The sequence below is a fragment of the Carassius gibelio genome, chromosome B9 (genome assembly GCF_023724105.1).
Source record: "Carassius gibelio isolate Cgi1373 ecotype wild population from Czech Republic chromosome B9, carGib1.2-hapl.c, whole genome shotgun sequence".
Taxonomy (NCBI): domain Eukaryota; kingdom Metazoa; phylum Chordata; class Actinopteri; order Cypriniformes; family Cyprinidae; genus Carassius; species Carassius gibelio.
The window spans coordinates 16952003-17180441 of NC_068404.1; the positions used below are offsets into that span (position 1 = coordinate 16952003).

Sequence of the window (228439 nt, forward strand, 5' to 3'; positions counted from 1 at the left end):
TTTAATAGCCTATAAACGTATTTACAGGACGAGGGCATAATAACTAAATAAATAAGCAATAAATAATCAGTGTTGCCAAGTCATCTGTTTTCCAGAGGAATTTGATCTCTTTAACACTGTTGCGGGTTGAAGCGACCCCAAATAACGTGATATTTCGTCCCTGGAATGCGAATTGTATCGGGAACCCCTGCAAAAAAAAAAAAAACAACAACAACAAAAATCATTTCGAGCCCCCTCAAAACGCAAAGTGACCAATCGGAAAGCCCCGCCGAGTTACTGTTGCGAAATCGTAAACGAATACTTTGTCCTTATATCTTTTTGATACATTTTGGACACAGGAGGACTACATGTGGGACTTAAATATGCCATGGAGGGATATATAAAATATTTTAAAATAAATATTGTGGGTATTAATTTGGAAGCGATGGTTTACAGCCGCAATGCAAGCTGGAGAATCCGATTGTTACATTTGTTACAATCGCAGATCTGGCATTGTTCATATCGCAGAGTACGATTAAACTAATTAACAAGTTTAATATGAAGAGACGGTGTAATGTAGACCTTCGTTTATGTGTTTTTGCCATACACTGTACCTGATGTGAGAACAGTTCGCTATATAGGTTTGTAATAAATTTAATGTTAGCTATATAGGCTAGCTTAGCTCGCTAAAACGCCAGACGTTCTGCTAGAGCAGATGAAAGTTGTAATTTGAGAGGATGACAACCAGAAAATGAACGCTTTTGTCTTGGAGTTGAATGCTTAGTGATATTTTGCTCTTTTTTTGTTTGGGTTTAGGAAATGTACTAAAATAAATTATATTGCCTATCCTCTCAGGGTAACCTGAGTGTTACAAATACCACAGGAACGTCGTTTTTTTCCCATTTTCATAACAGACACCATCAAACCGATGAAAGCTTAGGATCTTTCAATGTTTCTCTGCGCTGAAACCTACAGATGTTTTTTTTTTTTCATTTATCAACATTGATTTAATTATACAGAGCCTACAGACTGAAATAGATACAGTTATTCGCGAAAACGTCTAACGTTACACCGTTATAAATGCGTTTTAACATCAACTAAAGTAAACATAATTTGTGCCTTAAAACCCTACAGATGTGCTTGCTTTTTCCGCTCCCCATGCAACTGATACTCCACTGACTCGACTGCCATTGGCTCATCTGCGTTCGAGGGGAGGGGCTTACCGATTTTAACGATGTGTATTTGACATTAAGTACTTTAGTTAATCAATTTCACATGTAATGCCGTTTTTTTCCCCAAAATTACTGTGATTACAAGTGTTATAGGATTTTATATTGATTTTTACAACAGCTAAATAAACATACTGTTCATTAAGAGACTTACGTTTTAGACAGCAACTGCCTGTTTCTGCTGTACTTCGACAACAACAATAATTCCAAACACTGCCGCACAGCACAGTTTTTTTGAGTCTCTGAGCAACATGATGGTGAATTCGTTCCTGAATGAATCAATCATTTAAATGATTCGGTTCAATCGCAATGACTCACTTATTTACAGTGATTTGCTGCCATCTATTGGCGGTTTTAATTTCAAATTTCGACTTAAAAAAATTTTTTTTCCATGTTTTAAATCACTTCAAATATAATTATTAAACGTTTTATGTTTAATACTTAAAAACATTATTTTTAATTGCAGGTTAAATACATTAGTGTCTTGCATTAAACAGTGTGTATATAGCCTACATCTATAAATCCCACTTCAGATGCAGCTCGGTGTTGATTTCATTTGCTTGGTAAAAGCCCAAATGTCTTATTATTCTAATTCACTGATTAAATGTAAGAATTTGACTAAAAAATAATGGACACTTTTAGAAAAATAAAGGTAAATATGCCCATGCAATTTGAAAATCTGTTTAAACTTATTGGAAAATATTATTTTCTGTTTAGTGTGAATAATAATAATAATAATGATAAATTATAATAATATTCATGTTTAATCAGTTTAGATATGACTTTAGATACTGAAGGCTACCAGGATAATTATAACTGAGTTTATTAAATTCATAAACATAAACAAACTATATATTCTCTATTTCCTGTTTGTATCATGGATCATCCATTGCAACATTAAATCTCATTCTCATGTTTAAGAATCTGTTAACTTGAAAAATAATTTATGCTACTACTACCCACTGACTTGGTTTTAATTCTATATTTCTATCCAAGTTAAGAGCCTTAAAACATCTTAAAATGCACACATTAACAGTAGGTCAGGAAAATCTGACCCCCCCCCCCCCACCTCCCCCCTCATCAATCTCTATTCTGGGACTTCAGTATGCATTTGGTTCTGTTTAGCTGTCGAAAAGAAACTCCCCAAGTTAGTTGTACCGATTGAATCCCAAACGTTTCATCAGATTCCTCCTTCTAGTGAAGTCACTGCTGATGTTTACCCTTGTTTTACCCCATTATCTGTCTCTTTGTATTTTGGGAAGTCTTACGATTCTACCTTTCACTTCTGAATTTCTGTTTCCACACCGACTAAACACCCTCTGAATCAGCTGGTCAGCTTGTCACAGTTAGTAGCCAGCATGCCCCTAACTCTCGCTATGGCTGTGTGGTGGTATGCAAATACATTGGTTGACAGGCAGGTAACATCATATCATTGCATTCAGACCGTCAAGTTTTGAAATCTGCCGGGCAAATGAGTTGTAGCCTAACTGAGATTTGTGGAGATGCTTTTGTCAACTAAATTCTCTCAATAAGTAAATTATATATATATATATATATATATATATATATATATATATATATATATATATATATATATATATATATATGAAGAGTTCAGATGCAAAAGCCTCTAAGTGCCATCTGAAATTTTCATCTAAAATTAGGATTTTTATATGTTCAGTTATTTCACTTTAATAGCCTGGGAAAGGACCTGCACATTGCAATTAAAGTAAAATGACTCAACCTAAGCATAGGAGCCTGATAAAAATCCTAATTTTAGATGAAAATTTCAGATGGCACTTAGAGGCTTTTGCATCTGAACTCTTTCAATATATATATATATATAACTATAATATATATATATATATATATGAAGTAGGTAGGGCCATGTCACATCCTACAATCCATCAATTTCAGAAAAAATCCCAGTATAAATAAATAAATAAATAAATAAATAAATAAATAAATAATAATAATAATAACTGAGGGAAAAATATTAATATTAGAGAGGCATGAAACATTTCAAATAAAAATAAATGTTTTACCATGCTCTGAATTTTGCTTCAGGATGATTCTTACAAAGATGTATTTTCTGCAATGTTTTTCAAGGGATTCCCCCGAATAAGTTTGCAAGTGCATGTCTAAAAGTGGAGTTGAACGCAGCACAACCTGCTCCTGGAGATCTACCTTCCTGCAGAATCAGTTCACCCTGATCAAACACGTCTGTATGTAATTATCAAGTCTAGAGGTATTAGATACAGGCAAATATTTTCTCATGTTGACATCATAACATCATTCTGATGAATCCTTTACTCCAAGGTTGTTGTTTACAAGGCTTCCTTAAGTTACAAATGAGACATACGCTTTGTAAAACAAATGTCGGTCAAACCCTTAAAAGAGGTGTGTACTGTAGTGGCCTGTTTAAGATTACACTGACGTTTCCCATCTTGTCTTCCTCAGTGCTGCAGGATAAACATTGTGTGGACCTCTAAATATGCAAAGATTATATTTAAAAATTTAAAAATTCATAATGATACAATTAAAGGAAAAACCAATGTACCATTGGCTATGAGTTGTTTTAAATCCTATGCTGCCCTCTTATGGTGAAAACAAAAGACACAAGTGAATCCAAACACCTACACTTTCATTTCATGGAAATCACATAACATATTTATTTATATAAGGAAAATTTCCAGTGATATTGATAGTTCTAGTTCTTTCTCAGCTTCTTAATCCTTGTTGGTCATTTATAGCTTTATTCATGACAATAAAGTGAGGTAGGAGGGGTGTCATTACTTTGGGATTCTGCCTTTGTAACAGATTTATGGCAGCAGTAGGTGGGTCATCTAATGCACCTCAGGCCGAGGCTCATAATTAAGGACCCAGCATGCCGTTCTGGGCAGGTGTACCTCCAGACTGTCTGTCATCATCAGAAAGGAGTGAAAATTGCTTTTAGCTTATCCATCCAGTCTGCCCATGTGACAATGAATCCTAATTTTCACCTGAATCTTAATAAGCCTTGATGGACAGAATTATTGAGGCTAAACATATAATCTTAATATGTTGTGGGGTTTTAAATGTGTAGTTTCTACACACAGTAGTAATGCAAGACAGGTGTGGAAATATAGTGCAAATCTATTGCCTTTAAATCTTAATCATCTCAAAGGAATCCATCTAAGAAAGAGATTTTGTTTAATAATTCATGCATTAATAAGACAGAGGGGTGTTAACATACAGGCAATTAGTCTAAAGCACTTTGTAATGAGCTGTGCCTGTTCTAGAAGACAGAACACAAAAACAACGTGACCTCATATGTATTTTTTTTAAAGTGTGTTTCTACCACACATACATTATGTATCGATAAACATTAAGATGCACAATATGGACAGTATCAAAGCATAAATTATCTGTGGATGAACAACAGATGTACCAATAAATCATTATATTGAAATCATGGCATTAACATTTTGATTATGTTGTATTTAGTTTCCATATAAATTGCATTTTCAATCACATTTCCTAATTTACTTAAATGATCATTTTTATCTTTTTATCTAATTGTTATCATTGTACAGCACTGTTAAAATTTACAGTGCCCAAGACAACTCTGTCAACATTATTACTGTATAAACTAAATGGTTTTTGTACAGAAGAATATGGTGTTTCCCCTCCCCCGGCCCCACTTTCCCCTCTAACTCTCTTGCCATTTCCTTAAAAGGCAATTGTCTCGTCTGGAAAGTTTATTTTTACATTCTTTTCATAGGATTAAAGTAATTCCTTTCAGCTGTGGACCTTTATCGGTGACTCAGAAGTTTAAAAATAGTCCTAGAGGAATGTGATTCTGAAAGCAATAAGAAAATGTGAAATTTCATTCACATGGTAAAACAAATAACTGCAGACCAGACAAATCAAACTAACTTTAGGCCAGTGACACAACATGGGCCATTTTTAATACTGTATACAACACATAATTTTACATTTAACTGGGATTAAATTGCATTAGGCTATATGTTAACTGCTTTAGAAGCCTCCATCCTATAATTACTCCCTGGCATATTTAAAGATGTCTCCATCTTTTAACAGTGCTGTAACATTGCAGCAGGGGTGTCTCCACAATGACCTTGCAGTTCCCAATCGCATCTGCCAGGCAATTAACACCTGCACATACTTTACCAGCTTGTTAACTCATAGCTGTACCACATGGTAGCAGCTGATAAATCTGGCAGAAGATGTACAGTATTCTGCGTAAAAGACAACTAAAATAACTCAAGCTGACAATTTAAAGGAAATAAACAAACCATTAGAAACCCAATCTTATGTTGATTAGGTATTAATGTATTATTATTCCTCCCTTGCCTGTCACTTGTTATAAAAATCATGATTTCTGTACAAATCTGATTACAGTAATAGATTTCGCAATAACTTTTTGTGAGTAGTCCGAGAACCATATGTTAAAAAGTACCACCACAAGAGGGCGCTGTCAGGCTAGTGGAAAAAATACTAGCTCAACTACTAATAAGTGAACTTTGTGAACTATCCTTCCATTCTGTGCTGGATGCCTATGGAGGAATCTGGACCAACAGACATGTGCTGCCCTGTGGGCCCACTGGTGAAAAAGTGCTTGCTGGTGGTCTTTGTGCAGAAAACCCCCTTTTGTTTTAGCATGCTCTTGTGCCTCTCTGGCCTGCATCAGCATTGTGGACTTTGGGTATATGCTGGACTCTGGCAAAGCTCCTGAGTCATCAACATGGCCTGAACTATTGTATGGGGAGATTTAGCAGGGGCTATTGACCAGCAACTGCTCACACCACTGGCAGCTCATGCTCTCTGCCTATGCAAACACACATGCACTCATTGTTTTTAAATTACAAATGGTTAAAAAACATGTGTGGTATGTATATCCATGTGAACAAGGTACTGGTAGCAAAAACAAAATTCCTGACCTCGGTGTCAGTATAGCAAAAGGCCTGAAGAGGCAGTTTATTTTTTAAAGCATTTACTTCAACCCAATTCTTCATCTGTCATATAGATAAAAAACAAAGCAAAAAAAACATTTAAACTCATGTGTTACATGCAACTATATTTAGCAAATATATTTAAATCAATTGTTTATTTATATATTGTTAAATGTACAGTTTGTCAGGACAATGCTCAAATACTTGTTTTCTATAAAAAAGGTAACTGAAGTCAATTTTTTTCTAAGTTTGTAAGAGCCCATTAACCAACAGAGGGGAGTATTGAGTTATAGCAACAGAAGATGATGAAAACGATGAGATAACTGTTAATAAATAAATTCATACATTAAAAAATGGTTATTTGACATACTTAATATAATATAATTTAGTTCACCCAAAAATGAAAATTCTTGAGGGAGCAACTTGAGAGAGTAGTTTTTTTTATTTATTATTAATTTATTTTTTGGTGTATTATTTATTTATTTATTTTGGTGTATTATCTATTATCACTTTACTTTTATTCAGCAAAAACATTCCATTTATCAAAAGAGACAGTAAAGACGGTTATAATGTTACAAAATAATTACATTTCAAATAAATGCTGTTCTTTTGACTTTTTAGTTGATCAAAGAATGCAAATGAATAATGCATAACAAAAACATAAACAAACTGCATCAGCACAAAACTAAATACATTTATTCATACAGTATGATTTCTGAAGAATCATGTGACACTGAAGACTGGAATAATTGCTGCTGAAAATTCAGCTTTGTCATCAAAGAAATAGATCACTTTTAAAAAATATATTAAAATTGAAAACAGTTGTAATAATATTTCATGATATTGCCATTTATTTATGTTATTTTATTTTTAATCATTAATTTATAAATAAATATATATGTAAGATTTATATAAATATCTTTTATTAAAATGCTTTGTTTGAAGCTGACTTTTAAATGGAACTAATTAAACCACGAGACAGAAACTTAATGTGAGCTCAGTGTCATTTTTTTTTATTATTATTAAATAGTTTAAGGAACAATCAACTACATATTAAAATACCTATAACTCTTGAACACGTCGGATGGAGCCGACAGTAGGATGCATGGCACTCCAGTCAGTGAAGTGGTGGTACTCGCCTCTTTCCAACAAATACTGATGTCCCCTGAAATTAGGATGCTCATAGAAAACCCAAGCCCCATCCAGAACGTTGCAGGACTGTACCTCACGGTGACCGAAGCGGTCATAAACAGAGGGCCAGTCCTCACTGCACTCCATAATCTGACCCTTGAAGTCAGGCCGCTCATACAGACGGATACGGAAATTGCCATTATGCTGCAAAAGAGAGAGTGGATAGCCAAATACCATTACAATGCACTGATTTCTGGTAGGCCCTTTACTGTAGAAAGAGCAGAATCATGTCTAGAATCACCTAAAGTTATTCTAATGGTGCTCTAAATTATTTAAAAAATACATTCAGATTATGCATACTGAAAATAAACTTTCAGCAGGGAACGATAAGGAGTTTAGGCCCAATAATGCATCTTGAATGGTTGTGTGGCACATATGTCTGGTAGGTGAATGTTTTTGTTGAAAAGGTGGAACATAGACCTGCATTTGGCAAAATAGCCCAGCTATGGTTCTCCTAACAGGGATGACTTACATTTTGCACCATGCGACAAGATCTTATAGAGTCACTGAAGCCCATCCAGTGCTGGTAATCAGGATACTCTCCCCTGGTTAGGATGTACTGGCAGCCCATAAAGTTTGGACGTTCATACAAGACCCAGGCCCCACTTTCAACTCGGATGGAGTTACAGTGGCTGAAGTGGGACGACAGCTCTGGGCAGTCCATGCTGCACTCAAAACAATGTCCCTGAAGGTTTTTGTCCTCATAAAAGAAAATCTGTATGGGAGAAGATGTAGAAACATAATTAAGTCAAGAAAAAGATCACAGAGCCAGTTTACGCAAGCAAAAGGTGTCTTACTTTTCCCATTCTGTCCATGTTTGGGGCTAATTTCATTCTTCCTTTTGATGTATGCTGTGTATTGAAAGGGCAATGAGTGAGATTTATATGTTTCACATTGAGTTGCTCTGCCAGGCAAATCATTGTTATATGAATGCCCGCAGCAACTGCATCATCAACAGCTGATACTGTGATTGTTTCTAGATTGTTCCTGCAGATTAATGCAATGGCTGTTGTATGGAACACTGACCTTTTGATTCGGCAATGGCTGAGTCCAGAAAATATTTATTGGGCTAATTAAATTGTTTTCCAGATGCTGGTACTGGCAAAGTTGGAGCAGCACTGGCATCTAACCACTTGCTCAAATTGGATAAACACATCCCGAATGAAACAATGCATTTTGTGTTTGTACGCTCCACCCAAACTCTTGCTACTGTTAGACAGTAGGTTTACTTTTTTTTTTTTTTTGATATATATATATATATATATATATATATATATATATATATATATATATATATATATATATATATATAAGAAAATTTAATAAAATAAAAAACTGTAATAAAATGAGTGCATGCTATGCCATGTATTAATGAAAATGTACAAGCAATATGAATGCTCCTGAGTGAAATTTGACTGTCCCAGAAAAAGGGAATGAATATCTATGCAAATGCACTGTAATAACTGATTTTGTTTTGCTTTGTAAGTTGTTCAGGAATTGGACAACTGTTGACGAATAGAGGCCACAGTGGCATGCATGGCCCCCCATTCAGTGTGTCACCTGTACTCTCCCTTCTCAAGGAGTTACTGACGGCCACGGTAGTTTGCATGCTCGGAAAACATGCAGGGACCTTCCTGAACCTTTCGGGAATGGATCTTTCTGCAGAGGAAATGTTCCTGAATGGATGGGGTGCTTTCTGTAACTTCCCAAGTTTGGCTATCAAAATTGGGCCTCTCAAAGAGCTTCAGGTTGAGATGTACTGAAACCTGGAGGAATACGACACCTATCATGGCATTCCTATATAAGCTCTATTCAGTAGTATTCAGCAGCTTTTCCGCTTGCTCAGGAGCAAATTGTGCATCGCTGCTCACAAATCAATCTGTTGCAGTGTGTTTCAGAACATCTGAAATCCACATCTAAGATAAATGAATACTCTATTAATCCATATCGCTGTGTATATTGCCTAGTCTGCTAATTGTAAAAAATAAAATAAAATTATGTTAGCAGTATTGCATCATTTCCATGAGAGAAATATTACGAATATTTGCAGCAGCATTTACGCATGCAATTTTACTGGAGCAACACAGAGCAGTCTAGAGAATGTACAGTAATTGCACACCGATAGTTAAGGCCATAAGAACAGGTTTACATGAAACAAGCATTCTCGTGTAGCTGTTTCAACTGGGGTTAACTGTATTAAATGGTGTAATCTCAGTGTCATGGTTGTTTATTTTTCTAAGGTTGTTTTCATTGGCTGTGTGAGTGTGCAGTTGATTCTGCTACACACAGCATCAGAATCACGTTTTTATCACTCTATGGCTTCTATACATATAAGAACTTAATATCAATGAGAGTCATTTGAAGTATTTCTGCATATTGAATGCTTCCTCTGCTGGACTGCCACTCAATACTTATTAGAGATTCATAATTTCTGATCCACTTTAATTTGTGATTACGCAATGAGTAATGTGAGCATGTGAGCATGAAAAATTAGGGAATATGACATGTGTTGATTAAATACATGATCAACCGGCTGAGATCAAGCTATTGTGTTAATAAAAATAAATAAAAAATAAATAAAATTATTAATAATAATAATAATATTAATAATATATATAATAAAATAAAAAACACGTAATTACAGTCATTTTCCTCTGGTTCCTCACTTGTTGAGCTTGGGGTGATGCATCCACCACAAATATATTATTAAGCAAGATTTCTTGCTTAGTTTCTGTTTTATTCTCATTGCTAACCAGTGGGCCCTATTTGAAATTGTTTCATTTGTAAGTTCGCTCTATTTATTTATTTGTGCTATTTACACAATGTTTACGTTCTTTCAAATTTGTGTCCAGGTAAGCAAGACAAATAGTAAATGTAAAACAGCACTGCTAATATTCACAATTGTTGCAAAGTAGTATATTGGTAAGGATTTTTGTCTATGCTCACGCAGGTTGGCAGATTGAGGACACGTATTTTAACAAGGCAAATGTCTATTGGAGATGACAAACCTGTAAACTGATGAGTTGATTTGAGTTATTATATGCTGTTGTTTATGGAGTTTTAAATGGATGCTAAAGCTTTTAGGCTAGGCAGAACCTGCTCTCTGCTCCATTCGTTGCTAGGATGCCAATTCTACTGGTTCTATCGGTATTGCATTAAAGGGACTTGCTGCTCTTTTTAGCTGCTTATAAAGCACCCATTATTATTGCTCCTCTCCCTGCTCATCATGACAGGCTGCATGGACGGGCAGGAAGTTTTTGCGTAGAACACAACCATACCACCAAACCAAAGTTAATGCTAAGTATCTGTCATTTTGATGACAGTGGCCCTGACATAAATTAAGCGTTAGCATTAGTTCTGGCAGATCATGTCAGCTGATTCTCACCTATTGCAGCATTCCCATTTAAGCTCTATTCAATAGTATTCAGCAGCTTTTCCACTTGCTCAGGAACAAATTACCCTCCTCCATCCCCAGCTCCTCCTTTCGACACAGTCAGGACTTGGCTTTCTCTCTGCTCATTCATGATAGGCTGCATGGGTGGGCAGGGAGTTTTTGCCCAGAATATAACCATACCGCCAAATGTTTAACCATACTGCCAAAACAAAGTTCATGCTAAGTATCTATCATTTTGATGATAGTGGTCGTGACAGAACTATGTTTACACCTAATCACACTCTTATCTTATGAACACAGACTCACTGAAAGCAATTCAAAATGATTGTGTGGTGCCATTGGATTTACATGCCTAAGCAGACGACAAGATCGGATGCAATCATTGAAGCTAATCCAATTTGCTGCTAAAAAAAAAACATTTATTATTATTAGGACATTTATTTTTAGGTTGAAAACAGCTGAAAATAATTTTCAGGTTTCTTTGACGAAGAAATAAATTATAAGAACAACATTTATCTGACATAGAAAACTTTGTAACATTATAAATGCCTTTATCATCACTTTTGATCAATTTAAAGCATCCTTGCTAAATAAAAGTGTTCATTTCTATAATTTCTATAATTTTAAACTCCTCAAAATAAATATTAAACTGACTCCAAGCTTTTGAATGGTATAGTGTATCATGTTACACAAGCTTTTTATTTCAGATAAGATTTTTGTATCTTTCTATTCATCATAGAATCCTGAAATCCTAATAATAATAATAATAATAATAATAATAATACATGTTTCTTGAACAGCAAATCAGCATATTAGAATTATTTTTGAAGGATCATGTGACACTGAAGACTGGTCTAATGATGATAAAAATTTAGCTTTGATCACAGGAATAAATTACATTTTTAAATATATTCAAATAGAAAGCAGTTATTTTAAATAGTAAAAATATTTCACAATATTACTGATTTTGCTGTACTTTGGATCAAATAAATGCAGGCTTGGTGAGCCGAAGAGAATTCTTTAAAAACATAAAATATCTTACTGTTCAAAAACGTTTGAATGGTAGTTTACTGTATGATATCTATTTACAGCTATTTGTTAATTAATTAGCATCTTGATGCTTTAGATCAGGGGTGTCAAACGCCGGAACCCTGCAGAATTCAGATGCAACCCTAATTAAAAACACTTGATCTAGCTAATCAAGTCCTTCAGGCTTATTTGAAAACTAAGGCCCCGTTTACACGTACATGGTTATTTTGAAGAACAGAGACATTTTCCTTCGTTTGCGCCCTTTGTTTACACGCAAACGGAGAATTTGCCTCTGAAACCGGTTCTTTCTAAAAACTCCGGCCAGAGTGGAGATTTTGAAAATCTTAGTTTGCACATTTGTATGTAAACTAAGACAAACAGGTGTTTAGGCAGCCAACGTCAAAGGATGCGCCAGAGCTCGCACTTATGTCAAAAGTGCAACCTATATTTACATGTGATTTTTCCAATGTTGGACACACTGCACAGTGTGTTGCCATTTTGGATTTAGTCAATAATATACTTTTATTAACCTGTAATAAGTTAACACATTTACTTTGCTTTGGCCTACATTAAATATTTTTCTTTAATTGGTGCCTCAATGCCATGACAGTCTGGTAATAGCATCGCCTATTGATCAAAAGTAATTGTACTATAAATACATTTAAATACATTTAAACCACTTTTTTTTTGTATTTGTATATAGTTGCCATTTAAAGGGATAGTTCACCCAAAAATGAAAATTTTATTTTTATCTTCTTACCCCCAGGGCATCCAAGAAGTAGGTAACTTTGTTTCTTCAGTAGAACACAAACCAAGATTTTTACTCAAACCATTGCAGTCTATCAGTGTTATAATGTAAGTGTTTGGGAATCATGGCTAAAACATACTATAAATAAAAGAAACAAAAACATACACAAACAAAACCAAATTAAACCCTGCGGCTTGTGCTGATACACTGATGTCTAAAGACACAAAACGATCGCTCTGTGCAAGACACCAAGTACAACTTGTTCCTGGATCAACATCCTTGTTGATCCTGGAACAACATTCCAATCAACCAATCAGAATTCAGATAAAGATCTATATGTTAGAGACAGAGTTTGATCAAACATCCTTGCTTAATAACTAAGAAGGCCGTAAATAACCTATACATTTCAAATAATGTTACTGCAATCAAATGCTTCTTCGAAGTGCAGAATGGGAAAAGGGGGACTTAAAAAGGACTAATATGGGGTGCATTATGTACAAAGCCAATACATTAGAGATCTGGCAAATACTGAATATAAACAAAAAATTACAATTTCCTTTCATAAACATTTACATAAAGTTTTGCTCCATTTCATTGTTAATTCTAGTGACCTCTCTTGGTAGAACCGTTGAAATTGCTACAGTTATGTGAAATCATTTAAAGCACACTGGACCTGCTGATCTATTTTGCAAAAATGAATTATGATTTTGTTCATTTGACATGAACATGACTTATTTAAATTAACTTAAAAATAAGACTCTTTATGATGACTAACAAGTATTACTTTTTAAGCACTTGAAAAATTTTGCTACTTTAAGGAATTCTTCAGACAACTCTTGGCTGATGTGATTTCTTCAGCTTTTTCACTTTCATTTGCTTTCTCTCTCTCTCTCTCTCTCTCTCTCTCTCTCACTCTATCTTTCTGTTTGTCTTTCATTCTATTTGTTTCATGTAGGCTGTGATTGCACAATTTAAATTAACAGAAATCACAGACCTGCTTGATCATCAGGTTCCAGGCTATTTGAATAACAAAAACTATTATCAGCCTATAAAGTATAAAAGGCAGCAGTCAGACAGACAGCAACTGGACAGAATCCCACGAAGACTAGCAAACATGGGCAAGGTATGTATTGGGTGGTTTTAATCCAGTCGAGTAGAGCTGCCAAAAACAGCAAAATCCTCCATAAATTTATTAAATGGAAAGATGGCTTTTTTATGTTTTTATGTACATTTGCTACATAAACAAGCTCTAAAACAAATACCTGTTGTATAATGCAAGGCAAACAAGCCAGTTACTTCAAATGTTAAAGGTTATGGTCTACAGAGAGACCACTTGTCTTCTGGTATTCACATTATTAAATTTTTTTTTCTTTGTAGATCATCTTCTACGAGGACAAGAACTTCCAGGGTCGCTCCTATGAGTGCAGCAGTGACTGCTCTGATATGTCTACCTACCTCAGCCGCTGCCATTCATGCAGAGTGGAGAGCGGCTGCTTTGTGGTCTATGACCGTCCTAACTACATGGGAAACCAGTTCTTTATGAGGAGGGGCGAGTATGCGGATTGCATGCGCATGGGAATGAGTGATGGCATCAGATCCTGTCGCATGGTTCCTCAGGTAACAAAAAATAAAACAATAATACTGTTATCATTTTAATCATAAAAAATAATTGCTCAACTATTCAGAATGTATTGAATTAGAAATGCATTGAATCAGACTGAATCAATAAATTTATTTTCATCTTACAGTACAGGGGACCCTACAGAATGAGGATCTATGAGAGGGAGAACTTTGGAGGTCAGATGTATGATCTGACAGATGACTGCGATTCCTTCATGGACCGTTATCGCATGTCCGACTGCCAGTCTTGCAATGTGATGGACGGCCACTGGCTCATGTATGAGCAGCCCCACTACAGAGGCAGGATGATATACTTCAGGCCTGGAGAGTACAGGAGCTTCAGGGATATGGGATACAGCAATGTCAGATTCAGCTCTGTTAGAAGAATCATGGACTTGTGTTAAATTCACAGTCTGAAACTATAAATGATAACATAAGCATAAACAAACAATAAATTCCTCAACATGCATTTTTTCTGTGGTCTTGGCCTGTTTTCAACACTTTTGATTTCTGCCATTAGTGTAATTTTACCAAAAGTATGCAAATCAATAGAAATGAAACATATCAAAAAATATTAAGCCCCTTTCAAACAGCAATACCAGTAAATTGCTGCAAAAAGGAGCTACTTTTCCAGTAAATATGAAAATTTGCTGTTCGGACAGGAAATGATGTTCCACCTTTGACCGGTAAAGCACCTTCACACATCAGTTTCAAAATACCTGTGATTGGCCCAGAGTAGACGTTTTGATTTCACAAAAAATAAATTTCTGGTAATTTACTGGTCATGTTACAATGGCTCAAACTGTTAAATTTCCTGAAAGAATTTACCAGTATTTTTGAAAAGGTCCTGTATACACATGATCTTTAATTGTGTTTACCAGTAAAGCCTTTTTGTGTGAAAGGGCCCAACATTGATTGTGCTGTATTACCAAAATGCTCAGGGTGCGTCATAGCAATGGCCTTGTGGGAAGTACTCTGACATGTGCCTCAGGTGTTGTAGAGGTCCTTTGCAAGTCCTGTTTCTTTCTCTCCTCTCTTCCTACACTGTCCAGTCCAATAATGGTAACCCCCCCCCCCCCCCCAAAATATAACAAAAAAATTGACATGGGCAATGTAAAAATAGTGTATCATACTGTGAAATGCACTTCTGTATAATCAATCTGTCCTAGACACAAATATAATTTTTAGTTTAATTTGCCAGTCTTAAATGAAAACATTAAACAAACACCAGCAAAACAGCTAATAGAAAAAGCAAAAATAATTGAGTATGGAATGAGGAGATCTTCAATTACCAGGGTCCCTGGACTGGTATGGTTGACAATGTCAGTTTTAGTAAAAAAAATAAATAAAAAAAATAAACAACAACAACAACAACAAAAAAACCTTACAAAACATATTTTATTACTGAAATATATGTCTGATCTATCCTCTCTATTCTGTTTCAAAAGTATAGCGAATGACACATCAGTGGACCAGTTGTCCTCCTCCACCTGCCCCACAACCAAGAAAAGCCACAGTTGGTACAGGGTATAGGCGGAAACATTTCTGGTAACTACTTGTAGACTAGTTTAGAAAAAATAGAATTGCTGAGTAAGAAGTTCAAACAATGGGCTATAGATTTTTAGCAATCAAGTTGAGTATAAAAGCAACCCAGTAAAACACTGGCACTTTAGAAACAAATGCAAAATCATGGGAAAGGTAGGAGATAACTATGCTGAAGAAGACAAATGTGCTTTTGAATGGGATTACTACTAAGACCAAGTCACACCTGAAATAAGATCTACATTGATTTAACAATGTCATCTATTATTGGAGGGATACGGTGTACTTTCAAATGGATTAACAAGCAAAGTAAAGAACAAAGAGTAGCATATCCATTGTAAGCATGTCTTTTTGTCACTATACTTTCCAGATAATATTCTATGAGGACAGAAACTTCCATGGTCGTAACTATGAGACTAGCGGTGATTGTCCTGAAGTGACCTCATACCTGAGCCGCTGCTGCTCATGTAGGGTGGAAAGTGGCTGCTTCATGGTCTATGAGCGCACCAACTTCATGGGTCACCAAATGCTGGTAAGAAGAGGAGACTATCCGGATAACCAACGGATCATGGGAGCAAGCATCAGTGACTGCATCAGATCTTGCAGAATGATCCCTATGGTAATTCTATTTTTACACACACACATACACACACACACACACACACATAAATATATAAAACTGATGTAATTGAATTACTAAACAATTGTATATTTTCAGCATAAAGGAGCGTTCAGAATGAGAATCTTCGAAGGAGAGAACTTTGTCGGACAAAAGTATGAGCTGATGGATGACTGCGAGTCAATCCAGGAACGTTTTCACATGGCTGATTGCCAGTCCTGCAATGTCACACATGGCCACTGGCTATTGTATGAACAACCCAATTTCGAAGGCAGAATGATATACATCAGGCCAGGGGAGTACAGCAGCTTTAATAATATTGGTCTAGGCCCAGTGAAAATTCATTCCATCAGACGCATCATGGAATCCTGTTAGAAGAAATTACACTTGCTAAGAAAGACAACACATGATTCCATATAGTTTCCCATAGGGTGACCACCCGTCCCGCGTAGCGCGTGCGCGCACAGAGTTTGAAGCCCAATTCATGCGTCCCACAAATTGAGACTGTGTCACGCATAATCAATGCTTGCTCAAAAAATGTTGGTCGCTCATCTATATCTGGAGTCACCAACCCGTCGATCGCGGTCGACAAGAGCAGTAATTTATTCTTAAAGTGAATAAATTGTAATGAAAAATAAATAAAATTAAATAGCTGAAGTAAATCGTAAGTGGAAGTGCATTTGTCGATTCTGTCTTAAGCATACAGTACATCAGCAATTACACGTTTAGGGGAATAGGGCATTATTAATATACCATGTAAGGTGGTATGTGCCAGAAATGGGTAAACCACTATCAGTGAGTCTGCCCATGGGGTGGGGGCACCGCCGCGCAAGGCAGTGTCCCACATTGTCCCTCAGAAACATACCCCTTGTCCCCCCTTGGGCTTATTAGCAGGTGGTCACCCTAGTTTCCCAAAAAGAAATGTTGTGACATTTAATTTGAAAATGTGCCAAGGATCTACAGAATAATGTCAGAGATCACTTACTCCACCAGCTTTTTTTTTATTTTTTTTATTTGTGGAAGCTGTACTACCAAATGTTGATTAACATGCATCTGATCATCATGTTACATTCATTACAGTAACATCTCATTTTGTTGATCATCAAATGTGTGACAACAGGTACAATAAAGAGGCAACAGCAAGCTTCAACCTTCTTATCCTAATTGACTGATTTGTCTCTAATTTTGTGTTTTGTAAGTGTCTTTGTGACTACAATTGTCAAGCTCCTCCATGATGGCACAGTTGGACAGGGCTGCAGAAGGGCAACAGCCCAGCAGCAGAACCAGTATTCAGCAGGCTATTGGCATGTTTCTGAGCAAACTTCAGAAACAGATTCCATGAGGATGGCATAAGGGCTTGATGTCCACCAGGGGAAACCTTTGCTCACAGCCCAGCATCGTGCAGCTGGATTGGCATATGCCAGAGAACACCAGAAATAGGCAGGTCTGCCAATGGTGCCCTGTTCACCTCATGGATAAGAGTAGGTTAATAACTAAGCATGGAACCCACATTGATGTACTTAGATGAAATCCTCAGACCATTCATTGTCAGACCTTATGCTGGTGCAGTGTGCCCAGAGTTCCTCCAGATGCATGACAATGCCCAGCCTCATATGGCAAGTGTCAGTTTCTGGATAACAAAGCCATTGATGCCACTGACTGGAACTCACATTCCCCATACCTGAGTACAATTGAGAACCTATTCAATGTTACGTATCGGGGCATTTGAAGTCACAAAAAAGCACCACATACTGTCTTGGAGCTTGCTTATAGGTATGTGACCATACACACTAATGACTTACAGTATATAAGTTACCGTAATGAATTTAATGCAAGTAGGATCAACCTGTAATTTCAAATCTTTACTTTAATTTTGAATCCAGCCCTCAATGGTTTGATGATTTTGGCTTGTACTGACCATTGTCATTTTGTTCTCAACCAATTACACAATGTAAATAAGTAAATATTTCAGTATTATTTCAATTTCAATTTCAGTATTTCGTTCATTAAAATCCAATGTACAAGTTATGTGTTCCATCCTTCCTTCCATCTATCTATCTATCTACTGTATCTATCTATCTATCTATCTATCTATCTATCTATCTATCTACTCTTAGCACTTATTAGTGCAATAGTATGGTTGCGAGCTAAAGGGAAGTCGTGGCCTAATGGTTAGAGGGTTGGACTCCCAATCGAAGGGTTGTGGGTTCTAGTCTCGGGCCGGACGGAATTGTGGGTGGGGGGAGTGCATGTACAGCTCTCTCTCCACCTTCAATACCACGACTTAGGTGCCCTTGAGCAAGGCATCGAACCCCCAACTGCTCCCCGGGCGCCGCAGCATAAATGGCTGCCCACTGCTCCGGGTGTGTGCTCACAGTGTGTGTGTGTGTGTGTTCACTGCTCTGTGTGTGTGCATTTCGGATGGGTTAAATGCAGAGAACAAATTCTGAGTATGGGTCACCATACTTGGCTGAATGTCACTTCACTCACTTCACTCACTCACTAAAGGAGAAGCATACAGAGTTTTCTCCCTGAATAAGCTGACTAGAAAATAAGTCTAGAAGAGAGAGAAAAAAAGTTTTATAGAAATCCTCATTATCCCAATTAGGGCCATATTAACATTAACTGAAGTACTACCAAAGATTTTCATGGTAACGATAATAAAGCGATGATTAGGACCCAATAAAACTTTAGAAACAGATAGAGGTTCAGATTTGTTTACTAGGATTGCAGTCCCATGAGCCTTACTTGGAAATGAACAATGCAGTGTTTAAAATTCTCAAGTGATCAAACACTTTATCGTGTTTCACAGGTGAATTCAACACCTTGACCTTCCAGCTGATAAATCTCAAAGCACAGCGGGATGCCGGACTGGTGTAACAATTTAGAATAAGTGTCTTTTAGACATAATAATCCAACAAAAATCTGCAGCCATGACAAATTCCCGAAATCAAAATTCACGTTTAAGTCTCAAATGAACTTAACAGCATCTGAAGCAGACAGAAGCCAAGTATTATCCCTGTTAGGTAGAGTGATGCACAGCCTGGCTGGATAAAGGAGCGCGGGCTTGTTCCCTGTATTTTCGTATAGCTCTGCCATCGAACCTCTGTATGCTGCTTCAATACATCAGGGCTGTAGTCATCAAACATGCAAATCGGATGGCCCTTATAATGAAGGATGTCCGTTTGCGAGTCTCACATTTTACAGGGTCTTTAACTTGAAATTGGTGAAAACGTAAGATGAGGGGCCATGGTTTTCCTCCTGGCACTGACTTGGGAGCGAGACTCCGATGTGATCGATCTATCTCGGTGAGCAAAGTGAGGACCTCTGGATATCAATGAGCAATTGAGAGAAAAACGGTGATGGACAAGGGCCTTCAATCAATTAAATTATCTGAATGTTTTGACATCTGCTGCGTCCCTCCAGATCAGCTACTTTGTGTTTTAGCAGATCGTTGTCTTTCTGCAACTCTGCAATAGTATAATTTTGCCAATTTTGCCAAGTGTTTCATATTTTTGTGTTCATAGTGTTATATTTACAGTATTAAAATCATAAGATGATATAATTTATGCAATTTTCATTGCAATTTTGATAAATGGTAAGATGGATTTTGTTGATACTGATTTCATTTAAAGGGGGGGTGAAATGCTATTTCATGCATACTGAGTTTTTTACACTGTTAAAGAGTTGGATTCCCATGCTAAACATGGACAAAGTTTCAAAAATTAATTTGTACGTTTGAAGGGGTATTTTTGGAACAAAAATACTCCTTCCGGTTTGTCACAAGTTTCGGAAAGTTTTTTTTGAGTATGGCTCTGTGTGACGTTAGATGGAGCGGAATTTCCTTATATGGGTCCTAAGGCACTTCTGCCTGGAGTAGCGCGCGCTCCCGTAGAGCAGAGCAATGAGAGGCTGAGCACAGACATTCATTGCTCAGAGCGAGAGCGTCGCGAAATGTCACAAAAGGAGTGTGTTTTTGGTTGCCAGGGCAAGACAACCCTGCACAGATTACCAAAAAAAAAAAAAACAGCATTAAGGGACCAGTGGACGGAGTTTATTTTTACAGAGCATCAACGGAGCTGTGCAAGTGTTTTTGTTTGTTCCCTGCATTTCGAAGATGCTTGTTTTACAAACAAGGCCCAGTTTGACGGCGGATTTGCACATCGTTTATTTCTTAAGGATAATGCAGTCCCAACGAAAAAGGGTCACGATCGTGTGTTGGAACCGCATGCGGTGAGTAAAACCGCTTCAAATATCTCTGTGTTGTTAACTTAGCTATCAGCGCGTAAGCACATCAAGTAAACAACATGCGATGTTGTCATCAAACTGCACTTTCCACATGTACAGCTTAAAAAAAAAAAAAAAAAGACGACATAAAGTGGAACTTAGTCATTTTCCAAAACCGCTAAGCAAATATATACAGTTTTAGTACATACCACATAGAGACGTCGTTGCTGATGCTGCTCTTGTTAAATTTCAGCCTCTGGATCTGTGTCACAGCTTCCAGACGCTCTCAACGCAAAAGCCTACTCGCGCTCGTGATTCTTTAGCTCCGCCCACACATCACGCCTCCAGCCGGTCGTGTTTTTCCGGGAAAAATCGGTACAGACTATCTTTCTCTTATGAATATAATAAAACTAAAGACTTTTTGGAGTTATGAAGGATGCAGTACTACTCTATAGGTACTCAATATTAACAGGATATTGAGTGAAAACGAGCATTTCACCCCCCCCCCCCCTTAATTGGTATAACAGCCTAGTGATAGTGATAATTAGAGTAATTAAAATGTTCAACAGTCTGTAACTATATTTTATAAATAATTATGAAAGGAGTATACAAAATGTCTTTGTGTGGCTATGAAAGAGAAGACAACCGATGAACAGCATCAGGGTTACGGGTGCCAAAGACTCTTTTATGCAGGTGGGGAGTGAAGGCTAGCGTGTCTGGTCCAATCAAACAGAGAAGCTACAGAATTGTAGCTCAGTTTGTTGAACATGACAGAAAGATGTCAGGAGACACTGTGCATTGCAGTTTGCTGATTTGGGGACTAGGTAGCCACAGACTGTTCAGAGTGCCCATGATGACCCGTCTACTGTTGAAAATGCAAAGTTGTTTCCTGATGGCAGTGTCCTCTTTCAGCAGTGTAATGTACCCTGTCACAAACAAAAAAATAGTCAGGTTTGATTTTGAGGTGTATATTTGGCTATAAAATTCCCCAACTCGGAGTCCAATTGAGCATCTATGGCAGTGATCTTCAATTATGGCTCACGAGATCCACTTTCCTGCAGAGTTTAGCTCTAACACTAATCAAACACACCTGAGTTTGCTAATCAGGGTCATTAGAAAATCACAGGTAGGTTTGTTTGATTAGGGTTGGAGCTAAACTCGGCAGGAAAGTGGATCTTGTGAGCCAGATTTGAGGATCACTGATCTATGGGTTATGCAGGACCAACAAATCTGGTCCATAGAGTCCCCAACTTCCAACTTGCAGGAGTTAAAGGCAGATCTCTATCTGCTGCTAATGTCTTGGTTCCAGATACCACAGGACACATTCAGAGGTCAAATAAAGTCCATGCTTTGATGCATCAGAGCTGTTTTGACAGCATAAGTGGGTCTGTAGAATATTAGGCTTTTGGTTTTAATGCTACATATGATCATTGTAAACCAATAACTATTATAAATGATTATTAGTACTGGGGCACCCCCAACTGCTTTTCTTCTTTATTCCCTCTACAGAAGTGCCAACACTTGTAGGGAACCGTTTGTCAAACTACGCGAGATAAAGATGACACCACAGTTATTGTCACTCATCATGGACATAAAAACCTTTTTCCAGTGACAGTACAAGTGCAACAGCTTGTCACTGGAACAAGACCCTTAAAAGGACATATTTGATCCTTTTTTTTTTTTTTTACATCTAATAGGTAGGTCTACAAATTAGTACCTTAATGGTAAGAATTACTACTCTTAAGTTACTAATACAGTATGGTGTACTTCTACAATGAAAAGCTGTTGTACCCCAAAAGATAAAATTTTGGCCCTTTTTTTTCTGTGTGACCTGGATGAATGTGAGATTTCCCTGCCTGAAATTGCCGGCCCTGAACTCCACCACACAATGGTGATAGCTCAAAGCTCAGTACTTGGGTTAATCAAACCAGTTACTTGAACCTGAACACTACATCATAAGTAAGTCAATAGATTGCTACTACTTGTTTCCTAAGGGTGTGCAAACATGGCTGCAAAATTGAAACCTCTAGACAGGAAAAAAAAAACGTAATAAAATCATTACAATTATTGTTCATTGCATAGTGTCTAAGTTAACTTGCCACTGAACAATGTTTTGTAAATAAGCATTTTATATATATATATATATATATATATATATATATATTAAGTAATTTACATGTACAGTGAATTTTCTACTGTTTCACATCTAAAAAGTAAATTGTGTTGCCCACTCACAACATGTACCTCTCATGCTGACAAATATCCCCATAGATCTCACTTTTCATTAGGGCCTCTATGTATTTTTGCTGGGTCAGGAGCTTACTCACAATGCAGGGCACATATTCTTTGGTATAAAAGTGAGCGCTTCATACAGACTGTGTCAGTGTAGCTGGCAGATCCACTCAGTTCTGAGGAGCAATTTACACAACTGTGACCATGGGCAAAGTAAGTTATGCAATCTTAAGTTGCAACAATTTCAAACTGAAAATACTTAAAACAAAAAAAAAACTGTTTAATGAGATTATGCAATGCATAATGTTATCCTATAAAATGATATAGAATGCATAAATGCAACAAATGTTCCTAATTAAAAACTTTAAATCAATAAAATAATAACTTGGACTCTTCAGGTCATCTTCTACGAGGACAAGAACTTCCAGGGTCGCTCTTATGAGTGTATGAGCGACTGTGGTGACTTCTCTTCCTACATGAGCCGCTGTCACTCTTGCAGAGTGGAGAGTGGATGTTGGATGATGTATGATCGTCCCAATTACATGGGAAATCAGTATTTCTTTAGGAGGGGTGAATATGCTGATTACATGTCTATGTTTGGAATGAGTGAATGCAGGTCCTGCCGTATGATCCCTATGGTGAGTTCTACATTTCATAGTAGATGAGAAAGTGAACCCATTTGGGCTTCTTAACATTTGATCCCTAATGATCCCTAATACTTGTTCAACATAAATATAATTGTCTTCTCTCCCGCTAAAGTACAGGGGATCCTACAGAATGAGGATTTACGAGAGGGAGAACTTCATGGGTCAGATGTACGAGATGATGGATGATTGTGACAGCATCATGGATCGCTACCACATGTCCGAATGCCAGTCCTGTCATGTGATGGACGGCCACTGGCTCTTCTATGAGCAGCCCCACTACAGAGGCAGGATGTGGTACTTCAGGCCTGGAGAGTACAGAAGCTTCAGAGATATGGGTGGCATGAGATTCATGAGCATGAGGCGTATCATGGAATCTTGTTACTAGTGTTCCAGTGTTTCAATAAAATTATTTCTCTACAAAAGCAAACTGTAAAAATGAGTATTCCACAAATTTGTCTGAATTGATTTCTGAATTTACTGTTTTTATTAGTTTTTTTATGTATACTGATACCACGGACAGGAAACATAATTTATCCTCTCTGACAAGAACAGTGATAAATTAGTACATTTTAAATAATAAAAATACTATTATACTAACATTAAAACAAAATGCACACAGTTTCTGAATATGCAAATTTTCATAAAGAATATGATAATTGTTATTATTCTCTCTCAATATTTCCGGTCTATATTCTATCACCCTGTTTTTTAATGTTAATTAATAAATTTGTTTCACAATTTACCACCAAAAAAATAAATAGAAAATACAGATACTATAAATACACTATCCATTTAATAAAATAACAGTCTTTCCATTAAAATTATGTATGGATTAGTGTGGGTCAATGATTAAAATGTTTAATCCCGATCAATCGCATTATTTTTAGTAAAAATATTTCTTGTAAATCTCAACTTAAATATTAATGTAATCAAAAAAAATATAAAACCATTTGCCACTGCCAGGGCTTTAACGTTATTATAGAAAATATTGAATATTTTAATGTAGAAAAACAAGTTATGCTCAAAGTCCAGAGCCTCGATCATATCATTATAACGGGACACCTTTCAAATAGATACTAGCACGATCGCGGCACCCAACACAACACTTAATGGGTGAGTGCAGTAGCGAGTGGGTAGAGACTCATGTGTGCGGGGTGCGGATAAGGGTGTACTCAGTACTAGCCTTTTCACACTAGGCAATCCTAACTGCACGAGAGCATGTTTGACCCCCAAAGCCCACGGTTCAGTTGGGCTCGTGCACGGTACGAATGTAGTGTGAGTGCTAACCGCGCCGGAGCACTTAACTTCTGATATATGCAGCATATATATATAATGCGAGAGGGCCATGTCCGCAGGGCCGCATCTCTAATGACTCAAAATAATAAACTACAAAATGATGCACTCCACTGTGCTGATCGAGAGCGCTTCTCTGCTGTCTTCACGTGCTTCACATTTCCCACTTATGAAGTCATGTATATGAGCTCATTGCATTCTTTTCTGTTAAAAATAACAATGAACAGTGGCTTGTGAATGCTTAGCCTAAATAATTTTAATGTGTTATGTTAGGCCGAACCCAAACGCTCTCATTGGTTGAGATGCATGATGACGCTCATCTCAATTCAGAACTGATCAACATCTCACCCGTCCATCATACTTGACCCATGGTTTGTCTGTATTTGTGATTGGTCTTTCTTGAATGATTCGTTAATTTTGAACTAATCTTTAATGTGACTCAGAATAAAAGAGTCATCTCGGGGAGTGAGTCGTTCAGTCGCGCATGTATAATATTCTATAGGTGCTGTACTGGAATAAGTCTAGTAGTTCATCTGTTTCAGTCAATGCAGTCTGAGCCGGAAAGAGAATTGATCAGTTCATCTCTCGAGTCTTTGGGTTTTTTGAGTCGTTCATTCATCACGTGACAGACCCATAAGTGTAACCAATGCAGCCTTGAGCTGGAAATAGAATTGAATAGTTCCTCTTCAAGAACTTGAGCTGCATCAGAGAACACTTTGGGGAACGCCCTTCAGCATGACCGGCCCTGAATCATGTGTGTAATCATTGTGTTGTCTGCTTGAGAGTGAAGCACTTGGAATCAGCTCTCGAGGGAGTTGACGGCTCCAATGCGAGCGTTTTGCTTTACTCTCAGAAGGCTCTCTTTGAGGAGGGAGCCATCACTGGCGTTTCTAGCGGTGCCCGCTTTTGCCCAGGCGGAGAGGTGGTTGTGCTCATCGGTTTCCCTTTTGGATCTTGTGGAAGGAAAGTAGATGGCCAAGTCACTATCTTCTTCCTTAACCACCAGATCCGGCACCCGCTCTCGGGGGTTCGGAAGCCCATGTTACAGTACTTTCCCCCCGGTGAGAGGGTGCGATACTCTGCCTGTCTTTCTCTGAGGAGATTGATGTGGAGGGCGTCAATGAGCTCGCCAGTTGCACAAGCATCAGTTGCACAAGCATCAGTTATACAAGCATATTATGCCTAATATTATAATACGCAGCATTAATGAGGAGTGTACAGTCGGCTCTCGGGGGGCTGATTGTGCTTTTCTCGCTGTTAAGTGCTCTGCTCTCGCCAGGCACACGCCAAGGAGTGTGTCCATGCATGTGATCTTGCGATTGTGGTCCCGCTGCTGCTGAGGCACGGTGGCGACCAAGATCACGGGGATCACACATGATCTGGCGGACGGGTTGTAGACGGCTCGTCCTATCTCCACCCGTGTTCCCTAGACCAAGAGCTCGTTCTCAAGGCTTCTCGAGTGAGAACATGTGTTTATCTCTCTTCCTCTAAGGAGGTTGAGGCGGTCAGCAAGGGCTGCTGGGTGGGAGCAGACCCAGCCCTACCGTGTTCCCGCCCCTTGTGTTAGGTGTGTCACTTCTTGTACTCCGCAGAGGCTAGAATCAGAGTAGCACTCCCAGTCTGAAGGCTTCTAGTGGAACCACTGTGGACCGTCTTTTTCGCTGAATAGCCTTCGTCGTAACGTCCTAAGGACTTTTTGAGGGCCAGCTCCCTCTGGGAAAGAGCGGTGTACACTGCATTACATGATGCCTATCTCTCCTCAGTGCCCTCAGGAGATCTGCCAACCCTGCCAGTGTTCCAGGGTGCAGCAGTCTCTGGTGAGCACTTCTCTCCCCCGAGCAGGCTCTGGTCTAGTCTTCCTAGCAGACAACGTGGGTCTAAGGACCATCATTTAAGGAGACTTCAGCTATGAGAGTTGATTTCTTCAGCTGATTTCTTTCTTTGACGGCATAAGAATAATCATAAGCTCCTATATGAGGAAATGGTTAGATATTCCAATAGCTGGGAATCAATAGCCAAACCCTGCATCAAACCATTAAAGAAAAAGCAGCTACTAAAGAACACTGCAGCAGGAGGCTCTGGACCAGGCCTGAAGACCCCAGTTAGGCCCCAAGATGATGGGGACATACACCCAGGTTTGATCAGACTGAGGTGGGTCTGCCTCTGCAGAGGTTGTATTGTGCTTAAAAGGCCAAACTCCTACATCAACTGAGGGGCCCCTGCCATCTACTAGTGGTTGCAAGACAATCAAGAAGTGCAAGACACCTATGTGCAGCAGTGTTGAACTGTTTGCACACATGCATAAATGCTGCTATTGTTTCATTTAGATCTGACAGATAAATTGTCTCTGGACTGGACCTTTGCTGTTTCAAATGTAATTAGACAGTCTTATTAACACTGCAGTCCATCTTTATTATTTTATTTGTCACTATGGTTGCAAGCAAAAAAATACTGTATTGGCTCGACTCACATTGCACTTTTATATAGACATTACACAGCTGCTACTGCATGCTGCTGTGTGTAAATGACATTGAGAGACTAAATGTAGTTTCATAAATATAGTTCAGACAGGAAACACTTTGGCAAGTTACTTGAGTTTATTGAACACAATTTATCTTTGGCGGTATGGTTCCTTATGGGGGTTCTTGCTCCTGAAATAATTGAACATACAAGAGCTTTAAACATTAATCCCTGGAACCATCAGCTTAGAAATACATGACCGTTAAGACTCTTAATAATGCTTTTAAGCAAACAGTGATAATCATGTAGATGTGGCAGTGGGATGTCTTTCCTGTAGCCTGGTTATGAAGATGAGTGTCTCTAAGTAGTGAGGTCCATGCCCGCTAAGATTTGGAAGCCTTAGTGATCTGAAACAAAGAAGACAACAACCAGAAGGTGCACAGTAATATGCTTATGCTTATAATGGCGAAGGAGGGAGGGTTCTGAGCCATTGAGCATACTTACCTAGCAGTGGTGCCACATTTATATGTCCTGTGTCTAATAAGACAGTGGTAGTGATTGGAGTGATTTGACAGCTGACCGCATCAGCTGGTCACAGCCTGAGCCTCTGTGTAGCTGCTTTTGTCAATTACAACATTTCTTAAATTGTGCAGGTCCCACTTGTGCTGCAAAAGCAGGTCTGATATGTTGGGATGGGGCATCAGTGGATCAGATCTGTTGGTCCAGCACATCCTATAGATGCTGAATCAGATTGAGAGCTGGGGAATTTGGAGGTTAAGGCAACACCTGGAACTCTTTGCCATGTTCCACAAATAATTACTGAACAATTTTTTTGTTCATTGTTTATTATCCTACTGAAAGGGTCTACTGCCAGTATGAAACACCATTGCCATGAAGGGGATTGCATATTCCGTAACAATCTTACAATAAGTAGTAAGTGTCAAAACATTCACATGAATGCCATGACCCAATGTTTTCCAGCAGAACATTGCCCAGAGCATAACTGTCTCCACTGTCTCTGGAGGAGCAATGGGAGCCCTTGACCATGTTTTCCTTCTTTGCACCACTTTTGGTAGTAATTACTCCATGATTGGAGCACCCCACAAGACTTGTAGATTTAAATATTACTAACAATTACTATTTGGCCATTGTCAAAGTCACTTTTTTTTTTGTCTTGCTTTAAACCATTTGAAATTCAAAAATTCTGACTGGTCTTATGCTGCTTTATATATCCCACCCTTCAAAATGTGACATTCTAATGAAATCGTGTTGTTAATTGCACCTGTGAGTGGCTCTAATGTTGTTGCTGATTAGAGTGTATTGTACATAATGTTGCAAAATTGCTAAGGATAACATTTTTTTTTTAAAATCAAACCAGTTTCTACTGTATCTGTTATATTAATATTAATACAAATATTTAATTCAAAAGTAGTATTCTTATTTTATACAACAGTCGGTTTCAGTCAGAGCTGATACCCTTATAGATAGTTCACATAGACATATAGTGGCGTGGCGCAAGAGGTGACTTGAGTTTATATTCTGGCTCGCAGACCTTTCCCCATTCTTACTGCAAATTTTTTTTTTTTTTTAAGTTAACACACATTTGACATTCAAATTTGAATCTACAACATTTGTACAAAAAGTTTAGTACATTATACCCACAATGGTAAGGTCAAATGTACTGTACAGTTTTCAGAGAACAATTGGCAGAAAAATTACAAAACCATGTATGTTGGTCCTATATATGGTGTCTATGCCAACTTGCACAGTCAGGAATTGCCTAACAATAGAGGCTGTAGTCTTTAGTCTTGGTCTAGTATAAAAGCACAGGTGACAGCAGTCAGTCAACAAGCAGAATCAGCTTCAGCTTCAGCTTCTCCTTTGTGGAACTACCGAGGACCACTCAGTGCAACCATGATGGGCAAGGTAAATTTCAATTCAACAACAATTTTATATTAAATTTAATTAGAATTACCCTTAATTTTAAAGATAGAACTGTAAAATATAAAAATAATAATTCTGACTTTTCAGGTCATCTTCTACGAGGACAGGAACTTCCAGGGTCGCTCTTATGAGTGTATGAGCGACTGTGGTGATTTCTCCTCCTACATGAGCCGCTGTCACTCTTGCAGAGTGGAGAGTGGATGTTGGATGATGTACGATCGCCCCAACTACATGGGAAATCAGTATTTCTTTAGGAGAGGAGACTATGCCGACTACATGTCTATGTTTGGAATGAACAACTGCATCAGGTCCTGCCGTATGATCCCTATGGTGAGCTAAGTTTAAGGTCTTAAGATAACAAATAAACATAGATTCATTTGAAACTTTTTTTGGCTGAAAAACTGATAAATGAGTTTTTTTCCACTACAGTACAGGGGATCCTACAGAATGAGGATCTACGAGAGAGAGAACTTCATGGGTCAGATGTACGAGATGATGGATGATTGTGACAGCATCATGGACCGTTATCGCATGTCTCACTGCCAGTCCTGTCATGTGATGGACGGCCACTGGCTCTTCTATGAGCAGCCCCACTACAAAGGCAGAATGTGGCACTTTGGCCCTGGAGAGTACAGGAGCTTCAGCAATATGGGTGGCATGAGATTCATGAGCATGAGGCGTATCATGGACTCCTGGTACTAGTGTCCCAAAGTTTCAATAAAATAATTTGTAACTAAACGTTGTGTTAAGTACCACCTATATTTGTATTTATGAACCTATTTAAGATGATAGCCAACAACATTTTATAGTTAACACATCCGCTAGTTCTTAAAAATGACTATTTCAGCTGTGCAACATTAAGTCCAAAGCCAGAGACTGTCTTTAAGAATACCTTTCAAAACCCAACAGGATATTGCAACCTTGAGCAAGGCACTTGAACCTCATTTTACAGCAGAGAGCAGAGACATTTTATTTATGAACCATTTTATTTATTAAGCATACCAGAACTTCAATTGGCTTAATTGTTTAACGGCTACTTACTTGATTTCCACATAACACCAGATATCTGTCATTCTCAAAAAAAAACCTGTTTAACTTTAGGCCCTCATTATAAAGACAACAAAATAGGCCTACTCATTGATTCAGAGGTTGTAAGACAATAAACACAGCTGTACTGTTGAATTTTTACAGAATTGGCCAATATTTCTAAATCAACACAGCCTTATCTCATCATTGTAATAATTTGAATGAGTTAACAAGTTAAATTGTAAGATACTTTGAGAGGGATTTTCCTAGACAAAACAATCAAAACAGTTTCAATGTGGAATATGCAGGATGCAGGATATTTTTAGCCGGCTTGCTAGTCATTGTTTAAAAAAAGTAAATGCTTGCCTATGTCAGTGCACAAATTGATGAATGCATTCCTGATTTATGCAATACAACATACATTTAATCAATGTCAAATTCCCGCTTATGCCGTTTATTTAGAAAATACAGGATTAGTTTCCACTGTTATGCTGATGATACTCAACTATACATTAAATCTCAACAAGACCAGATGAAACTTCTAAATTATCTAAGCAGAGTGTGTTAAAAATATAAAATATTATATGACCCATAATTTTCTCCAATGAAATTCAGATTAAAGACAGAGATATTACTTATTGAACCAAGAAAAAATACACAAAATATCTTGGACTGCTATTTGCAACTAGACAGATGTACTGTTACTTCCTCTACAGTCAAATATCTGGGTGTTATATTAGCCAGAAACTTGTCTTTTGAAAAGACAAGACAAAACATGTTTCCCATGTTACAAAAACAGTATTCTTCCATCTTAGAAACATTGCCAAGCCACAGAACATTACCTGTTTCTGATGCAGAAAAGCTAGTTCATGCATTCCCTGTAGACTGGACTATTGTAATGTACTGCTACATGTACTGTAGGTGGCTGTCCTGCATCCTCAATAAACAAGTTACAGGTAGTCCAAAAGTGGAGCGACTAGAGTCCTTACCAGATCAAGGATATATGATCATATTACCCCAATTCTACAATCTCTGCACTGGCTACCTATTAAGTTCTGTATCAGTTACAAAATATTATTACCTAAGGCTCTTAATGGGTTAACTCCTGCGTACCTAACTAGTCTTATTCCAAACTCTGGAATAGCCTTCCTGATAACATTTGCCGTTCACACACACCCTCACCATTTAAATCTAGATTAAAGACACATCTCTTTGGCCAAGCATTCTAATAATGCATCTCATAATCTTGTACTACAGTTATATCAAATCAAATGCACATTATTATTATGAAAATATTTACTTGGGTTAAACTAAGTAATTTTACTAGGTTGGAACAGCTAATTATGTCTCTATTTGTTTCTCTGTTTCTGCCACAGGATTGACCCCCCATGGTAACTAGGATTTACACAAGCTTCAGTCTGGATCCAGAACACCTGAAAAGAGATGATGCTGACCCTCAGAGGACCTCAGATGATATAAACCCTGAAACAACAGACTGAAACAACCAAATTTTGCTATAAGTTTAACTGCAAAATATAATAATTGCTGTGAATACTGTTCATCTTCTTTTTGAGTACATCCTTAATTTATTTTTCTGCACATTTCTGCAATATGTACATTAACTGAAAAGTCTTGAATCTTTGCTTTGCAACATTTTGTGTTGTGAAAAGTGCTATACAAATAAACTTGAATTGAAAATATCTGAATAGTTTGAGCAAATTGTGCAACATATACACATACAAATGCACACAGTAGGTATGCCATTATTTACTTAAGCACATTTCGTTCCAAAATCTCAATTTTTTTATTTATTTTGGGGCATACAAAATTAGTTTTTGTGAGTCTCCTGGCTGTTATTTTTCCATACCATGTACAATAATGGGAACTGGGGCTATCAAGATCTAAAAATATAAAATACATGGATTTCATTCACTATATTACAACTGCTATGAATCTTTAACATAGCTTCCAAATGAAAACCAAAGTAGTGTGTGGTTTCCAAATAAATCTATTTAATTTTAACCTATTTTGTTCATATTTCTCTTTACATGCTGTCAAACATATTCCAACCACAATCTTGTCAGATGACAGTTTTTAGGGAAAAAAAAACAATAACTTATTTCTTCTTATCTTGACAGATGCCAAAAATAAATAGAGGTAATCTTAGGGAAACTGCTTTATTGGATTTACTACTAAAACTAATAATAATAATTTTTATTGAGTTGCTTGATTTGTCTCAATAGGAGTACAACACATTTTTTATTTCTCCGAGACAAAGCAATCAGCTAACCAAAACTGTTTCAAATCAATTCAAATCGGCAAATCAAAAAGGATACACAAAATATTATACTTCAATTTATAAATAAAACAAATAGTTTTATTGTTTTACAAGCAATTTTTTAAGTTCTTCTTCAAAATGTTGTTTAATTCAATGTTGCTGTTTCTTTGTAATTGTAAAATTTACTTGCAATTTCTAAATGAAAACAGTTTTTACACAATTTATTCCCCATTTAACAGCAAATTATCTGCTGTGTAAATACATCTAACGAATTTTAATTTTGTTTGTGAGGAGAGTTGCAGTAAACACTTTTTAAAAGTGGTACAAAATATTTAAAACATTTAACAAAATCACTTAATGACTTTGAGTGTGCTCACATTAAAATATCTAATATTGTGCTACAAACAGAAATGAAGGGATTGACTCAACTTACTACAAAAATATAGATCCAATTCGAAAAATAAAACATATTTGGTTAAGTGAAATTTAATCTTTGGTTATTTGCTTTACTAATATTGAATACTATAGTACACTACACTACACACTATACTATATTATACTATACTATACTAGACCTTACTATATTTTGGCATATAATAAGAAAATATCAGCTTAACAGGTGTGTATCAATCCTTTCTTTAATAAAAATGAGAAACTCTAGAATCATGACAAATATGTTTTAACATATACATAATAAGCTTTAGTTATAATGGTCTCTATTTGAACTTGCAAAGTCAGGAATTGACAGACAATAGACAGGGTGTAGTCTTTAGTCTTGGTCTTGTATAAAAGCACAGGTGACAGTCAGTCAACAAGCAGAATCAGCTTCAGCTTCTCCCTTGTGGAACTACTGAGGATCAGCCAGTGCAACCATGATGGGCAAGGTCAGTTTCATTCCAACAACAATTTTATATTTGATTTAATTGACATTAATTTCATAATGTAACTCTAAAATACTAAAATAATAATTCTGACTTTTCAGGTCATCTTCTATGAGGACAGGAACTTCCAGGGTCGCTCTTATGAGTGTATGAGCGACTGTGGTGACTTCTCCTCCTACATGAGCCGCTGTCACTCTTGCAGAGTGGAGAGTGGATGCTGGATGATGTACGATCGTCCCAACTACATGGGAAATCAGTATTTCTTTAGGAGAGGAGAATATGCTGATTACATGTCTATGTTTGGAATGAATGAATGCATCAGGTCCTGCCGTATGATCCCTATGGTGAGTTCCATGAATATTTGGATGTGTTTGCAATAAATCAATACAGTCAGGACAATTTTCTGAACGGAATGTTCAATTTACAATTAAATTTAGATTTTTCAGAAACATGATCTAAGATGTATGTGTACATTTAAACTCTAGTTGGGGTAAAAAAATAATAATTGATGGGCTTCTCTTCCACTACAGTACAGGGGATCCTACAGAATGAGGATCTACGAGAGGGAGAACTTCATGGGTCAGATGTACGAGCTGACTGATGATTGTGACAGCATCATGGACCGTTATCGCATGTCTCAATGCCAGTCCTGTCATGTGATGGACGGCCACTGGCTCTTCTATGAGCAGCCCCACTACAGAGGCAGGATGTGGTACTTCAGGCCTGGAGAGTACAGGAGCTTCAGCAATATGGGCGGCATGAGATTCATGAGCATGAGGCGTATCATGGACTCCTGGTACTAGTGTTCTAGTGTTTCAATAAAATTATTTCTTTACAAAAGCAAACCTTGTGTTGTAAAAATTAGTATTACACAAAACACACTTTAATTAACAAAATAATTTACACGTTGAATGCTAATAAATTTTTCTTGGTTAGGTTTTCATGCTAATTGTTATTAACTCTTTCCCCGAACTGACAGACAGATGTGTTTTCACTGTTATATGGTAGGGGGCAGTATTACACATCTTCTGAAAGAGTACAAAATCTCCTGATCACAACAGACAAAGAAGCAGAAACAAGCGATAACATATGCAAGAAGATGCATGTGTAAAATAACGTGATCATTAAACATTAAACAGCACACAAATCTAAACTGCCTAATGTTACCCAAATTAAATGTTGACCCAAGAATTCTTACAGGACTGTGCAAGCTTAGGGGTTGCTGATGGAAGTGATCTACTCCATATCGGTCTCGATCACCAATCCAGACATAATCTTTGACAGAAACATGATCTTCTAATCTTTTTGTTCAAACTGTTTTTTTTTTTTTTTTAAGTGTTGATAATAAAGGAACGCATGAAGCTAGAATAAAATGGGTTTGCTTAAAAGCACACACTCGTTTGACATACTGCACGTTCTGGGAGCCATTAAAGTTTTGTCAAAATGATCATAAATGCTGGTGGTGGCTGGTCATGCTTTTTAAATGCTGATATAATGCTGATAGGGAAAGAGTTAAACAACCAAAGGCCTCAAAAGGGCAATACGTAGTTGATAGAGAGCACAGGCTAATAAAAACATTAGTGTAATCTCAAATATTGTTATGTAGACTGGAATTATTTGTGACATTGCATAGCATGTTTAGAAGCAGTAACATGATTATAAACTATAATTTGCAAATAAAAATGCTTCTCACAGTCAACTTAAAAGAGAAAAGCCTCATTTGATAACAATTACAACTCATATATCAGTCTAAGTGAACAGAACATTTCCTAATGTTTCTTACATCACAATCACTATGGCACATGTGAACTTTTTTGTTATGACTGATGCTACAATGACCTAAATCAGTACAGTACATACACTATTAATAAAAATAAAGGTGCTTCACGATACCACAGAAGAACCTTTATTGTCTAAATGGTTCCATAAAGAACCTTTAACATCTGAATAACCTTTATTTTACACATAAGTTTATTTGTTGGCAAAAGAAGGTTCTTCAGATTATAAAAAGTTAAGAAAGAGATGGTTCTTTAAACAACCTTTGACTTAATGGTTCTTTGTGGAACCAAAAATTTTTATTTTATGGCATCGCTGTGAAGAACCTTTTAAGCACCTTTGTTTTTAAGGGTGTAAATTAAATGATGTTAGGTTACTATCAGTGATTTAAACTGGTGCAAATGTAAGTGCTTTTATTGGTGTGAAATATGTTTAGCTGGCTTTAACACAATGTTTGTATTTTTCAAAAATCTAAAATGTTTACAGTGTGAAGAAGGAAAAAAATAAAGAACAAACAACAACAAGAAATACTTTTTGCATTTTGTCTGTCCTTGAGTTATTGATATAAATCAGTCATCAACAACATTAAGGCAGAATTTAGCAAAGGGACACGGTATGACACTGGATATGACTGTATATACCAAACACTGAAAAAACATTTGCAAAACAAAATATAAGTGGCAAGCTTCCCCACAACATCAAAAACATTAATTATGGATTGTATAAAAGTACTGATAACAGTAGAAGTGCTGTATTTTATAAAACTACATATGAGGTCAGTAACTAAAGCTAAGCTCATTTTTTAACTCTGAATATATCACAGAAATAGTTGAGAGAAATAACTTTGGGTTGTTTGTTATTCTTTTGTTCGTAATTATGTTACTGATACAGAATACTATAAATGTTTAAACTTCTGAAGTATTTTAATAAATGCGAGTGCTAAGAACTACATGACGGGCTTTAGCTAGAATGACCTCTATGCCAACTTGCACAGTCAGGAATTGGCTAACAATAGAGGCCTGGTAGCCTTTAGTCTTGGTCTAGTATAAAAGCACAGGTGACAGTCAGTCAACAAGCAGAATCAGCTTCAGCTTCTCTCTTGTGGAACTACTGAGGATCAGTCAGTGCAAACATGAAGGTAAATCTTGTTCCAGCACTGATTTCAACATCGATTTCCACACAGTTATTTATTTTATTTTATTTATTTTTTATTTGATGTATTTCACTTTATATAACTAAAATATTATATTTGAATTTTCAGGTCACTTTCTTTGAGGACAGGAACTTCCAGGGTCGCTCTTATGAGTGTATGAGCGACTGTGGTGACTTCTCTTCCTACATGAGCCGCTGTCACTCTTGCAGAGTGGAGAGTGGATGCTGGATGATGTATGATCATCCCAACTACATGGGAAATCAGTATTTCTTTAGGAGAGGAGACTATGCCGATTACATGTCTATGTTTGGAATGAGCAACTGCATCAGGTCCTGCCGTATGATCCCTATGGTGAGCTCAGTTTAAGCTTGTAAGATAACAAATTAACATAAATAGATTTATTATTAACTTTTTTGGGCTGATAAACTGAAATGACTTATTTTCCACTACAGTACAGGGGATCCTACAGAATGAGGATCTATGAGAGGGAGAACTTCATGGGTCAGATGTACGAGATGATGGATGATTGTGACAGCATCATGGACCGTTATCGCATGTCTCAATGCCAGTCCTGTCATGTGATGGAAGGCCACTGGCTCTTCTATGAGCAGCCCCACTACAAAGGCAGAATGTGGCACTTTGGCCCTGGAGAGTACAGGAGCTTCAGCAATATGGGTGGCATGAGATTCATGAGCATGAGGCGCATCATGGACTCCTGGTACTAGTGTTAATAAATAAAATAATTTCTCTACAACAATAAACATCGTCCTGAAAATCATTAATGCCACTAATATATATATATATATATATATATATATATATATATATATATATATATATATATATATATATATATATATATATATATATATATAAACACAGGATTAAAAGACAGGATAGTTTACTCAGTACCCAATAATGTGCATAACCCAGATGTATATTAAGCAAAAATTTATTTTTATAAGTTTCTATCTTTTTTATTTTTATTTTACCTTTATTTAACCAGGTTAATCGTTTGAGAACAGGTTCTCATTTGCAACCACGACCTGGACAAGATAAGATGTACAACATACTGACATTCAAATACACAGTCATAAATATAGAAGACTTTCAGATTCAGTTAAAAATACTGGACAATGTATACAAATAAAAAATTTAAAACCTAATAGTTTAAAAATGTAAAATGGCAGTGCAAGAAAAATAGCAGTAGGATAATAGTATAGTCCAAGATACACTGATAATGGGCAAATAAATGCAATGACAGCCATTCAGTTGAATTTGAAAAAAATAGATAATAAGGCTTTGTTCACAAAGAGCATCAATGTGTACTGTACAATGGTCCTTCAGTAAATTTGAGAGTAAAACTTTAAAAGTAGTGATCGAAACAGTAGATTCTAATTTGAGAGACTTTTGTAAAGTGTTCCAATCATTTGCAGCATAAAATGTAAAAGAAGAGTGGCAAAAAGACGTGCAGGATTTTGTAGGGTCTAGAGAGATATATTTACTCAAACGCAGGTTCAATACAGGCACTGATGTGGTTATTAGAGTACTTAGGTAAGATGGTGTTTTGCCTAATATGGAATTGTAAATTAACTGATACCAGTGATTTAGGTGCCGGTTGTGTAACGAAGACCATCCAACTAGTGAGTAAAGAGTGCAGTGGTGGGTGTTGTATGGGGCTTTAGAAATAAAGAGAATAGCACTGTGGTAAACAATGTCCAATTTCTTTAGTAAAGAATTAGAAGAAGTTCTGAAGACAACATCACTAAAGTCAAGCATTGGGATGATGGTCATTTTCACAAGGGCCTGTTTTCTGGAAGAGTAAATGAAGCTTTATTTTGAAATAGCAACCCAATCCTGGACTTGATCTTTGACTGGAGATGGTTTATGTGGGTTTGAAAGGAAAGTGAGGGATCTAGCCAGACCCCCAGTTTTTTGTATTTCACCACATATTCCAGCTTATACCCATTCAGGGTGGTGATGTTTATTGGGCCCGAAGATACAGATTGTGTCCGATTAAAAATCATGCATTTTCTTTTACTAGAGTTTAAAGACAATTGAAGCTCACAGAAGGCTAACTGAATGTCTTCAAAACTCTTTTGGAGTTTTTCTAAAATGTTTTCCAATGTTGAGCCTGAAGCGTACAGAACGGTGTTGTCTGCGTAGAGATGAATAAGAGAGTTGCCCGCAGCATGAGCAACATCATTAATATAAACAGAGAATAACATCGGGCCAAGAATCGAGCCCTGGGGCACCCCCATAGATACAGCCAAAGGCTCAGACAGCAGACCCTCAGACTTAACACACTGAAATCTGTCAGTGAAACAATTAGAAAACCAAGTAAGGCACGTGTTTGAGAAACCCCAGGGCCTTAAGTTTTCTAATAAGAATACTGTGATTGACAGAATCAAAAGCTTTGGCCAAGTCAATAAAAACAGCAGCACAATGTTGTTTTTGGTCAAGAGCTGTTATAACATCGTTTAGGACCTTTAGTGTTGCTGAGGTACACCCATGACCAGCTCTGAAGCCAGATTGCATATCAGAGAGGAAATGATGTGACTCGAGATTACCTATTATCTGTTTGTTGACTTGATTTTTGAAAGGCAGGGCAGGACGGAGATGGGTCGGTAACAGTTTGGGTCTGTAGGGTCCCCCCCTTTGAAAATGGGAACAACTGCAGCAACTTTCCAGTCTTTAGGTATCTCTGATAAAACACTTGAGAGATTGAACAGGCTGGTAATGGGTGAAGCAATAATTGCAGCTGATATTTTCAAATAGAAGGGGTCCAAATTGTCAAGTCCAGCTGATTTGTGTGGGTTGAGGTTTTGTAGCTCTCTCAAGACATCTTCGGTTTGAATTTCAGCAAAAGAGAATTGTGGGTGGTTAGAACCAGGTGTTAACGTAGATGCTGTATGGTTGGGCCGGGTAGATGCAGCCAGGTGGAATGCATGGCCAGCCATAGTGAAGTGCTTATTGAATCCCTCTTTTATAGTGGACTTGTTGGTGGTGACAATGTCTCCTAGCTTTAAAGCCGTGGACAGTTGTGCAGAGGTGTTCTTGTTCTCCATTAATTTGACTGTGTCCCAAAACTTTTTAGAATTGGAGCTGCAAGAAGCAAATTTATGTTTATAGAAGCTAGCCTTAGCTTCCCTCACTGCCTGTATGTATTGGTTTCTGGTTTCCTTAAAAAGCTGCATATCATGAGGATTAATTGCAGTCCGCCATAGAATGTTTTTGTGCCTGCTGAGGGCAGTCAATTCCGGAGTAAACCAAGGACTATATCTCTTTTTAGTTCTGAACTTTTTAAAAGGAGCGTGCTATTATTCAGGATAGAAATAAAAGCGTCCTTAAAAAAGAACCATGCATCTTCGACATATGGTATCAGGTCAATGTCCTTCCAGGATACATGGGCAAGATCTATTAAAGAGGCTTGTCCACTGAAGTGCTTTAGAGAGCCTTTTATGGTGATAAGAGGACGTCTTTTAACTGCAGACCCATTACGAACACATGCGATGAGACAGTGATCACTTAGATCCTGACTGAAGACCGCTGGAGTATATTTTGAAGGCATATTAGTCAGTGCTATATCAATTAAAGTGCTTTTGTTTTCAGATTTTAAATTGTATCTAGTGGGTTCATTAATCATTTGTATCAGGTTGAGTGCATCCAGCTTAGACTGTATATTTTTTGAGATGTTTAATATGTCCAAATTTAAGTCCCTAATAGTAAGAACTCAGAAGATAAATATCTATTGTAATCAATTCACATAATATATCTATAGCACAACTGGGAGCAGAAGGAGGTCTATAACAAGCAGCTACTGTAAGCGACTTATCTTTGGAAAAGTGTATTTTTAAAATTAAGATCCCAAACATTTGGGGGGCAGACCTAGATAGAACAATGGAACATTGTAGGTTATCTCTGCAATAGAATCCAACTCTGGCCCCTTTAGCAGATGGATGGATTTCTTAAGCCAAGATTCAGACACAGCTAAAATGTCAGGGTTAGCTGAGTGTGTCAGTGCAGTGAATTTTAGGGAGGAGACTTCTAATGTTAAATGGATAGTTCACTTTAAAATTACATTTTGGAATATTTTAGCTTACCTCAAGGACATCCAAGATGTAGGTTTCTTTGTTTCCGCAGTATTTCCCATTTTGATATTTTTAGGTCAAACTGTTCTTGTCTGTGACTCATATAATGGAGGTCTATGGTCACCACCTCAAAGAGCATGCACAGAGTAATCCAAATTAAACAATTCTCCATCATAAGTACACATTGGTGACCTAAGACACGAAACGAGCGGTTTTTACAGTAACGCAAATAGTTATGTAAGGGAAACAGGTCAATTTAGCTCAAAGGGATCATTTAAGATTTTAAAGGGAATTTGAACAGAATCACTGTTTCACGGCTGGTCACTTAGACGCCCTGCGATTCAGTGAAAGTTTGACGAGACTAGGTTGTGTTCCTTCTCATCGTGGCTAAGTAGCAGCAGGCTTGCAGGCCGAAGCACGCTGGAACCGCGCTCAAAGAACAGTGATGATTAACAGCATGGCTAGAAACTAAAAGCTAAAGCTAGGTAGCAAAGCTACAAGCTAAAAGCTAAGAGCAGGCATGACTAATAGCAGAGACTAAAAGCCGACTAAAAGCAGACTAAAAGCACGAGCAAGGCTAGAACTAAAAGCTAGATTTCATGGTGTCCGAAGTATTTAAAGTGGCCTGTTGGCCACACCTCAAATGTTGTCTTGACCAATCAGATATCGTCTTGGCTCGGGGGTATCATAAATCATTTGTTTATCTTACCAAGCATGTGGTCCAAATTTTCCTGCTCTAGCAGGGTCTAATTTTGGACATGATTCCTATAACAAGGTTATGATATATTTTACAAATAACTGATTGTCAGGACAATATCAAGCAAGAAAATTCGATTATATCAATACTAGACATGACTATGTATCCTATCGTTATCAAAAGACATACACAATAAGTGATTATACATGATAGTCAAATGTGTGGGTTACACATAAATGAATATGGAGTTAAGCAATGGAATGATTCATTTATAAGTCTTTTTGAGTTCATTCTGGTCCATATATATGTATAAAAAGCAGTTTCTTTGCCATTCTCATGACATAGGGATGTTCTGTAGAGACAGAGGTTTAAAGCCCTCCCCCCCACTTAGGAATTTCAGTCTGGTTCTGCTGGGTGGGGGAAGTCAATGGAAGTGTTTAACTTGATCTCCTGGGTTTAAATGTGATGTCCAGCGATGCATTTCCATTACGAACAACACATTTGGCACCAAATTTCTCTTCTTTGAATTGAAATTGTAAATAATTGTTCCAGTGCTGTTAATGTTGAAAGCTGTTGTGTGAACAAGTTGGTTGGTCATCTTGCTTGGTTCTTGTGGCACTAGAACTGATTTATGACTTCCTGAGGAATTTGGCTCTCGTGTTTCAAACATCACTTTGATAGACTCTTTAATTTGTCTTGTTCGACTCATTTCTCTTTCCCTGGTAACGAGTTACTTTTATTATAGAGTAATTCAGTTACTAACTCAGTTACTTTTTGGAACAAGTAGTGAGTAACTATAACTAATTACTTTTTTAAAGTAACGTTCCCAACAGTGGACAGAAGTCATCAAATGAAAATATATGAGGCGTTAAGTTACAGTGCCAGGATTTAACTGGACATCGCCTGAGGAACATAAATGGAGGATTATAAGAGCCCGGCTAATGGCTATGAAAACTGGCCGTTTAGTGCACTTAGGAAAAAATAAATAAAGGGATAGGATTATGAACATAGTACAGTGAATTCAGAGATTTGGGAAAGAGCAATGATATCACTGCCTGTATATGAAAAGGAGGTGAACCTAAGCATTGTGTGACAATAAATGTAATTGTGTCTCTAGAAAAAAAGGTTAAATCAGATGAGGTTATAGAGAACAGGGGAATTAAAAAAACAGATGATCCTGGTACATGATGAATGGAAGATTAACAATGGAATAGTGCAATGATAAAGATCAATAGCAATAATGAACGAGACATACTGATATTGTAGGCAGCAGAAAACAGTCAACTGGACCAGTGCAATCACCAGCCAAGCATTGCGCATGCGCACAGGGTCCCGCGTCAACACCAACACACTGCAAGCGATCTCTCCTGACACAGCACTGTTCTGGCGAAGCAATGTGTAATCCAGTAAGTAAACTGAGAGTCCCGTTAAGTATGTGCACCGAATCGCAGAAATTCCAGAAAAACAGCAAGGACCTGAAAGCGTTTGGGGGCAGGGTTAGCCACCAAAGCTAGCCTGCCAATGTTTTCCTCTGTACAGCCATGGATCTGCTAAACCAGCTGCCTATGCTGGGGCCGATGTCAAGGGCTGTAGCAAGCAAGTCCAACAGAATTGGTGGATCAACAGGTTGATGTGCTCCTTGCCAGATGTGAGGCAACCAGGCTGACAGGTCGAAGAGGAACAAAGATTCTTGAACGCGTTGCGTCGCGTCGTTGATGCCTCTCTCAGGAAGACCAACCATTCAACCGTGACTTGACTTTGTTCAGGAAGATCAACCGTGATTTGACTTTTATACATGGTAGCCCAGAAGAGTTGCAATAACTGGCTGACAGTATAAAATGAGCCATATGATGCTGCTAAAAAGAACATTATTTTGTGTATTTGGTGTAATGCAATGTGTTTATGGGGTTTAAGGTAAAAAAATAATGCACATTATTGTTTCTCCTCTATGCCCCGCTTTGTGAAGTTTGTTGATTTTTACAACGCTCATCGGTCTGAAAAGCGAGGTGTGCTCTGATTGGCCATCTATCTAGTGTGTTATGATTGGCCGAATGGCTCAAATGTTGCATCCCTTAACATACTATGCTGTCTCCTAGGCAAGCAGCATGAGACTTAGTCCAGCTGCTCTGCTTGTGCACATCCCATCATCGGTTCTCATTTAGCACTTCAGTCAATGTACTGTTAGGAGTAACTGAATGACTTGGGATATTGGTTTATTTTGTGTCAGAGGGAGTGTAAGGCATGTTTCTAAACCAAATAACTTAAGTACTTTGTGGATTAGTGCGTACTGGAGAAGCAAACCATTTCAAATGATTCAGCTCAATTTGGTGAACTGGTTCGACTGGTTCAATAAGAAGATCCAGCTAAAAATAAAGATTTGTTCGTGATCTGGACAACACTAGGAGAGACAAAACCAATAAAACCCATTACAAACAAGACATTTGTTGCAACCAGTTGGGATATAATTACTGATTATAATGACTTACACTGTCTTAATACGCATTGTGCATTGCTCTGCACAAACATAAAACCATGTCTGCATTTGTGATCTGAGAAACAACAAACAAGCCTACTCTACAATGCTAAATCGTGCGTTTGAATCATCATTGGCAAATTATTTTAATATAAATAAATGTACTTAATAAACTGTATGTACAGTGCAGTCAGTGAATGTTTATGATTGTCTACCAGTGGGATGCTACATCTGACTTTTTGAAAAATAAAATGAAAAAGAAAAAAAATTCAAGGCATAAATCAAAAGTAACACAATACGTCAACATGTTCACTTATGTAAAGTAAGAACACAATCATTTGTATTAACAATGCTTCGAAGTTTGAAAATACAACTTGCAATCATTCTCCATTTCTTTCCAATTTATTTTACATTAAAAATGTCTTTAAAAAAGTTATTTTGAAATAACTTAATTCTTTTGTAATCTTTCATTAGTTTGATCAAGACTTATTTATATACATAATAAGGGGAATATACTGCACCTTAAATAATTCCAGTTTTCACCACCAATCCCCAAAATTAGCATCAGTTATGTGCCATTTAGCATTACTCACTAGGTTTGGTCTCTTTACTTTTTTCTCAAAACAAAAGCCCCTTCTGTGGATGGACAGAGCTAAGGATACAGGTTCAAAATAACTAATGATTGCAAAACGCATACTCATAAAAAAAAAAAAAAAAAAAAAAAACACTTAATCCATATAGCCAGAGGTTCTCAATCTAAAACGACAACCACGTGATGAAAATACAAGCTTAAGCTTTACCTTAACCTGTGTTGTTCCCCAGCTGCCCTATTATATTATGACTATACAGGTTGCATTTGTGCACAAATCTACTTACTAAAACTAATTTCAAACAGGATTCTGAACCATCACAATAGTCTATATGCAACAAAATAAAGTGCCCTTTGGTGAAGTGAATATTTCATTTCTACAATTCACATTCATTAGCATTTCAACAACAGTTTACATCAACATTATATGATGTTTATGATTAAATGATGCATTAAGAATGGTGTGACCAATTTACAATTAAACAGATTTAAAAAAAAAAAAATCTGTTAGTTCATGACATCTAAAGCATAACCTAAATTGAAAAAATTGAACATTACTTTAAAGTATTACTATAATTTATTAAGAATTTATCTGTTGAATCACAGTCTTTTTGACCAATATACTTGTATTGTTCTAATACATTTAAATGCTAAGGTCTACATACCAAGCTTTAGCTAGAATGACCTCTGTTTCAACTTGCACAGTCAGGAACTGCCCCACAATAGAGGCCATGTAGTCTTTAGTCTTGGTCTTATATAAAAGCACAGGTGACAGCAGTCAGTCAACAAGCAGAATCAGCTTCTCCCTTGTGGAACTACTGAGGATCAGTTAGTGCAACCATGAAGGTAAACCTTGTTCCAGCACCCATTTCCACAAAGTTTCGCTTTGAAATATCTGAATTGGTACTTTATGTCACTAAATATTACACTTGAATTTTCAGGTCACTTTCTTTGAGGACAGGAACTTCCAGGGTCGCTCTTATGAGTGTATGAGCGACTGTGGTGACTTCTCCTCCTACATGAACCGCTGTCACTCTTGCAGAGTGGAGAGTGGATGCTGGATGATGTATGATCATCCCAACTACATGGGAAATCAGTATTTCTTTAGGAGGGGCGAATATGCTGATTACATGTCTATGTTTGGAATGAACAACTGCATCAGGTCCTGCCGTATGATCCCTATGGTAAGCTCAATTTCAGCTTACTTAACATTTACACATAAATAGGTTTATCTTCAGCTTTTTAATTAATAAAATGATTTTTAAAAAAAGATAAACTAAAATGACTTCTCTTTCACTACAGTACAAGGGATCCTACAGAATGAGGATCTACGAGAGGGAGAACTTCATGGGTCAGATGTACGAAATGATGGATGATTGTGACAGCATCATGGACCGTTATCGAATGTCTCAATGCCAGTCCTGTCATGTGATGGACGGCCACTGGCTCTTCTATGAGCAGCCCCACTACAGAGGCAGGATGTGGTACTTCAGGCCTGGAGAGTACAGGAGCTTCAGCAATATGGGTGGCATGAGATTCATGAGCATGAGGCGTATCATGGACTCCTGGTACTAGTCTTTATATTAATAAAATAATTTCTCTACAACAATAAACAATGTCTTGAAAATCATTAATTCCACTAATCACAAAAAGAAAATCCACAAAACACAAATCAAAATATAATTTCCCAAACTTCCCAAAACTACTTCCATATTTTCTCTAGATTAGGAAATATCTATGATTTTAGAACAAATATATTTCTAACCCACTTGCTGTCCTGAAATGAAAGAAATACAGTTACTATGGGGTGGAATTTTAGGATCTAATGCTGATTCTAGAAATTACAATACAATTCTAAAGCATTTTTTTTCTAATTTTTTACAGTTTGAATATCAAATTTGTATGTTCAATTTTGATAAATTACTCAACTTTAATTTTACAAATAATAATAAATCAAAACAATTGTTTTTTAAGAATGAATAACTGCTGTAACAAAATTTTGCATGTTTAAACGACATACAAGCACATTTACAGTATTAAAGAACAAAGTAACACATTACAGGAACCTTCGAAAAATGTTTTCTGTATCTGAGAGTGCTTAAGTATTTGAAAAATTGTAGAAGGTCTCTAGGTGGACTGAAGTTTATACAGTAGTCATATAATACAGTCTTTGTTATAAATGTCAGAATGTTTTTTTTTTTTCAAATAAGTAATTTCCATGATTTTAGGATCTGTGTTTTTTTTCTGTAGCACTTTTTGAACTTTCGAAAATAAAAATTAAATATAATATGTGGTTCTATACATAGAAATTAGGCCTACAAATTAGGCCTACAACGGTTCTTTCTGGCTCACCAGCAGTGTGAAAAATGCAAATAAAGATTTTAATTTTCAAATCCTAGTGTTAAGTGATAAGAATTTAAAAAGTAATTAACAATTATTACTGCAAGTTATGTTGTACTACAGTAAGATAACAGGCCATCCTCTCATAATATAAAGAATGCATATTATAATTATAAATATACCATCCTATTCCCACTGTACCATAATAACAGACTAGTGTGAATGAATAATAATTTAACAAAGGCACAGTAGCATTCCAGGGACCAGTAAACTGCAATGCATTCACTTCACCTATTCACTACTCCATCAGTACACTGACTGAACTGCTGTGAAAAGAGAACTGAAGATGAACATGAGCAGAGCAGCTGTATTACTACAGGTGCATATCACGTCATTCATGTACATCACAAGCCAATGCGCACTTTAGTCAGAGCAGCAAAAATAATGTATTCCTATATACACCACCTATATTAATGTCAGTGAGAGATGAGAGGAGGAGCGCAAATATAAATCCCCGCCCTCAACTCAATATTCCGTTTCAGTTGGAAAGTATCCACCATACTGGAATAAAGTTGGCAGCAACCACTGGGTCACACGGACTTTAACAGACACACCACAATGACAATGAAAGAGACTTCAAGAGAGTCAAGGTTCAGCTCTTGCAAGTAAACCTTTTATATCTCTTTCAGTTGCACTTCATTTGCAAAGGACCCAGCATTGATGGACCTCATCTGACTCTCACAAGTCTGAAATCATGTAGCCCATTCCACAAAAGTATAAGCAGACAGTACCTGAACCACATGGCTCATCACCCATGCAGTCAGACTGCAAAGGACCCTGTGAAAACCCATCTGACCCAACTGCCTGGTCAACACTCTAAGGATTCTCTTAGGAGCTGGTCCACTCTAAGGAGCCAGCATATTGATTTATCAGAAAGCAACTTTATGCCCTCCCCACTGCATCTGCATCACCAGTGGAAACAGCTCTACAACCAGACTGATCATCCAACCATGTGGAATGCAAATATTTAATTAGGATATTTGGCATGCCGTCTTTGTGTGTGTTCTATGTGTTACCTGTTCTTGTCCTGTTTTCATTATTGCTTGTGTACCAAGTCAACTGGCTTCACGTGTATGAGCGTGAGCTCCTGCTAAGTCTTAGAGAGTCAGATGTTGTGGCTTATATGTTTGTACTCGGGTGGCCATTAGACATGCAATCCCCAGTCATGGCGTGTGCTTTGTAGGATTGGTGTGGGCTCATGGAAGGAGGCATGTTGGTGAGACGGACTACTGCACGTGCGTGTGCCTTCACTGCTGGTCTGGCCGGACATGCAATCTCAGTGGTGGATTACCTCAACTTCGCATTCCAGTATCTCTCACCTCGACTCTGGGAGATAAGGTACTCTGAGCTGGTTGCAGTTGTTCCCATGTCTGGAAGTTTAATCAAGATTCAAAATGATTCTTTGGCATTCTAAGCAGAGGGGGGTTAATTCTTATAACCTTCATTCTATGGAATATGATTCTATGAAATGGAACTTATCAAATAAGGCTTCTGTTGATTTGTCTGTGAATATGGCCTTGATAAGTATCAGGTTTATTACTAATAAAACATTTTTAATTAACAATCTGATTTCTGGGTCCCGAACGTCACAGAAGGACTCCATCAAGACAAGATCCAGCGGTATGTTTTCTGATGTTTCCTCCCCAGCCACCGAGCGGGAGAGAAGGAGTGGTTTTGAGGGAACCCATCTGGTCGTGTTTCGTGGGACCAGGGGAGGTCGCAGAGGAGTGAGTGGTTGAGAGGAGGTCCGGCATCGCTCTCCACCATGGCCACTCTTCGACCCTGGGCTCGTGAGGGACGGAATGGAGCCGCCGTCTCACCATTGCAAATGGAGAGGGGAGAGGAGGCATACATCTGCCGAGTCAGCGCCGCTGCACAAGATGGCCGCCAGCCCAGTGCTGCTGCGCAGAATGGCCGCCGGCCCAGCACCGCTGCCCATGATGGCCGCAAGTCCAGTGCCACTGCACAAGATGGCCGCCAGCCCAGCGTCATGACGCAAGATGGACGCCAGCCCAGCACCACAGCACAAGGTGGTCACCAGCCCAGCGCCACGATGCAAGATGTCCGCCAGCTCAGCATCCAGATGCAAGATGGCTGCCAGCTCAGTGCCACAGCACAAGATGGCTGCAAGCCCATCGCCACTTTCCAGGATGGCCGCCGGCCCAGCGCCACTGCCCAAAATGGCCACCTTGGCCTCCTGGTGGCCCAAGATGGCCGCCGGTCCAGAGTCATGGCACAAGATTGACCCTAGCCACAGTTGACCCTCCAGAGTTGAGTCAGGTTCCCGTTGACCCTCCTGGGTCGAGTCAGGTTCCCGCTGACCCTCCAGAGTCGAGTCAGATTCCCGTTGACCCTCCAGAGTCGAGTCAGATTCCCGTTGAACCTCCAGCGTCGAGTCAGATTCCTGTTGACCCTCCAGACTCGAGTCAGGTTCCCGTTGACCCTCCAGAGTCGAGTCAGGTACTCATGGACCCTCCATAGTTGAGTCAGCTTCTCGTTGACCCTCCAGAGTCGAGTCAGGTTCCCGTTGACCCTCCAGATTCGAGTCAGATTCCTGTTGAACCTCCAGAGTCGAGTCAGATTCCTGTTGACCCTCCAGAGTCGAGTCAGGTTCCCGTTGACCTTCCAGAGTCGAGTCAGGTACTCGTGGACCCTCCAGAGTCGAGTCAGGTGCTCAGTGACCCTCCAGAGTCAGGGTTAGTCACCGTTGACCTTCCAGAGTCAGGGCTAGTCAACATTGACCTTCCAGAGTCAGGGCTAGTCACTGTTGACCTTCCAGAGTCAGGACTGATCTTCTGGAATCCAGTCTTAACACCATGGGATTACCAGAGTCTCTCCACGTCTCTGTGGAACTACCAGAGCCTCCCCACGTTTCTGCTGAACTAACAGAGCCTCTTCACGCCTCTGCTGAGCTACCAGAGCCTCTCCACGTCTCTGCTGAACTACTAGAGCTTCTCCTCGGATCGGCTGAACTACCAGAGTCTCTCCTCACCTCTGCAGAACTTCCAGAGCCTCATCACATCTCAGCCGAACTCTCTGTGCGCTCGACTGATCCTGTCGTGGCTACCCTTAATTGGTTCATGTTCTCTGTTTCAGACTTGCTTAACCAGACTTGCTCTTCTGCGCTGCAGAGGTGGCCCTCTGTCTCGACTGCATGGATGTGGTGGTCTCCTGCGGAGGGGGTAATGTCACGTTGTCTGGTCTCTGTTTCCCTGGGTGTCCACTAGTGGGCTCACTTCCCCTTAGGCACCTCACCGCAGGCACTATAATTCCCACTAGCCTTGTCCGTTCATCACAGTAATTGCACTCCTGCTAATTTCACCAGGTGCCTTCACTTATTAGTCTTTAGTCTCCCTATATTAACCAGTCTTTTCCTGTTGTCTGAATGGAGTCCTTTTCTTCCGTTTCCTGTTGTCTTTCGTATTCCGAGTTCCTCGCATTTCGAGTTCCTGTTTTCTTTTTCCGTTCCAGTTGCTTTCCTGTCCCTTTCTTGTTTGTTTATTTGGATTGTTTCTGGTTTTGACCCTGGCTTGTTAGGATTACGATTTGGATTACCCTAATAAAAACTTACTGCATTTGGATCTCTTGTTCCCTGTGTTTCACTAGGTCCCGGACATCACATTGGGTCTCTCTTGTGACTTTTCTTCCTTGAACTCTTCAAGGATTGGGGTTCGGGGTGGGGATGTTGCCAATATTTTTAGGAGCTGTTTTAAGTTTTTAAAGTGGATTTGACTAGGCCTTTGATTTTTGAGCTTTTATACAGACCTCCCAAGTATAACAACGATTTTATTTGACAATCTACCTCCAGTTTGTGTAAATTTTTATTGCCAAGCTAACATTCCTTGACTGGTGCTCTGAACTAAGCGATGAGGGATATGGTCCACTGATACTCATAACTGAACCTTAAGGGATGTGGGGAGTGTGTGTGTGTGGGGGGGGGGGGGGGGGGGGGGTACAGCAAAAAGAAAAAAATGTATATATATCGTACTAATCTATAATCTATAATCTATATTAAAAAGATACAGTTCTCTCACTCACGGACACTATATTTAATAATCTGTTCAGATGAGAGCTTGTCAAAACAAGTAAGTGATTTCCAGTTACATAATGTGAAATTAATAATTTATCACACAATCAGGCCAGTATAATACAGCCAAGCTTCACAAAGATATGAGATCATAAGGAAACACCTGTAAGTATCATTGACACCCCCCCCCCCCCCATCCCAACCAAAAAAAATTAAATAACAAAATTAATCTGCACAGTCAGAATTAGGAAATCTGGAACAAAACTATTTGTCAGAATGAAAGCTCATTATTATTATTATTATTATTATTATTATTACTATTACTCTTTAGCATTTATAGATTAATAGATTAATTTTCGTAACATATACTTTAGAAATTCTACAGTTCAAACAATGTAAACAATAAAATCTACATACCAGGCTTTAACTAGAATGGCCTATGGACCAAATTGCACAGTCAGGAATTGACTAACAATAGAGGCTGTGTAGTCTTTAGTCTTGGTCTAGTATAAAAGCACAGGTGACAGCAGTCAGTCAACAAGCAGAAACAGCTTCAGCTTCTCCCTTGTGGAACTACTTAGGATCATCCAGTGCAACCATGAAGGTAAACCTTGTTCCAACACCAATTTCCACACAGTTTTACTCCAAAATGATTCCATTTGTTAACTTTAACTTTAAATCAGTTAAAAGATCAATTTAAAATTTTCAGGTCACCTTCTACGAAGACAGGAACTTCCAGGGTCGCTCTTATGAGTGCATGAGCGACTGTGGTGACTTCTCCTCCTACATGAGCCGCTGTCACTCTTGCAGAGTGCACAGCGGATGTTGGATGATGTATGATCAACCCAACTACATGGGAAATCAGTATTTCTTTAGGAGGGGTGAATATGCTGATTACATGTCTATGTTTGGAATGAACAACTGCATCAGGTCCTGCCGTATGATCCCTATGGTGAGTTCCATAAATGAATTGCCTGTATCCACTCAAATACACATACTTTTATTAATACCATTTCGGATTAAATATTCAATTTTTATTTATTTGGAATCATGAAGCAAAAAGCTGATATATAGGCAAAAATGCCAAAGCAGAGAGGATCCTTTGAGAATGTGTATTTATGAGGCAGAGCAATACAGTTATTGTATTTGTTTACGTTACATGTTCTTTCTACATGACAAACTTAAAACAATGTACTTCTCTTCCACTACAGTACAGGGGATCCTACAGAATGAGGATCTATGAGAGGGAGAACTTCATGGGTCAGATGTACGAGATGATGGATGATTGTGACAGCATCATGGACCGTTATCGCATGTCTCAATGCCAGTCCTGTCATGTGATGGACGGCCACTGGCTCTTCTATGAGCAGCCCCACTACAGAGGCAGGATGTGGTACTTCAGGCCTGGAGAGTACAGGAGCTTCAGTAATATGGGCGGCATGAGATTCATGAGCATGAGGCGTATCATGGACTCCTGGTACTAGGGTTTATATTAATAAAATAATTATTCTACAACAATAAACATTCTGTCTTGAAAATCATTGATATCAATAATGTTTACATGAGTAATCAAATAAGACCTCATAAATTAAACAGAACTGCAAGAAATGTCTGAATTATGTTTTATTATTTTAAGATAGCAATCTAACTTATGTACTGTAAACATAAGGGATAAATGCTTTCAAATGACAAGGTCCAGCCAGACAAGAAACCCAAACTACCTAGACACAAATTGCATCAAAAAGCTGGTTCCTCACAGCCTTTGGTTAAATTACAATTGCTTCTATTTTATTAGAATTTATCAGAAATAAAAGACTCAAAAGTCCATATGGCTAAATTAAAATAAATAAATAAATAAATTTTCTTATGTGGTATATTTTAATTATATATATATTTCCATACAATGAAATTCAGTCAAGTTTAATGTTTTGGGTCCAAGTATCTAGAAAAAAATGTAAAAGTAAAAAGGTCTACATTTAAAGAAACACTACAAAACTCGCTATGAACATCTCTGGTTCCTCTTCAAGTCGTTTGTGAGGGTTGCAGCTAGTTACAAGCAAAAAGCACCAATATTAAGAAAAAGCCATATTATTAAGACATAATAATAATTTTAAAAAATCCATATATGCTTACAAATAATTCCATATCTGCTGTTCAGTAGACAAACATTGCATATAAAGTTTCATTATTTAACATAGTTATGTAATTCTCAGTACTAGCAAGAATTGTAGGAAATGACCAATGCTCTCTTGCATCTTCAATAACCAAGACTGAAGTGCCCAAGACAAAAAAAATGGCTGCCAACTGCTCTGGGTATGTGTTCATGGTGTGTGTGTGTGTGTGTGTGTGTCTGTATGTGCCCTTGCATGGGTCAAATTTTTATTATGAGTTACCATACTTGGTCATGCCACCATCATGTCACGTCACCTTTACGTTTTTTCACAATCTGACATTTGCTGCCAATACAAACTTGATGTCATTGAATGAGCGGTCTTCACGTGTCCTCCTGGATCCAAAAACCCAAGGTCCGACTGAGACCTGACTGGGTTTGGGTCCAAAACTTTGATAAGTGCCTTAGACATAGGTTATAATTGTTATTAACAGACTTAGGTAATTTAAAATAAATGTGCTTTTAGTGGATGGACCCGAGAAGACTAATTATTTTAAGCTATGCCAACTTTGAATTATTTGTTTTGGACGTTTAACCCTTTTTTATATTTTAAAACAAATATATATTAAATAATTGCTAGACAACATTAGACAACGCAAGTATAAATTTGTCCATCTATTCCTTACAGCCGGCATTCCTGTAATTTACCAATGCCTGCCTTTGCCAAGAACTATTTCACCACCATGGGGCTGGATGGTAGACTTACAGCAAGTATTTTAATTTCCTTTAAAGGGGGGGGTGAAATGCTATTTCATGCATACTGAGTTTTTTACACTATCAAAGAGTTGGATTCCCATGCTAAACATGGACAAAGTTTCAAAATTTAAGTTGTACGTTTGAAGGAGTATTTCTGTTCCAAAAATACTCCTTCCGGTTTGTCACAAGTTTCGGAAAGTTTTTTTCGAGTATGGCTCTGTGTGACGTTAGATGGAGCGGAATTTCCTTATATGGGTGCTAAGGGCACGTCTGCCAGAAGAGCGCGCGCTCCCATATAGCAGAGCAGAGAGAGGCTGTGCACAGACAATCACTGATCAGAGCGAGAGCGTCGCAAAATGTCACAAAAGGAGTGTTTTTGGTTGCCAGGGCAAGACAACCCTGCACAGATTACCAAAGAAAAAACACCATTAAGGGACCAGTGGATGGAGTTTATTTTTACAGAGCATCAACGGAGTTGTGCAAGTTTTTGTGTTTGTTCCCTGCATTTCGAAGATGCTTGTTTTACAAACAAGGCCCAGTTTGACAACGGATTTGCGTATCGTTTATTTCTAAAGGATGATGCAATCCCAACGAAAAAGGGTCAGGATCGTGTGTTGGAACCGCAGGCGGTGAGTAAAACTGCTTCAAATATCTCTGCCTCCTTGTTAGTGCGTCCGCCTCCCATCGGAGACCCGGGTTCGAGCCCCGCTCGGAGCGAGTCGTTGCTGCTGCTGCTCTCGTTCAGCTTCAGCCTCGGGATCTGATTCTGGATAATAAATAAACGGCTGAATCTGACTGTTAGCCATGGTTTATTTTGGATGATGGTTTTTTCCTCAAGGTAATGTCAGAGCCGTTAAATATGTTTTTCAATGGCTCTGGGTAATGTCACAGCTTCCAAACGCTCTCAACGCAAAAGCCTACTGGCGCTCGTGATTCTTTAGCTCCGCCCACACGTCACGCCTCCAGTCGGTCGTGTTTTTCCGGGAAAAATCGGTACAGACTATCTTTCTCTTATGAATATAATAAAACTAAAGACTTTTTGGAGTTATGAAGGATGCAGTACTACTCTATAGGTACTCAATATTAACAGGATATTGAGTGAAAACGAGCATTTCACCCCCCCCCCCCCTTTAAAGGGGTCATATGATGTTGCTAAAAAGGACATTATTCTGTGTATTTGGTGTAATGCAATGTGTTTATGCAGTTTAAGGCTTTTATGCGTCGATTTTTGCAAAGCTCATCATTCTGATAAGCAAGGTGCGCTCTGATTGGTCTGCTATCCAGTGCATTGTTATTGGCCGAATACCTCAAGCGTTTGACGGAAATGTTATGCCCCTTAACATTCTGTGATGCCATGTCTCACAAAACGCAATGACACAAAACCAATAAAAACCCATTACAAAGGAGGCATTTCTTGCATCCAGTGGGGACATAATTACTGATTATAATGACTTTTACAGGAAAAGAAGGTTCAACACTCTTCAGCAATAAAAAAATAAAATAAATAAAATAAAAAAAACAATGACGCCCAATTGTTTGTTTATCTTAAGTAATTTTTGTTTAATAATATGTCTGAACTGGATCATCAAAGGTCAGAAGAAAATACATTAGTTAATAAAATGAGATTAGATACATTTGTGTTATTTAACATATTTAATTATTGCAGGTTTGCGTCAGAGTTTGCATTTCACTGTATTAATTTATCTTGAAGAATACTATCTGTTTATTTATTTATAAAAAAATTTTGTGAGTGGGATGAATTAATGGACATTCACATTTAGTCTAGAACTACATCATATTCACACAGCACACGCAATGCTTCTGCTTTCTTCCAGTATGGGGACAGGAGACTTGTCAGTTAATACACTGAAAAAAATAATAACTGGTGTTACTTTTTTGAAAAAGTAACTCAGATATTTTCTTGTAAATTAAACAGTAATGCGTTACTTCACTAGTTGCTTTAAAAAAGTAATCTGATTATGTAACTCGCATTACTTATGCATTAACACCAACACTGATCTCTAAATTATAAAACACTGTAAACATCCTCTGTAGTACCTTTATTTCAACTTAACCTATAAAACAACAAATAAACAAAAAACAATTATTTAATTAAACTAACACTGTTCACAAAAAAGTCAAGTAACACATTCAATCGCTACATTTCTCAATGTCCTAAAGTTCTAGAAAACACTAGACAATATATCTTAAACCAAACGCACAATGTGCTAATATCTAGCCAATTAATTTATGATTTCTAGCCAATTAATTTCTTAAAAAATTTAATTTAATTACATAACAAATTTTACATTTTATACATGTAAAGAGCAATTGCATCTTAGGGGAAAAAGACAACAACATCCAAAACTGAAAGATATTTAGTGTCGGATTTGCTAGTAAACTCCAAAACAATTATGATGAAACAGCAGGCAACATTAGATTAAATAAGAAATTAGTATAAAATAAAAAGACAGAAATTATATATTTTTGTAAAACATAAGAAAATCTCCATTTTATTATACTGAGGTAGGGATTGTGAGTAAACACACACACATGGTTACGTCTTCATCAGTCCACAAAAATACCTAAAATAACAAGTGAGGAGATGCTAAAACATTTACTCAGACGTTCAGAATAAAAAAAAATATATATCTAAACAGAATTTCTATATCCTAGAAAATAAACCCTATTATAAACTATTTTTTTGAAAAAAATAATAAAAAGATATTTGAAACAAACAATGAACAAATAAATATGCTTTAATATAAAAAAACAAAATTCACCACTTGTTTGATACTTAAATTACTGTTAACATAATAACTATGTGACTAGCCAAACTTTTTCTTTCTTCAAAAATGTCAAATGAAAGAAGCACAATTAATAAAGTATTTTATATCTCCTTCATGTGTTTAGTGCTTCATAATTACAAATTAAAGTTCTACAGTAAAGGACAAAGGTGAGTAGTGGGACCTAAATACTATGCTTCAGCTAAAGTGGCCTCTTTTCTAACTTGCACAGTCAGGAACTGACTAATAATGGAGGCCCAGTAGTCTTTAGTCTTGGTCTTGTATAAAAGCACAGGTGACAGTCAGTCAACAAGCAGAATCAGCTTCAGTTTCTCCTTTGTGGAACTACTGAGGATCAGTCAGCACAACCATGATGGGCAAGGTACATTTCATTCTAACATAAATTTCTACACAATTTAACTCATTCATATTTGAAATGACTTAAAAATTAACTTTCATTTTTTTTCAGGTCATCTTCTACGAGGACAGGAACTTCCAGGGTCGCTCTTATGAGTGTATGGGCGACTGTGGTGATTTTTCCTCCTACATGAACCGCTGTCACTCTTGCAGAGTGGAGAGTGGATGCTGGATGATGTATGATCAAACCAACTACATGGGAAATCAGTATTTCTTTAGGAGGGGCGAATATGCTGATTACATGTCTATGTTTGGAATGAACAACTTCATCAGGTCCTGCCGTATGATCCCCATGGTGAGCACCACTAATATTCTTATTTGTAATGAATTCAAAGAAGTTATCATGATGAAACATTCAATTTACATTGATTTGGAAACATTAAACTTAATTTTGGGACAATAAGGAAATAAAATGGTTACTTTCAGAATAGCTATTTATGATGCAGGACTAGACAGTGAAAATAATTGACTTCTCTTCCACTAAAGTACAGGGGATCCTACAGAATGAGGATCTACGAGAGGGAGAACTTCATGGGTCAGATGTATGAGATGATGGATGATTGTGACAGCATCATGGACCGTTATCGCATGTCTCAATGCCAGTCCTGTCATGTTATGGACGGCCACTGGCTCTTCTATGAGCAGCCCCACTACAGAGGCAGGATGTGGTACTTCAGGCCTGGAGAGTACAGGAGCTTCAGTAATATGGGTGGCATGAGATTCATGAGCATGAGGCGTATCATGGACTCTTGGTACTAGAGTTCTAGTATTTATTTGTAGCATTTCTTAAATTGTTAATAAAATAATTCTTCTTCAACACAGTGTCTTGAAAAATCATTAAATGACACTAATATTTCCATTAGTAATCCCCAAAAAGACTCACCTCATGAGGTAAATATGTCTGGGTGGTCTATCAGTGCAACTGATACTTTCTGCTCCACTCTTACATCTTGCCCCTTATCTTCCAGGCCAGCCCGTACCACCCCTTCTGCCCCCTGGTTATCTGATGTTCTACGCGAACAACGTTCTAAGCTTAGAGCTGCTGAAAGGGTGTGGCGCAAATCCAAAAATACTACTGACCTTAATGTGTATCGGTCACCCCTATCTTCCTTCTCTGCTAATGTCTCCACTGCTAAAATGACATACTACCATAACAAAATTAACAATTCATCTAACTCTCGCATGCTTTCTAAAACATTTTCTTCACTTCTTTGTCCTCCTCCTCCCCCTCCTGCTTCATCTCTAATAGCTGACGACTTTGCCATATTTTTCATTAATAAAATTGAACACATCAGTGCACTATTTTCCACACCACAATCAGTCAAGCTCATATCACCAGCAAACATACACTCATTTACATCCTTCTCTTCACTCTCTGAGGCAGAAGGCTCAAAACTCATCCTTTCTAATCACCCTACTACTTGCCCACTTGATCCTATTCCATCTCATCTCCTTCAAGTAATTTCTCCTGCAGTTGTACCTGCACTCACTCACATCATCAACACATCCCTCCATACTAGTGTTTTCCCCTCATCATTTAGACTGGTTTAAGAAACCCAGCTTCGACCCATCTCTTTTAGAGAACTACAGACCAGTTTCCCTTCTTCCTTTCATTGCAAAAACACTTGAACGAGCTGTGTTCATCCAAGTCTCTGCATTTCTCACACACAACAATCTCCTTGACAGCAACCAATCTGGCTTCAGAAGTGGCCATTCAACTGAGACTGCCTTGCTCTCAGTTGTTAAAGATCTAAGACTGGCAAGAGTGGAATCCAAATCTTCAGTACTTATTCTGCTTGATCTGTCCGCTGCTTTTGACACGGTTAATCACCACATTCTCCTATCAACCCTACTGGCAAAAGGCATCTCAGGAACCACACTTCAATGGTTTGAGTCTTGCCTATCAGATAGGTCCTTTAAAGTATCTTGTAGAGGTGTCCAAGTCACATCTAACTACTGGGTTGCCTCAGGGCTCAGTTCTTGGACCACTTCTCTTCTCTGTCTACATGGCATCAAATTCTGTCATTCAGAAACATGGCTTTTTATACACTGCTATGCTGATGACACTCGACTCTACCTCTCATTCCATCCTGATGATCCGAAGGTAGCTACCCACATCTCAGATTGTATAACAGACATTTCTTGCTGGATGATGGACCATCACATTCAACTCAAACTTGCCAAGACAGAACTGCTTGTGTTTCCAGCAAACCCATCATTTCATCAAAATTTCACCATCAAGTTAGGCACTTCAACCATAACTCCTTCAAAAACAACTAGAAGCCTTGGAGTTATGATGGATGATCAGCTGACTTTCTCAGACCACATTGCTAAAACTGTACGATCCTGCAGATTTGCTTTATTCAACATCAAGAAGATCAAGCCCTTTCTTTCAGAACATGCTGCACAACTCCTTTTTCAAGCACTTGTTCTGTCCAGGTTGGAATGTTGCAATGCCCTCTTGGCAGGTCTTCCAGCCAGTTCTATCAAACCTTTACAATTAATCCAGTACGCGGCAACAAGATTAATTTTTAATGGGCCAAAAAGAATACGTCACACCTCTGTTTATTAATTTGCACTGGCTTCCAATAGCTGCTCACATAAAATTCAAGGCATTGATGTTTGCCTTCAAAAAGCAAGTGAACGTAGCTTAATTGTGCCATCCCAAAGAAATACAAAAGTCATTTTTACAGACTTTTAAATTAAATGTTCCCTCCGGGTGGAATGACCTCCCCAACTCAATCCGAGCAGAGTCCTTAGCCATCTTCAAGAATCGGCTTAAAACCCATCTCTTCCATCTTTATTTGACCCTCTAACTTTAACACTCACTATTCTAATTCTATTCTTAAAAAAAAAATCGAACTACCTTTCTAATCTTTTTGTATTCTATTTTCTTTTCATTTATTATGCAATTGTGTGTGTGTGTGTGTGTGTGTGTAAAGACCTGTAACACTAGCTTGCTCTATTCTTTTTTTATTCTATCTGTTTTCTTTTTATTTATTATATTATTTAAAAGCCTATGCTACATGTACTGTGTTAAGCTAACTGAGACTTGTTATAGCACTTACATATAATTGCTCTTTTTGTTGTTTTTGATTGCTTCCTCTGTCCTCATTTGTAAGTCGCTTTGGATAAAAGCGTCTACTAAATGAATAAATGTAAATGTAAATATCAAGTTTATAGAATATATTGATATATTAAACAATATGGAATGAGGCAATATCATTTACGGTATATATATATATATATATATATATATATATATATATATATATATATATATATATATATATATATATATATAGCAGTAGTTTGACAGTACAAATGCTTGTAAGAGTTAACCGAAAGTAATTTTGACCGATTAAAACTAACAGCAGTTTAAAAGTTATTTTCCCATATATATATATATATATATATATATATATATATATATATATATATATATATATATATATATATATATATATATATTATTATTTTTTTTTTTTTTTTTGCATTTGATTCTGGCGTTATCATGTCTAGAGTACATATAGTAGATTGCCCTAGTACTGTCGCAGATTTTGCTGAAAAAAATTGCTGAAAGGGTTACATATAAGCATCTCACAAAAATGTTGCACATGATGAAAAAACATGAAATCTTAACTTTTAATTTTGACTGAGATGTATTAACAAAAACTGATTTTAATCTTCGAAAGGTGGGTTGTTTAGTTTTTTTTTTGTAGCCTTTAACCTAAGTAAGGTGTTTGTGACTCTGTAGACTTTATCACCATGACTTATAAAGCCACAATCATGACCCAAAATTTTTTTGATGGTTTGAGTTTAAGAATACTCTATCTTTCTATTATAAAAGGATAATCCATGAATTTGTAAAATTTTAATAATAATCGCTTATTGGCCAAACAATGGCTCAATCTAGTGTATGATTTGGAGTGTTTGTGTTTTATTGTGTCATTTTGGTTAAATTATTCTGATTTAGTTATCTAATTCACAGTTTAAATCCAAGTTGTATTTAGGTTGAAATTTGAATTAAAGCTCATAGTTTTATTATGATTATTCTTGTTGTTCTACTCTCAAAGTGTGCTTGTTCAATCAGGACCTGCTTTACATGGAAAAACTAATTTTCTCAAACCAGCCGCTAACAGAAATCTCAGATTCTTAAACTCCTCAGGCAGACTTTAATGACAGGTTGCATGGTTAACTACCATATGAAGTTCAATTTGCCATTTGTTTTGACAGCCTTAAGTTCTAACCCAGATCACAAAGTTGTGTCATCACTAGATTCCATACAGTATAAAATTTAGTTAAAAAAGTGTCCCGTTTACTGTAAACATTAACAAATTTGAAAGGAAAAAATAAATACATTTGAAAATAAATTGTCCAATAAATCAAACAAAACCACACTACAAATCCATATGAAGTTCATAAATCCTCCCTAAAAATGAACAATATTTTCATAAATACGCATGATTTACAACAAAACATAATCAAAATATACATAATGAAGTTTAACTGATCTAAACACAAAGACATGAAACAGTCACAAGCCTTTGTGTCATGTTCAACTTTTGAACCATACTTGGTTTTCCAAGGTATTTGCTTGTTTCCACGTACTGAAGTATTGAAACAGTTGCATCACAGGACCTTCTAAGTGATCAGCTGTGTCATGTTGCATTAATTCTTCAGATATTAAAAGTAAAAAATGTGTCATAATAGTTATAGCCATTGCTTCTGCATTCTAAGTCTTGTATTTGATGATGACACACACAAATCAGGATGAAGAAGAGGGAGCTGACTGAGCAAGCAATTTTGATGCTAAAAAGAAAAGAAGAAGTTAATTAGAGATACAGCAAAAACAAAGTGCATGGAGAAACGAGAGTTTGGAAACCACCTGATTGGCTGAGAAAAACAACAGTAGTTGATTACAGACAAATCATAAAAGCTGTTCAAATGAAGCCTAAAATATATGTCTGTAAAATCAGCAACAACCTCCGAAAAGCTCGGACAATCTACTACCCACAGGAGACTTTGACATAGAATTACAGAAGCTACAGAAAGATGCAAACCTCTGAAAAGCACCAAAAATAAAAAGGCAAGATTAGAGTTTGCAAAAAAGGTAATCCTGCAGATTTTTTTAAACATTCCAATCTAGCTGATAGTCAACTGATAGTCTGATTATTTGTTTGAGGGCGGTGGCAAAATACATTAATCAAGTCAGAAATTCACAGGGAAAATGTGCTAGGATCTTTGCAGATACAAACAGGGTAAATGTTTTATGTTTTGATTAAAAGACAGTTAGCATTAAACGTCAGCAAAACCCTAAAAAAAAAAAGATTTTTCTATATTTCAGATATTTTTCTATATTCTCCTACTGAGGTAAATACTACATTATATGTAATCTTCACAGTGCATTTCGTTCCAAAAATGAAAAGTAGAATAGATGAACTTGGTGAATCTAGCTGCTTTGTTTATCATGGTGAAGGGGGCATATATGTTAACATGTTACATGCATGGCTCAGATGATTACGTATGAATCGCTTGTGCTGTGTGTGTGGCCAAATTACAGATAATGAGCTCAGACTGAAAAAACTCTTGCTGGTTTCACATGTCATGACTTAGGTCTGTGTTGCTGTATTTTTGTCTTGTTGTCTGTGTGTCTAGTCTCAGAACACATGGGTTTTGTTTCGGCAGCTCATGTGTTCTTCTGTCAGAGTTTCTTCCCCCTCCCACTCATTACCCTTAATTCCCTGTGTTCCGTCACACCTGTAGCCACTCTTTCCTCATTAGCTCTCCTCTATTTTAGTTCCTCTCATGCTCTGTCTTTCGTCAGACCGTTGTGATTGTTTAGTGCTTCGCGTGTGATCGTCTTGTCCTGTCTGCCTAGTTATGTTTAAGGCCCCGTCCACACGGAGATGCGTTTCTGTGAATACGCACACATTTTTTATCAGATAGGCATTTCGTCCACACGGATCCGGCGTTTTCATCAGGTGAAACCGCTATTTTTTGAAACCGGGTCCCAGAGTGGATAAATTTGAAAACGCCGTCTTTGTGTTTTCGTCTGGATGCCTAATCCGTATATTTTCTGAAACAATGACGTCATCAGCCCACGTCTCCCCCCTAGTCAGACACCTCTACGTCACGTAACTGCAACAAAACTAATATCTGGGGTAAACTTTTGTTACCTGCAACTGAATCCTGCGTATCCCTGACATCACATGGATTACTTTAAGAATTTGTTCTCTATGTCTTGCTTCAAAGACACTGCAAGCTTTCCAAGGACCTATTTCTCATGTCTGTGTGGCAAGTAGTCAAAGAGTTTTGCTGAATTTTTGTGACAAATTTCAGAAAGTACCGAGATGGCAAAAAGCGAACCCTGATGGTTTTCTTAATTTTACAAAAGTGCTTTTTGTTGTTACTGTAAAAGAAAAGTAGAAACTTTAAAGTTTCTAATTGTTACTCTTATCTGTACAATCAAAAATTATGGAGAATTTACATTTTCGCCGTTATCATGAAAAAATTAAACCATACTCCAGCGCAACTCACCAACCTAAGAAGATTAAATGTTAAACTTTATTTTTCTAAATAAAAGAGATACTTCTATATTCACAAATGTTTACTTGATTTAATCTAATTGCTGCGAGCATGAGACCATTGTACCAGACACACAAACCTATTCACAATGTTAGCAAACATTGAGGAAACTCATGTCTCGATCAAAATTAAAAAACCTCACAGAAAAGGAGTTTTCTAAGTCATTGAAATAACAAAAACACAAAAGGCCGAATCACTCCATCATGTACCTGCAATGGGATAGAGGAGAATGGCACATTAGTAATATCACAGTAGGATTGTTGTGGCTCTATATTCGCACTATATGTATAATATTGAATTTATCCAACAGTTGAACAGGACAAGTATGTAAATAAGAAACAACAACTGATTATCTACTATCTGGCATAGGGAACTACTCCCTTTCATCACAGATTCAAATCTAAATTTGAGAGTTTAACAGATGGGCCAAAGCCTTAGCTTGAAAGTGTCACTTTAGAACTAGCAAAGAAATGATTAGTTGTTTCATGGAAGTAAAAAGCTTATTGTATTATGTTGTTTTATGAGAGAGATTGAGTGTGATTACTCACATCTGATACAGTATTAATTTTCAGCTCAATCTCTTAAATGCTATTATTAAAATACTAATATTAAATATTACTCTTATTTACATAAACTTAACTTACTGCACATAAGTCTACAACTGGACACAACAAAATAGCCAAAAAACTACTATAAGTCAGACTATAAATACAGAACAAGGAATTTCACAGACTTTAAAAGATTCTATAATATATTATATATAAGAAGCAAGCAAACAAACAAAAACCATACAATTTACATGGCCAGGAAGTAATCTAAAAGCAAATGCTTATGTTTCAACGGTACCAGATTCTTTAAAACTAAATTTAAGACTCATGAAAAAAAAGTCAATAAGAACATCTAGATGCTAGGCTTTAGCTACAGTAGAATGTGTTCTTTTCTATTTTGCACATTCATGAATTGACTAACAATAGAGGCTGTGTAGTCTTTAGTCTTGGTCTTGTATAAAAGCACAGGTGACAGTCAGTCAACAAGCAGAATCAGCTTCAACTTCTCTTTTGCGGAACTACTGTGAATCAGCCAGTGCAACCATGATGGGCAAGGTAAGTTTCATTCTAGCATGTCAACACAGTCCAAATTAATTGATATTTCACTTTAAATTGCTAAAATATTAACCAATATTTCAGGTCATCTTCTACGAGGACAGGAACTTCCAGGGTCGCTCTTATGAGTGTATGGGCAACTGTGGTGATTTTTCCTCCTACATGAGCCGCTGTCACTCTTGCAGAGTGGAGAGTGGATGCTGGATGATGTATGATCATCCCAACTACATGGGAAATCAGTATTTCTTTAGAAGAGGAGAATATGCTGATTACATGTCTATGTTTGGAATGAACAACTGCATCAGGTCCTGCCGTATGATCCCCACGGTGAGCTCAATTATCACTATATTGTTTTATTTTGCTATGTAAATGACAAAAGTGCAACTTATGTCATTGTCCTATATTTATTTTTGATAAACTTGAAAATAATGCACTTCTCTTCCACTACAGTACAGGGGATCCTACAGAATGAGGATCTACGAGAGGGAGAACTTCATGGGTCAGATGTACGAGATGATGGATGATTGTGACAGCATTATGGACCGTTATCGCATGTCTCACTGCCAGTCCTGTCATGTGATGGACGGCCACTGGCTCTTCTATGAGCAGCCCCACTACAGAGGAAGGATGTGGTACTTCAGGCCTGGAGAGTACAGGAGCTTCAGAGATATGGGTGGCATGAGATTCATGAGCATGAGGCGTATCATGGACTCCTGGTACTAGTTTTCTAGCATTTCCTAAATTGTTAATAAAATTATTTCTCTACAATACTATGTGCCTGTAAAATCATTACTGCCACTAATATTTGCATGTCTAATCAATCACAAAACATAATTACTTTCAGTTTAAACATTAGGCTTATAAGACTACACTCAAAAAGAAAGAAAAAAGAAAGAAAAAAATGCTGGTTTATTTTTTAACTCAAATTCTGGGTTCAGCCTGTTGCATCGTTATCTTTAAAAAATTTATCCAGGTGCTGGTTAGTTTTTCTGTAACTCTGCTGCTTGATCATTTTCACTGTCAGTTAAAATGATGAACACTTTCACACACCTACCCAGCGCTGGGTTAGTGTAACCCAAAGTTGGGTAAACTGTGCCAAACCAGTTAAAACATGATACATTTGTTAACTGTCATTTTAGAATAGAATAGAATAGAATAGAATAGAATAGAATAGAATGAGCTTTATTGCCAGGTATGTTTACACATACGAGGAATTTGTTTTTGTGACAGAAGCTCCGCAGTACAACAGAATGACAGCGACAGAGCTTCTGTCACGAAAACAAATTCCTCGTATGTGTAAACATACCTGGCGATAAAGCTCATTCTATTATACAATTGTAGGCAGGTATATTACAAAGTGAAGTTATGTATGTACATATATATTGATATCATGATAAAAGAATAAAATACAGATATGTAGACAGTGAATGACAATATACAAATGACAATTGTAGGCAGGTATATTAGAACCAGACAGTTACTGAAGTGCAGAGGATGGATTCAATGATGGTGGAGTAGAACTGTTTCAGCAGCTCCTGTGGCAGGTTAAACTTCCTCAGCTGGCGGAGGAAGTACAACCTTTGCTGGGCCTTTTTCACAATGGAGTCAATGTGAATGTCCCACTTCAGGTCCTGAGAGATGGTGGTTCCCAGGAACCTGAATGACCCCACTGCAGTCACAGGGCTGTTCATGATGGTGAGTGGGGGGAGTGCAGGGGGGTTTCTCCTGAAGTCCACGATCATCTCCACTGTTTTGAGGGTGTTAAGCTCCAGGTTGTTGAGACTGCACCAGACAGCCAGCTCTTTTACCTCCTGTCTGTAAGCAGACTCGTCACCGTCCTGAATGAGGCCGATGAGTGTGGTGTCATCTGCAAACTTCAGGAGCTTGACAGAGGGGTCCTTAGATGTGCAATCGTTGGTGTACAGGGAGAAGAGCAGTGGGGAGAGAACGCAGCCCTGGGGAGCTCCGGTGCTGATTGTACGGGTGCTGGATGTGTATTTTCCCAGCCTCACTAGCTGCTGCCTGTCTGTCAGGAAGCTGTTGATCCACTGACAGACGGAGGTGGGCACGGAGAGCTGATTTAGTTTGGGCAGGAGGAGGTTTGGGATGATCGTGTTGAAGGCCGAGCTGAAGTCCACAAACAGGATCCTCACATAAGTCCCCGGTCTGTCTAGGTGTTGCAGAACATAATGCAGTCCAATGTTTACTGCATCGTCCACAGACCTGTTTGCTCTGTAGGCAAACTGAAGAGGATCCAGCAAGGGCCCAGTGATGTCCTTCAGGTGGGCCAGCACCAGTTTTTCAAATGACTTCATGACTACAGACGTTAGAGCCACAGGCCTGTAGTCATTTAGTCCTGTAATTTTGGGTTTCTTAGGGATGGGGATGATGGTGGAACATTTGGTGGTGGGACTTCGCACAGCTCCAGCGATCTGTTGAAGATCTGTGTGAAGATGGGGGCCAGCTGGTCAGCACAGGATTTCAGACAGGCTGGTGTAACACAATCTGGGCCTGGTGCTTTTTTCCTTTTCTGCTTCCGGAAGACCTGGCGCACCGCATCCTCGATGATCTGAATTGCAGGTGTGGGGGAGAGGGGGGATGCAGGAGGTGAGAATGGTGAGAGTGCTTGATTGGAGAGGTGTTCAGGATGGGTTGCAGGAGCTGTTAATGGTGTGAATGGTTTTGTGGGGAGGCGTTCAGGGCAGGTGATGGGTGTACTTTCAAACCTGCAGTAAAACTCGTTCAGATCGTCTGCCAGTCGTTGATTCTCTACGGTGCTGGGGGGTGGTGTCTTGTAATTGGTGATCTTCTTTAGACTTTTCCACACTGATGCGGAGTAGTTGGAAGTGAACTGAGTCCTTATTTTTTCAGAATAATTCCTCTTTGCCACTTTCATCTCCTTTTCCAATGTGTATTTAGCCTGTTTATACAAGACATTGTCCCCCTTCACGTAAGCATCTTCTTTGGCCTGACGGAGCTGTCTGAGTTTTGCAGTGAACCACGGTTTGTCATTATTGTAAATTAGTTGAGTCTTTGTAGGAATACACATATCCTCACAGAAACTGATATATGATGTTACGGTCTCTGTGAGTTCATCCAGATCGGTGGCAGCAGCTTCAAAAACACTCCAATCAGTGAGGTCAAAACAAGATTTTAAATCCTGCTCTGCTTCATTAGTCCATCTTTTTACAGTCCTTGATACAGGTTTAGCTGATTTTAGTTTCTGCCTGTAGGACGGTATAAGATGAACCAGAAGGTGATCAGAACGTCCCAAAGCTGCTCGTGGAACAGAGTGAAATGCATCCTTTATTGTGGTGTAACAGTGATCCAATATATTACTGTCTCTTGTGGGACATGTAACATGCTGTCTGTATTTTGGCAGTTCACGGGACAGATTGGCTTTATTAAAGTCCCCGAGAATGATTAATTTTGTGTTCTGTCCTGAGAGAAAACCTGACAGGAACCTTTCTGAATGAAAGGTTTGCATTATATTGTATTCCTGTCAAACTGTAACTTTATAAATAGGAACATGTCTGTAGTTTTACAATTTTTCCTTTTTTTAATTTTATGTACATCACAGCCTGGCCCTAGGGGCATGTAAAAGTCTGGGCCCGTCTATTTAGAGTCTCAGCCTAAGAGGAGACAAGAGAGCAGTGGATTTATTTATTTATTTACTGTATATTGGGTTAGCATCATCTGGGGTCTTCTGAGGGTCAGCATCATCTCTTCTTAGGTGTTCTGGATCCAGACTGGAGCTTGTGTAAATCCTAGTTAAGGCAAAACAGAGAAACAAATAGAGACATAATTAGCATAGCTGCTGTTCCAACCAAATAAAATTAATTTGTTTAACCCAAGCTAAAGAATAATAATGCTCATTTAATCGGATATAACTGCAGTCCAAAATTATGAGATTCATTATTTGAAAGTTTGGCCTAATAGATGAGTCTTTAATCTAGATTTAAACAGAGAGAGTGTGTGTGTGTACTTCTCTCTATTCCAGAGTTTGGGAGCCATATGGGAAAAAGCTCTACCTCCTTTAGTGGACTTTGTTATCCTAGGTACTACCAAAAGTCCATTTTGTGACCTTAGGGAGCGTGATGGACCGTAGCATGGCAGAAGGCTAGTTAGGTACACAAGAGCTAAATCATTTAGAGCAGCAGTCCCCAACCCCCGGGCCGTGGACCAGTACCAGTCCGTGCGTCATTTGGTACTGGGCTGCACAAGAAAGAATAAATAACTTACATTAAAGCTGCAGTCTGTAACTTTTGGCGCTCGCGTCTAGTGGAAGAACATTGTAGCCGTAGCTATTGTACTTCTCTCTGTTTACATCTATGGCGAGTCACACGGGTAATGTGCTACTCTTCAGCGTTGCCGATCCCAACTAGACTAAAATAGTCCAAAAATAAACACTTACTATAGGTGTACCGTCGTGATTCAGGATAAGAGAAAAACACAGTTTGGAAAATGGATTCATGATGTACTCGCTCATTATATATTTTTCATGTTATGTTGTTAGCGCGATGTTACGAGGACGCTGCTAATAAAATTGCAAATGATTACACAGTGGATTCATGCTTATTATTATATATACAATATACCACAGTTTTTATGCCAGCTGTATCATTTTATTTTGGTGTATTTATCCGTCACACCTTAAAGCCCGGTCCGTGAAAATATTGTCTGATATTAAACCGGTCCTTGGCGCTAAAAGGGTTGGGGACCGCTGATTTAGAGTCTTATAGGTAAGTAATAATATTTTGTAACTGATACAGAACTTAATAGGTAGCCAGTGGAGAGACTTTAGAATTGGGATAATATGATCATATATTATTGACCTGGTAAGGACTCTGGTTGCTGCATTTTGGACTACCTGTAGCTTGTTTATTAAGAATGCAAGACAACCACCTAGAAGTGTGTTACAATAGTCTAGTCTAGAGGTCATGAATGCATGAACTAGCTTTTCTGCATCAGAAACAGGTAACATGTTTCATAGCTTGGGAAATATGGGATAGCTTGTAATATGGGAAATATGGTTTTCCAAAGACAATTTCCTGTCTAATATAACACCCAGGTTTTTGACTGTAACAGTACATCTGTCTAGCTGCAAATTGTAATCTACGAGATTCTGTGTACTGTTTTTGCTCCAATAAGTTATATCTCTGTCCTATCTGAATTTAATAAGATAAAATGTAAATTTTTAACACATTCTGTTGGCTTAGATAATTTTGAAGTTTCATCTGATCTAGTTAAGATATATAGTTGAGTATCATCAGCATAACAGTGGAAACTAATCCCGTATTTTCTAATAATTTAGGCTAAGCATCAACATTCACAAACCACTGTTCACTGTTATTTTAACAAAAAAGAATGCAACATGCTCGTAATCATGACTTCATAAGTGGGAAATAGGCAGTTTCCCATAGCATGTGAAGACAGCAGAAAACTGCTCTTGCTTAGCACAGTGGAGTGCATTGTTTTGTTAACTTTATGGTTTATTATTTTGATAACAAATGGTCCTCTTACAATATAGTGCTTTACAGATCTATCACTTTTGCCGCTCAGAAATGTTAACACAATCATGCTGCACGTATCAGAAGTTCCACGCTCCGGCACTCACACTACACGTGTACCATGCCCAAGCCCAACTGAACCACTCTCTGGCCCACCTCTTTCATCCAAGCCAAGGATGGCTAAATGAACCGCGCCCGAGTGCTACGCGAAGTGTTCACACTAGTCAAATGAACCGGGCTTTGGGGGTCAAACACACTCGGGCACGGTTAAGATTGCTATAGTGTGAGTACACCCTTATTCTCCCACATCCCATACACACGAGTCTGTACAAGTACTTGCCCATCAAGTGTTGTCCCATGCTGCACTTCCGTGATAGTGCAGGTATCAGAAGGATCCTGCTATAATGTTATAATTGAGGCTCTGGTCTCTCAGCATAACATGTTTTTCTATAACAAACTATGTATTTTTATATATAAAAACATGAATACTGTAGCAGTGGCAAATAGCTTTGGTTTTATATTTAATTTGATTACATGAATAAATTAAACCAGTGGCGTAGCCACAGGTGTGCCAGGGTGTGCTTGTGCCACCCAGAGTGGCAGCTGGCACACCTGAAAATAGATGCAGAATTATTTTTTATAGTCTCAATAAAAAATGTTTACTAAACTTGGGCTATTGTTGTTTACTTAGAAAATATATATATATATATTTAAATCAACCCTTTCACTATTAAGTTACAAATATTTGATATAAACAACTGGACAGATATAATGGAGAAAGTGATAAACAGAGCAGGAAGGGTTAACAAACAGGTCACACAAGGATAAGACAGGACTGGACTCGCACTTACTCTGACAGAGTAGTAGTATGCTTCCTACAAGAAAAGCTCAAAGAAAATCTGACAAGGAGGCAACAAAAGCAGAGGAAGAAATAGAGGAATAATGATTCCTGTGTCCCGTCCACTCAGGCTTTTGTCCAACATTGTGAACGCACCCGGAGGAATGTCAGGTCTGCTCTTTGCCGTCATACGAAACAGACTATTAGAGCAGCTAACAAGCGCAGAACTAAGAGCCCTAGATATGTTTGCGGTCAGAGAGTATGGCTCTCTACCCTCAATCTTCCCCTTAAATCTACTTCTCGTAAGTTGACCCCACGCTTCATTGGCCCGTTCCATATTTCGCAGATCATTAGTCCTGTCGCGGTGCGACTTCTTCTCCCTCGCTATCTTTGGTGAATTTACCCAGTCTTCTACGTCTCTTGTATTAAGCCCGTTGTTCACGATCCCGCTCGTCCTTCTCCCCCCCTCCCCCCCATCCCTGTCGAGGGCACTCCTGTTTATAGGGTCCGCAGGATACTGGACGTGCGTCCTCGGGGCGTGGTCATCAGTACCTTGTGGATTGGGAGGGGTACGGCCCCGAGGAGAGAAGTTAGGTTCCCTCCCGGGACATACTGGACCACTCGCTGATCGATGATTTCCTCTGTAGCCACCGGGTTTCCTCCTCGGGTGCTCGTTGAGAAGGGGTACTGTTATGTCTTGTCCTGTGTTGTCAGGTTCCTGTTTCCTTTTACTCTGTCTCCCTCTTCTGGTCTTTTGGGTTACTTTCACTTTCCCTTTCTCGCTTCCCAGCTGTTAATCATCTTCTCTGACTACCTCGTTTGCACTTTGCCCACCTGTTCCCTCTTTCCCTCTGATTATTCCTCTATTTCTTCCTCTGCTTTTGTTGCCTCCTTGTCAGATTCTCTTTGAGCTTTTCTCGTAGGAAGCATACTACTACCCTGTAAGAGTCAGTGCGAGTCCAGTCCTGTCTTGTCCTGGTGTGACCTGCTTTTTAACCCTTCCTGCTCTGTTTATCGCTTTCTCCATTATATCTGTCCAGTTGGCCTGATGCAGAGAGAGTTCCATCCCTCACGGTCAGCCCGTAATCCGCGTCCCCTCTGAGAGACCCGCGGCCAGTCGCCGCTATATCCACAGCCACAGACTGCTGCCAAAGAGACCTTTTTCAAGTTCGGCCGGTTTTTTTTTTTTCAACTCTGCGGGTTGTTCATTTGCCTTTTTGTCTCAGAAGATTTTTTGAGTTTTCATTAAAGTCTCTATTTTCCGTTGAACAGCATTTGGGTCCTCACTCACCTCCATAACAGAAACTTCATTATAGACTTGCTGTATTACACTTTAATTTGAGCAAAATGTATCTCAATAAAGATTGCTAAACTCTAAAATACATGTTTGTCTGTGTTTTCAGGGCATGAGCGCTTACTCTAAGTTCGTAATATAAAGAGAGAGCGTGTGTGCATGGTTTCTAGTTTTGACAAGATTAAGTAAACCACTGACCAAAACACTTATTAATTTAAGAAAAGAAAAACTTGTTTCAGGATAAATAACAAGAGGGCAAATATTGTAGAAGGCTATGCTTAAAAAAATCAAGAGATGCAGAAATTGTAATAATTAAAATATGATTCTTTTTCAGCCGTAGTCAAACCATTAACAAAATGATGCAGGTACACCCAACAACGCTACACACAGATGATGGAAATTTGGGTTACACATAAGAACAAATAACAAAAAATAGGAAATATTAGGATGTGAACTTGCAACAGACACAAAGAGTATACACTCCATGTGAGCCAGTAAGTCCCCCCATTCCAGTTGGGGCAGAAGATCGGACAGGGTTTAGGCAAAGGAACACGCCACTGCTGTTCTCTACAGTGGGAATTGAATAAAACTGGGAAAGCTTACTTACTTCGCAAGGAGCATTATTTCTGGGAACCAAGTCTGACTGGGCCAGTATGGCACTACTAAGAGGACCTGCTCCTCGTTCTCCCTGACCTTGCACAGCGTCTGTGTGAGAAGGCTCACTGGGGGAAATGGATACTTGCTGAGACCCCAATGCCAGCTGTGTGCCATCGCATCTGTGCTGAGGTTCCCCTCGGACAGGGAGTAGAATAGCTGGCAGTGGGATGTATCCGGAGGCAAACGGTCTACCTGAGCATCCCTGAAGCATCTCCAGATCAGCAGGACTGTCTCGGGGTGGAGTCGCCATTCTCCCGGAAGGGCGGGCTATCATGAGAGCTCGTTGGCAGTGACCTTAGATGCTTCTGACTCTAAAGGAGGAGATGGCGGTCGAGTTGTGACATGCGATGGAAGCGTAGACTCCCCTGGTGATTGATGTACTCAACGGTCACAGTGTTGTCCTTGCGGATCAGTATGTGCTTGTCGCATAGCCTCGATCTGAAGTGACACAGAGCAAGCCATACTGCCATACTGCAGGCAAGGACATGTCCAAGTGCCTTATGCTTTATTCCATGTTGCACATGGCACCCCAGCCGAAAGCAGAGTCATCTCTTGAGAAAACAACATGCCTGAACACTTGAACTAGGGGGACCCCTGTATGCAGAAAAGCAAGGTCCGACCAGGGGCTGAAGGTCTGGCAGCAGAACGGGGTCTCTAAGACCCGGTGCGTGCCGCGTTGCCATGCCCATCTCGCGACTCGATCGTGAAGCCAACACTGAAGCGGTCTCATATGAAGCAATCTGAGCGGTGTGACAGCGGCAGCGGATGCCAGATGCCCCAGGAGCATCTGAAACAGTTTCAGTGGAATCCGCCCTCTTGCCCAGGAATGATTCCAGGGAGTTCAGAAATTGACTGAGCGCGCTCTATTGAGACGCGCTGTCAGGTTGACCGAGTCCAATGCCATTCTGAGAAAAGAGATCCTCAGCACAGGAGAGAGTTTGCTCTTTTCCCAGCTGACCCAAAGCCCCAACTAGCTGAGGTGGCTGAGTACCACGTCCCTGTGTTCACTTAACTGAGCTCGGGACTGAAGCAAAATGAGTCAGTCGTCGAGGTAGTTGGGAAAGCGAATGCCTACCTCCCTCAAGGGGACGAGGGCTGGCTCCAGGACCCCAAAGGGGAGGACCTTGTACTGATATGCCCGCCCCTCAAAGGCAAAGTGTAGAAACGGCCTGTGTCGAGGGAGAATCGAGACATTAAATAAAGCATCCCTCAGGTCGATCGCTGCACACCTTTCTTGTGGATGAACGCACTGAAAGATATGTTTCTGATTTAACATCCTGAACAGGAGCTTGTGAACGGCCCAGTTCAGAATCCACAGATCCACGATTGTCCGTAACCCACTACCTTTCTTGGGTAAAACCAAGTAGAGGCTGTAAAACCCCAACTTCATCACGGCTGACACCAACAATCTACCGTCAAATAGCTGTTTTGACGACACTCTGCTCAGGAAGCTGAAAGGCTCTCCTTATATACCCACTGTGGCGGGGGGCGTGGTTTAGCGAAGTCTGCAGCGGGAGAGAGAATCAGGAGACGAGCGGTAAGTGAGTGGTTTGGGCAAAAACTATCAACACCTGTGTCTTGTTTCAGTAATTGGCGTGGAGAGAGTATAAAATGCCAGGAGAGACAGAAGCAGTCGAGAGAGAGACGGACTGCTGACGTGAACCGGAACCGGAACCGGAACGAGTAAACCGGAAGTGTTGTGTGATCGTGTCTGTGTTGATGTCAAAGTCACCATTGGTGTTTATAAAGTTTAAGTTTATTTTGAGTGAATAAATTCATCAGCAGTCCAGCCGACCCCTTTGTCCTCTTCCTTTCCTCTCAGGAACATACTTCACCCACGCTGTGGGCCGGAGTGCGCGATGCAAATCTCGCACGCCAACATTCATTGGCTTGTTTTGTTAACACTCAAAGGCCTTTCGTCTCTCTAGTGAGATCACTATTCGTAAGTCATTGATGTGACATTGAACGTGACTGATTGAAATGTGGTGGTTTCACATCCCAAAGGTGCTCTATTGGATTGAGATCTGGTGACTGTGGAGGCCATTTGAGTAAAGTGTCCTCATTGTCATGTTCTAGAAACCAGTCAGAGATGATTTGAGCTTTGTGACATGGTGCATAATCCAGCTGGAAGTAGCCATCAGAAGATGGGTACACTGTAGTCATAAAGGGATGGACGTGGCCAGCAATAATACTCCAGAAGTCTGTGGCATTTAAAGGATGCTCAAGGGGTACTAAGGGGCCCAAAGTTTGTCAAGAAAATATCCCCCACACCATTACACCACCACCGCAAGCCTGTACCTTTGAATCAAAGCAGGATGGATCCATGCTTTCATGTTCTTTACGCCAAATTCGAACCCTGCCATCTGAATGTTGCAGCAGATATCATGACTCATCAGACCAGGCAACATTTTTCGGATCTTCTATTGTCCAATTTTGGTGAGCCTGTGTGAATTGTAGCCTCCATTTCCTGTTCTTAGCTGACAGGAGCGGCACCCGGTGTGGTCTTCTGCTGCTGTAGCCCATCTGATTCAGGGTTTGGCGTGTTGTGCATTCAGAGATTGTATTCTGCATACCTTGGTTGTAATGAGTGGTTATTTGAGTTACTGTTGCCTTTCTATCATCTCTAACCAGTCTGCCCATTCTCCTCTGACCTCTGATACCAACAAGGCTTTTCGTCCACACAACTGCCTCTCACTGGATATTTTCTCTATTCCTTACCATTCTCTGTAAACCCTAGATGGTTGTGGGTGAAAATCACAGTAAATCAGCAGTGTTTGAAATACTCAGAGTACAACCATTCCATGTTCAAAGTCACTGAAATACCCTTTCTTCCCCATTCTGATGCTCAGTTTGAACTTCAGCAAGTCGTCTCCACCAAAACTAGATGCCTGAATGCACTGAGTTGCTGCCATGTGATTGGCTGATTAGCAATTTGTGTTAACAATAAATTGAAAAGGTGTACCTAATAAAGTAGCTTGTGAGTGTATGGTAATAATGGTACATTTTTCAAAATTTAGATTTATGCATCACCTAAAAGCTGAATAATTTAAGCTTTCCATTGATATATGGTTTGTTAGGATATGACCATTTTTGGTTGAGATACAACTATCTGAAAATCAGGAATCTGAGGGTGGAAAAAATTTAACTTTTACTATATTTACAGTAGGAAATTAACAAAATATATTTTTGGCATAAAATAAAAATCTATAATTTTGACCAATAAAATATATTTTTGGCTATTGCTACAAGTACAAATTCAAAAGGGACATTACATAATAAATTGGGTCTCAAATTAAATAAAAAGGTCTCCAATTAAATTAAAGTTGGACTAAAAATTATCAATCATGGTCAATCATCCTTTTTAGTAAAAGAAAATCATTGTAACAAATTGCACGAACACATTTTAAAGGGGTCATATAACGTTGCTAAAAATAACATTATACTGTGTATTTGGTGTAATGCAATTCATTTATGTGGTTAAAGATAAAAAAAAAAAACGAATCAAATTTTCCACATAATGTACAGGCCACAGCCATAATGATGGCCCACGGTGGAGCCAACGGACTGAGGAACCATAGAGGAGGAACCATAGAGGAGGAATGGCCGCCAACTCCAGGGGGCCGGCCAATGGTGGCATAGCAGGAGGTGGAGAAGCCCGAGGCGAAGACAGAGACTTGATTAGCCAGGGCGATGGGGAGGATCCGGAGGTCCTAGGCAGAGCTGATGGCGCTGGGAACTGACTCAAAGGCGTGGATCTGCAAGGCCGTGGTGGAGTCGGAGAGACAGAGGATGGTGGGCTGAAGGTGAGCAGAGGGGCTGCCAGATGACAGAGGAGGAGAAGCTGGTGGGAGTGGTCATTCATGAGACTCCAGTCATTCAGGGCTAAACTCTGGATCAAGAGCCCCCTGGCTGAATGTGGGAACAGGATTGTGCTCTGGAGGAGCAGACACTGGAGGGCACTTTCTAGGAGCAGGCACTGGAGGGCACCTCTTTATTTAGGCACTTTGGCTATGCCATACTCAGCTCACCCTCAGCCCCTCTCTGCCCTCACACCGTCCATTGCTCTTTCCCTCGTGGTGGGCTCTGTAGCTGGCTCTCGCACCTGGACTGAAATCAAGGCGTTCCTCAACTCTATCACTCTCTCTGGTGATGGCTTGTCGGTCGTGGTGGACTCTGGCTCTCCGTCAGCAGTGGGCTCAGGCTGATGCTCCATGTAGCAGGGTGATGGTGCGCTGAGCTCTGGGTCAGGAATGGACATTATGGGATCATACACTGTGCAGGATTGTGATCAATTTCTCGCCAGAGTCCACTCCATGAAGGCAGCGAATTCAGCTCGAGGGTCATCTTTAGAAAACAACACTCTTCATGTGGGGTTGAGGCTGGCATCATAGAATGCACAGAGCACGTCATCTGGGTAGATGGTGAGGTGGGCAATAGCCAGATACAGTCTGGTATGACCCTCAAGCAATTTTTTGCTCCTCTGCTCCAGCAGGAGGAGAATGCATACAGGGTGGGAGAGGGGGAAACACAAAACACTGACCAGAAAACGGAAGCAAAATGGAGGGGAAACACACAATAAATGGTTTGTTGGTCAGTTCTTCAGTCACACTTGCCTACTGTTCAGAGCAAGGAACAAGGAAAAAAGAGATTTCACACAGAACAGACTTGAATAATCCACAGGAGGAAACAAATAGCACAACAACGGTCAGAACCAACCAACACAGACTACACAGACTGGGGCTAGTCATAAGAGTTAGGTCACCCTGTAAATGAACAGACACAATTTATGATATTAAAACAATTATCTAAACCATTTAACCACAATTTTATATTATGCAGTGAATCAAAGGTAAAAAACAACAACAATAATTTTTATCATGCAAATCTTTGCACAGATTTATACTTGCCTGAATATGAGAATTAGACCAATCACTCATTCTGTATGCTCATCAATTTATACTCCAGGTTATTCTGCAGTGAATCCTATGACTGCGTTTTAGTGCCATATTTAAAAAAATAATAATCTAGGATTACGAGATTAAAGTCGTAATATTTTGAATTTATTCTCGAAATATTACGACTTTAATCTCGTAATCTTAGAATTTTTTTTAATATGGCATTAAAACGCAGTCATAGGATAAAATAAAGAATAAATTCGAAATATTATGAGAATAAAGTCAAAATGGTAGAGAAACACAAATTATGTGTCTTATGTGTTTTTCAAGCTCTTTAATGATCAGATCACTGTTTTAATGTGAAACAATTCATTAAATGAAACTATTTTCTTTGTAAAAATTCCAAATATGTGAACATTTATTCTTGTAATATTTCAACATTATTCTGGAAACATTTCAACTTTAATCTAGTAATATTTTGACTTTATTCTCTAAATATGTCGACATTTATCTCATAATATTTCAACTTTATTCTCGAAATATTTTGACTTTATTCTCATAATATTTCAACTTTATTCTCGAAACATTTTAAATATTATATTATAAACAAATATTATTGCTCTAAACTCTCTCTATTACATCAGTTAAGTGTTTGAAATAACAGAAACTAGCGTTATGCCAAACTATGCAATTGTTTTAAAGTAACCACGTTAGCTAGCTAGCAGCAACAACATTAAATAATTTCCAGTAATTTCCAACAGGGCTCAAACCAGCCATGTATCTCCTCCAGTGACAAACCCAACCATCCCTCTCTGATTCAAAGCATGGGATTTAGTTGCTTCTGGCTTTGCTACCGTACAGACGTTCTAGCTTACTGCTCTGCGCTTTGCTTCTTATTTCTGTACTTTTCTCTGATTTTTCTAAGATTTCTACATCTACATCAGCACAGTGCTCAAACAACAGATATTTGGCAGAAACTCTAAAACTAAAAACTCTTTGGGACTGGAATAATATTACAGGGGGAAGTCGTGGCCTAATGGTTAGAGAGTCGGACTCCCAATCGAAGGGTTGTGAGTTCTAGTCTCGGGCCGGATGGAATTGTGGGTGGGGGTAGTGCATGAACAGCTCTCTCTCCACCTTCAATACCACGACTTAGGTGCCCTTGAGCAAGGCATCGAACCCCCAACTGCTCCCCGGGCACCGCAGCATAAATGGCTGCCCATTGCTCGGGGTGTGTGTGTGTGTGTGTGTGTGTGTGTGTGTGTGTGTGTGTGTGTGTGTGTGTGTGTGTGTGTGTGTGTGTGTGTGTGCGTGCGTGCGTGCGTGCGTGCGTGCGTGCGCGCGTGTGCGCGTGTGTGTGTGTTCACTGCTCTGTGTGTGTGCATTTCGGATGGGTTAAATGCAGAGCACAAATTCTGAGTATGGGTCACCATACTTGGCTGAATATCACGTCACTTACTTGTTGCATGAACTGCTGCAAACTTCTACAAAGGATTGTGATTCTTGAAACAAACTTACTTGCTGGACTTCCAAAAAAGACGGAACAGACCCTAGTCATGGACCCCCTCAGCATACTGCGGGTGAGTACCATGAATCTTCTGAATCTCAACAGTTTATACCAAGTGTAGAGGAACAAGCCGAAACTGATCGCCACACTAATCGATGGCACAAACAGGGAGCGAAACCCAAAGGAACACGAGACATCAGATTGTCACAAGTTTCTCGTATAGCTGCCGTAGCATCCTCAACCCCAGATTCGACTATGACAAGGCTTGTGATTACTGGCATTTGACCACCCCCTATACATTTTGAGAACAGATTTGAAGCATTAATGAATGTGGGTGAGGAATCTCCAAATGTGATTAAACATGGATCAGATCAGGATGCAGATGATGCAGAGAAGAATGATATTCGGAAAGAGCAGTCAGAACTCCTTAAGAAGGACTTCAGTGAACTCTTTGAAACACTTTGAAGACTCAAAGTTCAGTCGTTCATCAGTGGACTACTCCCAGCAAGGGGAACAAATATGTTTTCACAGTTGCTTGGGCTGAACACATGGCTGCAAAGATCTTGTAATATAAAAGGAGTAAATTTCATTGACAACTTCAATCTTTTCTGGGGCCATAGAAAATTGTTTAAACTGGATGGCCTCCACCCAAACAAACTTGGTGCTAGAGTGCTTAAGGACAATATCTACTTTTCCCTCCGTCATCCTTCAGCAGAGTGTGTCAATCCATTCAGCACACACACACCGGGTCCAAGTCATCATGTGGTTGACATATCCCACAAGGACACTGATAACACCATGCAGCCAAAACAACACTGCTGATAGACACTATCCCGATTGAGCCCTGCCCACAGAGCTCCTCACAGACTGACTGTGATGTATCAAAACAGCTGCAAGATTCAGCACCCTGGGATGACTTTCTGGAAAACAGCCAGGGAAGGCAGGAAAACAAATCACACCCACCGGAAACACCAGAGACACAGCCCATCTCACCAGACACATTATCCCTTTCTCCAGCATCTCCACTTCTGTGCTTCTCACAGAAAATTGAGGAATTGGTGTAAGCTGGGACTAAACTCTCTCACTCATTTGCTGCAAGCCCGCAGATATCAACAAAAAAATGGCGGGCCCCCCAACCACCAAAGACTGTGGTCCCTGCTCCTGTGAGAGCTCTTCGACCACTGTCACAACGCCAGGGCCCAAACACTCCATCTGCTGAAGGTGAACCAAAAACAACTGATAGCAGCTCTCAGTGATATGTGTCAGGTCCCCGCTATAATAATAGCAACATTCACAAATGCCTACAGAACAAGCGGGAACCCAGTGTTTGAAATAGATTTCTCTATTTCAGTTTTATCACGTGATAGAAAGTCTAAGGCCACCTCAAGCCGAAGTGCAAACTCATCTAATCTGCGGCCTATTATGCATCAAACTAAGATTTATGTAAAGACCAAAGCACAGCCATCAAGTTAGCATCTTTAAACATTCACTCACAAAAAAAAAAAAATCATTTCTAATCAATGACTTTATAACCACAAACAATCTGGATTTTATGTTTCTAAACGAAACATGGCTTGAAGACAGCTGCAATGCAACAGTCCTTAATGAAGCAGCCCCTCCTAACTTCACTTACATGAGTGTCTGCAGGACTGTTAGGAGAGGTGGAGGTGTAGCTGCTCTTTTTAAAGATGTCTATCAATGCAAGCAAGTGTCATTTGTTCAGTAATTGTCTTTTGAATATCTAGGGATTGTGCTGAAAGGTGCTCCACGCATTCTGTTTATTATTAGTTACAGGGCTCCAAAATACTCTCCAGCCTTTGTTGAAGAGGTCACAGAAATGTTATCAATGATTTCCTCAGAGTTTGACTGTTTTGCTATTGCAGGGGATTTTAATTTTCACATAGATAATGCAGAAAACAAAACTACAAAATAAATGATAACGGTTCTAAACACTTTTGACGTGACTCAGCATGTGCATGGACCCACACACAAAGGTGGACACTCTCTAGACTTAATCATCAGTAGGGGTCTAAACATTTCATCCATTGTTATTAAGGACAAAGCACTATCTGATCACTTCTGTATTTTCTTTGATATTTTGATGTCTGCTACAACTGAATCTAGATCGGTTTCTGTCAGAAGGAGATGCATTAACGAGAACACAAGTGTACTATTTATGGAGGCTATATCTTTAACACCAAGAAATTCTGCAGACTCTGTTGATATTCTCCTTGATTCCTTTAACTCAAAAGTTAACAATGTTATTGATTATATTGCTCCAATAATAGTCAGTAAGAAAACAAACAGACAGAAATCAGTTTGGAGAAGATTAACAGCAGTTCAGACTATGAAAAGACAATGCAGAAAAGCAGAGCGGATGTGGCGGAAGACAAAACTTGAAATTCACTATAGCATCTATAAAAACAGCCTTCATGCTTTTAATGTGAAACTAGCCACAGCTAGACAGTATTTCCTCTCAAACCTTATAAACAGTAACTTAAATAACACTCGTACTCTTTTTGCCACTGTTGAGAGACTGACAAACCCCCCAAGTCAGAGTCCTAGTGAAATGCTCTCAGACAACAAATGCAATGAGTTTGCATCCTTCTTTTCTGAGAAGATCATGAATATCAGGAAGGCGATTGGCACATCTTCAAGAAATGCAGAGGTCAGACAGATTAGGCCACAATATCAAAAAGATACTATGTCTACTTTTGAAGCAATTGATAGCAAAATTCTGGAAGACATAGTGCAGCACCTAAAATCGTCAACCTGCTATCTTGACACACTTCCCATATCTTTTTTCAAAAGTGTGCTTAACTGCTTAGAAGCAGATCTTTTAGAAGTGGTGAATGCCTTACTTCTTTCTGGGACATTTCCAAACTCCTTAAAAACTGCAGTTGTTAAGCCCCTCCTGAAAAAGAGCAATCTTGATAACACCATTTTGAGCAATTTTAGACCAATATCTAATCTTCTTTTTATAGGCAAAATTATAGAAAAGGTAGTTTTTAATCAGGTGAACAAATACTTAAACTCAAATGGATACCTGGACTATTTTCAATCTGGTTTTCAACCGCATCACACCACAGAGACAGCACTCATTAAGATTATAAATGATATTCGCTTAAATTGTGACTCTGGCAAAATATCGGTGCTGGTATTGCTAGATCTCAGTGCTGCTTTGACACTGTCAATCATAACATACTACGAGAGAGACTGGAAAACTGGGTCGGGCTTTCTGGGATGGTACTCAAATGGTTCAGGTCATACTTAGAAGGGAAAGGCTATTATGTGAGTATATGAGAGCATAAGTCTAAGTGGACGTCCACAACATGCGGAGTCCCACAAGGGTCAATACTTGCACTGCTCTTGTTTAGCCTGTATATGCTCCCACTAAGTCAAATAATGAGAAAGAACCAAATTGCCTATCACAGCTATGCTGATGATACCCAGATTTACCTAGCCTTATCTCCAAATGACTACAGCCCCATTGACTCACTCTGCCAATGCACTGATGAAATGAATAGTTGGATGTGCCAGAACTTTCTTCCGTTAAACAAGGAAAAAACTGAAGTCATTGCATTTGGAAACAAAGATGAAGTGTTCAAGGTGAATGCATACCTTAACTCTAGGGGTCAAACAACTAAAAATCAAGTCAGGAATCTTGGCGTGATTCTGGAGACAGACCTTAGTTTCAGTAGTCATGTCAAAGCAGTAACTAAATCAGCATACTATCATTTAAAAAACATTGCAAGAATTAGATGTTTTGTTTCCAGCCAAGACTTGGAGAAACTTGTTCATGCCTTTATCACCAGCAGGGTGGACTATTGTAATGGGCTCTTCACCGACCTTCCCAAAAAGACCATTAGACAGCTGCAGCTCATCCAGAACGCTGCTGCCAGGATTCTGACTAGAACCAGAAAATATCACACCAGTCCTCAGGTCCTTACACTGGCTTCCAGTTACATTTAGGATTGTCACTAAATGACCTAGGACCGAAATATATTTCAGATATGCTCACTGAATATTAGTCTAACAGACCACTCAGATCATTAGGATCGAGTCAGTTAGAAATACCAAGTGTTCACACAAAACAAGGGGAGTCCGCCTTTAGTTACTATGCCGCCCGCAGTTGGAATCAGCTTCCAGAAGAGATCAGATGTGCTAAAACACTAGTCACATTTAAATCTAGACTCAAAACCCATCTGTTTAGCTGTGCATTTATTGAATGAAGACTGTGCAATGTCCTAACTGATTGCACTATATTTCACTGTTTTTTTATTTTTATTTTTATTTTATGTAAAATCATTTTCTAACTGTTTTAAATTCATTTTAAATAACAAAAATGTTTAATAATTTTAAAAGTTTTACAATTGCTTGTTTTATTCTTGTTATTATCTTTTTTTACTTTCTTTTATGTAAAGCACTTTGAATTACCATTGTGTAAGAAATGTGCTATATAAATAAACTTGCCTTGCCTTGCCTTACAAATGCGCATGAATGCATTCAATGCAAGCATGCTGAACTTTTAGATTAAAATGTACTCAATATTTTTAGATTTATGTGCAATGACTATAAAACATGCAAATATTAATAAAAGTTACTCTTCTCATGCAGTTAATTAATTACATGAATTAAATATGTACATTTTACTTAGAAAATTGTTGTTCTCCTTGATTTTTAATATTACAAGGATATATGATGATTAATTTAATATATTTTACAGCACCAAAAAAAAAAAAAAAAAGATTCTACTGATGGAGGGCAATCAGAAGACAGATGCCCATAAGGATCATTCTGAAGTTCAGTACAAATAAAAAGGAATGAAAGAAAAAGCTGAAACAAGACAATACATTAACACTCTTTGTTTAAATCTTTCTTTAGCATTCCACTTTTCAAGTTTTTCATTTTAGAAAATAGAAACTTATGAAATTCTAGATTCCTGAAAATGTCAGGACAAAAAATCTACGGACTATGCAACAGCTATAATGGCCTCTATTCTAACTTGCACAGTCAGGAATTGACTAACAATAGAGGCTGTGTAGTCTTTAGTCTTGGACTAGTATAAAGGTAGGGGTGACAGCAGTCAGTCAACAAGCAGAATCAGCTTCAGCTTCTCATTTGTGGAACTACTGAGGACCAACCACCGCAACAATGAGGGTAAATTACATATAATTAAGCTTCTATTTTATACATTTTCACTTAAATATTGTGGTGTTTACTACAGCTAAGAGATTAACTTTTGAATTTTCAGGTTACCTTTTATGAGGAAAGAAATTTCCAGGGTCGCTCTTATGACTGTACCGGAGACTGTGCCGATTTCTCTTCCTACATGAGCCGCTGTCACTCTTGCAGAGTGCACAGTGGATGCTGGATGATGTATGATCAGCCTCACTATATGGGAAATCAGTATTTCTTTAGGAGGGGCGAATATGCTGATTACATGTCTATGTTTGGAATGAGCAACTGCATCAAGTCCTGCCGTATGATCCCTATGGTGAGCTCTATGAACCTGCTGACATATTTATTAATTGACAATAGAAAAAGGTCTTAAATTTATTCGTAACCATTTGCTTATAAATCTTTCAACTTGAAAAGAAACAGATATTTTCAGAATGATGATCTGTGAGAGACAGACCTAGAGTGCTGCTGAAGATATGGTTACATGTGATAATTATTCTTCTTAATTAATTTATAAATAACTGTATTGTCTTCCACTATAGTACAGGGGATCCTACAGAATGAGGATCTATGAGAAAGAGAACTTCATGGGCCAGATGTACGAGATGATGGATGATTGTGACAGTATCATGGACCGTTATCGCATGTCTCACTGCCAGTCCTGTCATGTGATGGAAGGCCACTGGCTCTTCTATGAGCAGCCCCACTACAAAGGCAGAATGTGGTACTTCGGGCCTGGAGAGTACAGGAGCTTCAGTAATATGGGCGGCATGAGATTCATGAGCATGAGGCGTATCATGGACTCCTGGTACTAGTGTTTCAATAAAATAATTTCTCTACAACACTAAACCTTGTGCCTGCAAAATCATTACTTCCACTAATATTTGCATGTCTAAACAAACACTAATGAATTAAACACATTTGCTACTAAGCTTGTGAGACCAGAACAGTGGATTATTTTCTCTTTTAAAGCCAAGTTTAAATGAGGATGGGTAAAATGTTTTGAATGAAGAGTTATTTAATGAAAGGTGCTTGAAAATGGTCTTCAACAGTGTAAAACAGTTTTATACTCACATAAAAAAAAAAAAAAAAAAAACATAACTTAAAAACCACACAAAAGATTACTAATTCTTGCTAACTAGACAAATCTACTGTATGTATTGTGGCACTGTGAAATGCACAGGGAATTGTCAAAATGTGTAGCCTGACACCACCAGCATTCAACATTATCTCTCTAATCTAATTTCTCACATATATCAGAGAACTGTATTAATCATGCATATCAACATTTATATATACCAGGGTTCCTCAATTAGTTTTCACCGGGGGGCGAATTCTGTCAATGATACCAAGTTACGTGCCACTGACTATATATATATATATATATATATATATATATATATATATATATATATATATATATATATATATATATATATATATATATATATAATCAAATAAAAATAATCAAAAGATGGTCACAAGATAAATATTCGGATTTGTTTTATTCAAACAATCATGGACATTTTTGCATTTAGATACAGAAGAACATTGCCTGTTGAATATTACAAATATATGAACAAAGAAAAAATCGGGATCTCCATGTCTGCCATGCAAATCAACTGTTCCTGCTCATCTCCAGACTGGATCTCTTCTTTCCACTTTCCCTAATTGCAGATTCAATTATTAGATCTGTTAGCATTAATATTTTTATACTTAGATTTTGGGGGGTCAAACTGTAACACTGTGTGTCCATACCGTGACAGCAACACATGACAATAAGCGACACAGAATTCTATGTTAGAAATGCTTTTTATTTTCTGTGACGTGACAGGAACAACATACAAAATATGACAGTGATAATCTTAGATAATTAATAATATGCTTTATTCGGTGTTAAAAGTGTCTAATATGAGTTTAAATATTATTTTGTATGATCTTTTTAGCCATAGTGAAAATAAATTATGCTAAAGCAAACTTAGCTACCTTAAAACTGTGAACTCACTGTGAACCAACATCTATAACAAAGATGGTTACTTACCACTCACTCACTCAAAACTGTTCAGTCCATTCACATTTGAATCATCTATTTTCAGTATGCACTTCTTTACTTAACACTCGCCATGTTTTTGTTGTCACATCGTATATCTACACTGGACACTACAGAGCATTGCAAATCATTTGAACATTATGTCTGTCAGAACATCATAAATAGAGTAAGTCAGCAGTTTTCTGTTGAGGATTTGTCATGCCGTGCTGCGCCACATCGAGTGTAGACAGCATCACTGATTATAATAAGTTCTGTTGTATTAAAAATTTTAATGCCACTTTATTTTAAATTAGTGCAGGCCAAACATTTTTCTCTCATGGGCCGCTTATTGAGGAACACTGATGTATACCATTATTCCCCCACTTGCCATTTCTTGCCATTTCCGCTGATATTACGAGTGATATTATGCAGTGATATTAGCTAAGCTAAAAGTGCCGCCACCACCAGACCTGGAGATCAGCTGAATGGATCAGAAAACGGTAAAACTCAACTGTTTAACTATTTGGAAAATGAGCCTATTTTCAAAAAAAGTAGAGTGTTCCTTTAAAGGGACAGTAAGTAGGAATTACTCCCATCTAGTGGTGAAATTGTATTTTGCATTCAAACTAATTTTGCTCTCCAGCGCCTCGCTTTTTCAAATGCGCGTTGCATCTACAGTAGGCGATATGTACCAAAAAGCTTTGACAGGATGTCTTCTAATAGCACTTCGTCGAGTTTTCCTTCAGGTAAACAAGTGTGTTATTTCAAACAAACTGCAACATGACAACTAACAATCGAATGTTACAGTATGAATTACTGACTGTGGAAAACATGAAATATTGTAATTAGTAGTTATGTCTTCTTTATTCGTTATATTTTCTGAATTATATGCATTGTTAGATATAAAAAAAAATATTATAATATAGATTGTAACACTGACTTACCTGTCGAGAAGAAAACTGGCCACTTCAGCGTCTCTTTTGAAATCTTTATCAAGCATTAGCTCTTTCCACCTAGAAAAAGCTTCCCCGACATTAACTCTTGTTTTCTGTAATCTACGGTCACGTTTCCTTTTACGTTCTATTTTTGACTGTTTTGGCGACTATGTTTTCTTCTCCTGTGGCGCGGCATATGTATGGTCCATAATAAGAATGCAATCCAGACTTTTAAACTTGCCGGTGCAGTTTCAAGCGCCTCTCACTGCTCTGCACCTGCGTTTCTGGCTCTGACCGAAAACGCGCTGTGGAAACGCGTTGGCTTAGTACTTTTTGTCCCTCTCTGCTATTATAGTTTTGCAAGATGGCGGAACTACATGGAAGCCTCCGTCGACCTACCCGTCCCATGTATATAAAGATAATAAATTCTTCATTTACAAGGATTAGTTTAAACATTGGCATAGGTATTTGTACACCATTGAGGGCATATTTATGAATAAAAATATTGATTTTAGATAATAAAATACCTAAAAAGTTACTTATTGTCCCTTTAATGGTTAGAGACATCTTTTAAAAATACATATATAGAAAAACTATTTAAAAATAACAAATTAATAATAATTAAAAAAAAAAGATAGGTATTTCAGTTTGCAGGTTCTGTCAGTGATTCAAAGAGTTGATGAGGTAATAGACTATTTAGTGAAACTGAAAACACCAGTCTACAGTGTGACAGAGGCTTATTTAATTAGGACAACTAAATGAAAACAAACAGCTGTAGTGATGCAGTGACCTATGTTTAGGTTAAAATTTATTTTCTTATATATACGATGAATGAGAATTCTGCAGGTTGCCCCTGTACATTACTATATCTGAATTGTCATCAACCAAGAAATATAAATGTTTTGCCCAATTAACAGTGTATTCACAGTATCCATCAAGAGAGGCTAACTGCTGAAAGCTAACCAATAAAACCCCTTAGGGAAACACTGAACGTATCATAGAAAGGGTGTTAACAGTTCAGCACTGTACAAATTTGAGGCTTAGTGCCATGAGGTTATTGATCTGTAATTGTTTAATAAAAAGTGATTTAAATTCAGTGGTCAAAGTATCATAAGTGTTTTAAGCGTTAATAGACTTAAGAAGAATTATTATACTTAAAGGCATAGTTCACCCCAAAATGAAATTTCTGTCATTAATTACTCACTCTCATGTTGTTCCAAACCTGTAAGACCTTCAATTATCTTCAGAACATAAATTAAGATATATATTTTTAATCTAAGTCCTCTCTGACCCTGCATAGGCAGCAACACAACTGCAATATTCCCAGTCACTAGTAACTAATCACTAGTCACACAGTGACTCAACTTCAATTTTGCGAAGCTATGAGAATATTTTTTGTGCGCAAAGAAAACAAAAATAACATAATTAATTCAACAATTCTTCTCCACAAAATTACCATCTTGCACCATTTTGGAGAGTCCCATGATGCATGTGCGTGCTTTCCCAGTGCTTAATTTGTAAATTGTGAGGAAACGGGGTAACAGATCCAGCATATGATTAGAGGGAGAGTTAACAGAGCATTTGCGCAATCACAACTATAAGTGATTAACAGCACATAAGTTGCTTTTATTAGAGTTCGTACGTTCATGAAAAACCTGAAAAAAGTCATGAAATTTTAAATCAGCAATTTCCAGGCTTGGAAAATTTGTAGAAAAATCATGAAATTTAATTTCAGAAATCTCTGTATAATAGAGTTTTATTTAATCAGTTCCTGAATTTCGGTGAGGGATTGTGCATGTGTAGGCTACATATCTTTACTCTTTCACTCACTCAAAAAGTGACTTCACATCGTAAGCATCTTTTCTGTACAAAAATCTGCTGCACTAATTAATAAAACCGAGAGCATCAATCCAAGCATATATTTCCATATGAAATCAAAATAATCAGCCTTTTAAAAATATGATATTATATTATATCAAAAGTATATTATTATATTTATTTATTTTTAAGTATAATATGATATTTATATTATATTTCAAAAAGTAATATACACTTGTATATAATATATACTTGTAAGCCTACAAGTACTACAGACATTTTGTTGTTTTTGCTGCTTTAATTTCTTTTTTTGAAAAAAGAAAAGAAAAGACATTTCAGTAATTGTGAAAATAATTCAATTTTACCAACTCTGTGCAGAATAATACAGCACACATGGGCTGAAATGTTTGTAAGATTCGGCCAATCAGCTTGCCAGATACGAGTCAAATGACCTAGCAGGCGGCCAGAAGCACAGTTGTTCCTAAACAAATACATAACCATCCATGGTATTTATTTATATGTTTGAAAAAATCATGCCAATAATGCAATCTAGAGATTCTTAACCTTTGTTCTTTATGATTACTTTGAAAAATACTGCACGGAGTGATGAAAACTGGGAGAAGTTTTGGAAGCCAATATGATTGGATGGCCAATTCGGCTTTTGACCAACGTCACTTGGGGATCGTAAAAAAACATGCAAATGTTACAATCAATCCGAAACTTCACATAATTCAAGTTAAATGTATATTCTATCAAAAGTATTGGGTTTGAAACAAAAAAATACTCCTCTTCATAGCGGATTTTGATGCCAAACACGAGAGAAATGTTGCTTAGTTTATAACTTTCTTCTTACGGCAGACAACTTGGAAATTCGAATGTGAAAATCAAAGTGAGGACTTAATTTACGTCACTAGTATATTGGCTTTAGAGGTATTCACAAAGCAAAGATAAGAAACATTTCCTAAGTCACCGACGCGTCTGGCACTGATTACCTGCTGGGAACACAGCCGCGGGAACAAAAGCGCTCGTGCGTATAGGTCAGTTTGTCACATACCTACAGAACTGTCCATCAGGTCACTTTTGCATTGTTACAAAGTGCATCATTTGCAAATATTTTTAAAGTATTTTTAACCCATTTGGTTGACCAGCAGCCATGTTTCAAAAATACCTAACCAGCATATGCTGTTTTTTTCAACAAGGGAATTTTCATTTTTGAGTGAACTAACCCTTTAAGAACAATAAATAGCAACAACGTATTATGATAGAAGGTCTACCATTCAAAACTACTTAAATATAACTGGCATCAGTTAGGTTCTTAAAGGATTTCCCTTATGAAACAAAAATATATTGCAGTATAATGGAAAATATCATGTAATATATTAGCATATATTCTTATATATATATATATTTTTTTTTTTTTTTCAATATATTGCAATATATTGAAAGCAGCAATCATTTGTATATTTTGCAATATATTATATAATATATGTATCATCAATATATTATTAAATGTATTCAAAAATATAACATATTAGAAAATAAAAAGGGTAAATAATATATTACAATATATCACAATATATTTTAAGAAATATATTGGAAAATATAATTTCCTTTCGTAAGGGTTAAGACTTTTTCATATTAAACTGTTCTTCAGTTACAAATCCTGAGTACTTTTCACTATGCCAAAGAGGAATGGTGAGATTCCCGGCAAGCAGTAGTATGAGCCCAAGTTCTGGATGTAATGTGCTATGAATATATAATCCAGGACTAGTGAGCTAAGAAGCTAAGTCGAATGTTGGTGCTACATGATAATCCTTAAATGGTAATCACTAAAACAATAACATAACCACATTTATTAATCAGGATTACTGTCATTTTAATTTCATTTTAAAACATTTTATCAGAATTATTTAATTTTCACATGAGCACAAATCAGGAAAATGTCATGGTTTGCTTGCAGATTTAGTCACAGCAAACAGAGTAAATGTCTGAAAGAAAACAGACTGGCTGTATTACACTAATATTTCAGCAGAATGTATCGCTTTGGAGACTGCTATAGAACAACTCCAGCTTACATGTTTGATAGCTTTTTCAGTGCATCAGCTCGTGTTCTTTAATGTAGAGTGTGTGTGCATGGTATGCAGAAAATTAAGTTAACCACTGGGAAAAGTTTTTTTTTTTATCAATTTAAGAGAAATACTTGCTAGAGGATAAATAGCCAGCAAGAAAATTTTACAGATGGTTACAAGAGGCAATAACTGGTATAAAAAATAAATAAATAAATAAATAAATAATAAATATAATTATAACAATAATAAAACACCTCTAGAAATTATTAGTATTAGAACCTGCAACGGACACAAAAAGAATATAACAAAAACCTCAAATGTATACGAGGACTACAATAATTAATCCAAAAGGCACATAATAAAATTAGTCTCAAAAGAAATAAAAAGGTCTCCAATTAAATTACAGTTGGACTAAAATGGATCACTCATGGTCCAAGTCTTGTGTAGCACTGCTTCAACTAAAGGTGGGCAATGAGAAGATAGATTCCCATAAGCATTGAAAAGAGTACCATTTAGATCAAAAAAAAAAAAAAAAATGAAAGAAAACTTTGAAACAAGATAATGAATTGACACACTTTTGGTTAGGTTTTTCTTTTCTGTTCTACATTCAAGTTCTTTCATTTAGCAAATAAAAACTTAAGAAATTCTAGATTCCTAAAACTGTGAGATGACGAAAATATACATACCGGTACTATGTTTTAACTATAATGGCCTCTGTTCCAATTGCACAGTCAGGAATTGACTAACAATAGAGGCTGTGTATTCTTTATTCTTGGACAAGTATAAAGGTAGGGGTGACAGCAGTTGGTCAACAAGCAGAATCAGCTTCAGCTTCAGCTTCTCATTTGTGGAACCAGCGCAACCATGAAGGTAAACCTTGTTCCAGTACCTATTCCATACAGTTTAACTTAATTTTTTCAATTTATTTACAGCTATACTTTAATGTGGTATTTCTTACTTAAAACAACTAAGAAATTAACTTTGAATTTTCAGGTCACCTTTTATGAGGAAAGAAATTTCCAGGGTCGCTCTTATGACTGTATGAGCGATTGTGCCGATTTCTCCTCCTACATGAGCCGCTGTCACTCTTGCAGAGTGCACAGTGGATGCTGGATGATGTATGATCAACCCAACTACATGGGAAATCAGTATTTCTTTAGGAGGGGCGAATATGCTGATTACATGTCTATGTTTGGAATGAGCAACTGCATCAAGTCCTGCCGTATGATCCCTATGGTGAGCTCTATGAACCTGCTGACATATTTATTAATTGACAATAGAAAAAGGTTCGAAATTTATTCGTAACCATTTGCTTAGAAATCCTTCAACTTGAAAAGAAACAGATTTTTTCAGAATGATGATCTGTGAGAGACAGACCTAGAGTGCTGCTGAAGATATGGTTACATGTGATAATTATTCTTCCTGAATAATTTAAACATAACTGACATTTCTTCCACAACAGCACAGGGGATCCTACAGAATGAGGATCTACGAGAGGGAGAACTTCATGGGTCAGATGTATGAGATGATGGATGATTGTGACAGCATCATGGACCGTTATCGCATGTCTCAATGCCAGTCCTGTCATGTGATGGAAGGCCACTGGCTCTTCTATGAGCAGCCCCACTACAGAGGCAGGATGTGGTACTTCAGGCCTGGAGAGTACAGGAGCTTCAGTAATATGGGTGGCATGAGATTCATGAGCATGAGGCGTATCATGGACTCTTGGTACTAGTGTTCAAATCTTTCAATAAATTAATTTCTCTACAACATAAAACTTTCTAAATTATCATTATTGCTCAAATTTGCACAGTACTGTAGTACTGCCACTGTATTTTATATATGGTAAGATCATTAATATAGTTTCAATATAGTATCATAATATTGTATGTGCAACGGATACACAATTTGAACATGCATGTCTGCAAAAACCTACCTGGTCTCATGTCAAATACGTATCTGGGGGCACGTTTTCGCTAGACGCGAAATACGTAATAAGTACATATCACTGTAGTTTCCAAAAGAAATGAACAGTAGAGGCAGTAAAACTCAGACATCTTTTATTCCTTTTCATGCAAATTTACAGAGTTTCAATTAATAAAGCGTAATTTTTGCACAATTACATGAACAATATCATGTTATGACTTTGATTTGAAAACTGATGCTTTTGAACGTTAGCATCACACATATCCAGATTCATATCTATGGGTTTTCAGAAGTGGTATTTTTCTGTAGCTCACGGAGTACTGAGATGAACTTCAGAGGCGAGGAGCTCCGGTGCGAATCCCATTTAACCATGGTTTGACAAAGCAGTTCAAATCTACAGTCATGCTCACAAATATTGGCACCCTTGGCAAATATGATAAAAAAAGGCTGTGAAAATTCATCTGCATTGTTAATCCTTTTGATTTTTTATTTAAAAAATTCACAAGAATGTATCCTTTCATTGGATAATAAGAATTTAAAACGGAGGGGAAATATCATTATGAAATTAATGTTTTTCTCAAATACTCGTTGGACACAATTATTGGCACCCCTAGAAATTCTTATGAGTAAAATATCTCTGAAGTATATTCCCATTCATATTCACAATTTTGAGCACTCCAGCATGATTATAAACATGAAAATATCCAGCCATTGCTTCCTGTTTCACAGAAATATAAAGTGGAGGGAAAACAAAGCCCAAATTCTCTTAATCATCCATCACAATGAGAAAAACCAAAGAATATATTTCTGATGTGCAGCAAAATATATTGGGCTTCACAAATCGGTGAAGTGGCTTTAAGAAAAGAGCTAGAGCAGTGAAAATTCCCATTTCCACCATCAGGGCAATAATTAAGAATTTCCAACCAACAAATAATGTTACAAAACTGCCTGGAAGATGACGTGTGCCTATATCTTACTAATGTGCGGTGAGAAGGAGAGTTTGAGTGGCTAAAAACTCTCCAAGGGTCAGAGCTGGAGAACTGCAGAAAATAGTTGAGTCTCTGGTTCAGAAAACCTTGAAAAAAAAAAATGTCAAACAGAACCTACATCACCACATGTTGTTTGGGAGGGATACAAGAAAAATTATCCTAGCTCATTCAAAAACAAACTAAAGCATATTCAGTTATCAGCCATGATTGGAATTTTAAATGGGACTGGCTTTTATGATCAGATGAAACAAAAAAATGAGCTTTTTAGCAGCAAACACTCAAGATGGGTTTGGTGAACACAGAGAAAAAAAGTACCCCATGTGTACAATGAAATATACTGCTGTATTTTTGATGTTGTGGGCCTATATTTCTGCTGGAGGTCCTGGATATCTTGTTTAGACACATGGCATTATGGATTCTATCAAATACCAACAAATAAAAAATCAGTAAGTGACTGACTCTGTTAGAAATCTTATAATGGGCTATGTTTGGATCTTCCAACTGTACAATAATCCAAACACAAACCTCAAAAACAACACAGAAATGGGTCACTGAGCTCAAAACCAAGCTTCTGCTATAGCTCTTCCAGTCCTCTGAACTGAACCCTATAGAACATGAGAGGAGTGAACTGAAGAGGAGAAGCTGGGAATCTGAAGGGTCTGGAGTGATTCTGGATGAAGGAATGATCTCTGATCTCTTGTGAGGTGTTCTCTAACCTCATCAGGCATTATAGGAGAAAATTTAGAGCTGTTAAACTGGCAAATGGAGGTTTCAAAAAGTATTGAATAAAAGGGTGCCAATAATTGTGTCCAGCGAGTATTAGAGAAAAACATTTATTTCATAATGATATTTCCCCCCATTTAAAATTCTTATTATCCAATGAAATGATAAATGTTTGTGATTTTTTTTAAATAAAAGATTAAAAGGATTAACAACACAGATGAATTTTCACAACCTTATTTAATCATATTTGCCAAGGGTGCCAATATTTGTGAGCATGACTGTACATGTAAGGAAGTTGAAATGGCAAGGTTGCATCAACAAATGTGTTTTTACATCAGTTTTGCATTTGTTAACACTATAGGGTAGGTTTAGGGTTGGGTTTAGTTTGAATTCTGAACCACTGTGATACATACTAGAAGAAATGTAATAAAAACACAGAAATAAGTACCTAGATATACATAATAAAAACTGCCAGGGTTTACATATTGAACCTGTGTTTTAGAGCTAATCAGTGGACATTTCTCTGTGAAACTGCTGCAAAATGTTCGGTAAGGTATGTAAAACCTCTATTGCAGAAACGTACCCAAACGTATTTGCCATGAGACTGGGTTGGCAAAAACATTGCAAAAACATGACCGCTCTTGCCGTTTTGCTATGCCGTGTGTAGTAAATGTTATGTAGAATTAACACCTCATATAGTATGGTGTTAAAGAAAAGGAAAAGAAAAGATTTTGACTTTGAAAAAGACTTCCGATCATTTTATAATTAGACACAAGACAACCGTTTATATGAATTGTCAATCAATGATATGAGGAAAGTTCCCATTTCCTCCAGGCAATCAAGGGCCCCCTTTTTCCTTGGGCTGAAGCCCCAGGGTCCCCATGGAAGAAGGGGATTGATTGACAATTCATATACGTGGTTGTCTTGTGTCTAATTATAAAAAAAACAAGAAATTATTGGAGATGTTCCTGATTTATATAATTCACCCTTCAATTATAATCTATATACAATTTTGTGGCATCTGCCATTACGTCAAGAAAGGCCTCTTGGCATTTTGCTTCCGCATGTCAAGAATGTGAAGAAGCCTATACCTCTTGGCTCCCTGCTGGTGTTCAAAATATTTTTAATAAATTGATAGTGGTGTGCAAAAAAGGAGAAATAAAGTTGAAGTGAAAAAACCTGAGGCTAGTCTTACAGCTAAAATTCCAAAACTAACTGACTACTTTTGGTTCACTTTCAGACAAAAGGAAAATCCAGAATGCTGCAGCAATGCACACTTACCATCACCAGCCGTCGCATATCCATGTGTTTTACACACTGAATATGAGTTAGCAGCAGCAATAAGTCATAGTTCTTATAATCATTTAGTAAGCAGTTTTCTTTTTTATGTTTACTTTACCTTAGATAAAAATGACAGTAATATTCCGGGGCACAATGAAATATTGACTCTTAAATCAGACAACATAACTGATCAGACTTCAGGGAAAAATTGCACGGTAACTTGGGTGTAAAGGACATTTAAAAAGGGACAGGGCCCAGGTCCTCAAAACGTTCTTATCACTAAGTAGTTCTTAACCTATTCCTTAACCTCTTACATTCTTATGCTAAGTATATCTTCTATAAGTCACACTTTCGTAAAGTCGGTCTGGACCATTCGTAAGCTCTCTCTTAGCATTGTTTGAATTCAAGACGATAGTCCCCGCCTCTGTGCAGCTGTCTTTAGAAATCAGCGCAGCGCAGTACAAGTCAAACTATGTTGACAATATTGTAGTCTTAACAATAATTTTATGTTATGGACATTTTAAGACTAATAATAAAATATGTTCGCAATGGATACAGGCCTATTTATGAAGTTAACTTTATGTGGTATCAGAACTAATATGGTGGTAATTGGCCGAGGCTATTTCGTAATGTCATTAAAGCGTTTAAATTTGCAATCACTTTTGATAATTAAAATCTGGCAAACAATTTGGCTCTAAATGTCCAAGATCTATAAATGGGTAAGCATGGTGGTGTCCAGTAAGTGACCAACTATGGCAGCGATCCAACGTGTCCTTGTATTGAATCAAAGACGGTGCCACCCACGTCAATTTTTTTATTTGGCAAAACTTAAGCCCTTTTGACATTTTGCCTGACGTGGCTATATTGAAAAATTTGCTGCCATCCCCAGAGTCTTGGGCCTGTTGGATGGCACACTCATCCCTATCGCCAATCCATCAGTGATTGATCAGGCATACATATTGCGAAAGGGATACACGGCCACAAATGTGCAGGCTATAGTGGACTATAGGGGTGTGATCTCCGACCTGGTGGCAAGGTCCAGCAAAACTTCAAGTTCCTCTGACGAGAAGCTTGGTGAACTTTTTTACGTTGCTTCCCCAGCATATTCTGTCTCTAAATCTCTCTGTCTCTGTTCATTGTAGATAGGTTGCTTTTTATTGAAAACATTAACCAATGGCAATCAATACTGCATTAAATACAAGTAACTGCAGTTGCTTGTCCTTCAATTCAGATTGTAAAGTACCTTACCATTAATATAAAAGTGTATCACATAATTTTTAAAAGTCATTAAACCCATGTCAAGAAGGGGCAAAAGTGGCACAACGAGTGTGGTTTATCGTTCAGGGGTGATACTGAGACATTCAATTCCCCCAATAGCGGTAATTATATGAGAATACTTTAACTCATTGCTTAGTTTGATCCATTTCTGCGGGAACATATATCTTACTTTGGAAATGCTGGGAGAGGAAATCCATCCAAACTGTCTAGTACAATATGAGAATAAATTGTCAAACTGATGGGAGAAAATTTTTTATCAGAGTTTTAGCTAAGTACATTTCTATAAGTGTGGATTCCAAGCCAGATATTTTGCACATCGATCAGCTCACTTTTATAGCACGATACCTTTCTCCTGAGGGAAATATATATCATATTTTAAACAGAAGGATGCATCCTCCGAAGGTAGCAAATTTTCGGCTGCATACTTCATAAATAAGATGTGATTTTAGAATATTAACAGTTATAAATTTGACAATTATTGGTTAAGTATAAATTGTTGTAATGTGCTTATGACTTGCAAATGTAATGTTCTGTTAACTGAAATAAACCAGGCTTGATGACATGTGCAGCCTGCAAATGTGACCTCTGGAGGATGCAGCTTTTGATGAACGGCCATAGAATGCTGGAGTGCTTCCTTGAATTTCTTCCCATTACAAGCCAGAGGAATCACTTTTTTAACTCTGTGATGACTGTACTGAATGAGCTGGGAATTGACATAAACAATTGTCATGGACAATGTTGAGACAACGCAACATGTCAGGGGTTTATAAGGGTGTACAGTCATGCATTCTAATGGGAAATCCGCTGGCAGAATGGGTTACTTGTGCAGGACACACACTTAATTTAGTGGGAATAAACACAGTGAATTGCTCTTTTGAGTTCTCTACATTTGTGCAGAAACTATTTAATTTCTGCTCCCGATCATCCTCGCTATGGCAGGTAAATACCAGTGGTCTCAAAGCAAATGAGAACAAGCAAATTGAGAAGATAAAGTCCCACTGTCAGACACCCTGGGAGAGAAAGCTCACACGCATCTCTCAACAGAGCATTTAAATATGTCCATGGCCAGTGAGAATCTCTACAGACAATAATATGCATATTAGAGAGGCACAGCCAAGCTGGAGATACTGTAGCTCCACTTGCAATCTGGCAAGATCAGGGCTACACACTTTATTGTCACAAACATTATCCACAGCATAATGCAGCCTGTTTAGAGCAGGCATGTGGATCCTGCAGATCAAAGTAATCACTAATAAACAGTGCCACGGTGTAATAATATAAAGTTTGTTTGGCTGAGGAGGAAGGAGATCGGGGTTGGCTTTCTGAGGCTCGTGGGTAGTTTATTTTATATTTTAAAATGAATCAAAACAAATCGCGCCACATGTGCACACACTTCCAATCACTTTTCTATTTTAAAAAAACAAAACAGCATATGATGGTTTGGTATGTTTGGAACATGGCTGCTGGTCATGTGCTGGTAATAAGCTGGTCCTGAGCAGGAATTAGTTTCTTAGGACCAGATTAAGACCAGCACATGACCAGCAGCCATATTTCAAAAATACCTTACCAGCAAATGCTGTTTTTTTCAACAAGGGAATCTTCATTTTTGAGTGAACTTACCCCCTTAAGAACAATAAATAAACGTCTCAGGTTACAAATGTAACCTTGGTTCCCTGAGAACAGGGAACGAGACAATACGTCATCGACGCTATGGGGAACGCCTCAGGTGTGACAGGTGTCTGAAATCAAATATCAACTCACAGCAATCATGCTGACCGGCGACAGCCGTGAATCATCAGCTTGAATGATGAGCGTGCGACCTGGATACAAAAAGGGCGCCTTGAAACCATGACAATATCCTTTCGTCTGAAGGGACTGTTTGGCAGGCAGACCCTGAGGCATGGCTGGGAGACGTATTGTCTCGTTACCTGTTCTCAGGGAACCAAGGTTACATTTGTAACCTGAGACGTTCCCTTTCGAAGGGAACTTCGACAATACGTCATCGACGCTATGGGGAATGAAATACCCATGCCGCCATGCTAAAGGGAGTGCATGCCCAATGGCAGTGACAACTGTCAGAACCAGCAATTCAATGAACGCTAGAACCACTCACCCTCAGGTCACACAGGGCTGTCAGTGACAGCACTCCCTACGGTCATAGCCCAAGCTATATGATACCACAGAAAACCTCCATAAACATAGTTCAGTGAAAGGTCTACCTGGGCCTGCTCAAGGGCCTAGGACCACAACTTCAACTTCTTAGAAGGGGTCCATTCTAGGGAATGTGGCTAGGGAACCCGAGGGTACCCCAGCCAGTCACTATTCAGGGGAATGTACCACCTGAAATGCCACCAGGCAGGCCTGACCTGGTGTCACTACATAAGACACTACAGGCTGGCCACTTCCTGTCTGTCCGAAGACAGAGCCTCTGGACACTTGCCTTTAGGAAGGCATCCAGCCCGAGGAACTGCGGAGCAGGCAGTGAACTACTCGGCCTGGATCTCAGAGACGGAATATCCTGGAGAGTATGACTCAGCATAGTGCTTTACAACCCTTGCCAGCGAGGGGAGTTTCTCTACTCGATCCACGGATCTACCCAGTGTTTGTGTTTCAAAAACACTGAGGAGGCCTGTGAGGGCCTAAGGACTGATCTAACTGGGAGGCCTCATGAGAGGCCTACGACTGACTGACCAGACTCAGGAGACCACATTCTCACATTGACCCTCAGTGAGGGGAGCATAAGATCTACCTGGTAGGCAACCAGGCTGTAGCAGGATAATGAGGTTCCAGGAGGTAACCCATAGCAGAGAATAAAAACTTGAGCCGAGCCAGGGCGCAAGCTCACCTTCGGTAGCTGCCTGATAAGGACTGCTAAACTGAAAGTAATTGGCCACTAGCTTACAAAACCCAGCATCACCGTGAAACTACTCCCAGGGAGACCTGGAGAGGCCTACTACCTGACAACCACAGTATGTGGGAGCTCACCTACAGAGAGGCCTGGAGAGGCCTACTACCTGTTACCAGATAACCACCTTAAGTGGAAACTGAAAGTCATTTGGAACTCAACTCCAGGGAGGCCTGGTGAGGCCTACTACCTGACAACCACAGTATGTGGGAGCTCACTTTCAGAGAGGCCTGGTGAAGCCTACTATCTGATAACCACAATATGTGGGAGTTCACCTACAGAGAGGCCTAGAGAGGCCTACTACCTGTTACCAGATAACCACCTTAAGTGGAAACTGAAAGTCATTTGGAACTCAACTCCAGGGAGGCCTGGTGAGGCCTACTACCTGACAACCACAGTATGTGGGAGCTCAACTTCAGGGAGGCCTAGTGAGGCCTACTACCTGATAAACACAGTGCAGGAAAGCTTACTTTCAGGGAGGCCTGGAGAGGCCTACTACCTGAAACCCATAACTGATAGTGAGCCATACTGGCAGTCCAGTTGACTGTCTTTGGGGCTTTGCCTTCAGGGAGGCCTTATGAGGCCTACTACCTGACAGTCTAAAGAAGCAGTAATTCAACTTCAGGGAGGCCTGTGGGGCCTGCCACCTAGTAACCACAGTATGTGGGATTAAACCCTCAGGGAGGCCTAGTATAGCCTACTACCTGACCACCACAAAATGTGGGAGCCCACCTTCAGGGAGGCCTGAAGAGGCCTACTACCTGAAACAGTCTAATCAGCTGGATGTAACTGCTGCTGGGGACTCGCCTAACAGGGAGGCCTGGTCGAGCCTAGTAGCTGATAGCGACTCTATTCTGCTACTTTAACGAACACTGCTGGAACCATACTATTAAAAACTTTTCCTATAGTTTTGTCCAAGTGTATGTTCCACAATGTTGTGACCCACCTCCGAGGAGGCCTGTTAAGGCCTACTAATCAGCAGTGAGCCTTCTGCCCGAACTACCAGGGCCAACCACCGAAGGTGAGCTGGCCTAGGAGCCCTATTGGGGGCTATTCGGTCAAGGAGGCCTGCTGGGGCCTACTACCCAACTGTGCAGCCTTCGCGGCAGAAAGCTGTTGCTACAGCATCCTGGTACCTCACCATCACATTGCCAGAGGCAGTGTACTCAGCAAATAGCAATACCCTTATAGCAGGGGAGTACAACATACGCCATTCTGCCTAGTGGAGGCCCAATTAGGGGCCTACCTACTAAATGCATAGGCGTCAGCCCATGGCAATGCTCTGGCTTCAAAGGGAGCGGAGTTCAAAAACCGGTATGAAATGTAGTTTAGAACTCCCTGCTCAACCGGAGCCATCGTGGTGTGAGGTAGATAAATACAGAGGTGAGAATGGACTACTCAAAACTACCCTGAGATAGCGGTGGAGTAACAACCATACGCCCCTGCAATGTTAGACAGGGAACGGGCCTGCAAGTGGCTCCAAGGGTTACAGGGATTTGTCCTGCGCCCAGCCTAGGGGAGCGGGGGGGCTAAATTGCAAGCCAACCCACTTCAACCCATCGGTCGAGCGATTAGCTCAACGGGCTGAGTGGAGCCAGCTCTAGAGGCCCAAACATCTCTGTTCGGCAGGGTCTGACAAACTGTCATTTCGCAGATCGAAAGATGGCCTAACCCTGCCAGACTGATCCTACCTCAGCTACCACCCTGCATTACTCTATCACCCCTGAATGCAGAGAAAGGGGCGAGCCTTGGCCAACAACTCCCATTTAAGGGAGGAGGCTGAAATCTAGGGGAGGAAGCCTAACACATAATAAATGCGGCAGCTATACTTAGCAACACACCTCCAACATCCCTAGCATAGCCTAGGCCAGCTACAGAGGCGGCCCGGATGAGGGCCGACCTACAAGCATAGATCTACCTGAGGGCTCGGAGGAGCCACAGCCTACTTGATTGAGAGGCTGTGAAACACTCAACCTACTGAAACCCTACAGAGCTCAGGGGAGCGAGTACTCAGGATACCAATGTCACAAACCGAAAGGCAGGACATCTATCTGAAGATCTGAAGATCTGAAGCGCCAGCGTCAGTCTAAACCTATTTTTTTTTTTTTTAGGAAGACCAACTACTCTACCCCTGGGTGGCTAATAGCCCTGAGGCTAAACAGAAATGAGCGGTGGCCCACCACGCATATAAAATGTTATGACAGGAAGGCCATCACATACTCAGCACAGGAGCCAAATCTTCTTTGAGCTTCTTCCTAATTCGTTCTAGCCACCAACTGGGGGAGGCTTCAGGGCCCTAAAGTCCATACTTTAATTGCTCCTCTAAGAATGACCCCCTAGGTCTATACAGGGAACAAGGTCTGTAGAGAAATACAAATCAGTGTTAGTTATACACACAGAATTTTACAAACCAAAAGTTCACCTGCGGCGTGCGGAGTGAAGACTCGCCAGAGAGTTCTCAATGAATCTGGGGTCCACCACTTTTACATGCCTAAAAGAGGCGCTCACATCAACCAGTTGCTACGGCGGGCCATCGATCGGCCGATCGCGGCAGCAGTCTGTTTAGTGGCCCGGAGTTTGTCAGTGGCGCGCTCCATAACTTCCACCAACTCTGCGTACACGGGGCAGGATGGCTGACGAGGTTGAGGATCTAAATCATCCTCCTCAGCCATCTCTTGCCCGGCCTGAAGAGCACTCGCTGCAGTATTAGTAGGAGAAAAGTCTCCGTCATCCACCTGCAGCTCACTCTCGTCAGCCGATGATGCGTCCGAGAGGTTAACGCCCCTCTCGAGACTGTCAGCGAGCTCCATCTGGGAGCCCCATGAAGCGCGTCGCCGCTCTGCCTTGGCACGAGCGGGACCCGATCCGCGAGGACCAGACGCTGAACTCTCTTCCCTCGAGAAGAGAGCCCGACGAGAGCAGAGCGTTCTCATAGGAAAACGCTCACAATTTGCACAGGACGCTCCCTCAAGAGCATCCTGTGCATGCTCTTCACCCAAACAGTACACACACATCTCATGAGTGTCACCCGGCGACAAATATCTTGGGCACGGGTCAGCACATTTCATAAAACTTTTAGGACTTGCCTTAGATGTGCGTTTCATTTCTTCGTTGTAAGCAGACGTTTAAATCAGACAAAACAGTCCCTGAAGATGAAAAGGATATTGTCATGGTTTCAAGGCACCCTTTTTATATCCAGGTCGCACGCTCATCATTCAAGCTGATGATTCACGGCTGTCGCCGGTCAGCATGATTGCTGTGAGTTGATATTTGATTTCAGACACCTGTCACACCTGAGGCGTTCCCCATAGCGTCGATGACGTATTGTCGAAGTTCCCTTCGAAAGGGAACAACGTATTATGACAGAAGGTCTACCATTCAAAACTACTTAAATATAACTGGGATCAGTTAGGTTCCTAACGGATTTAAGACTTTTTCATATTAAACTGTTCTTCAGTTACAAATCCTGAGAACTTTCCACTATGCCAAAGAGGAATGGTGAGATTCCCTGCAAGCAGTAGTATGAGCCCAAGTTCTGGATGTAATGTGCTATGAATATATAATCCAGGACTAGTGAGCTAAGAAGCTAAGTCGAATGTTGGTGCTACATGATAATCCTTAAATGGTAATCACTAAAACAATAGCATAACCACATTTATTAATCAGGATTACTGTCATTTTAATTTCATTTTAAAACATTTTATCAGAATTATTAAATTTTCACATGAGCACAAATCAGGAAAATGTCATGGTTTGCTTGCAGATTTAGTCACAGCAAACAGAGTAAATGTCTGAAAGAAAACAGACTGGCTGTATTACACTAATATTTCAGCAGAATTTATCGCTTTGGAGACTGCTATAGAGGAACTCCAGCTTACATGTTTGATAGCTTTTTCAGTGCATCAGCTCTTGTTCTTTAATGTAGAGTGTATGTGCATGGTATGCAGAAAATTAAGTTAACCACTGGGAAAAGTTTTTTATCAATTTAAGAGAAATACTTGCTAGAGGATAAATAGCCAGAAAGAAAATTTACAGATGGTTACAAGAGGCAATAACTGCTATAAAAAATACATAAATAAATAATAATAATTATTATAACAATAATAAAACACCTCTAGAAATGATTAGTATTATAACCTGCAACAGGCACAAAAAGAATATAACAAAAACCTCAAGTGTATACAAGGACTACAATAATTAATCCAAAAAGCACATAATAAAATTGGTCTCAAAAGAAATAAAAGAAATAAAAAGGTCTCCAATTAAATTACAGTTGGACTAAAATGGATCAGTCATGGTCCAAGTCTTGTGTAGCTCTGCTTCAACTAAAGGTGGGCAATGAGAAGATAGATTCCCATAAGCATTGAAAAGAGTACCACTAAGATCGAACAAACAAACAAAAAATAATGAAAGAAAACTCTGAAACAAGATAATGAATTGACACACTTTTTGTTAGGTTTTTCTTTTCTGTTCTACATTCAAGTTCTTTCATTTAGCAAATAAAAACTTAAGAAATTCTAGATTCCTAAAACTGTGAGATGACGAAAATATACATACCGGTACTATGTTTTAACTATAATGGCCTCTGTTCCAATTGCACAGTCAGGAATTGACTAACAATAGAGGCTGTGTATTCTTTATTCTTGGACAAGTATAAAGGTAGGGGTGACAGCAGTTGGTCAACAAGCAGAATCAGCTTCAGCTTCAGCTTCTCATTTGTGGAACCAGCGCAACCATGAAGGTAAACCTTGTTCCAGTACCTATTCCATACAGTTTAACTTAATTTTTTCAATTTATTTACAGCTATACTTTAATGTGGTATTTCTTACTTAAAACATCTAAGAAATTAACTTTGAATTTTCAGGTCACCTTTTATGAGGAAAGAAATTTCCAGGGTCGCTCTTATGACTGTATGAGCGATTGTGCCGATTTCTCCTCCTACATGAGCCGCTGTCACTCTTGCAGAGTGCACAGTGGATGCTGGATGATGTATGATCAACCCAACTACATGGGAAATCAGTATTTCTTTAGGAGGGGCGAATATGCTGATTACATGTCTATGTTTGGAATGAGCAACTGCATCAAGTCCTGCCGTATGATCCCTATGGTAAGCTCTATGAACCTGCTGACATATTTATTAATTGACAATAGAAAAAGGTCCTAAATATATTCGTAACCATTTGCTTAGAAATCTTTCAACTTGAAAAGAAACAGATTTTTTCAGAATGATGATCTGTGAGAGACAGACCTAGAGTGCTGCTGAAGATATGGTTACATGTGATAATTATTCTTCCTGAATAATTTAAACATAACTGACATTTCTTGCACTATAGTACAGGGGATCCTACAGAATGAGGATCTACGAGAGGGAGAACTTCATGGGTCAGATGTATGAGATGATGGATGATTGTGACAGCATCATGGACCGTTATCGCATGTCTCAATGCCAGTCCTGTCATGTGATGGAAGGCCACTGGCTCTTCTATGAGCAGCCCCACTACAGAGGCAGGATGTGGTACTTCAGGCCTGGAGAGTACAGGAGCTTCAGCAATATGGGTGGCATGAGATTCATGAGCATGAGGCGTATCATGGACTCCTGGTACTAGTGTTCAAATCTTTCAATAAATTAATTTCTCTACAACATAAAACTGTCTAAATTATCATTATTGCTAAAATTTGCACAGTACTGTTGTACTGTCACTGTATTTTATTTATTTATATTTTCATTAATATGGTATCAATATAGTATCATAATATTGTATGTGCAACGGATACACAATTTGAACATGCATGTCTGCAAAAACCTACCTGTTCTCATGGCAAATACGTATCTGGGGGCACGTTTTCGCAAGATGCGAAATACATACCAATAAGTACATATCACTGCAGTTTCCAAAAGAAATTAACAGTAGAGGCAGTAAAACTCAAACACTTTTTATTCCTTTTCATGCAAATTTACAGAGTTTCAATTAATAAAGCGTAATTTATGCACAATTACACGAACAATATCATGTTATGACTTCAAAACAATATTAATATGCTGGAAGATTTGAAAACTGATGCTTTTGAATGTTAGCATCACACATATCCAGATTTATATCCATTGGTTTTCAGAAGCTTTGGGTTTTTTCTGTAGCTCACGAAGTACTGAGATGAACTTCAGAGGCGAGGAGCTCCGGTTCGAATCCCATGTATCCATGGTTCGACAAAGCGGTTCAAATCTACATGTAAAGAAGTTGAAATGGCAAGGTTGCCTCAACAAATGTGTTTTTACATCAGTTTTACATTTGTTAACACTATAGGGCAGGTTTAGGGGTTGGGTTTAGTTTGAATTCTGAATCACGGTGATACATACTAGAAGCAATGTAATAAAAACACAGAAAACACAGAAATAAGTACCTAGATATACATAATAAAAACTGCCAGGGTTTACATATTGAACCTGTGTTTTAGAGCTAATCCGTGGACATTTCTCTTTTCATGATAGCATGATAGCCTCCAGAAATGGGTTATGCAGCCTGCAAATGCGACCTCTGGAGGATGCAGCTTTTGATGAACGGCCATAGAATGCTGGAGTGCTTCCTTGAATTTCTTCCCATTACAAGCCAGAGGAATCACTTTTTAACTCTGTGATGACTGTACTGAATGAGCTGGGAATTGACATAAGCAATTGTCAAGGACAATGTTGAGACAACGCAACATGTCAGGGGTTTATAAGGGTGTACAGTCATGCATTCTAATGGGAAATCCGCTGGCAGAATTGGTTACTTATGCAGCACACACACTTAATTTAGTGGGAATAAACACAGTGAATTGCTCTTTTGAGTTCTTTACATTTGTGCAGAAACTATGTAATTTCTGCTCTCGATCATCCTCGCTATGGCAGGTAAATACCAGTGGTCTCGAAGCAAATGAGAACAAGCGAATTGAGAATATAAAGTCCCACTGTCAGACACCCTGGGAGAGAAGGCTCACAAGCGTCTCTCAACCGAGCATTTAAATATCTCCATGGCCAGTGAGAATTTCTACAGACAATAATACCCATATTAGAGAGGCACAGCCAAGCTGGAGATACTGTAGCTCCACCTGCAATCTCGCAAGATCAGGGCTACACACTTTCATTTGTCACAAACACTATCCACAGCATAATGCAGCCTGTTTAGAGCAGGCATGTGGATCCTGCAGATCAAAGAAATCACTAATAAACAGTACCACAGTGTAATAATATAAAGTTTGTTTGGCTGAGGATGAAGGAGATCGGGGTCAGCTTTCTGAGGCTCGTGGATAGTTTATTTTATATTATAAAATGCAGTGGTGTCAAAAGTATTGGCATTCATTACTCAAGTAGAAGTATAGATACTAGGGTTTAAAAAGACTTTTGTAGAAGTTGAAGTATCAACTCAAGCTTTTTACTCAAGTAAAAGTGTAAAAGTACTGGTTTAAAAAACTACTTAAAGTATAAAAGTAAAAGTAATGTAAGGAAAAAAAATGCCATTAAGAACAAAAGCTTGGGCCGTGCCACAGGGGCCTATTGTGCACTACCCCACCTCCTCAAAAAAAATTTTTCTAAAGGCCATAATGAATATAATGTTATATTAAAATGTTCATGTTGAAAAATTTGGGAGGCACTAGGCTACCTGTTTCAGCCACATATATGCCCATTGAAAATGAACTCATTTTAGTACAATGCAAATACATTAAAGAGCTAGAGATATGATGACTAGTTGCCAATAAGTATTGTTATGGTGCAAAAAGTCAAACTTCAGAGGCATGTCATCAATAACCTTGAATGGAATGTAAATGTACATCCAAGCTTAGCTGCAGGAATCTGCGAGGGCAATGGACAAGAACATTGGTGCAGGCTAAGAAACAATTACTCTTGTGTGGTTGACTATTTACAATAAACATTATAGTGCTGTCAGAATGAATGATTAATCTAAGTGATTATTCAAAAACTAAAAATGAAAAATAACTCATAATCCTGATAACTTCTTGATTGATAGCTTCTTGTATTCGGTACATACGTCTGCTATGTCCAGTGTTCGGAGGGTAACGAGTTACAAAGTTGATATAGAGCTTCACAGTCCCACCCACAGCCCGAGAGAGCTCTGGTGCCGGAAGTAAATTTCCCATTCATTTCTCCCATTCACTTTCGGAAAAATCTGTATCTAAAGAGTTTTAGAGCATGTGTGAGGATAACCAGCTACGGCTGAACTCATAAGCATATAACATATCATTTCAAGTGAAAAAATTAAGACAAGATCCAAAAAAAGTCAAAGGTACAAGACTGTGTACATATTTTCATTTCGAGCGCAGGAACTACTCATCCCATAAACCACCGCGCCCCATTGAATTCGACTGAAGCCACAACTGCGAACGAGGCAACGAGCCTTTTGAGCGACATCCAAATCTGATGACGGCCGCTCGCGCGAACTTTTTCCTCCAGTGAATTTTATTTTATATAGTGAATGTGCAATAATAGCAGTTCTTTCAGTATTAATCGTGTAAATAAATAGTGTTTTATATATGTATTGTGTATTGATTTTTATTTTATCATCGTGTATTTTATATTGTGTGCGTGTGTGAAAGTGGTTAACGATAACGTCAGCAATGGTGCAGTGCTTTGTATCTGACTGCAATCACTGCTCAGTTGTCAACACATGTCGTTGCCATTACACAAATGTTCAGTAAATGCACAAAAAGGTATGTCTAGGCTAAATATTGTTTTGACAGTGGCATTATAAAATGCTTGATATGACTCATTTCATATGGAGGCTACAGTAGCCTAGCTAAAGTGGACGATAATGCTAACTAAAGTTACCAACCTCCCTGCAAAACTCTCAATGGCAGCCAAGGAGATCATGATTGCACTGATAAGTCTACCGTGCAAAAACGCAATACAGGTTTTTATTTTATTTTATTTTTTTATTAATGATCTTCAGTCTTCACGGACATTCGAGGGGTTTAACCAGAAGGTTATACGAGCTCCACCAATCAGATGCATCACTGTGGGATTGTGGGATTGTTCAGGATTGTGGGTAATGAAGTACTTAGCCAAGACATAGCGAATAAAAGGCATTTAGATCAAAACAAGGTTAGTGCCCCCATGATCTTTTTACGTTTATATGAGCATATACTGTTGCTTAGTACAGCCGTAGCTGGTTTTAAGTCTACCATGTATGGTTACGATTTAATGGCTTATACCCCAAATGTCAATGCAGAAATTGCATTGAATTTTTAGTTCCGGCACCAGCTGTGGGTGGGACTGTGATGCTCTATAGCCTAGATATCACAACATTGTCATTTGCGTCATTAATCGCAAACGATAATTTATTAAAACGTCTCACTACCCAACTACCTACAGTAGCTTAATTTGTGGAGGATGAAGAGAAAGCACCCATTTGGCAAATGAGCCAGTAGTGAGAAATAAATAATAACTTTTAAGTAGGGTCCAGTGCCTTTTCGATACTTTTAAAATGGTACTGGCGCCTCAACGTGCCTGAACCGATACTTAAAAAAAAAAAAAAGAACTACAAAAAAAACTATGGATAACATTAAAGAACATTACAAATATTTAAAATAAATCCATAGCTTTCACCTTGGATGCTCTCATTTCCCAAGTTGTGCTTCCCTTAATCTAAGGCTAATAAATGTATTTCACAATCTGGGTCATTATTTAATACAAAACCACACATAATATTTCTACTGTATCTCTGTCAATCACTCTGATATTTAGTTAAGATGAGTGCTGTCTGTCACTGTCTTAAATCAGTTCTGTGAATGACTGTATGCTCATTCTTTATAAAGTAGCAACAATCTCGTTTTTAAAATACAGTACTGTGCAAAAGTCTTATGGATAAGAAAGAATAGTGTTTTCACCCCAAAAAAAGGGTTTTAAGCCAGTTATTTATATCTTTTGCTGCAATGTGTCAGTAGGACAGTAGTTTGCCATTAATTTTAATAATAATCTAGTGCGATTTTGAATGCACAAGCAGTTTGACGATGGCAAAATGAATGTTTGGAATTGTAAACTGATATTTTATACTGACAGTGACACTCTACAGCAAAATATATGAATAACTGGCCGAACACCATTCTTTTAAGTGAAAATACTGCCTAAGACTTTTGCACAGCAGTGTATGTACGTATGATTAAATGAAGTATATTTAAATAAGTGTAAGGAAACAGCTGTTTCGTGATTAGCGGACAAGCGAAAACTTTACACTAGATGAGAAACCGACTGATCGTGACCTTTTGTAAACTGTATTTATGTCAAAGAACTTCACAGATACAGATATTCTAACAATCTATCGGTAAACACACACCTTGTGTCCTCTGTCTCTGTTTGAGCTCGCGCTGCTCCACCGTGGTCGGCGGATTGAAGAGCGCGCTGAAAGACGGGAGGAGACCGGACTGACGCCGGTTTCATTTGAAATTTAAGCGGACTGACTCTGAGGCGATCGGATACTACTGGTTCCAACCTACTTTTAAGAAATATATTTTTTGATAAACGAACCCAAAACTGTCTATGCAGTGTGATGTGACTTGTGTCATGTGCAGGTGTGATGGATCGCGTATGGACCAATAGGGTGTCGGAATGGTATATGTGTATACTTCTCATCCAACCACAATCAAATTCACTCCATCCTGATAGCGCGATTTATCTGGATAGGTTTTTTTCTTTCTCTCTCTCTGAACGATAACAATCCGGTATGAAATAGCAGTAACGAAGCTATTTTTTTAAATGTAAGGAGTAGAAAGTACAGATACTTTCGTGAAAATGTAAGGAGTAGAAGTAAAAAGTCGGCTGAAAAATAATTACTCAAGTAAAGTATAGATACCCCAAATTTCTACTTAAGTACAGTAACGAAGTATTTGTACTTCGTTACTTGACACCTCTGATAAAATGAAACAAAACAAATCTCGCCACATGGGCACACACATCCAATCACTTTTCCATTTTACAATACTCTGCAGCATTTATCTTGCTGTCTTCCTGCCTCCACGTCCCGACGAGCTCTCTCTCTTTTTTCCACTCATTCCCAAACCGATTATATATCACCTCCCCACCCCAATCACTGCAACGAGAACCAGGTGTTGATCGTTCTTCACTTGACTCACTTACCGCAGTTCGTCTCCTCGCTCTCTGTCTTGTCGCAGACTTCGCTGAACCACGCCTCTCCTGCTGCAGGGACTGATGACGGGACTGAATATGATCAAGCATGAGTGGAGCCTTGACACTTTGACTAATCACAGTGACAGTGTAGCACTGAATATGCATGCTCCTAACAGAGACATTAACACAAATCTCAGAATATGCCCTCAAGTCTCAGGCTCCAGACACATCGTAAGTGTGTACTCACACTAGGCAATCTTAACCTTGCCCAAACGCATGTGACAGTTCTTTTGGTGGAAAGAACATCAATTGACAAACAGATTCCACTTCAGTGGGTAGGCGTGCCTCGTAGAGGGTGTTCTAGGTGAAGTGATGGTGTTTAGCACCACTGGAGGTAAACCGCCTAGAACCTCCACGTCCCATCCAGAGACCACACATGGAGATTCCATTGATCTGAAAGAAGATCCTTCCTCAGAGGAATATGCTAAGGAGGACCTGCTCTTCGTCCTCCCTGACCTTGCACAGCATCTGTGCAAGAAGGCTCACTGGGGGAAACACATACTTGCAAAGGCCCCGAGGCCAGCTGTGTGCCAGCGCATCCATGCAGAGGGTCGCCTCAGAAAGGGGATAAAACAGCTGGCAGTGGGACGTGTCTGGGGAGGCAAACAGGTCTATATGAGCATCCCTGAAGTGACTCCAGATCACCCGAACTGACCTTGGCCAGGTGCCTGATGCTGCATGCCCGTTGCACATGGTACCCCAGCCTATGGCAGAGGCATCTGTTGAGACAACAACATGCCTGGACACTTGCACTAGAGGGATCCTTGTGTGCAGAAAAGCAAGGTCTGACTGCATGACAGTGGTAGCGGATGCCATATGCTCCAGGAGCCTCTGAAACAGTTTTGGTGGAACTGCCCTCCTGCTCCGGAACGATTCCAGGCAGTTCAGCATCGAATGCACATCCCAGGCAAACCCCAAATGGCTGAGGTGGCTGAGTACCACATCCCTGTGTTTGCATAACTGAGCTCAGGACTGGGCCAAAATGAGCCAGTCGTTGAGGTAGTTGAGAATGCAAATGCCTCCTTCCATCAATGGGACTAGGGCTGCCTCCACGAGCTTGGAGAAGACATGAGGTGACAGGGCCAGCCTGAAGGGAAGGACCTTGTACTGATACGCTTGACCCTCGAATGTGAAGCGGAGAAACGGCCTGTGTTGAGGGAGAATCGAGACATGAAAGTACACGTCAATCACTGTGGACCAATTTCATGGACAAATGCACTGAAAGATATGTTTCTGCGTTAACATCCTGAATGGGAGCTTGTGAAGTGCCCAGTTAAGAACATGCAGGTCCAGGATTGGCCGTAACCCTCTGCCTTTCTTGGATACAATGACTTCATCTCGGCTGGAGTGACCGGCTCTATCGCATCCTTTGCCAGCAGAAAAGCGATTTCGGCTCACAAGACGGGGGCATCTTTGTCCATCATAGAGGTGAACCAGATGCCCCTGAACTTGGGAGGATGCCGGGCGAACTGAATCGCATAGCTGAGTCTGATGGTTCTCGTGAGTCAGCAAGATGGTCTGGGGAGCGCAAGCCAGGTCCCCAGAAATCGAACAAGTGGAACTAGTGGAACCATCGATGTACCCACAGTTGGGCAGCGAGGTGGAGCATAGGAACCTGACCTGGAAGGCACAGCATCCCGCAGTGGGGTCTGAGTGTGTGACACGACTCTTACCTGGCTCCACAGTTGGACAGGGGGCGTGTCTGAAGGAAAAGTGTTCTCGAACATGGCCCTGCTGCCTGCTGGTGAAAGGAGAGGGGGACAGATGCCTCATGCACTGCCATCTTGACCCTATTGGAAACCTAGAGAAACAGGAAACTGCTCTTTTATTGAAAGTTTGAGTACAAAAAAGCAAAAGATTCTCCTACGACTCTCTTCCAGGGAAAGGAGCTGTGTCCTCACCATCTCCTGAAGAGCAGGATCCTGAGACTCGCTTTTACTGGTGCCAGCTCCATGGCGCAGCCGGTGTGAAGGCTGCAGCTGAGGCTGGGCTGGAGCGGAGGTGGAGGCACCAGGAGGGTACCCTGGTGATCAGGCAATGAGCAGACGGAGGGGCTGCAGCTGGTGGCAGGGTGTTGACAGCAGCAGGCCGCCAGGGCAGGATGTGTTTTATTGCTTCTGTCTGCTTCTGTGCGGCGGAGAACTGTTGGGCAATACTCTCCACCGCATTGCCGAAGAGGCCAGCCTGAGAGATTGGGGAGTCCAAGAAGCGGTGCTAAGGTGGTGTTCCTGGACCACCAGAGAGAGCATCATCTGACTCAGGGACTGCCCGTGACTTTTGTGCAACTGAATCCTCATCTCCAGAGCCTAGATCATCCCCTAATGCAATTATCGATATCAGGTCATCAGCTAGTGGGTCGGATGAAGTGCTGGGCCCCACCCTGTCCAAGGCTTCACATCCACATCGCGGTACACCAGAGGGTACGATGCACTGGAGGAGTGAAGGACCCGTAGAGACTTGCTTGGCGGGAAAGCCCTCACTGTGACCCTCAGATCACCCTGGCCATGAGCTGAAGTAGTCCTCCTCTAGGCGGAGGAACTAGAACGGGGCATGGGGAGGGGGACTTCTCTTCATTTGACGAAGAGGAGCCATAATCGCAACATTACAATGGTCATCCATGAATGCTGCCTACGAGTGCTCGAGGCCCAGGCAAGTGATGCAGTGATCGTGACCATCAGATGGAGCCAAGAAGCGACCACATCCAGAAACACATGAGTGAAAAGACATCTTTAAAAAGACGGCACGACACTCGTGGAGCTCTTTTAGTAATTGCTCTTTTAGACACTAAAATGTTGAAGCATCCCAAGAGGGGTTGCAGCGTGACCGCAGAGTGGAAGCTGCAGCACGCTGAGAAAAGCCGTGACACCAACACTCGCCAGAAGGCTGTCTTGATGACATCTCTGCTGCTGTGTCCTTAACGGAAGACAGTGAGAAACTTTATTCTCTGCTCCTTACTGAATAAATAATTAAGCTTGTAACATAAATAAATATTAATATAACATATTTCATTTATACAGTAAAATCAATGAAGTGTTAAATTTTACATTTGATTACTTTCTTAAATTTCCGTACCTGAACACTACTGTTAGACCTACCTGAAACCTTGTAAACAACACTGTTTATTTTATTTGTATCATTGTTATGTTGCATTTATTTGTATAATTGCATGCAATTTAAGTGCTATGTGCATGTTTTATTTTTTATTTGATATTATTTTTTCATGTTTTTGTGGTGGGGCCATTGAAAATTCTGAAAATGCTTGAAAAAAATGGAAAATAAAGCTTCAGAAGCACCACAAAGAGAAGGTTTGGTATTTGGTCATAATTTATTATTAAAATATGACAGCACAAAATACAAGAGCAACTACCAAGCTCCAGGTATTTTGGATGTGTCCACCACATGTCTAAATTCAAAGCCTTTTCTGTGCAAAAAAAAGGAACCAATGGAAGAGTTGGGCAGTATGAGCTAGTCACATGTAGAATGGAGAACACAACTGACAGTCTAAAAGGCTACTGCACTGTATTGCTGGGTCAGGCATTCATATACAATAGGGAACACGGCCGATCCTACAGAATGAGGATCTGTGAAAGGGATAACTTCATGGGTCAGATGTACGAGCTGACAGATTACTGTGACAGCATCATGGACCACATGTCTCACTGCCAGTCTTGCCATGTGATGTACGGCCACTGGCTTTTCTATGAGCAGCCACAATACAGAGGCAGGATTCGGTACTTCACGGCTTCACAGCAATATGGGTGGCATGAGATTCATGAGCATGAAGCGTATTATGGACTCATGGTACAAATATTTTATCATTCTAAAGAATACATTTCTCTATAAAAATAAATAAATAAATGTGTCCTGAAACTAATTTCAGTGTCATTACAGTGTCACGTTTGTATGCTCTCAAAAATGCCTCATGAGATAAACACAACCATAAAATAAAATAACATTTTATTAAACACTAAATACCTCACAGGCAAGATATTATTTACTTCAGATCTGAAAACTGTAGCAGTTTCAGTTTATTTGTTCATTATATCACATAAACTGATTAAAGGTGCAGTCAGTAATGTTAGTGACTCTTTGCCTCGTGTTTGAATTTATACTGACATCTACAGGCCAAACATGGCAGAAAATAGAATAGAAATGTTAGAGGGACTGTTTTTTCTGTTAGTCCATCCATTCTTAATTATTTAGTGTGACTTACACAAAATGTCACATCTGCTAAAATTACTGGAAAAAAATAAAAATAAAAAAATAATAATAATATATATAAAGCATATATGTATATATGCTTTTATATATATATATATATATATATATATATATATATATATATATATATATATATATATATATGTATATATATATATATATATATATATATATATATATATATATATTTCAGGTGATTACCTCTTGAAGCTCATTATTTTACTACAATCTCAACAAATTTTCTTTTCTCATTTGCAGTGAGCTCTTTCTCTAACTCTCAGATAATTTCCTGTGTTGTAAAGAGGAATTTAATGATGTGATGGCCATAGTTGTTGTTTTACCACACTTATCAATTGGAGGCCTGCCGTGTGTCATTGGCTCATGAGGTGTGGGAGCTGAGGATTGCTGCAGTATATTTTATTGCTCCAATAAGGACTGCTTTGGGTATTTAACAGCTTAATTTCACATATTTTCTAAAGGTCTAAGGTCTGGGGACTGGTTAGGCTTCTTCTTGACCTTGAAGTGCTTCTTCTTGAGACACTCCTTTTGCTCCCTTGGCAGTATGTCAGGCTGGAAGACCCATCCATGACCCATCTCCAGTATTCTGGCAGAGGGAAGGAGGTTCCCATTCAAGATTTTACTGTAGATGGCCCCATCCATTGGCCCCTCAAGGTGGTGAAGTCATCCTGATCCCTTAACAGAGAAACAGCCCAAAAGCATGTTTCTACCTCTGTGCTTGACTATAGGGATGGTGTTCATGAGATTATAGTTATCATTTCTCTAACTCCAAACATGGTGAGTTGAGATAATGCCAAAAAGCTCAATTTTGGTCTCATCTGACCACAGCATTTTCTCCCAATCCTTCTCTGAATCACTTAGATGTTCATTGGCAAATTTCAGATAGGCCTGTACATGTGCCTTCTTGGGTTTTCTTCATATATTACATTCCGTGGGTTATACTACACGATCAACAGTGCTTTATATACACACCTAGGAAGCATTTAACTTAAAATTACAAATATAGGGAAAAGGGAAATCAGTGAATTTGACTGAGAGCTGTGTTTATGAAGTGTGCAAACATTCCAAATACATCAAATGTCTGTGCTGTAATTTTTTAATGTTTATTTTGCTATTATAAACTCCAACTAGAAGAATTGTAATAATGCTATTTTTTTCTAGTGTTAATAGTTTATTATGTCTAATATTTAAAGCATTATTTAGGGATTAAAAGTCTAACCACACAAGAGATTTAAAAGCCAATAGTAATGCAGTAGCTATATAAACAGGCCTTATTTAAACAGATTTATTTGATCAATGTTGTTTTTTACAAAAAGAAAGACTTTGAAAAAAGCATATTTCAAAATGTCTGAAAACAATATTGTGGAAAGCGTATACGACCTGTAGGTTATGTCAAAATGGACCACAATGAATGCACTCTGAATGCTTCCACACTGATCTGCTGAGTCATGGGGTTGTCTTCAATCTCAATAGCATGCACACAGTTTTATTCAATTCGCCCGGGTATAAAAGTAAGGGCGAGACCTGACGGGACAACAGAGCTGTGTAAACAGAAGAGTATCAAATAATAACAATAAAAAATAAAATAAAAAAAAATGACTACAGCAGGCATGAGCATGTGCAGGGTAAGTAATGGCATCCCTTTCTCTAAATGAAAAATGTATACTTAATGCATACCTAAAATTCTTTGTAACCTTATGCTTAATCTCGTCAGGCGGTCTTCTATGAGGACAGGAACTTCCAGGGTCGCTCTTATGAGTGTATGGGTGACTGTGCTGACATGTCTCCTTACTTGAGTCGCTGCCACTCTTGCAAAGTGGAAAGTGGCTGCTTCATGATGTACGATCGTCCCAACTACATGGGAAATCAGTATTTCTTTAGGAGGGGAGACTATGCTGATTACATGTCTATGTTTGGCATGAGTGACTGCATCAGATCTTGCCGTATGATCCCTATGGTAAGAGAATAATACATACTTGACTTACCACAGAACTGGCTGCTAAATGCTCTTCTAGTAAAGAGTAGGGGTCTTGGCCAAATTCCATCAACTGACCCTTGTCACTCATGGTGGTGGTTGAGGAGAGACAATTCATTCATACATGCTCTCACAACAACTTAGCATTTAGCCATTTAACTTTTACATTTCTGTTTTATATTTGCAGCACAAGGGATCCTTCAGAATGAGGATCTATGAAAGAGAGAACTTTATGGGTCAGATGTACGAGATGATGGACGACTGTGACAACATCATGGACCGTTATCGCATGTCTCAATGCCAGTCCTGTCATGTGATGGACGGCCACTGGCTCATGTATGAGCAGCCCCACTACAGAGGCAGGATGTGGTACTTCAGACCTGGAGAGTACAGGAGCTTCAGAGATATGGGTGGCATGAGATTCATGAGCACAAGGCGCATCAATGATTCCTTCTATTAAAAAGAAATTGTATTAATGTGAGAAAAATTTGTTATTCAACAATAAAATACTTCTGATCAAAGCACTTAGAGGTCAAAAATATTTTTTCTAAAACTGCTGAATTCTTTAGATATCTTACAACTTCAGTCAGTTTTCTTCCAATCAAGTTCCAATCTACACTCAATTTGGGTCAGACCATCTTCGACAATCGGAACACAGTCAGAACTCACTTCTAACAAGCTGATTATCTGAATCAGGTGTGTTAACAAAGAGAGACATTCAAAATGTGCAGAGCAAGGGTGTTAACAAAGGACTGGAATTGAGAACCGCTGACATAGAGGTTTCTAGATTTAAATCTAGATTTAAATTCAAAGAGACAAGATAGTCTATGCATGACTTGGCATTTTATCCATATTCAAAATGAGGCAATGTGAACATTACAAAGCGCTAAACACAGCAGTGCACGTTTCATTCATATTCAAAGCTGGAGGGCGCTCTCGCACAGAAAGCCAAAACAGATTCATAGAAGTAATAACTTAGGAAATCCCTAATATGGACAAAGGCATCTGGCAATCTGCTGTAATACATTTTTACCAATGAAATGTGAAGACAATAAACACACAACTGGGAAATATGTGGTTTATGTGTGTTTTTTCAAGTTATCTTCAGGTAATAAATAAGCTATATGAATAATGCAGTACTGATTGACATTATTTGGTATAGAAACTATAAAATATATTTCCTGCCTTATTATGTTATAAAAATGGGAAAAAGGATTTCATAGTAGCCTTTATAAACCAATCATAAAATTGTCATTAGGAAAATATTGAACAAAAATATCATAGCCCCTTGATGCAGCAGTGCATGATCTCTTCATGTAATAATAAATTCAATAATAACTGAATAATATGAGTAAACAAACACACTGCTATGCTGAGAACTCCACTTATTGGCAGTTGCGGACATTATTGATGGCATCTGGTAGGTGTCTGAACGTGAGTGATCGACCCATATGAGATCGTCAAGTGAAAGGTCATTGTGTGGATAATTTTGTTTATGGCTAAATTATTATTAATTTATTTTCCTAATAGTTAGATTGTGCAGGCCTTCATAAAAAGGTGTTTAATAAAAAAAACGTAATAAAAAAAACATGCCTTGACAAAAGGGCATTTTGGGCATCAAAGGGAAAACCACTCCCCCACCCTGCAAGTGCCTGATGGGCTGTAACAGTGCCAACATGTCTCGCACTGCTTCAGGGCTGTAGCAGTAGGCAAGGCTACTGGGTCATCAAGATGGGCATGGTAAAAGGCACAAAAATGACAATATAAACCAATGGCCAGCAACCAATAGATCCAGAATATGTGCTTATAGGCCCAGCAATCTCATTAGTAGTAGAAGGTTCAGTGGCTGGAGCAGCCTGTGATCAGAAAAGGTTGTGAGCCATGGGCTGGTGAGACAGGAGAAAAAGGGACAATATAAAGAAAATCAAAAACTAGTTAGACAGAAACACATGCAAACAAGCTCAAACATTTGCAAAATAAGGACTAAGAACCAAAACATCCAACAGGAACAGTCATGTTCTCAAAACATGTCCATTATTTTCCTCACTGAAGGCAAATTAAAACAAGTCCAAAAATTGACTGAGGACATGAGAGGACATTAATATACTGCATCCAACTGAAATTTGAATTCAGCCAGAAGACACAGGAGTAAATTCTGCTTTATTTACTTACTCCCAAATTTCTCAAAAGGTTGGAAAAACTAGGTAATTTCATTTTGCAGGACAGGACAATGCACACTGCACACATTGTTCAGGAACATGATGAAGAGTTCAAGGTTATGTTGGCGCCAAAAGCCTTCTCTGCATCATGTCGACATGCAGCACCTTTGTGCAATCATGAGTTTGAATCCCGAATCAAGGACCTTCCCCCAACCCCCCACCTCCTTTCGCTTCATGTCGACTCTAAACTATCCTGTCACAATTAAAGGCAAAAATGTAAAAAAAATAAATAAATAATTAGACTTCAAATTCAAAGGTTCAAGTTACCCTATACTCCAAATTCCCCAGATAACATTATTATATAATATTAATATTGATAATACTGAGCAAATCTATTGCTAATGTCTTGGTGCCAGATAGCACCTTGGTGGGTGAGTGCTGTTTGTCAGCCCCAATATATATATGGCTTGGTAGCACTTTTCCTGAAGACATCTGAGCATGGTGTAGGTTATCAGAGCAAATTAGACAAAGAGCCAAATTCCACAAAGAGGATAACAAACAATGTCATAAATCTGTCCACGATTCCCTGGTGCCATGAGTCTGAAGTGAGCCTAACAAACTAGCAGATTCAAACAGCTTTCAACATTAAACAAAAGAACACTTATTGACAATTACAAGTTTGTCAAATTTGGGGCAAGTAACCAAGATTAATGGTCAAACAGATGCACATCATGACCATCACATGTTAATCCGTGATAGAAATCATGAGCTAAAGACTTCCTCAGATTGGTTTCCTCCACCCAGGACGAAGACCAGGCACCTTCTAAAACTTTCATTCCTCACAAAGCACATCCTCATGTTCACAGAATGTCTCCACATTCACAGAATGGCACAGAAACTGCCTTCACATGTATGTGGTTCCAAGAAACAAAAAAGATCCATTTTGATTAATTTGAGTAAAACTATTTTTTCTTTACCAAGAAAGTGGCCAGATGAAAACCACTATTTTCTGTTTCAAACATTCACATAGCATATTTAGGTTATAATAACATTAAAAATTTAAATCCAGGATTTGATTTTCAAAGATTTATTATTAAATGGTTTCCATGCTACGTTTTTTTCTCAAATGCAATAAATCCATTGAATCAATATGAAAATTATTTTTCATATTGAAATATACAGGCACTGGACTAAAAATACATCCATCAGTCATCGCTTCCAAAATGAATTCTGCGGGTCATCTTGTACAAATTAATTAAAGCAATAAAAGAAAATTTCACCATGAACAAGAACTAGACAACAATATCACATTAGACCACAGAAATTCTAAAATTTCCCTAACTTCAAAACATATATTAATCTTTGCCTTGTTACATTCATTTAGTTGACTAGTGCTATGTGCTGTATTAACAAAAACATAAATGGCATTAATAAAAACATTAACACTGACAAGCTATGCAAAACTACAATCATAATCAAATTTGTATAGTGCTTCTTACAAAATCATTGCAAAGCAACTTTACAGAAAATGAAGTTTCAACAATATTTAGTAGTAGATTACCAGTGTTACGGATCACTTGGGAAGCTGAGGAGTAACAGATGAAGATGTTTTATTATAAAGACACAAGCAGAGGAGCAGGTAGTGTGGAGTGACAAGGAGTTTGGATCCGTGCAGGTAAAGCTGTGACTTCTTGGAGGGACGGTGAACCACACACACTTCGGGGAACTGGGTCTTTCGGAGAGAATCTCTGGAGAGAGTAGAAGAGGAGTTAGTCCTTATAGTAAGCATACAGGAATGATCTTGTCGCGAACTTGACCGGACAAAGACTGGGTGCGTGTGTGTGGCTTTTGTAGTGCAGCGTTGATGAGTGGGTGATGAGGAGCAGGTTGATGTGATCTAATACTCAGGTGAGGGTGTGCGCTGTGATTGTGTGGAGGCGGAACCTGGCATGTTTGTAACAGTACCCTCCTCCCCACTACCCGCTCCTGAGGGCCGGGGACCCCGACGACGTGGTGGGCGTCCTCTTCCCCTGGGATCTGGTCGATTGGGATGAATGTAATCGAAGGTATCAAGTAAGGTGGGATCCAAGATGTCGTTGCGTGGGACCCAGGAACGTTCCTCTGGACCGTATCCTTCCCAGTCCACTAGATATTCCAGCTGGAGTCCAGGATGTCCTTGACTGTATAGGCTGTGCCGTCATCTAGGAGGAGAGGAGGGGGAGCTTCCGTTCCACCAGGTTCTGTGGAGGGAGAAACAGAAGGATGGTGAGGTTTTAGGACTGACACATGGAATGTGGGGTGAATCCGGTACTCAGGAGGGAGCTGGAGTTTATACGTTACCAGATTTATCTGCTGGGTGATGGTGAACGCGCCAATGAATCTGGGACTGAGCTTGCGGCAGGGTAGACGCAGGCGGATGTCCCGGGTGGACAGCCAGACCTTCTGACCGGGTTGGTAGTGGGGAGCCTCGGACCGGCGAAGGTCAGCTGTCGTCCTGCGTCTGCGAAATGCCCGCTGTAGTTGGTGGCGAGCCGTGTCCCAGACCCTCTCGCTCTCCGGGAACCAGTAGTGTCCGATGGCGGGGACATCCGAGGGCTCTCCTGACCAGGGGAACAGAGGTGGTTGGTAGCAGAGTACGCACTGGAAGGGGGTGAGTCCGGTGGTGGGTTGACGGAGGGAGTTTTGTGCGTACTCGGCCCACCCCAGGATTTGGTTCCAGGAGTTCTGGTGACTGTGGCAGAAGGTACGGAGGAAGGGTCAATCTCCTGGACCTTCCTTTCCGTCTACCCATTTGACTGGGGGTGATAGCCGAAGGACAGGCTGATGGCCACACCTAGGAGGGAATGGAATGCTCCAAGGAACTGCACTGAGGGCTAATGGAAGGAACACTTTTCGGCTTTGAGATAGAGCTGGTAGTCCCTCAGGCGTTGCAGGACCTCTGCAACATGGCGCTGATGTTCTGCCAAGCTCCGGGAATAGATCAGGATATCGTCAATGTATACTGGGACAGACTTGTGGAGGAAATCCCGGAGCACCTCATGAATGAAGTCCTGGAATACGGAGGGGGCGTTAACAAGCCCATACGGCATGACACAGTACTCAAAGTGGCCAGAAGGGGTGGTGAAGGCGGTCTTCCACTCGTCCCCCTCACGTATCCGGTTGAGGTTATAAGCGCTGCGAAGGTCCAACTTGGTGAACACATTGGCACCACGGAGATGTTCCAGGGCAGCAGGGACGAGGGGAAGTGGGTACCGGAATTTAAGAGTGATTTTATTGAGTGCTCTGTAATCAATGCATGGTCTCAAACCTCCATCCTTCTTAGCCACGAAGAAGAAGCTTGAAGCAACAGGGGAGGTAGATGGACGAATATACCCTTGGGCCAGCGCCTTCTTGATATCTTCCTCCATGGCCGTCTCCTCGGGAATGGATAGGGGGTATATCCTTCCCTTTGGCACTGGTTCATCCGGCAGCAGATCGATAGCACAGTCCCACGGCCGGTGTGGAGGCAGCTTGGAGGCCTGCTTAGGGAAGAAGACATCGCTGAAGGCAGCATAGAAATGAGTAATGGTGATGAATTGGTTCTCGACAGGGCTCTCAAAAGATGTGGAGTAGACTGGTAGTGGATCAGGGGGGTGTTCAACTGGAATAGGACAACCAGAGATGCATGATTGAGAACAGGCTTCACCCCACTTCAGGATCTCACCCGTTTTCCAGGAAATCACGGGGTTGTGCTGCTCCAGCCATGGGTGCCCTAGAATAGGCAGGTGAGGAAGTGATGACAGGGTCGGCGGAAGTGCTCGCTGGTGGAGGAGATGCTGGGGCTGCCATGAGTGTTCGACAGAGTGCATCAACCAGATCTTGAAAGTGGTCCGTGAGGCTCATGCTTGTGTCTGGCAGTGCAGGTCCGGTCATCTGTTACGGATCACTCGGGAAGCTGAGGAGTAACAGATGAAGATGTTTTATTATAAAGACACAAGCAGAGGAGCAGGTAGTGAGGAATGACAAGGAGTTTGGATCAGTGCAGGTAAGGCTGTGACTTCTTGGAGGGACGGTGAACCACACACACGCACACTTCGGGGAACTGGGTCTTTCGGAGAAAATCTCTGGAGAGAGTAGAAGAGGAGTTAGTCCTTATAGTAAGCATACAGGAATGATCTTGTCACGAACGTGACCGGACAAAGACTGGGTGCGTGTGTGTGGCTTTTGTAGTGCAGCGTTGATGAGTGGGTGATGAGGAGCAGGTAGATGTGATCTAATACTCAGGTGAGGGTGTGCGCTGTGATTGTGTGGAGGCGGAACCTGGCGTGTTTGTAACAATCAGTGGTAAGTTTCAGTTTATTTACATATGGCAGAAATGTACGAAATAATCAATTAAAGACGTAATCAAACAGACGATGGACACTATTAACAGTAATTATTATAACACGCAATCAAACTAAACAAACAAAAAACAAAAACTAAATTTGATAGTTTTGTCTGTTGTTTCAGGGTTGCCATCATCAACTAATTACTTTAACCCAAGCTAAATAATTATAATGTGCATTTGATCAGTTATAACTGCAGTCCAAAATTATGAGACGTATTATTTGAATGCTTGGCCAAAGAGATGTGATTTTAATCTAGATTTAAACATAGAGAGTGTGTGTGAACCCCAAACATTATCAGGAAGGTTATTCCAGAGTTTGGGAGCCAATTGCGAAAAAGCTCTACCTTCTTTAGTGGACTTTGCTATATTACTGTAGGTACTACCAAAAGTCCAGCATTTTGTGACCTTAGTTAGGTACGCAAGAGCTAAACCATTAAGGGCCTTATAGGTGAGTAATAATAATTTGTAACTGATACAGAACTTAGGTAGCCAGTGAAGAGACTGTAGAGTTGGGGTAATATAATAATATTTTCTTTACCTTACCTAATTTAATAGGACAAAATTATTGGGCATTCACATTATGCATAATATATATATATATATATATATATATATATATATATATATATATAGGCTGTGTCCAAATTCAGGGTCTGCATTCTCCTTAGGATCCTTCCTACCCGGTTGAAGGAGGATGGGTCCTCCGACGACCGCAAAAACCGGAAGTCGGTGTTTGTGAATTTGGACAGCCTACCCTTCTTTCAGTTCCCTCCCTTAACCGTTGCTCATATCCTGTCGCCTAGCAACCGTGACAGCGCCAAGCAAGATGTGGGTGAAGAGCTCATCGTTCTCTCCCCGGAGCTTTATAAACACTTCTGTCTGCTCTTTCCTCCTTAGAAGCGTTAAAAACAGCTTCAATCACTAACAAATAAGCTGTGTGTAAGGGGATATTCACACAGGCAAAAAAGTAAACTTTTTTTTTTTTTTTACATATACACGTACAAATGTAAAAAAAAAAAAATGCTTAACGCTAAAACAAAATGCCTAACTAGAAAACCACTGAAAATATATATTTTTGAAAAGCCAGTTTTTAAAAAACATCGAAAATAATACTCCTCCCCCACTCCGCTACAGCTCGCTTCGTCCTGCCGAAAAAGAATTATGGGATAGGTAGGACAATTCGGGGAAAAGGAGGACGCATTTGTGGACCGCATTTGAAGGATCCTGCGAATTTGGACAGCCTTCGTCGCGGCGCTGTGACGTAACATCCTTCAAATGCGTCCTCCGAAGGATGTAGACCCTGAATTTGGACACAGCTATATATATATATATATATATATATATATATATATATATATATATATATATATATATATATATATATATATATATATATATTAGAGAGACAGAGAGAGAGATACAGATACAGATATGTAGATAGATGATATAGAACTTTTATATGATACATTTAGCACCATATTAAATTATTTACTTAACTTGCTGTTACATATAATTAGTTGTTTGCTTAGACTACTATTGCATTTGTTTATATAAAAATATATATAAACAAATGTAATAGTAATCTAACCAAACAACTAATTATATTCAACAGCAATTAAATAAATGCATATGTTGCTAAATGTATAGTGTACAAGTTGTTATAGATAATAAAGAATAACTTTGTAAATTTAGCACCATATTCACCATAAATTTACCGTTAATATGCGGATGACAGTCACATTTGATTTATCGTGCAGCCCTTGTTTGTTGATCACAAAGTACAAAGTAGATGAGTAAAACTAAGATGCCAAATGTATTCAAAGTGCTGCCATTACTGTCTAAAGTGCACGGAATGGTGCTCTGTGATTGGTTGTTATTGTTTACAGTGCGTAGAATGGTGCACTGTGATTGCTCGAGCGGATATATCGCATTCTGCAAAAAATCACATGGAAACAAACTTATCAGAGTAGAAGAAACACATCAGAGTAGAAGAAAAGTTCAATGCACCAAAATACAGATATAGCCTTAAAGAAAACCCAGTCCAGAGCATTCAGAAACTCAAACTGTGCAGAAGGTTCATCTTCCAACAGGATAATGACCCTAAGCACAAAGAAGAAATTCATGAAGTTGTGACAATTCTGTTTTTGCTTTGTAAATATGGTGTATGTAGTGCAGATGTGATTGATTGATGTGGAAAAAAATCAATTTAAAGCAGTTTAACAAAAGGCAGCAACATTACAAAATTTTTTTTTTTTTTTAAGAATTACTTTTGCAATGCACTGTATATTCATCTTAGGTAGTTATGTGTTTGAAGATTCATGGTTTAAACATTTCTATAAATCATGTTGATTTATGTATTGGGACAAGAAACAGCAACACCCGAGCTAAGACAATGTCTAATTGGTCAAGACACCATTTGGGATGTGTCCAACATCCCAGCTTAAAAACTTAGGACTCCATCAAATAATGCTTTTAGCCGCCGCTTTTTGCCATCACTTTTTGCATTCTTTGAGCATCGCTATAGCATGCTTCGGCCTGAATGCCAGCTGCAATGAGAAGAAAAAACAATCAGTGCTGTTAAATCCTTTTATTCTTTTACTTCATTTATTTTCTTTCCATTGAGAGTTTTGTGTTTTGAGGTAAGTTTTGGCACAAAGCTCTCTTTGAGTCCAACTCTGACTGCACTGGCATCAAAATTTTAATCAGCCCACAACTTCAGCCAACGCCCCACCATTGGCTTCTTTGAAAAACTATTGGACTTCCAGCCTATCTACAAACTTTTTTGGAAACCACAGTCTGCAAGGAGGACAACAAGGGAACCCCCTAAACATGCAAGGCAGGTACCTCGAGATCCTAGCTGAACTATATAAAAGTTGGGACAATGCACCTTTTCCTATACAATTTCTTCCTTCTAGTCAACTTTGCATTTAATGTGCTTTGATATCATCAAAAAAAATATTTCATTTTTTATTTCACATGTAATGAATCTGGAATATTTGAAAGTTTCCCTTTTTTAAATAAGTAACTTTTTTATGCATATAAATATATATATATATATATATATATATATATATATATATATATATATATATATATATATATATATATATATATATATATATATATATATATATATATATATATATATATATATATATATATATATATATATACCCTAAGCTGTGGAATTTGTTACCTCAATCTGATAGATTATCATATTTTTTATCTTTTAAATCATCATTGAAAACGTATCTATTTTCTTAGGCCTATCGTTAAGTGTTGGATATGTTGATCTTAGTGAGTTAAATTCTTATTCCTGATTTTTATTTGGTTTTATGGGTAAAGTTGTTTTTAAACTTAAATAACTGTATTTTATCATTGTATTGTGTTACTGTGAAGCACTTTGGGCAATGTTGTTTAAAGGTGCTATATAAATAAAGTTGACCTTGACCTAAATAACTGATAAAGTAATTTGAAAAAGTATCTGTGAGACATAATTTCATAAACAGAGTGAATGAATCACAGCGCACTCTCTTTCTCTCTCAAAATGCAAATGGCTTCACATCGCTTCACAGACTGAAGTAGATTAAGTCCTTGATTGTTTTAACCGTGATGATTTTGTCTCACATTAAGATGAATTGGTGTTTTTAAATGTGTGCATTGAATTTATTTAATACACAAGTTTCACTAATTTATTGAGATTCAAATGTATTCTTATATATAAGTTGACATTAAAAATAAATTTTTAAACATTAAAACATTAATAAAAATACAGGTTTGTTAACTTCCTCCATGTGGCCTTATGAAGAGGATGAAGAGGATTAAGATATACAGGCCAAGGTTACAAAAGTGTACTTAGTATAACCTGTATTTTGGGTTTTTAAAGTGTGTTCATACCTCTGGAATTGCTTTACAAGCAGAAATGTATAATATTCTCCACTACAAGGCTTGAAATAATAACCCTTTCAGGTCTGTAGTAGCAAACTGTACAACTCACTACACCATGCAGCTGACTAAGGCATTTTTAAACAATAGGAATACAAATTCTTTCAGAGTCCATATGGTATAAATAAGGCATCAGGCTGTCATTACAGTAGTGAATTTGGAAAAAATCACAACTGCAACCATGCATGGAAAGGTAAGCCAAGATCAAAGAATTCTCAAAATTCTAACATTCTCAAAATCTTATTAAACTACACGTTTTTTTTTTTTTGCTTTTCTGATAACTGATTGCTTTTCTTCTCTAACTGATATAAAACAAATCCCTACAATTTCAATACAACAAATATTTTTTTGAAGATTCAATTGGATATCGTGTTGGGTAATGTTGTTAATAAACAGCAATTTAGTTAATGCTGAACATTTTATTTTTGTCTCAGGTCATCTTCTACGAGGACAGGAACTTCCAGGGTCGCTCTTATGAGTGTATGAGCGACTGTGGTGACTTCTCCTCCTACATGAACCGCTGTCACTCTTGCAGAGTGCACAGTGGATGCTGGATGATGTATGATCGCCCCAACTACATGGGAAATCAGTATTTCTTTAGGAGAGGAGAATATGCCGATTACATGTCTATGTTTGGAATGAATGAATGCATCAGGTCCTGCCGTATGATCCCCATGGTAAGTTCCTCAAACATTTTACATTTGTAATAAAGGAACTTCATTTTATCTATTTTAATCCAAATTCAGAATAGATACTACAAACTGCTAAAAGAAGATCACCCACTGACAACTTCTTCCACTACAGTACAGGGGATCCTACAGAATGAGGATATATGAGAGGGAGAACTTCATGGGTCAGATGTACGAGCTGACTGATGATTGTGACAGCATCATGGACCGTTATCGCATGTCTCAATGCCAGTCCTGTCATGTGATGGAAGGCCACTGGCTCTTCTATGAGCAGCCCCACTACAGAGGCAGGATGTGGTACTTCAGGCCTGGAGAGTACAGGAGCTTCAGCAATATGGGTGGCATGAGATTCATGAGCATGAAGCGTATCATGGACTCCTGGTACTAGAGTTCTAAAAGGGTCAATAAAATAATTTCTCTACAACACTAAACGTTTGTTTTGAACATTCTTTAATGCAAATATTTCAGCTGTATTAATGAATAATCCACATAAAAATATCCAATCAAATAAATATAGTAAAATACAAAAAGAGATTGAACAAAATATTATTCAAGTTATGAGTACAACCAAGCTAGGCATAATAGTTAGGTCCATTTGAATAATATTATTGAAACATTTGTGTGATTAAATTTGGATTAATTCTTACATGACTTATAAACCTTTTAGTCAATGCTGAACCAAAACACTTCAGATCTATGCTTTTGTGGGAGTCCAAAAACGCTTGTGATATGCAAGAACCAACCTCATTTTCTGTTTACCATATTCAGAGCTCAAAATTATAGCACCGGTGTTCGCAACCTAACAAACTTAGGAGCACCAACAGAAATTTATGAGTACCCCCTGAATATTAAGGAGCACTGCAACTGCCAATTGAGTGGAGCAGTTAACAACATCCTGATGATAAAAAGATTCAACAATTAAATCTGATCCTGAATTCTTTGCTAAACACTTTTCCCTGCATTTCTTGTTATTGGTTTAAAAAAATATATTAAGCAAGAGAACATGAACAAGATGTTCACAAGGAGCCATTGACACCCATTGACGGTTTCATCTGGCGCATGCGCCTGGACCTAAGTTAACTTCTGGTCTGTTGGCTGAAGTGCCTTCTACAAACGCAGTTAAAGTTAAGGTAATGAGTAGACTGAAGTTGGGCTCAGGTGGTTGTGCTGCGGGATGTGTTTCCCATACATTTATTAATTTTTGGAGACTCGCCACAATTTTAGACATCGTTGAATAAACATGAGTAACGTTACATACTGCACGTTTAATAATAATAATTCCTTACATTTATATGTTTAAATATCAAAGCGAGGCACAGGTGTTTTTATATCGCTGTATTTCTGATGGAAGACTTGCATGTTATATGCCTGATAAAGCAGCGTGTGAGCGTACCAGCTCTGCTTTGTTTACAGCTGTTACTGGGGAAACCTCTATTTCTCACGCTTTATGTTTATGCTTTAAAAAATCTCCTGCTGGCAAATAATTAATTTGCATTTTCATTAAGTCCGCCTGATCCACGCAGCAAACATATTTTGTTTGTTATCAAAAAATATCTACTCTAGAGGGACTTGGCTGCTGTTATTGATTCTATTTGGAAGTCTACCGGAAGTTAAGTTAGGTCCACAAAACGCGCATGCGCAGTGACGTTTGGTTATCTTGTTGCCGTTTAAACCATCTATAAGAAAAAACTTAGGCGCCAAATAAGTTTTTTAGGTGCCACGATTTATTTATATGTTAGTCGCTTAGTCACAGAAATTATTTTTAAAAAATCCACATGCAAAGTCACAGTCTGTGACGGACTGTGGTAATACAGTACATTGGGCAGGACATCCAAATGCTCTTCTATCATTCATTGACCTAAAATATGGCTTATCATCTGAAATACGTAAGTATTAGCAACTTTACATGGCCGCTCAATCTAATTTTAACCTAGAGAAATGTGCACTGGTCAAGTGTGTGTGTAGAGTCTGGAATGGAACAGTAGCAATCACTGCAGGACAGATGGAGGCGCCGGTGCACTCACTTACTCTAAAAATACTCTGTCATTTTTGGTCATACAGATAATATTAATACATATTTTGAATCTGTCAAGACTTCAATAATGAAAGCAAACATGCGCTTTCTGACATCTCAATCTTTGTAAAATTCAGCACGAAACTCTGTTTTTACTTGCCTACAGATATGAAAAACATCTACAGAGCGCAAAAAGTCAACTTTCTAATTAATCAATTCAAATGAAAAATAAAAAAACTCAGATTATGTAATCAATAAGAAACATGCATACAAGCACATCACTACTGCAGAGATTGACTACGTTTACAAGCTGTTAAAATTCGGGTTATGGTCGGGTTAAGGTCACTATTCGGGTTTCTGAAACATTCAGGATAACCCGTTTACATGCGTGAGCAGAGAGAGTTACTCCTGTTTACATGGAATGTGTAATCAGTCTACTCAAAAGACCAAGATTCCTTGCGAATAGAAAATGCGCAGAACACACATTTTGATGGGGATATGCCGAAACGCATTTACAAGACCAAATATTCGGGTTAGAAAAGGGGTACCCCAGGTATAATATCCCAGTTTTTAAAAAACAGGATATGAGCAGATCCAGGTTTTTGCCGGTGTTTACATGGCCGTGCGCAACCGGGTTATTGCTAATATTCCGGTTTTGAACGGGTTATTGGCTGCATGTAAACGTAGTCAATGTCACAATTCATAGGATCACAGTCTCATCTGTGCTTTGTTTTCTGTGTGTGTGGGTGTGGTGAGTGGGTGTGGCTGATTAACATGATGAGTTATCACTTCCAGCTGTGGCTCGTTTGCCACTCTATATGATGTGTGTTACCCCGTCTTGTTTTGTCAGATCCTTGGTGTTTGTCCTCTCACTCCTGGTTGTCTGTTCCTCCACTGTCTGGATCATGGATCTTTGTTGAAATCTTTGTTACGATTCTTCCTGTTGTTTCAAATATTAAAGGCACAATTATCAACTCTTAAACTTAATGCACTGAAGCAAAAATTGTCTTTTTAATTTTAAATCTCAGAGATGGTCTTGCATACTAAATTATTTTAAATGACACTTTTTTTTGTCTGAATAAATCTGAGTTCTTTATATGCTAAAAAAAGATATTAAATCTAGGGAAAAAAATAAAGGATTGATTTTAGAAAAAAAATTGCCAATAAAACAAGACACCATAGCTAGTTCTGAAAATAATGCTTTATTTCCTTCTATATTCTAGCAATTTAACACATATCAGTGATACGCCTCATGCTCATGAATCTCATGTTGCTGTATCCCATATCTCTGAAGCTCCTGTACTCTCCGGGTCTGAAGTAGGCCATCCTGCCTCTGTAGTGGGCCTGCTCATAGAAGAGCCAGTGGCCATCCATCACATGACAGGACTGACAGTCAGACATACGGTAACGGTCCATGATGCTGTCACAGTCATCCATCAGCTCGTACATCTGTCCTCCGAAGTTGTCCCTCTCGTAGATCCTCATTCTGTACGAACCCCTGTACTGTAAAACAAAGGAAGATTCATTAGAATATCATCATTATTTAGTAGTTTCTATAGTGTTGCATAGTACAGTATAATATGAAAAAAGTGTATACACAACACTGTAAACAAAGTGAGAGTCATACCGGAGGAATCATGCGGCAGGATCTGATAGTGTCGAACATCATGCCCATGCTCATCATGCGCTGCATGTCATGGTACTCGCCCTTCCTCATGAAGAACTGGTTCCCCATGTAGCTGTTGCGCTCATAGACCATGAAACAACCGCTCTCCACCCTGACTGAACCAACACGGCTCAAGTAAGAGGAGATATCAGTGCAGTCACTCATGCAGTCATAGCTGCGCCCCTGGAAGTTCCTGTCCTCATAGAAGATGATCTGTTGACGGGGTTGAAAATTCAGGTAATTTGTAAAACATTTATTATAATAATTGCCTTTCAGATCTGAATTCCATGTTTTTTATCAGCCATTAAAAGAGTTAAATGGATAGTTTACCCAAAAATGAAAATTCCAAACAATAATGAAATGGTATCCATTGGCTTCCATATTGTGTAATAAAACACTATGGAAGTTAATGGCTACTGTCAGCAGTTACCAACATACTTCATAATATCTTGTGTTCAACAGAAGAAACTTGTACATGTTTGCAATAACTTGAGGTTAAGTAAAGGATGACAGAATTAAAATTTTTGGGTGAACGAACCCTTTAAGCAAATACAAACTGGATGCAATATGAACCTAAAGCTTTCGATGAAATATTAAGCTTATACTTAATTCAAACAAATTACCTTGCCCATGATGGTAGTGTGTTGTTTATCTTGGTGCTTCAGCTCACTGTACCAGCTGTACTTTGATGGCCTTTGCTGGTGGTTTTTATACAAAACCAGTGACACACTTTTTTTGTTATTCAAATGCCAAAAGCTGATGATCAAGCAGTATGACTTCTGCTGAATTGGTCCAGTAAACTAAAACAATAGTTTTTATCCATACATCTCTAGCAGCTTTTCATGCATTGTCTTTTACAGTATTGGCAAAACTATAGTCAAATCTAGAATGATTGTTCTTTCAATATCTCAAACGACATAATGTCCATACTCACATGACTTAGATAAAATGTGATTGATAGTTTTTTCTTTTGCTGATGCACTCCAACTTCAGACAAAACAAGTGTGCTACCAAATTTATAAATTATCAGAAATGTGTAACAGACAATTTTTTTGTTTTCTCAATTTTCCTTTAAAGGGGTCATATGAAGTTGCTAAAAATAATGAAATGTGTTTATGCAGTTTAAGGTGAAAAAACACATTATTTTCCACATACTGTACATAATTTTTCTCCTCTATGCCCCGCCTTCTGAAACGTGTAGATAAAAAAAAAAAAAAACACAATCATTGGCCTGAAAAGCAAAGTGTACTTTGATTGGCTAGCTGTCCAGTGTGCTGTAATTGGCTGAATGCCTCAAGAGTGTGAGGAAATGTTATGCCCCTTAGTATACTGTGATGCGTGTCCTGGTCAGAACACTGGCGGTACAAGACGAATAACAATAAAACTCATTACAAATTAGCAATTTGTTGTATCAAGTGGGGACATAATTACGAATTATAATGACTTATGCTGTCTTTTTATGCAATGTGAATGTACTTACAGACTGTGAGTCAGAACAGCAGGCATTGTAGTCTACTCTCCCAGGATTAGGAGATAAAATGTGCTGCACAGATCTGAATATTTGGGTTGAACAGTTCTGGAACACTGTTGTAAATACAACTTAACTGATTTCTAGTTGATTCCTAGTGACGTATTGTAGATGGAGATGAGAAGTGGTCCAAGTACTGAGCCTTGAGGAACCCCAGTAGCAAGTTGTTGTGACTTAGAAACATCACCCCTCCTAGACACACTGAAGGATCTATCAGAGAGGTAGGACTTAACCCACTGAAGTGCGGTTCCAGAGATGCCCATGTTTCTGAGGGTGGACAGGAGAATCTGGTGATCTGGAGAGCAGAGCAGTCTCAGTTGAGTGGCCACTTTTGAAGCCAGATTGGTTGCTGTCCAGGAGGTTGTTCTGGACAAGGAACATAGAAAGCTGGTTGAACACAGCCCGCTCAAGTGTATTTGCAATGAATGGAAGAAGGGATACCGCTCTGTAGTTTTCAAGAAGTGCTGTATTTAGAGATGGTTTCTTAAAGGTCCCGTTATTGGCGCTTTTTTAAAGCTTTGATTGTGTTTACAGTGTACAATATAACGTGTTCATGTTTCGCGTGTAAAAAAAAACACAGTATTTTTCACACAATTCACCTCTCTGTATACCGCTGTTTTCACTGTCATAAAAACGGGCTGATGACTTCCTTGTGCTATAAAGTCCCTCCTTCAGAAATGCGTAACGAGTTCTGATTGGGCCAGCGGTTCCTGTGTTGTGATTCGACAGCAGCTGAGCACGCACTGCCTTCCTGGAAACATGATTGGCTAGAACGCACATGCTGTGCTTGTATGTACTTATAATCACAGGAGTTGTTTTTAAGATTACACAATAGTAGTTTACATTTGATTATTAGGTTTCTGTACCTGAATGCCTAAAAAAAAAAAAAAAAAAAAAAAAAAACACTTAAACATTGTTTAATGTGTATATTTATTCTATTTATTTATTTGTGCTATTTACAAGATTTCAAACAGAGCCAAGGTTGCAACTTGTACCAATGCCCCGCAAACCCCAGCTAGGGCCCTGTGCGCTGCATTCCAGTCCCAGTTCCAATCATTATCAAGTCACTTTTTTTAAAATGTAGCTATGGCACAATGAGAGCATTTCCTGTTTGTAAGTTATACCAAAAACAGAAGAAGAAAAAAATCCAAAAATGTTTGCTTTGAAAACAGCTGACGAAATGCGAAAATTTAAGTATTTTATAAACTTAATGTGTAATGTGCCCAGAGTTCATGTATAGTTTATTAATGTTAAAATAGTATATATCTTTTATATTTTTTCTGTGTATACCCTTGGCACTTTTGCTTCAATTGTTAAATTTTTAATGCTCAGAGAGAGGGTAGAAAACACTCCTGCAAAACTGTTTTTAGTTTAACAAATCTAAGTGACTTATTTTTAGGCTATATGTAAAAAAAAAAAAAAAAAAAAAAATTGGATTTAATCTAACAACAACAAAAAAATATATAATATTTATAACCAATAAAAAGTCACCACAGCTAGTTCTGAAAATAATGCTTTATTTCCTTCTATATTCTAGCAGTTTAACACATATCAGTGATACGCCTCATGCTCATGAATCTCATGTTGCTGTATCCCATATCTCTGAAGCTCCTGTACTCTCCGGGTCTGAAGTAGGCCATCCTGCCTCTGTAATGGGCCTGCTCATAGAAGAGCCAGTGGCCATCCATCACATGACAGGACTGACAGTCAGACATACGGTAACGGTCCATGATGCTGTCACAGTCATCCATCAGCTCGTACATCTGTCCTCCGAAGTTGTCCCTCTCGTAGATCCTCATTCTGTACGAACCCCTGTACTGTAAAACAAAGGAAGATTCATTAGAATATCATCATTATTTAGTAGTTTCTATAGTGTTGCATAGTACGGTATAATATGAAAAAAGTGTATACACAACACTGTAAACAAAGTGACAGTCATACCGGAGGAATCATGCGGCAGGATCTGATAGTGTCGAACATCATGCCCATGCTCATCATGCGCTGCATGTCATGGTACTCGCCCTTCCTCATGAAGAACTGGTTCCCCATGTAGCTGTTGCGCTCATAGACCATGAAACAACCGCTCTCCACCCTGACTGAACCAACACGGCTCAAGTAAGAGGAGATATCAGTGCAGTCACTCATGCAGTCATAGCTGCGCCCCTGGAAGTTCCTGTCCTCGTAGAAGATGATCTGTTGATGGGGTTGAAAATTCAGGTTTAAAAAATAAACTGGATGCAATATGAACCTAAAGCTTTCTATTAAATATTAAGCAAATACTTATTTCAAATAAATTACCTTGCCCATGATGGTAGTGTGTTGTTTATCTCAGTGCTTCAGCTCACTGTACCAGCTGTACTGTACTTTGATGGCCTTTGCTGGTGGTTTTTATACAAAAACCAGGGGCCCGCATTTTGTTGTTATTCAAATGCCAAAAGCTGATGATCAAGCAGTATGACTTCTGCTGAAATGGTCCAGGAAACTGAAACAATAGTTTTTATCCATACATCTCTAGCAGCTGTTTGAGCATTGTCTTTTACAATATTGGCAAGACTAGTCAACTCCAGATCAAATGTTCTTTCAATATCACAAGTGACATCTTCATGCAAAGTATACTGTCTCATTCGAATATAACTTTCGGGTGCATGTGACTCCAAGTACAGACATAACGTGTGTAACCAAATCATAAAATAATGTTCAGAAATGTGTAAGTGCATTTGCAGTTTCTTGTAATTATGCATGTGCTATTTTTTTCAATGTGCTAAACATTTTATTTATTGGCATAATTAAATGTTGCACTGGAAAAATTATATTTTCTGTTTCCTCCATACCTACATGCACATTACAAGCAGGATTGCTACTGCAGGGAGTAATTAAGTTTACTTGGTACATAAACATTAAATTAATCATGAAAATTTTTATTTTTTGTCCATTTAAAATAATGAATAGTTTAGCAATTAATGTTTGAAATGGTCCATTATCAATATACTACACAATAATAATAATAATAATCAATATATATATATTTTTTTGTTTTTACCTAGTTATAAAATTTGCCATTTTCATGCTTTGATGTGTTTGGCAACAGAATCTCACAGACCTGTAATCTATTTTGCTTATACAGGTAAATATTTTCTATGTCTTGCGATTATGCTATATTGATGTAAATGCAGCTTTGCATTGTTATTATTGCTTTTTGTTAAGATTTGTTAATGTGTAAAAATGTAAAAAAAAAAAAATCTAAGTGAGAAGGTGAAAAAAGCCAGTTCATTCTGTTATAAGAGACTGGTTTATGATGAGAATTCAGTAAAATCAGAGTACTGTATTATTACAAATATCATTTTATTTTTATCTGTTTGTTTGTTTTTTATGTCCAGGCACAAGAAGTGAAAAATCTAAATGTTTATAAACAGCTGTGTTTATAAACAGGGAATGAACAGTTCATATAAATAAGTGCAAGCAGAATGGCTAATAATCAGTGACTCGTCTGAAGGAGCCCACAATGGCACAGGTAGCACACCAGTCTCGGTATCTCCTGTATTCCCCAGATTTCAGGAAGTACTGCCTCCCTCTGTAGTTGGGATATTCATAGAAGATCCAGTAGCCATTCATCACGTTACAGGAGTACACATGTCGATGGTGGAAACGATCAGACACACAGGGGCAGTCGTCTGTGAATTCCATCATGTGACCTCCGTAGTCAGCCTTCTCATAGATCCTCAGTCTGTATGGTCCCCTGTACTGTTGACGTCAAGACGCAAATGAATGATTCAGTACACTGTTGTCAAAGAAACTGTAATATAAGTATCTCCACAAAAGCAGCACATTCAGTGAAGCTCACCATTGGAATTAGACGACAGGATCGAATACAGCTACTGAAACCCATCCATCTCTGGTAGTCAGAATATTCACCTCGCTTCATATAATACTGGTGGCCCATGTAATTTGGACGTTCATAGATCATGAAACAGCCACTCTCTACTCTGATGGAGTTGCAGCGACTAAAGTAAGTGTGCAGGTCTGTGCAGTCATTACTGCACTCATAACTACGACCTTGAAAATTTTTGTCCTCGTAAAAAACAATCTAAAAGCCAACAAAAACAATGTTTTGTTTTAGTGCAGAGATTAGGAGAATAATCCGTCAGCGTCAAAGCTTAGCATAAACAGGGGAGGTGCAATTCAATGTAAATGTCATGAAAGTGGTGCCAAAAATCCTACCTTGCCCATGGTCTCCGTTGGAGAGATTCCATATGCTTCCCAAGCTTTTTATACTGCCTCTTGACAAACAAAGTATTGTTATTCAAATGAATACAGGAATATGTCAGAGTACTGGCACATGTTGACCTTTTTGTTAGAGCACAATATTGGTTCAAAAATATGGATTTTACTTGAAAAAGGATATATAATTACATGTTTGGTGTTTTCTCTTGCATGGTCCAGGGAAAAGACTGGTATGGCACCCACACATTCACACCACAATGCACACAGAACAATATGGAACATCCCTTTTGCATTAAAGAAGTTGTTCAACAGAGGGAGCAGTTACTGAGATTCCATACTCAACAGCATTGTCAACTGCATTGACATGCTGAATTTTCCAAGAAATTCTTATATATGAAAAAATGTTACGTGATCATTGTCTCTGAAATTCAATTGTCAATCTTTTAGGTGCTTCATGCTCTAGAAAATCTATAGATATTTGTTTGTAAAACTTCTAGTTTGTTTCAGCTCTTAGTTAGGCTAACGCAATATTAGCAACACGCTAAAGGCCCAGTAAAAGACCCACATACAGTTTTTGATATTTTGTGGCATGTAAAAGAAAATTGTTTATCTATATGACCGCAAAGCAGAGGTTATCAGTTTCACTGTACAGCAAGTTTGACTAACATGTTTCTTTAACATGGACAAATGTATTATTTATATGCTTTTAGTAAATGTCTTGTGCATGTAGATATAAATAGTTTTAATATTTAAAGTGGCAAAAATACTACAGCAAAACGTTTAAAACAGAAAATAATGTAGGTCAATACAACCACCTCTTATAAGAAGGCCTCTTACTGCAGATAAACCAAAAAAGCAAGCAAGCTGTATTTAATTTCATGTTTTTGTGATATTATGAAGCATTATGTGACTGTATATATGTGTGTGCAAATCATATTTGTTTATTTTTTTATGTAAACATTTTTTTTGTATTTTAGGAAGAAAAATGACCACTTAAGCACAAAGCCATACGTGGGTAAATGCGATAAATTACAACACCATCTGACAGTACTACTAAAGTAGAGTCATCTATCAAGTTCCATTAGAAACAACAGCCATGACAAGAGATCAGAAATGTACCTGTATCCATCCAATTAATACCACAACATAATTACTTACTTTCACTTTAAATCCCAATGACCTAATTAAGATCGATTTCATCTTCTTATTCAGTCGTCTTCAAATTAAGTTGCGTGTCCATCACTGAATATGTGTTTAGGAGCTATAACTTATGGCTTGTATTTTCACTTTTTTTTGGTATTTGGTATTTCATTGTCACTTTGTACCACGAAAACATGCATGGGGATTAAAAACATCCTCTAATTTCTCTGAGGTCAATGTGCCTTTAAATAGTGGGGCTGCTTTTGTTTTTTGACAGTCATGGTAATGATAGATCTAACTACAATGAGGGCAGTTAATCCAGATTGAGCCCTGCATTGTTCAGCCAAAAGCATAAACTGTGTGAGAGACAGTTCGTTCTCAGTTTTGCTTAACCAATGAATGTTTAACAGTCTGGTAACCAGATTTCCAGTAGAAAATGTCACTGATATGTCAATTAAATGTGGAATAAATAATTATAGATCAACCACTTGAATTTTTCTGTTATTAATTTCACATGAAAACACTAGAACAGAAATAATAACCAGACAAGCAAATGTTTCAGTCAAGAGATTTTATTTAGTGCATATATTACTGCACAGTTTATGTTGTCTAGTTGAAAGAGGCTATTCTCCTGAGGGACCCGATTCTTGGGGCCGTTCCTCCCCAGTCGCTGTACTTCCTGTATTCACCTGGTCCAAGGTAGTACATTCGTCCCCTGTAGTTGGGCTGCTCATACAGAAGCCAGTGACCATCCATCACATGACAGGAGTGGATGTCAGATGTATGGAAGCGGTCCATGATGTTAGGGCAGTCTTCCGTGAGTTCTATCATCTGACCTCCCATATCAGCCCGGTCATATAGCCTCATTCTGTAGTTACCAGTATACTGCAAGAAACATTGCAACACATTTATTATTTCAAAATATATTATATTACTATTATATGTTATTACTTTGATCTGATGAACTAGTGCATGGCTGTTTTTTAAACAATGTTTCTTTGCTAATTCCCAAAAATCACTTACCATGGGGATCATCCGGCATGATCTGATACAGTTACTGAAGCCAATCATATGCTGACAGTCAGAATACTCGCCCTTACGCAGGAAGTACTGCTGTCCCATATAATTTGGGTGATCATACACCATGAAGCACCCACTCTCTACCCTGATGGAGTTGCATTGGGTAAAATAGGGGTGCAGGTCTGCACAGTCACTACTGCACTCATGGTGTCGACCCTGAAAGTTCCTGTCCTCATAGAAGATGATCTGTTAAAGATAAATGGTACGATAAATCTATTATACAATAAATGAAATAATGTGATCTTGCTGCTGTAACATGGCTTCATATTATAGTTGAAATCCATCATAAGTCTATTAGTCTATGAGAGTGAGAGTTGCCATCTTACCTTTCCGATAGTCATGTTGGTATCTAGCAGGGCTACTGCTCGACACTGACATTCAGTTTATCACTGTCTTTTATAAAACCTAGAAGCTCATCTGTGATTGCACAGCATAAAGTATTGTCATTCAAATAAATCTAGCCCGGGGAGAAAGTAATAGGGGGTAGAATCGGGGGGGTATGAAACAATCTGATTATGTTTGGCTTGGCCCTGGTGCAGTTTTTCCATATTCATCAAAATGCCCCATCCCATCCTGCTTGCAGAAGCTTCAGTCTGACTGCAATCAGCACAATGAATCAATGCAAAAGCAACAGGTCTTATGATTCATCATTTATAATGACCAAACTGAATACCAATAAACTAACATGAAATAAAAAAGAAAGCATTGTGCTCATTTATAAGCAGTAGTATTCAATTAGTCTGCTGTAAGTAGAAACACAGTTACATTGTGAATAATATAGTCAAATATTACGTCAAAAATAAGAAATTTTATAGATTTAAAATGTATAAACATTTATTTCTGAGGTTTGACGCATACTAAAGCATGCCTTTGAAAGGCTGAATACTGTAAGTTGTTATTCAATATGACCTATGTTAAGTAATAAAAGCAAATAATTTTATGTTTTGTGTGAGTATGTGTTTACAACAGTGTATATTATTTAAAAAAAAAATAAACATAAAACCTGCTAAACAGCCTGCATGAATGTTAGTTCTAGTTTTCGTTGATTCGTTTGATGGAACCCACACAGGCATTCGAGCCTCCCCATTCAGTGAATCTTGTGTATTCTCCAGGCCTTATGAGATACATCCTGCCTTTGTAGTTGGACTGTTCAAAGAAGAGCCAGTTTCCACCAATCACCTTGCAGGAGAATATGTGGTTTGTTTGGAACATGTTCAGGACATTTGGACAGTCCTCCACTAGAGCCATCATTTGACCTCCATACTCCATTCTCTCAAACAGTTTCACCTCATGAGAAGATCCCTGTGTCTTGTAGAGAGAAGAACAAAACATGTCTAAATCCACTAATATCTTAATAGTATCTCATTTTTCACTCATTTCACAACTGATATTTAAAGAATGATTACAATGATAAAAAGTGAACGTTATCATTACTTCCAATGCAACTCACTCAAGCATATACAGTAGTATAATCACCATGGGAATTTCACGGCAGGAGCAGACACAGTCATTTTTGCCCAACCAACTTTCAAAGTTTGGGTACTCCCCTTTACGGACCAAGAATGGCTGGCCTTTGTAATGTGGTTGTTCATAGATCATAAAGCATCCACTCTCCACCATGATGGAGTTACAGCAGCCAAGATAGCAGAGCATATCTGCACAATCCCCACTGCATTCATACTGATGACCCTCAAAATTCTTGTTTTCATAGAATATGATCTGATAAATAATAAGAGAGAGAAAACAGTCCATATGCATACAGGAAAACCAGTGTAAATATCAGGTAAACAATATTTTTGTATGACTTTCTCACTTTCCTTACAGTAGTGATTTACCTTCCCCATTTTCGACAGCAGTTGTGCCATGTGAGGGTGACGCTCTATGGTACTGTATATATTCACACTAAGTGCCGACACTGTATATGTCTTTCATATTATAATTACACACACAAAAATGCTTTTTTGCCATTTGGTTTTAAAAAGTTTTGTTATAATTATTTTGTTACAAAAAATGTGAGTAGTGCCATTTTCTGAATGATTGCAGCAAAAAAAATAAATAAATAATAATAATAATAATAATAATGTGGTATTAACATGTATGGAAATTATTAAAACATATTAGAATGAAATGATTAATTAAAATTAATTTATAGAAATTATTAATGTTAAGTGTACAGTACATGTATTTATTAATGTATTTATTAATTAATTCAGGTTATTGATTATTTAATGTAATTATTATGGTATTATTTATTTTCTATACATTATATTACATTATATTACATTATATTACATTTTATATATATATATATATATATATATATATACACTTTACACTCTAATAAATATGTTTGATTACTCTTTAATCCATAGCAATTTAGAATTCAATTGCAACAGGGTTTACATGAACCAAACTTTGTATAAGTCGCACCCCATATTTACATGACTATAACAGTCTATATATCTATATAAACATTGTATTAAACACAAGCCATATCATTATGAAGCAAGTTTTCTACACTTCATCTGTTTATCATTAGTTATTTACCATGAGTGAGCATTAATATAAGGCAGGAGCAGATAGACAGAACACTCAAAACCTGTCTCATAGAGGAAAGCGTCTCTATAGTTTTATTCAGTTCTCCGAACAGTGTCAGGCAGTCTGGCAGCCTATAACAAGAGTCGTCATCAGGCAGTGACTCCTCCAGGTAGAGGGTGCAAGAACAAAACTCAAGACACTTAAGCACAGACACCATTTTATTTAGTGTGTGAAAAATGGCATACAGCAGACATTTCACAAGGACTCCTTTCTTTAGAGATCCATGATTCGTCTGATGGAGCCCATCCTGGAACTCATGCCGCCCCAATCACTGTATTTCCTGTACTCGCCGGGCCTCAGGTAGAAATGCCTGCCTGTGTAGTTGGGCTGCTCATAAACAAGCCAGTGACCATCCATCACATGGCAGGAATGGAAGTCGGACATGTTGAAGCGGTCCATGAGGTTGGGGCAATCGTCCTCAAGCTCCATCATCCTTCCACCCATGTCCTGGCGCTCATAGAGCTTCATTCTGAAGGGCCCACGATGCTAACGGGTACAAAAAAAAAAAAAAAACAGGCTGAGTTCTTCATTTAAATGTGTTAAAACAAGAACATTTATACTTCAGATAACAATTAGCTTCGGTCTTTACCTCTGGGATCATACGACAGGATCTGACGCAATCATTCATCCCCATGGTACGCATGTAATCAGGGTACTCGCCCCTTCTCAGAAAGTACTGGCGTCCCATGAAATTGGTTCGGTCATAGACCATGAAGCAACCGCTTTCCACTCTGATGGAGTGACAGCGATTGAAGTAGGAATGCAGGTCAGCACAGTCACTCATGCACTCATGATAACGGCCGCCGAAGTTCCTATCCTCGTAAAAGATAATCTAGAGGAAACATTGTACATAATGAGAGCAGCACAATAATAATTCATACATGGCTAACGTGTTATTCTAATTCGTACAGACCTTTCCCATGTTTGTGTAGGCTTTGAACTTTTTCCTATGTAGGTGTCAAATGCAGCTGGAACTATAAATATATATCCAAGAAAATAATGGTACTGCTGTTTGTGTTGTCATTTAAATCACAGTGTACTCATGTCAGCAGAAACTGTACAGGAATATTGCATACACGGACAGTTTTACCCCAAACAATAACTTTGATTGCCTCTGTAACATTAGTTTTTCCAGCAAATGCTGCTCTGTTGAAAGCTGCTGAAAAGGTCTGGGAATAACAATAGTGTTATTTGTCTGCATTTATTTTAACATTACATATCACAAGTCTGTTTATATGTTTAAATAAGAAAATTTGGTTGCACTTTATTTTACAGTTTGTGTACGTACATGTACTTATAGTGTACTTAAAGTGTATTTATCTAAGAAAGTTCTGTAATACAAGGTAACTACATGGTGTAGGGTTAGGTTTAGGGGTAGGTTAAGGGTTAGTACCTATTTATTACATAGTTATTGTAATTACTATAATAAGTACATATTATGTAGGGAAGAACAGGGGCGAAAATACCATTTTTTCAGAAAAACATCATTTTAAAAGATAATGTTGTAGACAGAGATATATTTCTGCTGTGGTCAGTAACTCAGAAGTGTGGTCTAGCAATACCAGGTGGTATTTTGTGGATATGTAGAAAGGCTTCAGTATAATTTCAATTTGAACTTAAGTTGCACATTGTTACTTTCGACTCCATCGGTTGGGACAAAAGTAACACAGGTGAGTTAAAAGTAACACAACAATATAAGTTAGATTTATTTTCTGTTACTCTTATTTGTATTAAGTATACCTGACTATGACCTTGTTAATATGTAACTGCAAACATATTCTGTCTTTTATTTTTGCAAATAAAATTATTAAATTACATATTTATATTTTTATTTTAAATTTAAGTTTCATCAAATGTCTCAAAACCCGACTGTACAAACTTTATTTTATTTTTTTAATTTTTTTCAGTTTATTTTTATAAAACATTTTTTCAACAGAATGAACAATATAATAATTAAATTACATTGGCATAATATAAATTCTTAACATAATGTAACAGTAGCCTATTCATGTTTCCAACCAGTTGTTTTTATGCATAAATTCAAAATGTATGGCTAAAACCTAAATATAACTAAGGTAAATGCAAGGTAGGAGTTGCCCAGAGGCCTGTACCATGATGGTAGCTGAACAAATTCAGAGTTACAGGATTAGTTTTGAGTTGACAAAACCAAACCTCTCCAATCCGGCTCTGTTGGTACTATGATGCTGTTCATCAACTTTCTTTGTCAACTCAGGCTTTGATCCTGAGTTTGTGGAGCGTGTGCCCATGAATGTGTGACATCACTGGCGAACAGCCAATCACCAGCCTTGCAACAAAAAGCAAGTTTGATTTACTTCTCGTGAGAGACCCAGCGAGATTCGAAACTAAAGGTTAAAGGTTTTGCTAAAGGTTAAGAGACTGAAGAATATGACAAATTTAACCAGGACAAATAAAATAAATAATCTAATGATCATTACTGTAACACATGAAACAAAAAAAAACAACACAACTAATTAAAAAAATTCTCAGCTCCATCAAGGATTCAATGCTGAATATACCGTCATAGCTGGGAATGCAAATGCAGTAATAGGCTCTGAGAAAATCGCTTTGTTACTTTCGTCCCACGTTACTTTCGACCCCGCTCTCCCCTACACAAGGAACAGGACTGTAAAATAAAGTGCTACCGAAAATGTAATTGTAACTGAAATGTTTTGTTACTTTGAAATTGTATAATGCCTTTAGTATATCCAATGTTTATCAGGAAATCTATTCAAGAAATATTTGTATGTACAGTTTTGTTAACGAAAGTCTCATTGCCATGATCTATCTCACGATAAGTGTATTGCAGCAATTATTCTAACTCTTTGTCCAGTGTAAGATGGCTACCTTATCAAACAGAAGACATCAAGGCTTTGTTAGTGATCTGAATTGGTTACCGGAAGGAAAAGTTCTATGTAACTGCCATTAGAAAAGTTGAGTTTGTAGGGCTCAAAACCTTTTTTTACAATCTACCACAACCAATGGTGGCTTCCTACTGTCCATACTTTATATAATTTCTTTGACATGCTATATTTTGATATTGGTATGTAATACCTACAGTTTATTATTAAATCCTTTACACTGGCAAACATCTAATCCTAATACTAATCCTTTAAGAATAAAATATACTTTCCCAGAGATGCCATACAGCCTGAAATCTACATATGCTTGATCATGGACAGCAGTAATCAACACACCTGCTGAATGAATACATACACTGCCAAGCATTTGGCTTTGTGATATTTTATTGACAAGTCAATGCCAGAAAGACACAATGATCTTCATAATGTGAACTCTAAAAATCAGTGATTCTGCGGAAGGAACCAATGGTGGCACACACGGCACCCCAATCACTGAACTTGCGATACTCGCCAGGAGGCATGAAATATTGACGACCTCGATAACTGGGGTGCTCATAGAAGGTCCAGTAGCCCTCCATGACATTGCAAGAGTGAACGCTGCGACACTGGAAACTCTCATGAATGGACTCGCAGTCATCACTGAATTCCATCATCTGACCTTGGAAATCTGGCCGATCATAGATCCGGATGCGGTAGGATCCATCACTTTTCTGCAAAACATTTCAAAAGACTTTTTTAAATAAAGGTTAGATGGCATTTGAATGTCTGCAGTGAAAATGTGTACAACACCACAAAATGCAACAGATTTACACAGCATGGGTTCTGAGAACTAGAGATTTCAGTGGCAGTGAACAGCAAAGATAGAATAATACAATAAAATAAAATAATAAATGTATAAGTTGAAATAGAAATCACAACAAATATTATGGAATCATTAACATGCATTTTACTCACATAGGAAAATGTACGGCATGAGCGAATGGTGTCATTGTAGCCCATCCAGCGGTGGTATTCAGGATATTCACCTCTGGTTAGCACATACTGGAACCCAGAGTAGTTGGGCCTTTCATATAGGACCCAGCAGCCACTCTCCACTCTGATAGAGTTGCATCGATTGAAATGAGTGTGCATGTCTGGGCAGTCTGTGTCGCACTCATAGGAGCGACCTTGGAAGTTTCTCTCCTCATAAAATATAATCTGAAATCAAAAAAGCAAATTAAACACAACTGTGACAGGTCTGTTGTTCTGTTTATAGTCATAGTAGCATTAATTCTAATTAGCATTTCAGTATTAGCAACTGTTCAATCAAATACTAATGTAAACTTTACTAACGAGATGCAAAAATAATGAAGATATAATTTTTGAAAGTCTCATTTACCTTACTCATTTTGATGCGAGCCTCTGGAAACAGTCCTAAACATGAGAAACAGTCGAACAAACTAGGACACGGGGACTGCTTTATAAACCACCATCTACATGGAGGATCAAAAACTTTATTTGTCCTTTCAATGACTGGGATTTGGCACTCTGATGGTGGTGCCAACCTCTTAATCCTATCCATAGATTTAAAAGCCCTGATTCATCAAATCAAAATTCCTAGCTGGCAAATTACTGACCTCAGCTGCCCTCCTCTGTTTTGATCCAGACACTAATGGGATGCTTTAAGTGATGGAATTATTGTTTATGACATGGAATGCATAAACATCCAAAAATGTTTAGAAAGTAATAGTTCAAGAATTTTATTGATTACTGTAAAATTAAAGTGTAAACATTGAATCTTCTTTCACATGTAAAATGAAAATGCATGGGCAAATTAATTATTATTCACACCTTACATTTCTAAAATAACACTATGTATGAACACTTAGGACTAATACTAAGAAAGTTGGTAAAAAGTATTGGTATTTATAAAATAAACCCAGTCAATTGATCTGCTGTCTTTATTATTACATGCACTGTGAAAAATAAAATAAAAATAAAAAATTAAAATCCAAAATCTGCTGAAACTTGTTGCCTTAAATATTTGAGTTTTCTCATCTTTTGATTTTTTTACAGTGTGGTTGTGAACAAAGTTAGGAAAGAACTAATATTTTAACAATAAGGACAAAATAAGAAAAACCTGAAATAATGTTACATGTGTATAATAAACAATGAAATTGATTATTTGCTTGTTATACAGCAGCTGTTTTCAGTCCTGCAGAGATTCTTGCGAGCCCTCGTAGTTCGCATCTTTTAAGGAGTCCTCGCTATCCTGTATTTGACACAAAATATAGGTGCACAAATTCTAGTACACAATCAAAGCACATGATGGCAGTAATTTTGTACTTTTTCAGTACATTATATTACTGAGTGTATGGGTCATAACAGATTTTGGTCAAATGTGAGGAACAGCTGACCGACACTCACACTGAATGAGGAGCTAGAAGAGGAGGTGGAGGAGGACTCCAGTTTCTCTATTACTGGAGAGACCTGCTGTTTACGGTGTTCCTTGATCCAGCGTTTCAGTACCCGGGCTGATGAAGAGAGTAAAATAAATATTTTATCAGGATAAAGAAACCATTTTGTTCTGTTGTTAATGATCACTTTTTAAAACTGTATTATCTTAATGGGTATGATTGCTATGAAGGCACATACTGTGTTTTCTTGAGTGATCTACTGCTTTGAATGAACTGAGCATAGCAAATGGATGATAAGAGAGGGAGAATGGGTGAACAATATTGCCCTGTTGAGAAAAATTTCTGAAATCACAAAGAAATCTGAGTAGAAATGTTACAGAAATTTACTTAGGATCCTAAATAGATCCCTCTTGCATGAGAACCACTGCATAATATAAAGTGCCAGGCTAAACAACAATTTAAAGGATTCCTTTCTTTCAGCCCAGATGTATGTAATTCCCATTCTCATCCAGCGTGACATTTGTTCACTCAGGTGACAAACATAATAGAATAAATACTGTAACATACCTTAGTATTATTATGAGGGTAAGATGACACTGGTTTGCAATTGTACAGAGACAGAATGTCTTCTATAGGTAAGCTGTTCTGAAAATCAGAGAAAAATGATATGGCTTGTGGACAAAAACATAAATGCTGTTGAAACCGGTTTGTTCTCCTTACCAGAAGCATTCCAGCAAAGGAAGAAAGGATCATTGCTTCTCTTTCCAGGTGATTAGGGTACTGGCTAATATGTTTTAAACTGCCAATTCCTCTACAAACAACATATCATTGCCAAATGTGAAGCAAACACTGCAGATAAAAATAAATCTATTGCACAAATATAAATACCAGTTATATAAAGTACTCACGTGTAGTCATTCTCAGCTGCATTCTTCCCATTATCTTTATTGAGCCACCACAAAGCTACACTTATAGCCAAGTCATAATGGGCCTATATGAATATGCAGATGTATATAGAACAAGCCCTATGCCTTAATCTTAAATCACTTTATTATAATGTAAGAAACGAAAACAATAGCAACTAATATCTTTACTCTCTCAATAAGACAAACCTATCCTAAACTTTAATTTTAATATCGATCACTTACCAAATCATCTAACATTGTAGAAGAGCTTTTTCCCTTTGGATCAAAACCAGTTTCTCTGAGTCGCTGTCCAATATATTCATCACTAAAAAAGTTTTCAAAAAGCTTTGTTCTTCAAGTGTGTTCTTACAAATGAACAATTTACGATCACTTGTGAATGTATTTCATGTTACTTACAGCAAAGTTTTAACATCTCTCTTCACTCGCTTGACCTCCATTTTTCAGACACTTGAAACACTCGATTCTTAATGTCTTTATTTCAAGATTTAGTCAGGAATAATAGCAGAAATCCAGTTAAAACAGCAACATTAGGAAAAATAAATATTACAAGTTATATATATAAAAAGCACCACAAGTATAACTTTACCTAGTAGTTAATCCTCTGCCAGGGGCAACACTAAACACAGGAAGCAAACTTCAAACTATATTTTGGCTTCCTACGAACAGGAAAAGTGAGATAAACATTTGTAAGTGTTAGGTTACCAAAGGCATCTGATGAGATTAACATTTGGAAGAAATTACAAATTGGGATGCTCCAAAAAAAATTTATTTGACTGTAAGCCCGTAACATTTGAATTCAGTGCATTTTCTTAAAACAAATAGATCGCCTCAACAAATAGAAAGTAATCATTTTCTTGAAAACACATTAAAAGAAAGCTCACTGAAACTTACCTAAAACTCAGATACCAACACTTCCTGACAGCACAATAAGATAACTATATATCAGTAGTTTTAGTCCACTCTCATACAATATACACCGGTTAAACAGACACTCCTACTCTGTCTCAGAATTGTAGTCGTCTCAGGTGAACAGTCCTCTAAATTATTCATTCAGTCCTTCAATCACTTTAACACTGTTGACCAGTGCCTGGTTACAAAACACACAGACTTGACTTTCCTACATATATCTTGATAGGAAAGAGATGAGATAATCAAACAGCTGACTTCCATATGACCAGTATGAATGCAACAGAGGGATAAAAAGCAAAATTGACAATAAATTAGAACGCAGCATCTTAATAGAGCAAGTTTTCTTTATTAACCAATAAAATAATCTAAAATTTAAACAATATTTCCTATATATACACAAGAATGAAAAAGAGCTGAGATCTGAAGGCAAGTTAACAGCTGTGATTAAAAACAATTCGTTTAAAATCCATTTTAAACATTTGCATTACATAAAAAAGACCAAATAAAATGAAAAAAAATAAGTAAATCACTCCTTAACACGTTTCTTCTTCTTTTTGTCTTTGAACACCGGAGAGTTTAAGAATTTTGTATCAGAGTATTTGTCCCCACGCCTTATCTTGCTGTAGAATAAACAACAACAAATCAATCAATAAAAAATAAAAAAAAACTGTATAAAGACACTAATACATTATATTTTATAGCTTTACATTAGATTATATCATTCAAGTGTAACTCACCAGTTGAGGGCTGGTTCTTTGTATGAGACTGGTGCTGCTCTTCTTCGTGATCTCCCGCAATCAGAGTTATGCCCTGTATTTGTTAGACTCTTCATAACCCTGCCTTCTTCTGTTTGCAGAATGAAAATATATAAGATACAAACAAATATAAGACATACATGAAATGCAAAAAAAGTAAAAATAAAAATTGTCAATTTGTATATGTATTAAAAGAATACTAATATGTATTATTGTTTCTCCTTAAAAATACAAAGCTTTTCGACTTATTCATAAGGTTTACCTGGAGCTTGGTGCCTCAGGTCTGAGTCGTGGTCCTGGTAAATGTTCATAGTTTGACAGCGGGTCTCTAGTTGAGGGCTGTGGGCAGAGCTTTCATCTAAGAGTGCTTCAGTGTAACCATCAAGGGTCTCCCAGGGAGGCCTCTCTTCTGTGAATTGAAGGTCTTTTGTGGGTCCACTAAAACCATCTGAAGTCACACTGTATTTTTCCATGACAAACATGCTTCTGTTCATAACAGGTGAAACATTATCCATTTCATCAGTAAAAAGATCATGTTCAGAAATGTTGCTGGAAGCCCCACTGTCAGTCTTTTCCTTAAGGGGTGATTCATCACAAGATGAAACAACGTATGTTTTCCTGCACCTGCCCTCAAGAGCTTGGTTGGTTTGATCCAGATTTATGCTAAGAGAGTCCACGTTGATATGGTCAGTCTGATCTAGCTTATAAACAGAGGACGGGGAACTAATTTCAAGGGTTTCAGCATTGTGTTCAACCCTGAGGTCCTCCTTTGAGGCAGAGCAATGAGATATTACTGGTAGCTGTAAAGTATTAGACAAAGACGTGCATCCTGCTCCATTCTGAAGATCAGTCTCATCTTGCCTTTTAGTCAACAGCTTTTCATCCACACTCACAGCACAACTGTTTTGTTTCTTTGTTAATGCTTTAGGATTTTCTCTTGGTGCAGCAGCAGCTTTCTTCTTTTTTATTTTATCTGCCCCCTCTTTTCTGTGTTTTTTGGCTTTGCCAGTCACTGATGGCATTAATTCAGAGGGTTCCTGTACAACGCTGACATTCACATCTTGTGAACATTCTGGATGATAGGTGTTTTCGGTCAGTATCTCAGGAAAATCATGCTCTGGCTCCTTGTGCTGTTGTGCAATATTATCTGAACCAATACTCAGAGGTGTCGTTTGGGTTTCTGATATTACTTCCTGTAAACCTTCCAATCTTCTGGGATCTTCTAATATATCGGTTTCATTTAAAAATGAATTCCTGGTGATTAATGATTGACTTGCCTGTATCACAAATGTTCCTCTGTTTTTCTGTGTCTTGCACTTTTCAGACTGAGGAAGAGGATGTGCTGGAGTTTTGTTTTTATGTTTTTGAACTGCGGCCTCATCGACATGGACATCCATACAAGCAGTCTCTGGGCATAAATCACTGGCAGACTGAACATTTTCATGCATATCCGATAAACTGTGATCCATCATAAGGGACAAGACTTTGGTCTTCCTGCTCTTCTGAGGTCTTATCTCAACTTGATCTGTAATTGTTCTCCTTGTTTCCCGGGTAGCATGGGACTCTTTAGCTTTGCTTTTATTAGCTTTATTTGAAATATTTCCATGTGAAGGAATTGCCTTGCTTCTTTCAAAATTCTGAAGCTCAAGATCACTAAAACAATCATTAAAAATGTCATTAGGAGGATCTTGGGAGATCAGGTATGTTTTTCTTGGATCTGGGTTTGTTTCTTTCAGTTTACATGTGCGTCTTCTACTTTTAGAAGAACGAGAGGTGACATGAGTCTTCCTGCGAGCAGTTATTGAATCCATTTGCTGCCCATTCTCCACCTCGCTCTGAACAGTGGGAGAGCACTGCTGTGTGACAGCATTCATCTCTTTTGGCACAGCTGATGTATATTCTAATCTACTAAATTCAACTGGTACATCTTCCTTTGCAGTTATAAACTCACTACCTTTGTCTGACAGACACAAATATTTCTTTTCCTGGTGTTGTTCTACAACTCTAGAGGTTTTTCTGGCACTTGTTTCAACTGTTACTATTTCAGCAGCACTGTCACTAACAGTCATCTCCATTTCAGAGTCATATATGGTGTTTTGCTGTGCTGGACTCTCTCTCTCTTGGCTGGGAGCATCTCTGTCTGAATTCACGGGTTCAGACTGAAAATTATCCTGCGGTGGACACAAAGGTCTGTTTTGCAAACTCTCAGCCTCTCCCATTTCAGTGATTTGGTCTGAAAAATAAATCACAAATTAAATAACCGTTATTAGCTGTAATGTAATGTAATGTAGCTGTAATTAGTTATTAACTGTTATTAGCTGTAATGTACAGAGAAATTAATTTATATTTGATTTCTTATTTCTTATTCTTATTGATTTCTATGAGTTTACATAACAGTGCCAATCATTCCAACTTAACAAAACTTGACTGACATTCTTAAAGAGATAGTTCACCCAAAAATAAAAATTCCCTAAGCGTTTTGTTTATCTTCAGAACACAAATTAGATATTTTTGATGAAATCCGAGAGCTTTCTGACCCTGAATAGACACCAACGTAACTGACACATTCAAGGCACAGAAAGGTAGTATGGACATCGTTAAAATAGTCCATGTGACATCAGTGGTTCAACCGTAATGTTAGGAAGCTATGGGATTGCTTTTTCGGCACAAAGAAACAAGAGTAATGATGTTTATTCAACAATTTCAAGCTCAGAAAGCTTGGTTCAGAACACTAATAAATTTGTGTTCTGAACATGAACTAAGGTTGTGGGTTTGGAACAACACAAGGGAGAGTAATTAATGAAATTATTTTGCCTTTTTGGGTGAACTGTCCTTTGTGGACAATGAACAGCCTACACATTGTTTTCATACCTTCACTGGTGTTGTGTTCCATGTCCATACTGTCTGGATCCTTTAAAATAATAATTAGCTTTAATATGAATTATAATAAAAATATTTATTAATAATATTGTGTCTATCTAACAAATAGCTATATGTGAACAATCACAGAATCTCGGCTGAAGTTCTGAAAAGTAATACTATGCTGATTATTCTTATTAACCACAACAACAACAACTAAAATAGCCATATAATTTAATTAATAGACAAATATATTAACTGCTTACCTCATCATTACAAAAAATGTCAACTGCCTTTGACATCCAGTTTAGAGAGGAGTCATAAAACTCTCGTATAATTCCAAACTAGAGACAGCAAAAAACAAACAAAAACAAAAATAACAACATAAAAAAAACTTTAACTACACTGGTATTAAATATAATGCATGTTCTTTGTTTTTTAAAGTCCAGCACAAGCTCAATGTTTTCAAAACCTAGTGTGAATCTTGATATACAGCCATATAACTGGTTTTGACTGTCACAGACTCACCAGTTGTTTGTTTTTATGACGCTGATGAGCAAGATCAAAATGAGTTGTCTGCGCATCTTTCCTCAGTCGCACAACCTCTGCCTCCAGCTCTCTGCTCTTCTGCTTCTGAGCAACAAGAGCCAGAGCCAGAGCCTTGTTGTTGCCTTTCAAAGAAAGCTTGAAGAATGATGAGGTATCTAAGAGATAATAAAAGCTCCAGTTATTGACACGGATCAAATCCTAACAAATAAGAGCACAAGCTACATCATTAATGAAAGCAAGTGAATCTGTTTAGCATTTCTTACTGTGTATTTTGGTCTTTATCTTTGCTGCGTACACTGTTGCCGCCTGTTTGCCCATTCTTATGTTTTCCTTCTTCTCTTTAGACGCCATTACCAGCGTTTTATCATTGGGAGCTGTAATAAATACATGACTGATAATACCACGGAGGAATAAAACCGTTAACAATAATGAATCAATATTCCGACTAACGTTACTCACCATTAATAAAAGAAGATGACAAATTCGACTCTTGATGATGTTTACCTTTGTACTTGTTAAAATGCATTTCTACTCAGATAACAAATGAGCATACACACGAAATCGGTTTACACTTATTTAAAACCAAACAATTGCGCGGAATCTTAAAATTCTTCTTCTCTTGTTGCTAATAGAGCTTGTAGAATCAACTGTTTAAGCGTCGCCACCTACTGGATTAAATCTGTAACGTGACAAACTTTAGCACGAGAGTCTCGACGGACATGTAAAATGTCATGAAATGAATAACATAACATAACATAATCAAGTAACGTTATAAAGAATAATAAGAAGCAAATAAAGAATAACATAATTACATATCACAAATAGAGAAGATTAGGTGTATTTCAAAATAAAAGCTTAAACACAAAATCGACTTTAATAGAATAATTATGTGCATTTAAACTTGGTAAGAGCATCAAAGACCTTCATGATACAAAACCACACGAATATGATACCACATCGTCCCTAATTTAAGAGACCACTTCCCTGATGATAATCCTATGATCGATATATCCATTAAGCGGTTACTTTTATTTTGGAATATGAGACTGTATTTTCGGTTTGACGTCATGTCAGTGGCTCAGTTCACACATCCTCGCGCACATATTCCATTGAACTTCCTTCTCAGCTCAGCTGTCAGAGCGTCTCGAGGTAGCAATATCATCTCTTTTTATTTAGGATATCAGACAGGGTTTAAACTGAGATGGAGGGCCAGCGCTGGTTACCACTGGAAGCCAACCCAGAGGTATGAATTTCTCACTAGCTCACTATCTTTTTTTTTGTCGTTAATTCAATTTTATATCGTTCATCGGTTAATTTTTTTATTGGCAGCTTTTAGCAGGAACGGTAAGCTGCAGCTCATGTCTTTGATATCTTGTTTTAAATCATACTGTTTTGTGTTCTGTGTCTGCTTTTCAGGTTATGAACCAAGTGAGTAGAGGTCTCGACTATCTGGGTGTGTCTAGGATTCAAAACTTGTGCCAAATGAATGAATCAGGTTTATTAAAGCACGTCTGTGTTAAAGCTAATTGCATAAGCTTTGATTTGTTATGTTTATCAGCAATATTGCGCTTCATATCTTGTTTTTAATTTTATGTTATTGGAAGTAATGCAATCTGTATTTTATGTTTCACATTCGTTTATTATTGATATGTTTAAATAGAAACGCCTCTGGAATGTCTAGGCCCTTGTGTGTCTCTCACCATACTCTTCTAACCTCTTTACTAGTCTCATGATATATGATTTGTTTTTAATATGTATGTGTTGTGTTATACCTTTTGTTAAGTTTTTACGGCAACTTGGCTTGGTACCGACCTGGCAGTTTGGGGATGTGTACGGTTTGGAAGCTGAAGTTCTCAGTTTGGTGCCAAGGCCTGTTTGTGCTGTACTTTTGCTCTTCCCTATAACAGAGAAGGTATGACTGCAGTTTGCACCCATAATGACTCCATGTTAGCAAATAAGCTATGTGTTTTGTGGCCCTGGACCACAAAACCAGTCATAAGGGTCAATATTTTGACATTTAGATTTAAACATCACCTTTTGCAACTGGATACAGCTGTTGCTGGCATCAATTAAGCTTGCAAATTATACCGAATCATAGTTGTGTAGAATTTTTGTATTTTTTTTAATGCAGAGCTCTTGCTGTATGTGACATAAAATGGTAATTCCCTTTTAATATGTATTTTAAACGGGTGTATTATTTTACTACTTGGTCAAAATAAAATGGAACAGGAAAGACTAATAAAATAGAACAGGATCATGAATTGCTCTTCACCATGACCCAAAATACAATGAAATGACTGAATTTGCAGCACCAACACCTCTAATAATATTTATGATGATCTGAGCATTTGGTTCTGTTGGTTTGAAGTGATAATCTACTAATAATCATTATGTGGTTATATAATTAGCGTTAGTGACAATACGAGTTCAAAAACTTGAAGTTTTTTTTTTTTAACGAGGGAGGTTAGGTTTCAGCATTCAGCAGGTTTCATCAACACAGGATGTGACAAAAATGGTTTTAGTTAATGCAAAGCTGTAGCCAGTTGCATAAACTTAGCATCTATGTTAAGACTCTGGGTAATTATTATTATTAAATTAGACTAATTCTTTGTTTTATGTAACCAACTGTAATATATATATATATATATATATATATATATATATATATATATATATATATATATATATATATATATATATATATATATTTATTTATTTTTTTTTTTTTTTTTTTAAATTCCATTAAGTCAGATGAATAAAGCAACTTTATCATTCTTACAAATTATTATTATTATTTTACAGCGCGTGATCTGTACTGTTGATTACATTTTAGTAATGCTCTTTTCTTCAATGTAGTATGAAACCTTTAGACAGGAGGAGGAGGCAAAAATTAAGGCACAAGGACAAGAGGTGTCCTCAGATGTGTACTTCATGAAACAAACCATCGGCAATGCTTGTGGTACAATAGGGTTAATTCATGCTGTGGCAAACAATCAAAGGCATCTGGAGTTCGGTAAGTACAAGTGTTGATCTTTTTTTTTTTGGGGGGGGGGGGGGGTGATTTCCCATTTTGAAAAATATCACTTATTTCATTTGTAAACAGTTCACAGTGTACTTGTTTGTGGTATGTTCATGACATTATTTTTCTACAGAGCCAAATTCACCGCTTAAGGCATTTTTACTGCAGTCTTCAAAGCTGAGCCCAGAAGAAAAGGCTGCTTTCCTTGAAAAAGATGAGGTGATAAAATATGTTTTTGATGCAACTGAATGGCCTCTTAAGGAATGAACTGAACTAAACCTTTATTCATGGCACTGATTTTTTTTTATGATTTCAGAGTATCCGAGTAACACATGAGTCAAGTGCTCAGGAAGGACAAACAGAGGTTGGTATTTGCTAAATACAGAGTAGTTGCTAACACGGCATTCAAAATAGCTCCAAGTAGGCCTATTTGAATATATTTTGACGTTTCATCCCACTGATGAACTTTCCCTGTGTTGGTGTTTTGTTGAAGTATCAGACTTTTGAGATCTGGATCATGTTGAAAATATTTGACTATAAGTTCTCCATTCACAGTGTCTTAAAGAACAAAACAAAAAAACAAATAGATATAAAGAGGCCCATCTTATTTTTAAAATGATGAATCCTGAACCAGATTTTGCATATCTGGTTTGTGTGATGCAGATAAAAAAAATAATACAAATAAATTAAGTAAACTTGGCAACTTTTTTTTTTTAATAAAAAAAATATATAATGACTTTTAATACATTTGTTAGAAATTATTTTTCCATGCATTATTATTTTATGGTCTCTTTAATCAAAAGCAAAAACTTCTCACCATTGCACTGACATCTTTTAAGACGTGTGAATGGATGTGAGAACGGGACAATAATATATAGCTTCCGGAAATCTGTTACTTACATGAGATTGCAGGAAAATATCGGCAGTTAAACCAAAAAGTCTTGCGCTATTTTTTTTTTTCCTCAGTCAAATGTGTACTCGGCGACTGCAGATTTAAAATTAGATTTAGAGTTAAACCAAGAATTAAAACAATAATTATTGCTACAGTCACATCTACACAGTACAACCTTTAAGACGTTTTTCAATCTGGTTTCACTTCTTTCCACTGGACTGAGAGGCTCTTTTAATTCTTAATGACCTTCTTTTTTGATGAACTTTAGTATTCTCACTGTTTTGGATCTCAGTTCTGTTTTTTTTTTTTTCTTTTTTATTGCTGTTCTAGTGTCATAGTAAAATTCTAACATGCTAACTTTACTCTGCTCACTCTTATAGGCTCCAAGTTTAGATGAAAAAGTGGATTTGCATTTTATTGCCTTTGTAAATGTTGAAGGACATTTATATGAACTGGGTAGGTAAATTTAATTTTACATGATGATTGTTGTCATTGTTTTAGTTGCTTGTCAGTTCTACACACGGAATTTGATGTAAAGTATCAACACCTATACGTAATTATATACAACACTGTGAAGGGAGATATTACTGGTGTTCATATTTTGTTCATGTGTTTCAGATGGACGCAAACCTTTTCCAATTGTTCATGGGAAAACCACAGAGGACACATTTCTCGAGGTGGGAGTTTTCTCAGTCATGGGCTATAGATTATCTCTAGCAGAGAATTTTTTGTTTGTAGACATTAGCTACGTTTACATGGACAACTTTTGTTTCAATTGGAATGAAATCTTTCTGATTGAGGAAGCTGAATGTAGTGTTTACATGAACGTTAAATACAGTGATTGGATTGATGTGCAAGTTTATATGTCACAAGCTTCAAAATTAACTTAGATTTTTTGATATGTGCACACTGCAGGGAAATATACTTTTCTCTCTGTTTGCACATACTATGCTTCTACCATCACTTTTCTTTGTTTTTAAAGCGTTAGAATCTCTGTTTCTGCTGCTGATTAGGAGACAAGGTTCATATGAAGCTTTTTGTCATGCTGCTTCTATTTATCAAGCAGTAAACTTACAAATTCCCATTGCCAAACAAGCCATCTGTGAATGGGAGTATGAAGTGAGGACTGATGGGACATTGTTCTGCTCCACTTCACAGACAATGAGTGGAAGGAGAAGTTTAGAGTAACATTTATGGCACTTCATTCTAGAAAAAAAACAACGGCTCTTTCCAAGCATCATACAACAATAACCCATTTTTGTGCACAATTTACTTTCTAGGTAGTTTTTCAATCCGATCAACTGTTTAAATGTCTTCACTGCCCCTTTCAATCTGATCTTTTTGTCTGATCTACAGGATTCTGCAGAGGTCTGCAAGAAGTTCATGGCACGTGATCCCCAGGAGCTCCGTTTCACTGTCGTGGCTCTTTCCAAAGCATAAATGTTCTTGTTATTTTACATAAGAGAAAAACTGCCAATTATTCAGAAGTGCTGAATACTTTAAACCTTTACAGGTTCAATTTTGACTTTAAATTAAAAAAAAAGTTGTTAAAAGTTTTGACCATATCTGACAAAGCAAATGAGAAACGAATTAACTAATAACAAAAAAAGTGTACATGCACAGAAAAAAAAATTATCTGAATGTTTACAACTCTCTGATTGAAATAATGTTTGTTTTCATTTCTCCAAAATTGTAAAAACTTTTTCTTGATGTTAATGTTAATTAATCTAGTGGTGGTGTTCCTTTTTTTTTTCTTCTGCCAGAAAATATCCATTTAAAATAAAAGTTCCCCTGATGAATATATAGACTTATATTTTGACACAAAAATGCTCTTTTAACAGAAGTGTGCCAGTGTGTCACTGCATATGGTGTCCTACTTCTAAATGCAGTTTTCTCAAGAATACAGCAAAAATTCAGATGAAACTAAAACAATAAAGAACAAATGTTTTCATCTCCTGGTGTCTGCATTGCTGTAATATGAGTGACAACAGTTAATTCCCTGAATACGCAAGCTATGATTAATGTGCATCTTTTCTTTACATTTATTTCCCCTTCAAAACAGCAATGGTCTCTAAAAATAAATTTGATTTGTAAAAAAAGAAAAGTAATAATAATAATCAATTCAGATTTAATGGTTTTAAAGTATTGAGTGATAAGAAATATTTAGTTTTGTTTACTGTATTATTTACATTTTAGAGTATGCCTCTTGAATAATTCTGATTGGTCAGTAGCAGCATTCAGTAGAATGAATGAGGACTGTTGTCCAGGGAAATTCAGGAAAGTGTTGCTTACATACTGCAGCTGTGATCTTTCTTTCTCTTTCTTTTTTAGTGAATTTGGTTAATAACCATATAATAAGTAGATAATATACAGTCAGCTGGTTATTATTGCAAAATGAATGCTGATGGTTTGATTGAGTCAATGTTCCTGGACACTGTGGTCTTTGTATTCTCACATAAATAATTTGGTTAAAATAAATGTGTCCTTTGAACCGAAATATATCCCTTATTTACACATTTACAACAGTAGTTACTCGAAAAAAATGTAAATAATAAATTAAGTAAAAAGGAAGTATTTTAGTTGGATATTGATAAAATAACAAAAACAACCTTTAAATCAAAACCGTCAATTATATAGCTTTAAAAATAATCAAAGTATGCTTACTATTTGAGTACTATCTTACCTGCATAGCCCACTTGTAAACACGTAGGCCTATTTAACTAAATCTACAGACTTGGTGTTTTTTTTCCCCAAGTGCGCTTTATTGTGCCCTCGGCACCTGTAATGTAATCTGACAGTGGTTTAGGTATGCATTTTGACGCACTAGGGGGCGTATAAAGTACACAAGGCAACTCTAAAGTTTCTCAGGATCAAGCGGAGATTTAAGTTTTACCCTGCGTCGTTTATAAGGTTCTCGCTCGTTTAAGTTGAATACAAAAAGCGTTTACTTGCTGAATTAATTTAGTAAGAAAACAGTTATAGGATAGTCTTACAATTATTCAAGCAACGCAACAGGACAGAACGCTCGCGTTTTAATTATACACGCGTCTTGCTCGCGTTTTTGGAACGCCTGATTCCATACAGCCTCAACCAGAAGAGCACTTCAAACCGGTGATGGAGTGGAGACCGCAGTCTTCAGTGGTTTATGAAGCTGCTTACTCAGAAGCACAGAGATGGATCGAGGTATAAAACTTTCACACCTGCTCTCATTAAGATAAAGATAGTTCAAGGAAATGATACTTGATACTGCCAAATGAGGTAACCGAAATGAAAAGGTACTGATTCGATTCATTAACTCGTGCTGAATACCCAGACCTGTTGAATTATTCCTGTTTAGAAAATCTGGCAAATAAAATAAAAATAAATCGCGTTGCATATACTCTAGCTAGCCTAATTATTAAAAGTATTATTAAAACTTTGTTTTGATCATAATCATTAGTGCTCATATTTTTAACGCTTTCCGCCTGCTTTTCAGTTTCTTGTTATTTACTTTTGCTAAACGCTGCATTGGCAGTTGTGTGTGTGTGTGTGTGTGTGTTTGCAGTAAACACAGCTAAATGTGTAGCCTATTTATGTGGATTTTTATTTAACCTAAATAAAGGTTACATTTAGTGTAACATTTCTGGTAGCCTACCCTGTCACACTTTATATCATTGTCAAAATGACAGTTTATTTTGATTATTTGTTTCTTTGAACACTGTTATAATGATTATTATTTATATATTTTTAGTTAGATTAATATTTATTATCATCTTGTCTACAATCAACAACCAAATTTTTGATTCTCATGAGGACAGTAAAAAGTCATGCAAGTTTGGAACGATGGAAAGTAAATGAAGGCAGAATTCCATTTTTGAGTGCACTATCCCTTTGAAGCACTAATCTATTTTCTTTTTCTGTCAAGGTCACTGTGGCAAAACAAGTAGTCCTGCAAATATTTTCACATGCTTTAGTCAGTTTATCCAACTAAACCTTCAGGAACGCACTTAGTCTAATGCACAAATGATTAGGACTTTCCTATCCTTGTGAATTCCCTTCTCTGCGGGTGATGGCAGGGCCAAAGCACTGGCTGTAACTGAGCAAATATTGTTCTTAATTCATGAGGGGTGAATCTGAATGCTTTCAGTGTGACATCAGTCTCTCACACATGCACACTGGTGCATTGTCACAGGCGGTGGACCTTGGCAGGGCAGTTTGACCCCAAGGCGATTGCTCCCCTGCAAAGGAAGGTGATGTGCTGCTTAGTATCCCATCTGAATGACTTAACGGTTTGTCATGCGTGAGGACGCACTGAGGAGTGCTGGAGTCTGAGTGTAAGAGTGTGTGGGGTGTTATAGTCAGCTGAATGATCTGGAGTTTGTCACATGTGCTCATTCTTGCACCAGGCACCCGGTCTGTGGGCAGAGACATTCCTGTTTTTCCTCCTGGGTAGTTCTCAGCTTGTTAAAGTCAAACCCAAAATTAGCCACCCTTCTGAAGTTGCTTGGTGTATCTAAGAGTAGAAAGTTGGCAACTGGGGCTAAGTCATTCTTGTTGTGAAATAATATTAAATACGTAAAAAAAAAAGTTTAAAGTAAAGTAAAGTAAAGTAAAGTGCATCATCTAATTTTAAGTTGTAAAAAGTTTTGAGAAGTTTTTGAAAAAAAAAAAAATTTGAAAAGAAAAAAAGATTTCAATAAAACATCTATCAGTTATACCGGTTGTTCTTTTTAGCCTAAAATGACCCAAGAGCATTTTCGATATTTCTTCATGTTCAGCAAACCCTACTTGGTCAAAGGGATTAAAGCACTTTGGCACAATTAATGATGTGCAGCATTCCGTGTGTCCAAACAGCTTGGAATGCCTCACTGCTCCTTCATGAATGAACAATAGCTGTGTGCAAAAGTGCAGCTGAATAAGAATCAAGTCTTACTTCATCGAAACTTGATATTTAAATCAGTCTGATCACAATGTGAGGTTAGAGAACAAATAATAAGTATTGATTTTTTCTTCCTTTTTTTATTTTCTTTCAATTTTTTTAATGGATTCATTTATGTTATCAAAATACATTAAAACAGTAATATAGTGAAACATGATTACATTTTTTATATATTCTAATTCTGATATATTTAAAAACGTAATATAGACCAATGAAGGTTAAGCTAAATTTTCAGTAGCCATTTTTCAGTGTCAAATTATCCGTCATAAATCATTGCAATTTGCTAAATTAGTGCTCAGGAAACATATTTTTAGTATTATCAATGTTGAAAACAGTTTTTTGCATGGTTATTCATGTGGAAACTGTGATGTTAAATGCATTATTGCTAAATAAATAATACATTTATTTCTTTTTTTGTTTTACGATACTATATTCTTTTATATTTAATATTTCCTACCCCATACATTATAAAGTATTGCAGTAATGCTAGTTATTTGTGTTTGTGTGGGTGTGTTATTTGTTAACTGGTTTTGTAAGTGATTTGTTCAAGCTCCCAAATTGTTGTTCACCTGCTACAGACTCGGAGATCTGTTTCAAAAACAAAAAGCTGTCACGGACATTACAATGACAGGAACAGCAGGGGTCAGGATTTCATATGTCATTGAACTCTGATGTTACTACAGACGCCATGCTGTGTGAATGTGCTCCATATGATTAACCTCTTGTCTCTTCACACTCCATATCTGTGAGGGTTTGTAATGGTTACATAAATCTACATGAAGGGTACAGGAAGTCATTTGTCATTTTGTGCCAAATAACTTGATCTTATATATTATCTGTTATATTATGTATACATACCAGTAATACATAATGGACATTTTTGGGCTGTATAAGAACTTATTAGTTATCTCAGTTTTGAAAGCTTTAGATCAGTGTGACAGGGGATACAAAATCCCATTTGAGATAATCAACCTTAAGTTAAGCTTTGTAACTCGATCTAGTACGAGGATCATAGTATTTGTCCACTCATTATTTCTGTCCTTGTTTTGTTCAGCAGACATAGAAAGTTTCCTTTGAAGTTCTGCTTCCAAAAGAGAACAACTGCGGTTCAAATCTCACATTCAGTACTCATCTCAACAACAGACTTCAGGTTATTGATAAGTGGTTATGCTTTATTGACATCTCAATATTTTTCTATGGCCTACTTTTTTTTTTCTTTCTTTCTTTTTTTTTAAGTTAGCTGAGGTTTTCTTAAATGTTATGTTTTCTAGAACAGTAGCACATTATAAAACATACTTGCTAGCTAAATGAGCATCTTTGTTTTTACTGGCATTCAGACTTGGAAATTGAAAACATTTTTGTTCGGAAAAAGGGCTTTACTCATAGATTATGTTATACGAGGTGTGGAGCAACAGGGCTCACATTGTAACGGTGTAGACTGAGGGTATAAACACAACATAAATGCTTCCCTGTGTGTGAGCAAAAACAATGGGCTGCCTGCCCTCTGTGTCCTGCTTGAGATCATTGGAAAGGCATGAAACTGTGTGTAGAACTGTGACATTCCTCCAGATGCTCTCGTTCCTTGTGGTTTGGCCGCTGGGCTCCAGCCCTGATTACTGAATAACCCACGATTCTCCAAAAGAGGCTGTGTTGTTGTACTGGTGTGTTTCTTGGACTTGCAGCTTGGAAGAACAACTTTCCTCTCCTTTCCCTGGACAGAACCTTCCCACTTACTGGTTCTTAGTGCTTCCTGTGTTTGTCCTCGTCTCGCAGGCAGTCACTAAGAAGAAGTCTGTGAGCAGTAATTTCCGGAGTTCTCTGGAGAATGGACTTCTGTTGTGTGAGTAAGTAGAGCTGTTTTTACTTCTCTCATTTTTCTATGGTTTTCTTGTTAAATGAATCAGTATATATAAATCAGTTTTGAGTTCCAAAATGTGCATAAATGTACCATAAAAGTAATCTATACTACATGTCCTTGAACAAGAAGATCCCTTTTTATGATGTAAAAAGCAAAAAAATAAGGGATTAGACCTATTCAATATAAAATCAAATAAAAGCATTGATCAACTCATGGATATGCATGCCTGAATTTGAACTATCCAACCTAGGCAGGTGAAGGTGAAATCTGGCGGCATTTTATTTTGTTAGTTGTTGTTGTTGTTTTCAGAACTTCAGAAATGAAATGTCTGCAGAGTGGCACTAAAAGGTTAATGCTATATCGCTTTTGAAAAAAAAAAATGTACACCAAACCCAATCCTAAACTAAATGATGGTGTTTTTAAAAGCAAGTGTGAGATAAAAACATGTTTGCTGAAGCAACCATGCCATTTTAGCTTCCTTCTACAAGTCTTTTTGAGATTTTTAAAATGACTCGTGTTTCATTAAACTCATACTCCACATCACAAATGCAATGCTGTACCAGGGGAGCTACCGAGCAAGTTTACTATGTCAGAAAAGCTAAACATATTGAAATGGAAATTTCAAAAAGGAAATAATTTGTTTGCAATTTATGCACTCTGTTTGAGGTCATAATATAGTGTTGTACAAGGAACTGAATGAAAATAAGTCTTGAAAATTGATAATCTGCCCCCTGCAAATCAAAATGCAAATGTATGTTGCACAACCTATCCTTTTAACTTCTTTTTCTATTATGCTCTGCAACAATATTTTACCTGTTGACTGAAATGTGATGCAAGATTGGAATTTGCATCGAAGCTGTGTGTCATTTAATGTGCATTATGCCATGCGACTATTTTTAAAACATATCATTTGTACCCGGCTGCCACAGTCACACTCTGTTCCATCCCAGGAAGCATTAGTAAGCCCAGCAGAGGAAAACAACACGGATGGCAGAGCATTTAAAAGGACAGCTGGGAAGAGGCGATCCATAGTGCCAGCTACTCTAGCAGGGTTCAGAAACCTGAGCAGGGAAGAGTGCAGGCACATAGGGATTGGCGGCACTCAGGCCTCTTCTGCAGCAGCTCTGTTGTGCTGTTTATGTAGAGAGAGCGCTGGGTGTGACATGCTGCAAGCTCAGGGATTTCAGCACATTTCTGAACCTGACTGGATGGTTCTGGGCAGTGCGTGGGCTGGTCTGACATGCAGGTGTCAGTCAAGTGACTCAGCAGACTAATTACCACAGTCCAGTGCAGAATCTCACCGTCCTACTTCTGCACTCTCATGCTGCTCTCTTTCGGTCTGTACTAAGCTATTAGCTTTGCCATTTCCACATGAGTGGACAAATGCACACATTACCTGAGGATACTGTCACTCTGGATCTCACATATAAACAAAGGCTCCTGTGAAACTACCACTGGGGTCGACATAGCAAAGTCTTGACTAAACTGTTTAAAGAGTTCATAGATGTGGTAACAGGTTTTTCAGTGGTTGCGCAGGATACATTTTTTTTACTGTTTTAAAGATCACAAACAGGGAAGATATTTCCTGCACTACATATTGTTCAGAAAAATTGCAAATCTATTATATCAGAAAGAGTTCAACTAAAAATTTAAATTCTGTCATCATTGACATTTATTTAACCTTATGTCATTTCAAACCTGTATAACTTACTGTACTTTCTTCTGTGGTTAAAGAAAGTCAAGTTATTTTACATCACTAAATGGGAGTAGACACACTGTATGAGACAGTTCATTAAAATGTTAATGTCTGTCTCTCCCTTTATTACACATAACTCGAACAGCTAGAAATCAAATTTCTCACATATTATGTTTCATGTTCATCCCTCCTTGTTAGCTATCATCTGCACGCCTTTTTATTTTCAATGTTTAATGTGCATTTCTCCAAACCAAGTTTTCACAAAAAACTATGCTTAGCATACTTAGAGGCTATTGACTGATGTCTGTTTCCACAGAGAGTTGTTTGTATTTTCTTCAGGGCATTAGATGGCTTTGTAAACTGAAGCCAGATGGTCAGAATTAAAAGAAGCCATAAACTGGCAACCAACACATGATAGAATTGTTTGTGTTGACTTTAGCTCTGTTTTTCTCTTTCTAGTCTAATAAACAAGATCAGGCCTGGCGTCATCAAGAAGCTAAACAGGTTATCCACACCTATTGCTGGCCTGGTAAGTTTTATTTTTTTAACCGTTATTATTATTTGTACTTTGGCATGCATATATTATTTGAGCTGTAGTATTTCACCTTGGCTAAGAACCTTAACTCTTACAAAGAAATTTGAATGATTTACCAAACAGTTTACATGTACATGGGTGGGATGTGTTTATCATTTACTTATACTTGGTATTTGTTAGGAATCACTTGCCTCCGAACAGTAAGCATTGTAATTTTCTTTTTTCCATCAAGAACAATCCATATGCATGGATATTTTATTGAGGACTTTTTAATTCAAGAGCATAGGCCAGTTGGATATGGGCCTAAATTAAGCTGCTTTTATTAAAGCTGTTTTGGCCTAATCTATGCAAAACATGCTGATTTATTTCCCATTGTCTTTTCAAACTTTTGACCCAGGTAAGCTTAGATAAGCATCTGCATGTCCAACAGCATCACAGTGGTATTTCCATAAAATGCTTCCAACCCCAAAAACCTACCAAGCACAGCCTAAACTCACAATTGAGGGTTTACATGGCAAGGGATAAGCAAAGGCATGCAAAGAAAAACACATAGTTTGGAGTATATTTTAGTTTTGCTAAATACTGCTGAGCCTGTAAAGTTTGTCCATAAGAGAGCTGTTTCTGACCTCCCAGCAAACCGTAAGATGCAAAAAAAAAAAAAGAAAAAGAAACAATGCTCTCATCCAGCTATGTTTATGACTGATGAAAGACATTTTTCCACCGGATGAAAGGCTCATTCAAGGCTCTGAAATCTTACCAGCGCCATTATCGTTCCTTCTGGCTACTTTGCTTTTGTTTGACACAGTTTAATTCTAATACGGAGGATTTATATTTTGTTAAATCAAGGCTCCATTAGTGCAAGAGCGGAAATCTCTGGTTTTGTGGACTGTGTAGTGACTCTGGCTTGGGCTAAACTCTGCTCAGGGTTTGGCTTCGGCTGATCTCTGGATCACTTTCCCATAGTTCCATTCAAACCCGGAGCCGTGGTTTACCCTTGCGTATCCCTGGATAGCTGATCCTCCTTTTAACAATTTGAAGAGAGGAAGCCTACACTTGTGTGGCATGCTGGTCGGCCACATTAGAAAAGTCATTCTGGCAGAGCTTTGGCCTGAGGTTTAGCAGAGAGATGCCTCCTTAGAGCATAGCCCTTCATAAACCCCCCACAATTAAGCTGGATGGATATATTTGCAACGACTCTCACCACTTTGAAAGGAGAATTGGCAGAACTGATTATTTGAATAGAATTTTCCACAGGCCACCAGGCTTGTTAGCTCTTAAAAGGGAGCATTTAAGCATTTATATTTTATTATTTACTTTTATGAAACCCATAATTTGAAAGTGTTCAATTTTTAATGAACTGGCACATTATTCCCTGTTTACCATAATTTTTTACTGAAAACAACATGTTTCATATGAGAACTTAATCTATGCTGACACACTTTTCACACAAATGTACTTTAGATTAAAAACATATCACCAGTAATGCCTGTGCAACACGTTGCTGGATAACATATGAATGTATGGTATACAACACCTCCAAATTCCTAAATCATAATTAATCAACCAGCCAGCATTTACAAAACACTGTTTGACAGATGGCTTGATAGTTTTGTCAGAGGACTGTAATTACTAAATGAGAATTTCTGGCAGGATTATGTGCACTGACTGTAAAGTTAAAGATTCTTTTGCCATCATTATGTCTGCATGATTTGGTTCTTGAGATGAATTCTAATATGCTAACTAAATGAATGTTAAAACTTTCTTATTTGAATTAAAGGAATTTTTACTATGCGTCTGGTTTGACCCAAAGCTATGCAATTTTCAGATGCTACTGTATTTCTTTGCTAACGGTATCGATTTCTTTATTTCTACTTATTTACATTCAGTAGGCTGATTGTTATCTTTTTTTTTTTTTTTTTTTGCTAAAATCCCTTTCACTAAAAAGTTAATATAAATGTATGTAGTCTATTAATTTATTCTTCGTAATACTTTATATATTTATATAAGTGTGAAATTTTAACCCAAATCCATGTACATTATGCTGATTGTAGCAGCCTTGCTTAGGCCCCTTGTTCAAGGACACAAAAGTTATAGATCCAGTGTCACATATAGCTGGGATTGAACCAGTAACTGTTTTGTTGTATGAAACCTAATAACTACACCTAAATTTTATAAATTTGAAGTATTCTGCTGTGACAAGGTGATATTGTTATAGGTAGAGGAATCTGAAAGACTCCAACCAGTGATTATGTCATTGTCCCAAAGCTACATGTCCTGTTAAGGAATTGTAGGTCATTCTAAATTCCATGTAAAGGTCTGTTTGTTCCTAGCCACCTGCTCCAAGACATTTAGCGTTCAGGTATTCAGGTAAACAGGTGACTAGCGGAAATAGATATTTTGCATAAGTCTAGGTTAAGGGTTAAGGACACAGATCAAGCTACTGGAGTGTGCGATAATTTGTATGAGGAACAGAATGCTAAGAGACATCTTGTTGACATCCATTTTCTGTATTTCAGACACCCATTTGTAACCTTTAAACACTGATGAAATGTGCTTCAAAAGATACTTTGACCCTCACACACGGTCAGGGTGAGACCTTTGACTCTGGATTGAACAGTTTAAGCAAAGAGGTGATTCAGAAGTGCAGCTCCTCATTGCCATCTGCTAATAAGCATGTTTGCTGTTTAAATATAGACCAGAGCACCCTGTGATTATTTTAGAGCAAGCGGTAAAGCAGAAAAAGGGTGGGCTGCATGCTCTGAACATCTAATCCAGATGGCTGATCGAATCTAATTGAAATTATATCTCAACACAACATCAGTGCCGTGATAGTCTGCATTCATCAACATACCGGATGTGAATGTGAATGCACACACACAATCTCAAGTTTCCTTTATATTTAAGCATTTCCCTACCCACCCAGTAAACGATTTTAACACTTGCTAGGGGGAAATAGTTTGTCGTTTCAGTCACCTGTGTTTCATGGCAACTCGGTTTCCAAAATAATCCACCGCCCTGAAGATTCCTCAAATATTCTGCTGAGAGATTTGAGTGGCGGTTTCTGGGTGTGAAAAGGGAGAGTATGATTTGAGTTTATATGTTTGTGCACATGTAGGTATGTGTCTGGGTTAGTCTAGAGCAAGTGAAAAGGGAGAGTGTGTGTGTGTGTGTGTGTGTGCGTGTGCGTGTGACTGCCGTGCATGTGCGGGGGAGGGGACTAGTGGCGTTGACACTCTGTCATGTTTTTGCACCGCCCCGAGGCCAAACTCCTGCTCTCACAGGTACTGTCACAGATCAATCGGTGATGTCCCTGCCTTCATTCTTTGCTCTTGTGGTGTCACTTTTTATTTGCCACCTGCCCTCTTTCGTCTCCTCCCACTGCTTCAGCTCACTGGACTGAACTTTGGATGCAATTATTTCTAGACTGCGTGTGCCAAAGAGTTCCCATATGACTTCTAACTCACAAGGTGGACACATATTCTCTGTCGGCAGGACAACATCAGCCTCTTCTTAAAAGCCTGTGCAAAGCTTGGACTAAAAGAGGCCCAGCTTTTCCACCCAGGAGACCTTCAAGACTTCTCTACACGTGTGACTGTCAAGTAAGTTTTGGTTTTCTCAACTTACAATGTTCAGTAATATGCTTGACCCTTTGCCAATGTGCAAATAGCAGTGGTTTAGCTGCAACAGAATGTGTCCAACCACTGTTTATGGCTCACTCGATGGTAATTTTGGCAGATCTTATTGTCCTCTGGTCTCATATCCACATACTTTGGTAAAACAGGCTTGTATTACCAAGCCAGTTATTTAAATTCATTGTATGAGACTCCATGCAAATTTTTTATAAATTTATGGGACGTGTTGTGGTTGTTGATATAAAAGCTTTGCAACATTTATCATACAATTCCCGGCTTGTTTTGTTTGTGAAAATTAATTTAATATTAAATGAAAGTCATGAATTAGATATGCCATTTTTTCAAGTGAAAAATGAAAGTTAGAGAAGAGCCAGTAAATTAAGAGGTGAGTCGTAATGAAACTATAATCTGATCTTAAAAATAGCAGAAATCACCCTCATCAGTGAAGCATAAACTCTCACAATTGCTGAATCAGAATCTGACAGCTGGCTTGTGGATGTGTAAATCCGAGATAAATAGAGATTAAGGACTTTTTGCATGTGTGCTGTGGGTGAATTTGCCACTCGCATGTGTTTATGTCATGTGCAAGCTGCAATCATGCTATATTGTTGTAGTTTCAATGTTTTGGCTCTGCCCATACCTGTGACCAGGGTGGAAAAATATGGCATGTTGATCAACCTGTTCATATTCTCACAGGTGTGTCTTGTATGGTTACGTCGTGAGATCTGTCAGTCCAGCTCTGACATGTTCATCAACACAAAAGCACTCTGATATTTGCAAACAAAACCACTAAGAAGTACTGGGCTATTATATTTTACAAGTCACTTAAATGAACTAGAACATTTGTCATTCAGGTTCAAATCAAAGGTTCACACATATAATAATTCCGTTATCATTTACAGGTGCATCTCAATAAATTAGAATGTCGTGGAAACTCAAATTGTGAAACTCGTGTATTACATAAATTCAGTGCACACAGACTGAAGTAGTTTAAGTTTTTGATACTTTTAATTATGATGATTTTGGCTCACATTTTTGCTCACAAAAACCTCAAAAAAATTTGGTGAATATGGTGACATGCCAATAAGCTAAACAACTCAATACACCTGCAAATGTTTCCTGAGCCTTCAAAATGGTCTCTCAGTTTGGTTCACTAGGCTACACAATCATGGGGACGACTGCTGATCTGACAGTTGTCTAGAAGACAATTATTGACACCCTTCACATGGTGGTTAAGCCACAAACATTCATTGCCAAAGAAGCTGGCTGTTCACAGAGTGCTGTATCCAAGCATGTTAACAGAAAGTTGAGGGGAAGGAAAAAGTGTGGAAGAAAAAGATGCACAACCAACTGAGAGAACTGCAGCCTTATGAGGATTGTCAAGCAAAATGGATTCAAGAATGTGAGTGAACTTCACAAGGAATAGACTGAGGCTGGGGTCAAGGGATCAAGAGCCACCACACACAGACGTGTCAAGGAATTTGGCTACAGTTGTCGTATTCCTCTTGTTAAGTCACTCCTGAACCACAGAAAACGTCAGAGGTGCCTTATCTGTGCTAAGGAGAAGAAGAACTGGACTGTTGCCCAGTGGTCCAAAGTTCTCTTTTCAGATGAGAGCAAGTTTTGTATTTCATTTGGAAACCAAGGTCATAGAGTCTGGAGGAAGGGTGGAGAAGCTCATAGCCCAAGTTGCTTGAAGTCAAGTGTTAAGTTTACACAGTCTGTGATTATTTTGGGGTGCAATGACCATGGTGTTGGTGTGCTCGACTGACCAGCAAACTCACCAGACCTGAACCCCATAGAGAATGTATGGAGTATTGTCAAGAGGAAAATGAGAAACAAGAGACCAAAAAGTGCAGATGAGCTGAAGGCCACTGTCAGAGAAACCTGGGCTTCCATACCAGCTCAGCAGTGCCACAAACTGATCACCTCCATGCCACGCCGAACTGAGACAGCAATTAAAGCAAAAGGAGGCCCTACCAAGTACTGAGTACATGTACAGTAAATGGACGTGCTTTCCAGAAGGCCAACAATTCACTTAAATGTTTTTTATTGGTCTTATAAAGTATTCTAATTTGTTGAGTTAGTGAATTGGTAGGTTTTTGTCAAATGCGAGCCAAAATCATAACAATTAAAAGAACCTACTTCAGTATGTGTTTCACAATTTGAGTTGAATATCTGAAATAAATGAACTTTTCCACAACGTTCTAATTTATTGAGATGCACCTGTATATACCCTTATGTCATTATAATCCTGACTTTGTCTTCCATTGAAGAAAAAAGGAGAAAATCTTTTAATAATGTGCTGATCGCAGTTACTGTGGATGGGAACTTGAAAAGGAAGTAAAGGACCATAAAATTATAATAATAGTAGTTTGCTTTACTTGTACGCTGTTCATTATTCATTTGAATATTTTTAATTATTTATATTAATTATGCAAATTACTTCAGTGTGTTTTATAAGAATTAAAAAATCCCAACATCCCTTTGTTTAATACCAATGTAATTTGAAAGAGATTTATATACATTTCCTGTTTTAATTTCATTTTCATTAAAATGTCAGCTTTTTTTTTTCATTAATACTTTTTCCTTTTCTTATACTTCATGCAGTTACAATGAATAGTAACTAAAGCTTTCAAGTTAGTTTCAAAAAGGTAGTAAAGGACCATAAAAGTATAATAAAAGTAGTTTGCTTGACTTGTGCGCTATTTTCCAAGTCTTCCAAATAGCTGTGACTAACAGATCGGTCATTCACTGAACATTTTCTTCATCAGTATCAACCGTATCACAATGAAAACTAGATCAGTTCAGTTTGTAAATGAATAATTCAGACCGCTTTTATGACTTGATTCATCAGTTTCACCAAAATGATTCATTCATGAATTGGAAAACACTACTACTCCTGTAAGCTCTTACGAATTGTCATGAACCTGGCAAGGAAAATGTTGAATGTCAAGTTTTTCAGTGAATAACGACTTGAGGTCTGATCCTCATATAAACTCATTATATGACCTCAGAAGATTTAGAATGAAATACAGCATACAAGTCACAGTCTGAACCACATTAATCATAATTTTTATTGTTGTTGTCATTTTGGAGCTCAGTTCTCATTCACTTCAATAAATGGAAAAAAAGAGTTCTAACAATATTATGCAAGATGAAAAAACAACATGAACATTTTTATTTTTATGTCTACTATTCAGTGGATGGTCTGCAACTGATTTTCATCTTGTTCCTGTGTTTTCTCATAGTTGATCCTTTTGTGTACTGCTTCATTTGACTAAGGTGTGTTCAGCTCTGGCTTGAACTAGTCAAGCACAAATTATTGGTGTGTTTGGACCATTGTGACTTATCAAAGCCATATCACGTCACATCCAAATTAGTAATGATTCAAATATGAAAAGTCAGCCTGCCCATATTGATAAGACTGCTTTGAATATGACAAGGGAGAGCTGGAAATTTCTGCCTGTCGCGTCATTGTTACTTCAGCTGAAGTGAAAGCGCCGTCAGACGCTGAGATTAAACAAAGCGAGCCTTGCTGCATGAAGGTTACCATGCCACACCCTCACTGCCATGCCAACCGTACAGAGGCTCTGATTAAACAGGACTCGTCCAATCCCTATAGGCTATCATTATAATCACTTACTCCACTTGTTAATGTCTGAGGGTGTGGGTGAGGGTTTATCTGTGTCCACTGACAGGCATTTGTCGGAAAGGTTCCAGGGGTCCTAATTTTAGAATTGAAAGGTCAGTTTTTGACACTAGACGAAGTGCAGCAGTGATATGATTCCTGACTGTTGCTTTTTATAGTTTGTTTTGTCCTTTATTCTCCTGGTGTAACTTTACATCTTCAGGAACATGTTTGTGTTTACTTGATTAACTCGTTAATGGTTTCGGCTTGTGTTCTCTGTTGTGGTTTGTGTAGGCTGCGCAGTTTGCATATACTAACTGTAAGCTGGTCAAGAATTAGACTCGACCCACTCTGCACTGCAGTCCTGCTGTGATAAATAAAAGCTTTTTTTTTACCCGACCCTTGCCAAATCATTCGAGCAAATGCCATGGATTTTTGGTGTTCTGAAGCGATACATTGTTTGTGCCACTTTCCAGCTTCAATGCTCTTTCACCGACTGCTAATACAGATGGCGGTAAACATTCTGCAATGTGAGGGCATAATTTGTACGCTACATTTAAGTTCTCTGATCTCTCACAGTGATCTGAGGTTTACAGCCCTTGTGGAGTTTGACGCCGAATGTTCACAGTCACACAGAAGGCAACGTGAGGAGATATTGCAGCTTATTGCCGACAGGGTTGAGATAAGCAGGGCCTGCATTCATCATTACTCATCAGCCCATGAAAAGCAAGTGTCTCAGAGAGGTAAACAACTCTGGGTCATCTGTCCCTCAGGCAGCCTCTTCCAGCACGACAGCTGCTCATTTCATGGCCTGTTTCAATCTGCTGATTAACACGATCAATATTTACTGACATGCTGACTAATACAACTTATTTAATTATATATACTACCAATCAAAAGGTTGAGGTTAGTTTTATGTATAGAAAAATTTATAAATTCATAAAATACGATTTATTTTAATGTATTTTTTAAATGCTGTGGTTATTTGAAAAAAAAAGTTCATTATTCATTTGAATATACTAAATGATTTATATTAATTCTGCAAATTACACCAGTCACTAGTGTGTTTTATAAGTTTTTTTTTTTTTAATGCCAACATCAATTTGTTTAGTACCAATGTAATTTGAATGAGTTTTAATTTTCATTTTAGTTCAAATGTAATTTTTTTTATAGTTTTTTATTATTATTTTTTTTTTTTTTAGTTTGAGTTATTTTAGTTCTTAACTAAAGAAAATCTTAACTATGACTAGTGGCGGTTCAGAAGGCTTCATCACTTGTCACTGTAGTTGGGTGAACTTTGTCTCTGCGTTTTATCATTGTCTCATCCAGTGAACGTGTTGCCATGTTTCTAGTGATTACATAAAGTTAATGATAAAGAATTATATCTCCTCCTACATTCCAGTAGTTTATAGAGTTGTGGAGTTGATAAAACCTCACTTTTTGCCTTCAATAATCGGTTATTGACTTCAAGAGGAGTCATACTGTACATAGCTTCTAATAAGAGAGCCAAATTAATAAAAAAAGAAATGTGATCAAAAATGCTCTGGCTTCATGTAATTTTGTATCTGTCACAGATGTTTAACAGGAGTAGTACAGTGTGGCATCAACGATATTGTTTTTATTTACCGCCGATATCATCTTCTCATGCTCCAGTGCCGAACTGATTCCTAGATAAATGATTCTCTTCTTTACATGCAGATGGTTTGTTTGAGGCTGCTGGTTATTTTTAGCAATGTGTACGTGGAAAAATACTGAAAAATTGATATGTTGAATGTTATATTACTTTTTATTAGATTTAAATATACTACTATTCAAAGGTTTAGTGTCAGCATATTTTTTGTTAAACAATGAACACTTTTATTCAGCAAGACTTAAAATGCTGTTCTTGTTCAACTGCAATTTATCAATTAAGCAAAACAGCTGTCCAGCATCGATAATAATACATTTTTATTCGTATCAAATAAATGCAGCCTTGGTGAGCATAGAGGACTTCAAAACATAAAAAAAATAAATAAAAAAAAAATTATACTAACCCCAAAGTTTTGATGGTTTAACTCCATTTAGACCAGTGAATAAGTACTTTTGGTGCACTTTTGCATGCTGAAAGTTTAAATGCTCCACTGTTGAGTCGCATTGTTGTGAACTCTGAAGATTTGCATTATAAGAGCTCTGGGAGGTTATATTGTTATTTTCTCAATGGTGTGTGGCACTGGATGGCATCAGTGGTGTCTGTGACATGAACACTGGTACATTGTGAATTACTCAATTGTCCGCACAGACAAACAAGAGCTGTGTTTGTTCGACACGCTCAGCAGGCTAGTGAAAATTATATCTTTACAATGTTTACTTGTGGATTATAGCTGGTGTTTCGGATAAGGATGTATCAAGTCTTTTGAGAGGCATTAAAGCATTCACAGCTGATGCCTCCATTGAAATGTTTGTGTTGTATCATAGGGATGTGAGTGAAGACTTTATAAAAAGTAAAGAAAGACTGATGCAATCTGACACGACTTATTATAAGCATTTATTCATAAAACCAGGAACATTCTTTACCCGCTGAATGTTACTGAACTGGGCTGTGAGGTCTTAATATGCACACACCCCCTCTAGTATTAGGCTTTGTAAATAAGGGGTGTTGATGTGTCATGAACCTGCCAGACCATTGTCACTGTGTCATTTTATTGTGTTGCCCAAAAAGGGACTGGCAGGTCTTTACCACATTTTTATGGACATGAATCATTTCGATATTAAAGACGGATGTACGACTTGAAAATTCCAGAAATATGCCTTGGATATTGTGTAACTGAGGGCTGGACTTTGTCCATGTGTGAGTATTTTAGATTATGCGTAGGCAATATTCTATCTCTATTATAGACTGTTCTGCTTGTCTGTTTGAGCCTCTGTGGTTTAGACATTGTTTAGAGTGAAACTGCACAGTATCATTTAGAAACTTCTATTGTGTTCTACTTTGACATGACACAATAATCACACATAAAGAAATGGTTTGGTTTCTCGAGAGAGAGACACATTCTAAATGTCTATGTGACTTTCCCACGGACTAGTACAGCACTTGTTTATGACACTTACTGTATCTTTAGGCCCTAGAACTACCAGAAAAAAGCAGCTTTTGGGAATGTAACTTAGATTCTGAGTTCGTTACACACAAATATTATAGAATGCAGCAGATAAATGTTTTCTTTTGTAGGAATTTAACAGTGCAAGCATTACTATTTTCTCACAAACAGTCATTATTGCAAACAACATTTTTCTGTTGTCTTGGGAACAGACGGGTGATTATAAGCAATTTGACGCAGTCTTGTACTTGTTTAGACACATTAGTTCAAAGCATTTAAAGTCTGTTGTGTGGATAGAGACCCCATTGAAAGGCATTTGTCTCTGATTATGTCTGACAGTGTTTTGAGTAGAAAAATGAGCTGTTGCAATTGGAATGTTCCAGCCACAGTTCTCTTACTAAATGATGGAGAATTAAGAGTGGCATGAGCGGATGTTAAACACCAGTGCCACTGCTTTTATTTTTAACATAACCCAGTGTTCACAACTTAAAGGGGTATTTCACCCTTAAAATTCAATATTTGAAAGTGAATTTTTAATAAATATAATGGCCACTCTTTTCAATATAATGAGTTAGAACAGAAGCTGTCAGGCTCCAAAAAAAAAAAAAAGTAATGCTCCATAAAGGTTTTAGGGAAACTGGTCCATGTGCTTTATTTGCATATCTTGCAAAGCCGAAGCCATATATTATAGATTTTTGTGGAGACGAAACCAAAATGTAATTGTTGCTGTCTACTCTTATGATGCATTTTATTGATTTATGGTGTGTTTGGATTCTTTTTCATGTTCAATAGATTCAGTAATTGCAAGGAAAAGAGGACCATTACAAATGTTTCCAAAAAAATCTTAATCAGAATAAAGTCATATGTGTTCATGACAACATGAGAATGAATGAATGATGACAGAATTGTCTTTTCATTTTTTTGTTCGCTGTTATCAGATTGGATCAGAAATGCTGATTTAGCTTTCCCTTTCAAGATCAGTGCCTCCCTTCTCCGTTAGATAATATCTTTGATCTTTTCTTTTTACCTCACAGGATTTGCTGATAAATAAATACCTCATATTCATGTGAGTGAACAGCTGATCACATGAAAACAAAATACACCCTTGAGCTTCTATCTTTTCTTACTCCAACAGAGAGTCCTTTGGCTTTTTCAGCCCTCATAAATTATCATTAGGTAACAAGCGTTTAAGGCAGAATGTTCTTGCCATTTTTTTTCCCCCAGCAGCTTTGTAAATGTGGACTTTGTTCCGATGTCAGGCACATACTTTTTTCCCTCTTACATCTTTTATTGGAGCAATAAATTGTTGCTATCGGGAGCAGTGAACGCCTTCATTCAGCAAGTTGAACATGTCATGCAGGTTCACCAGCTTGAAAAACACACAGGTCGCTGACTAGCAGAATCGCTCTGCGACCTCTCAGCTGTTGAGCACTGTAGCTTGTGTCACAAATCTTGCATCATGGCTGTCACAGCTAAAATGTGTTGCATTGACTTTGAGAGTGTATTGTTAGTACTGTAAGAATGTGCTCTGTTGTGTCAGGATGGTATGTACCTACAGTACAGGTCCTCCCAGTGTCATTAAATACTCTGGGAACTCCAAATACTAAAATGCACGGTCCAGACATTGTTTGATCTATATCTCTAGGGAAATGGATGTTATTTTGTGTTTTATATCTATGTTATTTCATGTTAAGGCATAGGCTAAAAGTTGCAGGGAAACCAAGTCAAAGTTTAGCTAGTTAGCGTGGGACCTCTAATTCAGAGAGCAAATGGCTGAAGTATTATATAATCTTCTTGGTCAAAACATAGGAGAAGGAAATACCTAAGTTGCACACACACAGCAACAGGATGTCAAGGATCCTGAGTTCAAAATTCCATTGACGTTTTACATAGAGGAATTTGGCATTTTTATTGTGATCATATTTGGCCTTCACCTTGAGGGACAGTGTTCATAAACTCAAGAAGGTGACATAAAAGTAGAACATACGCAGTACACGTAATGTGTCTTGTTCTTGTTTTATTATGTTTGCATTTCTGTCGCATTTCTGACATAAAAAATATACTATTTAGAATGAAGCTAGTTTTAGTAGGGTTATTTAGCTTTTGTTCGTCTTGTTGTTTGAGTGAATGTGTTTTCAGTGTGTATCCTTTTGTATAGAGCTGCCGGGAGCTGGCTTGATGGGATTGTGCTTTCACCTTCTAGCTCATTCACCAGGGCACACAGAGACCCAAAACATGCCCACTGTTTTTTATTGTGTTTTTCCCAGGCTGTGAGTGATTAACCAAACACCTCTTCTCCTCTACAGGCACCAGGAGAGCAGCAGGAGGCTCAAAAATGTAAGTGCTACTGCTGAGTTCTTTCATTTGGGTTGCTCGTGTTTATCTCCTAATTTGTTCACTTGAAATATGCTGTGAGATTTAGGAATATGGCTTCATTTCTGCGGTGTCAAATAAAATCCTCACTTTGCAGCTTCCATATTGTGGTTTGTGGTTGTCTGTTTATCTCTTAAATAGCTCAGTGGCAGTATATTATAGTACTATTTCAAGAGGCTTTATCTAAAAGTCAAGTACGCTGCTCAAGACATCCCTCACCTCTCTTGAAAACAAATGCAGTGGCCCAAAGGGGGCTTAAACCACCTTTAATAATGTGGAAATGTCTGAACATAATATGCTGGCTATATAGTACTATATAGATTTCAATTTATTTCAAGTGATAAAGTAAAGTACCACTTAAAAGTTTGGGGTCTGTATGAATTTTTTTTTTTTTTTTTTTTTTTTGAAAGAAGTCAAGGTTGCATTTATTTGAACCAAAAAAGATTATAATCTTGTAAAATAAAATAGCTTTTTTTCTATTTGAATATATTTTAAAATTTAATTTATTCCTGTGTTGGCAAAGCTGAATTTTCATCCGTTACTCCAGTCTTCAGTGTCACATGATTCTTCTGAAATCATTCTAATATTCTGATTTGGTGCTCAATAAACCTTTACCATTATTATTTTTTTTTCTTCTAAAGAACAGCATTTATTTGAAACAGATTTTTTTGTATCAATGTAAAAGTCTTCAGTCACTTTTTTTATCATTAAAATATAGAAATAAAAACATAATGATCCCAGACTTTTTAATAGTATAGTGTATGTTCTTTCAAATTTGAACAAAAATAGTTAAACACCTTGTCAAACATAAGTTAACTTTATATATGCAGTAAATCTAACTTTAGAGTAATTTGATAAACGGCAAAAAAAAAAAAATTAAGTGTAAAAAGTGTCCTAATATTTTTTGGGACAGGGTATATAATGGCTTGCAATGTGATTTAACTAGTTTCTTTTGACACCTCAGCATGCAGCCAAAGATGACGTAGCTTTGGATTTTATCACTGAATCATATCTTTGTTGCAGTGTGTTCTAATACAGTTGTGTTGATTTGTTTCCTAGGTTCTGATCACCATATACTGGTTGGGCAGAAAGACACATGCTGATCCTTTTTATAATGGACCTTACCTAAATCTAAAGGCTTTCGAGGGATTACTTGGCAAAGCACTATATAAGGTGAGATATGTATTGACATTATGCAGTATTTGAGTGTAGTATTTACTTTTTGAAGTTAAATTGTAGTGCTTGAATACCGTGGATTCTTCTAGACTAGCTTACCATGTAAATCTCATTTTATATCAATTCTGGTATTTAAAATATCTTACTAAGAAAGCAGCAGACTGGTCTCATGGTTTAACTAAATATTAAGGAACAGTGAGCCAATAGCAATGAATTGCTTTGATACTGACTTTTTTACATATGGAAAAAAATGTTGTCATTAAACCTGCCATTTCAGTTTAAACCATAAAGCATATTTCAGTTATTGTAGTCAGAAATAGCCATGCAAATATTTTTGTTAATACACTTCAATATCAGAACAGAGTTTAAATAATTCGATGTACATGATCTGTGTTTATGCACTGATGGAGGCTGTATGCTGTGTTTGTTGTTTGTTGTTTTCCCTTGTGCACACTGTTTGCTGGTCCCTCACACCCTTGTGCTCAACAGACACTAGAGGATTGCACATCACTGCAGGGCAGTGTGCGAAACAGCTCTTGTAGAGATAGCTGGTACTCAGAGAAAGAAGAACTCTTCCCACTCCGAGACAGACACACGAGAGAAGACTCTCTAGACAGCCTCGACTCACTGGGCTCCAGAACTTACAGCACATCCTCAGACGCTACACTCAAAGGAAGCAGCGAGGGTAAGGCTCTTCAGTCTCTAAAGTCTCTCTTCTGTGTTCTAACTTGACTTTGAGGCAGTCAGAGATGAGAAGTTGCATGAAAAGTGAAGTTTGGTCTTTCAGTTTGTGTCTTTTTGAACACACACACATGGAAAAAAACATCAAACAGCGCAAGTAATATAAGCTTTGAAGTGCAACAGAAAATTAAACCTTTGCTTGAGATGTGTATAGTTTATTAATAAACTCTTGCCTATCTAAACATCTGCTTGGTGCCCTCTAGTGGCGTATGGATGAAACCATTTCAAGCTTTTGTCATGAGCTATATTCAGCCTATATTTTGGTGACTGGGACAATGTTTGATGAAAAGTGTAAACTTCCATTCATTCTTACTCTTCTACATGCTTGCATTTCAGGGGCATTATCAACTTTCTACTCTGTCATGGTCTCATGGGCTCAATAGAAGCTCATGAGAAAGGTGCTGATGTAATTAGCAGCTGATATAATTAGTGTTCTGGGATTTCTACATGTTCACTACAGTGAGACATTTTTTTTTTTCTTTTTCCCCACTGACCTGTCAATGAGTCAGTCGCTTCCCACTGCCATATTTACTACACAGAAGAATGTGCATGAGTGCACTAAAAAAAAAAAAAAAAAAAGGTTGTCTTGTCTATATTTGGACGATGAAGATATATTCTGAGAATTCTACCATTTAAAAATGAGAGATTTTTGAAAGAAGTTTCAGGCTTAGCAAGGCTGCATATATTTAATCAAAAATACAGTAAAAACAACAAGTTTGTGAGATAATATTACAACGTAAAATAATTGTTTACTATTTTTAAATGTAAGATGGCAAAAAGCTATGTTTTCAGCTGCCATTGCTCCAGTCTTCAGTGTCAAAAGATTATTTTGAAACCATTCTAATATTATTGCAAATGAAAATGAGTGTACTGCTAAATATTTTTGTGTAATCATGATTTTTTCAAGAGTCTTTAATGAATAGAAAGTTCACAAGGACAGCATTTAATTTAATGCATCTTTTCTCTCTCTCTCTCTCTCTCTCTCTCTCTCTCTCTCTCCCAGAAAAACAACTTCATAAATACACTAAAAGAAATTCAGAAAATTCAGAAAAGTTATTCCGTTACATTCTGTAAATGTTAGTTTTAGGTTTATGGGTTAGAAAACATTAGTTCAGTAAAAACAATAAAAGTCAATGGAAAGTCCCTACCAGGACAGGAAAACAATCATGGGTGTGTGTTTATAGCTCACACTTCTGGGTGTTTGTGCTGTTTCTCCAGGTTGTGGAAGTGACCCTGAAGCAGATCTGAGCTTCATGATGTCAGAAAATAAAGAATACCGCCGTTCACTGGTCATAGCACCTAAGGCCACCACTCAGTACAATCAGTTCCTGCCAACAAAGGACAAGCAGTCAGGCTACGTTCCAGCACCATTACGCAAGAAGCGCGCAGAGCGAAATGATGACAACAGAAGAAGCTGGGCTAGCCCTTTGTACACAGAGGATGATGGCACTTTTACAAGGTAATGCAAGTCTACACTTTACAGATCATAGGGGGTTTTCAATGGATGGCTTATATTCACCTAGTCTGATGAAAGGTGACCAAGGATATATGATGTTATCCAGAACATGTTTTCTGCAAGAAAAATGTTTTCTACAAGTTTGGTCTTTCTCTAAGGAGGCCATAACATAGAAAATTCACAAATTTCTATACTTGACAGCAATGACATTAAAATGAGAGTAAAAACATTTTTTAGTCTCCAGCTTCACAGATTTTTCTTAAATCCCCTTGAATTTTAAAAGAACTCAATAATGTCCTCACAGTGTGCTCTGAAATCTGCAATCAAAAGATTTGAATGTGAACTTTTGGTCACTCACTTTTTCTAGATTTAGTATCATTACATTCCTCCTTTGTTGGTTTGTCTTTGCCGGTGCTTATTTTTCCAACTGTATCTTGGCATTGTGCTTTTGTGACCATCACTGGCGGTCCGTCCCAGTCATGAGAGGGCAGGTTCAGACCCTTCAGCTATCACCGCTCACCCCTCTTTGGCCTATCAGTATGAGAGCAGTGATTCGGATGCAGACCGACCGGATCCCGACGTCGTTCTAGATGACCTCGCTAGCCGTAGATTTCACAGCCCCTCCCCTGTCGCTCCAACCAACTTTGCCTTACCCATGAGCCACCTGGAGGCAACTGCTGTCCCATGTACTACCAGGTCACAGGTGGCTGTCAGTAATGTGTCCCGGCAGACACTGACCCATCTCAGGTCAGAACTTGGGCATCTGTTTGTCATTTTATCAGTGCCAGCTGTGGGATTCGTTGCTGTGATGTCTTTATTTCGCTTGATTTTCAATCTATAGTGTGGACTTTTTGAAACATTTGTTTTCAGTGTTTGCCTTTTATTTGGTTTGCTGTGCTTGTTAATCATGGATGGTTTGATGTGCACTGATCATTGGCGGTATGTAACAAAAATGGCTGTCTTTTGAGCAGCAGTAAGTCACAGCCTCTTCAGAGGACTTACAGGAGACCTGCATCGGCTGGTGTCTGCGTTTATGATGACTCTGAGGAAGAGGATGATGAGTTTGGCCATGCCGATCCTGTTCAAGATGATCTTTATGCCCGTAAAGTAGGCCTGACGCCTCAGCCATCTGTAACAGTGCCTTTTGATAAATTTCTGCCCAAATTTTGGACACCTGAAGAGGATGCACATGTGAAGAAAATCAAACTGGGCTCCCAGCGCCGGCCTTGGTACAGGAAGATCCAAGGTTTCAGGTTTGTCTGTCTGTTTCAGGCAAAAAAAACATAATGTAAATAATTAGAATTAGTAAAAATTGGAAAACTCAGAAATACTTCATTTTTCAAGATTTGCATTATATATCAGATGAGCAGAAGGGGAGGGAATCATTCATCATTCTGCTTCTTGCCATAGATTCAGATTTTTTGGTTCGTAATGTTTCTGTTGACAATATTTCATATTTTTGAGAAAGAAAGAATGGGAAACATTTAATTAAAAATAATATCTTCATATTTATTATAATTGGCAACTCAATCATGGAAATAATTTTTTTAATTGCAGTTACAAAATTTGTATGAAATCTTAATAAGAACCTGTTCTCACTCCCAGCCCTCTCGATCAGTCCGTTAATGTTCAGATATTAATTTCATTAATAACACACTGTAAAGACATGTCTGGCAATACACTGACTCCAAAAAAGTAGAGTATTTGGACACTTGGATCACACATAAATGTGATTACAAAACAAATGATGTAGACCTTTGTTCTACAAAATCAACCAACAATTCAAGTGTCCAAATTTTGTACAATTTTTTGTCTTGATTTTGAGCAGTACATCAGTTTTGCTTATACTTTCTTATATTTTTTTTAGTGTGGCTTAAATGTCCAAATACTTTTGGTGCACTTTAAACCCTCAGGTTTTTTTTGGCTTATTTACTTTATCACTAAGGCTTCTCTGTTACCTCTCTGTCTTCTTTGTGGTGATGGTTGCTAACCTTTCTTTCCTGTCTTTGTCTTTGCTCTTTTACCTCACATTTTCCAGCCCCAAGAAGTCAGGTTCATCCTCTGAAGAATCAGACGGTGACGTCAACCCCTGGCTCTCTGTACCTACCTTCTCTCGCACTCAGTCTGAACCCCCTCCCTTTCACTCCCATGCACCTGAAGGCCTCGCTCAGTCCAGCCTCACTTCCACACTCAGGTCCTTATCTCAGCCCCATATGCATTAGGACTGGACAACTACTCACTTCCCCCAATCAGCTTCTTCTCATGTTCTAATAAACGTATGAACTGGTGCTTACTAACATGTTCATTTATTTGAAATCATCATCATCATGAATGTTAATGATCTCAACAAACAAGTGCATTACAGTAGTATCTAAGTGGAAATGGTGAGAATTGCCAACATAGTATCAATATTCACATAATTCAGGGACATTAAAAGGACAGCTCACCCACAAAGATAAATCTTATAATGCTCTTTTCCAACAACATTGTTCATAGAAGTGAAAGTGGTTCATGCTACTTAAATTTCTGTCTTTTCCTTACACAAAGCTATAATATGGCTTCAGAAGAATTGAAATTAGAGCTGGTGTGTGTCCTGATTCAGGATTCTTAAAATAATTACTGTTCTTGTATTTAATGTTTAGTTAATGTAACTTCTTAGTATTTTTGTGGCAGAGTGCTCACACTGCTGCTTTTCCAAAAATTCAGAGCAACTAGAGACAGAGCGCACAATGCTACTGTTACTTATATATAACATGGTTAGTTGCATCCTCCTGCATGCACTACTCTTGTTTACTGATTCTTACTCTTGCATTCTCCTACTGTCCCCTTGCATGTTCTGAATCCTTTCTTTGCTCTTTTCTCCTTTCATTCACCACAGTTATCAAACACAACCTCTCACGGTTGCTCAGCAGACTGCTGGACTGCATAATTTAAAACCCCCTGATTTTTGGCCCAGACCAGATCCCGCCTCTGGCCCCAGACTCGTAAAATGTGCAAAGCGTCCCCTCCTTGGGCGTGAACACCCTAATGACCCATACAACGTTTCTGCCGACATCCTGCCTGATTTGGAAAATGACGATATGTTCACACGTCGTACAAAAACCTTCCACTCAAGCGATGACCTGGCCAAATTGAAGTATGGTAACTTCCTGTTGCCTCGCCGCCGATCGGAGTCCGACGTCATGGTGGTAATTCAGCCCCGCCACGAGAGTGAACCCATTTATCCTGACGTTGAAAAAGACGATGTGGTTTTTCGAAGGGTTCAACAGCAAATCAGTCATCGCCCCCTATCTGGGGCCCCTGATAACTACCACCCTGTTCCTATTCCAGAGGCATGGGCTTTGCCAGCAAAACTGCAGGCCAAGCTGATATGTGACCCAGTTGAACCCAGACAGCACAAACCCAAGCCAGAGATTAAACATGGAGCAGAACAGCACCTGAAGGCAGATGATATGCTACTTAGGAAACTAAGAGCTTTAAATACCCAAGGAAAGGTGGAAAAAGAAGCTCTTGGTGTTTCTTTCTCTTGCAGTGAGGAAGATCTGCAGAAATGGCAAGCCATCAGAGAGGCCAGCCGCGTGCGATACCGGAAGAGGCTGATGGTGGAGAGGTTAGGTTTCTGAGCCTGCAGAAATGCCTGTGTGTGCTTGTCATCGAGATCTCAGCTGCGGTGTACTTTTCTCATTCTCGTGTTAACTATGATCTGATACTGGCAATGGCAGATGTTTGTGAGTTTAATATGGGTGTGAGTTTGATTGCATGAGACCTGCCACTTAATGAATAATTGTAACAGGTAGATATTTGGATTTTCTCTGGAATTATGTTGGACTGGCTTCAAAATTTGAACAACTTTTTGGTTTGTTAAATGTGTGCATGAAGTCTTGATGTCAAAATGGTTCTCAACCTTTGAACCATGAAAAAACATGAAAATTTGATCCATGCTGTGTTTTACCCACCCGGTTTTTAACATAAGAGCAGGTATTTGAATATGCAATGGTGTCAGTCCTTTTCAGTTATTTTAACTGTACAAAAACAACACACTTTATGCTTTTTGATGTTGCAAACTGGTATTTGTTATCATATTTTAATTTGTGTAATCATAAATACACTGCTTTATAGTACAAATCATTTTTGCAGTTTTATGCAGTTTATTCTTCTTCTAGTTATTTACCTATAGCAACTTTTTTCTGGAAGGTGGGTAAATGGTTTATTTATTTTGTCTATAACTTTGTTTTCTTTATTTAATTATAAAAAAACATTGACTGATTTTTAGAATTTATTTATCTATTAACAGAATTGCATTAGGATGCATAAACCTTTTTACAGGAACACCAAGGAAAGTGATTTTTGCCATAGAGATGGACCTTTTTTTGTCTTTGCAGAGACTGACCAATTGCCTGTGAATTGCATTTTGTTTGTGTTTAATAAAAAAGACTGATTCTGCTGATGAATGCATCTAAGAAACTGATACATCATCTACAAACCCCATTGCTGTGGCTTTCGTATAAGTAAAGGCACCTAACAGGCTTTATAAGGTGCTAGTGTATCCAGCTATGCTGTTGTGGAATTTTAAAACCTAAGCAATGTCTATAATTAATCCAGTCAGACACATTCACTCTTTACGAGGTAGCTTACAATGCACTTTAGCTCCAAATTCCCCACACCCTTGTGATCCTGTGAAAGCTGGAACTTACACTTATGTGACCATGGAAACACACCTAGCACTTGAAGCCCAAATACAACATTTCACTTGATCAGAGTCCATGTAATGTCTGAGCATTAAAAAGAGCAACCACAATGGGATTGGTGGGGAATTCCACAAGTTTCCAATGATGTCATTCCACCTTAAATTGTACCTTAACCAAGTTACATGGACACTTAATATTATGTTTGCACATTTTAAATGTCAGAGAGCTGGGGCTGTAATCAGAGAATTAAATGAATGTTGAAGCATGAATGTGTGCACTTACGCAAGTGGTGTGACTAAGCTCTTGATTACAGTTTAAAAGTTTGGGATAAGTGAAAATGTTTTTGAAGAAATTAATACTTTTATTCAGCAAGGTTGCATTAAATTGATCAAAAGTGACAGTAAAAACATTTAAAATGTTATCATTTTGAAATTTTAGCTTTGTCATCAGAGGAACAAATTAGATTTAAATATATTAACATTGAATCACTTATTTTAAGTTGCATAAAACTTACATTTTTGCTCTTTTTATTGTATTTTGATCAAATAAATGCAGAGTTGGTGAGCATTCAACACTTTATTGGTCAGTCAATAAAAACTGTCAATCATCACACCAATATATGACTATGTTGTTGTTGCGGTTCTCTTTGGTTCCCTAGACTGCTCCAGAAAAGCTCTGGTAGTGAAGGGTGAGTTGTGGCCTTGTGCAGGCACAGCATGTTTGTGTGTGTGTGTGTGTGTGGTCACGGATGCTGCGTAGGCCTTTGTTTCCTCTGCTCTCCCCTGCATTAAGCGCTGACACTCACAATGTACTCACAATGCTTTGATCCCCATGGGCTGCTGCCTAAAAAATGTCATTAGTGTTGACTACAGACACACACTGCTGGCTAATTTAATTCAAATCTGTGTCTATCATATTGTTCTGGAAATATTCAAAACCACCAGTGTTTCTGTAATGCAGAAGCATTGTGCTCTCACAGGTAAGGCAAATGAGTGAAAGTAATTGAATAGGTCACTCTTTCAATACTAACCCATTGAGTTTCCACATAATATTTGTGACAACTCATTAGTTGTCTATTAAGACAACTAATTGTGGCTTGAAGAATATTTGGAAACATGCCTGCTGTTTTACTAACCCTTCAGTATTTTATCTTGTAAATTTCTGTTATGTATTGCTTGATGAGAGCATGCCACACTTTTACTCGTATCAAAAAGCTGAATGGCTACAATCCACTAAATCATTTTTCCATCCTAATGCATGGCTTTTTTTTCCTTTTTTTTTGGAAAAACATCTGTTTTCAGGAGTAAGTCAGTGAGTGACATGACTGATGGTGAGATGAACTTCAGCAACTTGCCGTTGGAGTTGCGAATTGAAGAGATGCAAAAGATGCGTGCTCGCTTAAAGGAGAACGAGGATAAGTGGCAAGATGTGAGTATTGGATAACAAGGTTTTGTTACTGATCATGTTTATAGCTGCAGCTGTTTGTCCAGTGGTTCACTGAAAGTTGAGACAAGTAAGATTTCCTCACCTCAACTTCAAGCCACACAATCACATCAATACCAAGTAGTCTGTAACTGTTCAGTGGTACTTTGTAGTGTGGACGTGGTTGGACTGAGCTTCAGCACAGCATTTAGGTCATATACGGGCCTCTAATTCACACGGGAAAAGGAGTCGGGTGGAGCCAAACAGGCAAAATAGGACACTGGCAAAATCTAGTCCTCCCTCACTTCTCAATCTATCCTTGTGTCTCTCTACCCTTCCCCTGAACTGTCCCTCCTACCGTTACTGCTTATGAATAAGCACCTGTGCTCCAGTTATGGAGGCTGAGCGTCTTTCTCCTCGTCCATACAGGATCTTACAAGGTGGAAGAATAAGCGCAAGAGTGTTAATTCTGATATTGTGAAGAAGAAAGAGGAGAGAGAGCAGATTGAGCAGATCACTTCAGGTGGCATCAGGAAATCAAAGACCTTCAAGGAAATGCAGGATGAGAGGTGAACATGCATTACATACATTATATCAAATAGTTGTGTGAAGCTTAAACTGTACAAAACTGTTTATAAAATGTTTAATATTTCATGAATTTAGTTTCATATTTAATATTTTATTTTATGAATGATGAAATGTTGTGGCCTGTGTTTTTGTCATCGTGTTGTCTGCTGTTAGTGAAGAGAGTGTAGTCTGTTCCACTTTCTCTGATCTGCAGTCTGCTCAGTGTAAAAGTGTAATCTAATCGCGGTACTTGTCCTGCCTCTCTCACTCCTGCCCCTATTCAGAGAGAGCCGACAGCAAAGCAACAGCAGGGACAGCTTTAACTCCATCTCTGATGATGTCTTTGAAGAACCTGTACCCCGAAGCAGAACTCTGCCACCACGTAGCTACACCATCGACACCCCTTACACTCCCGAGGACAAACCTTCAGTACCCTCCATACCATCTCTGAGAAAAAGAGAACCTGTCGCTGGCACTCTGGCATCAGATCAGACAGATTTTCATACAAGACGTGATCGCTCCAGCCCAGAGATCCCACTAAAAATGAATGACAACATTGAGGAGAGCCATACAACGACCCAAAGCCTTCTGGACGATCCAGTTCCTGCGTTGTCCAGCAGCAACACCAGCCTGATCAAACCCACCAGTGTCAGTAAAACCGGCAGCGTTCTCAGCAGCTCGGAGTTGATTAGCAACACTAAGCCAGTCGAGAACTCCAGCGGCCCCATTAGCTCTTTGTATAAACCTAATTCAATGGATACAAAGCAGTCTGGGCTGGATCGAGTTTCTGCCTCCCTCCCCAGGAGCTACCAGAGATCAGATAGCGCAAGACTACCCTCTGTCGTCACGCCAAGGCCATTCGGCACACAGTCCAACCGAATCGCCTCCCTTCCCAGAGCGTTCACGGTGAGTGGGCCTGCTTAGTCTCAAACATCCTGACCTGTTTGATTGCCCTTTTTTTGTGAATAAATTTGTGTTAGAACACTTAACTGTACTACTCACCGTAGTGTGTGATCAATTCACAGTGATATACTGATGTAATTACAGCTCATATGAATTGTAAAGCATGTACGCACCTAGAATAAAACCATAAAGTGGAAGTCAGATTTTTTTAGTGGAAGCATAACATCTCATTATGGAGTGCAACAACCTGGTTCTGGAAGTAAAAATTCATTCTTTTTCTACAAAGATTTTTTAACTCTAACTTTTAAAATCACATCAACTGTGAGTAACAAGGTTGTTATTTGATGGTACATGTTTTTGTTGTAGAGCTAGCATTATTTTCAGTTTTCAAGTAACTGTGTTTAACAGCGGAATTCCTGGAGATAAAGTACATTACCCATTTATCTCTATTCCTCTGTTTGAGATATTTAAACCAAACTAGTCTCATGTTTAAAATGATGAGTCAAGATCTATTCTACATTATTAACAATAACAGCAAGGAATAAATACACCTCAAATAGAGTTCAGATTGGTTGGGAAAATGCTTATAATGGTATTCTTTTAGGTGGACGACTCTCTTAAGCGCACAAATGGAGAGACAGACAGACTCAAGAAAACTACAGTTTCCAACCGTTATGCTCAGTATATGAAAGAAGATGACGATATTTCCAAGGAAAGTCCTGTGCAAAGCAGTGAGGAAGAGGAGAAAACCCCATCTCCTGTCCCTCCAGTCTACAGACTGTCCCCCCTGCCCAAATCTCCATCCCCGCTCATCCCTTCTAATGAGGTACTGCAAGAATCAACTCACAAATCTCATCTCACTTCAGTTTTCTAAAGACAAAGTAAATTCCATTTGCACAGATACACAAGCACTTTATATTCCTTAAATCCTGATTTAATCCAGATCATTTAAGCACTTTTGTAAGTTTTAATAGCAACACTCCCGAAACCATTTTGCAATCTATAGCCATACTGAAGAAGATGCGTTTACCATAGTAAACCACAAATCATTTTATTTTTTGTGTAGAACTGACCTGTGTGTCTTCCAGGTGGACTACAGTGAGATGAGGATCAGCCTGAACCAGAAACCTAACAGCAGCCGGGACTTTGGCTTTCAGAGCAACTGGGACTCCACGGGGGTCCGTGTCAAATCTGTAGTTCCAGGTAAAAAAAACGTATAAAATCCTCAGGAAAAAAAGTGGTCATTAATGATCTCATATGCTACACAGTGAATTAATGAAGCATAAAGTACAGGCTTTACCTGCAGCTTCAGAGAGCATCTGCTGCTGAAAAGAAAAAGTGTGCTGCTACAGTAGCTTAAATAGGGCAGATTTTTTTCTAGGCTGGTTCTGATGAGCCTCTAGTTTACATGACTCTGAATCAGAGGCGGACACTAGTGAAGTATTTTTACTCTGCTAGTAAAGTATTTCAAAGAAAATCACTCAAAACAAAAAAAAACATAAAATTTACTTGAGTAAAGTAAAAAAAAAATACTTCACTATTGTCCGCCTCTGCTCTAAGTGTATTATCTAAATCACCGTTAGAGGTTAATTTGACATTTGGCACTGTTATTACATTTAGTTTAAAAAAAAAAAAAGTATGCTTGATTATGTGTGTTGGATGTGTGTGAGTAGGCAGCCCGGCGGAGCTCGGTCAAGTGAAGGTTGGAGATGAGATCCTTACAGTGAACGGACACATGGTGGCAGACATGAGCTACACTGAGTGGAAGAACAGTCTGGAGGAGGCCTTGCAGCAGGGGAGTCTGTTTATGGACATCCGCAGACATGGCAAGAATAGTAAGTCTACACCATCTCTTTGAGTGCAGCACTCTCAGACTTCACCTGAGTTAATGACCACAAGAGACCTCGAAAAAGCTTCAGAAGTTAACCAAAAGCAGCAGAAATAACATTACCAGACACTTTTCTATGCATATAGCACACTAATTTCCTCTGTTCTGGGTTGACCTTGTAGTTAAAGATAGAATATACAGTAGTAGGAAAGTGCACATAGTGTATCAGCTTATGTTTGTCAGTTGTGTGTTTGGTTGCTGGTTTTCTTTGTTCACTTTTTTCTTTTAAAGGAAAAGTTCACTCAAATAATACAAATAAAAATATGAAATTAAATACTGTCATTCTTATATATTTTGTACATTATATACATAACTCTATGCTGCTGTTTTTTTGTTTTTGTTTTCTGTGAAGCACAGAAAAAAAAATGCTTACATTATATTTTACACTGATACAGTGGATTTTCAAGCTCCAAAATGAGCAAAACATATGACTTGAAAATTCTGATTTTATTTAATTTTTTATTTAATTTTATTTGTGGAGTACATCTTTTATTTTTGTGTTCCACAGGATAAAATAACACCATTTAACTGTACTAGTTTTTGGCCCCACAATTTTGTGTGATCTATTCCTTTATTGTCTCCTTTTCCCTGACCTAGTGTCTACAGTAAATGGCTTATGCCTTTATTTATTCCTAAACGGTGTGCATTATTTCTCATGATCTTGGTTTCTAAAGTTTGTGGTTCTTAATAACTTCAGAGGTTCATATTTTCAGTGCTTATGGTTTGTGACTGAATCCAGATCAGAGGGCATCTGTAAGCTTGTTGTAAACCTGTATTGTGTGGAGCTCATTCTGACTGCATGGCAGGGGAAGGTGGTCTGTCTCTCATCCCCACTATTTAGAAAATAGTATTTTGTCTGTAGTCATACATCTGATTTCATTCTGTGTTTTTGAAATAAATGATTTTGTTGACATGCCACAATCAGACTGGGGCAGAGACCTACCTTCCCTTCCATTTAAAAGCCATAAGACCATCAATCTGACCAGTCTGGATCCTCTAGGTCCCTCTGAGCCATACATCAGCACCAGCCTGGATTTCACATCCCAACAAACCAAGGATACGGTCGTGAAAACTGGGAATGTCAGCTCAGAGTCTGGCAATGTAAGCAGACTATTATTAATCACTTACATATGATACTTATTGTAATGCTTTTTTATTATACTAAACAGGTCACCTTTTTTTCACAGAATAATGGTTTGAATGGGATAAATGGTGGTTTCCATGAGGATTCAGAGGCTTCGAATAATAGAGGTAAATTACTTTTTTCAGCTTTACTTGGAAACATTCTGTGAAGCCTTTTTTTGTAGTTTGTTTCTGTGCCTGTTTTATTAAATGCATGTTGTGCAGAAAAGTTGTGGGAAAAAAATAATCTTGTTTCATAGCTTGACAAGAATGCTTGTTTTTGATTAACTTAAACTAGCCAAAAGTAAAAAAAATAAAAATAAATAAATAAAAAATGATTAAATATAGCCAAGCACTGTGCACATACAATGTTTATATAAAAACGTTTTTCTAACTACATTTCTACAAGAAAGCAGTGTGAATCAAGAATTGATTTCTAAATCTAGGTCTCCAGGGCACCTGGAACTTTTTCCTTTGTACAGATTCAACCTCTTCTAACATTTTTATCTCCCATGTAGAATCCATTACTTTGAAAAACTTAAAAAGGAGATCAGAGTTTTTTGAACAAGGTAACAGAACAGCATCAGTCAAGTGCTGGTTCATTCAGGCTTTGTGTTTCGGGGGCTGTGGGTAAACCGCTAAGTCTTCATCCTGCCATCCTCCTCCTCCTCCTCCTCCCTCTAGCAGAAGCCCCTCATAACCTCTGTGCTCTTCCCTCTGCAGGGCTCACAGTCAGTTCTCTGGTCTACCTCTGTGGTAAAGGGGGGTTGAGTGTGCAGTGTCCTCTTCCATTTCCAGCTCTGACATGCTGTCTACAGGAGTCTGAGTACTTTAAAAAGTAGAGGAAGCTTCTTGAGTAAATAGTGCCGTAGTTCACCCAAAAATGACAATTCTGTCATTATTTACTCACTATCATATTCTTCCAAAGCTACCTATGACAAAAGGAGAACATTTGAATACTGCTTTTCTTTTCAGCGTAATTACAATCGATGTGACCTGAAGCTATCAGGCTTTAAAACTGACACAAAAAGCATCATAAATTATCATAAAAATGGTCCACACAACTAAATTGCAAGCCTTCTGAAGTTTAGTTTCCTGTAGTGAGTACTATAACTCTAAATAATACGAAAATAGTACTGATTCTGTTTGAAAATGAAATAAGAATGAGTAAATTATTAAACCGATTCAGATTTGTTACATTGCCAGTGTTTTTGCTTACATCGCCTGAAACCTTATTAAAAATGATGACCTTTGGTTGCTTTTTCACTATCAGTGCAAACAATCCTTAAAAGTTTGTTCTCTTTTGTTGTCATGCTCTTGAAGACCTCTTAAAGACAGCATGTCAGGAACCATACCAACATACAAAGCACTCTAAATAAAAAAGGAAACTGCATCAGACAGTCCATATCTTGCTGATACCTGCCACATAATATAATATCAGAGAATTTCCCCATAAATGAAAGAATTCAGGATGAGACAAATATGAATATGAGGCTGTACAACCTTCTCATTCAGGTCAGCCTCGCTGTATATCCCTGATTATCAGAGCAGCTCAGGCAAAGAAATCAGCAATCAGTGTGGAGTGTGTTGGTATTGTGTTATGAATGTGAATAGTGCATGCTGTGCTGGACATGGATGTGGGGTTTGGTTTTACTAATAACCAGTGCTTCTGCATGTGACATTGCATTTGAAGACTGGCCAAATGTGTTTATGCATTATTCATTTGGTTTGGTTATTGGAGACTTTGCATGTGTTTGTTTATTGAAGCCATTGCATGTGGTTCTAATTTAACATTTATTTATGGAGCTGTTATGGGGTTGTGGGTTTCTTATTTGAACAGATAGTATTTTATGAGATATTTAGGATGGAATGCTGGTCATGTGTTCCCTTCATCCTATCAAGAAGGGTTCCATTAAAAATATAGGCTACAATGTATTTATTGAGAAGAATCTAATTGTAGCTGGTTTTTACAGGTGGATCGGATACAGCAATATCAAATGTAAGTTGATTCATATATTTTTTTTTAATCAAACCACTGCTGTTGACATGCATATGATCTGATTAGCAGAATTATATAGTTTAATCCATAATACTGCTTGGTGTTTTGGGACCTGGTTCTTTTTGGATCATTGACAAGACAATGTGATCATGCAAGGTCTTAGAAAAGATCTGTGTGATATTGTTTTTGGCCAGTGGCTGGCACCAATAATTAACAAAATTTTCTGTGTCTGTAGCTGCCCGTTCCCTCCATCACTACATCCACTACCCACTGGTCCTGGGACCCTGAAGAAGAGCGCAAACGACAGGAGAAATGGCAGAAAGAGCAGGAGCGTTTGCTGCAGGTAAATATTATAGCATCCGGCTCATGCGTTTGTTAGGAATTAAACATAATTAGGTTGGGTAAAATTGATTTATAATATTTAAATGAATTGGTGTGAGTTATTTTTTTTCTTGAGATTGTAGAAATTAGTTAAACTAGGATACATTTTGTTCTACTAACTAGCATACAAACTCAAGTTTGCTGTTGTGTTTCTTGAATGCAAAACTAGACATGCATCATATAGACCTTTTAATTTAGCAAAAAACATAATATTATCCTCTCTTTGTGTGTATGTTTATTGTATATCCAGAATATTTGTATTATGATTGCGAAGATTGGTGGCAAACTAATTCATTGTTTGTTAATAAAAGCCAAAAGCACAGCGTAATTATGCATTTTGTAAATTTGAAGCATTGTTTAGCTCCAATCAGTGATCTTTTCTTTTTTGCTTGCTGAAGGAGAAGTACAAAAAGGACCAAGAAAAACTCGATGAGGAGTGGAGAAAGGCACAGCAAGAGCTTGAGAAGGAGAACTTCAAAAAACATGAGGAGGTATAGTTAATATTTGATTTATTTATCATAACCATTGCAAGACAGCATTTTAAGAATGCCTCAGCAATAAATAGATCATATCCACGAGAGAATGTATATTCAAATAAACAAATTAATAAGAGAATTCAGGAAAATAACCGATTTAACACAATTTACAATTTTCAAAAGTTCAAATAAGCCATTTTTATGATGATTTATCTGCAAACTGTTATTTTATATAGTATACATGTAGTTGTTACTGCAAGGGGTATGTGAATATCACAGTCTCTGTCAAACTGTTGAACAGGAGATGCGGCGTTTAGAGGAAGAGAGGAGAAAAAGAAAGGAACAAGAGCGCCTTGAGGAAGAGAAGAAGAAAGAAGAAGAAGAGAGGAAAAGAAGAGAAGAGGAGTGGCTGCGTTTAGAGGAAGAGAGGAGAAAACAAGAAGAACAAGAGCGCCTTGAGGAAGAGAAGAGGAAGAGAGAAGAAGAGGAGCGGAAAAAAAGAGAACAGGAGAGGCTGCGTTTAGAGGAAGAGAGGAGGAAGAGGGAGGAACAAGAGCACCTCGAGGAACTGAGGAGGAATAGAGAAGAGGAAGAGCGCCTCCTTCAGGAAAAAGAGAGGAATAGAAGAGAGGAGGAGAGGAGGCGACTGGAAGAGCAGAAGAGAAAACAGGAGCAAGAGTGAGTTTTGTCATTTCAGCAGTCTCAGTACTTTAATTTATGTCCCATCTCTCATTATCTGTGTCATACTGATATGAATGTATAATTTTCTCAAGCATGCATGTCAGTTTTGTTTCCTTCCAGAACAATGACATGAAGGAATGGCACTGAATATCATGCTTGACAAATGCTGCTTAAAATACCAAAGAAACCTGATTAAACTAACATTGTCTGTGTTAGGGCTGGGCGGCATGACATTATAAATTTGCAATACATTCTGTGCGTCGGCTGATATGTTTGTATCAGTGAGCAGGGCTTTGCATTGTTAAATTCAGTGACTTAACAAAAAGCAATACAACGTGGTTATTCAATAGTATCATCGAAAAGTGCAATTAGTAATACATTTTAATGTTTTTGTTGTTGTTTTTTTAAGAAGAAGTCTCTTTAGCTCACCAAGGCTGCATTTATTTGTTGAAAAAAATACAATAAAAAATGCAATTTTGTCAAATATGCTAACAATTTAAAATAACAGTTTTCTAATGCTAATATATTTTAAAATGTAATTTAAAATCATGTCATGACATGTCATGTTAAAGCTGAAGAAAAATCATTCTAATATACTGTTTTGGTTTTTAAGATACATTTCATAATATTATCAACGTTCAAAACTTTTTTTCAGGATTCTCTGATGAATAGAAAGTTGAAAAGAATAGCATTTTTAAATATTATCTTTTGTAATGTTATATTAGTGTATCAGTGTAGACTTAGTTTAGTAATTTTATTATAGTAACGTATCATTAATTGTAAGTGTAAAATACATTTTTTTATCATTTTTTACAGCAAAAATAGCATTTATAAATGCAGATACTGCGATACAAAATACTCATGCCATGATTTAAGATTCTGGTCATACTTCCCAGCTCTAGTCTGTTTTTTACTCATGCATTATTAACCAGACTAATTTTTCTTCTATTAATGTTGTTCAATCATGACTATATGAACATCTGCTTGTCTGTGCTGATTCTGCTGTTTGGCCACAGTAAGGTGGACTCCTTTGGCTATACCAATGTTTACCCTCAATTATCCTACTCACACAGGTAATAGGATTCTGCTGTTTGCACTCCCATTTGTATTTAATAAAGTTGAGCTTTCAGGCTATGCATCCATATAGGATTTATACATTGATAAGATCTTTCATCTCATCTGTATGTTTATCAGACTGAGTCTTCTTTTTTCTTCCAATTTGGTTTGCAGATCTATTTCCAAATCAACTCCAGAACTTGATGAGGTTGCAAAACCAGATATTAAAGGTCAGTGCAGCTTTTATCTTTTCTCTAAACCTTTAATGTGTATCTATTGTTCTTTTGACCAATAAGGAGCCGCTGAAACAGCACTATGTAAAGTATGGTGTCAGATTCCTTACACATTGTAAGGGCCGGAGTTAGATGGGTGCTGTAGAGTCTGCGGCTCTCTGCAGGTGTGTACGGCAGACACAGGGGTTTGGCAGGATGGCTGCTGGAAGAAGAACTGAGGCGAAAGAAAAACACTCAGATCCAGAAAGAGCAGGCAGCAAGTGAGCTAGAGCTTGAGAGGAGGAGCATCCTCAATGCCATGAAATACAGAGATCCAGAGAGAGGTGTGCGCGGCTCAACCCACGCCAATCAATCAGACCAACCAATCAGCTCGGCCTAATTTATGCAAATTTGACAGATGTAATGTCAGTAAAATCAGTTGAAATCAAGCCTGTGTCCACGTGATCAGTGTGCATTTAATTAAAAGCTGAAATATAAAAACGGTGGGGTTCAAAAGTCTGAGACCACTAGTTAAAATGCTTCTATTTTTTTAGTTAATCTCTTTTTCTTACAATCATCTAATATGCATTACACTACCATTAAAAAGTTTGTTGTCAATTAATTAATTAATTAATTATTTTATGCAACAAGGATGAAACTGATCTAGAGTGACAATAAAGACTTTTACATTGTTACAGAAATATTCTGTAATGCTGTTCTTTAGAATTTTTTGTTCATCAAAGAAAAAAAAGTTTCATGGGCTTTCATGGGTTCCACAAAGATATTAAGCAGCAAAATTGTTTGTAACATTGATAAAACTGATGAAAAATGTTTGTTTGTTTCATTATTTATTTATTTAGAGCACCAAATTACCATATTAGAGTGATTTTTGAAGCATTATGTTCAAGAACATCTGACTGTTTGTGCTGGTTTATTTCCAGGTTTACATTATATTTTGAATCCCAGATGTCCACTGTGGTCTCAAACATTCAGGCCCCACTATATATATATATATATAATCAGATAAAGAATATCTGAAATTGATTTCTTTTTGCTCTTGATGTCTACCAAGTCTATTTACAATGTCAATTTGTTATTAATGGTGATTTGTGTCTGTTGTTGGCTGGAGCAGCGAGCAGTGGTCTGGGTGAGTTCAGTAGAGACTATAAGAAAGAGCCCCAGTCTCAGACTGAGGTGGAGAGGATGCAGATCCTTCATGAAATGAGAAAGAAGACTTCCTTGAACACAGACAACAGCTGGATTCGCCAGCAGAGCGCTGCCAGTGTTACCGCCAAAGAACCAATTGATCTGCCCATCAGGAGGTCAGTACTGGGCAGCAGTATATTTCTTTGATATTATCAAATAAAATAAGCAATGAGGAAAATCCAACTGATGGGAGCGTCATGCATAAAAAGTAACAAGCTCACTTTGCTTGCAGAGGCGAGTCTCTTGACATCCTCGATATGCCTCATTCCTCTTGGAGATCATCATGGAGCACATCTGACAGCACCTCGTCCATACCAGACTACAGCCGGCCTCATTCGTCTCTCTCTGGCTCCTCGTCGTACCAAAGTGGTGGACGTCCAGGGTCTGCAACTCTGCAGTCATCTCAATCCATGAGCTCCCTCAGGCAGTCCTGGTCCCCAACTGCAGCTACACCAGAGCCAGAGCCTCGAGCTCCACCACGGAATAGGTATTCTTCATTAAAAAAAAAGGAAATTGTCATTGTAATCTAAACAGTCTAAAAGAGTGGTTCTCAACTGATAGGTTAATGACAGCAGAATAATCAAATGAGACAAAAACAAAAGGCTTTAACTTCCACATTCCAATCAGAGACAACACATCTTAATATGTTATGCAGTACTGTTTCTCATGTAAATTAATCTTGTTTTAAGGATATGGCGATGTTTACTGGAAAACAAGTGAACAAAAGATTAATCAGATGTCAGTTTTGGAGGAAATATATATATTGGCCTGGTGCTTGTTCTGTGTGATTGGATAATAAATAAATACACTTGAATTGCGGTCACATTTACCATTGTGTTATGTATTTTCATGATCAAAATTACATGATTTCAATGGGAATCTGTGCAATCTGGAATTTAGCTTGAGGGTGGAAATTTTTCAAATACAGATTCAAGTTCCAAAAGACAGCTGCTTGTTTCAAAGTGGCATATGTGTGAGCTGTGCTATTTGCTTGAATAATTGTAAAGAATTTTTGCTTATGTGACTGCACCATAATACATTTTTGTTGACATTTTGTATGATAAACTATTTTGATACTCTTTTGGGCTTGTGAAACAAAACCATTTGAGAACCGCAGATCTAAACCATACCACCCCCAACCATTCCCATGTGTCTCCCATATTCTTGTTGTCTTCAGAATGTGTTTTCACCCCACATGAGCCATGGGCTGTGTGCAGGTCTGTGTCGCTGGGCTTCAGATGATGTTTTCTGTAATCTAGGTCAGTGAGTGGCAGGAAAATATGTTCGTCCTGTAATACACCACTGGGCAAAGGAGCAGCCATGATCATCGAGTCCCTGGGGCTCTGTTATCATTTGACTTGTTTCAAGGTGAGCGTTCAGCTACTCGGAGGTCAGGTCCAGCCTGGCTTGATCAGAAACTAACCTGACTAATGTGCTCTGCCTGCTTTTACGCTTATTCTAATCAGTTGTTCTGTGCAAGTATAAACTCGATCAAAATGTCAACCCAGAGAATCAAAATGCCAATTCTATCTGCTTCATGGATCAGCACTGCCCTGTGACTTTTTCTTTATTTCCTTTAAAACTGTCATTTATTTATCTCAAATGATCATAAACCATCAAGAAAATACAATATGCATTCTAAAGGCTGGACTACAAAAATCTGTTTTTGCCAAAATATTTTTTGAAATATTTGTGATTTTGCTTCTATAACATTGTTGTACTATTTGCATGGATTGCATCTGTTCCAAAAATCCCATTGCACGTCCCAGAAACATTTCTTATTCACCAACCACACATATAACGTATAATTTTACTAGTTCTATGTTGGTTTGGCATTGCGCCATTTTTAGCGTAAACATACGTTTTATTGAGAGAATCACATTTAAAGTGAAAAAACACAATGAAGTTTTTATATATTTACAGTGGGAAATTTACAAAATATCTTAATGGAACATGATCATTACTAAATATCCTAATGATTTTTGGCATAAATATGTGCGACTTATTTTCCAGGTTCACAAATAATAATTAAATAATGGAGAATAGTGTTAAAATGGGACATATCTAAAAATGTTCTGTAATCAAGCACACTTTATGTATTTTAATATGCAGCTTATGTATCTGGATCACAGTGATGGAGTCCCAGTTAAGTACTCCAAATTGCAGTAATCTGCTGTATCTTCCATAGCTTAGCACTCAAAACTGGGAGTGTGCACCGTGCAAAATGCGTTTAGCATATTGATATAGTGCTAAAACAGCACAGATGAGTATTTGTAAATAAATGATGCTATCAGTGGGCGTAATTCATTCTTATTGAATTTCCTTCTGAAATTATTCCAATGCCTTTTACCTTCAGCGCAGCTGTATGTGACTCATCTAGAGCTTAATCAGTCCTCGCACATCCTCGTCATTCTTCAAATGCCAATCATTTGTATTTCTACTCATCGTCTCATTCATGTTGCATTGTCCTGCTGCTAATCTTGTTTCCGGGTTATTTCTGGTGCTTTCGGCTGGTGTTATTACTTCAATTTCATATCCTCTTATGCTGTTGCCATTGACCTCAAGCTAGGATTCTCTCTCTCTCACTTTTATATGGAGGTGAGTGTGCGATACAACATTACATGAAAGATTCCGTCTTTCTAACAATGTGTTCTTTCATCTTGCGTTTGCAGTGCTTTAACTGCAGGTCTGATTTGGGGGGCTCAGAAGCAGGAGCAGAAGTCAGAATACGTAACCAACAGCTCTATTGTAACTCCTGCTATACTCGACTCAAAAGTAGGCCACACATCTCTGCAATATATGCGGCTCAGTTACTTTGTTCACCAGGTGATTTCTGATGTTCTTTATGATGATTTTTCCTTCAATTTCAGCTGGGCAGCCCACAGCCATGTGATCTCGCAGTACTGCAGCAGATTGAGGAGGAACCAATCACAGACAAGGAACTGTAAACACTAGGAACGTGTTGGAGATGTGATGAACATTGGGTGATTTAGCCAGCCTTGATTATTCATTGAGCTTCTATTCTTCTTTTTCACTTATGAGAGGGTGAGATTCCTAAGGTTATGTTTATTTGAAAGTATTAGTAATTGTTTGTACAAAAGGGATGTGCATGTACCTTGAATATGAGTTATGCATTTGAAAAGATCATCTTTTTCATCATCACTGATTGAATCTTCTGATGACTTCTGGCTGGTTAACTGATATCTGTATTTTCATGAAAGTGTTTATAGTAATTAATAGAATGCTGTTTATTGTCATTGCTTATTTAGGATTCTCCTGCAGTCTTTTCTATATAAGGGTTTGCTGACTAAAATATCCTGTTATTCCACTTCATCTGTGTGCCTTTTTGTGTTCTGATGGGAAAAAATGATTAAGGATAAATCCATTAAGACTTTGTTTAAAAGTAGGATGGTTAGTAAGCAGCATTCATGATATACTCTTTCATTGGTAACATCTATTTTATGCATCTGAGCTATTTCTCTGCAGGGGGAAAAAGATTAATCGAGAACAAAAGCAGTGTACTCAGTAATAATTGTAAATAAAATTTTCAAACTATTGTAACTTTCCTGAGTGTGATTTACTTGACTAATCTCTGATTAATTGGATTTTATTTTTCCGTTTAAAACTAGTTTGAATCCACTGTTAATTTTACCAAGTGACGTTCATTTTGTTTATAGCCTCATCACAGTCACAGGGGATTTTCATCCAATACCTTTTCCAATGGTTCTTGTATTTTTATCATATTGTAGTACTACAATGCATTTCCCGTGATAATTTTCAATGAGAGTGTATTTTTGTTTCAGTTGCCTAATGACATTACATCTGCACACTGCAAACACCTGTTGGGAATTCACTGCTAGTCCAATAAAAGTGAATCTGATGTATCAGGGCCTCAGGAGCATTTATAATAATCTTATTGTTCAGAATATAAGAGGACAGAAAAAGATGAGCCCTGCAATTCCTGCAGTTTGTTCTAATGGAGAGCATTAGTTGATTCTCATATGAGTGTAGTACTGCCCCCACAAAAATAAACCAAGGATTATCTATGCATAAAATTAAAATAATAATGGTTACTATAGTTAAACCATGGTAACCACAAATCAACCATGGTCTTGCTACACTAATGGTATTTGTGGTATAACCGTCCCTTACTAGCCTATAAAACCATGGTTAATGCCAGATAACTAGCAAGTAGCTAAATGTAGCAAGTATATCAACAGAACATTGGACATTTTAAAAGCTTCATATAGCCTTAAGCCCTGCGTTTCTCTCTGTCTCCCCATGTGTATTTCTTTTCTTACTCAGCAAAGACGTTCTGGCTACAATGGCACTTGTCATTTTGACAGTTTGATCACCTGGAGGCTGGAGGTAAAAAGTAAGTGGCCATTTTTCCAGATATGTTACATCTAGATAGCGTTTCCTTCCAGCAGGTTCTCACTCTGATTCGTATTTTTAAGCTTTATCCACAATTGATAACTTTCTGTATCATCTACAAAATATACAAATCTTGTTGGTTATGGGTTAGCTTACTTTGCTGCTTCTTTATTACCTACTTGTTTTTTAATTAGTTTGTTTCTAATTGAAGCTCGTCAGCTCAAGGGGGCGCTGTAGTCTAGGTGAACAGTTAATTGACCTGTGGAACATGCATAAAGAGATCTTTGAAATTCAGTTAAAGAGGTGCTACAGATGTCCGATCTCATTGTCTGAGTGTCTTTAGCTCGGTGGGTGGAGGGGTAGAGGATTTCCTCCTCCACCTGCTCTCTGGACTGATGCTAATTTTAGTCCGCATTATTGATGTCAGCCATGTCTAGTTGCCATGGTTTTAGTTTTTTCACTGAACATCACCTGCAAGGCACTGCACTTCTCTAATCTGACATGTTGGATAGATAACACTACAAAGTGACATGGCAAATTTCATTCGAACCACTCGAAAGACATTCATATCTAAATATTCAAATACTGTTTTGGAAGGCTAATTTATTTTATTAAAAGGCTCTTTAAAAGGCAGTTGCCTACTGCCTTACAGTTTTTAGTCACATTACAGTTCAGGTAATAACAAAGAAGCAAATGGGCATATTTGTACCATGGATATGCTAATGTTTAAGTTGAATGGCACACTAGCCTAGCAAACTAATATTGAAGTTACAAAGAGGTGTTTTGGAGATCTTAACATCTTCAAGAACATAGTGTCAAACTTGTATGCTATCTAATCATTGCTCTTTTCAAGATTATTGTGTTTTGGCTTACTTTTACTACTTTTCTTATCAGTGCCGTTTTCTCAACAAGCTGTTCTTGTGTCATGATAACCAGAAGCTTCTTCCGGCGCTTTGAAAAAGGATTGTTCTAGAACCTCTTGATGAAGTGAAAGGAAATCGAGTTAGATCCTGATTTGTCCCGGACCATGGCTGTAGGCAATAGTTTGGATCAATTAAAGAAAAAGAATGTTCCCACTTTGTCCCGGTGCTGTGGAGACAAACGTGCACTGGCTTTTTATGCAGCTCACATTTCATTTTTCAACACACTTTCCTGAGTTTCCTGAAACACTTCGGTTAATGCAGAGATCTGTTTGGATAGTGATCCTTTTTTGGTACAGCTAGTTGAGTTTTATCCCCCTTTTCTAGTGTTTTCTCATGGCTTGTTATTACCAGCCTTTCTGTGCAGAAGGCTCCTCTTGTTTTGTGGAGGTGTGTAATATAGTGACTAACTAAAAAGTGTCCATTAAACCAGCACTTAGTAACCTGGCAGTGACATGCAGCGTAGCCCTCAGTCACAGTTTTCAGATGCCGCATTGTTTCTCCTCCGCACTTTGGAGCCAAACACACACATGAGAAGTGAATGGATACCTGACTGAAGTGGATGAGGGAAGTATTCTTTTAGGTGTGAGAATCAAAGGGATTTTTTAAAGGGGGCAGGACTCCCATTCTCTCTGTCAAATGGAGATTTGGTGTGGGGGTAGAAAGTGATTCATTTTTCATGTCAAGACCTAAGCCGAGTGCGATCACTGCAGGCACTGATTTCTAATTTCCCTTGATGGCATACTTCAAAGATCCAATCTATGCTTGTCTTCTATCTTACTGTACCACTCTGTCTAGTGCTTGGCCTCCAATGAAATGTGCTAGCCCTTCATTTTCAGTGACATGCAAAATGTTTCACTGCTCATGAATGCTAAGGCGGCCACAGCTGGAGGATGCAGATATGCTTGAAGTTATTATGCCAAGAGGATGTTTTCTCGCCTGCTGTTCAGATGCCATTGTGCTGAGCTGGGCAGGGAGGTGAATATTAAGTCACAAGTTAATCTTCTGTTTTCACGCTAAATGATTTTGATGATCTCAGGAGATTAAGTATGATGTGAAGTTTAGGAATATTGGAAAAATTAGAGCCGCTAGCAGTATTTGGTTTAGATATCTTCACACCTAAAATCTTAAAAGGGCACATTTGCACTTGATTAATCCAATGTTTTTGGTCTTATACTTTAAGTATCAATATTTTTTTTTGGTGCAGTAGCCACATATATGTGCTTGGTGATTTCTGGACTCCACATGTCACGGTTGAGTTTATGAAAAAGCACATCCACATATTCCAGTGTCATTGATGAGAGCTCTTCAAAGGCTGAGCACGTTTTGAATTGTTCTTCTACATGCGCTGGACCAGGTTGCAATTTGAAATGCATTTAACACGGAAATGACTGAGTGACCCTCTTTTAAAATTTAGTAATAAATGGAAAGCCTATAGTCACACAATTTGTTAACAAGAATGACTTACAGCAATGTTTTGGATTACTTATTTGATTGGGGAAGTAGTGGAGTGATGTGTGTGTTTGTGTGTGTGTGTGTGTGTGTGCGTGTGTGTTTTAATAGATGGGAGCATTGGTGTGTTCTCTCACTCCTGAAATGGAAATTCTCTTCAGAATTTTTTAAATTGTAGTTCTGCTTTGAGAATTTGGCCATTAAAACTGTCTTGCACTGATGATCATTCATTAAAGTTCATAGACATATATTGAAAGGCTTTTAAAAAATTGTAAAAAGAAAAATATGGGAACCGCTAAATCTGTAGATTTTTACTTAAGGAACTCAGATGTTCTCTGTTACTGGTATGTCATGTAAGATCATTTTGACTTCCGTTTGTAATAATTACAAGCATTATGCAATCACAATGAAATCACCACAATTCCATGTTGAAATCCCAGCATATGCTGGTTAGGTATATGTTTTGAAGCATGGTACTGTAGATGGTTTGAGCTGGATTTAACCTGGTCCATAGTTGATCATGAGCTGGTTATTAGCCAGTCCTGAGCAAGAGAGTTACTCCATCTTAAAAGACCAGCTTAAACCAGCTCAAAATCATGCTTCAAAACATACCTAACCAGCATATGCTTTTTCTCTGAGTCCCGAGTGTTTCTAAAAGAGGAATCCTAAATCTTGTTTTTTTATATTAGGCCCATATGCATTTCTTCTAAAAAAGGTTTCTGTGAATTTCAGAATCATCCTTTTTTAGGTGAGTGCATTTCTAGCTATGCATCACGGTGACATAATTCCTGTGGGTGGCTTTTGCTCTGTGTACACAGTACTTGGTATATAGTTCCATCGTGTTCCTTTCTCATATGGTTGTGTGTGTCATGGGAGAGTTACCAGGTGCAAACGGTCATGACGTTAGTTGAAGGTTTACTCAGATAAGGTTGCTTAGTGATTCTATCACATTAGTGCTAATGCTAACATGTGCTGTATAATGTGTAATTGTTTTGGCTACATATGTGTATATTTTCATTTATTTTATCCCCTTGCTCAGTCCTGTATTTTTTTAAATGCATATATTCAACTAGATTTAAGCTACTGTGTTGACAACCATAGTTTTAACCAGGCAATTCAAATAAAATCTATGCTCTCATTATTTCTTCTGGTTTATAATTAAGCTAATCAAAGTGCAGTTTAGCACTATAGAGGAGCCGTAGTCTGCGACTCTAGCTAGACAGATGTTAACAGCTTTGTGAGAAGGGCAATGAAGTGGTGCATGACCTCGAATCAGATGTTTTTGGCATTGTGCCTGAATGACATCTAATATGGAACTGAGAAGAGCAAGGACAAATGTTAGCTAGGGAGAGCCTTATTCCATAAATTAACAAGCTGGAGCAGTACTACAACATGGGCCGAGTGACAAGGCCAAACTTGCATTTTTATGACTAGAATGAACCATTAGGGCCTTCAATGGTTCTAGCCTTCATAAAATGCCAAAAATAGAGTTGAGAGTTTCTGTTTAGAAGATTGTGTAGTGTGTGAGATCAAGACTGGAGATCAAATTTAATGTGTGGGAGATTACTCAGTTCTGTCAGTACATATTAAAGTGATACATAACATCGCCATAATATCAGTTCAGTGTTTGGACAGCGTCCCAATTGCTGCTTTGTGTTTATCGATGGATTTGGCAACTTGTCTCACACAGACGAAGACCTACTGGTGTAACTGAATCGCTTTGATTGTGTTTGAGAAACTCAATACATACATTGTAAGGTTTATTTTTATCCATAAGCTTTAAGTAGTGACCTCAGATCTTCTAAAGATGGCAGTACGTTGATCAAGTGTTCTCTGGGGTCGTGACGCAGCTGTTGTCATAGAAACAAATGTCTGGGCTTAGAATGGAGGTGAGTCAAGGTATTATTTGTAACTGGATTAAAAGGCTTCCCTTGGTCCGCAACCATTGTGACTTACAGAAACAATTAAAGCCTGTGATCGTAACTCAAAGGGTGGTTTGAGGCTTTATTATTCTTCTGTGCAGTGTTTTACTTTTTTTCAGCTTTTTAGAACACACTCATGTTTTTATGTACCTCTGATTTGAACAGGGAATCCATGAATACTGATTTGCCGAATGGATTGAATGGTATGAATTTTACATCGCTTCCTTGTATTTGAACGTTGCGGCAGCTGCAAGCTGGCAAGACGGGCAACAGAGCGGCACAAATCCTCCTCCTCAGGTGGTTCATCCTTATTCACTGCTGTGAATATGTCAAGCTACTTTTAATCACCTGAATGCTAAAAGAACCATGTCTGAAACAGTCCTTATTTAGACCATATCTAATAATGTTCCCTTCCTTAAGATGTTGAAGTGATTTCAGTTCCTTTATCAGATAAACTGCCTTTATTTCTTGCATAACTCCATTCCTCTGCAAACACGCTAATTAACTGCCCATGTGTTTTACTTGACCTTTATATAGGCCTACTGTAATAATAAAACTGATTATTTCTATAAATATATACTTCACATTTAAGTATCAGGCTGATATCTACTGACGTTCCCTATATTATGAAAACTTTATATTAAACTTAACTTTAATAACACCATTTTATATTCTGAGTCTGAAGTTAAATAAGTTCAATTCAATATTAATTTTACTGTTATTTTTACATACATTTACGTGTCCTAAAACATAAGTCGAGCTCAAGACGGTTAAATGTCAGCAATCACCTGTGTCCCTTCACCTTATTTGTTTCTCATTGAATGATCTGATTTCTTCCCACAGAAGTACTGATTCCTCTCTGATCACTGTCCAATCCAGCTCTTTCATAACCCTTTCCCTTCATATTACATATAGAAAATACAAATTGTGATTGTTCTGCTTTTTAAAAAACATTGTTATCCAGTCAATGTGAGCATGAATGTGTCATTTTCTCTTGGCGGTGCTTCTGTTCTAATCTGTGGACAGTCTTTGTCTGAAGCCTACCCAATATCATATCATTATATGTAGCGTTTTGAGCAATTACGACAAATAACCCTGTAATCCAAGAGTTTATTTACCATTTGCAGATCTATGATGGTGATAAATTGCCAACAGCAGAAGTTTTGTACAGAATTTTCAGAACCATACAGTGGTGTCTTCAAGAAAAGAGAAAAGCAGCAACTGTGTGAATGTTATGTAGTAATAAAATGTACAACCTTAGTTTAATGAGAATGCATCTTGAATTCTGCAATCTTTTATGGAGATTTACTGCGACATATAGACAACATTTTTGAATGGCTTCTGGCCCTCAGGATAGCTGTTATCTTTCTTTTGCCTCCTTGACCAAAGGGCTGGGGGAATCGAGCAGTATCTGCTTCAGAGGAAGACCCCCAGGAGGGAATGACGCCAGTGCCCACTCTTTGCACAGCTTAGCTTGTTTGTTTTGGAAGAATACTCATTACTTCTCCATTTCCAAAATGGACTCTGAGAGTCAGACCGCCAATAGTTATTAACCTTTTGTTTTCAAGTGATATAACATTGTGCTCACACTGTTTAAATTGGTACTTTTTAACTGCTGTGTGGTCTGGAAGTACAAATGAAATAAGGATTGTTTAAATCTTGTAAATCATTTTTATTTATATGTTGATATATGTTGAAGGATCATGTGGCACTGCTGAATGCAATAATGGCTGCTGAAAATGTGTTGTTTTAAATAGTAATATTTTACAATATTGCTGTTTTTACTGTATGTTTTGAGTTGATCAAATATTATAAATGCAGCGTTGGTAAGACTTCTTTAAAAAAACATTTAGGCTGGGTATTGAATAAAGTGCATGTCACTGCAGGTCTGTTCAGCCTCCCTGAAACCTTTCCACTGCTGATGCCCTTTAATAAAATCAAGGGCTTACATTAATCAACATTAAAAGACTTAACATTGCTTAGAAAGCAATTTACATGCACCCATTCACCGTAAGATAATCTGTATGTTTGACTAGTATGTATGAACCTTTCTTAGTGACTGAAAGGCCCACACCAATAATAGCATTTATTTAGTTGCATCCTTTTCTGATGATGAAAGCTAGAGGCAGGTAGACATTTGAGGGATGAATCAGACAGCTGCAGTGAAAGAGTCTTTTGATTACACAGTGCTTGATGAATTTCATTGATATCGTTTGTTGTCATAAAATCAACTTTCATTTGCTTTACTCTGAATCCAGTTCCATACTGATTTATGAGGGTGTTTGCCTACATCACACTACTGCAGATGCTGGGTTAATTACTTTGTGTATCTTGTATTGTTTTATATAATCCATTAAAACTAACATCTGAGTATATCAAACAAGGAAAGGAAAGACGTAAAAAGTCATGCCAAATCTGAACCAATTTCAACAATAAACTGAGCAAATATCCACAGTTGTGAAAGCTTAATTGACATTAATTATATATTTTGTCATATTTGCTTTGGATGGCAGATTTCAAATGATGCACCTCCGAGGGGTCCATCACCAGCCGAGCAGCTGCCACTGGGATAAACGGGAGGTCTAACAGACAGCTTTAGAATTATAGACCTCCTTGGTTATCACTGATGTGAGTGACAGATGTTGTTGTTCGTTATCAATATCAATCTCCCATGATGCATTTCCAATGAGTAGGATAGGTCATCAGCATGTAATGCTCAATTAAATGGCTACCAGCTGATTCCACAGCTATACAGATTGCACCTTATTGACAATACCACCCCCTGCCAAGTCTGGTGGCCGAACCAGATCAATAGACTTGCTTGTGCTGGTCCAGGAATACTCCACTCGTGCTGCCATTTGCAGACCCCTGCATGGCGAGACCCCTGCTGCTGAAGTGAGATAAGCAGATGAGATGGAGGATGATGGGGCACTTGTCAGGCCCATCCTGTGGAAGTGTGTCTTGCGAGCATGTTCAATGATTAAACCAGTCCTTCTTTTGTGAAACTTAAAGAAGAAAAGATCCCTGTCCTCACCGTCTCAAAGATGCTAAACTGAGCTTCTCTTTGAGTTCATGTGGACAGTTAACATTCTGGCACACGTTTTCTTATCTTTTTTTAAATTCTTCTTCTAGTATATATATATATATATTATATAAAACCAAATTACTTGCCTGTCAGTTGAGTTTGTGGCAAAACCTTTTGCAGTGTTTACATCTTGTTAAACCTGCATAGCATTTATTAAAATAGTTATTTAATTTCATAAAGTAAGATTTGATTTCAAAATGCACCTTAATTTTTAGCATTTTTGTGTTTTTCAGTTGAATAAAAGACTATTTTACCGTACTTTTTCTCTATATATTTCATAATTGAGGATTTTTTTCAAACAAGTTTAAAAATCTTGTCTCGTCTCGTGAACCCAGTCTCGTGTCTCGTCTCATGGGATAAGTGTCTCGTCACACCCCTACTGAACACTGTTCTTTTCTTTCAAATAGAATTACCAAGAGTAATACTACTTAAAGAAGGAAGGATTACACTCCTCATCACAACAGGAACCGGTAATTGTCTTTTTTCCAAATTCAATTGACTCTTACACTCAGACAAATTAGCATTCATATACAAAACAATAGGAGAAGGAAACATCAATGAACATGCTAAAGAAACTTATATCTTGCTTGTATCTATATAAACAAATCGCTTTATCTCTAAGTGAGCTGCTGAAATGGAAGACACTGAGGTGATGGATAACAGCAATACTTCGCACTCTCACAGCCCTGTTAAAACCAGCACACACACACACACACACACACATAAACCCACTTGCACAACAACAAACGAGCACACATATGCAGAAGCAAAAATCTACCCAGGTTGTCTTTCAAAGGATGAAATTGTTTAATTCATATTTGTAGATCTAAGTTATTTGTACATGCTAAAGAGCTTTTTCCTGTGGTTGAGTCAGAAATGGCTGATCTTTGTTCCTGAAGATCTTCCAAAAACCCAGGTATTTCCTGATAAACACCATTTGAAATGCACTGGACTGTAGAACAATGAAGTTTTGCAGCATGAAAGGGATGTGCAAAATGTGAAAGGTGGTTCAAAGCATATCCAAGGATACTGAAGGACAGTGGAATGGAAATACCTATTGGAAATGCATTCTTGGCTGGTTTTATGCTCAGCTCACAGTCCCTGGTATTCAGCATCAACAGGATTTGTGCACTGTGTTGTAATCTGTGTATTAAGAAACAATCTGCTATATTAATAATGATGTATTTTAACTAAGATGAAAGAAAGAAGTAATGCAGAAAAGGCAGTCCTTCGCATATGGTAGACACAATTCGGCTAGCTTTGGAACAAATCCTTTCCCTCCTGGAAAGAGTGCATCGACTACTTCTTGATGAAGATAAACAGATTTGTGGGTAAAGTGATTACAGGGTTGTTTGATGCTGTGCTTGGGCTGTTTCCTTTTCCACTTAGTTGCATATTGACCTTTTAAGACCTGTATTGAACACTGTGATCCACGTATTTCTTAACCAATAGCTATTATTTCTGGAAGTATGAGTAACACTGAAATTGGTTTTGCAAAAATAAATTAAGTTAGACTAAAACAAGGCACGACTGGATAGAGTAAATATTATCTTATAGATATTAAAATGCTTCCTAATGTTGACTATTCACAGCACATTAAAGGGATACTCCACCCCAAATTTAGATTTTGTCATTAATCACTTACGCCCATGTTGTTCCAAAACTGTAAAATCTTTGTTCATCTTCAGGGTGGAATATCCCTTTAAGACAATGGTTTGTATTACGGTTTTATTTTATTTTGTATTTAATTATGCAAGTAAGGCATTATGTAATTAAATATGCATTGACTTGCATCCATTCCCAGGACAGAAGCTTCTAGAGTTATAGGGCATTTTGGATATCTCTTTTTATCACCCCATAAGAAAATACTTCCAACAGCCAGAAAAAACACTGTATTTTTAAGAATAAAATGTTAAATAAATCTGGTATGATGATATATTAACAAACCAGTCTGTAAAAACTGTCAGAATATAGATCTGAATAAAACTGTAAAGTGTGGTGTATGTACAGTAAGTGCTTCTGAAGAGAAGATTTCCAGCTCGGTGCAGTAGAAAAATGAAACATTTAGCCTTTACAGATGTGTCATTGAATCTAGACATACATTTTATTTTGCTTGTAGTGTCTTGCCTTAAAAATTCAACCCGGCTCAACAAGATGATATCAAAAGGATATTGATTATAAAAGTGGGTTGGCATACATTCGGTCCTTTCTTATCTCAAACCTGGGCTATAAATGATTCTGCTGAAGCGAATCCAAATATGCAGCCATACTGTATCTTCAGAAGCTATGAAGTTTGATTTTGCGATAGGATTTCCGTTGAGGAATTTTTACTCATCTCTGAATTAAAATCTTCCATATAACGTATGAAGAGTGTTTTGAATACTCACTGTGGTACTGCAGGATATACATTTACCTGTTTTTTTTTATATTTATACAGTATATATATAACCATAACCATATATATATATTAGGGGTGCTCCGATCACGATCGGCCGATCGTTATGCGCATCTCGTCAGTAGCCTAAAGCCGGTTTTCTAATCAGCGTTTAATTCCATCAGGTGCATGATTTCTCATAGAGCAGCTGTTACTACACAGAGCCGTTGTTAATAGAGAAGATGCGCAAATCACGTTAATTTTCAGCGTTTATTGGCCCATCTTCTCAGTTAACAACGGCTCTGTGTAGTAACAGCTTCTCTATGTGAAATCACGCACCTGATGGAATTAAACGCTGATTAGAGAACCGGCTTTACTGACGAGATGTGCATAAACTATCGGCCGATCGTTATCGGAGCACCCCTAATATATATATATATATATATATATATATATATATATATATATATATATATATATATATATATATATATATATATATATATGAAGAGTTCAGATGCAAAAGCCTCTAAATGCCATCTGAAATTTTCATCTAAAATTAGGATTTTTATGAAGCTCCTATTCTTAGGTTGAGTCATTTTACTTTAATTGCGATGTTCATGTCCTTTTCCAGTCTATTAAAGTGAAATAACTGAACATAAATATAGGAGCCTGATAAAAATCCTAATTTTAGATGAAAATTTCAGATGGCACTTAGAGGCTTTTGCATCTGAACTCTTCATATATATATATATATAACCATATGTATATATATATATGGTTATAGGCTACTGTTTATGAAGGATATAGCACCAAAGATGGCAACACTCTTGCTGTTTTACCATATTTTATCAAATTTAATAGGGACTTGTACAAAGTGATTTGTATTTCTGGAGCAAGCCAACCAGGAAATCACAGTCCAGGTCACTGCTGTGAAATATTTCACGCTTCAAAGATAGATTGTGCTAGCATAAAACAGCTGAACTTTTTTTTTTTTTTTTTTATGGAAGCAATCTCTTCAGATATGAAGCTGAAGCTGTGTCCTCTTAATAACATGAGAAGGTAGAAGCAGACATCTGGTGATAGTATAATAATGAACAGATGTGTGTGTTTGCACCAAGATCACGTTGCCTGTGCGTCTGCACATATTATATTGCTTATTATCCAATGAGTAACCCATGAGAAAACATTCACTACTGTTCAAAAGTTTGACTTCATCTATTTTATGATTTTGAAAGAAGCCTCTTATGCGTAACAATGATGGATTTATTTGATCATTAAAAATTTATTTAAAAAATAAATTATTGTTAATTATTTTATATTTAATATATTAATATGTAATTTATTACTGTGATAGCAAAGCTGAATTTTCAGCAGTCATTACTCCAGTCTTTAGTGTCACATGATCCTTTAGAAATCATAGTAAAATGCTCATTTGGTGCTCAAGAAATATTTCTTTTTAATACCAATATTGAAAACAGTGCATATTTAACATGGTAACTGTGATACTTTCTTTTTTTTTTTTTTGTGATACAGGATTCTTTGCTGAGTCGAATATTATAATTATCAGCATTTATTTGTAATCTAATTAATCCTTTCTGATTAAAATTATAAATTTATAAAGAAAGAAAAAAAATCTGTCCACTAACTTTTACTTTTTATATATATATATATATATATATATATGTATATGTATCTATTTGAGAGAGTTTAACTTGCAATTCATGTGATACAAGTGCAAAGAAGGAAAATAATATATGGGAATTTAATTACCTATAGCTTTTTAGTGTCTATAATTGTTTCAAATAAAAATGATTTCTAACACAACATTTTCCCTTAAGACATTCTTGTCTATGAAGACAGACCATCTGTCGTGTGATTTCTCCTGCATGTCTGTTAAATACTTGGCCATATTGACTCTTGCACTGTGCATAGGCAATTGTCAGAGGTTCTTTCCATCAGGAGCAGAACACACTGCAACCTTACACTCCAAAGACACAGCAGAATATGAACGTAACCATGTGTTTATGCAAAGCACAGACTCTGAGTCATATTGTTCATGCAGACCTTCATATGTCACCTGTTTCTTCAGAAAAATATTCATTGGATTAAGCAGGGCTTGGGGCCAACAGACTCAATTTGCCTATTAATGTATTAGGCCAAACAGCCTCCAAGTGTTTTGCATAACACCTGTGTGAAGTGTTTATTGTAAGGAGTTGATTAAAGATGAGACTAGGGTCATGCCAGCCCAGTGGTTTTTAGAAGAAGATGTCAATGTGGAAGTAAAGCAGGTCCCTAATGTCCTTCTATAAAGAAACCTACATTTTAGTTAGCCACTAAACTAGTTGGCAAGAACCTTTGTCAAATGATCTTAAAGGCCACTGTCTCATATTGATTGGGATGTTCATTTCTTATGCATTGTCAGATTTTTAGGTCAGTGTATGTGAGTATATGATACAAACCATCAGTTTCATAATAATCTATTTTTAATTTTCTCATTATGGTTTTCTTTTGATTTAACTTATTTTGAGCTCATTTCACTGAGAAAACAATGAAGATGCATTATATTTCATCATTGCAAAGGCTTTTGCAGATTTAGCATGACCCACTCACATTTTAACACAGTCCTAGTATGACATAATAAGTGTCATGTTATTCCATTTCTATTTTCTTGAGTTATGTAAAATGACAACCCATTCTCACTCCAAAGGCGTCAAAAACCGAAGCATGGTCAAGCGCCCCTAGCGTCACTTTTATGACGCCAATTGTGCCTCTCGGCGTCGACTATCGAAGCACTACGACCTTCCTTGCTTTCAGTGGGAAACTTTTGGCGTCAGAATTCGACACGAGGATGTTTATCGCTATGAAATCACGTTCAAGAAGTCTCATTCAGCACACATCGCGCGATACTTGCTATCAGTTCCACAGTTTGGGTGAGTAGTCGTATATACGCTCTTTTAATGCCTTTTATCAAATGTATTCTGTCTTCTTTATTAATCAGATTAGTGCCATATGTTTAATCGCTGTATTATATCGGTCATCCGCGGCTGTCTTTGAGTTTCATTGCGTTTAAATAAATGAACACAGCTGCTAATTAGTGTGATTAAACTCTATCTGTCACGTGACGTGCCATAGACCTTCGATCCGTTTTTTATTATTATTAATTTCAGGATCAATGATGTAAGTTGTATTTGTAGTAAAATCATGGTAATCACGACACAATAATAAATGAAATGTGAAGTTAAAACACAGTAAATGGGACATTAGTAACTGTAACTGTAGTTTTACTATGATATATTAATAATCAATACAACAATACAATAATCACCAAACCAGCTATGTTTGTATCACTGTAATGCTAGTGTTTTTATGTGCTTTTATATGACAGATATCACAGTAATCATGTGTTCTGTACCATGCTTTTAATACCTTTTAATGTGAATCCAAAAAAATTTAAAATAAATAATAAAACATGTATTTTTCCATCTTGCAGTTCATTCATATCAGTTTATATATATATATATATATATATATATATATATATATATATATATATATATATATTTATATATATATATATATATATATATATATATATATATATATTTATATATATATATATATATATATATATATATATTTATTTATATATATATATATATATATATATATTTATTTATATATATATATATATATATATATATATATATATATATATATATATATATATATTGCTCACAGATCATTATTAACATTCTGTATATAATTCAATTTTATTTTCTCTCCCCTTTTTTATTATTTATATTTTTAGCTGAAAAGACGTAAAGGCAGTCAGCCCAGTGGTGTTTCTGGAGAGGGATTCCTTCAGAAATGGAGAAGACAGAAAGCTGCGGAGGCAGATATTTGCAGCAGTAAGTCTGTGATAGTTTGTCTCTTTTATCAAAAATTCCTGCTGTTATAATTTGTACAGCATTTGTTGTTTCTTAAACTGTTGCACTGTCCAAATACCCACACTTGCCATCTTTTCACTTGACCACTTGATTACTTATTTGACGTCTTTCCTGTATTTGGCCTAGTGTTCGAGTGAGCATGATGACCACAAGTGTGTGTCAAACTTTTCATGACCTGATGACTGTGTTTCCCAATCCTGATCCTGGAGAAGCCCAGCACTGCACGGTTTTGGTGTCTCTCTTATCTGCCTTGGAGTCTTCACTGATGAGCTGATGAGTTGAATCAGGTGTGTTTGATCAGGGAGACATCTCAAATGTGCAGTGTTGGGGGTTCTCCAGGACCAGGATTGGGAGCCACTGCCTTATGGGACACTTATGTGTTTAAAGAGATTTTTAATATCTAATTATCAATATTTCACATACTATACTAAACACATCACAGTCTTAATAATCCAGTTTAACACTTGTATGATATTGTACAAGCCCCAGGACTGTCTCATCTGACACTATCAAAAGAATTCATATGACTATAGCTTGTTATTAATTACTTGCTTTCAATAATGGATTCATTTAACATTTAATTTTACAGCATCTTTACAGAGGCTGCTTTTATGGTCTAAACAAAACACAGTGTAATGTATAAGTTGAATGTAATGTAATATTTCTGTTTTACAGGATTGTTTGAGGATAACACTGCAGTTCTCCATCATGCACAAGGACTCACCTCGTTAACTCTTTATCCCCCACACACACAGATATGGTCCCTGGATCAGTGATTAGACTTTGCAGTGGTTAGATTTTTGCAGAAGATGTAACTTTGTTTTATTTATAAGCTCATAATGAATACATTACAGAACCAGTGATGAAAACAATAGTTAAAAATAGTATTTTTCGTATTGATAAAGCATTTTGTTCTCTTTTTCAATCTTCATACAGTGAACTTTTTAGACTTTAATTAAGAGTTTTAGTAAAGGAGATATTCATACACAGTCATCCCCTAGCTCCAGTCATGAAGTGAATTCATGATGTTATGTCAAAGCTAGCAGGTGTTTGTTTTCCTGAACACTTTCTCTGTCTTTCATTGTTCAGACAATCAGTGTTTATTTGATGCTGTGCTGATTGAGTTTTATAGATGATATTGCACACTTGACATGCATGTCTTCATGGTGTTTTTTTGTGAGTTTGAAACATTTACATTGTGTTGTATAACATTTTGGTCAATTTAATTTTTTTAATAAAATTGATCTTTTTCCAGTGTTCTCTGAAAGACATACTGTATTTACTGTTTTGTTTTTTAATAAAAGCATTTTCATTTGCATACTGAAAATAGTTAATGTTTACAACATAACTGCCTTTTTATTCTTTATGGTGGCAAAAACGAGCTTGGTGACAGAGGATGCAGTGTAGTAATCTGGGCATGTTGTCTTTAAATGAGTTTGACATATCAATAAATAATGGAAGATCCTTACAAAAATATGCATGTTTATTATGCTTTATGTATTTATTTGTTCATTCATTCATTCATTCATTTATAATTTCTGTTTTTATTCCTAGGGTTCAAATGGTAGAGAATGGTAAATCACAGAAACACAAATGTAAACAATTTTAACTTTAAAACACAATGTAATATACAATGTAAATTTTAGAAGCACGTCATTTGATTAGTAAATATATTTGTCTTTGGTCAAAAAAAAAAAAAATACAAATCTTAAAAATGTGTCTTATATTTAATGAGAGGAATCTATCTGTTGGATACAACTGCGACTGCTGGGCATGTGCACATCAATATTGCCCAATTTTTGTCAAGCTGAACAACGGAGGAAGGTGAAGATGTTAATAAAACAGAATCTAATATGTAGCAAGCTTAATCTATTGTTAACCGAATCTATCCCTTCAGCCGAAAAACGAAAGACATCTGTCATACATGGATAAGGAAGTGTGACGCTGCTGCTCAGCTTAGATGTCATTGGCTATGACTTTTCAGGACAGTCTGTGGTAGGACTATCTTTTAACCCATATTAAACAGCGCATCATGTTAAAAATTATGTTTTGCTCCTATCATCACATTAGTAATATATTAAGTCAACAATGAAGTGTTGCTATCTTGAGAAAAATGACATCTTTAGCGAGATCCTAATCCTAACCCTAAGCATAACTTCAATGAACTACAAAAAACAGCCCCCTAGTGTTGCCTTTCTATAGATAGAACGACGGAGGCTTGTGGGTAATGTAGTTTAAAACTTTTTATTAACGAAACTAAATAAATTATTTATTTTAAGGTAAACTGGATATCTAAATATGTTTATTGTGCAAACATCTGTGTTATATTTGAGAGGCAGGCTGAAATGTGGTATTTTACAGTGAGCAATATTTAAAATGCTTTTATGCCAGCTTTCCACTTATTTCTGAAAACTGAGCTCAACATTATTTTATCAGCATAGCATAAGTAATAATCCTGCCCATTTTCTCTTTGATATGTTAATTGGACTCTGATTTACAGCCATTTGAAATGCACAGTTTTGGGCTCTTCCGGGGGGTGCTACTGGGCCCCTGGGGGTAGCAGGGCAGTAAAACCTACATATATGTATTCTCCTCATCATGAACAACAAACTGAGCTGAGTCACATTTATATCTGACAGTTTTCACAGTCCTCTGTTTTCTATTCTATTCATCATGGCTATTATACCTTTTGACAGGACATTGTGAGGCCATCTGATGAAACATGGAAAAATTAGAAAGAAATGATTTAATAATGAAAATAATAGATTATTTCTTTGATTTTTGAAGTAAATGGCAAGAAATATAATGGATGAACCTGCAACAACTTGCCATTATCTATTCCCCACTGTAAAGCAGTAATCAAGGACAATGTATACACATTGTGATACTTCACTATTACACAAGGACAAATTCATGCAGTGCTAAGAATATTAATTTATATATATATATATATATATATATATATATATATATATATATATATATATATATATATATATATTAGCATTATATATAACTAATTAGCCGAAATCAGTGTAAAAATGTCCTCCTCACCCCCGTATCTTGCTCCTCAGGTGCTGGACATCAGTAATGTGCCTGCTCTTGGTTTTAATGCAGTACAAGATCCACGTTGATCATTCCTGCTACATTCTCAGTTATCCCTTAAGTGTTTGTAACAATAAAGCCCATGGCACCATCTTGTAATGCAGAATAATTAATCTTGTAACTCCCTGTATTTCACAAAAAATGTGCATATTTGTTACTAAAATATAAAAAAATACTTTCTGGTGTACTGATGTCCCAGATGTTATTAATCCGATCAAAAATGTTCATGTCTTAAATAAAAAAATAATCCCAATAATTAATATGTCGTTTTTCCAAGTCTAAAAAAAACACATATGAGCCTACCTAGTAAAATGATGTATTTACCAAGAATCTTCAGAACACAATATTCACCATTTTCATTTTATTAAAGCATAGACTATAAAGTTGATAAAGTAGCATCAAGACAAATAAGATTAAATGAAAATAATTATCATCAAAGATACATTAACCTCATATATAAATCAGTTCCCACGGATGAGTGATGAAATGTCCTTAAAAGTCACACAGTCCCATCCAGTCAACTGTGATACAGATCATGTGATACATATAAGACATGTGATACTGTTCCAGAAAATAATGATTCCTTATCATCACATCTAAACTGGTTTCATCTCCCCATCGTGTTCTTCTTCTCTCGTGTCTGGAAACAGTTTGTGGTTGATGTCCAGCACTGATGTGGTGTAGCGTTTTCTCAGCCAGAGGATCTCTCAGTCCTAAGATCCCAGACCTGGTCAAAGTGAAACAAACAATCCAGATGAAGTTGTTTAATGGGCAGAGAGCTCAGCTTATGTTCTGTGTGATTTTAGCAGGGTGAGCAACTATGACCCTTGTAGTACTGTACACTTACCACTCTTCAAGCTGTTTTAAGACCTTTTGAGAAGCTTTTTCTCTGAAGAGAATTTACCACATCCTCTTCTTTCTCTCCTTTCAAGAGCATCACTTGGTCAAAACCCCTCATTTGGCTGATGAGATCATCTGTACAAATAAAAATACTGCAATAAATATGTCATTCTGCAAGAATTAAGAAAAAGTTACAGAAGCAAAGGTCTTGCTCATGAGACATTAGCATGTGTAGTTCTCAGAGACTCTAGAATTCATCTGTTGTTGCAGTAAATGTGTTTTCTTCCTCTAGAATCTTTCTCCAAAGTTCCTGACTTCTCTCACAAATGTGTTTTAGTCTGTGCAGTGTAAGGCCTGGCTTCAAACCAATCAACTATCAATTCACAATTTATAACATAACATTTACAAAACAATGAAATAATGTACATTGGTGTTTATATCAACTAAACCAATTTCATGAGACTTGTCTGCTTTTAAAACAGGTGGTGTGTTTTTAAAAACATAATATTAAAAATTTCCAGTCACACTTTGCTAACATGCTGTAATTGTAATAGTAAAAAAAAAATCAAGGCTGACATGACCAGTTCTGTGAGAGATCATCATAAAATGTTGTATAACACAGCATTGCTTCAACACACACATACCAGAGGACTTCTGTTTGTTTGAGCACAAGATGGCCATCTTCATTCCTCATCCTGAGCAAATAATTTCCTTGGTCTTCCTTCTCTTCTGTGAAACAAGAAAATCTCTACTTACTCTCTGTGCAATTAATATTGCTCATTAAACATAATTAAGTTAATTTAAAGTAAGATTCAGACCAGAGCATTTGATGAGTAAATGTTGATTAAAAAATATTCTAAACAAATGTACCTGGGAAGAGCTGATCATGGCAAGATTCGCTGAGACTCAGTAATAGCTCTTTTAGGTTTTGCTGATGCTGTATAATTAAATGTTAAATGAATCCATTATTGAAAGCAAGTAATTAATAGCAAGCTATAGTCATATGAATTCTTTTGATAGTGTCAGATGAGACCGTCCTGGGGCTTGTACAATATCATACAAGTGTTAAACTGGATTATTAAGACTGTGATGTGTTTAGGGATCATTTTTAAGACTTTGACCCTGTCCAGATACCCACACTTGCAGTCTTGGCCACTTGAGAGTGTGTGTACGTGACAGTGTGTGAACGAGACTTTGCCCGGTCTTAATAATGCCAAAGCACAGCGTCCTTAACACACACTAAACCTCTCCAATACTGCTCCGGAGCACTATACAAAGCTTAGTGTATCCCATCATGCATCATGTTTTGGAATAAATCGTCAGACTTTTTGCCGAGATCTCACAAGAGGTCATGGAAAGCTGTCCAATGTACAGTATGTGAAATATTGATAATTAGATATTAAAAATCTCTTTAAACACATAAGTGTCCCATAAGGCAGTGGCTACCAATCCTGGTCCTGGAGAACCCCCAACACTGCACATTTGAGATGTCTCCCTGATCAAACACACCTGATTCAACTCATCAGCTCATCAGTGAAGACTCCAAGGCAGATAAGAGAGACACCAAAACCGTGCAGTGCTGGGCTTCTCCAGGATCAGGATTGGGAAACACAGTCATCAGGTCATGAAAAGTTTGACACACACTTGTGGTCATCATGCTCACTCGAACACTAGGCCAAATACAGGAAAGACGTCAAATAAGTAATCAAGTGGTCAAGTGAAAAGATGGCAAGTGTGGGTATTTGGACAGTGCAACAGTTTAAGAAACAACAAATGCTGTACAAATTATAACAGCAGGAATTTTTGATAAAAGAGACAAACTATCACAGACTTACTGCTGCAAATATCTGCCTCCGCAGCTTTCTGTCTTCTCCATTTCTGAAGGAATCCCTCTCCAGAAACACCACTGGGCTGACTGCCTTTACGTCTTTTCAGCTAAAAATATAAATAATAAAAAAGGGGAGAGAAAATAAAATTGAATTATATACAGAATGTTAATAATGATCTGTGAGCAAAATATTTATATATATATATATATATATATATATATATATATATATATATATATATATATATATATGAAAATAAATATATATATATATATATATATATATATATATATATATATATATATATATATATATATATATATATATATATATATATGAAAATAAATAAATATATATATATATATATATATATGAAAATATATATATATATATATATATATATATATAAAATATATATATAATATATATATATATATATATATATATAATATATATATATATATTAAAAAAAAAATATATATATATATATATATATATATATATATATATATATATATATATATATATATATATAGAAACTGATATGAATGAACTGCAAGATAGAAAAATACATGTTTTATTATTTATTTTTAATTAGATTTTTTTTTTTTTTTTGGATTCACATTAAAAGGTATTAAAAGCATGGTACAGAACACATGATTACTGTGATATCTGTCATATAAAAGCACATAAAAACACTAGCATTACAGTGATACAAACATAGCTGGTTTGGTGATTATTGTATTGTTGTATTGATTATTAATATATCATAGTAAAACTACAGTTACAGTTACTAATGTCCCATTTACTGTGTTTTAACTTCACATTTCATTTATTATTGTGTCGTGATTACCATGATTTTACTACAAATACAACTTACATCATTGATCCTGAAATTAATAATAAATAAAAACGGATCGAAGGTCTATGGCACGTCACGTGACAGATAGAGTTTAATCACACTAATTAGCAGCTGTGTTCATTTATGTAAACGCAATGAAACTCAAAGACAGCCGCGGATGACCGATATAATACAGCGATTAAACATATGGCACTAATCTGATTAATAAAGAAGACAGAATACATTTGATAAAAGGCATTAAAAGAGCGTATATACGACTACTCACCCAAACTGTGGAACTGATAGCAAGTATCGCGCGATGTGTGCTGAATGAGACTTCTTGAACGTGATTTCATAGCGATAAACATCTCATGTCCTCGTGTCGAATTCTGACGCCAAAAGTTTCCCACTGAAAGCAATGAAGGTGGTAGTGCTTCGATAGTCGACGCCGAGAGGCACATTTGGCGTCATAAAAGTGACGCTAGGGGCGCTTGACCATGCTTCGGTTTTTGACGCCTTTGGAGTGAGAATGGGTTGAAAATGATTAACAATTTAAAACAACATGATGTGGCTAGATGTTTAACCATTATAAAATGTCATGTAAAGGACACATTCATTTGTGTCTAGTACGAATGGAAATACAGGAAGAACATTTATTTGTGTGTGAAAGTATTTCAGAAAGCTAGTGAGCACTATTTTGAAATTACTAGCCTTGACAACTACAGTCAGTTTAAATAAGTGAAAGCAATTGTGAGACTGCCGTCTAGAAGCAGAAAACTCATTTATGTTTAATTGTTGGACTTGGAATCTTTCATCTGCATGCTAATTAAATATTAATGTTTAATTTTATAATACACAGAGTTTTTTTCATGACACAGGTTAATTATGTTATACCATTTGTGAAAGAATATTTTAATTAATTATTCAAAGGAATGTGTCTCATGTATCAGTTTAATACATAGTCAGTTTCCCTTTTTTTTCTTGTAAACATTTGTAGAATCGTTTGTGTGACAAAACAATAAGCTTTCAAATTTTTAAGAACATTTTAGGCCTGTATCATTTGTTCTCAGTGAGAAGATGCTGTCATTCTGTCAAGACTACAGTAAATCCTAGAATTTTATTCTTTTCAGATGGTGCACAGACACATTGTAGTGGCATCACTGAAAAGAAATGGTGTGAAATACCACACCTCTGCATGCGATTTCTACATGCCATTTAAAATGTGAATCCCTCTCAATCTGTAAATCAGTCACAGCTGAATAATATAGAAGTATATTAACCACTGGATTACTAATTCTTAGATACATGTGTCTGACATTATTTGCATGAGATGACTGAATAACTTCTTGTAATGTTTACAAACAAAGAGCTGCTTTCTTCAGTTCATTTAAATGTCATCAGATCAGACTTTTACAAGTAGTTTGAACTGAAACGTGTGTTGGCAGTGTGTGTATACAACCACCCTATAATGATAAAAATCCACCCAGTGAATTTTCCCTTTCTTATATCAAACTAGAGACCTGCACCCCTTTAAAGATGTTTCCAACTATATTCTGTGTTGTAGGACAAACTTAATGTGTTAAGGATAAACTTAATAATTAAAAAATGAATTTACAGCTCAACAACTCAAATTACTGATGAATCACTAAAATCGAGTCTATTAAAAGAACAACATGATAAAGCGATTTTCATGCCACGTAAATGGGTGTTTTCATGCCACCTTGAATAAGTGTTCAAGGTGATGAACTGCTAAATCATCTAAAATGTCTGATCGCATGGGAATGCATCCCATGGTTGTAAGGAAATGAACGTGTCAGTACTTTATTTCAAAATGCTTTCCAAAATGTCAAAAATCCCATTCCCTCCCAGGGTAATGAGTCTATAATAAATCATTCTGCATTTGCTGCCCCTAAACTGATCTGGATTTTTTTTTTTTTAATGGTTATAAACTATAATTGTATATGTATGGTATAAGTTAATTCCCTTAAGAAAAAAAATGTATACATCAAGCAAATACTGCAAGCAAATAGCATAAGATTAAAAATGCAGTGTTTGTAGATTTTATGTCTGCATGAAGAATGTTATGAGTCTAGGTTTTTAAACATATAAAATCTCAGCTGTAGGCAATGATGCCACTGTACTTTCACAGGTAAAATGTAAATGCCTCATAGGCAGACTGTTAACACCAGCTCAGGGAATGCTGAACATACTCTCAAATTAAATTCAGGTTCTTGAGTGGCATGTGATGGTAACCCCATTAGCTCTTAATGTACACATATAAGTTGGACAGCAGATTAAGAATGATTGAGCATGTGTGTATTAAGTACATTGCATAAATGCTGTATGTTTTGGTCACAAGGAATATTACACATTAAAGTTAAGAGTGTAAAAACGAATTCATTTTCAAATATATGACATTTTCACTTCAATTAACACTCTCTTTGTGAAACAACTGAGCTGTGGAATGAGCGCACAGACCATTAATAAATTTCCCAGCTGAGAGTACTGGTTATTTTTAGCCAAATATTGAATTTGAACAACCACTTTTTTTTTGGTCTGAAGTCAGACTTCTGGTATATTTAGTTATGCAATGCTTTGATCTGATTTTCTCAGAAAAGAAAGGTTTTCTGGGAGAACAAGAGTATGCTGTAAGCTGGAACAGCATGGGGATAGAGGTCTCTTCATTTTCAAAGACAGAAATGGTCATCTGTCTGCTGCAATGCATGAATCGTGGAGTCGTGGGCCTAGTGGTTAGAGAGTATGACTCCTAACCCTAAGGTTGTGGGTTTGAGTCTCGGGCTGGCAATACCATGATCTAGGTGGCCTTGAGCAAAGCACCAAATCCCCAACTGCTCCCCGTGGCGCCACAGCATAAATGGCTGCCCACTGCTCCTGGTGTATGTTCACGGTTTGTGTGTGCGCACTTTGGATGGGTTAAATGCAGAACAAGAATTCTGAGTATGGATCACCATACTGGGCTGTATGTCACATCACTTCCACTTATTCTGAGTTGATGCATAACAAGTGAATACAACATCTGCTTTATCCCTAGATATTTCAACTATCAACCTCATCTATAAAGCATCTCCAGAATTTCAGGTTTTTACACCCCTACTAGACCTGGGCCTCACAACCACTGCACTTTCCTTGTTCAAGTCTCACCTCACAAGCAATTCTTAAAGTTTCCAAATCACGTCAACCAATGGCGTGCCTTATGGTTCAGTTCTTGGTCCCCTTCTGTTTACATGCATGACCTCACTTAGCCTAATCATGAAGGCACATGGCTTCTACTATCCCTCCAATGCAGACATTACACAACAGTTCCTGTTGTTTTGGTTTTAAAAAATAGCTGTTATTCTGCTTGATTTTGGTTTGTGGTGCAAACAGTTTAACCATTTCAATTACCGGTACTTTGTTATTCTTCTAGTTATTTAACTAAAGTGGCTAATTAATCAGAAGTTTTACACATTCACAGAAAATAGCTGACTTCTAAATGTGTAATAACTGTCAAACCTGCAATTTTCAAAAACGTAATCCCATTAATATATTATGAACAATTTGAATCAATATATTGTTGAATGCAATTGCAACTGAGGTCCTTCACTGTGTGTAAACAGAAAGACACGTTCTGTAACCCTAACCTTGCAGCTGGATCTTTTCATTAAACACTGGAAATGATAATGCCACCTATATTTGTGCACAGCTGCGCCATCTGCATTTCAACAACATTTGTGTCACAAAAAAACGGAAAAGGGAATTATTGTATTCATTAGTACTGGCAATGATCCATGATCGGCCACTGAAATAATCTGGCTGACCCCCAAACCTCTTGAGAGCACAGTTAATAATACTGCATCCATCCAAAAAGCAATCTTGAGGACCGATTTGTTAAACCGTTATTTCTTTAATTAATGTTCTCCCTCAATCTCTATCATTGTTTGATGGTTTAGATAAAAGTTATCATAGAAATGTTTCATGTTG

The 228439-nt window shown here is 37.7% G+C and overlaps 22 protein-coding genes and 1 pseudogene across 41 annotated transcripts; 13 read left to right on the top strand and 10 right to left on the bottom strand.

Moving 5' to 3' along the window:
• Window positions 1–7225: 7225 nt before the first annotated feature.
• LOC127965314 (gamma-crystallin M2-like) lies at window positions 7226–8187 on the bottom strand. Its single transcript, XM_052566074.1, has 3 exons — window positions 8152–8187; window positions 7827–8069; window positions 7226–7498 (listed from the first exon to the last, which is right to left on the bottom strand). Exons 1-3 carry the CDS (start codon window positions 8185–8187, stop codon window positions 7226–7228), a joined length of 552 nt encoding a protein of 183 aa, XP_052422034.1.
• Window positions 8188–13639: 5452 nt separating this feature from the next.
• Window positions 13640–14607, top strand: LOC127964469 (gamma-crystallin M3). Its single transcript, XM_052564690.1, has 3 exons — window positions 13640–13648; window positions 13903–14142; window positions 14274–14607. Exons 1-3 carry the CDS (start codon window positions 13640–13642, stop codon window positions 14547–14549), a joined length of 525 nt encoding a protein of 174 aa, XP_052420650.1. The 3' UTR covers window positions 14550–14607.
• A 1227-nt stretch (window positions 14608–15834) lies between these two features.
• Window positions 15835–17190, top strand: crygm5 (crystallin, gamma M5). Its single transcript, XM_052564691.1, has 3 exons — window positions 15835–15843; window positions 16058–16306; window positions 16406–17190. Exons 1-3 carry the CDS (start codon window positions 15835–15837, stop codon window positions 16679–16681), a joined length of 534 nt encoding a protein of 177 aa, XP_052420651.1. The 3' UTR covers window positions 16682–17190.
• A 5616-nt stretch (window positions 17191–22806) lies between these two features.
• On the top strand, window positions 22807–23797 carry LOC127964877 (gamma-crystallin M2-like). Its single transcript, XM_052565305.1, has 3 exons — window positions 22807–22978; window positions 23164–23403; window positions 23525–23797. The coding sequence occupies exons 1-3, from the start codon at window positions 22970–22972 to the stop codon at window positions 23795–23797; spliced, it is 522 nt and encodes a 173-aa protein (XP_052421265.1). The 5' UTR covers window positions 22807–22969.
• Window positions 23798–29027: 5230 nt separating this feature from the next.
• LOC127964872 (gamma-crystallin M2-like) lies at window positions 29028–29854 on the top strand. Its single transcript, XM_052565300.1, has 3 exons — window positions 29028–29091; window positions 29197–29439; window positions 29539–29854. Exons 1-3 carry the CDS (start codon window positions 29080–29082, stop codon window positions 29809–29811), a joined length of 528 nt encoding a protein of 175 aa, XP_052421260.1. The 5' UTR covers window positions 29028–29079; the 3' UTR covers window positions 29812–29854.
• A 3379-nt stretch (window positions 29855–33233) lies between these two features.
• Window positions 33234–65167, top strand: LOC127964867 (gamma-crystallin M2-like). 10 transcript variants are annotated; one of them, XM_052565296.1, is made up of 4 exons: window positions 44864–44919; window positions 45015–45257; window positions 45376–45623; window positions 64959–65167. In XM_052565296.1, the coding sequence occupies exons 1-4, from the start codon at window positions 44914–44916 to the stop codon at window positions 64981–64983; spliced, it is 522 nt and encodes a 173-aa protein (XP_052421256.1). In that variant the 5' UTR covers window positions 44864–44913; the 3' UTR covers window positions 64984–65167. The 10 variants fall into 10 exon arrangements, with proteins under 10 accessions (XP_052421248.1, XP_052421247.1, XP_052421252.1 ...); XM_052565288.1 differs by lacking the exons at window positions 44864–44919; window positions 45015–45257; window positions 45376–45623; window positions 64959–65167 and adding exons at window positions 33234–33297; window positions 33396–33638; window positions 51712–52046; XM_052565287.1 differs by lacking the exons at window positions 44864–44919; window positions 45015–45257; window positions 45376–45623; window positions 64959–65167 and adding exons at window positions 33234–33297; window positions 33396–33638; window positions 33825–34133.
• LOC127964870 (gamma-crystallin M2-like) lies at window positions 33235–129033 on the top strand. Its single transcript, XM_052565298.1, has 3 exons — window positions 33235–33297; window positions 128390–128632; window positions 128760–129033. The coding sequence occupies exons 1-3, from the start codon at window positions 33286–33288 to the stop codon at window positions 129030–129032; spliced, it is 528 nt and encodes a 175-aa protein (XP_052421258.1). The 5' UTR covers window positions 33235–33285; the 3' UTR covers window position 129033.
• Window positions 56476–57355, top strand: LOC127964871 (gamma-crystallin M2-like). Its single transcript, XM_052565299.1, has 3 exons — window positions 56476–56534; window positions 56622–56864; window positions 57056–57355. Exons 1-3 carry the CDS (start codon window positions 56523–56525, stop codon window positions 57326–57328), a joined length of 528 nt encoding a protein of 175 aa, XP_052421259.1. The 5' UTR covers window positions 56476–56522; the 3' UTR covers window positions 57329–57355.
• Window positions 84064–84985, top strand: LOC127964873 (gamma-crystallin M2-like). The gene is made up of 3 exons (XM_052565301.1): window positions 84064–84121; window positions 84216–84458; window positions 84685–84985. The coding sequence occupies exons 1-3, from the start codon at window positions 84116–84118 to the stop codon at window positions 84955–84957; spliced, it is 522 nt and encodes a 173-aa protein (XP_052421261.1). The 5' UTR covers window positions 84064–84115; the 3' UTR covers window positions 84958–84985.
• Window positions 91816–92778, top strand: LOC127964875 (gamma-crystallin M2-like). Its single transcript, XM_052565304.1, has 3 exons — window positions 91816–91863; window positions 91987–92229; window positions 92456–92778. The coding sequence occupies exons 1-3, from the start codon at window positions 91858–91860 to the stop codon at window positions 92726–92728; spliced, it is 522 nt and encodes a 173-aa protein (XP_052421264.1). The 5' UTR covers window positions 91816–91857; the 3' UTR covers window positions 92729–92778.
• Window positions 91816–105729, top strand: LOC127964874 (gamma-crystallin M2-like). Of its 2 annotated transcripts, none has more exons than XM_052565303.1 (3): window positions 91816–91863; window positions 104960–105202; window positions 105429–105729. In XM_052565303.1, exons 1-3 carry the CDS (start codon window positions 91858–91860, stop codon window positions 105699–105701), a joined length of 522 nt encoding a protein of 173 aa, XP_052421263.1. In that variant the 5' UTR covers window positions 91816–91857; the 3' UTR covers window positions 105702–105729. The 2 variants fall into 2 exon arrangements, with proteins under 2 accessions (XP_052421263.1, XP_052421262.1); XM_052565302.1 differs by lacking the exon at window positions 91816–91863 and adding an exon at window positions 104789–104836.
• On the top strand, window positions 117106–117945 carry LOC127964878 (gamma-crystallin M2-like). The gene is made up of 3 exons (XM_052565306.1): window positions 117106–117135; window positions 117225–117467; window positions 117673–117945. The coding sequence occupies exons 1-3, from the start codon at window positions 117106–117108 to the stop codon at window positions 117943–117945; spliced, it is 546 nt and encodes a 181-aa protein (XP_052421266.1).
• A 2819-nt stretch (window positions 129034–131852) lies between the features above and the next one.
• Window positions 131853–132615, bottom strand: LOC127964586 (gamma-crystallin M1-like; the record flags this gene model as incomplete). Its single annotated transcript, XM_052564831.1, has 2 exons — window positions 131853–132161; window positions 132286–132615. Coding segments are annotated over 2 exons (606 nt in total), but the record flags the coding sequence as incomplete, so codon positions are not given.
• A 918-nt stretch (window positions 132616–133533) lies between these two features.
• Window positions 133534–136114, bottom strand: LOC127964471 (gamma-crystallin M1; the record flags this gene model as incomplete). Its single annotated transcript, XM_052564692.1, has 2 exons — window positions 133534–135669; window positions 135794–136114. Coding segments are annotated over 2 exons (597 nt in total), but the record flags the coding sequence as incomplete, so codon positions are not given.
• A 1116-nt stretch (window positions 136115–137230) lies between these two features.
• Window positions 137231–138079, bottom strand: LOC127964474 (gamma-crystallin M2-like; annotated as a pseudogene).
• Window positions 138080–139764: 1685 nt separating this feature from the next.
• Window positions 139765–140482, bottom strand: LOC127964578 (gamma-crystallin M2-like; the record flags this gene model as incomplete). Its single annotated transcript, XM_052564809.1, has 1 exon — window positions 139765–140482. A coding segment is annotated over one exon (660 nt), but the record flags the coding sequence as incomplete, so codon positions are not given.
• An 843-nt stretch (window positions 140483–141325) lies between these two features.
• LOC127964475 (gamma-crystallin S-1-like) lies at window positions 141326–142137 on the bottom strand. Its single transcript, XM_052564693.1, has 3 exons — window positions 142129–142137; window positions 141770–142012; window positions 141326–141601 (listed from the first exon to the last, which is right to left on the bottom strand). The coding sequence occupies exons 1-3, from the start codon at window positions 142135–142137 to the stop codon at window positions 141326–141328; spliced, it is 528 nt and encodes a 175-aa protein (XP_052420653.1).
• A 930-nt stretch (window positions 142138–143067) lies between these two features.
• Window positions 143068–143813, bottom strand: crygm7 (crystallin, gamma M7). Its single transcript, XM_052566253.1, has 3 exons — window positions 143805–143813; window positions 143481–143723; window positions 143068–143377 (listed from the first exon to the last, which is right to left on the bottom strand). The coding sequence occupies exons 1-3, from the start codon at window positions 143811–143813 to the stop codon at window positions 143105–143107; spliced, it is 525 nt and encodes a 174-aa protein (XP_052422213.1). The 3' UTR covers window positions 143068–143104.
• A 2323-nt stretch (window positions 143814–146136) lies between these two features.
• LOC127965448 (gamma-crystallin M2-like) lies at window positions 146137–147157 on the bottom strand. Its single transcript, XM_052566263.1, has 3 exons — window positions 147149–147157; window positions 146725–146967; window positions 146137–146480 (listed from the first exon to the last, which is right to left on the bottom strand). Exons 1-3 carry the CDS (start codon window positions 147155–147157, stop codon window positions 146205–146207), a joined length of 528 nt encoding a protein of 175 aa, XP_052422223.1. The 3' UTR covers window positions 146137–146204.
• A 427-nt stretch (window positions 147158–147584) lies between these two features.
• Window positions 147585–149529, bottom strand: LOC127965410 (uncharacterized protein C2orf80-like). Its single transcript, XM_052566218.1, has 8 exons — window positions 149489–149529; window positions 149315–149396; window positions 149075–149157; window positions 148887–148977; window positions 148734–148811; window positions 148405–148492; window positions 148177–148283; window positions 147585–148021 (listed from the first exon to the last, which is right to left on the bottom strand). Exons 1-8 carry the CDS (start codon window positions 149527–149529, stop codon window positions 147959–147961), a joined length of 633 nt encoding a protein of 210 aa, XP_052422178.1. The 3' UTR covers window positions 147585–147958.
• Window positions 149530–150327: 798 nt separating this feature from the next.
• Window positions 150328–155044, bottom strand: sgo2 (shugoshin 2). The gene is made up of 8 exons (XM_052566219.1): window positions 154624–155044; window positions 154428–154538; window positions 154144–154319; window positions 153882–153959; window positions 153628–153667; window positions 151019–152989; window positions 150739–150847; window positions 150328–150621 (listed from the first exon to the last, which is right to left on the bottom strand). The coding sequence occupies exons 1-8, from the start codon at window positions 154688–154690 to the stop codon at window positions 150528–150530; spliced, it is 2646 nt and encodes an 881-aa protein (XP_052422179.1). The 5' UTR covers window positions 154691–155044; the 3' UTR covers window positions 150328–150527.
• A 213-nt stretch (window positions 155045–155257) lies between these two features.
• On the top strand, window positions 155258–160026 carry uchl3 (ubiquitin carboxyl-terminal esterase L3 (ubiquitin thiolesterase)). Of its 3 annotated transcripts, none has more exons than XM_052566220.1 (9): window positions 155258–155407; window positions 155494–155508; window positions 155948–156076; window positions 157021–157177; window positions 157317–157402; window positions 157500–157547; window positions 158456–158531; window positions 158694–158752; window positions 159432–160026. In XM_052566220.1, exons 1-9 carry the CDS (start codon window positions 155366–155368, stop codon window positions 159513–159515), a joined length of 696 nt encoding a protein of 231 aa, XP_052422180.1. In that variant the 5' UTR covers window positions 155258–155365; the 3' UTR covers window positions 159516–160026. The 3 variants fall into 3 exon arrangements, with proteins under 3 accessions (XP_052422180.1, XP_052422181.1, XP_052422182.1); XM_052566221.1 differs by lacking the exon at window positions 155494–155508 and adding an exon at window positions 155581–155592; XM_052566222.1 differs by lacking the exons at window positions 155258–155407; window positions 155494–155508 and adding an exon at window positions 155636–155659.
• A 997-nt stretch (window positions 160027–161023) lies between these two features.
• Window positions 161024–203327, top strand: lmo7a (LIM domain 7a). Of its 8 annotated transcripts, XM_052565187.1 has the most exons (34): window positions 161024–161258; window positions 164767–164837; window positions 167007–167076; window positions 170575–170681; window positions 179726–179756; window positions 180852–180965; window positions 181458–181653; window positions 182928–183168; window positions 183643–183912; window positions 184137–184418; window positions 185204–185359; window positions 186044–186775; window positions 188512–188541; window positions 189155–189281; window positions 189705–189844; window positions 190127–190748; window positions 191350–191571; window positions 191834–191948; window positions 192419–192580; window positions 193634–193734; window positions 193821–193884; window positions 194274–194324; window positions 195729–195754; window positions 195990–196097; window positions 196534–196626; window positions 196913–197289; window positions 198309–198365; window positions 198523–198578; window positions 198746–198904; window positions 199693–199882; window positions 199999–200253; window positions 201026–201134; window positions 202439–202541; window positions 202637–203327. In XM_052565187.1, exons 1-34 carry the CDS (start codon window positions 161190–161192, stop codon window positions 202657–202659), a joined length of 5529 nt encoding a protein of 1842 aa, XP_052421147.1. In that variant the 5' UTR covers window positions 161024–161189; the 3' UTR covers window positions 202660–203327. The 8 variants fall into 8 exon arrangements, with proteins under 8 accessions (XP_052421147.1, XP_052421150.1, XP_052421149.1 ...); XM_052565190.1 differs by lacking the exon at window positions 198746–198904; XM_052565189.1 differs by lacking the exon at window positions 198309–198365.
• Window positions 203328–228439: the final 25112 nt, after the last annotated feature.

Excerpts from the sequence above, each read along its gene's own strand:
- LOC127964872 (XM_052565300.1), top strand. Across the intron at positions 29,440-29,538 it reads CCTGCCGTATGATCCCTATG|TACAGGGGATCCTACAGAAT; the intron begins GTGAGCTAAGTT and ends TTTCCACTACAG.
- LOC127965314 (XM_052566074.1), bottom strand. The coding sequence starts at position 8,187 with ATGAAATTAGCCCCAAACATGGACAGAATGGGAAAA. Across the intron at positions 8,070-8,151 it reads ACATGGACAGAATGGGAAAA|ATTTTCTTTTATGAGGACAA; the intron begins GTAAGACACCTT and ends TCTCCCATACAG. Across the intron at positions 7,499-7,826 it reads CTTGTCGCATGGTGCAAAAT|CATAATGGCAATTTCCGTAT; the intron begins GTAAGTCATCCC and ends TCTCTTTTGCAG.
- sgo2 (XM_052566219.1), bottom strand. The coding sequence starts at position 154,690 with ATGCATTTTAACAAGTACAAAGGTAAACATCATCAAGAGTCGAATTTG. Across the intron at positions 152,990-153,627 it reads GGAACACAACACCAGTGAAG|ACCAAATCACTGAAATGGGA; the intron begins GTATGAAAACAA and ends TTTATTTTTCAG. Across the intron at positions 150,622-150,738 it reads AAAGAACCAGCCCTCAACTG|CAAGATAAGGCGTGGGGACA; the intron begins GTGAGTTACACT and ends TTTATTCTACAG.
- uchl3 (XM_052566220.1), top strand. The coding sequence starts at position 155,366 with ATGGAGGGCCAGCGCTGGTTACCACTGGAAGCCAACCCAGAG. Across the intron at positions 158,532-158,693 it reads AGGACATTTATATGAACTGG|ATGGACGCAAACCTTTTCCA; the intron begins GTAGGTAAATTT and ends CATGTGTTTCAG. Across the intron at positions 158,753-159,431 it reads CAGAGGACACATTTCTCGAG|GATTCTGCAGAGGTCTGCAA; the intron begins GTGGGAGTTTTC and ends TCTGATCTACAG.
- LOC127964870 (XM_052565298.1), top strand. Across the intron at positions 128,633-128,759 it reads CCTGCCGTATGATCCCCATG|TACAGGGGATCCTACAGAAT; the intron begins GTAAGTTCCTCA and ends CTTCCACTACAG.
- lmo7a (XM_052565187.1), top strand. The coding sequence starts at position 161,190 with ATGGAGTGGAGACCGCAGTCTTCAGTGGTTTATGAAGCTGCTTACTCA. Across the intron at positions 181,654-182,927 it reads ACTCAAAGGAAGCAGCGAGG|GTTGTGGAAGTGACCCTGAA; the intron begins GTAAGGCTCTTC and ends CTGTTTCTCCAG. Across the intron at positions 183,169-183,642 it reads GATGATGGCACTTTTACAAG|TCATGAGAGGGCAGGTTCAG; the intron begins GTAATGCAAGTC and ends GGTCCGTCCCAG.
- LOC127964875 (XM_052565304.1), top strand. Across the intron at positions 92,230-92,455 it reads CCTGCCGTATGATCCCTATG|CACAGGGGATCCTACAGAAT; the intron begins GTGAGCTCTATG and ends CTTCCACAACAG.
- crygm7 (XM_052566253.1), bottom strand. Across the intron at positions 143,378-143,480 it reads CCTGTCGTATGATCCCAGAG|CATCGTGGGCCCTTCAGAAT; the intron begins GTAAAGACCGAA and ends TGTACCCGTTAG.
- LOC127964469 (XM_052564690.1), top strand. Across the intron at positions 14,143-14,273 it reads CCTGTCGCATGGTTCCTCAG|TACAGGGGACCCTACAGAAT; the intron begins GTAACAAAAAAT and ends TTCATCTTACAG.
- LOC127964871 (XM_052565299.1), top strand. Across the intron at positions 56,865-57,055 it reads CCTGCCGTATGATCCCCATG|TACAGGGGATCCTACAGAAT; the intron begins GTGAGCACCACT and ends CTTCCACTAAAG.
- crygm5 (XM_052564691.1), top strand. Across the intron at positions 16,307-16,405 it reads CTTGCAGAATGATCCCTATG|CATAAAGGAGCGTTCAGAAT; the intron begins GTAATTCTATTT and ends GTATATTTTCAG.
- LOC127965448 (XM_052566263.1), bottom strand. Across the intron at positions 146,481-146,724 it reads CATGCCGTACATTTTCCTAT|AAAAGTGATGGATCCTACCG; the intron begins GTGAGTAAAATG and ends AATGTTTTGCAG.
- LOC127964874 (XM_052565303.1), top strand. Across the intron at positions 105,203-105,428 it reads CCTGCCGTATGATCCCTATG|TACAGGGGATCCTACAGAAT; the intron begins GTAAGCTCTATG and ends CTTGCACTATAG.
- LOC127964877 (XM_052565305.1), top strand. Across the intron at positions 23,404-23,524 it reads CCTGCCGTATGATCCCTATG|TACAGGGGATCCTACAGAAT; the intron begins GTGAGTTCTACA and ends CTCCCGCTAAAG.
- LOC127964867 (XM_052565288.1), top strand. Across the intron at positions 33,639-51,711 it reads CCTGCCGTATGATCCCTATG|TACAGGGGATCCTACAGAAT; the intron begins GTGAGTTCCATG and ends CTTCCACTACAG.
- LOC127964475 (XM_052564693.1), bottom strand. Across the intron at positions 141,602-141,769 it reads CCTGCCGTGAAATTCCCATG|ACACAGGGATCTTCTCATGA; the intron begins GTGATTATACTA and ends TCTCTCTACAAG.
- LOC127964878 (XM_052565306.1), top strand. The coding sequence starts at position 117,106 with ATGACTACAGCAGGCATGAGCATGTGCAGG. Across the intron at positions 117,136-117,224 it reads CAGGCATGAGCATGTGCAGG|GCGGTCTTCTATGAGGACAG; the intron begins GTAAGTAATGGC and ends TAATCTCGTCAG. Across the intron at positions 117,468-117,672 it reads CTTGCCGTATGATCCCTATG|CACAAGGGATCCTTCAGAAT; the intron begins GTAAGAGAATAA and ends TTATATTTGCAG.
- LOC127965410 (XM_052566218.1), bottom strand. The coding sequence starts at position 149,529 with ATGGAGGTCAAGCGAGTGAAGAGAGATGTTAAAACTTTGCT. Across the intron at positions 148,493-148,733 it reads ACCCTCATAATAATACTAAG|GGCAATATTGTTCACCCATT; the intron begins GTATGTTACAGT and ends TTTTCTCAACAG. Across the intron at positions 148,284-148,404 it reads AGATCACTCAAGAAAACACA|CCCGGGTACTGAAACGCTGG; the intron begins GTATGTGCCTTC and ends TCTCTTCATCAG.
- LOC127964873 (XM_052565301.1), top strand. Across the intron at positions 84,459-84,684 it reads CCTGCCGTATGATCCCTATG|TACAGGGGATCCTACAGAAT; the intron begins GTGAGCTCTATG and ends CTTCCACTATAG.